Source organism: Sporothrix brasiliensis (genome assembly GCF_000820605.1).
Source record: "Sporothrix brasiliensis 5110 chromosome Unknown Cont21, whole genome shotgun sequence".
Lineage (NCBI taxonomy): Eukaryota > Fungi > Ascomycota > Sordariomycetes > Ophiostomatales > Ophiostomataceae > Sporothrix > Sporothrix brasiliensis.
Genome location: NW_024467140.1, coordinates 2,701,297 through 2,964,632, shown reverse-complemented (window position 1 = coordinate 2,964,632; position 263,336 = coordinate 2,701,297). Strand labels below are relative to the sequence as shown.

The 263,336-nt window shown below is 56.3% G+C and overlaps 77 protein-coding genes and 1 non-coding gene across 78 annotated transcripts; 48 read left to right on the top strand and 30 right to left on the bottom strand.

The window, feature by feature from the left end:
- Positions 1 to 408: 408 nt before the first annotated feature.
- Positions 409 to 1,535, top strand: SPBR_05113 (cyclopropane-fatty-acyl-phospholipid synthase; the record flags this gene model as incomplete). Its single annotated transcript, XM_040763390.1, has 2 exons — positions 409 to 1,286; positions 1,379 to 1,535. 2 exons carry the CDS (start codon positions 409 to 411, stop codon positions 1,533 to 1,535), a joined length of 1,035 nt encoding a protein of 344 aa, XP_040615889.1.
- Positions 1,536 to 8,552: 7,017 nt separating this feature from the next.
- On the top strand, positions 8,553 to 9,708 carry SPBR_05090 (guanine nucleotide binding protein (G protein), alpha, other; the record flags this gene model as incomplete). The annotated part of the gene is made up of 2 exons (XM_040763367.1): positions 8,553 to 9,013; positions 9,105 to 9,708. 2 exons carry the CDS (start codon positions 8,553 to 8,555, stop codon positions 9,706 to 9,708), a joined length of 1,065 nt encoding a protein of 354 aa, XP_040615888.1.
- A 2,594-nt stretch (positions 9,709 to 12,302) lies between these two features.
- On the top strand, positions 12,303 to 13,431 carry SPBR_05111 (uncharacterized protein; the record flags this gene model as incomplete). The annotated part of the gene is made up of 3 exons (XM_040763388.1): positions 12,303 to 12,404; positions 12,482 to 12,693; positions 12,750 to 13,431. 3 exons carry the CDS (start codon positions 12,303 to 12,305, stop codon positions 13,429 to 13,431), a joined length of 996 nt encoding a protein of 331 aa, XP_040615887.1.
- A 1,161-nt stretch (positions 13,432 to 14,592) lies between these two features.
- Positions 14,593 to 15,108, top strand: SPBR_05374 (uncharacterized protein; the record flags this gene model as incomplete). Its single annotated transcript, XM_040763651.1, has 1 exon — positions 14,593 to 15,108. One exon carries the CDS (start codon positions 14,593 to 14,595, stop codon positions 15,106 to 15,108), a length of 516 nt encoding a protein of 171 aa, XP_040615886.1.
- Positions 15,109 to 17,270: 2,162 nt separating this feature from the next.
- SPBR_08916 (beta-glucosidase) lies at positions 17,271 to 19,943 on the top strand (the record flags this gene model as incomplete). Its single annotated transcript, XM_040767042.1, has 2 exons — positions 17,271 to 17,379; positions 17,431 to 19,943. The coding sequence occupies 2 exons, from the start codon at positions 17,271 to 17,273 to the stop codon at positions 19,941 to 19,943; spliced, it is 2,622 nt and encodes an 873-aa protein (XP_040615885.1).
- A 13,555-nt stretch (positions 19,944 to 33,498) lies between these two features.
- Positions 33,499 to 37,214, top strand: SPBR_04578 (uncharacterized protein; the record flags this gene model as incomplete). The annotated part of the gene is made up of 4 exons (XM_040762855.1): positions 33,499 to 33,693; positions 33,821 to 33,934; positions 33,972 to 34,362; positions 34,453 to 37,214. 4 exons carry the CDS (start codon positions 33,499 to 33,501, stop codon positions 37,212 to 37,214), a joined length of 3,462 nt encoding a protein of 1,153 aa, XP_040615884.1.
- A 2,087-nt stretch (positions 37,215 to 39,301) lies between these two features.
- SPBR_04829 (leukotriene-A4 hydrolase) lies at positions 39,302 to 41,188 on the top strand (the record flags this gene model as incomplete). Its single annotated transcript, XM_040763106.1, has 1 exon — positions 39,302 to 41,188. The coding sequence occupies one exon, from the start codon at positions 39,302 to 39,304 to the stop codon at positions 41,186 to 41,188; it is 1,887 nt and encodes a 628-aa protein (XP_040615883.1).
- A 970-nt stretch (positions 41,189 to 42,158) lies between these two features.
- SPBR_04742 (uncharacterized protein) lies at positions 42,159 to 44,387 on the top strand (the record flags this gene model as incomplete). The annotated part of the gene is made up of 1 exon (XM_040763019.1): positions 42,159 to 44,387. One exon carries the CDS (start codon positions 42,159 to 42,161, stop codon positions 44,385 to 44,387), a length of 2,229 nt encoding a protein of 742 aa, XP_040615882.1.
- A 580-nt stretch (positions 44,388 to 44,967) lies between these two features.
- On the top strand, positions 44,968 to 46,830 carry SPBR_04837 (uncharacterized protein; the record flags this gene model as incomplete). Its single annotated transcript, XM_040763114.1, has 1 exon — positions 44,968 to 46,830. One exon carries the CDS (start codon positions 44,968 to 44,970, stop codon positions 46,828 to 46,830), a length of 1,863 nt encoding a protein of 620 aa, XP_040615881.1.
- Positions 46,831 to 47,152: 322 nt separating this feature from the next.
- On the bottom strand, positions 47,153 to 49,075 carry SPBR_04817 (arginyl-tRNA synthetase; the record flags this gene model as incomplete). Its single annotated transcript, XM_040763094.1, has 1 exon — positions 47,153 to 49,075. The coding sequence occupies one exon, from the start codon at positions 49,073 to 49,075 to the stop codon at positions 47,153 to 47,155; it is 1,923 nt and encodes a 640-aa protein (XP_040615880.1).
- Positions 49,076 to 49,942: 867 nt separating this feature from the next.
- Positions 49,943 to 51,991, bottom strand: SPBR_04781 (ferric-chelate reductase; the record flags this gene model as incomplete). The annotated part of the gene is made up of 1 exon (XM_040763058.1): positions 49,943 to 51,991. One exon carries the CDS (start codon positions 51,989 to 51,991, stop codon positions 49,943 to 49,945), a length of 2,049 nt encoding a protein of 682 aa, XP_040615879.1.
- Positions 51,992 to 54,802: 2,811 nt separating this feature from the next.
- On the top strand, positions 54,803 to 55,522 carry SPBR_05291 (uncharacterized protein; the record flags this gene model as incomplete). Its single annotated transcript, XM_040763568.1, has 1 exon — positions 54,803 to 55,522. The coding sequence occupies one exon, from the start codon at positions 54,803 to 54,805 to the stop codon at positions 55,520 to 55,522; it is 720 nt and encodes a 239-aa protein (XP_040615878.1).
- Positions 55,523 to 55,989: 467 nt separating this feature from the next.
- Positions 55,990 to 60,630, bottom strand: SPBR_04550 (uncharacterized protein; the record flags this gene model as incomplete). Its single annotated transcript, XM_040762827.1, has 1 exon — positions 55,990 to 60,630. The coding sequence occupies one exon, from the start codon at positions 60,628 to 60,630 to the stop codon at positions 55,990 to 55,992; it is 4,641 nt and encodes a 1,546-aa protein (XP_040615877.1).
- A 1,959-nt stretch (positions 60,631 to 62,589) lies between these two features.
- SPBR_08914 (uncharacterized protein) lies at positions 62,590 to 65,910 on the top strand (the record flags this gene model as incomplete). Its single annotated transcript, XM_040767040.1, has 4 exons — positions 62,590 to 62,982; positions 63,062 to 64,373; positions 64,631 to 64,743; positions 65,155 to 65,910. 4 exons carry the CDS (start codon positions 62,590 to 62,592, stop codon positions 65,908 to 65,910), a joined length of 2,574 nt encoding a protein of 857 aa, XP_040615876.1.
- A 169-nt stretch (positions 65,911 to 66,079) lies between these two features.
- Positions 66,080 to 66,865, bottom strand: SPBR_05261 (uncharacterized protein; the record flags this gene model as incomplete). The annotated part of the gene is made up of 1 exon (XM_040763538.1): positions 66,080 to 66,865. The coding sequence occupies one exon, from the start codon at positions 66,863 to 66,865 to the stop codon at positions 66,080 to 66,082; it is 786 nt and encodes a 261-aa protein (XP_040615875.1).
- Positions 66,866 to 67,699: 834 nt separating this feature from the next.
- SPBR_08950 (uncharacterized protein) lies at positions 67,700 to 68,143 on the top strand (the record flags this gene model as incomplete). Its single annotated transcript, XM_040767076.1, has 1 exon — positions 67,700 to 68,143. The coding sequence occupies one exon, from the start codon at positions 67,700 to 67,702 to the stop codon at positions 68,141 to 68,143; it is 444 nt and encodes a 147-aa protein (XP_040615874.1).
- Positions 68,144 to 68,231: 88 nt separating this feature from the next.
- On the bottom strand, positions 68,232 to 69,540 carry SPBR_05017 (uncharacterized protein; the record flags this gene model as incomplete). Its single annotated transcript, XM_040763294.1, has 3 exons — positions 68,232 to 68,626; positions 68,700 to 69,389; positions 69,453 to 69,540. The coding sequence occupies 3 exons, from the start codon at positions 69,538 to 69,540 to the stop codon at positions 68,232 to 68,234; spliced, it is 1,173 nt and encodes a 390-aa protein (XP_040615873.1).
- Positions 69,541 to 70,225: 685 nt separating this feature from the next.
- SPBR_05131 (arsenite-transporting ATPase) lies at positions 70,226 to 71,296 on the top strand (the record flags this gene model as incomplete). Its single annotated transcript, XM_040763408.1, has 1 exon — positions 70,226 to 71,296. One exon carries the CDS (start codon positions 70,226 to 70,228, stop codon positions 71,294 to 71,296), a length of 1,071 nt encoding a protein of 356 aa, XP_040615872.1.
- Positions 71,297 to 71,858: 562 nt separating this feature from the next.
- On the bottom strand, positions 71,859 to 73,616 carry SPBR_04868 (uncharacterized protein; the record flags this gene model as incomplete). The annotated part of the gene is made up of 1 exon (XM_040763145.1): positions 71,859 to 73,616. One exon carries the CDS (start codon positions 73,614 to 73,616, stop codon positions 71,859 to 71,861), a length of 1,758 nt encoding a protein of 585 aa, XP_040615871.1.
- A 4,297-nt stretch (positions 73,617 to 77,913) lies between these two features.
- On the top strand, positions 77,914 to 79,872 carry SPBR_04802 (uncharacterized protein; the record flags this gene model as incomplete). Its single annotated transcript, XM_040763079.1, has 2 exons — positions 77,914 to 78,222; positions 78,364 to 79,872. The coding sequence occupies 2 exons, from the start codon at positions 77,914 to 77,916 to the stop codon at positions 79,870 to 79,872; spliced, it is 1,818 nt and encodes a 605-aa protein (XP_040615870.1).
- A 2,031-nt stretch (positions 79,873 to 81,903) lies between these two features.
- SPBR_04540 (kinesin group protein) lies at positions 81,904 to 87,756 on the top strand (the record flags this gene model as incomplete). The annotated part of the gene is made up of 2 exons (XM_040762817.1): positions 81,904 to 81,979; positions 82,064 to 87,756. The coding sequence occupies 2 exons, from the start codon at positions 81,904 to 81,906 to the stop codon at positions 87,754 to 87,756; spliced, it is 5,769 nt and encodes a 1,922-aa protein (XP_040615869.1).
- Positions 87,757 to 89,201: 1,445 nt separating this feature from the next.
- On the top strand, positions 89,202 to 89,423 carry SPBR_05445 (uncharacterized protein; the record flags this gene model as incomplete). The annotated part of the gene is made up of 1 exon (XM_040763720.1): positions 89,202 to 89,423. The coding sequence occupies one exon, from the start codon at positions 89,202 to 89,204 to the stop codon at positions 89,421 to 89,423; it is 222 nt and encodes a 73-aa protein (XP_040615868.1).
- A 422-nt stretch (positions 89,424 to 89,845) lies between these two features.
- SPBR_05219 (spermidine synthase) lies at positions 89,846 to 90,738 on the top strand (the record flags this gene model as incomplete). Its single annotated transcript, XM_040763496.1, has 2 exons — positions 89,846 to 90,389; positions 90,461 to 90,738. 2 exons carry the CDS (start codon positions 89,846 to 89,848, stop codon positions 90,736 to 90,738), a joined length of 822 nt encoding a protein of 273 aa, XP_040615867.1.
- Positions 90,739 to 91,212: 474 nt separating this feature from the next.
- SPBR_05184 (uncharacterized protein) lies at positions 91,213 to 92,163 on the bottom strand (the record flags this gene model as incomplete). The annotated part of the gene is made up of 1 exon (XM_040763461.1): positions 91,213 to 92,163. The coding sequence occupies one exon, from the start codon at positions 92,161 to 92,163 to the stop codon at positions 91,213 to 91,215; it is 951 nt and encodes a 316-aa protein (XP_040615866.1).
- A 2,234-nt stretch (positions 92,164 to 94,397) lies between these two features.
- SPBR_05440 (uncharacterized protein) lies at positions 94,398 to 94,637 on the top strand (the record flags this gene model as incomplete). Its single annotated transcript, XM_040763715.1, has 1 exon — positions 94,398 to 94,637. The coding sequence occupies one exon, from the start codon at positions 94,398 to 94,400 to the stop codon at positions 94,635 to 94,637; it is 240 nt and encodes a 79-aa protein (XP_040615865.1).
- A 1,081-nt stretch (positions 94,638 to 95,718) lies between these two features.
- SPBR_05194 (iron sulfur cluster assembly protein 1, mitochondrial precursor) lies at positions 95,719 to 96,651 on the top strand (the record flags this gene model as incomplete). The annotated part of the gene is made up of 4 exons (XM_040763471.1): positions 95,719 to 95,937; positions 96,121 to 96,298; positions 96,375 to 96,440; positions 96,506 to 96,651. 4 exons carry the CDS (start codon positions 95,719 to 95,721, stop codon positions 96,649 to 96,651), a joined length of 609 nt encoding a protein of 202 aa, XP_040615864.1.
- A 1,610-nt stretch (positions 96,652 to 98,261) lies between these two features.
- On the top strand, positions 98,262 to 99,400 carry SPBR_05101 (peptidyl-prolyl cis-trans isomerase B (cyclophilin B); the record flags this gene model as incomplete). The annotated part of the gene is made up of 2 exons (XM_040763378.1): positions 98,262 to 98,868; positions 99,150 to 99,400. 2 exons carry the CDS (start codon positions 98,262 to 98,264, stop codon positions 99,398 to 99,400), a joined length of 858 nt encoding a protein of 285 aa, XP_040615863.1.
- Positions 99,401 to 99,719: 319 nt separating this feature from the next.
- SPBR_05391 (multifunctional methyltransferase subunit TRM112) lies at positions 99,720 to 100,160 on the top strand (the record flags this gene model as incomplete). The annotated part of the gene is made up of 2 exons (XM_040763668.1): positions 99,720 to 99,905; positions 99,963 to 100,160. 2 exons carry the CDS (start codon positions 99,720 to 99,722, stop codon positions 100,158 to 100,160), a joined length of 384 nt encoding a protein of 127 aa, XP_040615862.1.
- Positions 100,161 to 100,607: 447 nt separating this feature from the next.
- Positions 100,608 to 101,553, bottom strand: SPBR_05188 (uncharacterized protein; the record flags this gene model as incomplete). The annotated part of the gene is made up of 2 exons (XM_040763465.1): positions 100,608 to 101,376; positions 101,462 to 101,553. The coding sequence occupies 2 exons, from the start codon at positions 101,551 to 101,553 to the stop codon at positions 100,608 to 100,610; spliced, it is 861 nt and encodes a 286-aa protein (XP_040615861.1).
- Positions 101,554 to 102,063: 510 nt separating this feature from the next.
- On the top strand, positions 102,064 to 102,872 carry SPBR_05252 (ribosomal rRNA-processing protein 17; the record flags this gene model as incomplete). The annotated part of the gene is made up of 2 exons (XM_040763529.1): positions 102,064 to 102,320; positions 102,359 to 102,872. 2 exons carry the CDS (start codon positions 102,064 to 102,066, stop codon positions 102,870 to 102,872), a joined length of 771 nt encoding a protein of 256 aa, XP_040615860.1.
- Positions 102,873 to 103,216: 344 nt separating this feature from the next.
- On the bottom strand, positions 103,217 to 103,857 carry SPBR_05321 (uncharacterized protein; the record flags this gene model as incomplete). Its single annotated transcript, XM_040763598.1, has 2 exons — positions 103,217 to 103,379; positions 103,556 to 103,857. 2 exons carry the CDS (start codon positions 103,855 to 103,857, stop codon positions 103,217 to 103,219), a joined length of 465 nt encoding a protein of 154 aa, XP_040615859.1.
- A 1,513-nt stretch (positions 103,858 to 105,370) lies between these two features.
- On the top strand, positions 105,371 to 106,918 carry SPBR_04946 (uncharacterized protein; the record flags this gene model as incomplete). The annotated part of the gene is made up of 2 exons (XM_040763223.1): positions 105,371 to 105,599; positions 105,681 to 106,918. The coding sequence occupies 2 exons, from the start codon at positions 105,371 to 105,373 to the stop codon at positions 106,916 to 106,918; spliced, it is 1,467 nt and encodes a 488-aa protein (XP_040615858.1).
- Positions 106,919 to 108,430: 1,512 nt separating this feature from the next.
- Positions 108,431 to 113,351, top strand: SPBR_04547 (set domain containing protein; the record flags this gene model as incomplete). Its single annotated transcript, XM_040762824.1, has 3 exons — positions 108,431 to 109,231; positions 109,632 to 113,184; positions 113,248 to 113,351. 3 exons carry the CDS (start codon positions 108,431 to 108,433, stop codon positions 113,349 to 113,351), a joined length of 4,458 nt encoding a protein of 1,485 aa, XP_040615857.1.
- Positions 113,352 to 114,379: 1,028 nt separating this feature from the next.
- On the bottom strand, positions 114,380 to 116,359 carry SPBR_04795 (MFS aflatoxin efflux pump; the record flags this gene model as incomplete). The annotated part of the gene is made up of 1 exon (XM_040763072.1): positions 114,380 to 116,359. The coding sequence occupies one exon, from the start codon at positions 116,357 to 116,359 to the stop codon at positions 114,380 to 114,382; it is 1,980 nt and encodes a 659-aa protein (XP_040615856.1).
- Positions 116,360 to 120,430: 4,071 nt separating this feature from the next.
- Positions 120,431 to 123,110, bottom strand: SPBR_04675 (c6 zinc finger domain containing protein; the record flags this gene model as incomplete). The annotated part of the gene is made up of 3 exons (XM_040762952.1): positions 120,431 to 121,873; positions 121,962 to 122,762; positions 122,967 to 123,110. 3 exons carry the CDS (start codon positions 123,108 to 123,110, stop codon positions 120,431 to 120,433), a joined length of 2,388 nt encoding a protein of 795 aa, XP_040615855.1.
- Positions 123,111 to 125,940: 2,830 nt separating this feature from the next.
- SPBR_04891 (tRNA dimethylallyltransferase) lies at positions 125,941 to 127,644 on the bottom strand (the record flags this gene model as incomplete). The annotated part of the gene is made up of 2 exons (XM_040763168.1): positions 125,941 to 127,476; positions 127,582 to 127,644. 2 exons carry the CDS (start codon positions 127,642 to 127,644, stop codon positions 125,941 to 125,943), a joined length of 1,599 nt encoding a protein of 532 aa, XP_040615854.1.
- Positions 127,645 to 128,524: 880 nt separating this feature from the next.
- Positions 128,525 to 130,185, top strand: SPBR_04905 (protein transport protein SEC61 subunit alpha; the record flags this gene model as incomplete). Its single annotated transcript, XM_040763182.1, has 3 exons — positions 128,525 to 128,621; positions 128,699 to 130,043; positions 130,113 to 130,185. The coding sequence occupies 3 exons, from the start codon at positions 128,525 to 128,527 to the stop codon at positions 130,183 to 130,185; spliced, it is 1,515 nt and encodes a 504-aa protein (XP_040615853.1).
- A 4,655-nt stretch (positions 130,186 to 134,840) lies between these two features.
- On the top strand, positions 134,841 to 140,384 carry SPBR_04542 (uncharacterized protein; the record flags this gene model as incomplete). Its single annotated transcript, XM_040762819.1, has 2 exons — positions 134,841 to 134,891; positions 135,093 to 140,384. 2 exons carry the CDS (start codon positions 134,841 to 134,843, stop codon positions 140,382 to 140,384), a joined length of 5,343 nt encoding a protein of 1,780 aa, XP_040615852.1.
- Positions 140,385 to 141,000: 616 nt separating this feature from the next.
- SPBR_05216 (uncharacterized protein) lies at positions 141,001 to 141,897 on the top strand (the record flags this gene model as incomplete). Its single annotated transcript, XM_040763493.1, has 2 exons — positions 141,001 to 141,600; positions 141,790 to 141,897. The coding sequence occupies 2 exons, from the start codon at positions 141,001 to 141,003 to the stop codon at positions 141,895 to 141,897; spliced, it is 708 nt and encodes a 235-aa protein (XP_040615851.1).
- A 235-nt stretch (positions 141,898 to 142,132) lies between these two features.
- SPBR_05267 (uncharacterized protein) lies at positions 142,133 to 142,907 on the bottom strand (the record flags this gene model as incomplete). The annotated part of the gene is made up of 3 exons (XM_040763544.1): positions 142,133 to 142,459; positions 142,537 to 142,753; positions 142,828 to 142,907. 3 exons carry the CDS (start codon positions 142,905 to 142,907, stop codon positions 142,133 to 142,135), a joined length of 624 nt encoding a protein of 207 aa, XP_040615850.1.
- Positions 142,908 to 143,473: 566 nt separating this feature from the next.
- Positions 143,474 to 144,639, top strand: SPBR_05084 (uncharacterized protein; the record flags this gene model as incomplete). The annotated part of the gene is made up of 2 exons (XM_040763361.1): positions 143,474 to 144,530; positions 144,599 to 144,639. The coding sequence occupies 2 exons, from the start codon at positions 143,474 to 143,476 to the stop codon at positions 144,637 to 144,639; spliced, it is 1,098 nt and encodes a 365-aa protein (XP_040615849.1).
- Positions 144,640 to 145,032: 393 nt separating this feature from the next.
- SPBR_05064 (ATP phosphoribosyltransferase) lies at positions 145,033 to 146,234 on the bottom strand (the record flags this gene model as incomplete). Its single annotated transcript, XM_040763341.1, has 3 exons — positions 145,033 to 146,024; positions 146,101 to 146,135; positions 146,218 to 146,234. The coding sequence occupies 3 exons, from the start codon at positions 146,232 to 146,234 to the stop codon at positions 145,033 to 145,035; spliced, it is 1,044 nt and encodes a 347-aa protein (XP_040615848.1).
- Positions 146,235 to 148,126: 1,892 nt separating this feature from the next.
- On the top strand, positions 148,127 to 150,347 carry SPBR_04744 (solute carrier family 45, member 1/2/4; the record flags this gene model as incomplete). The annotated part of the gene is made up of 2 exons (XM_040763021.1): positions 148,127 to 148,643; positions 148,711 to 150,347. 2 exons carry the CDS (start codon positions 148,127 to 148,129, stop codon positions 150,345 to 150,347), a joined length of 2,154 nt encoding a protein of 717 aa, XP_040615847.1.
- A 1,158-nt stretch (positions 150,348 to 151,505) lies between these two features.
- SPBR_05015 (amidohydrolase) lies at positions 151,506 to 152,833 on the top strand (the record flags this gene model as incomplete). The annotated part of the gene is made up of 2 exons (XM_040763292.1): positions 151,506 to 151,580; positions 151,646 to 152,833. 2 exons carry the CDS (start codon positions 151,506 to 151,508, stop codon positions 152,831 to 152,833), a joined length of 1,263 nt encoding a protein of 420 aa, XP_040615846.1.
- Positions 152,834 to 154,504: 1,671 nt separating this feature from the next.
- SPBR_04983 (glucooligosaccharide oxidase) lies at positions 154,505 to 155,944 on the top strand (the record flags this gene model as incomplete). Its single annotated transcript, XM_040763260.1, has 1 exon — positions 154,505 to 155,944. The coding sequence occupies one exon, from the start codon at positions 154,505 to 154,507 to the stop codon at positions 155,942 to 155,944; it is 1,440 nt and encodes a 479-aa protein (XP_040615845.1).
- Positions 155,945 to 156,455: 511 nt separating this feature from the next.
- On the bottom strand, positions 156,456 to 162,365 carry SPBR_04539 (uncharacterized protein; the record flags this gene model as incomplete). Its single annotated transcript, XM_040762816.1, has 1 exon — positions 156,456 to 162,365. The coding sequence occupies one exon, from the start codon at positions 162,363 to 162,365 to the stop codon at positions 156,456 to 156,458; it is 5,910 nt and encodes a 1,969-aa protein (XP_040615844.1).
- A 1,307-nt stretch (positions 162,366 to 163,672) lies between these two features.
- SPBR_04999 (replication factor C subunit 2/4) lies at positions 163,673 to 165,044 on the top strand (the record flags this gene model as incomplete). The annotated part of the gene is made up of 3 exons (XM_040763276.1): positions 163,673 to 163,788; positions 163,852 to 163,930; positions 163,995 to 165,044. The coding sequence occupies 3 exons, from the start codon at positions 163,673 to 163,675 to the stop codon at positions 165,042 to 165,044; spliced, it is 1,245 nt and encodes a 414-aa protein (XP_040615843.1).
- A 176-nt stretch (positions 165,045 to 165,220) lies between these two features.
- SPBR_04838 (uncharacterized protein) lies at positions 165,221 to 167,080 on the bottom strand (the record flags this gene model as incomplete). The annotated part of the gene is made up of 1 exon (XM_040763115.1): positions 165,221 to 167,080. One exon carries the CDS (start codon positions 167,078 to 167,080, stop codon positions 165,221 to 165,223), a length of 1,860 nt encoding a protein of 619 aa, XP_040615842.1.
- A 671-nt stretch (positions 167,081 to 167,751) lies between these two features.
- Positions 167,752 to 174,686, top strand: SPBR_04534 (pre-mRNA-splicing helicase BRR2; the record flags this gene model as incomplete). The annotated part of the gene is made up of 2 exons (XM_040762811.1): positions 167,752 to 174,041; positions 174,113 to 174,686. The coding sequence occupies 2 exons, from the start codon at positions 167,752 to 167,754 to the stop codon at positions 174,684 to 174,686; spliced, it is 6,864 nt and encodes a 2,287-aa protein (XP_040615841.1).
- Positions 174,687 to 175,633: 947 nt separating this feature from the next.
- Positions 175,634 to 175,900, top strand: SPBR_05436 (uncharacterized protein; the record flags this gene model as incomplete). The annotated part of the gene is made up of 1 exon (XM_040763711.1): positions 175,634 to 175,900. One exon carries the CDS (start codon positions 175,634 to 175,636, stop codon positions 175,898 to 175,900), a length of 267 nt encoding a protein of 88 aa, XP_040615840.1.
- Positions 175,901 to 176,694: 794 nt separating this feature from the next.
- Positions 176,695 to 178,441, top strand: SPBR_04874 (uncharacterized protein; the record flags this gene model as incomplete). The annotated part of the gene is made up of 3 exons (XM_040763151.1): positions 176,695 to 177,248; positions 177,344 to 178,340; positions 178,415 to 178,441. 3 exons carry the CDS (start codon positions 176,695 to 176,697, stop codon positions 178,439 to 178,441), a joined length of 1,578 nt encoding a protein of 525 aa, XP_040615839.1.
- Positions 178,442 to 179,530: 1,089 nt separating this feature from the next.
- SPBR_04643 (origin recognition complex subunit) lies at positions 179,531 to 182,479 on the top strand (the record flags this gene model as incomplete). Its single annotated transcript, XM_040762920.1, has 6 exons — positions 179,531 to 179,578; positions 179,610 to 179,990; positions 180,054 to 180,121; positions 180,193 to 180,768; positions 180,835 to 180,895; positions 180,950 to 182,479. 6 exons carry the CDS (start codon positions 179,531 to 179,533, stop codon positions 182,477 to 182,479), a joined length of 2,664 nt encoding a protein of 887 aa, XP_040615838.1.
- Positions 182,480 to 183,199: 720 nt separating this feature from the next.
- On the top strand, positions 183,200 to 183,901 carry SPBR_05296 (uncharacterized protein; the record flags this gene model as incomplete). The annotated part of the gene is made up of 1 exon (XM_040763573.1): positions 183,200 to 183,901. One exon carries the CDS (start codon positions 183,200 to 183,202, stop codon positions 183,899 to 183,901), a length of 702 nt encoding a protein of 233 aa, XP_040615837.1.
- Positions 183,902 to 184,511: 610 nt separating this feature from the next.
- Positions 184,512 to 185,276, bottom strand: SPBR_05270 (translocation protein SEC66; the record flags this gene model as incomplete). The annotated part of the gene is made up of 1 exon (XM_040763547.1): positions 184,512 to 185,276. The coding sequence occupies one exon, from the start codon at positions 185,274 to 185,276 to the stop codon at positions 184,512 to 184,514; it is 765 nt and encodes a 254-aa protein (XP_040615836.1).
- A 767-nt stretch (positions 185,277 to 186,043) lies between these two features.
- SPBR_04673 (nuclear protein localization protein 4) lies at positions 186,044 to 188,738 on the top strand (the record flags this gene model as incomplete). Its single annotated transcript, XM_040762950.1, has 4 exons — positions 186,044 to 186,127; positions 186,197 to 186,324; positions 186,394 to 187,945; positions 187,983 to 188,738. 4 exons carry the CDS (start codon positions 186,044 to 186,046, stop codon positions 188,736 to 188,738), a joined length of 2,520 nt encoding a protein of 839 aa, XP_040615835.1.
- Positions 188,739 to 189,395: 657 nt separating this feature from the next.
- Positions 189,396 to 193,337, bottom strand: SPBR_04570 (carbamoyl-phosphate synthase large subunit; the record flags this gene model as incomplete). The annotated part of the gene is made up of 3 exons (XM_040762847.1): positions 189,396 to 189,503; positions 189,582 to 190,958; positions 191,262 to 193,337. 3 exons carry the CDS (start codon positions 193,335 to 193,337, stop codon positions 189,396 to 189,398), a joined length of 3,561 nt encoding a protein of 1,186 aa, XP_040615834.1.
- Positions 193,338 to 194,780: 1,443 nt separating this feature from the next.
- SPBR_04948 (phenylalanyl-tRNA synthetase alpha chain) lies at positions 194,781 to 196,316 on the bottom strand (the record flags this gene model as incomplete). The annotated part of the gene is made up of 1 exon (XM_040763225.1): positions 194,781 to 196,316. The coding sequence occupies one exon, from the start codon at positions 196,314 to 196,316 to the stop codon at positions 194,781 to 194,783; it is 1,536 nt and encodes a 511-aa protein (XP_040615833.1).
- Positions 196,317 to 197,272: 956 nt separating this feature from the next.
- On the top strand, positions 197,273 to 198,440 carry SPBR_05082 (uncharacterized protein; the record flags this gene model as incomplete). Its single annotated transcript, XM_040763359.1, has 2 exons — positions 197,273 to 197,508; positions 197,579 to 198,440. 2 exons carry the CDS (start codon positions 197,273 to 197,275, stop codon positions 198,438 to 198,440), a joined length of 1,098 nt encoding a protein of 365 aa, XP_040615832.1.
- A 282-nt stretch (positions 198,441 to 198,722) lies between these two features.
- Positions 198,723 to 199,970, bottom strand: SPBR_05045 (RNA 3'-terminal phosphate cyclase-like protein; the record flags this gene model as incomplete). The annotated part of the gene is made up of 1 exon (XM_040763322.1): positions 198,723 to 199,970. One exon carries the CDS (start codon positions 199,968 to 199,970, stop codon positions 198,723 to 198,725), a length of 1,248 nt encoding a protein of 415 aa, XP_040615831.1.
- Positions 199,971 to 207,210: 7,240 nt separating this feature from the next.
- On the bottom strand, positions 207,211 to 209,967 carry SPBR_04665 (uncharacterized protein; the record flags this gene model as incomplete). The annotated part of the gene is made up of 1 exon (XM_040762942.1): positions 207,211 to 209,967. The coding sequence occupies one exon, from the start codon at positions 209,965 to 209,967 to the stop codon at positions 207,211 to 207,213; it is 2,757 nt and encodes a 918-aa protein (XP_040615830.1).
- Positions 209,968 to 210,875: 908 nt separating this feature from the next.
- Positions 210,876 to 211,481, top strand: SPBR_05333 (uncharacterized protein; the record flags this gene model as incomplete). The annotated part of the gene is made up of 2 exons (XM_040763610.1): positions 210,876 to 210,906; positions 211,072 to 211,481. The coding sequence occupies 2 exons, from the start codon at positions 210,876 to 210,878 to the stop codon at positions 211,479 to 211,481; spliced, it is 441 nt and encodes a 146-aa protein (XP_040615829.1).
- Positions 211,482 to 211,736: 255 nt separating this feature from the next.
- On the top strand, positions 211,737 to 212,618 carry SPBR_05222 (phospholipase/carboxylesterase; the record flags this gene model as incomplete). Its single annotated transcript, XM_040763499.1, has 2 exons — positions 211,737 to 212,152; positions 212,195 to 212,618. 2 exons carry the CDS (start codon positions 211,737 to 211,739, stop codon positions 212,616 to 212,618), a joined length of 840 nt encoding a protein of 279 aa, XP_040615828.1.
- An 85-nt stretch (positions 212,619 to 212,703) lies between these two features.
- SPBR_05320 (uncharacterized protein) lies at positions 212,704 to 213,345 on the bottom strand (the record flags this gene model as incomplete). Its single annotated transcript, XM_040763597.1, has 1 exon — positions 212,704 to 213,345. One exon carries the CDS (start codon positions 213,343 to 213,345, stop codon positions 212,704 to 212,706), a length of 642 nt encoding a protein of 213 aa, XP_040615827.1.
- A 1,373-nt stretch (positions 213,346 to 214,718) lies between these two features.
- On the top strand, positions 214,719 to 215,288 carry SPBR_05348 (uncharacterized protein; the record flags this gene model as incomplete). Its single annotated transcript, XM_040763625.1, has 1 exon — positions 214,719 to 215,288. One exon carries the CDS (start codon positions 214,719 to 214,721, stop codon positions 215,286 to 215,288), a length of 570 nt encoding a protein of 189 aa, XP_040615826.1.
- Positions 215,289 to 215,715: 427 nt separating this feature from the next.
- On the bottom strand, positions 215,716 to 218,146 carry SPBR_04707 (vacuolar calcium ion transporter; the record flags this gene model as incomplete). Its single annotated transcript, XM_040762984.1, has 2 exons — positions 215,716 to 215,755; positions 215,850 to 218,146. The coding sequence occupies 2 exons, from the start codon at positions 218,144 to 218,146 to the stop codon at positions 215,716 to 215,718; spliced, it is 2,337 nt and encodes a 778-aa protein (XP_040615825.1).
- A 1,804-nt stretch (positions 218,147 to 219,950) lies between these two features.
- SPBR_04614 (cytoskeleton-associated protein) lies at positions 219,951 to 223,178 on the bottom strand (the record flags this gene model as incomplete). The annotated part of the gene is made up of 1 exon (XM_040762891.1): positions 219,951 to 223,178. The coding sequence occupies one exon, from the start codon at positions 223,176 to 223,178 to the stop codon at positions 219,951 to 219,953; it is 3,228 nt and encodes a 1,075-aa protein (XP_040615824.1).
- A 3,721-nt stretch (positions 223,179 to 226,899) lies between these two features.
- Positions 226,900 to 228,207, bottom strand: SPBR_05018 (uncharacterized protein; the record flags this gene model as incomplete). The annotated part of the gene is made up of 1 exon (XM_040763295.1): positions 226,900 to 228,207. The coding sequence occupies one exon, from the start codon at positions 228,205 to 228,207 to the stop codon at positions 226,900 to 226,902; it is 1,308 nt and encodes a 435-aa protein (XP_040615823.1).
- A 453-nt stretch (positions 228,208 to 228,660) lies between these two features.
- SPBR_04644 (nucleolar protein 14) lies at positions 228,661 to 231,606 on the top strand (the record flags this gene model as incomplete). The annotated part of the gene is made up of 1 exon (XM_040762921.1): positions 228,661 to 231,606. The coding sequence occupies one exon, from the start codon at positions 228,661 to 228,663 to the stop codon at positions 231,604 to 231,606; it is 2,946 nt and encodes a 981-aa protein (XP_040615822.1).
- A 701-nt stretch (positions 231,607 to 232,307) lies between these two features.
- SPBR_04579 (DNA polymerase) lies at positions 232,308 to 235,973 on the top strand (the record flags this gene model as incomplete). The annotated part of the gene is made up of 1 exon (XM_040762856.1): positions 232,308 to 235,973. One exon carries the CDS (start codon positions 232,308 to 232,310, stop codon positions 235,971 to 235,973), a length of 3,666 nt encoding a protein of 1,221 aa, XP_040615821.1.
- A 362-nt stretch (positions 235,974 to 236,335) lies between these two features.
- On the bottom strand, positions 236,336 to 237,296 carry SPBR_05179 (20S proteasome subunit alpha 7; the record flags this gene model as incomplete). Its single annotated transcript, XM_040763456.1, has 2 exons — positions 236,336 to 237,232; positions 237,288 to 237,296. The coding sequence occupies 2 exons, from the start codon at positions 237,294 to 237,296 to the stop codon at positions 236,336 to 236,338; spliced, it is 906 nt and encodes a 301-aa protein (XP_040615820.1).
- Positions 237,297 to 238,223: 927 nt separating this feature from the next.
- On the bottom strand, positions 238,224 to 238,892 carry SPBR_05311 (carbonic anhydrase; the record flags this gene model as incomplete). The annotated part of the gene is made up of 1 exon (XM_040763588.1): positions 238,224 to 238,892. The coding sequence occupies one exon, from the start codon at positions 238,890 to 238,892 to the stop codon at positions 238,224 to 238,226; it is 669 nt and encodes a 222-aa protein (XP_040615819.1).
- A 644-nt stretch (positions 238,893 to 239,536) lies between these two features.
- On the top strand, positions 239,537 to 240,691 carry SPBR_05094 (uncharacterized protein; the record flags this gene model as incomplete). Its single annotated transcript, XM_040763371.1, has 1 exon — positions 239,537 to 240,691. One exon carries the CDS (start codon positions 239,537 to 239,539, stop codon positions 240,689 to 240,691), a length of 1,155 nt encoding a protein of 384 aa, XP_040615818.1.
- A 197-nt stretch (positions 240,692 to 240,888) lies between these two features.
- On the bottom strand, positions 240,889 to 240,991 carry SPBR_09550. Its single transcript has one exon. It is a non-coding gene; the product is annotated as a tRNA-Thr (tRNA).
- A 3,334-nt stretch (positions 240,992 to 244,325) lies between these two features.
- Positions 244,326 to 245,988, top strand: SPBR_04904 (candidapepsin-4 precursor; the record flags this gene model as incomplete). Its single annotated transcript, XM_040763181.1, has 2 exons — positions 244,326 to 245,517; positions 245,591 to 245,988. The coding sequence occupies 2 exons, from the start codon at positions 244,326 to 244,328 to the stop codon at positions 245,986 to 245,988; spliced, it is 1,590 nt and encodes a 529-aa protein (XP_040615817.1).
- A 355-nt stretch (positions 245,989 to 246,343) lies between these two features.
- On the top strand, positions 246,344 to 248,739 carry SPBR_04710 (uncharacterized protein; the record flags this gene model as incomplete). The annotated part of the gene is made up of 3 exons (XM_040762987.1): positions 246,344 to 246,418; positions 246,574 to 248,023; positions 248,096 to 248,739. The coding sequence occupies 3 exons, from the start codon at positions 246,344 to 246,346 to the stop codon at positions 248,737 to 248,739; spliced, it is 2,169 nt and encodes a 722-aa protein (XP_040615816.1).
- A 691-nt stretch (positions 248,740 to 249,430) lies between these two features.
- SPBR_04975 (uncharacterized protein) lies at positions 249,431 to 250,894 on the top strand (the record flags this gene model as incomplete). The annotated part of the gene is made up of 1 exon (XM_040763252.1): positions 249,431 to 250,894. The coding sequence occupies one exon, from the start codon at positions 249,431 to 249,433 to the stop codon at positions 250,892 to 250,894; it is 1,464 nt and encodes a 487-aa protein (XP_040615815.1).
- A 140-nt stretch (positions 250,895 to 251,034) lies between these two features.
- SPBR_04849 (siderophore iron transporter) lies at positions 251,035 to 252,846 on the bottom strand (the record flags this gene model as incomplete). Its single annotated transcript, XM_040763126.1, has 1 exon — positions 251,035 to 252,846. The coding sequence occupies one exon, from the start codon at positions 252,844 to 252,846 to the stop codon at positions 251,035 to 251,037; it is 1,812 nt and encodes a 603-aa protein (XP_040615814.1).
- Positions 252,847 to 253,429: 583 nt separating this feature from the next.
- Positions 253,430 to 254,986, bottom strand: SPBR_04943 (uncharacterized protein; the record flags this gene model as incomplete). Its single annotated transcript, XM_040763220.1, has 1 exon — positions 253,430 to 254,986. One exon carries the CDS (start codon positions 254,984 to 254,986, stop codon positions 253,430 to 253,432), a length of 1,557 nt encoding a protein of 518 aa, XP_040615813.1.
- Between the last annotated feature and the right edge of the window lie 8,350 nt (positions 254,987 to 263,336).

Here is a 263,336-nt window from a genome sequence, read left to right as displayed (position 1 = left end):
AAGAGATCTGCTTTCAAAGTTCGTCAACTGCCTTAACCCAACTTGCGTGGTATCCGTTGCGACATAAAGTCTCGGTGCATCGCTCCTTCCTCGATACATTTCAAGAAAAACAGAAACAACTTGGTAATCGTCGAATGGGAAAGGGCCGGCCCGTTCAACGACCGTCTCGCATAGCGCACAATTTCACCGCTTCTTCGTCGTTCTTTCCTTCCTTTGTGACAACAGCAGGTAGCTTGCGCCCTCCTTTTCAATCCGCATTTCCTTCTCTTGCCCTCTCCATCTATTTTCCTCTCTTCTTCCTACCTACGATCGTCGCATCGTGCATTTCAGCTCATGCCGGTATGAGACACTGACAACTCAAAGAAAGCAGAGCCCAGTCATCTTCCGAAAGTAAAGGCCCAATCACAAATGGGTTCACAAGCGGCCACCGCGGCGGATGTACCCGCCGAGAGCACCGATCTCAGCCGTGAATATGATACGCCCATGGGCCTCGCCCACACCACCATGCAGGCCCTCAAGGACCGCATCAAGCTGCACTACGACCTGGCCAGTGACTACTATGTCAGTCTGTGGGGCGAGCACATCCACCATGGCTACTGGCCCACGGACGAGTCCAAAGCCAAGGAGAGCAAGGAGACTGCCCAAACCAACTTGATCCGCCTGTTGCTGTCCATCTCCGGGCTGGACAAGGACAAGCCGGACAGTGGAGCCAAAGAGCTGTCGGTCCTGGACGTAGGGTGCGGTGTCGGCGGGACATCGCGCTACCTCGCCTCCGACCTCGGCGCGCGCGTCACGGGCATTACCATCTCGACGCGGCAGGTCGAGCTGGCCACGAAGCTGGCCGAACAGCTGGCCACCGAGGGCACGGCCCCGACGCCCGCTCCCGCTGCTGCTGCTGCTGCGGACGGCTTCCTTGCCGTCGGCAAGGGCCACGTCCGGTTCCTCGAGCTCGACGCCGAAAAGATGGGCGCGTACTTTGCTGCCGACGCCGACCGGTTTGACGTGGTCTGGATCAGCGAGGCCCTCAGCCATTTCCCGGACAAGGCCCTCTTCTTTCGCAACGCCTACCGCGTCCTGAAGCCCGGCGGCAAGCTCGTCCTCGCCGACTGGTTCAAGGCCGAGGGGCTCGACACGGCGGCGTTTGACAACGACATCAAGCCCATTGAGGACGGCATGCTGCTGCCGCCCATGTGCACGCAGGCCGGCTACGTCCAGCTCGCCACGGAGGCCGGGCTGCGGGTCCTGGCCCCGCCCAAGGACATTTCCAACGACGTCAAACAGACTTGGTAGGCGCAGCCCCCCCCCCCCTCCCTACCTCCACTGGCCATTTGACCGTGTTTGCATTCTGCATTCCCCCTTTCTTCTAACACGACAATAGGGACCTCTCGTGGGCACTGGTCCAGAAGCCGGCGCTGTGGGCGTTTGCGCTGAGCCAGGGCCGCGACGGTATTGCCTTTTTGCAGGCCTTCCGGGCCATGCGGCGCGGGTACGCCAATGGCACGTTCCGGTACGCCGTCATGAGTTTTGAAAAATGAGCTGGTCTCACGCGGTCACCCGGGATGACCGATATGATAGGACAATAAATACAAAAGCGAGCCTGATTTTGTATAACCATCAAGGCAGTAGCGAACTCGAGGTCCTTGCGCGTTCGGCGAACCGAAACAAACTCATTGACGACAGGACTAAATGTGCTACAAGTTTTCTCTCGTCCTTTATGATGATGGCGTCCCTTTGTGCGTCTCCAAGATTCTGCATTATGTATGATGTGGGATACTTTGTAAATATCCCAACTCGCCGACTTGTCGACAGCCAACCGCACTTTGCCAACGATCACCAATAGCTACCTACTGCCTGTCAATACACGACATACTCAAAGGGTGCTGACGACAGAGCAAACAATGCCCCGAATACCGCGCATTTGTGAAATCTTGAGAACAAGGTATGGTCATGGCGTTTTGGTGACTAGGCACTGGATTTACAAAGGGCCAGGAGCATATGGAGGCTGTCAAAGTGGAAACTGCACAGGCCGCTGCTTGCTGGGTCGTTCGCCTAACTAGTCCCCTCGACGATCTCCAGAAATCCAGTCCTTGTGTGGTGATGTTCCATTGCAAGATATACAGTCGATGAGGCCAAGTTTCGCCATGCCGCATCTCATCACCACCCCCCCCCCCCCCCACGGGCAGAGTAAATGCGTAGTCGTTAAGCTCTCCAACATTTTCCTACCTACCAGGTCATTCGTTTGATAGAATCGTACTGTATTGGAGATATTGTGCTGGAGGGTCGGGATAAAAACGCTTGGAACAAGGTAATACTGAAGCTCCTCCATGTTTAAAACGTAAGACGGATTAAGAGTAGTAAAATATGACTAAACAAACAGAATAAAATAAAATAAAATAAAAATAAAAATAAAAACAAATGTGAATACTGTTATTAAAGGAAGTGTGGCAATATATATGCAGGTCACCATCAAAATAAGGCACGCGTCGATGTTTCATAATATGTGCCCTATAGGTGCTTAACTTGGATGGTCCTGTCTTTGGTTTATCGAATTAGCTACTATGCCACATTGACAACGTTGAGAAGCAACTAAGATCTGATGAAATGACTCTGGGGCTGTCATATTGCATGTACATATACGGCCGTGGCTTTGCGTGCTGCACACACCTTTTGCATGTTGGCCTGATCCATGCGTGGGGGGCGTTTCCTTCATATCTGTCTCATTTGCACTTCAAATAGCCGCCCAAGGACCCGAGTATCAAACAAAGTGTCTTTATGCCAACGGTTCTTTAGCGACCGCAGCATAAATGGCATGCCTGTCATCATCTTAATTCTCTCGTGGTGATACTAAAGCATGACAGAACCGCACGTCGTGTGTTCTGGAAAAGGCCAAAAAAATCCGAGGCTGTCTGCACGATTGGGTATTGCCACATGGCACAAGGGCCGGAGTGCACCCCCCCGGCAGGTTTCGAAGCATCCTTTCGTCTTTTCTTGGATCGGGGTGTTTTTCGTTACACGTTTCCCAACCAACTTGTTCTCGTCCTGTTCCCATGGCAAAGGATCCAAGATTAGACTTTTGGGATGAGGTGTTGTCCGCAACGGAAGAGAACATTGACGTAACGTCTACTTCTCGTTTATTCTATTTATTTAATATCAACATTATTATTTCCCATCTCTTTGCATCCTTTCTCTCGGACAGTCCTGGGGGCTGTTATTTTCGTACGGCCCGCTACGGTGGTGGAGATGATCGACAGTGTACCGGCTTGACGAGGGCGGGAGCCAAAATAAATCGAAAGGGCCCAATTCTTTTCTTAAATAGAAGGTGTAGGATACCCAGATGCTTCCTGAGCTTCCCTGCCTCTGCCTTCGCCTGGCTCATTCATCGCGAGACACGTCTACGTAGTGGCGATGCTGATCATCGCGTATTGCGTTTCACGTTTTTACTGGGGACGCCACTCGACTAGCACGGATAGGCAGAATGCAACGGCTAATATGGAGCAACGTGGAGTAGCAGTGCATCGGGAGGTTCCAGTGTCCATTGTTTTTGACAACCGTCTTTATGGTTTCTGTCCAGTAGCTGTTTTACACAGAAAGGGGGCGACGCTTACGACGTACGGAGTACTTTACTATCCATAAACGAGTAATTGAGGTTGATGTATGTCGTACGGGAATACGGAATATGTAAATACTACTCGAGCCGGAGAACCAGGATAACGTTTCTTGTTTACTCTTTTTTTTTCCCCTTCCCCTTTGTGTTTTCTTTTCTTTTCTTTTCTTTTTTTTCTTCTTTTTTTATTTTTTATCTCACTTCTAAGTCCCCTGTGACGTTGCATGCGTATCGCTCTCCCAGTGGAATACGTATGCAGAGTAATCCATGAATTTGAGATAGCGTTTTTTCTGGCAGGGATCTGCTGTTCGTTCCCAACCTTTGCAAATGCTGAGAACTGGCCTTTTGTTCTTGACCGAGGTCTCGCTCTCGTGCACCGACTGCTTCGAATGAAGCTTGTGCACGGGTATGTACAGAGTATGGATTCATTATTTCGTACATTGTGTGTATTTATTCACGTTGAAAGGTCGCACGCGCGATTCGTCCCGCGTCAGCCAGCTCCTTTTCTGAATACCGTCCTTTCTATAATGGAGGGGGGAGACAGAGGTCAGTGCTCTGCAGCGAGGAAGCACCATTTTGGTGACGCTCTGTTGTTTCGAACCCCCGATGACTGCATGCGAATGAACCATGGAATGGCCATCAGCGGAACAGGGAACAAGAGGATGGTGCAGCCGGACTGGAAAGCTCTGTGCTTGCACGGAGAATGATGTGCACAGAAAAGTGGGATGTGACAAAATAAGCAAGCAAAGTACGACGTATGTTTTAATAAAACAACTCTGGTCTGTGGATTTGTTGGACCACCTGTCTGTCAGAAACTAAAATGAAAGCTTTCTAGCAATTGACACAGGCCGCATATTGCAAAAATGGTCGAGAATGGTTTGTTTTTGAGAACACACAGCCTACTTTGTGCTATACATCTTACATCTGTATTAAGTGTCAAGTCGTGCGAAAACCCCACAACTGCAATGCAAAGTTTGACAGGTCGCACGTGGTGGACGGAAATTGTAGCATGTCATCCACAGCAACTACTGTGGAAATTGCCTATGTTTTTCCCCTGCTCGTGAGATAGGAGGCTGGCTGTTTTAAGTTGCTTTCTCTATTGCGGTGGATATGGGCGAGGCCTTCGAGGAGTGTTGAGAGTGTATTTTGTAGTTTGTCATTTTTGTTACAAAATAATATGCTTTATTGACTACTTCTTTTGGTTGTCCAAACTACACGTCAAGTCACCTGAGTCAACCTGACATATTCTCAATTCATCGAAAACGGCAATAACTCACTGCTGGCAGTTTTCCATTATTTTTGATCGCCGAGTACGTCTGACCCTGCCTAAGTTTGATTTTTTTTTCTGTGGGAAGGGGGGGGGGCTTTTGTTGTTGTTGGATGAGACCCGGGCGGATGCTTTAGAGATGGTTAATTCTCCGCGTTCTCTGATGCGAAGACATGCATGCTTCGTACTGTACGAAGTGTCTTGCTTTAAGTGTCTTGCTTTTATGTCATATGTACGCACGAGCACAGACAAAAAAAAAAAGAAAAGAAACAAGCAGAGAGGGCTCGTGTGTCGTGCTAGGATCCAGGGAGTTGGAAAAGAGGTCCTTCCCCTCTTCTGTTCGTGCTGTGACCGCTATGGCTGGACGCGGGGGTCTGCTAAACCTGTCTTGCTTGACCGGTGCACACTCCGACAGACGCGGGGATCCTGGACGAGGTGTCTCCGAATGAGAGGTCTGAATGGGAAAGTTTGCCCACGGCCCAAGGGAGAAGAAAAAGACAGCAACAGCACTAATAAACATGCATTCCATTTCTGTTAGTTTCTTGCTATTGTCCGTTAAATACTGCCCTTTACGAGCTAGAGGGACTCACGACTTGGACATGTCTCTTCTTTCCAGCCCTCCGTTGCTGGTCCACCCTCAGGATGCCAATATATATAAATACAGAACAACACTAAAACCAGACAATCAGAGTAAAAGAAACCAAAAATAGTAAACGCCGGATCATTTCCACAGTTCCCGACTCTTTGTTTATTTGGACGGACGCTGGAGGCGCGCCTAGAACCAGAATATCGCAACCTTGGGTTTGATCCAGCCTCTTCAGATGGGAGAAAGAAAAAAAAGGAGTGTCATGAGTCGGGGCTGTCCAAGCTTTTCGTTCCCGTTTCCCGTGTTCGTGCGTACCGCTATTCCACTTTGACCACACCTGTGCCCATTTGGTTTGGCTCTTTGATCGTCGTGGCCTCACTATTCTCGCTCAGACATGCCTCACTGGATACCACTATAGCAGGCGCGCAGACGACTTGTCAGGTTTCGCCTCCTCCACTCTGGTAGCAACAACACAAAACCCACACAGACTCTTTCAAAGGACGCAGGACCCATGAACTTGACAGGCTAACCGGTTCGTAACACACAGACAGTTTGGAGTAGTTTCTGCATATTGTGTCTACGGAATGCTCTGTGTTATTGGTGATTTGGAAAACAAGGGAATAAATAATAGGACGTAACAGAGAGTATCTGGACACTTATGTCTGATTCCATGGCGAAACTGGGCGCCAGTCTGGTCTGGTATCTCGAGTGGCTACCCCCTTGAATCCTCTGAATCCTCTGAGATTGAATGTTCATTTCCATATCCCAATATATCTTATATTAGCATGCTGTATTATTCTCGCCCTCAACTCTGCCTCGTGGCATCCCTGCGCCCTCTTTTCTTCCGGTCCGCTTCGTCTGATCTCCACTGCGCCTCTGTAAAGCAATGATGGCTTCTCAAACCATGGTTGTCGTACGATGACCTCCGTACGAAGTACAACATATATGGTTACTTTCCTTTGCTTCGATATCTACGACATACAGCAAAAGTCTGCCAGCACCAGTTGACTTACTGGCAGAGTCTTCATGGACCCCCCATTGATACTGTACACAGTCTGTTGGCTTTAACCGTTACCACCCGCCGTGGCCACTGCCCTTACGCAACTCCCGTTGTCCCTGTTCGTCTTTTCCTTTACGCACGATGCATCGCTGTAGGTGGTGTTATCGTCAACGGGCAATTCACCGTTTGTGTGCTTTCCTCGTTTCTCACTGTGGGTACTTTGGTCTCCGTCGCTCCTTCTTCACCGTCGGACCACGAGTACGCTACTGCAACGTCCTTCTTCGGAAACCCCTATTTCGTGCGGTGGAGAAACAACATTCGACTGCTCCTTCCATCATATGAGTACGCCGTAGTCCCGCACGATGAGCTCAATATGAGTTATCGCCTGTTTATGCTTGATTTTCTGATGCCGTATGCACATTTTCATGACACTTGTGAATTTACGTTGGATTTCTAGACTGTATGTTTTGTGCAGTACTTCAGTACTTTCCATTTTCAGACTGACAACCAAACCGGTAAACAGGCAGGCGCCTCCCATATCGCCGGCTGCTTCCTTCCCTTGCCCACCAGTGTCTCATTCGTCGCATCCTTTCTTTGTCCTTTGTTCCCTCGCTCCTGCCATTTGTGCCGCCCTAACTCGCACTCCTCGTAGCACACAAAGCTCCGTTCTTTCCTTTCTTTCAGGGCCCGCCACGCACATTACCCACTCTTGTCTCCCGTTCCTGCTCTCCTTTCTCTGCCCTGTCAGCCCATGTTCCATGCAATAAAAGTCTCTGGCGTTATCCCTTTCGTTCTCCTACAGTAGCTCCTCGACGATGTAAGCTAGACAAGGGGGTTCCACACGCACTCTCACCTAGCCCATCTTTCCACTAGCTTGCTGGGTTAGTGTCGAACGCTGCTACCCTTTTCCTGGCCCATTCTGCGCCATCGCCCGTTGCGCCTTCCCGCTGCGCAAAACCAAGACGCCGAACAAATCGTCAGCTCCTTCTGCGTATGGCTCCGTACTGCAGCACCTTCTAGCCTAAAACAGACGACCCTTTCATCAATTCCATCCCCCTACCCGCGGGTCAATCATTGCGGCGATCTCGTCTGGGTTGCTCCTTCTGCGAAAGCATGCTCTCACCTCCGTGATTTGTCCTCTTGATTTCGACTTCTCAATTTTTGTGTCTTGTTTTATTTTCTCCCATCTCGCACTCTTCCCGCGGCACTTTGGCATTTTCCCCTTCTTCTTCCTTTCTCCGCTGCACAAACCAGACCGGGGAGAGAAACAAGATCGCCGATTGCTGTTGTTCTGTTCTCTTCGTTTTCTGCACCGCTCTCCTTTCTTCGCTCACGTCCGGGCCCTTTTGTTCTTACCTTTTCTTTTTTTCTTTTTCTTACATACGACTCTCCTTTTTTTCCCTTCTTATTTCCTCTCCCTTTTATTCTCCGGCCCTCTCTCCTTTTTCTTCAGGCGACAAGTGCCTGCCCGCTGAGCCACGATCACCACTACCGAAACGCGACACGATACGAGACGACGGACCCTAAGACATAAGACCGGCCAACTCCTTAACGACCTTGGCATACTAAACGGCGCCGGACACTTCCTCTTTGCGATAGGCGACAAACCTTCTTCAGCCCTCGCGGCGATCTGTTTCCTTTCTTTGATGCTCAGCTCCTCCACCCAGCTTGCTCATACGCCGTCGTCTGCCACCCCTGCTGCACGCATCGCGCGCCGTTCTTCCCTCGTGGTGGACTTCACTAGTGACGCCTTTTGACGGTTCGGCGTACTAATTCTAATTCCCTGACACCGGAGTTTACGCCGGGGGCTTTTTTCGGGGGGCTCTCAGGCACTTTGGATTCGAGACACACGCATATGTTTTGTACCCTTTGCCTAGTTTTCTTCGTCTGAGGTTGTGTATTTTACATTCTCTCATCGACGCACCTTTCGTACGCCCTCACTCCGAGCTTTCCGACTCTCGCGATTGGAGTTGAGAGAGGAATTCGCAGAACTAGCTGCGCCTTCTCGAGCTTCGTGTCGAGGCTTTTCTCCCCTTCCCGCCCTTCAAATCACAACGTCATTCACCTCCACACAACCGCTTAGACAGTAGCCACAATGTGTTTTGGCGGCCGCAGCAAAGCCGACGAGGATGTCGCCCGGTCACGAGAGCTTGACAAGGCCATCCGCGCCGACGAGAAGCGCATGTCGCGCGAGGTCAAGCTTCTGCTGCTCGGCGCCGGCGAATCCGGCAAGTCCACTGTCCTGAAGCAGATGAAGCTCATATACGCCAAGGGCTTCAGCAAGAACGAGAGGCTCGAGTGGAAGCCTGTCGTTTTCAACAACATTATCCAGTCCTTCCGCCTCATCTACGATGCCATGGCCGAGCTGGACATTGGGTTTTCCGACCCGGAGAACGAAAAGAACATTAAGCAAATTCTCGTCGAGTTCGAGCTGGGCGCCAACGACCCGCTACCCACCGACTATCTCGAGCCCATCAAGACGCTGTGGAAGGACGATGGCGTCCGCCGCGCAATTGCAAAAGGCAACGAGTTTGCTCTGCACGACAACCTGGACTAGTAAGTTTGAGCTGCCCGGTGTCGTCTGTCACCTATGTTTGAGTGTTTCCTTGTGCTTTGCTTTTCGTGCTTTTCGTGCTGACATGAGCAGCTTCTGCGAGGACCTTGACCGCATCTGGGACCGCACCTACGTACCAAACGACCAAGATCTGCTGCGCTCGCGCTTGCGAACAACGGGCATCACCGAGACCGTCTTTGACCTTGGCCAGCTGACCTACCGCATGTTCGACGTTGGCGGCCAGCGCTCGGAGCGCAAGAAGTGGATCCACTGCTTTGAGAACGTCAACTGCCTGCTCTTCCTGGTCGCCATTTCTGGCTACGACCAGTGCCTTGTCGAGGACAAGGATGGGAACCAGATGAGCGAAGCGCTCATGCTGTGGGAGTCGATCGCCAACTCGCACTGGTTCACCAAGTCGTCTCTCATTCTCTTCCTCAACAAGATGGATCTGTTCAAGGAGAAGCTGCCCAACAGCCCCATCGCGGAGCACGGCTTCACCGACTACTCTGGCCCTGCCGCCGACCCCAAGCAAGTCAGCAAATACTTCATGGACAAGTTCCGTGCCCTCAACCGCAACCCGGACAAGGAAATCTACGGGCACTTTACCAACGCCACCGATACCAATCTGCTCAAGATCACCATGGGCTCTGTCCAGGATATGATTATTCAGCGAAATCTGAAGCAGCTCATACTATGATCTCTGAGCGTCAACAACACAAAAAGGGAACCTTTCTTCATGGAAGCAGCACGACAAGATGGCTGCAGTGCCTCCATCTACCTTTCTACTCCCCGACTCCAATTCCCTTCCGCCACGCTTCCCTACCCTTTCTTTCATCCTTCTCGAATCTCGGCGCCGAATACCCGACCCGCGCATAGCCTGTGTCCTGTCCGCTATACACAATGCCAACAGACAGGGCCATTCTCGCCGTTGCTTGTGGCGCTCACTTTTACCGTCTTTCTGTCCCCGAATTGTTCTTAGAGGAGATGCCGCGCACGTATTTACTATACGTTGCGAAAAAAGGAACGACAGATGAGACCGCATCGTATCCTTTGTCGGGGAGCATCTCTACCTGCTGTCTTATCCGTGGCCACTTGCCTTCCAAAAAGTCCTCATTTTCAGCCCGCCATCATTTGTACATTTTTCGCTCTCGTTTTTTGTTGCATATTTTGGGTTTTGCTTCTGGTGAAGGCTTGTCGCCCTTCGTCAGCACGGCTTCGTCACCTTTTGTCGACACCCCGAACAGCGTGCTCTGTGTGGCAATATCAACGACACAGAAAATGCTTTGCCTTCGAATTTTCTATTCTCGAATGATACCTTACCTTGTCGCTTTATTTATAACGCTTTTTATATTGCCTGCCTTTTCTTTTCGGTTGGCTTACAGCTCTCATACAAGCCGCCATCGTCGACATATCCCCCACCACCCATTCACATACACATTTGGCTACATCGACGACATGATTATGATTGTCCCTTTCGTCCCTATTTTTCTTCTGTTCTTGTTCTTATTGTCGCGTATATTTTAGTGGTCATAAATGACTGTCCAAATATATATTTGCACTTTGTATCCTTTTCTATAAGTAGCCGCTTTTGGAGATGGGGCCCCAATCTGGAGATAAGAAGAATGAGCAAAAAAAAATCAAAATCACTTTCAATACAAATGGACCGCTGGTGAAAGCGCACACCACTTACACAAACAACGAGTGGCGTTTAGATTAAGACAGTTTTATGAACCCGGATAGCCACGTTTTTTCTGTTGGGCCCCCAACTTGACAGCTGGTTCAACAGCCAATCGCCTCACAGTTGCAAGGAATACCCTCTTTTTCTGCTATCTGCTGTGCGGGTTGCCGCATAGAGGTGTGACGAGATGCTTTGATTTGGATGTTCCACGGACTGATGAACGGTTGCACAACGCACAGCGTCTCTCCCATAGGCAGTGAATAAAACAATGACCTGACCTACTGAACGCCATGTTTCGTTCTGTACGACAGTTAATTACTCCGCGGTAGCGTTCCTCTCGCCATTCCTCCTTCCACAAGCTGTTTAATATTCCAAATTCCAAACAGGATCCAACACTTTTTGATATCGAGGATCGACAACCTTTTCTTACCCACTTAAAGGCTGGCATCTGGCATGCTCCATACCATCACGCCGATCACAGCAGAAGAGAACGAAAACAAGAAGATCGACTGCCGGTCACAGTTCTGAAGCCCTAATAACGGGTAAAGGACAGGGGGGGCTGCCCGGATGACAATCGATTCTAGCTTTCATTGACCCCGATAGCGTCTTCTTTTTTTCATTCTCCGTGCGTTCATTTCGCAATTTCGCAGGAACAATCTCGTTCAGTGGGGCGTTTGCCTGTGGTTCACGTACGGGCACCCAAGACAAGTGAAGATGGAAAAGGCGAAAGTAATTGTCCGGTAGGATTGTACGCGAGGTAAGCAAAGTAAAGAAAAGATAATATTATTAATTAATTATTCGTAACGAACAAGAAAAACGAAGGACCTGCTCGTAGCACGACCGATGACATGAGAATATCGGACATAAATTTCATGAGGCATTAAATGAACATTAGTAATATTTGGAACCACTCCACCACCTCTATGTCGTTAATGTCTCCGCTGTGCTTGGAAGCTTTTTGTATTCCAAGAAACACAAAACATTGCAGCGCAGTGATTTGGATACAAATCTGGAAGAACATGGGTGGCTTTATTCCTTCGATTTGGCTGACTTGGGCTTTGTCGTCGCCTTTGTATTAGAGGGCTACGTTACGTAAGAGAGAGCACAAAGTATCTTCAATTTCAAGCTACCTGTCATGGCACAACCGTCATGGCTCAAGTTGAGCCGCGTATCAGGCCCGGAGACTTTTTACGAATTGCACGAGACGTGCTTACCAAAGAGGCTGTGGCACTCCACCTGGCGGACACATTTCTGCAGCCTTGCAATAGAGGTCGGCCATTTGTGTGCGGCCTAGGCCGATTTCCCCAACTGGATTTGTTTTTTGTGGATAGTGGAGGCCAGTCGAGTGCATGCAAGCCAATTGGTAGGATTTTGCTTCTTCTCGTTGCCTGTTCATGACATGACAAATTTTGCCGTGAAGAGAGGGCGGGTTAGCCTACGCATCTATGACGGTTTCCGGCGATGGAGGAGCGAAACGTATAAAGGTCGCGGACAAGTCGGAGGACTGGACATGCTGTCTCGTCTCGATACCGCAACAGCTTTTCCGTACTCCATCGCCACCAACACACGCCCGTGTCCCGCTTCCCGTTTACGCTACCATTCTTTCTGCGGCCATGGTCAAGGTCGTCGTCACGGGCGCCAACTCGGGCCTGGCCCTCGAGGTCATTGACGCCCTTGTCGAGGGCAAGCACGAGGTCCTGGCTTTGGTCCGACGGGTAGGTCAAAAAGATAGGCACAAAGAGACGCAGAGAGACAGATCCTGCTCCGGAATGACTGCTGACGTCCACGCCAGGACCCCTCGTCGTTCCCCCAGCAGCCCGGCGTGACCTGGGCGCAGACGTCGTTCAAGGACAAGGATGAGCTCGTCCGGTTGTTCCGGGGCGCCGATGCGGTGCTCAACTTTATTGTGCTCAACAGCGACCCGGGCAACGAGGTGGCGATCCGCGTCATCGATGCCGTGGTCGAGGCCGGCGTGCCGCGCTATGCGCCGAGCGAGTGGGCCATGTAAGTTTGCTGCATGCACAGCTACGGGGAACGTCGACACTCACATCTATTTGCAGGGGCACCAAACTCAAGGACATCATCAGCGCCGTGCCGTTTTACCAGGGCAAGCTCGACGTGCAGAAGTACCTCGCCGACCTCAACAAGGAGAAGAAGGTGCTCGAGTACAGCCTCTTCCACGTCGGCTTCTTCTTCGAGTACGCCGCGTACCCGCGCGCCCTCAGCAAGCACGTGCGCCCCATAGCCACCAACTGGCAGCTCAACGACGCCCGCCTCGTCAGCGTCAAGGGCTACGAGCACGACAAGGTGACCTTCACCCGCGTCCGCGACATTGCCCGCGTCGTGCGCGGCGCCGTCGAGTACCAGGGCGCGTGGCCCGTGGTGGGCGGCATCCGGGGCGCGGACATTTCGGCGACGGAGTTCAAGGCCGCCGTCGAGGCCAAGCTGGCCGCGGGCAAGGGCCCCGGCATTCTGCCCCCCGGCACGCGGACGCTCCGGGTCGACCTGGCCGACGAGGCCGTCCTGGCGCAGGGCAAGCTCGACCTGGCGATGCCCAAGCTCATGCACCCGTCGATCCCCGACGACCTGCGCGACCAGTGGCACGCGCCCGTCTGGTCGGGCTCGCTGCTGGCGACGGCGCGCGGGGCCTGGAACGCCTCGGACGAGTGGAACCAGCTGCTGCCGGACATCAAGATGAGCACGGTCGACGACTTTATCGAGGCTATACTGGCGAATGAGTAAGTGTGGAGTGGGGGGGGGGGCCGTTGGTGGGTGGAGGACTTTGACGACGTGAAAGCATCACTTGTGCCGCAGTGAAAGGTCGTAGCAAATCAAATTTTATTTTCGTAAATTTATGTGTGAAATACTGCATGAGCTAGAGGTTTTTTTTTTTTTTAATTGGCTGGACATTTGTCTACTGTGGCGCAATAACCGTGTAACTAAATCGTATTGCCGACATGGATCACACCCCTTTGGAAACAATTCCCGCCTGCACCACCTCATGCACCGTAAAGACCAACAGACAGTCCGGCAAAAGGTGGCGCTTGGATGATTGGGATGTCTTGTAAAACCAACAGACACAAACGAACGGCAATTCACGACAACCAGCGACAACACGGCCGGTCGGATGCCTTTCCAATCACACAAACAGTTGCGAAAGAGGACGGGACGGCATGACATGCACGGCGAGGTGCAGTCAGGCAAGGGAGAAAGAAGTAAAAAAAGAAAAGAAAACAGGCATCCAACGCCACACCACAAATGCAACGCAAAGGACGCACCAACAAGGCTCGGCGGCTATTTCAGAGGCTCGAATTGGTTCGCATCGGTGCACAGGATATTGGGGGCTGAATGGGGGCGACAAAGGTGGAAAAAGGGCATGGATGAGCCCAAGTTTTGCCCAAGCTGTGTGAGCGTCGTACCTGGTCCATTCCCTTCTTTGAGCGGTCCCCTTGCCGTTTGTCGTGTCTCCCGCCCAATGACATGAAGCGACGGCATATTGCGTCGACATCTTACACTTTTGCGCCCAGCACTCTCTGGATGCTCTCTGCACTCGCAGCGCCCACGTTTCGCACCTCGGCGTCTTGACGGTTGGACGCAACTGTCTGTTGGATGCACTCTGCACTCTGTCTGTTGGGCCATGCTGTCGCTTCCGCTTCTGTCAACGAGGCTCGTACTCTGTACTCTGGCGATATAAGATGCGTCAAGGAGCGCGCCTTGGCACGCGGTTGTTTGCTTCTGTACGGTGTATTCTCTGTGCTGTGTATTTGTGTGTTCTCAGGATTCTCCTCTGAGACTGACGCTCAACTCGACGCTTGACCATTTTGAGTCCAAGTCCAACATCTGCATCGCATCGCCACTTTTTTTGTTTCCTGTTTCCTCGTACTCGTCTGTCTGCCTCTCACCATGCCGCCAAAATCGCCCCTGTCACCCAAGTCGACCATGTCCTCCCGGTACACGCCGCACCCGTATTCGCCCTCCTCGCCCGCCGGCCTGTACGGGGCCTCGCCGGCCCGCAAGCAAAAGACGAAGCGGTTTTCGTGCGGCACCGTCCTCTACGCCGTGTTCTGCCTGCTCGCGCTCGCGACCAGCATCCCCATTGTCGTCTTTGCCGGCCGGCTTCTCCACAGCTGGCCCGACTATTTCCACAAAGCCGCCGGCATCCCCTTTGCCGGCGGGCTCATTGCCGTGGCGGCCGATCTCTGGGCGGTGGTGTTCTTTGCCCAGCGCCACCGTGCGTTCTTGGTCGCCGTGCCGCTCGACCTGCTCTCTGCCGTCCTCGGCGCCATTGGCATCTTCTCGCTCCTGCAGGCCGGGTTTAACAACGCCAGCCAGCCCTTGACGGACGCCCAGGCAGAGCTGGCGACGAGCTGGTCCGCCGACCAAGACTTTGGCATCATCTTCTCGGGTCTCTTATGGTGAGTAGTGGGGGAAGGGGGGGGGGGGGGGGGGAGGGTACAAAGTAGTAAAGGGGAAGTGGAGGAGTGGTAGTGACGACGGTGTCTAATGATCGTGGAGTCGTTTGGTCGTAACTACTGGTCGAGCGGCGTCCGTGCCTTCTCCCTCTTTGTCAACAGCGTCCTGTCGTGTCTCATCTTTTCGCGGAGCCTTCGTCATGAGCCCACCACAGTCCAGGCGTACAGTTCGACGGAGCTCTACTAGACGTTGCCGGCGCTTTCTCTCGTCCTTTACGGATAATCCTCGGATGATCAAGGGCTTCGTGTCGCCCGGTGTCATCGTCAGAGTTCCTCTTCTTGTCGTCTCCGCCGTCTTTCCCCTCATTTTCTCATCAAGATTCGGTCCTTTTCTTTTCTTGTGCGTGGTCGGTTTTGTTCTCCTTTGGTACGGTCTGCATGTGTTTTGCCCGGTTTTGGCCCTACTTGCTCGCGTTATTCTGCAAACTCGTCTGCTCCGGATGCTGAGGTTGTGGAACTCGGCTTGGGACTATCCCACAATGGATCAAGGAATGGCTCTGGAAGAGTCTGGATGCTACTGTCGCACAGCCATGTGTGTTTGCTATCCTTCGGATGTATCGCCAGGGCACTCTCATGCCGATTATTCCTAGCCTCGTTTACCCACTTCCCTTCTGCAATGTTTACCAATCTGTTCGTCATGCCGTTCATGCTCTCCTCGTTTCCCGGCAGTCGTAAGTCATGTCGATCCCTCTGTGCATCTGTGCATCTGTGCCGCTGGCCGTTTGCCGTCGTCACTACCGATCGCAGCTCTCCACGATTTCGGAGCCCACTCGGCGGCAATGGAGGTTGCAGTCCGTGCGGAGCGTGCCATACCACGTCGCGGCATCCGAAGTGGTCAAGGACGAAGACGTAAAACGCGATCAAACTCGCCGCAGATTCCCGTCTCCACGTGCGGACAAGCAACGGCAACTCCCACTAACACCCACTCTACCCGCCAACTTCCGTGTTAGTGTCTTAGAGTGCTGCCAATGCTTAATGCGTCTGGCCGTTCTAGGGACATATTTGGCCGGCTTGGCCTTGCCTAAACAGAACGTAGCGCCCGCCTGTAGCAGCCGCTCCAGCCTACGGGTCAACCATAAGCTCCCAGAGCCCCCCTATTAAAGGCTCTTATTCCCCGCAAATAGAACGGCCGCGGTGTTACTGTACCCCATGTGTAAGTCGCGCCTTCCCAAAATGTCTGTTTACCCTTTCGGAAGTATCCCCCAGGAAGATCAGGAAGGAGCCTCCATAGCTGTCCAAAGAAGGAGCGGCTGATGTCCGGTGGCGCCGCCCAATACTTGCTCTATTTGGCTATTACGAGTCGTCTCAATGATCCATTTGGTCCTTACGTCGTAATACTGATTCTATTGACCCAGCAACATCCCGAGCCAAGTTTTTTCTCAAAGCAAACCTGCAAAATAGGACGAAAAAACAAGTTGAAAAAATACGTGCAACCAGCCGAAGCTTGCAATTCGCAGTAGGCAACCCATCGCTCTTGCAGCTTTGGTGTCTTTGATCTTTCGCGCCTTCTGATCTCGAAAAACAACGGAACTAGCTCGGTGGTTCTTCCCTTTTATGCTTTTTCCCTTTCCTCCATTCTCAGTATCGCTTTCCTCGTCGTATGACACAGAATCGGCGCATCGACTTCCGTATCCACAATCAACCCCTCACCGCGACTTCCTCTTTACAGCGGACGGCGAGCTGCAGCTGCATCGGGCCTTCCAAGGTGGTTTCTTTGTTCAAGCTTGGGAGCTTCTTGCCTAATCGGTTTCTGCAATTTCTTGGCCTGCCGCTCTTTCCTACTTAATGCTCGCGCATCTCCAGCCAAGTTGCAAGACCGAGACACAACAGAGACACAACAGAGACACAGGACAAAAAAGGTCAAGCTCCGGTCTAGACTTTAAGCTTTATTTACACATTCCAGCTGCCTTGTTTTCTGCCCCATCTTTACCCCAGACCCAGACTGCGGCTTACGTACTGGTCTCTTCTGAAGGTACATCATTTCATCACCTTCGCCACCTCCAACAAATCGCGATAAGAGAGGCGCTGCAAAACATCACGACTTTGGCAAAGGCGTTTGAAACGGCAGTCAAGCAAACAGCCATTCCCTCACGCTGCTACTCACGCAAGATGGCTACGCCACATGACACTACTCTGCCCTCCTCGAGCGAGAAGCGCCCATTGGACGACCACACGTTCCCTGGCCAGACTCCGGCGTCGCCAGCCCCCGACAAGACCAGTTGACTAGCCGGCCAGCGTGCGCAGCTGCCGCTCCTGCGCACACAGCGAGGCCTTGCTTTCACGGTGCTCTCCGTCTTGCTCATCGTTGGCGGTAGCCTGTCCCGTCTTGCGTCCCTGGGCAGCCACAACCATGGCAGCGATGGCGGCAATGGCAGTCTCCTCCGCACACGCGACGGCAATGCCACTGCTGTCCCGGGCCTCATCACCGACGACACGTACTTTTATGGCGACTCCCCGCCCGTCTATCCGTCGCCCGACATGACGGGTGTTGGCACCTGGGCTGTGGCGTACAACAAGGCCGTCGCGCTCGTCTCGCAAATGACGCTCGAAGAAAAGGTGAACCTGACCGCCGGCGTCTCGTCCGGCACGGGCTGCTCGGGCACCATCCCGGGCGTGCCCCGTCTCAATTTTACCGGCATGTGCCTGAGCGACGCCGGCAACGGCCTGCGCAGCACCGACTTTGTCAGCGCCTGGCCCAGCGGCATCCACGTGGGCGCCAGCTGGAACCGCACCCTGGCTCGGCAGCGCGCCGTCGGCATGGCCGGCGAGTTCAAGAAGAAGGGCGTCAACGTGATGCTGGGCCCCGTCGTCGGCCCCGCCGGCCGCACCGTGCGCGGCGGCCGGTACTGGGAGGGCCTCTCGGTCGATCCGTACCTGGCGGGTGCGCTGGTGTACGAGACGGTGACGGGCACGCAGCAGACGGGCGTGATTACGAGCACCAAGCACTACATTGCCAACGAGCAGGAGACCAACCGCCTGCAGTCGGTGCAGTCGGGCGACGTGCAGTCGGTCTCGTCCAACATTGACGACCGCACCATACACGAGCTGTACCTGTGGCCGTTCCAGGACGCCGTGCTGGCCGGCTCCGGCAACATCATGTGCTCGTACAACCGCGTCAACAACTCGTACGGCTGCGCCAACAGCAAGACGCTCAACGGCCTGCTCAAGACGGAGCTCGGCTTCCAGGGCTTCGTCGTGACGGACTGGGGCGCGCAGCACGCGGGCGTCGCGTCCGCCCTCGCCGGCCTCGACGTCACCATGCCCAACAGCGTCCTCTGGGGCGACAACCTCGTCAATGCCGTCAAGAACGGCTCGGTGCCCGAGTCGCGCGTCACCGACATGGCCACCCGCATCGTCGCCGCCTGGTACCAGATGGGCCAGGACACCGGCATTCCCGCGCCCGGCATCGGCATGCCGGCTGACCTGACCCGCCCGCACCCCATTGTCGACGGCCGCGACCCGGCCTCGAAGCAGACGCTCCTGGACGGCGCCGTCGAGGGCCACGTGCTTCTCAAGAACAGCAACCACGCGCTGCCTCTCCAGACGCCCAAGTTCCTGTCCCTCTTTGGCTACTCGGCCCGCGCGGCCGACCAGAACAACTACGAAGGCAGCGTCTCGGCCTGGGAGTTTGGCGCCGAGGCCGCCAACATCACCGACATCCTGGCGGGCTTCCTGGGCAACCCGAACCCGCATCCGCTCGGCATCGCACCCAACGGCACGCTCTTCTCCGGCGGCGGCTCGGGTGCGAACTCGCTGACGACCGCCAGCGCGCCCTTTGACGCGCTGACGCAGCGGGCCTGGAGGGACGGCACGCAACTGTTCTGGGACTTTACCGAGCAGAATCCGAGCGTCAACGCCGTGTCCGAGGCCTGTCTCGTGTTCGGCAACGTCTGGGCCACCGAGTCGATCGACCGTCCGGCTCTGTCGGACGACTACACCGACCAGCTGATTGCCAACGTGGCCAGCAAGTGCAGCAACACGATTGTCGTCTTGCACAATGCCGGCGTGCGCATCGTCGACGCCTGGATCGACCACCCCAACGTGACCGCCCTCCTCTTTGCGCACCTGCCGGGCCAGGCGTCGGGCGAGGCCCTCGTGTCCCTGCTGTACGGCGACGCCAACCCGTCGGGCAAGCTCCCCTACACCGTGGCCAAGCAGGCCGCCGACTACGGCGCCGTGCTCGACCCGGACCTGCCTGAGGGCGTCTTTGGCCTCTTCCCGCAGGCCAACTTTACCGAGGGCGTGTTTGTCGACTACCGCCACTTTGACGCCCACAACATCACTCCGCGCTACGAGTTTGGCTTTGGCCTGTCGTACACGACCTTTGGCTTTGCCAATTTGGCCATCCAAAAGGCGACGCCCGTGTCGGGCGCCGAGACCAATCTGTTTGCCGAGTACCCGACAGGCGCCGTGCGGCAAGGCGGCCAGGCCGACCTCTGGGACCGGCTAGTCACGGTGACGGCCGACGTGCAGAACACGGGCAGCGTGGCCGGCGCCGAGGTGGCGCAGCTGTACGTCACGCTCCCCGGGGCAGGGGCAGGGGCAACGGCGGATGGTGCCGCCATCCCTGTCCGTCAGCTCCGCGGCTTCGACAAGACGCTGCTGGCGGCCGGCGAGACGGCCCAGGTCACGTTTGCCCTGACCCGCCGCGACCTCAGCTACTGGGACGTCGTGGCACAAAAGTGGCGGCTGCCGGCCGGCACCTACACCGTGCGTGTCGGCTCCAGCAGCCGCAACCTGCCGCTCACAGGGACGTTTACCATTGAGGGTGGGTTGAGCTAACATGGAAGCATCTCTGTATGTCTTGCTCTTCTTGCATACGTCTGTAGTGTTTTTACATGATGAAATGATTGTTTCTGTTTCTGTTTGCTTTTTTTTCTCCCCTTTTTTTGGTTACTCTGCTACGTTTCAAGCCCTCTTGCCTCGTTCGCATAGGACACATAATTTTGTTGGTTGTCATCCTCTGTACATAGTTTTGGAAAGCAATATTATTTCTACTGAATATCTTTTTTCCCTTGCGCACTTCATTTTGCACATGCACAGCATGCCGCCCGCAAGACACAGTCACCGTCGTCTGCACAATGCCGTGCCTCTTTTGCTGCACTGCATGACATCCCAATGGGGAGGCCATCGTTGTTCGTATGGGGACATGCCACCTTTGTCGACCGCAATGCAAGTCACGATGCAGGCCACGATAGGCCACGACACATACCATTATGGGGTACAGACGGCACGATGGAGACAACATCGCCACACGATGCAAGCCAATAGGAGAAATGAGGCACAAGGCAGACGGCAAACGGCAGCGCCAGGAGTGCTATGCAAAGCACAGTCGTTGGCTTGGGCCACTGTTCATGCCGTGTTGCCTGCGTCTGGTCGTCTGAGAGTCGAACCAAAGTGCTTGCATCGTTTTTGATCACGAGTGTCGAGTAACGGGGCGAACTTACTCCTCTTTCGGCTCTCTCCTCAGGCCGTCGACGCCTCGTCCCAATTTTATTTTGGCCTGCAACACTGCCATGTGCGTCTGGATTGTTTTGGTCGGATGTGCCTCTGTGCGCACGCCCTGCATTCTGTGTGCATCGCGCCTCGTCCTCTTTGGTTCTTTGGTGCATGTGTGCGAGAGTGGGCTTGCGTATGCTTGAGTGATTTGATTTCTTCCTTTATTCGATTTCAGACGTCCCCTCATTCTGCACATCTCCTTTCATCAAAATCAAAACCAAAGCCCTACATGGTGTACTCCACGTTGTTGACAAAAGATGGGGATCGTCTGCGCACAAACACACACTTTTGCGTCTCTGAAATTGCAAAGGGGACATTGCGAATCACGAGAATATGCCACAATATGCCCACAATATGCCACATGTGTCTCTTTTTAATCTCTCTCCGCGATTATTACTTTGTGTAGAAGTTGCTCGACGCCTGGTATTGCCGTCGGCTCTCCAGAGTGCCATTCTCACTCGCCGTTCATCTCTTTGACCTCCTTCTCCTCTTTTCTGTCCTGTAGCCGAGATTTGCAGGATCCGCTCGACTCTGATGATGGTCATGTTTTGCACGATTTTTGGCAAACGACGAGTGACCTGTCTGTTCCTTGCGCGGCTCTTCCGGTCTCTCTATGGAATGTGACACCGGCTGTTGCCTCAGTTGGGACAGAGAGCACCACCCAGTAAAATGAATTGGGAGCAGGATGCTACGACATTCCCAGTCGAATTGATCTTAACAGCCTTGCTAAGGCTGTCAATGGTGTCTGTCGACGACCACGCGCCCGGAAGCTGGTCCCCGCAGTTGGTGATGGGACCTGTTGGTGATCGTTCTAGACTGCTTGTTGCGCACTGTTAACACCACTAAAAAGCGAGAGCATAACTCTAATAGCGATTGACTTCAAAGAGCTCATGGGCGTTAAGCCTTGTTCCGCTAAAACCGTGCCAGGGCCTCAGACCCCCCCGCCGTGCCCCGCCAGGTACCCCCGCCAGTCCCACCAGCCTAGCCACGTTGCTCACTGCTTGAAAATCGGGCGCTCGACGGGCACTGGCGCACGGAGCATGCCCGGCGCGCCGTTGTTGGCCTGTTTTATATGTTTTGACAGATATATATATATATAAATTAGCTTGTCTCATCTTTCCTGGCGATTCCTACCCTACGAGAGCCTACCATTGTCGACCCTCGACCGCGGAATAGGGGTAACGAGAAAGGTGCCTCTTCGCTTCATATCATTGCGACCACAGAGGCGGCTCCCACAGAGATACAGTACGTAAGTCGGCATACCACACCGACGACACGGCCGGAGCTTGTCTCAGCAAGCAACAGCCAGCCGGACACCTGCATGAACTGCAAGCCCTCCAGTCAAAACGACGAGCTAACATTATAGGTGGGAAGAGAATGAAGATATGTAGTACTCCATATGAATACGGGATTGTATGTATCCGTTTGCGTCCGCATTGGATCTGTTGTGCTTTGTACAAACCTACAAGACGAAAACAGCAAATGGCCGGAGGAAGCCGAGACCATGGAAAATTCCGTGGAGGGACATACGGCATGCTCCGGCGATGCATCTACAATAAAAGTAGACAAAAGGAGTCTGGTCATGAACTAAGGAATGGTGATTGCCCGTATGACCATGCACAACGAGCGTCGTTCCGGAGCACACTCGGTGACTTTGCCCCCTTTCGGAAGAGCGCGGATCCAAAGTCAACAAACCCTGTTTGACGTGTCAGGGTCGAGGTCAACATCATGGTCAAGGTGGTCCGGTGTTGGAGAAGTCCATTAGCGGCCGTGACAATGGTCTCGGGCTCGAACTTGCGTCCCTCTGAATTTCCACCACTTGATATCTTTTGAGCTCAGACCAGGCCACTAGGCACATCCTCTCGATCCTTGGCGAACGCTTCTAAGAAGACCCCCAAGAGACAGATAGGCTCTCCACTCGCGAGACACACTACGCCTCCTGGCCAAGGTTGGCGGACGCCACGAACGCTGGCCGCCGGCGGTATTGCTCTTCTCGGGAAGCCCGCGTCCATATCCCAGTCTACGGAGTCGTTTGGTGGTCTATCCCGCAAGGAGAGCATGACACAAAATCGAACGGTTGTCCTGCAAGTTGCCTTTACAAGGTCCCTCCTGGAAACTTGGCGAACGTGAACGCCGTGTTCCACCGTCCTGTTGACGCTGACGCCGACGCTTACCCTGCATCTTCACGATCCCCCCCTATCTGAGATAAGAGTCTCAATGCTGGTTGGCACTATTTTTGTCTTTTCTGGTGTCTTGTCCTGCACGCTTTTCACACTTACGTGCCTTTCCCCCTTTTTTCCCTCTGGCCTGCTATTTTTGGTCATCGTTCCTGTTTCGCACCTTGACAGTCCATTGACCAATGAGATCCGTTGCAGACAAAGTTGGGAACAGGGTTCCAAGGCGAGCAGGGGACAGCGGGGAAAGCAAGGGGCTCTACCGTTGTATCGGAGACGGACTCGCCATGATCCCTGCTGAAACAAGTAGGGAAAGTCAAGCCAGGCGACAAAAAAAGGCAAAGGCAAAGGAAACAGCACCGTCATCCTTCGTCACTGTAAGTCGTACGTCGTACGCCTAGTACGCTTCGGCCTTGCACTCGCCTAACCGCCACTGCCACAGACCATTTGGACTCGTCTAATCTTGCCGTTGAGGGCATGTTGAGTGGGTGCTTTCGACATGCAAGACATGTCACTGGCGTAATTTGGTGACGATAGTGGTGACAGTGATTGTGATGGTGACCGTTTTCGTACGTGATTTTAGAAGAAAATATGGAATACTTGGCACTTGGGATGCCCAGAGCGCTGGCTTGTCGATCTCCAGAAACGGGGACAACAGGCGAAACATTGTTTTTTGGTGTTTTTTTTGGGGGGGGGGGGGATTTCTTCCCTTCCTCGCTGCACTAGATTGGTTCATTGGCTGAACATCGTACTGCCGACTGGCAACTGTCGAGGGCTCTAGGCGATGTTGCACAAGAAGCAACTTCCTTGTAGTCATGCTCCTCCCTGCAAGCCACAATGGTAGGTGGCGCCGGCGAACGTTGCGTTTTGGGTCGACCGACTGCAAAGACTGTACGGAAAGACAGGGCACGTCAACCACAGGGCATCTAGGAGCACACGGAGACTCCGTTGGCACAGTTTCGGTCATGTCAGGCTACGTAAGGAGGGCGTGGACCGAGCACAATATTAACAAGATAACGCCAGTGACGAGATATAGAGAACAGAGAAAACATAAAATAGGACCGAGACGGGCTTGTCTTCAGATATTTTTGCAGGCGGCTTTATTGGGGTTTCCCTGTCACTACAGTCCTCCGCTGTGTTTGATACATAGCGTTGACAAGTGTTGACAAGGATGCCAGCTGCTCGTGAGGGGCCAGGGCATCTTGAAAGTCATTAAACACAGACCACTTCTCTATCGTGGTTGGTGTCCCCCAATACAATACAGAGGGGGCTTGAGGCAAGGCGGCTCTCCCGTCTTTTCTGCTGCAACCACTTTAACACGGCCTGCTCGTGCAATTAAAATGAAGAGGAAGCACAATCAAGCACCAATTTGAGACGAACCCCTCGAGACACAAAGACGAGAGGAGACGGACAGACAGACAGAAATAAAGCCGAAAGTCGAAGCTCGTGCCATCTCCCATTGCCATTGCCGGAAACCTAGGACCCTGCGGCAAGCACTGTCGATCCCCGAGCCGATTTCCAATATAATGATGATGAAACTGGGCGAGGACAGGAGAGGGAGGAGACGCTTTGCAAAGTGCGCGGATGGCAAGAGTATATGACGTGCCCTCGTTTTGCCTCTTTTCTGAAGCTCGATCACCTTAATCCGGGTGATCGACCGGAATCCAAACGCATCACAGATTTGTCCAATATGAGATTCCAATATGAGTGTCCAGTATGAATAGAGGAAACACTCGAAACGCGGAAAGGTTGAAACAAATGGGCCGCTCGACCATGAACAAAATTCGACAAAGTTATGCCGAAAAAAACGAAACGAAGAACAAGAAAAGGTAGGACAAAGACATCGTAATGGGATTGGTCATGGACCGTGGGGCTGGCCAGCTACCAAAGCCGGAGACGCAATCTATCTGGAATCTTGGAGCGAGAGGGGCAGAGTGCCGATGCGATTACGAGACCAGACAACAACCAGTCGGCATGGAACCGTGGCTCACTGGGGATCACTGGCACCACATTGTCTCCGAGGTGTCACACGAATAGGAACATTGGAGACATTGAGAGGCGACAGGCTAGCAAACTTCATCGTACGACATATGGTCCTCTGAAAATGGAAATACTACTAGAATTTAAATCACCGTTACAAGAGCGTGCAGTAGTGTATGAAACAAATGCAACAAAAAAGCGTCGAGTCTGCATGAAACTTTGTTTTTGCATCGTGCTTTCACGTGGGCGGCAACTGCCACTTGCCACTTGACCGGTTCTCAACTAGTTTGTCCTGTTTATGGACCTGTGATGACTGCTAGACTGGCGCATTGATACGTTGTGATATCACAGGAGCAGCGAGAGGGGTCAGGCACTCAATGCAGCACTGCAGAGCAACTCTGCTCTGCAACCAACATCCAGTCACTTTCACCGGAGTTGTCTTCCTTTGGAATATCATTTGCGAGGATGGTGTTCTCTACGAAATATAGTTTGCTGCACTCTGCAGTCGATCTCAGTTTATCTTGATATATTGTGGGCAGCATGTGGGCATACTGTGGGAGTAACTAATGTAATGCGATGCTGCATGTACGATATTGGAAACATGTTGCGCGCATGAGTGGTCATCTTTCTATCGCGTTGGCCTGCAAGGTACGATCTGCCTGCAAACCACGATGCGCACCGTCCTTTAGCAAGACATGTAGAGAGAATCGGATGAACTACTTGTGAGCGAGTGCCGATAGAAGCAGTGCACGGTCGTATTTTTTTGGCTATCAAACGAAACAAACGACAAACGACAAATGACGACAAACGACAAATGACGACAAACGACGACAGACAATGCCGAAGAACGCAGTCAAAGTCGGGGTAGACGTCCGTAAATTGTCCTGTCCATGCCCGGGCGCCAACGGCTGATTCGAGGTTCGAGACGGTCAAACAGAATGACACAAAATGTACTCCGCACTTGCTCTTCTTTTAATCTATTCTCTGTGAAACGAAAGCCGCTGCAAAACCAGGTCAAAGGGCAAAGGACCTTTTCTGCCTTTTTCGTACCAAAAGACGCATGGATCACCAGCGCAGCCGCATGCAATTAATATCAAGCCGTTTAGAGACACGAATGAAAGGAAACGATTTTTTTTATAAAAATAAATAGAGTGAAGAGATGGTCCGTCCATCGGTTTTCAAGCAGTTGCCGTTTCTTTTGTTTTCAGATTTTGGCCGGTATTCGGCAATAGACTGTTCAACGGGAGAAGAGTTATTTGTCGACAATTGTGGTCACCCTGTTGACTAGAAAACGGGGAAAGACAACTGACATACATAGTGGACACTTGGTATATTATCATCAAGAAATGTAGCCTGGCGGTAGCAAAGGCCGCAAAATAGAATGGCTGGTGCTGTTTCTTATTTTCGGTCTGGTGGACCTTCTCTACAGCGCCCGCCTGGAACAATACGACGCTGCACCGAGATCTTTTGTAGCGCAGTTGCTTTCCCTGAGCCTCTCTGTGGGTCGGTCGTCTTGGGGAATATCCTTCACTGTTGCCCTGTTGCTGTCAGATACGCCGTTGCAGAAAAGGAGCAACGAGTCCCGCTCGCTTGCATTGAAGCCGAAGTCGAAAGGCTCGGGGCTATATGAAGGTGAACAGGAGGGCCTGCAAGGTAATGCAAGATTCTGCAAGGTGCCCGTTATGCAGCCGGAGGTCGTAGACGCAAACGTTAGTAGATGGTTCATTGGCTGGGAAACAACGGCTTCCCAAACAGACGAACCATCAAGCAAAGGCAAATTCAACGCAGTTGATACGCATATCGTGATCAACAAGACACACTGGCAACGAAAAGTAATACGTCTAGAGACAATCGGTGTGTAGGACCACCAAAGCGTTCCGTTAAAACTGTGACGCCAAAAATGACCAACAACGATGGGACACACGGACCGCCTGCTCATCTGCCTCGGCTGTATATCGCTTTACCTCGATCTGCCTCGCTTACCTTGCCTCGCTTACCTTTCCTCGCTTGTCTCTCTCTGCCTTCACAACGTATCGCCTTGATCGTAAGCACGCCATGGTGACAGTGGTGACAAATGGCGACAGAGACGTAGCAATGGTGACAACATCGAGACTATCGGTCACTTTGTGGGTGCCCTGTCCATTGTGCGCCTTTAATCAAGATGACCCTCGACCGTAGTGCCATCCAGAGCATGGCTAGCCAATACATACGGCGTAATGCATGCCAGAACGTTGTAGCAGATACTCCGTCCCAGGATGTGACACTGATACAACTCCCCGCTGATACTCTGTAAAGTCGTCTTTTCATACCGGCCCTGGCTCGTCGCGAAGAGATTGTGAGACCGGAAGACCATCCGCTGGCGGAGTGCCGGAGGGGACAGGCCATAGGTGAGGGGATGGTGGAGGAACGTAAGGGACGACTTCGAACGTTGTAGATCTATGCAAACCCGTTGTCGAAACAGCCGGTGGCATACAACCACCAGAAAACCTGGAAGAGACGTCAAGAAACAGCAGGAAACTTGGATAACTACCGAGAATACGACGGCAGCAGAGAGAAAAGATGCATCACAAAAACATGGACAGCAAAAAAGCCTAGACAGGCAGCTAACACAAGCTTTTCGAGAATAATAACGTGGTAGGCGCGGAATGTTGGACGATGTTGTCTTTTTACCTGTTGGGGAGGGCAACTTATTACAACTAAAACAGCAAAAACAGCAATCCCGTGAGCTTTGACCTCTCAGTGTGGTTTACCATACGCCGTATCTTGTTTACATATTGCCGCAACGGGACGGTGGCGGAACATTTGTAACCTGTGGATAAATGATATTTTAGTGATGATGTAAAAGTGAAGCAATAATAAAAAACTACTTTCTCTTTCTTTATTATTATTTTCACAGAAAAAATACAACAGAATTCTCCACTAGCGAAATAAAATAGATCTTGGTCAATGCATTAAGCAGAGGTATTGTTGTTGCCTGCTATTTGGCATTGCCACTCACGGGCAAGTTTGCCACAATTATGGCATTGTGTTTGGTCCAAGCTTTTGTCCCGGGCATAATTGGGGCCTGGGGCACGGGAGCGCCCTCTATTTTATCCACGATTCTAGTTCTTTTACTTGCACTGCGATTGATGTGCCACAAGGAAAAGGTGAGGCGTTGGACCTTTTCCTTTTTGTCTCTTACATCGCCCCTGTTGTTCAACGGTTGGCTGTCAAACGGCTGCGAAATCAGTACAAATCGGCCCTAAAGCTTCGCATGTAAGTCGCTGTCGATCTTTCCTTACCACAGGTTAGTGCTGTATGATGAGGAAAAGGGGAAATGTGGAAATGGGTCGATGGACAGCACGTAGCTATGATGAAATTACGCTGCAATCCTCCCAGCCTCCGTACAACAACCAACGACGGGAATTCTCCGATTGGGAGCGGAGAAGACGATCTCTCCTTGTCCTTGACTTTTCCGTCGTGGATCTTGAGTTTAAATTCCAACAAATAGTTGGGAGACGTTGGAAGCGACGACATACATTTATGGAGCAAGAGAGCGGAGAGCTCTGCTGATCATGATCATTCTGCCTGCCCCTCTAAACGCTTTGGTCTCTTCATGCAATCGCTGGGGCTCATTTTATGCTGCAGCAGACAACCAAGCTTTGGTGACGGGACGTGCCCAAGTTGACTTTGTACGCCGTGTGCTGTACTCTGCTCTTTGTGGGTTTTCTTCGGTTTTTTTTTTTTTTTTTTTTTTTCCTTGTTACCTCAACTGGGATAACAAAGACAACTCAAGCTGACAAGCTCGACTCCCAATGCCTGTCGAAGGAGGTTTGAGGGATTGAGAGTTTGAAACCCACGGAAACTTGACAAAACAAAATGTCGAGACACGGATAACTTGCTAATATGGAATCACAAAATTATAAAAATAAATACAATTAAAAAAAAAAAAAAAAAAAAAAAAAAAAAAAAAAAGAAGAAACAACAGCTAGAAACCGAAAACCTGATGACTTGAGATCACGGTTGCTTGAAAACCTGACAACTTGACAACTCAGAGAAAAACAAATATAAAAGGAAAAAAATGGCCACCTGCGATGCATTGGCGCTTTGTTTCGATTGTCCCAAAGAGGAAGGGTTTTGCGCTGCTTCAGAACTCTTCGCACATGGACACAAAACAAGAGAGACGAACGACGACGAGAGAGCCTGACACTTTGTCTGCAGCTCTTCCCAATGTAACATGCTCCGGTCGACGGGCCAAGCCTGCAGCGTCTGTGCCCTACGAGGGTCCCTGGGATACTTGAACAGCTTGGGTCGGTTGGTCCGTTTCCTTGGAAAGATGCTTGCCAGACAGACAGCCAGATAGACAGCAGATAGGCAACCAGAAAGGTGTTTCATTGATACACACTTTTCCGAAAAGATCGTCGCTGCAGTTGACCATCACAATCGTTGTTTCGTTGTGTCGTTGTTTCGTTGTTTACCGTTACAGTTTTTCAGTGGACCACTCGGTGAATAGCAATCGACGGTATGACACCGAACTCAGAGCGTCCAGTGGCAATGATGTGACACGCGAAGCCGGTGAGTCTGTCTGGCCTTTCTCTCTCCTTGCCCTTCTCGTTTACTTTATGCGCCCTCTGCTCAGCACTTGTACTTTGTATGGCTGCAAGCGAAGGCTTGGCAGGAGGTCTCGAGCCTCTTTCGTCGATACAACGTGGGCGAGTTCGGCGAGGTATCTTACCCTGACAGCTTATCTCACCCGCAGAGTACAAAATACCGGCCGCTGTTTCAATTTTTGACGTTCGAGGTAGACATATCTTACGACCTCCAATGTACGAAATACGGTATGTCGCCCAGCAGACCTGGGCCTGCGCTCCTCCTGCAACCGCACGGCAGCGCACTGGATCGTGTTGCACATACAATGTATGCACTCCGTACGTCCTGCCGCAACTCTCTGCGCCCCATAACAGAAGCGGAAGCACTGTCACGGCGGGCGCGCAAGAAAGGGCGTGTGCCGTGCAGCATGGGGGCTTGCGGCGTGCCGCAAACGCACATCTGTTGTTGGGGAGATGAAAAAGAGAAGAAATGGACAAAGAAAGTAAACAATCACTTGTTGGCCGTTGGATGTGGGCGGTCTTTCCCACCTGTCGAGCTCACGTTATCTTTTGTCGCTGCATGGAGTACGTTTCCGTATTCACTCGTATTTTTGGAAGAACGTCTGCGTCGTCCTTGAAGTGTACGTTGCACGAAATATACATCGTCCTCGGTACGAGCCACCTTGTAACTGATGCGTCATGATTACATCGAAAAGGAAAGAATACCCGCCGCCATCTGCAGCTGCCCGTTTTGGGGAGAAGACACAACGGCGGCAGTTGACGGTATCCCACCAGGAAAGAACACCAGGAGCACAGCGCGAGGATGTGCCAGGAACGCCAGGAACGACCGAAACAGCCTACTGTGTAAGCGACGACACACGTACTCCGTTCGACGTGATACGTCCCCCATTGCTCCTTCCTGGCCTCGCCCTGACCTCGTCCTAACCTCGCCGTGCCCCACTACCGAACGGACCCTGGTCGGGTCGATGCTGCCAATCGGCACAAGCGTGGTTTCAACATGGGGGAAAGGAGATGGGTGGGCGGGGCTTCTTTTCTTGTCGTGAGGGGCAGGAGCTCAGGAGCAGAGAAAATGTCTGTACATCGGTTCTTCGTACGTCGTATTGCTCCATATCGTCCTCTTGTCTTGTCTGTCAGTTCAGCCCCCTATTCCGGACTCCAAATTGTCAACAGCAAGGAGGACAGTCCCAGTCCCAGGAACGTGTCTTGGCTTTGGCCCAGCTCTGTGTTCTTGTTTGTCTATTTCTCCTTGGCGGATGTCACGATGTTTTGAGGGCGGATCCGCGACGGCCAAAATCAACACGAAGGCCTTCTGAAGTCTTTCGAGATGCTGCACTCCCGTCGAAGCCGTTGCATCCGTGACCATTTACGTCTTGGCCCTCCACTGGTCCCTGTTCATTTCCACGTTCTCTTGACCTCTTTGGCCACCGTTAAACCGCTTACCATCTTCTCCTGCTTGCTTCCTTGTCAATATTGGTAGCTGACGCTGGACGCTGGACGCTGGACGCTGAATACTGACAGACCGAGACGCTTTGATCACTTGCCGTTTCTATTTTGCCATTTTTGCACTGGCTTTCGCTTTTCGCTTTTCGCTTTTCGCTTACTTTGTTCGCCGCATCTCTCACAAGACAAGACAATTAGCGCTTCTTGTCTTCGTCGTCCTCCTTTCTCTACTCCTTACAAAGCACGGAGTGCTTTGTTTCTCCGTTTTGTTTCCGTCTCGCTTTGTGCTGAACAAATTCCTTGGTAGCAAACATGAGAATCGAAACAACACGAGACAACCGTTCATGCGGAACGAATCGGCTGCGATCTGGGGGCCTGGGCTGGGGGTTGGGCCACCACCCTCTCTCGGCTGCTCTTGCCCGAGAACTCCAACGGCTGCCTTCCGCTCGTGTAGCATCTCTTCTCCTTACACAATGTCCAAGCACTGCGAGTGAACCGACGCCTGGGCAATCTGCATTCTGTGAATGAAACAAAAAGAAGACGGCTGTAAACAATCCCAGTCGTATTGCGACTGTCTCCTTCATGTCTCTTCCTTCGCTTCTTACTACGTGCGCCGTTGATAGTCCATAGTCCGCACAGAGTACGACCTATGTACTCCGTATTCGCAGCACTCTGTCCGTTGCTTCAACTAAAGCTCCTTGAGGACGGAACAGAGGGTCGTACCGCGGACGGGTCCCGTTCTGAAAAGAGGAAAGAGTGTCCAAAAAGAAGAGGTCGAAGCAAAACAAAAACAGCCAGCAAAAAAGTACTGAGTGAGGAGCCTCCGCTAAAGTCCTGCTATTAAAAAAATAAAAAAAATAAAAATAAAAAATAAAAAGACTACGTCGTATGGAGTATATTCCGCCCGCAACGAAGCTTGTCCCAAAACACGATGCAACATCCTGCTACGAGGGCACGTTTTCCTGATTCCACTTGTACTCCTTCAAGCACGGAGTACTCCGTCCAGAACACATCGTACTTGTTTTTCGATTCGTTTCCACGCGCTCACTCCTTGCCACCCACTCGTCTTCTGGTTTTGTTGCCTGTGTCCCTACTATTTCATCTTTATATATTGACCATGTTTATGCGTAGCGCCGTTTTCAAACCCCAACTGCGTGGTCCAGGCCTTCACCAGCCAGTCACCTCCGGCGCCTTCACTTACACCTCTTCCTCGAGCTTTCTCCGTGCTGCAACCAAGCACCTTTTTCAGACCTGCCCCCGTCCAATCCGGTTCGCTCCCCTCTCTCATGCTACCCTGCACTCTTCCTCCCCATGTTCTTAATACCGTCTATTAAGACAGCACAAGCTTATCACAGCTACCCCCAAGAGACCAAAAAGTGCATGGAGAGAGCTCCTCGTCGTTAATCTTCCCCTTTTCTCAACTGCTTTCCATATCTCTGCCACTGTTTCTTTCTTTTGTTTACAGAGCCCGGTGCATTGTGCCATTGGAACAAACGGTCGCCTAGCTGGGACGTTCTTGAAAACAACAGAAAAAAAAGCCTCCGCGATCGCATAAATAGTAGTGACGATAAAATAGCATAGAGTACGACAGTGCCAGGAACAACCCCGTCCTCCCCCCTTGTCTCCTGCACGCCCTTGCCACCATCTTTCTCGCCTCCCTTCCTCCTTTTTATCTCCTTGTTCTTCCCTCCCCTGGGCCGAAAAGAAAAGACATGGGGGCCGCCTGCTTGAGGTGGATGGACCCGCCGCGCCTAGAACCTCTAGCTAATGGTAGAACATGTTAGTCTAGGTCTTGTTTTTCTTTACAGTCATGTCATAGCAGCCTCTTTATTTTTATTTTTGTCGTCTCCCACAAACGTCGATACTATTGTCTTTTTATTCTGATTCTTATTTATCGTCATTTACCCCCCCCCCCCCCCCCCCCTTTAAAAAAAATTTCACCGTTACTTTTCACTGTCTGTCCCTCCCCACCCGCTTGCTATCATTCTCTCATCGCACAAATCGCCACTCGGTTACACGTAATACCCCTCCTCTCACGACGACCACGACGACCATAAGGACGACGACAGGACACCCAAACACCGACGAGTCCCGAGACCCAGTACCGTTGTGTCCGCCCCTGGCCTTGAACCGCTCGGCTTATCCACTGGTGCTTGCCATTTCATGGGGATTCCATTCTCCATACACCCATATATTAGAACGCCCCCGATATATATCGAGAACGTCTCGTCTTTCCCGCTTTGGACCTCTGCTACTCGTTTCTGTCATATTTTTTGGTTTGCTCGCTGGAACGTCGATTACATTTAATTGCTGGCCGTTTTGTTTTACTCTTAATTCTTTTTTTTTGATCACTTAATTCTCTTCCCGTTTGGACCTGTTTCCTCTCCGCCCACCCCCTCGCTCTCCCGTCTCCTCCTCTTCTATTCCGGGGAAAACAAAAACGGCCGGAGCTGCAAGCACTTTATCTCGAGCTCGACCCTTTTCTCTTCCCGTGTTTTGTTTGTCTTCATTGTTGAACTCTTTTTTACTCTTTCTGTCCCTACCTCTTTGTATTGATTGTTGTGTGTTTTGTTGTCTTTTTGTCCCGCTTTCATTTAGATTCCCGTGTTCCAGCCTCCCGTTTGTCCTCGTCCCGCGCCTATTCTCATAAGCTCAATGGACCATATTGTCCGTTGTATGCTCGATGTCGACCCCAGTGACCTCTACTACGACCCAGACCTCGACGAAGACCTCGATTTGGACACAGACGACGTTGACAGCAAATATACCACCTCCAGCAGACACCAGCATCAAGGCCGCGGGCCGGCTGTGTATTCATATATAGAAGCGAACGCCCCGACAATGGATCAGGTAAGTATTCCTTTACTTTTTTGTTATTTCCCCCCTTTCCCCCTTCGCACCCCATCATCTCCTCCATCATGCCGTCTACTACGGCCTTGACTATGGCCACAACGCCGTCGCCACGACGGTCGCCAAGGCGGCCGTCCAAAGCGTCGCCCATGCGTCCCTCTCCTCGAAAGTCACCAGCATCCCCAGCCTCGCCAACCTCGCCATCACCGACCTCGCGGTCAAGCACGTCCCAATCAAGGCCGTCTCTTACTTACATGTCTCTCCTCCTCCATCAACAGCAGCTGCAGCAGCTGCACAAGCAGCAGGCACCTCTGCCTGCGCCGCCCGCCGACGAAAAGGAAAAGCAGCCGTACATCTGGCGGATGCACTCGCAGGCCGAACGCAAGTACCAGCTTTTCCCCAAAGACAAGCAGCACCAGTCTACTGCTGGCAAGAGCATGGATCCGGAGCAGGCCTTTGCCATGGCGATGGGAGGCAGCAATGCCACGACGACTGCCGGCACCTCCACAGCCGCTGCCGCTGCCGCCGCCGCCGCCACCACCACCGCCGACAAGTCCAACCCGGGCCTCCGTCTCCGCATCAAAGAGCACACTCTTATCCGCCGCCGCAAGATCAGTGTCCCCGAGCTGGGGCCCATGACCACCGTTCAGGAAGTTGCCATGGATTCTCGTAAGCGTCCCTTCCATTTTTGTACTGTCGTGATCTGTGCCTTCCGTTGTAGGCTTCCCGTTGAATCGCTCCTTCCTAACGTTGTGACAGCCACGATCCCGGGACGTCCGCCCCTTCATGAACGCTCCATCAGCGCGCCTGGCAACAGCTGGAAGCAGCACCACCTGGTCGACTGCATGATCCCACAGACCTCGTTCTACGACGACATCCCCGAGCAGAGCGTCTACGTCTCGTACGATTCGGTGCTCAGCAGCAGCCCGCTGGATGTGCCGCGCTGCAACTCGGCCCAGGCGGTGCTCTCGCCCTCCAGAGGCGACAGCGGCAGTCCGGCACCGGCAGCCAACGTCCCGACGCTGACGACATCCGCTTCGTCGCCCTCCATCGCCAGCCGGCAGCCGCTGTCGCCCAAGAACCTGACGCCGCTCGTCATTCCGCCGACGCACGCCAGCTCGCACGGCTACGGCCATTCGCATACCCACCGCCACCACTACCAGAACCACCAGGCCTCGTCCTCTCTTTCCGGCCCGTCTCTGCGTCCCGCGGGCTCTGCGTCGGCGACGACGCCGCTGTCCTCGCAGAGCAGCCGCTTCCGCTCGGGCAGCACGCCCGCCGAGTCGGCGGCTTTGCGGTCTGCTCGCTCGGACGAGTCGCCGCGTACGCGCACGCCCTTTACACCATTTACGCCGTACACGCCGCTGTCCGCCATGTCCAACCCCTCGACGCTGCCCACGCCCGTGTCGGCTTCGTCCACCGTGCACACCCAGATCCCGGCCGAGGTATCCCGCGCCTCGCCGAAGCTGCGGACGGACGGCAACAACTACACCGTCTCACCGAAGCCAAAGGAGAAGGACGCTGAGAGAGCGGAAAACGTGGACACAAGGTCCTCAAATGCAGGCCATGTGACGCCGCTGCCCGCTGAAACGTCGGAGCTACGCAGCGCACCCCCACAGCCGCAGCCGCAGCCGCAGCCGCTCTCACAGGGTCTGTCAGCAGCGGCATCGGTGTCCGCCGCCTCAGCTGCTGCGTCTGCCGCGGCCTCGGCCGCGGCTTCGGCCATTCTCAAGACGCTCCCGACGGCGGCATCGATCCTGGGCCACCGACGTGGACAGTCGGAATCCGGGAGCATTATGGAGCGTGGCCGGCCGCGGAAGCGGAGTGCGTCACGCGAGGGCTCGGCTTCGGCCGCCATCAACGCCACGGTGGCTGCGGGCATCTCCGTGACGGCCAACACGGGAACGACTGCGGCCCAAGCCCAGTCGGCGTCGGCGGCCGTGGTGTCGACGCCTGCACCGACCGCGTCCGCCACGACGACCACCCCCGTCATCAGCAGCAGCACCACCACCACCACAACACTCAGACGCTCCAACTCCAAGGCCAGCAAGAGCGCCGAACGTCGCGCCTTTGAGCTGCTACCCCGCGGCCACAAGGCGTCGGAAGCACCGGCCGTCCTGGGCGCCAGCGAGGCCGCCGCCCTGGCCACGCAGGCCCTCCAGCAGGCCGCGCGCTTCGAGGTTCTGCGCAAGGAAGACGTCGACAGCCTCTCCCGCGAGCTGCGCAACCTCGACGACCGCACCGAGTACCTGCGCCGCACCTACACCTCGCTGCGTGCGGGTCGGCGCAACCTGCACGGGCGCATCTGCCAGTATCTGCGCAGCCCCCGCGTGGCCAAGTTCAGCCACGACTCCATGCTCAAGCAAGAGGAGGCCCTGGCCGAGCTCGACACATCCATCGATGACTGGGTCACCAAGCTGGAGCAGGCCGAGAACCGCCGCACGCGCGTGCGCCAGAAGCTGCTCGAGCACGTCGCTGCGGCCGCCACGCTCCCCCTGACATCGTCCCTGGCCGCTGCCGCCGTGGCTGCGGCTGGTCTGGTGCCGGCCACGCCGGCTACCCTGCCGCCCTCGGCCACGACCAGCCCCTCGGCGAACACCGGCGTCGTCGGTTCGAGCGAGAGCCTGCAGATGGCCATGGGCATCAAGCCGCCCTCGCCGCCGTACGCCGCCGCTGCTGGTGCTGCTCACGGCGTGCCGTCCATCTCGACGCCGCCGCGCAGCCCGACCAAGTCCGCCTTCCAGTCGGGCGGCCACGCCCCGTCATCGTCATCGTCGTCGTCGTCGTCGGCGACGGCCGCCGCCGCCGCCATTCATCACGCCTCCATCGTGTCTCCGGTTGCTGCCGCGTCCCCCTCGCCTCAGCGGCCCATTGTGGCCCAGGTGCCCTCGACGATCCTCGAGCAGCCCGTGGTCGAAGAGGCCATGGCCACGTTCAGCAAGGACAAGGACTTGCCGGTGCCGCGCACGCCCACAACCCAGACGGCCCCGGCCGCCAAGCCTGCCAAGCCGTCCACAGCCAGTGTCTTGTCGGCGGTTACGGCGTCGCCTCTGTCGCCCGCCAGCACCCTGGCCAGCGGCCGCCGTGTGGATGTGGAGAGCATCCGGGTCTATGCCGGCGACGACGTCTACGCTCTGTTGGCCGACGTCGAGAACCAGATCACCCAGATGGGTGTGCCGGCCGGTGCTGCCGCTGCTGCCGCTGCTGTCGTTGCAGGAGGAGCCCACTCGGCCACTGCCGGCGCCCAAGACTACTTCTCCACCCCCCGCGATGCCGTGCAGTCTGATGAGGACCGCAAGCGTCTGCATCGTGCACACAGCCAGGAGCTGCTGAGCGGCGGTTCCGGTTCTGGTTCCGGGTCTGGTTCGGGCTCTGGTTCGAAGCGCGGTACTCCCACACCACCCGCGTCGCCTACTACCGTCGACGCCCCCATCAGCCGCCCGGAGTCGCCCGCGGACTCCGTCGAGATCTTCTTGACCAGTGCCGTCTTCCGTCCGGAGCGGAGCATCCTGGCTATTTAATAATTTTACCTTTTGCCTTTTGCCTTTTGTTGGTCCACTTACGATTTCTTACGCTCCTTTCGACACAAACGCAAAATGTCCCTGAACGTTTTATTTATACGACTTTACACCTATGAAACGGCCGACCCGCATTACAATCATTAGCCTCTTTTTATCGTTCTCTTGCGCGCAAAATACATTGGAAAAGCGTTCTTTTTATCCTATTTTTATTTTATCCTCGACTTTCTTGCCAGCCGTTCCTTTTCTTCGCTTCTCCATTTCATTTCGTGCATCCAAGCCAGCCGCCTGGCTTCTGATACCCCCATTTTTGTATCTTCTCGTCCTTCCTTTACGGCATTTTCATACCTATCTTCAACATTTGAACCGTTGTTTACATTGTATCACTTTACACTACTATTTTTAACAGCCCGCATCCACTACTTTCCCTTCCTGGCCCACCCGACCGACTTCAGACTGCGTTACCACAAACCACCATTTCATTAGCAAGGCGTTTATTGCTTTTCTGTTTACTGCTCTCTTTCCTGTTGGTTTGGTACAAACCGCCGGCTCGTTCACTTTATTTCCTTGCGTCTAGGTATCTGCACTTTGCACCGTCTCCTTTTCCTACCACCTGTATCATAGCATCTTCTCGCATCTTGTCAAGTTTCATCTTTTGCCATTCTTGTACTCTCACATCATACCCTGCTCGCATTGGGGCGACAGGCCATACGGTGTTTTGCCTTTACAGTCATGTAAGAGACACATACTCACTTTGTCAACCCAAAATGGAATCAACTGAAATATACATTCAATATTCACAAAATGTCGACGCCTACTTTGACTGTGATCCTTCATAACACGTTACTGTGCTCAGAAAAAAAAAAGAAGAAAGCAAAAGAAGAAGAAAGCAAAAAAAGAAAAAGAAATTTTCTCCAAACGTCTCCATTCCAACGAACCACTCTCGTAAAAGTCATGGGCCCCGTGTATGTCGTAAGATCCCGTCAACCCATAAACTGTCCATCTCCATAACACCGTCTGGCAACTGCTCTTTCTGTTCTAGCGTCGCCGAAGAAAGCCGCCGCCAAAGTGGAGTGGCCTGCTGTTTGGAGCCTCTCGAAGCTTTCTGGTCGCACGCTGGGGCCTATGAGACCTTCAGAGGCGGCAAATTGTTCGTTTTTAGAGGGCTCTCAAGTAGTATTTTTGCCGTCGCACGCGATGAGTGGGGCCCACCTCCCTGTCCGATCTTCCTTTCGTTCCCTTTCGACTCCTTTGCTCTTTCCCAAAAATGACTCGCGGCCGAGCAATGCTGGAAAAGCTCACGTCCGCATGGAGCAAGTGGGATGTCCTCGATCTGACTTGACACACAAAGGCCTACCGTCAGCGCCTACCGTCAGCGCCTGCCATCAGCGCCCGTCCAGCATCACTCACCAGTAAAGCCCTGCCTTGCCTGCCTTGTCCAGTCAGGTTCCTTCCCGCGGGGTGAGCCTAAAGATTCCTGCCGCATCGCTGTTTGACCGGACCAAAATCGAAGTCGAAACATATCTTACCTTCCTACTTCGGCACTTGGAACGAGAACCAAACAACTCCCTTTCTCTTTCTCACTCCAATCTTGTTTTCCTTCCTTCCAATTACGGACATTGTTTGTAATTGTACGCATACTACGTACTCCGTACGCTCCAACTGCAAAAAAAGGGTCTCCACCGAGCGATCTCGCACCTGCCTCGCCGTTTTGCCGTCTTGTCCTCTTCCCTTCCCTCATGAGAAGCACCTTCCTCGTTCAAAGGACAGCACCTGCCGCATCCTTTGCCTCGCTCGCCTCGTTACTACTTGCTACGCGTCGCGTTCCACGGCACTTCCTTCCGAGCTCTGTATCGCTATCTTTCTTCTCAACTCCCTCGACGACCCAATCGACCCAATCGACCCAATCGACTCAATTGCAACTCAGAACTCTCCCTAACGCTCATTTCGCCCAGCCGCCGTCGCCAATCTCGATCCGAAGCGTACAAAACACCCTCCGCGGCCGCTCGTTTTCGACTTTGACCAATCTCCAAGCTTCCCTCTCTGCTGTCGACTCGTCCTCTACATACAAACCCTCTACCACCAAAACCATGGGCAAACGCGACGCCAATACGGCGTCCAACTACCACGTCTGGCGCAACAACCACACCACCGCTACCCTCAAGATTGACTTTGATGCCCAGGTGCTGCGCGGCCATGTTGTCCAGGACTTTTCCCGCCAGCCCGCAGCGGACGGCGAGGACGCCAGCGAGATCATCCTCGATACTAGCTCCGTGGATGTGAAGGCCGTTTTCGTAGACGGCAAGGCTGCGCCCTTTGAGGTCAAGCCGCGCGCTGGTCCGCTCGGCGAGCCCCTGCACATTCGGCTGCCGGCGGCCCTGGCTTCGGCGCCGGCGGGCGCCACCGTCCGCGTGCGCATCGACGTCTCGACCACGGCCGCGTGCACGGCGCTGCAGTGGCTGACGCCCGCCCAAACGTCCAACAAGAAGGCGCCGTTCATGTTCTCGCAGGCCCAGGCCATCCATGCCCGCTCGCTGTTCCCCTGCCAGGACTCCCCGGACGTCAAGTCCACCTACTCGTTCCGCATCGCCTCGCCGCACCCCGTCGTGGCCAGCGGTCTGACCGTCACCGACGCCCGTGCCCAGCAGGTCGCGGAGGACGACGACATCCTGGCGTCTGTCAGCGCCAAGGATACGCTGTACGTCTTTGAGCAAAAGGTGCCCATCCCCGCCTACCTCTTCGCCCTGGCCTCGGGCGACATTGTCACGGCGCCCATTGGCGCGCGGTCCGTGGTCGCCACGAGCCCCGACCAGCTCAAGGCCTGCCAGTGGGAGCTCGAGCAGGACATGCCCAAGTACTTGGACGTGATTGAGAAGCTCGTGTTCCCCTACGCCTGGGGCGAGTACAATGTGCTTGTTCTGCCGCCCAGCTTCCCCTACGGCGGCATGGAGAACCCCATCTTCACCTTTGCGACGCCGACCATTATCAGCGGCGACCGCCAGAACGTGGATGTCATTGCGCACGAGCTGAGCCACAGCTGGAGCGGCAACCTGGTCACCAGCAGCAGCTGGGAACACTACTGGCTCAACGAGGGCTGGACCGTGTACCTGGAGCGCCGCATTGTCGCCGCCATCCACGGCGACGCCTACTTTGACTTTTCCGCCGTCATCGGCTGGAAAGCCCTCGAGGGCGCCGTCAAGAGCTTTGGCCCCTCGCACGACTACACCAAGCTGCTCATCAACCATGACGGCATCGACCCGGACGACGCGTTCAGCACCGTGCCCTACGAGAAGGGCTTCCACATGGTCTACTACCTCGAGCGCCTCGTCGGCCGTGCCAACTTTGACAAGTTCATCCCATACTACTTTACCAAGTGGAGCGGCAAGTCCCTCGACTCGTACGAGTTCCGCGACACCTTCCTCGAGTTCTTTGCGAAGCCCGAATTTGCCAGCCTCAAGGACGCCGTGGCCGGCATCGATTGGGAGGGCCGCTTCCACACGCCCGGCCTGCCGCCCAAGCCCCAGTTCGACACCTCGCTCATCGATGTCTGCTACAAGCTTGCCGAGCAGTGGAAGGCCAAGGACTTTGTGCCCTCGCCCAAGGACGTCGAGGGCTGGGCGGCCAACCAAATCATCGTCTTTTTGGGCGAGATCCAGAGCTTCACCGAGCCGATTACCGCGGACCAGTCCCAGCGGATGGGCGCCGCCTACGGCTTGGTCGATACGCAAAACGTCGAGGTCAAGGCGGCCTACTACGTGGCCTCCCTGCGCGCCCAGGACAAGAGTACCTACCAAGGCACCGCCGACCTGCTCGGCACCGTTGGTCGCATGAAGTTTGTGCGGTCGCTGTACCGCGCCCTCAACCAGGTCGACCGCCCGCTGGCCCTGGCCACCTTTGAGAAGAACCGCGACTTTTACCACCCCATCTGCAAGGCCATGGTCGAGAAGGACCTCAGTCCGGATGCGATGCGGACATGAGCCGTGGTCAGGTGGTTACCACTCGATTCCGGACGCGACACTCCCGATCGAGGACCCTCTTCTTATGACTGATTCTGCACTGCATTTTTTTATACACTTGGCGTCATTGAATGGAGACACGAGAACGAACGAGAGCATTGACATGTTCGGCACTGCTGCATACATTTTGGATCCATCACAGGCCTTGCGATCTCATTACACATATATAGCAATGGGAAATTTTACAATACAATAGAATCTCATACTGGACCTGAATTGCAGTGAAAGGGTGGAAAAGGGCAGGCGCGTACGGTTAACTGAAACCGACGAAGCGCTCCTTCTCCGAACGTTGAAATCTCACGCGCCGCGCCTTCCTCTTCGGTGACACACCTTGTATTTGCCAAATGGGCCCCTTTTATTTTCGTATTGTCCATCTCCTTTCATACCGAGTCCTTTTCATCCCATACAGTTGCTACTACACCACACACATGAAAGGTAAACAATCCGATGTATGACATACCCCTGTTGTTGTACATTCATCGTACTTCATACTAATCTAATTAGGACACAGACACGAGGGCGCCGACCACGAAGAAACAATTCGACAGGCCATCGATTTGCGGAGAATAACAAACCCGCAAAAGTCCAAAAAAAAATGCTCGATTCTGTGTCTCTGCATCGAAGGATTGCCGGTGTGCATGCAGAACAAGGGTCCGTTTAGGCGTTGATGGCGCTTCTCCTATCAATCTTTGCATGAAGAGGGGAACCGGCCTGCAGGATCGTAATGCTCCACAACGTTGCGCTTTGTCCAACATCTCCGACGTGGCTGTGTTGCTTGGGCGTCTGAATCTCTCGACAAGGCTGAGAAGGAGGTGGCTTAATATAAATAGGGGGACAGCTGCCACTATTGTACAGAGTTGCCTGGAGTCATATCGATCCTCATCAGGCTCGCCCCTGCTCGGACATTTTCTGCCCCTCATTCAACTTTATGATGGCGTTCCTCTGCTTGCTGTGCCACCAGGCCGGCCACAAGACGGCTGACTGCCCCGATGGCAAGCAGCCTCGAGGCACCAACAAGCCGGGCCCTAAAGCAATCCTGTCCTTCCCTCCCACGAGTGCCCAGAAGCAGCCCGACACGCTCTGCGACCGCTGCGATGGCCTCCGGCTGCTCGACCTCTTGCTGCGCGAGGATGTGCAGGACGAGCTCACGAGCGACTTTGAGTTGGCCATTGACAACTATCAGCTCTACCGCAGTCTGGGTTCGTACCGCAGCATCGAGCTCGTCGACAGCTGCCCACTGTGCCGGCTGCTGTTCAGCATCTTCCCGCCCGAAGACACAAACATTGAGCCTTCAGACGAGTATCTCCTCAAGCCGCTACGGACATACAACCGGCTCGGAGGGTCCTTGAAAGGCGAGAAGAAGGCGCACCTGTACGAGCAGTACACGGTGTCCATTTCCATCATCGCGAAGCCCATGGTCAGCAGGCAGGCTGTGGAGCTCTTGGCCACCGCAGACTACCGGTTCAAGTACGATACATCGATTGGTATCGTGGGCCACCCGAGCTTGCCATCGTCAGGGCCATCACCGCCCTCGACTACCAGAAGCGGACTGCCTATACGGGTGCGGGACCCTGTCGTCGATTTCAAGACAATTCAATCTTGGCTTCACCGCTGCGATGCCGAGCACTCTGACTGTAGAAATGTGTGGGTCGACGAGCTCCTTACAACAAGCATGATCGATGTACAGACGATGACTATCGTCCCCTGTCCGCCGAATTGTGAGTACCTGGCACTCAGCTACGTATGGGGCCCCATCGTCCCCGAACCGAACGCGCTGAAGAAGGGCACGCTGCCCGCGACAATTACCGATGCCATGGAGACCACCAAGCAGCTGGGCTTCCGCTACCTCTGGATCGACGCACTTTGCATCGACCAGGACCCATCTTCACCCGTGAAAATACAGCAGCTGAGCATTATGGACCGTATCTATGCTGGTGCCTACGCAACGCTAGTCGCCTTCTATGGCGACAGCTCTCTTTTTGGCCTCCGGGGCACAACACAGGCGCGCGCTCGCACGGCCCAGCCGCGGGAAACAATTGTCGATTTCAATGGCGACGGCTCGGCCTACGAATTGTCCGCCATGTACCCGACGATGACGGCCGAGTGGGAGTACCCGACGTGCACGCACCGGACTCGCGCATGGACTCTGCAAGAGGAATACCTGAGCCAGCGGCTGATCATTTTCGGGCAGGATCAGGTGCACTACCGGTGTCAGAACGTGATCCTGCAGGAGACGGTCGACGAGACTATAGACCCAGGCCATGTTCTGGATCTACTCGCATTAGGCGAGGAAGAGAGTGGAGAGTATTTCCGCGAACTTTCACGTAGCCGTGCCCTTGGAAGTGGAAGCAGCACCGGCAAACAGAGCGGTACCGGGCCAACCCCCGCTCGCCGCCGTCAGATGGCCGCCACCCAGTTTGCGAGCTGCATCAGTGATTACACGGCCCGCAAGATGGTGTATGACCGCGACTCTCTCAATGCCTGTCTCGGGATGCTCAGCTTCCTACGCCGCATGGCCGATCTAAGCGAATTTGTATGGGGCCTACCGCTGCGGGACTTCCCCGTGTCGCTCATGTGGTGTCACAGCGCCAGCTCCGGCACTGGCAACGCCAAACCAAAGCCACCTCGCCGCCGCCCGGCCTTCCCCTCATGGTCATTCGTTGGCTGGGAGGGCGAGGTCTCGTATCTGCTTCCCGACAACCTGCTGCCGACGGCGGAAAAGACGGAACGCGTGCGCGAGGATATGGCCCGCAAGGAGATGGCGCTCGACCTTTGCATACAGTTTGTCGATATCCAGGACCAGACGCTCACCGTGGCTGGCTGGACGGTGCGCTTCGACATCCAGACGGCGCCCTTCAGCACGGCATTTGTGCCCGGAAAGCCCGATGAGCCCATTGGCATGCTCACGCAAAACGACGAGCGGCACCCGACATCGCTCCCTCCGGGCGTTTTTGACTTTGTGGTCGTGCAACGACTTACGCGCGACATGGGCAACGGGCGATTCCGGCATGTGTTATACCTGGTCATGTTGGACGACAACGGGCCAGGTGCGGTGCCGTCGCGGCGGACGCTCGTGCAGTGGAATGTCGAAAGCAGCTTCATACCGACGCCAGCATATGAAGCCATGTTGAAGCGGAACGACAATATTCAGATGGTGTAGGGCTCACAATGGTAAAGTGCCGAATAAACATACGCCTTTGTTACAACAAAAATACACTTTGGATATTGGACATAGAAACAGTGCTTTGTTCTTTCAACTTTATGCATTATACTTTCCTTACACACCCTGCGCTTTATTCCATTGTACGCATTTTCTTTCATAGAACAGTGCGCAACCGTTTATTTTGAACATGTCTACAAAACAAAGCGCTTGTCATTTTGTTTTGACCACAAGTCTTTGTTGTTCTGCCACACACCGCCTCTGTTTCTTTGTACTTTTGTAATTTGTTGCAGGTCTGTTCTTCTGTTCATGAGTTCCTATTTTTGTATAAAGCACAGCCGTCTGCATTTTTGCATTTGAATATGATGAGAAGAAGCTGTCAAACGTCCTACCTTTATTTTCTTATTCAACCTTCACATCTCCTGGAGAGATATACCACATTTATTTCTACTTTCCTTTGCACATTCTTCTTTCTTAATTTTGTTCTGAGATTCTGTATCTCGCTACTCTACTAAATTACCCCCATCCGTTTTCACCAATTCCCCGTTTATTTTCTCTCCTTTTTCACCACTTTAGCAAAATGAACCGCGACAGGGAGGAGCTTAAGAAGCTGCGCGATTACCAGAAAAGGATCAACCTAGCCTTTGCCGCGTACCGCAGGGGCAACATTTATGCCAGAGACATGAGGTCGAAGTACCCGCGAGCCATCCTCGACAATGTGCCACACCCTATGATACAAGACCGCGGGAAGGTCGTTCACAAGGTCTTTGAATTCAAAACCAAAGAGCATATGAACCACTTTGTCAAGGAGATGAAGGCCCAGGACTATCACCCCAACAAGCGCTATTCCATGTCCGACCTTGAGACGAATAGACGGAGAGACGTGCAGAAAACAATCAACCTTGTTGCCCGCCGTCTGTTCCGAGCGGGCATCCGCTTTCGTCGTGTTCTCTCCTGCGGCGGCATGGGCATGGCAGCGCTTTTCGAGACGGCAAACAGCGTGACAGGCCTCTACAACAAGTGCGTCGCCAAGGTCTCCCTGTCGGAAGACAACGCACACGACCAAATGGAGCACGAGAAAAACGTGACGCGCTTGCTACACGGCGCCCCGCACATTATCCAGATGCTCAGCGTCGACGAGCTGCGGGCCCTGCCCGGTGGCTACAAGACAGAGGCTGTCGAGGGCGTGATGCCCGACGACCCGGCAGTGTGCCCGAAGCCCCAAGACGACGCCACCGTCAAGGACATGGTCCAAAACGCCAAGGACGTCATGATTCTCGAGTATCTACCTTTTGGTCCGCTCGACCACTGGATCGCCAAGGCGGAGCAGCTGGGCCTGGGCTTCTCCAACGAAGTTTGCTGGCATCTGCTGCTCTGCCTCGCCAAGGCTTGCCTGGCCATGAAATATCCCACCGCCTGCCAGCCCAAGGACCTGCCTGTCGAGGCCGATCTTGATCCATATGCGCCGCACGCTGGTACAACGGCACAGCACAACGCTGCGGCCACAGGTAATAATAGCAGCAACAGCAACGTGCCAGCGACATCGTCAGTCTCCGAGTTACACAACATTGTGCATTTCGACCTCGACCCGAGCAACGTCCTCGTGGACGCGTCCAACGACGGCTGCGGCAAAGTCTGTGCCAGCGCTCGCATTCCGAAGCTCAAGGTCGCCGACTTTGGTCTTGCCGTTGACAGATCCAAGGTGGACCTTGATGAGACTAACTTTACCTGGAAATATCGCTTCTGTGGCAAGCCCAGCTACTGTACGCCCGAGCAGTGGACAGCCGAGTGGGAGGCTGTCACCGACCGGCCAAGCGCCGCCGGGGCGCAGATCGCAGGGCAGTACGACGAAAAGACCAACATCTACCAGATGGCCCTCATCATGCAGGGGCTCATGCTGCGCAAGAGCTTCCACAGTGCTGCCCCCCACGCCGGGTTTGCCCCCGTGCGCGACTGGCGGCACCCTGCCTTCCCACGATTCCTCGACAACCAAGCCGAGTTTGACCGGGTTGTACAAGTGGCCAACGACACCAAGGTTGCTCCCCAAGGCGTCCGTATGATTGCGACCATAGCGTGGATGCTCGACCACGAATCGCTGCGCGCCGAGACGTGGGCCAGCCAAGCAGGCGGCCGCAAGCAGCAAGTGCCGGCACCGTCGCGGCTGTACGAGTGGCGGCTGCGCGAGCTGGTGATGCGGTGCGCGGCGTACGAACCGTATACCCGGCCGACGGCGGCCGAGCTGGTCCGCTTGATCGAGGAGCGTCTCGCAGACGGCAATTTCGGCGCCGGCGCGGCCGAGGCCGAGCAGCTGTTTGCAGAGGTGAACAAGCCCGAGGAGCCGCAGCCGAAGCGTGCGTACAGCAACTTGATCGGTGCGGTCGGACGCATGCAGCCTCACAGGGACGCAAAGTCACGCATTCAGGACATTTTTCGTAAGAAGTGATGTCCAAGGCGAGTGCCAAGGTAGGTGATGTGCCAGGTCCATTCAACGAGCTGCACGTAAGGTGAGTTGTCCTTTTTTCAACAGTCGACTACTATGTATGACGTAAATCCATTTTGTAAACTGTTTATATTGTTTTGATATTGGTATGCCCGCACATGAAATAAACAATGTGGTCCATGAAACGTCGTGCCGAGTGAATGATATGACCCCCCCCCTGTAATCGTTCCTGTTTTCGTTCATTACGTAAAATACCTCCGAGTATCTCCAAAATCCAATAGCATAGAGCACATTCCGTTGCCTCCTTTTATCCCCCTCCGCCGCCTTACATCCGGTCAACGGGGTTCAGGCCCAGGAGGCGCATGCCGTTGTTGAGGACGATGCGCGCCGACACGTACAGGGCCATGCGGGCCTTCATCAGCTCGGGCTCGCTGCCCACGACCTGCAGGTGGTCGTACGACGAGCTCAGGGCGTGCGTCATCTTGAAGAGGTAGGTGAGCACGGTGGTCGGCTCCAGCGTCTTGAGCGTGTTCTGGACGACGTCGGGCCACTGCGCCAGCAGCCGCACAATGTTGACGGCGTGGGGCTCGGCGAGCAGCGACGTGTCGGCGGAGGCGAGGTCGGCGTCGGACAGGTTGGCGCGGCGCTCAATGGAGCAGACGCGGGCGTGGGCGTACTGCAGGTAGGGGCCGGTGTCGCCCTCGAACGAGGTCATCTTGTCCATGTCAAAGGTGTAGTTGTTGATGCGCTTGCCGGTCATGTCCTGGACCATGACGGCGGAGATGCCGAGGATGTCAGCGGTGGCCGCGGGGTCCTCGACCTGCTGGTACTTGGCGTCGTTGGCGCGCATGACCTCGTGCATCTTGTCAGCGACGTCGCGCAAGATGTCGTCGAGAAACTTGACGGTGCCCTTGCGGGTGCTCATGCCGAGCACGAGGCCAAAGTTGACGTGCTGGCACTTGTCGGCGAGGGCCTTGTCGCCCATGAGCTCGACAATCTTGAAGAGCTGCTTGAGGTGCAGGTCCTGCGCGGAGGCGACGACGTAGATCATCTTGTCAAAGCGGTAGCGCTCCGCGCGGCCGAGCAGCTCGCTGATGTCGCGCGTCAGGTACAGCGCGGTGCCGTCGCGCTTGCGCACGAGCGGACGCTCCAGGCGCTTGCCCTCCTTGCCGGGGACGTGCTTGGCAAAGTCGACAATGAGGGCGCCGTCGGACTCCTCGGTGATGTGCAGGTCGGCCATGCGCTGCGCCGACGCGGCCATGGCGGCCTCGGGCACCTGGGACTCGCCGCTGTAGCTGTCAAAGACAATGTTGAGGCGGGCGTATGTGTCCTTGTAGCGCACAATGGACATGTCGCGGAACCGGCGCCACTGGGCCACGGCCTTGTCGTCGCCGTCGGTCATCTTGCGGAAGTACTGGCGGGCCTGCTCGTCGAGGCCCGCGTCGGCCAGCTGCTGCGCCTCCGCCGTCTGGCCCGCCTTCTTCAGCGCCTCGATCTGCTCCTTCTCGGCCGCGAGCTCCTTGTTGATGGCGACGTACAGCTCGTACAGGTGGTTGATGGGGTCGCGCTCGAGGGCCGCCTCGTCGCCGTACCGGTCAAACGACAGCGCCAGCAGGCCGTACTGCTTGCCCCAGTCGCCCAGGTAGTTGATGCGCACGACGTCCCAGCCGGCGTTGGCGTACAGGTTGGCCAGGAAGCCGCCGATGATGGTGCTCCGCAGGTGGCCCGCGTGGAAGGGCTTCGCAATGTTGGGGCTCGAGAACTCGATGACGATGCGCTTCTGGCCCTTGCTCGGGTCCGCGGGGTCCTGGAGGCCCAGCGTCCGGTTGTTGCCAAACTCTTTGCCCTGCGCGCGGATCAGCGGCAGCGTGTACCGCAGCAGCGGCGCCGGCTTGAAGAAGAACTGCACAAAGTAGCCATTGACCGTCGGCGCCTCGACGAGCGGGTCGTTGGGCGGGAAGGCCGCCACCCACTCGGCGGCCAGCGCGTCGGGCTTCTTGCCCTTGACGCGGAGCGCGGGCGTGGCCAGGATCAGGTCGCCCTTGTCGAGACCCGTGGTCCACTGCAGCGCCGGGTAGACGAGGCTGGCGTCGACGCCAGTGACTTTTGTGAGGACATTGGTGAGGTGGGCGCGGTAGAGGTCGAAGGGGTTGGTGTCCGGGTGGCAGTTGGGGTACTTGCTCTCGGCCTCGTGCAGGTCGAAGCCCTCGACGAGGCTGGCGAGCTGGTCGACGGCAGCGGCGGCCATTGGTGTCAGTGTGCGGACGCGGTGACGGAATGGAGCAGCAGGAGGAGGAGGCGGCGCCGGAGGAGTCGAAAGGAAGCGCCGGACGGGGAGAGATGTCACCAGACGCGATCGAGGCTGAAATGGGCGAGCTGCTCGAGACGGGAGATGGGTCGGGCGGCGGAGGGCAGCAGTCAGCACAGAAAACGGTGCAGACGAGGGTGGCATAAAGAGAGAGAGTCGAGGAGGAAGAGCCTGGCCTTGGTTGGCAATCGTAGCAGTTGTGATCCGTTTTGTTCGGCTCGTCGTTATCACCAGAAAAAAAATATAGAGTCGACTTTTTTAGCCTCTTTCGCTTTGTTAGCTCAAGGTTGGGTCGTTCCTTCCTCGTTTGGCTGCGACTGACTCAATGGCTCTTGCCGTTGGAGTCATAGCTTTCTTTAGTGCTTGCCATTCAGCGCCTTACTGCTTGCAGCGCCCTAAACTGCGCTGAACCGGCTGCCGGACAAATATTTCTACCGGCCTGAAACACTGTAAAGAAGACTACGAGAACAGCGCGACCCCGCTTTTGGTGCCTTATCTTCTGTAAAAAGCCCAGTGTAAGAGAATTGCCTAATTGGGTCGAAGCGGTGGTCTTCCATTAACTTGTTGATATCGGTGCCAAAACTGGGATGACACGATATTTGCAACGATTTTGGTAAATTCAACACTTCAAATTAAAATCAATCGTTATTTGTGTCATGATGAGCTTTGAAAATGCTCGATTATATCCGTTACAGGGCCTGCAGAACACCAAAGGGGCCAACTACACACGTGGCAAGTCATATCGTCGTTTTCGAAACGAGCATTCAAAATCAAGATCAAAGAAAAACAATGGGCACAAGACGACGACTAGAAGCCGTACTCCTCCACGTGCAGGTGGATGCCTTGCGCGTCAGTGCCCTTGTGGACGGCCCGCTCGTCCGACAGCTTGGCCACACAATTCCGCGCGCGCGCCACCAGTGACTTGCCGCCGCAGACGACGACCGAGGTCTCGCCGCCCGTGGTCTCGACGGCATTGCGGATAAAGGCAGCAATGTCGGGGCGGGTCGTCATTTGCTGCACATGCGAGTCGTCGCTCGCGACGCTGCTGGGTCGGTGGTGTGCTGTGGCTGTGGCAGCGGCGTCGGCGTCGACAGCGGCATCGGCATCGGCATCAGGTCCAGCCGCTGGCGTGATGACCTGCGCCGACTTCTCCACATCCGCCTCCTTGGCCATGCAGCAGGACGAGGTGGCGGCAGGCTCCTGTTCGTCGGGGACGGCGAATGTAGCAGCAAGGGATGACGACGAGCTGTAGCCCTTCTCGTTCTCCCGCGGCGGAGCGGCATCGTCAGCCGCGGCGGTGAGCAGAGCCGGGGCATCGGACGCACGACGGAGAAGTGCGGGCAGCGACTTGGCGTCTTGCGTGACGGCAATGCTGACGGTCAGTTCGATGCCCGAGGTCTTGGCCTTGTCGATGAGCTCATGCAGTCGTTGCACATAGTAACCAATCTCGTCGCCCTTCTTGGCCGCGAGCAAGAAGTCGATGCGCTTGGTGCAGATGGCAGTGTGGTCGGCCTGCAGCACACTCTCGAGAATGGGCAGCGTGAAGGAGGCACCCGTCGATGCGGAGATGAGCACCAGCGTCTCGTAAATGTCCCAGCGCGCCGGCTCGCCATAGGGTCCTGTGACAAAGGCCGTAAATGTGCTGGCCCGGCTGCTGCTGCTGCCATTTCTCGGGCCATACGCCTGCTGCAGCTTCACCGCGCGGTCGTGCAGCCGCTTCGAGAATCCGCCATGCTTGCGCACCACCAACTGGATGCTGTTGCAGATGCACGTGTCGGGCAGCTGGTGGGCGCAGGCAATTGTGAAGGGGTGCTGTTCGAGGGGGCCGATCCAGGGCATCCACAGGTACAAATGCTGGCCCGCCCGCCATGTAAAATGCACGTCCTTGATGGTGACAATGGTAATGTCGTCGCCTACGGCACGAATCTGGGCCTCGTGGCCGATGCGCTGGCCGCCCTTGCAGCGGGACCGATTCGGGGCGCGCACCTTGATGTTCTGCCACAGGAGCATGGCGAAGCGGACGACGCGGTCAAAGGCGAGCGCGGCAATGGCGAACCACACGTTGTACCTGGCATAGGCGGGCACGTGCTGGTAGACCACCCAGAGCAGCACAACAGCCGTGACAATGTGCTGGAGGACAAAGACTTCGTAGCAGAGATGGCGCAGCGGCGCCATGCCGACGACAAAGGACCACAGCAGCAGACCCCAGGCGGCCATGCCGTACTTGCCCATGGGCATGACCTGAAAGAAGATGCTCGTCATGCCGGCCTTGGCGTACTCGTTGTAAAAGTGCCAGCCGTGGACGGACGCCGTCACGAACATGGTGCGGGCGATCCAGCGGTGGGCCCAGTTGAGGCGCTCGTGCGAGGAGCCGGTGAGCATGGCGATGACGGACGACTTGCCGGCGAGCAGGTAGAGCAGGGGCAGCTGGGTGACGGTGACCCAGGCGTTGCGGAAGCCGATGCGCTCCCAAAAGTTGACGTCCTTGATGATGGAGCCGGCGCACATGAAGCCGACGACGATGCCCCAGTAGACGAGCAGCATGAGGACGCGGCCCAGCGGCGGCGGGGTCAGCCAGGTGAAGTAGCGAACCGGGACGTAGAGCTGCGGGTAGCTCATCTCGCGGAAGACGGCGGTCAGGGTGGCCCACGTCTGCAAAAAGGCAGACATGGGTTTTGTCGGGTACTCGCGAGACGAGGACGACCGGGCGCGCAGGCGGACCCAGCTGTCGTAGTAGTTGACAATCCGGACGACGACAAAGGCGCCGACGACGGCAGCGACAATGTACCAGTACGTCCGGGCCAGCGCCATGTTGGTCGTCTGGAACATGTTGGTGCCCATCATCATCATGTCCATGATTGCGGCGGGTGTGGCGTGGCCACGGGGGTGAAGCGGGAGAAGGAAATTGATGTCGATGTGTCGAGGTGTCGATGTTCAAGGCGATGGTGACAATGTTGATCCGGTCAACATCTATGTCGATGTAGGTGTCGGTCTCGGGTGGCGATGATGTGGGGGTGTCGATGGCAGATGTTGGATGGCCAATATTGTCCGATGCAAGTACGTGGTTGTACAGAACGAAGGGCCCAGTCGGTGTAAAAAGAAATAAAATGTACGACCGGAGAAAAGCAGACGTCGTCGGTTCTGTGGATGTGAAGGACAGATGTCGGTCTGTGTAGCATGGGTCGGATGGGATGTGGCAGGACCAGTGGCCAGAAAAGGAAATCTGACGAGATCCACGGCCAGACAACCTGTGTATGACACGACTCTGTACGACAAGACAAGAGAATCTGCAACGACGTTGCAAAAATACCACAGCCGGAAAGCACGGAAGCCGAAACAGTGCAGGAACGAAACCAGGACAGCAACGTCTTGAGAGGGAGTGAAGATCAAATAAAAATAAGTGAGACGATAAAACGAGCGCGCGCAAGTTTATGGGGTCGGCTTGGCGATGGGCAACGCGGGGGCGGTCCGTCAAGTTGAGGAGAGGGGAAGTCTGGCCAAGCAAAGAGATGGCCAAGCAAAGAGAGAGGAGGAGAGGAGCAAGGCCGTGGCCACGGCGATCGACGTTGCAGTGACACAGGGAAGAGACAGAGGAGACGGAGATGGAATTTCTGGTTATGGCGGTAGAGGCGCTGGTTGGTGATGTCTCTGGTATCGTCCACCGTGTGCTCGATGCCGTTGCATCCGGTGTACTGTGAAGGCTGACGACAGAGACCAAAGGCAATGATCAAGACGAGGGGACCGGAGGCGTTGACTTTCTGGTTGGGGTTTGAAATACCTCAAAGAAAATGGGAGAGACGGGGAAGAGCCACGACGAAAACAACGGCAGAAACGGACTACAGCACTAGGGGGGGCATGGCTGGTGTGCCACGGGAAGAGGAAAGAGCGGCATGAAGATGCACACCAAGACGGCAGGAGAACACGACGAGGACTACGAGTACAAGGAAGGACCAACCGACGGGCGACGTGAGCATGCTTTTTTCAGAGTCAACGAGCGTGAGGTGAACCAAAATGGAAGGCGGGACCGAAGCCTGCCAACGTCGTCCGTCCTCGCCAGACGACTCTGCTCAGAACAGACGACAATATTCCAGTCAGAGGCAATCGAAAGGCTTAAAAAACCTTCTCACTACTGCCGGCCGCTTGGACCGGCTAGGACGGATTAGGACGCCACAACTTGCTCAAAGTTGCGCATGGCCTGCAGCTCCTGCCAAACTGCGACGCTGTGCCTTCCCCGTCTCCAGCGCCAAGACCCACATAACTGTCGACGGCAGAGCCTGCAATTGGCTTGGCGAGGCATTGGGGGGTTTTGGGTTGGGAGGGGCTCGAGGGCCTCGTTGTCAGGAACTTGCTCACATGGAGGGGCGGCAGGAGCGACCATGCAGCCAATGTGCAGACAGAGTGGAGCGCCAACATGGACGTCGTAGCGTGTAAGTGCTCACGTTCTTTCCATTTTCGGTCAGCCTGTGGAAAGCAGCCAACTGGTGATAATTGATAATCGGCATCACCAACGCCGCAACGCCGCAACGCCGCACCGCCGCAGCCTACACAACTATAGCAGAGGTAATTAAGGCGCTCGTTGCCATCCAGCCTCCTGCAGGCCTCCCATAGTGTCTTGGCCGCTCAACCAGGGACATGGAACGGGCACGAGCAACGGAGAGAGGCTGCATGGGGCTGGGACAACTGAAATACAACGTACGCCAGACAACCACACAACCAGGACAGTGTCTGCGTGTTGACGAGACATTGAGCCCATCAGCGTGGTTCACTCTCCATCTTCTTATAGAACTGTTTGCGTTCCTGGCCTCGTGTCGTTGATCTGCCCAAAGTGGTCCTCGAGTTGCAGATCCAGCCTTGCAAGAGCACGTTGTTTGACATCTTCAACACGGCCTGGCCCACGATACGGGCGGAGATTAACGAGATGGAGTCGCAGCTAGCATTGATGCTCCAGAACCAGCCAGCTAGCCGACCTGGCAGCCGAATCGCAAACACGCTCACGTCGAGCATCGGTCAGAAAGTGCTTCTTGGGTGTATCAAAGTATCAACTTGAGGCAGGCGCCGGACAAGAAACACCAAGAAACACCCTCACAGGGTCCACACGCCGGCGCATGCGGAAACTACTTCGTACCATCTTCCAATCCCAGCGGCGCCGCCACTCACTTATTCACTTCACGCATGGGAAGCGCCACCAAACAACGTGCCCTAATTAATGTCTAACCAGCGCGGAAAGCACTCAGGCCAAGCGACGTTGTTTCCAAATTTGTAGCTGACAACTAATACTCCCCCCCCCCCCCCCAAAAACGCTCTTTCCCTCACGGAACTCCACACCTCGCCCTGGTCGCTTCCCCCAGCCGAGCTCCATCTAAGCTCCTTCCTCCGTGTGTTCCTTGTGCATAGCTCGGGCCCTGCTCTTGCCCTTTTTGCTTTTTGCCGTTTCTCCTCGTCCCTCATTGCGTACCTCTTTGTCCTATAAGAAGCCGTGTCTTGGCACATCGGGTCTTCTTGTACCTGCCATCCTGCTTCTCTCCGTTTTTATTGAAAACCCAACCCTCCCGCTGCCTCACACACGCAATTTGCTACAACCCTCTGCCCACCACCTTTTCTGCGCAACTACTCGTCTTTCTCTCTGCCACCACATTCTTCTTCTCGCTACCACCACACATCCCCACAATGGCTCCTCTCGCATCTGCCGCTCTCCTGCTCGCCGCCTCGGCCGTCGTCAGCGCACACTTTACGCTCGACTATCCGCCCACCATTGGCTTCGACGACGACAAGGAGGGCACCGGCCCCTGCGGCTCCTTCACCCCCGACTTCGCCAAGGACAACGTCACCGACTTCCACGTCGGCGGCGACAACGTCGCCATCAACCTGCTCCACCCCCAGGGCACCTGGCTGTACCGCGCCACCCTCGACCAGACCGCCACCGGCAACAACTGGACGCAGCTGCACCCGGAGACCATGCAGACGGGCCTCGGCAAGTTCTGCCAGCCCGCCATTGCCGTGCCCGAGAGCTGGGCCGGCAAAAAGGGCGTCCTCGGCATCGTGGTCGATGCGCCCGATGGTCTGCTGTACCAGTGCGCGGCCGTCAACTTTGTGGCGGGCGCCGCCACCCAGAACCAGTCGACCTGCACCAACAGCTCCGGCGTGACGGCGTCGTTTGTGACGGACGCGAACCTGGCGCCGCTGGCGGCCGGCAACAACTCGGCGGGCGACGCGTCCGCCTCAGGCACCGGTTCGAGCGGCTCCACGCCCACGACCACCGGCACCGGCAGCACCGGCTCGTCTACCAAGAACGCGGCACCCGGCCGCGTCGGCGGTTCTCTGCCGCTGGGCAGCGTGGCGGGCGTTGTCCTGGCGGCCATGTTTGGCAGCGCCTTCATGATGCTGTAGGCGGGATGGAAAGGGAAGAGGGCGAACGAGCAAACAGCGCCAAAAAGCGTCGATGATTTAATGTGTACAATATTCCCCGTGATTTGCTTGCTAAAGTCGTGCCGCCTCGTTCCGTTCGCGGCTAATCAAAACGAGTTGTTTTTTACACTTCAGTCTACTATGTGAATGGCTGCCAATGGTGGGGGCGAAGACTGTGAATGTGCGGGTGTGTAAAAAATATTGTCAAAGACCGTACAAGCTATATAAAGTTTTGATTCTAAAGCCAAGAGCTCCCTTCCAGGGACCCAAACTCGGTACAAAATCCAGTTGCATACGCCGTGTGGATACAAAATAAACTTGCCTTGCCCGTGGTATCAATACGCTATAACTGAAAAGAGACAAAAAAAAAAAAAAAAGAAAAGAAAAAAAGAAACGAAAAGAATAAAATCGTGTCGTGGCCGTTGCACGGCGTGGCGTCAGTTGTCCGCCTAGCAGGGCGCCTGCACGTCTTTGCTGCTGTCCAGGCGCACCTTGCCCATGCTGCCCACCATCTCCATGATCTTGGTCGACTCCTGCCACCGCGGGTTCTTGCTGTCGCCCGCACCCGGGTTGCTGCTGGTCCGGCTGCTGCGGCTGATGGCGCTGCCCGCGACCGTCACCACGTCGCTGTCCTGGAACCCTTCATCGACCGGGTCCAGGGGCGCCATGTCGTGTTCGTGTTCGCGTTCGCGTTGGAGTTCGCGTTCGCCCTGCAGGATCGGCACGTCGGGCGACGGCTCCGTCGGCCAGGACTCGTGCAGGCTGAGCGACGACGACGTTCTGAGGGACGTGTTGAGCGTCGGGCGGCCCGAGCCGCTGGCCGTACCTTGGCTGCTGTACGCAGCACCGGCGCCGCCACCGCCACCACCGCGCATGCTGTTGGTCGCGTACGTCGCGGTCGCGACGTTGGGCGACGACGCCGTCGCCTTGGTGCGCCGCTCCTCGGGGTCCATAATCTTGACAATGGCGTCGCCGCCCGGCAGGCGCACTTCGCCGGCCTCGAGCGTCTCGGCAATGTCGAGCAGCAGCACGTCCATGGGGCACAGGTAGGCGACGCGCTTGCGCGCGCTCCACGCCAGGACGTGCCCGCAGAGGCGGCCGTGCTCGCGCTCGACGATCCATGCGCCGCTGTCGCCGGGGATGCCAATGGGCGAGGGCGAGGGCGAGGGCGTCTGCGCGTGGTTGGCGCTCGACGACGGCCCGCCCGCGGCCGCAATCTGGTACGTGTGCGACGGCGACGTGCGCCCGTAGATCTTGACCGACGTAATGGTCGGCAGGATGCGGCCGGTCTGCAGGCCAGACGTGCGCGCGATGCACTGCACGTCCAGGCCCGGAAGCGCCGACGCGGGCGCCACGGTCGTCGGCCGCAGGATGCCCGAGGACGACACGTCCGACAGGGCGGGCGCGGCCTCGCCGCCGAGAGGCAGGTGCGGAATCGAATTGGCGGGCGGCTGGCGGTCCTCCTTGAATTCAAAGAGGGCCCAGTCAATCTCGTGCACGAGGCCGTGCTCGTCGACGCGGCGGCGCACACCGCTCGACGCATACACGTCCCCGAGGCCGCAGGAATCCAGGTGGTCGTCGTCCTGCGTCGCCTCGTCGGGATAAAAGTTGCCGTCGACATCGTCGAGCGCGGGCTGCGTGACAATGTAGCCCTCACCATAGCCGGGCTCGACGCCGGGCGTGTCGCCAGGCTCGTCCGTCTCGTCGTCTGCCTTGGCAGCGTAGTCGTCGTCGTCGTCGTCGCGTTGGCGGCGGCGGCGTGGGTCGTCATAGTCCTCGTTGTCGCTGTCCGACCACTCGCTCGTAATGTCGGACTCGGACACGGCCGAGCTCGTGTCGCTAAATTCGCAGGCATAGTCGTCGTCGTCTTCGTCGTCGTCGTCGACGTCGAAGTCGCTGCCGCCGCTCGAGTGGGCAGCGCCGGAGCTGCTGCCCTTTTGCATATCGGCGTACCAGTCCAAAACAGACTGGCCGAGTTCTTCAATCTGCTCATCCTCGCCCTCGCCGGCCGCGTTGGCAGTCGTCGCGGCGGCAGCGGCGGGTGTGACCGCAGCACCACCACTGCTGCGCAGGGCCTTTTGGCCTTCACGGGCCGCCGCCTCCTCCGACGCGTCCGGGTCGTCCAGCATGTGGTGCACAGTCATGCCGAACGGCTTGTCGTCGACAAGGACCAGACCGCCAAAGCTGACGGGCGGCAGGTGCCGGTCGCCGATCCAGGCGCCAATGCTGGCGCCGTTCTCGGGCTTCTGCTGGAACTGGGTGTTGGCCGCCGAGGCGCTGCCGTACTGAAAGTCGGCGCCGCTACGCTTCACGACATCGCTGTCGGCGCCCGCGCCACGAGGACCACTGCCGCTGGTCGCGTCCTTGCGCGACCGCATCACGCGGCCGGTGCACACCTTGAGGCCGACGCTGTTGGTGCCCTCAAACACGTTGGCCATCTTGCGCTTCAGGATGCTGCGCACCTTGGACACAGACGTGCAGACGACGACGACGGTGGGGCGGGTGTTGCGCGGCGAGTCGCCGACGGACTCCAGAGAAATCTCGACGGATTCGGGGTGGCTGCGGTAAAAGTGGCGCAGGACGTAGTTGATCTGCGGCATAAGGTACGTGTGCCACTTCTCGACGACATCCGCAGGCAGAGCAACCTGAGGATACAGCCGCATGCGCTTCTTCTCAGCAGGAGCAGATGCAGGTGCAGATGGCTGCGTGGCCACATGGCCCGCATGCGACATGTGCGACATGGCGCCGGGTGCTGCAGACCCGGCGGTCGCAGCAGACGGGTGCCGCGGCAGTGCAAAGCCCAGCGGGCTCGTAGTGGCACCACCGGAGCCGCTCGTCTTGGGTGGCACGGGCGGCGGCTTCGCGTCGCTAAACGACTCGTCAGGGAGGCGGTCCCGCGGCGGCATGGAAAGAAGGCTGCGATGGGTGCGCATGGCGGGCGGCTGCGACGGCGTCGTGAGCGGCGCCGGGTGCGGCGAAGACATCTTGGGTGGCGGCATCGGCGGCGCCGAGTGCGAGTGGACGAGCGTGGGTGGCGTGAACGGCGTCTGCGCCGGCGTCGGCATCGGCGTGGTCGAGGAGCTCGTCGCAGACTTGGCGACGGAGGACGAGACAAGGTCGTCGTCGCCGCCCAAATCGTTGCGCAGGCGCTCCTCGAGCTTGGCCACGTCGTCGAGGACGCAGCAGGCCTCAAGGTAGCTGCTGGCGCGCACCTGCAAGCGGGCCAGGTGGGACTCGCCGGCGGCCTTGCCGGCCGAGACGACGAGCTCCATGGCCGTCCAGCAGGTCTGCACGGCCTTCATGTAGAGCGTGCCGCACTGCGTGGACAGCTGGTCGAGCACGGCCTCGGACACCATGGCAGAGTCCTGGTGAGGCACGAGGTTCTCGAGGCGCGTCCACATGCCAATGGACAGCAGAAGCATGGCCAGCGAGTACAGGTCGAACACGCGCGGGTCGGCGTCGACAATAGGCGGCGCGCCCGGCGCAAAGGAAATGGGGTTCAGCGGGTGCTGGTGCAGGCGCGAGCTGCGGCGCTTAATGTCGCTGCGGCTCGCGGGGTTGGGCGTATCGGGAAACAAGTCGAAGGAGGACACCACAGGTCTGCGGATGTCGACCTGGGACACGTCGGAGGAGGGCAGGCCGGCGTCGGGGTTGGTGACACGGCCAAAGAGGATGCTCGAGTCGACCAGGTTGCCGTGTGCAATGCCCTTAGCGTGCAGCTCAAAGACGGCGTTGGCCAGGTTGGCGGCGAGGCGGAACTTGGCCTCGAGTTTCGGCTCGACGCCGGGGCTGCCGAGCAGGTCGCCGAGCGAGTAGAGGCACGATCGCAGCATGGCAGGCGACTGCGAGGCGGTCGGGGGCGAGGCGATGGCGTGGAAGCCGGGCGGGAACTGGTAGACCAGGCCCAAGCGCGAGTGGTCCATGTCCTCAAAATAGCCCAGCAGGCGCGGGTTGCCGCTGACGTGGCTGGCCTCGCCCTGCAGGCCGGCGGACAGCTTCTCGAAGCGGGCCATGGAGGGCATGATGCCGGTGGACGAGTAGACGGGGTCGAAGTAGGCGTATTCGAGCAGCAGGGGCGCGTAGGATTGGCCGACGGGGCGGCTGACGAGGTCGGCGTACGCCTGCTTGTTCATGAAGACAACCTCGCGGGCCTTGGGGTCCTCGGGCGGGCGGGTGCCGGACTCGATGCTGGTCAGCATGGCCGAGTCGATCTGCTGGGGCACGAGCATGCGCGACGACTCAAACAGCTTGGCCTCGTCGCTCGTCAGTTGCTGCATCATCGTCGAGGGCGACTGGCCCTGCTGCTGCAGGTGGCGCTTCAGGGCCTGCTGCATGGAGAGCTGCTTGGGTGACGAGGGGGACCAGGACGCCGACGTGACGAGTGCCAGCTTGTTGCCCGGGGTCCCCAGAATGGGAGCGTTGTTGCTGCTGTTGTTGTTGCTGTTGTTGATGTTGCCGCTGACTGGGCTGTGATGCGTGGGAACGCTGCCTGGGCCGCCAGGGTGCTTGACATCACTCCCGGGGCCGCTGCCACCGCCACCGCCACCACCACCCGTGGCCGCCGACGACCGCGTGCGAGACAAGTCATAGAGAGTGTCAATCGACACGGTCAGGTCGCGCACCAGGTCGGCAAAGCGTGCCTTGTCCCAGGTGACAATGGGCAGCTTGCGGTCGCGGTCGGCGGACAGCTCGGCGGCCTTGCTGTCGCCGCTGCCCACGTTTCCACCGCTTCCGGCACCCCCGCTGCCCACCAGACGCTTGGAGCTCAGCCACAGCGGCTCGACCTCGGCAAGGGTCTCCTTGATCGTCGACATGATGCTGCTGACGACTTCACTCAGGCCGGCGCGCGACAGCGACGAGTCGATCAGGACCTCGGACGACTGGCTGGGGTCGGACCATTCGAGGCCCCAGCTGACGAGGCGGTCTTTCTGGATGCGCAGCTTGCGGTGGAGGGCCTTGATCTCGGGGTCCTCGGCATTCTGGACGGGCTCCTTGACGAAATCGGACGACTTCTTGGTGTCGTTGTAGAGTCGGCTCAGCCGGCGCTGGAACGGCAGCTGCAGGCCGGGGAGTGGAAAGTAGGAATCCATGATGGATGCAGAGGGACGAGAGAGGGGCGACAGCCAACAAAGGGCCCTCGCGGGGAATCGAGAGGGGCCTGCTGGATGTCGATCGATGTCGTGACAATCGTGAAAATGCAATGTCGGATTATTCGGGCAGCTGCGCACAGGGACGCGTTCGTTTTATGCGCTCGACGTCGACACGAGTAATCGATGTTCGTCTAGATGTCGTCGACGCAAAGAATGGCGATGTTTGTGTTGAGAGAGGATGCAAGATGCAGACGAGCGAATCTGGCGATGCAAAGGATAATGAAGGTGGTAGTACGACGCCCGCCTAACAGGTGTGGGCAGGCAGCGAGTTAAGCCCCCTGTAGCGCGGGATTTAGTGGAAGGAGGCCTGAACGGGAGGTGCCTGAAGTCACCTGACGCGGTCCCTGCAGCAAATCGGCCCTCTTCTTACAGCATCAACAAGCACAACACCACTCGACCAACAGCACCACAGGCGCGTCAGTGCGATCCTCGAGTCCAGAATTTATTCGGCTGCCTTGTCTGCATCGCCTGTGGTGGAACCGTGGTTGATGACTTTGTTGTCGATGGCACCTTTGTTCTAAGAAAAGCTGCTGCCTTGCACCAAGAATAGGAATGCGCTAGTCCCGTTAGGGCCGCACATTGCCACACCGTCGTCGACACGGTATCTACATCGTGTTTACACTGTTTTCGCACTTTTAAGTGGGTCTGTCAGGATCGCCTATATGCATATTGTCTGATACCGCTCTAGGCAAACTTCTTACTTGGTGTGCTATTGCGGCCTCGAATCCGTCTCCGTGCCCCTTCTGGCACAACAACTTGGCCCATATTGCTATCTCTACTCGGCTAACACGACAGCCAACACAACTGCACGAATAGCCGTATAAAGGGGTCCCTCAATTTGCGGTGTTGTGCTGTTTCGAGCACCAGGGGTGCATCCCTCCTTTTCTAAATTGATCACGGCTGGTGAGGCAGACAGCGCCTGGCAGGAACAGCCGAGCATGCGCATATATACAGGGGGACCTCAGAACAAACTCGAGTCGTTGAATACCGTCAAAATATAGTGCTATACGGAGGAGGCATTTCGTGCAGCCAGTCGCGTGGCTCTTCTCGGGCAGTCCGTGCGGCAGGTGACACGTCCTCTGCTCTTTCCGTTCCTACGCTTCACATTCGCGCAATCATGTTCCTTCCCCGACTTGGTGTTGATAAAGTAGTAGCCAACAGGCCGCTGTGTATGAGTTGGGCTTTGTATCGTGGGCCCTGCAAAGACCGGAAGACCCCATTTGCCTCACTCTCGTCTCCTATGAACCACGCGGCATCCCCATCAGTCGCTGTGCCGAACATCCATGTGAGATCGTGAGAAAGACGGCAGACGATGCGCCGCTGGGAGAGCGAAATTAATTGATGTCGCCCTTGACCTCGCCCACCGTCTCATTCGTCTTAATTAACTACAGGAACCCCTATTCGGTTTTCCGCCTGTTCGTCTTCCGACTTCCGTTGTCCGCCCTGCGGTAGTCACCTATCCCAGAGGATGCCTCTGCCTGGGCAGGGTTCCTGACGTATTGTTCTGAATTGCTTCGCTATGTACTTTGTCAGGGCTTCCCCCCAGTCGGTGGTCCCTGAGATTAATTATCGCTTTGTCCTGACTGTCGATATTTAGCCTGTTGCGCCATCTTCATCCTCTTGGCTTCTGTTCTGCCCCACGATGATTTCACTATGTCTTGGCTTCCATTGTTGTATTGGTTGACAAAAGGACCCTGCTGGAATCTATCCCTTGGAATCCCATGCCCAGACTGAAATAACATCCCTTTCCCATCCACCTTTGCCAAAACCCTAACCCTCGACCTTTCCAAGCCTTGGTCGCCGCACGAGGTTCAACATGGGACCGCACACCTGGTCATTGAGGTGTCGCAAAACAAGAGTATAAACATCATAAACATCACGTCCACTCAACTTGCCACGATGGCGTTTCAGCCACATGGACGACGGCAGCAGCCTGGCATGGAAGCCATCATCGAGACGGTGTCCGACCGGGCATCCATTGCGGCAGTGGACGCCGTCGCCCCCGAAACGGAACACGAGCCAAAGTCGGCACGACATGATAGATCCTCCGGCAGCGAGCCACCCTTACTGTCACCATCACAGCAGCAACACTGTCAAACGTCACATGCATCAGCCTTGAGCCGGAAAGCTGAGCGACGGCTTGTCTGGAAGCTCGACCTCTGCATCCTACCCATCTTCCTGGTTGTCTTTCTGATTTCGACGCTCGACCGCATCAGCATGAGCAATGCAAAGGTCATGGGCCTCATGGGGGACCTCTCACTCACAGTACAACAGTACAACATTGCTTATTATGTGTGTCTACCGGGTTCCCCATGTACAGGACGAAAAGTGAAGGAACGGCCACTAACACACTGACACGCCCTTCGTGCAGATCTGTTTTGCGACACTCGTCATCTTCGGGGTCCCCAGCAGCCTCCTTCTCTGCAGAAGCCGGCGTCCGTCCTGGTACCTCGGCGCCATGACGGTTTGCTGGGGCGTCGCCAACTTGTGCGCCGGTTTCGTCCAAACGTACCACGGGCTCGTCGCTGTGCGGTTTGTGCTCGGCATTTTCGAGGCCGGCCTCCAGCCAGGCGTGATTTATGTCACGTCCCTGTACTACACACGCCACGAGTACCAGACGCGCCTGAGCCTTCTCTTCTGCGGCCACGTTGCTGCGTCCGCCTTTGGTCCGCTCATGGCCTACGCCATCGGCAAGGGCATCGCAGGCGCCCAGACCGTCAGCCCCAAAAACAGCACCACCGACGTCGTGAGCAGCATTGCACCCAACGGCTTCAAGGGATGGCGTTGGGTTTTTATTGTCGAGGGTTCGGTGACGGCTGCCATCGGCCTGGTAGCCTGCTTCCTTGTCGTCGACGAGCCCGACCGCTGCCGCTACCTCTCGGCCGAAGAACGGCGTCGCGTCCAGCAGCGCGTGGCCGAAGACCGTGGTGGCGGGGCAGGGGTCGGGTCTGGGTCTGCTGTTGACACGTTTGCCATGGACCGCCTCGACCGCCGTGCTGTCCTGCACTCCCTCGCCGACTACAAGATCTGGCTCGGCGCCCTCGTCGCCGTCGGCACGGGCACCACGGCCTACAGCACGCCCATGTTCATGCCCAGCATCCTGCACGACTTTGGCTACAAGGCGCGCGACGTCAAGATCCACACCCTGCCCGTCTACGCCGTCGCCGCCGTCTTCATGGTCGCCGTGTCCTGGCTCGCCGACCGCCTGCGCCTGCGCTACGCCCTCATCATGGCCGCCACCATTGTCGCCACCATTGGCTACTGCATGCTGCTCGACGAGACGTGGATGAACCGCGAGGCCAAGTACGGCGCCTCGTTCCTGATTAGCATCGGCGGCTATGCGGCGCTGCCGCTGGCCTATGGCTGGCTCGTCGAGAACCTGGCCGGCCGCTGGAAACGCGCGTTCGGTGTCGGCGTCCAGAGCGCGCTGGGCAACATGGCAGGCGTCGTGGCGTCCACCATCTACCGGCGAGAAGAAAGCCCGACGTATGTGACAGGCTACGGCGTGGCACTCGGGTTCTTGTGGATCGGTGCCGCCGCGGCAACGGCTCTGGCGTATCTCATGTGGGTGGAGAACCGGCGACGACAACTCGGTCAGCGGGCGTACCGGCTGGAACGGCGGCCCGGCTGGAACGGCGGCCCGAGGATGTGGCGAACCTGGGCGACGACCATCCCGGGTTCCGGTATAACATATAAGAGTTTGTGGTGGCTGCCATGCAGAGTAGCTTGTATATATCCTATATTTAAATAAGTGTTATTTAAATCCGATCTTGTCGTGTATAAAGTATAAATTCAATTCTCGTCACATTTCGCCTCATGTATCGGCAGCTTTCTTTCTTTTTCTTCTTCTTTATTTTGAATCTTTGAATGTAAAGGACAAAAAAGTTGGCAAATAAAATGCCAGAAACAAGTACAACCTTGTCCATTCTATCATTCAAAGCGACTTCGGCTCCGCCGGTTGAGGCCCGGGACATCCCTCGCTCGTTCCTCGTCGATTTTCTCGCTCGCCGTTTCGGCACGGCTCCCACCATTGTCATTTCGCGAGCAGCACATGTTAATATCATGCGATGCCACCATACAAATGAGTCAATACGACATATTTCGGCTCGACTGGTTCGCTCTTGCCATGTGAGCTGCCGCCATGAGAGCCACAAGCACATGCGGCCCCGTTATCGTTAGTGCGCCCTTGCACTGCTGGATGGTGTCATTGGGCGTGTGCTATCGCGGGTATGTTAGCGCAACTGCCTTGACTGGGTTGCGTCAGTGAGATGTGCCTTCCTTCGCATCAACGGCAACGGCAAGAAAGCCGATCCGGCTGCTTTTGGAAAGAATATCCTCTCTGCTTTCCCCCGCTGTCTTCCGAGTCACTCGACCCTTTTCCCTTTTCCCTTTTCCATATATTTCCACAGCTTCAAAGGTCATCGTTTCCAGTCATCGTGATCTTCTAGAACATCACTTGAACAGCAATCGACATCGCCCCGTCTCCGAACGCCAACACCATCAATCAACATGACGAAGCTCACGCTGTACGGTTACTACAGGTCGTCGTGCACCACGCGGCTGCGGATCGCACTGGCGCTCAAAAAGATTGAGCACACGACTGTCTTTGTCGACTTTTTCAACAAGGAGCACCGCGGCGCCGCGTACACGGCCATCAACCCGAACCAGTCGCTGCCGACGCTGGCAGCCGAGATCGAGGGATCCGGATCCGGCGGCGGCACGCCCGTCTACATTACGCAGTCGGTGGCCGCTCTCGAGTTTCTCGAGGAAGCCTTCCCGGACAATGCCGTGCCGCTGCTGCCCAAGAACCCGGCCGACCGCGCACGCGTGCGCAGCCTCGTCGAGATTGTTGTGGCGGATCTGCAGCCGCGGCAAGCGAATCACACGCTCGAGAAGCTGGGCAGCGACCTGGGTGCCGACGGCGACCAGAAGACCAAGTGGGCGTACGACTGGAGCGTCAGAGAGCTGCGGGCGTACGAGACGCTTGTGACGGCGGGGGGCGCGAACGGTGGGCCGTCTGGCAAATACTCGGTGGGTGACACAGTGACGCTGGCGGACGTGTGTCTGGTGCCGGCGATCCAGAACGCGGTGGAACGATGGGGCGTGGACCTGGAGAAGGAATTCCCGGTGCTGGCGACCATCTTTGGCAACTTGACGGCGCTGCCGGAGGTGCAGGGCGCGCACTGGAGCAAGCAGCCGGACGCACCCAAGGATGCGTAACCGATGCGCTGGCAGATGGGTGGCCCTCGAGGCTTTGCATTTCCATACGCGCGAGGCGGAACACTGGTGGCCACATGGCAAATATCACAAAGACGAACTCAGTATGAAGAAATTGACGTCATATTCAAACTGTTGCGGTACATTCTATTCTACCCCTTTTCGTCGCCGACTAAAACTCCCGGCCGTGGAAGAGCTCGCCCTTGCCGTGGCTCTTGGCAAAGTGGTACAGGTCCGACTGCCAGGCCTTGGCGGCAGCCTTGACAGCGTCGAACCCGGACACCGAGGCCTCCACGGCCTGCAAGTCGGCCTCGCGCGCACCCGCATCGGTCGAGAACTCGTGAATGGCCAGCCATGTCGGTCGCGTGGGCGGCGACGCGCCCGTCGACGATAGGCCCTTGAAGCGACGCGACTGGTCGTTGGACCGCGCGTACTTGAGCTCGTAGCGGGTCGTGCGCAGGTAGCCCGGCAGCCCGGCGGCCAGGGCGGGCAGGTAGGCCGTCTTGTACCACGCTTGGAGGCCGGCGGCATCCGACGTCTCGATCTGCTCGGCCACCAGCGACTTGGCCAGTCCCTTGCCTTTGGTGCCGTTGGTGTCTTTGGCCGTCGGGTCGGCGACCTGGACAATGTTGTAGTAGCCGACGTCAAAGGAGGCCAGATCGTAGCACAGCTTGGAGCCGGGCAGCAAGTCGCTGGTGACGCGGATGGCCTTGAACTCGTCGGTGCGCAGAAAGGCAATGTCCTCGAGCGGGTAGATGGACAGGTAGGGCAACGGGGCTGTGGCGAGCTGGTCGTGCTTCCAGCGGATGGCCGAGTCGACGCCGGTGGTCTCGATGACCTCGACAATGTGGTCGGTGTCGTACCAGTGCATGAAGACGTCCTCGGTCATGATATCGGGCCGGGTGATGCGCGACTGCACAAAGAGCAGGCCGGGGCCCTTGATGTCGCCGGTATCCATGGGGGGGCTGTTTTGAGCGCTGTATGGTGTGTGTATGTCGTGTCACATGAGATGGTCAAGGTGGTGATGTAACGAGCTGTCAAGTCGAGGTGTCAACCTCTTCCCCAACCTATGGACATTGCGAACACGCCAAGGATACTTATATCGTATCTACATTTCCTATTTACTTGCGCCGATCAAGAGAGTCGGACAACCGAAGAGGGCCAAAGAAGGGGAAGCGCGACGCCAATAAACGAACCCCCTCGCTCGACGGAAATGCATCTCCATGAAAGCCACCAAAACCCTTCAGAGCTGACCTTCCAAGCAGCTAGCACCAGCCTGCCCCAGAACGCCCCAGCGCCATCCCCGCTTTCTTCTCTCGTGCGCGCTTGTGGTCGGGGATAGCTTTACGCGGTTGGGAGTGCCTTTGGCGGTTTCTGATGATTTCTCCTGGTATGTCTCCTGGCCTTCGCCTGCCATCCATTAAACGAGTCAGGAAGATCCGCCCGGAAACACCAACAACGTCTAGCCTTCTGCCTTTCGAGATCAGACCAGCGTCCTGCCCTCCCCGGAGTGTCTTATCCAGAGTTCCCGACCATCTGTTGCAGTTGTTGCATGTAGACTCGTGGGAAGCACTCAAAAGACTGTTTGTCGTGCTCGAGGAAAGAAACCAACGCCAGGATTGCTGACATCATACACAGTTTCAGGAACGAGGTAAGCGAAGCTAAGCGAAAAATACGGGAGATTGTAGGGAAATGCAAAAGAAAATATAAATAAACGAGGGATTATTTACGTTGGTCGCTCCCATTCACCTCTCACAAAGCATCAACCACTTCTTACCTCCTCTCTCTCGACATGCCTCTTCCTCTCCAAGGCCCGGCGCCGTCTGGTGCCGGCAAGTACGTCAAAATCACCATGTTCATCAAGAAGCTGCCCGACGTCTCCCAAGAGTACTTTTCCGCCTACTGGGCCAACAACCACGTCGCGCCGGCCCTGCGCAGCAAGACGTTCCGCGAAAAGGTCCGTCGCTACAACCAGCAGCACATCACGGCCGAGAACCGCAAACAGGCGGCCACTTTTGGGCTGCCCGTGCTCGACTACGACGGCGTGGCCGAGTTCTGGGTCGACAGCCTAGACGACTGGATCAGCGTCGCAACGGACCCGGACCTGGCGGCGGCCGCCGACGGCGACGACAAGAATTTCATGGTGCAGCCGGTACACGTCATGGTCAGCTTCGACCACTTGGTTCTGGGCGGTGACGAGTGGAAGCCGCACGACGAGGTGGATTCCAGATTGTAGGCCATTGGAGGGAGGCTTGTATCCCGTCCTGTCTGTCTATAGCGTACATAATATCGACTTAATTTTGTGTCCTGAGCTCTCATGTCGGTCATATCTCTCTCATGACGTCGCCCACAACACGCGCCGCCATGGCGCGCCGCTGCGCCGGCGTGAGCAGTTCCGACTGCAGTCGTGCTGCCTGCAACCGCTGTATCATGCTCTCCATAATGGCCGCCTGGTCCTTGTCTTCTTCGTCGTCGTCGTCCAGCTCCGCCGTTTGTTGTTGCCAGATGGCCTGCCGCAGCCCTGCAAAGTCGTCGCGGTCGAAGCCGAAATCGACGCTCTCCGGGTCGTCAAAGTTGATCTCGTCGTCCGACTCTGTACCGGGCAGTCGGACGTCCTGAAACGAACCAAACAGGTCGTTCTCGTCGCCCTCGCCATCGCCGACCAGTTCCCAGTCGTTGGCCTCGAGCGCCTCGAGTAGTCTCGGGATGCCGGTTTTTTCTACATTGTCAGTGCCAATTGTAGACGAAAAAAAATGGGGAAAAAAGGGGGGGAAGAAGGAAAAAGGACCTACCACCAAACTCGTTGGTCGCCTCTTGGCCCGGGGCCACGGCAACAAACTCCAACCCGGCTACCAGACATGCGTCGTCCCACACCTCCATTGTCTCCTCGTCGATGGGCGTCTGTGACACGCCCACCACGATGCCGACACCTTCAAAGTCCGCCAACATCTCTTCTTGATCTTCGTCTTCCTCTTGCAAGCCCACGTCCACGACGGGCCCAAGACGTTGCACGAGCCTTGCGACGTGCTTGACGAGGTCGCGCTGCCGTGCAAAGGCCGACGTCTGCTGCACGTCGACCACCACCACCACGCCGCCCAGGGCCTCCCGCACTTCGCGCGCCTCGTCGGCCAGGAACGCATCAGCCCATTGTTCCGGTGTCGACGGGTCTTCGGTGGTGTCGTCTTTCGAGGCGGTTTTGGCGTTGTCCCTGGAGGGAGAATCTTCGTCTGTCTTCGTCGGGCCGTCCTCTGGCTCCTTCGGCGCGTCGTTCGTCTCGTCAGGTTTTCCTTCTTCCTCCTTTGGCTCGTCCTTTGCGCTCTCTGCCTCTGCCTCTGCCTCTGCCTCCGCCGGTGTCTGCCCAATGAGGTCCAGCCAGATGGGCACCTGCGCGTTGTAGTACGCCGTCTGTATCGCCAGCTCCTGTGTCGTGCCCGCCAAGGCGCCTGTGCCGGCCGATGCCGCGGGATATTCGCCGGTGAGGTCTAAACAATGAACTGTAAGAATCACTCTGCTATCAACAGCCCTGTTTGTTCATCACGACCTACCTTTGATGACTCGCGCGAGATGCTCCTGAGACTCCGCCAGTGCCACCGCCAGAATGCGGCGCGGGTTGCTAATTTCCGTCGGCGCCATTGTGATACGCTGTGGATGTCGAAAGAGCCAATACTACTGTCCGTGTTGTAGAGTGATGCCGATGATATCGAAGAAAGTGTTCTCCGCGGACGGATAGGTGGCGGCAGAGGAAGGTGCGGCAGAAAGGATGGGCGGTGACGTCGCGCTATTGGCTGTGCCGCCAATCTCAGCGCAGCTTCCTAAACTACGTAATGGTGCTACCAACGCCTCGGACTCTTCAGCACTCTGACAACACCCCAGCTTCTGTTTTCATGGCTCAAAGGGAGCTTCTCAAATATAAGAAAATTCAAGAAAAAAATAAGCTCTCGTAAGATTTCTTGTTTCCCAAATTAAACATCCAGATAATGGAAGCCTAGGCGAACACAATCTGTTTGGTAACGGCAGCTTTGTGTTAGTGCTTTTGGTGGATCGCAACTTCCCCCTCCTTACCCATTGCTCGCTGTTTTTTGCTCTGCGGTTCTAGCCGCTTCGATGGGCAGTGGCGACCGAGACCGTCACCAAAACCGTCCCCACCAAAATCCGTGTCCTGTTGAGCTTCACTTTCACGACTGTGATCCTCCATCCACAGCTCAATACGACGACAGACGCGCTGTACAAGTTTTCTTCGGCAGCTTAGAGCTTCAAATCCCTCCTTCCGACACGTCCACCACCTTGTACCCGTCAGCAACCCCCCACATCTCCCAAAATGGCGGCCGTGGTCAACCTCGACGACGACGACGTCATGGAGCCTACGCTCCAGTCCATCCTCGACCAGCGCTCCCTCCGCTGGATCTTTGTCGGCGGCAAGGGCGGTGTCGGCAAGACCACCACCTCGTGCTCCCTCGCCATCCAGCTCGCCAAGGTCCGCCGCAGCGTCCTGCTCATCTCCACGGACCCCGCACACAACCTGTCCGACGCCTTTGCGCAAAAGTTTGGCAAGGACGCCCGCCTGATTGACGGCTTCACCAACCTCAGCGCCATGGAGATTGACCCGAGCGCGGGTCTGCAGGACATGCTGGCTGGCATGAACGAGGATGGCAGTGGCGGCGGCGGCGGCGGCGGCGCGGCGGCCGGCATGAACTCCATGGTCCAGGACCTGGCCCTGTCCATCCCCGGCATCGACGAGGCCATGTCCTTTGCCGAGGTCCTGAAGCAGGTCAAGTCGCTGTCGTACGAGACCATTGTCTTTGACACCGCCCCCACGGGCCACACGCTGCGCTTCCTGCAGTTCCCCACCGTCCTCGAAAAGGCCCTGGCCAAGATCAGCCAGCTGTCCGAGCAGTATGGGCCCCTCCTCAACGGCCTCATGGGCGCCGGCGGCGCCGGCGCCGGCGCCCTGCCCAACGGCCAGAGCCTCTCGGGCATGATTGCCCAGCTCGAGTCGCTGCGCCAGACCATTTCCGAAGTCAACACCCAGTTCAAGGACGACGCGCTCACCACGTTTGTCTGCGTGTGCATCCCCGAGTTCTTGTCGCTCTACGAGACCGAGCGCATGATCCAGGAGCTCGCCAGCTACCAGATCGACACCCACTGCATCGTCGTCAACCAGCTGCTCTACCCCCGCAAAGGGTCGGCCTGCGAGCAGTGCGGCGCGCGCCGGCGCATGCAGAAAAAGTACCTCGACCAGATCGAGGAGCTATACGACGACTTCAACGTGGTCAAGATGCCGCTGCTCGTCGAGGAGGTGCGCGGCAAGGAGAAGCTGGAAAAGTTTAGCGACATGCTGATCCACCCGTATGCGCCTGCGGACGTTGACGATGGCGATGAGAAGAACTAGGGACAGGATCACGAAGCAGTGGCCGACGTATAGGGGATCATTTGGCAGACTGGAGCATGAGTTATGAGCGTTGAAGTGACAAAATTTTAGATACACCCACAAAACACGGGGAGATCATCAAAACCCCAGTACACAAAAGATAAGAAAAGAGACTGCATTACGTGCTTGCATTTCTCGAGTCGTTTGATTCGCAATCGTTTGCGTCTATGGTGCTAGAAAGATGAGACTTGGTGAAAACATGACAGTATAAAACGACTGTGGCCATCGTTCCCTTACTCGGCTCGTAGATGTGAACAAAAAACAAAGATGAGCAGAAACCAAATGAGTAAATACAATGGCAAGATAGAAACACACGAGTAGCCCGCCCAGTGTAGACATAGTACACGGTATCATCAATCCATCCGAGATGATGTGAAGAAGATGCAGAAGAGGAGTCGTCTAGGAAAAGGCAATACAGATGCAAAGCACAACAGCCGCAAAGGAGATAGCAAAGAAAGCGAAAGGCAAAACTTTGCGGGAAAGAAAAAGCACAGTCTATTTCTTTCTTTCGTCATGCCACCTTTTAACGGCCCTCGACGGTGTGTCGTGCGTCTTGCCGTGTCCGCTTAAGCGACCGCATGACGTACTCATACGTCAGCATCGTCACCGTCGCTGCAGGCACTGCGCGCATCATGTTGGTGCCCATCCCGGCATAGAATGCCCGCCATCCCTCGTCTTGCAGGATCGTCCGAAACGTCGTCACGATGCCCCGGTAGCGCGGCGCATCCTGTGCGCTTGCTGCACCGCCACCGGTCTGTGCGGCCGCCTTGGTGGCCTGCCGTCGTTGCGTCTGGAGCCGTGTCCGGATCACTTCATGCGGGTACGTCAGGCTGCTGGCCAGGACCTTGGACAGGATCGTGGCCGACAAGATGCCCAGCCAGTGCGCGGGCGCCTCGCCCTCGCTCGGCGACTCGCCCATGCCCCGCCCCGTGAACTGGGTCTTGAAGTACTCGTAGGCAGGGAACTGCACTGCGACGTGCGTCAGGCCCAGCAGCGCGGGGGTGAGGCCGGAGTAGAACGACAGCACGCCCTCGGTCGTGTACATTTTGCGCGCGGCGTCGAGCGTCGACCGGTAGTGCCAGGGCGTCGAGATCGTGGGGCGGGAGGTCGGCGTGCCTCCTGTGGCGGGGGCGACGGTGCCCGGCGGGCCGCGCGGCATCTGTGACATGAGCCGCGTCTTGATCACCCAGATCGGGTTCGTCACAATCGTGCTGCTCGCGCCGGCCACGACGGATGACCAAAAGTTGATCACAAAGGTGTTTTCAATGTGGTACCGCTCGCTCATAACGCTCTTGCTCTTGTTGTAAACGGTAAACCACACGGCCCAGGTGGGCAGGTATCCCATGATAATGGGACCCAGGCCGCGGTACAGGCCACGGACACCCTCGTCGCGCCAGATGACCCGTGCGGTGCCGACCAGGCCATTGTATAGTCTGTGGTGGCTCTGGCCGGCTGCTGCTGCTGCTGCCCCCGTGGCACTGGCTTGGCGGTGCATGGCTGCAAATCCGCCCTGCGCCTGCAGTTTCGTCTTGATCACGTCGAGCGGGCACGTAAACACGCCCGACGTAAACCCACCCACGGCGCCGGCCAGAGCATTGAACTGCGATTCCGACGCGCGGAGCGTCCAACGCTGGAAGGGCGTCAGCAGGTGCAAATTGGCTGCGTATGCAGAGGTTGGGTTGCCCGGCGTGTACGACGGGGGTGTCGTGGCAGACGAGGGCAGAGATTCGGAGGTAGGGGATGAGGCGAGTGGTGTCGGGACATTCTCGGCGCGGATGGCGGGAAGCTCGATTGGTAATGACGTGGGTGCGGCGGAGGAGATAACGTGAGAAGCGTCGACATGCGAAGGCAAGAAGCGCTCGGCAAACGGATGCGATGCAGGATGTGTAGTCGACGGGTCAGAGGAAGAAGGAGAATCTGGAGACGCGGGCGCAGCAGTGATCGGTTCCAAGACGGGTGGAACGGTATCGGAGGGAATCGGAGAGGATGAGATCGCCGTCGGCGCGGGTGTCGAAGGCGTTGCGGTGCTCGCTGTCGCACGGGCTGGCCTTACATCTCCATCGCTCGGCTGGGCAGGGGTTCTGGTGCTGTCCAACAAGGCTTGTGAGGTCGGCGGTATTGGCGGCGGCGATGCGGTGAAGCTCGCTGTCGCGGTGCTGCTATTACGGCTGCTATTGCTGCTGCTGTTGGTGTCGTTGTCGCTCCGACCTCCACCGCTCACATTGGCATCATGAATCCTATTCTCCTCGGCAGCACGGCCTCTCGGCACATGCCCCGACATCGGTGCGGTCCAACGGTCGCTTCACAGACCACAGACTCTCCCTTACCACAAAAACAGCACCAAAAATGAGACCTATCCCGGGATACCCGCCACCACCAAAAGCTGCTCCGTCGCCGTCCGTGAAGTCGGGTCGAAGGAGGAAGCGGTGGGAAGGAGCCGATGCGTCCGGCCGCTCTGGACGGCGTGTGTGTTCGTACGTTGCGCGGGTTGTAGCTATTGTTTCAAGCTCTTCTCGCTGTCGGCGATCCCTGCGTTGTGCGTGGAAGCTGTGTTTGTGGCGTTGGGGAACAGGAGCTTCGGGTTCGTGGGTCGAAACAATTGTTACTGCCGGCGGAAACTGATTGGGGCAAAAGAGGGGGAAGCTGAAGGGCTTCTCGTGTGGAGCGGGAAAACAAAAAACCAGAAATAAAATGTACTTGCACCAAAAAATCGCTGGCGGCGCGGGAGATTGCTCTTTGGGGAAGGCGCGATGCGATGAAGCCTTGGAGAATGAAAACAGAGAAAGAGCGCAGTGAAAAGAAGTGGGAAGGAGAGAATGAGCAAAGAACGCCAACCAAGGAAAGAAGTAGTAGGAAGCGAAAGCGGACTAGGAAGCGAGAGGTCCTAGCACTACCACGCGGAAACTAGAGGGTAGTTTTCACGGTGAACGGGCGATGAAAGAAGAATGTTGATCCAACTGCTGCAGCTTGGCCTTGGACTGCCGAGAGAGGATGCAAGTAGTAGAGGAACGAACGGTGAAAATCAGCTGTTGGGCCGGAGCGGCTTCTTCGCCGTGCCTTCCTTGGTTTCTAGTTTCCCGCGCTCGCTCTCTCACGTGGGTCCCGCGGTTGATGACAAAATAAATCGTACAACGTCCAGAAAAGGGAGGCCGAACCTGGCCGCTGACAGTTGCCGTCTGCCGAATACGGGCAAAAGCAACGGAGCGCAAAATGATGCAAGACCGGAGGCCAAAGAAAAAAGACTTGACAAATAAAAATATGCAAACGACAGTCTCCTTCACGGTAATGATGGGAGAATGACACGAGCAGGTAAGCAATCAAAACTGCCTTCGGTTCGAGTCTGCTCCTATGGAGCAGATACAAACGCTCCGTATTACGCTCCGTTTTACTTTACCTGGCCGTCGGACGATGGAGACGGATGAGCGGACAGGACCATTTGACATGTGGACTAGGAAACAGGATGCCTTTCTCGAAATATGAGTACCTAGAAGAAGGCGCTAGTTACCGGGAGAGGCTTTGCGCGACGAGCAAAATAATAGAGGCAGGGCTGACACTCGGCATCTTGGTGGGGTAGGCACAGCATGCCATCATGGGCCCATTTCACAGTCACTTTTGTTTCGTCTAATAAGGCAATATGCGAGGGCAAAACAGCTGTTGTCCGACCTCAATGAGCAATCGCAGCTTACATTCCATGACTATGGAGGTTAAACACCTCTGAGAGATTCACCGAATAGAGATCGTGATGGGGGCTGTATTTATTATGTTGGGTTATGATGACCATTTTATTTTTTATTTATATATATTAAAAAAAAATAACCATTAGATCCATGACTTATTTGCTTTTGAAAAGAAACGATACATTTTTTCAGAGAATACGAGAAAAATACAACTGTAGAATGAAGCGACACGTACGGGGTAGGACGTCCTGCTGTCAGCCTGCAAAGAAGAGCATAACAGTCTCGGTGCTGGTTACGTCATTTTCACGCCGAGGCTCTCAAACTGGGTTCGAGCATTAATATAGACTTCGCCCTTGCATATATGCGATGGCCAGGCTCGTAGGACCGAGCTCCTCAAGGCTACAAATCTCAACAACCTACATAGAAACATACCGAAGAGGAGCACATTGACTTCTTGTCCGTATTCTACGAAGCGACGTCCAAGGTAGCTTGAAAACGTGGGCCAATACCGTACTTACAACTACAGCACTCAAGTACTTCCCTCCGATAAAGTGCAATCTGCTTTACGAACTAGCCAATGTAGCTGTCAAGAATTATATGCCGTAACTGACGATGCATAAAGAGCTATGCGGTTTGCGTATCTGAAATGCTTGCAAGTTAGCAGCGTCAATATGTTCATCGATCCTTTTATTCGCAAACATGATGTCACAATAGTACGAAGCATGTGGTGAAGGTATTGTCCTGTCTTAGCTGGGGACTTGAACTGAATTCAGCTCATTTCAGCGTGCGAATGGGCGGGAGAGACAAACCGATAATGGGCTGGTTGCAACATTGCACACACGTCGTTGTGTTGAAGCGAAGCTTAACGACTTACTTGTGTTCCCTTTGGGACCGAAGAAGACAGTGCTTCACCCCACTGCGATATATTCAGAGGAGCACAAATTCAATCCGTATATGGTCTTCTACCGTGTCAAAACCCAAAGACAACTTTAAAACCACCTGCGATTGTAGCACGGGGCAGGAGCAAGCACGGCCTAGCTCTTCGGCCACGTTGGCGGAGCTGGAGGCGTCGCTCAACTCATTGAGTCCTGTTGCACGGGATTTCGAGGCAAGGAATTCTGATGGCCCTTTCGGAAAGAACAATCGTTGCGTGTGTATGGAAACTCTGCCGAGGCACCTCAACTCGTTCTGTACAACATGCACTGATCGAGGGCCTGAACCGATGCGGATTTCAAATGATGACCGTGTCTGTTGGATTGAGGCTTCTTGCGATTGCCTACGGTGTAGAAAATAGGTAAATAGGTAGGGAAACTTGCGATCTATTTATCGTTTCTCAACTTCTAGCTCTCCAAGAAAGGCAAAAATCCTTCTTGCAAAGTCATGCATACGTGTATATGTAGAGGACGACAGGGCTAGAGCTGTCACTGGGGCGGACCGGTCGCCAACGATCGGTGTGGGCCGAATTTTTGAAACGCTGCTTTTCCCCTATTCAGCAGGGACGTGCACGCCGTGCTCCGCCGCGCAAAACTGAAACACAGACCTTGGCCTATTCAGGCCTTTCCCCCTTCTCTTCAACAAGGATTCAGGAAGTGACGCCCAAAAAAGAGGGGGATGTGGTATTGAAAGAGGGGCAGTATCGCCATCCTGGCCGTTAAAGAAGAACCGTTTCCGTTTCTAAGCCCCTGGGCAATAATACTGCCGCTTAAGACTTCTTCAGGACATTGTTGCTTTGAATTGTTCGATGTGTTTTCGATCCTGGTGGTCGATCTGCCAGGAAGGTGGCATCTAGAAGGCAGAAAGAAAGGACGGCGAGATCGAGAAACGAGATGGTAATTCGCCGGCAAAAGGAGCCGGAGGGCAGCTTGTCAAGGAGCCTTGCAAAGCAGTCGCGCACGTCGCCTCTTCTCTTTTGCCAAAATGAGGCCGAGACCGTGCCAAATCGCGCAGTCCGATATGCAGTTGCCTGGCCTGATGGATCTGCCTTATGACAGACCGTCTGGCCGTCTCTGCTTGGGGCGTGATGTATCTTTGCCGTCGCCGAGCATTTAGCAGAGGGCGATCGATTTTGCTTTCCTTGTGCTGTCTGCATGTGGCCGGCTCTCGCGAAGGAATGAGAGGTTGTCATGTAAACAAAGCCGCTCTGGCTAGTGTCCTTGTATGGGCTGAGCTTATGCAGGCACCACATGCATGTACATGCCTGCTCTTATTGCACAGAATCCACACCCATGCATGTTTCGTCGACTAGAAGAAGAGAGAAGGTAGGGGAAAAAGACGCGACTCAGCGAGGCAAAAACACGTCTGGAAGGATGACACGTCCCAAGGATACAAAATACTTTGAAAAGGGCAAGTGCGAGGCGCCGATTTAAAGGGGCAGGGGCTCTTTCCCTTGACATGACCCCTCCTTCCCTTCACAGTAGCCTGGCCTGTAACAACAAACGGCCAACAAAACAAACACAGGGCAGCCTCCGCACCTTCCTCCGTATTATTGTTTATCACGGAGACTCACAGACGAGACCACATACCCCCTTGCTTAGCGCACACGCAGCTGTTGCCAGTCTTGGCCCCGTCCTTCCTTCATATTTTCCTCTTTTGTCTCTTTCTCTGCTTTTCTTTCCTTCCATTCTTCCTTTTCCTACAACTCGTTGCATTTTGTTTTCGTCCCCTTGTTCCTTCCTGATTAATCCCTTGTCTGCCGTTCAAACTTCGGACCTTCCACAATAAAAACTACGAGACGAGTCCTGCCTCGTTGTTTCCTTGTTTTCTTGAACCTCGCTCACTACTTATGAATCCCGATTGCTGTCGCATTTTGACATCTTCGACCTCTACTAGAGTTTTCCCTCTCAGCTACCTCACTCTCACAAGCCGCTCCAAATTCGCTCACCTACGCGTGTCTTCTTCACCATGGCTCTCCAAACTGTGTACCAGCAGTTCCTGGGTGCCCCGAACTCGGCCAACCTGACAGCCGACGCGTCCTTGTACTACATAACCACATCCACCTCTATCCACGGCAGCACCGAGATCATCAAGCACTTTGCCACTCTGCGCAAGCAGCTCAAGAAGAACAAGGAGGCCGTTCTGAGCTCCGTGGAGTCGGCAAACGGTCTGGCCCTCGAGATCGACACTGCTCTGGAGTTCATCACCGGTGGTGGACCTTATCTGCCACGACTCGACGACAACTTCTTGTCTGACCGCAAGGTGTATTTGCCAGTTGTACGTGACCAGAAAAACCCGCGGCTACATGCTTTTCGCCAACCCCTCCCTCTGGAATCCTTGAATGTGCCTACAGGCTCGTCCGCCTGCATGATGCATCTGAAATGCTAACCGGAGATTTTTGCTTGTCTCGTGCGATAGACCCACTTTGTTTCGTTCGATGCTCAAGGCAAGATTTCACAAATCCGCCAGTCCTGGGACCAGGGCGCACTGCTGAAGCAGATTGATGTGATTGGCAAGTCCGGACGCAACTGGCCCATCAGCGATGGCACCGAGCAGGTTAAGACGATCGCCTCGGCTATCGCTGCCAACAGCGGCAGCCAAGAGAGCGCGGCCGCGGCTGGCGCCAATACCGATCTGCCTGTTCGGCCACGCGGAAACTCTGCTCTTCGTGATCCTCACGCCTCCTTGGAGCTCTTCGCGTCGCGGGAACAGATGGAGACGCTGCCTGCTGCCGTCGTATCGCCTTACGCGGGTGTGCGCCCTAAGCAGCGCGACGTGACTGACATTCTCAACGACAACCCACCAGACGAGGAGACTGCCGCTAATGCCGTTGTGTCTCCCTACGCTGGCCGCCGCCCGCACCAGCGGTCTTTTGCGGATATTCTAGGCGACGAGGATGGCGACGAGGAAGAGGGCGATCCTGCTGGCGATTCGCCAAGCAGAGGACGTAGCGTTGGGAGCCGCGCGCGGTCGCAGTCACCAACAAAGGCGATCGCGCCCAAGGCCGGCTCGAGCAAGAACTACCAGCCCGTGCGACTGTTTGAGGCCGACGAGGCTGCCGCTGCTGCTATCGATGCCAACTCCCCCGAGGGTCAGCGCTTCTACCGGCCCAACCCCAAGCGCTACAACCACTTCGATTTCGCCGACGGTTCTGACCCGCAGGATGCTCCCAAGGCCGGCACGGCTTTCGACGCGCTCCCTAGAACGAAGCACAACAGCCAGTGGTCCTTTGAGGATTTCGCGACGCCGCAGAAGCCGCCTTCCCGGGTGACACGTGGCCAGGAAGTGCGCCACTTTGGTATCGAGAACGACGACTTCCCCGAGACGCCCTCGGCTGCCTCTCGGAAACCTGCGCAGCTGAAGCCCCGCCGCGACGCCGAGACACACTTTGAATTCCAGGATGATGGTGAACCGTCTGGCGCGCCCCGGGCGGCTGGTAAGCCGCGTGGCGCAGGTCAAAACGACGGCCTGGGTCTGTACAAGAACAACCTCTACAAGGAGGACGGAACGGCACCAACACCTGCCCCGGCTCGCGCGCTGGGCAACATCACCAACCTCAAGGACCGTTCCAAGATTTTTGAGGCCCATTTCGTCATGGCGGACGAGCAGCCTGCGGCCAGTGACGCTGCTGAGCCGGCCGGTATCAGCGACGACCGCAAGAAGGCGGTACAGATGATGGAGTCGCACTGGGGCGCGGAATTTGACGACGCGGAAGACGCACAGAAGGAGAATGTCTCGATTCCTGGCACCCACGTGTCCGGAAAGGCTGGCGACCAGCGCGGCATCCAGGTCGGCGGCGACGGCATGGGTGGCAAGAAGTCGGGCCGCAGCTGGAGCTTTGGCGGCGAGGATGACGAGGCCGCGCCCGCAGTACCGGGCAAGAAGCCAAACAAGGCCACGCAGGCCAGCGACTTTTGGAACTTTTAAAAGATGACGGTCGCGCCTTTCCTTACAGTGTGACCTTGCTGCGCTGGGTTTGCCTTTTTGCAATGTTTCCTTTGTCGCTTTATTTTGATGACGAATTTACATGCCTACAGATGTTTCTATGACCCAAAGGCCTTTACTGCTTTCCACCCGACTGTTCTATTCTATTTTACTCTTTCGAAATTGTTTCATTTTGTTTTCAATACCATGGACGAGTCTTTGAGCCCGTTCTCCTACATCGTACTACAGATTGTTGTATTACCAAATGAAGCTCATCCAGCACGTTTTTTGACAAGACAAACGGAACGAGTGGACAGCATTTTCACCTGGTGGTCTTTACGTTTTGTTAGCAAGTCCCATTTTGGTGGACTTTCCGAGATGGGACGTTTCGTAAGCCAGATGAGAATGAGCACCCTGGCCAAAGGAAACGAGGCAATCAAAGTGGTTTATGCTTGCAGTCCCGTGCGCCTGTAGTCACTGAGAGACGGATTAGGCAGAAATCAAAGTGTTTAAACGGGTGAAAACCTGAACCCAAAGCGTCACATGAAATAAACACTGGTATGGTTGGATATACAAAGCATGCAACATTTGCGATTGGGGTTGAAACCGAGTTTAGTAAATACATCGAAGCAGTTGTAGACAGGTGCCAGAAAGGTGGCGTCCATCAAGTCTGCACGTAATACTTGGGTGTCCTTGTTCCTCGCTGGAAAAGACTGAGGCGGGACAATGAGTGTTTTCTGGCCCCTGGCAGGTAATCTCCTGGCACTGGTATGACGAAGCCTGTTGAGCCCCAGCCAATGGGATCGTAGCCAATGCTGCGTCCCTTCTTCCCCTTACTCCACTCATTCTTTCTGCCCTTCGTTCCTTCTATTTCCCACCCACACCCTACCAAACGCGCCCGCCCAACGTTTGAGAAACGGCAGGCGCGCACCGCGTCGAGCCCGCAATAGAAAATAAATCGATTTACTTTGTTGACGCGGGAAGGCACGGGGCACTCGTCATTTTGGGTTTGGGGCCGCACCTGCCTGTCCAACCAATTTTGGTGCTAATTTGCAGCCACACTCGTCTGCCTTCCTTCTGCATTCTATGAATTACTGTTTTGCGCCTTTCTTGACACCTGCGACGTTCTTCCTTGGTCATCCTCTCCTTTTTGTTTCTTTTCCTTTCGGCTCTGCATCCTCGCTTGCGCGACCGAAACGCGACCAAAGTAGACGACGTCCAACACAACGAATTCACGACCGGATAACGACCTAAAGGGGGGCACGCACTTACAGGGGGCGGTGCCTGCATACCGCCTGCGTGTCCTTTTATCTCTCCATTTCGGAGTCTCTTTTTCTCAACATTTTCCACAACGACGAGCCTCGAAAGCCACTCGCGATTTTTCCCGGCGCCGACAAACGTGAAGACGATAAGAATCTGGTGCAGGGACCGTTTGCGACGCGACTGGGACGGCTTGGCTCCTTGGTAAACACGGCGGGGAGAACGGCCGGTGTTCACCCATTTTGCAGCGGCGCCGAGTTCATGCGCCGAGTCCCCCAAGCCGTGCACTAGTGAACACCCGATCGGATCGACGATTTGCGCGCACCGCGACTTTCAGCGACGACCGCCGCGACTGAGTGTGCCCGATATTTCCGCATATTATCCACTCGCGACCCGCAACGTCCTTTTCTGCGCACCGACCCGTACTTTGCGCTCCGACGCGGAGTCGGCCATCGCGCCAGAGAGACATGTGCTGCAGCCACCAGCTGTTGCCTGCTCTTCTACCGTGCCGGGACTGCCCGCTGTACGCTCTTGTTGATGTGTAGCGGCGGCACCCGTTTTCTTGTTCATTTTGTGTGACGAGGAGACCAGTGGCGACGCGAAACAAGACCTTTGAGGGCGCAGTCAGATTATTAGTGGGGTTTCAACTTGCTGCACACCGCTGACCACATAATCACGACTGGCCGGCGACTTACGCTCCTTTTTCACCTGGCAGACACAACCTGACAGCTACACTCCTTCCACACCCCGGAAAGCACACACAACTCGCCCATCATGGCTCCAGGTGCTCCCGCCGGCGCCGGCGGGAACATCAAGGTCGTGGTCCGTGTGCGTCCTTTCAATGGACGAGGTATGCCGCTCCTTTGGTTTGATTTCCTGATGCGCTGCGCACATCTGTTCCGATCCGTACTGACCTGACTGTTCTCTTCCACAGAAATGGATCGCAATGCCGCGTGCATTGTGGAAATGCGCGACAACCAGACGGTTCTCACACCACCACCAGACCACGCCGGGCCTGCAAAGGGAAACAAAGATACGTCACAGAAAGTCTTCGCCTTTGACAGATCGTACTGGAGTTTCAACAAAGACGACCCCAACTACGCCGGCCAATCGAACTTGCACGAAGATCTCGGCCTGCCGCTGCTCGACAATGCCTTCCAGGGCTACAACAACTGTATCTTTGCCTACGGCCAGACCGGTTCGGGCAAGTCCTATTCGATGATGGGCTACGGCAAAGAGATCGGCATCATCCCCCAGATTTGCCAGGACATGTTCAAGCGGATCGGAGAGATGCAGTCCGACCCGAACCTGAAGTGCACCGTCGAAGTGTCCTACCTCGAAATTTACAACGAGCGCGTCCGCGATTTGTTGAACCCGGCCACAAAGGGCAACCTCAAGGTCCGCGAGCATCCGTCCACCGGCCCCTACGTCGAAGATTTGGCCAAGCTTGTCGTCGGAAGCTTTCAGGAGATCGAGCACCTCATGGACGAGGGCAACAAGGCACGGACGGTGGCGGCGACAAACATGAACGAAACCTCGAGTCGAAGTCACGCCGTGTTCACTCTGATGCTGACCCAGAAGAAGTTTGACGTCGAGACCAAGATGGAGATGGAGAAGGTCGCCAAGATCAGTCTAGTGGATTTGGCGGGCTCCGAGAGAGCCACGTCCACGGGTGCCACCGGCGCGCGGTTAAAAGAAGGTGCCGAGATCAATCGCTCTCTGTCGACCCTCGGTCGCGTCATTGCTGCCCTTGCCGACCTCTCGACAGGCAAGAAGAAGAAGGGCGGCGCATCAACACAAGTGCCCTACCGAGACAGTGTCCTGACGTGGCTGCTCAAGGACTCGCTTGGTGGCAACAGTATGACAGCCATGATTGCTGCCATCAGTCCCGCCGATATCAACTACGACGAGACACTGAGTACGCTCCGCTATGCCGACTCGGCCAAACGCATCAAGAACCACGCCGTCATCAACGAGGACGCCAACGCACGCATGATCCGCGAGCTGAAGGAGGAGCTGGCACTGCTTCGAAGCAAACTCGGCGGTGGAGGCCCCGGAGGTGCCGGCGGTGCCAATGTGCCGCCCGACGAGGTCTATGCGGAAGGCACGCCCTTGGAAAAACAGCTCGTCAGCATCACGCAAGCAGACGGTACCGTAAAACGCGTGTCGAAAGCAGAGATCGCCGAACAGCTCAGCCAAAGCGAGAAGCTGCTCACGGACCTGAACCAAACATGGGAGCAGAAGCTCGCCAAGACCGAGGAGATTCACAAGGAGCGTGAGGCGGCACTCGAAGAGCTCGGCATCAGCATCGAGAAGGGATTTATCGGACTCAGCACACCCAAGAAGATGCCCCATTTGGTCAACTTATCCGACGACCCATTGCTCGCTGAGTGCTTGGTGTACAACCTGAAGCCAGGCACCACCACCGTCGGTAACGTGGATTCGCCAACCGAACACCAAGCCAACATCCAACTGAACGGCTCTCGTATCTTACAAGAGCACTGTACGTTTGAAAATGCGCCAGACGGTACGGTCACGGTGGTTCCCATGCCTGACGCTGCTGTCATGGTTAACGGAAAGCGCATCACCGAACCGAAGCAGCTGCACTCGGGCTACCGCGTTATCCTCGGCGACTTTCATATTTTCCGTTTCAACCATCCCATGGAGGCGCGTGCCGAGCGGGCTGAAATACGCGCGGAGCAGAGCCAGAGCCTGCTGCGGCAGTCCATCACAGCGAGCCAACTCCAGAGTCTAGACCGCACGTCCCCATCGCCGAGCCCACGAGGTGTGGGCCATGGGCACGACCGGTCGATCAGTAAGGCTGGTTCTGACTTTGGAGGGTTCAGCGACAGCCGACCAGAATCGCCTGCACCATTCTCGCGCAGCGGCCGCGACTCGGACTGGTCATTTGCGCGCCGCGAGGCTGCTGGTGCGATTCTGGGCACCGACCGCAACGTTGCCAGCCTGACGGACGACGAGCTCAACACCCTCTTCGAGGAGGTCCAGCGGGCGCGTGCGGAGCGTGTGACAACGGGCCGCGAAGGAGACGAAGACATGGAATCCATGTCGTCGTATCCGATCCGTGAAAAGTACATGTCTACGGGAACGATTGACAACTTCTCTCTCGATACTGCTCTCACCATGCCATCGACGCCCAAACAGGGCGAGGTGGACGACAAGCTGCGCGAAGTCCGTGAAGAGCTGCAGATCCAGCTTGAGAAGCAGAAGGAGGAGTACCAGGACCAGCTCAAAACGGCCGAGGCCGCCAACGTCGAGGTCGAAGAGATCAAGAAGGAAAAGGAGCGCATGGTGGATGCTCTGCAGACTCTCAAAGTCGAAATGCAAAAGAAACTCGACGTGCAGCGACAACAGTATGAGGAGAAGATGGAGAAGATGGACCCGTTGAAACGGCCCAAAGCTAAGCCGAAGCTGTCGCCCGAAGAGATCGAACTCGCCAAGAAGGTGACCAAACACTGGCGCAGCCGCCACTACGTGCAGATGGCGGAGGAAGTGCTTCAACATGCGGCCACTCTGAAGGAGGCCCAAATCATGAGCCACGAACTGGGCGAGAACGTCTTCTTCCAGTTCGCCGTGGTCGATGTCGGCCATTCCATCTTTTCCTCTTATGACATGGTCTTGAACGATTTGGAGGAGGGCGAAGATCCTGCGCTCGAGCAGGCCCAGAAGCCCTGCGTCGGCGTGCGCTTAATCGACTATAAGTACAACGTGGTGCGCCTGTGGAGCTTGGAGAAGCTGTACGAGCGCATCCGGCAGATGCGCCTCCTCCACCAGTGCCTCGACCAACCGGAGTACGGCGACCCCGTTGACATGGCCAGTCCATTTATTGAAAGCCACATGCCCGCATACACTCTCATAGGTGACGTGGATGTGCCGCTCAAGACTGTTTTTGAGTCGCGGGTCCAAGACTTTTCGCTCGACGTTATCTCGCCGTACACAGGCCATGCGATCGGCATCATGAAGCTGGCGCTGGAGCCATCGAGTGCCCGCGCCCCGCCCAGCATGCTCAAGTTCAACGTTGTGATGCACGAGATGATTGGTTTCCCCGAGCGTGAGGGCACCGAGGTCCACGCACAACTGTTCATCCCCGGCATCTCGGAAGACGACGGCATCACGACAACGCAGATGATCCATGATTTCGACGAGGACCCCATCCGGTTTGAGAGCGTGCACAGCATGAGCGTTCCCATTGCCGGCCCGCAGGACGCCACGCTGCGTGTCGCCGTCTTTGCCAAGGTGTCGTCCATGCACCTGGACAAGCTCCTTAGCTGGGACGACATGCGTGACGCGGCGCTACCGACTCGTGAGAGCGGCCCGCAGGCTGCGCGGATCGCTGAATCGCACTTCTTTACCGAAGAGCGCCATGACGTCCTCTCCCGCATCCAGATTCTCGAAATGAACGAGGAAGGCGCCTATGTGCCGGTGGAGGTAGCACAGCTGAACGAGCTGGATCCGGGCACGTTCCAGTTGCATCAGGGCATCCAGCGGCGCATTGCCATCAACGTGTCGCACAGCTCGGGCGACATGCTGCCGTGGGACGGTGTGAGCGCGCTGCGCGTCGGTAAGATTCAGCTTCTGGATGCATCGGGCAAGCAGCCGGACCCCAACAGTGTGCCGCCGCCCGACGTGACACTCAAGCTGTCGTCGGCACCGTCCTTCCGCAACAACGCCAACGGCACGCGCAGCATCACACTGACCGGCCAATGGGACTCGAGCCAGCACAACTCGGCTCTGATGGACCGCGTGACGGCCGACAAGTTCCGCGTACAGATGACGGTGTGGTGGGACATCACGTCGGAAAAGCTCGCCGAGCCCATGAAGTTCTCGGCCACCTTTTGCTGTCAGATCCTCTCGCGGTCGTTTGTGCGGCAGCCGTCGATGCTCTCGGCGCTCTGGCAGTCTGTCCGGTTTGTGCGCTCCTCGACGGCCATGTTCACGATTGCCACGCGACCGGCACCGATCAAGCGTGTGGGTGACCTTTGGCGGATGAACAGCCAGCACGACTATGTCAAGGGCGAGGAGAATCTGGGTGCGTGGGCACCTCGCGGTGTCACGCTCGTGAGCGACTACATCAGCGGACGCAAGAAGCGACAGCGCATCCTGGAGATTGGCGCGGCACAGAACGCACTCAAGCGCATCGGCCTCCCGGCGCCCAAGTTCACGCCCGAGCACGAGGCACGCCTGCTTGCTGAAAGTGGGATCCACAGCGCCGATACCAGCGACGATGTCGCGGTTGACGAAGAGGCCCGGGAACGGAACGGCGAGATGGAATCAATCGAGGAACTGCTTCGGGATACGCCGGAAGCGTCGCAGATTCTAGCCGCTCCGGCCGAACCGGCACCAGAAGCCACCCTCGAGGCCGTCCCAGAAATCGAACCAAGGGCCGACGACGAGGCTGCTACACCAAGGGCAGAGCCCTCAAGCGCGCCCTTTGCGGAATCCAGCGAAGTAGAGCCGGGTGAAAAGCCCACTACGGATACCGCAACCGTGGCCGCCGAAGAAGAGGACAAGGCACCGGAGGAGCAGCTTACTCAAGCGGGAGCCGAGCCTGAGGTCCCAGGTCCGCTTGCATCTGGTTACACGGAGGAGGAAGAGCGTGTGCTGCACAAGAGCCTCAAGCTGTGGAAGAAGTACCCGGACCCGCTGGCGCAGCTCCTGGCCCCTGAGAATACGGCGCCACCCGTCAACGGTGTGACATCGGATTCGGCCGAGCCACCCAGTCTCATTACCACCGTGATCCGCGTGCCCAAGAACCCCAAAGTCATGAAGGGCGGCTATCTCCTGGTACCGAGCAATGACGCCACGCGGTGGATCAAGCGCTTCGTGGAACTGCGCCGGCCGTACCTGCACATCCACAACGTCACGGATGGTGACGAAGTTGGTCTCGTCAGCTTGCGCAACGCCCGAGTCGAGAGTGAGCCCGGCATCCTGGGCCTGCTGGAGAGCCGCCATCCGGACTACCGCCACAACGGCTTCGACATGCAGGATCATCACGACTACTCACAGGACGAAAGCCAGTCGGAGCAGAACGGCGGGTACACCAACGGCGGCAGCAGCAACGGCGACGAGAGCGCCAGCGAAGCGGAGAGTCACCGTACGAACGGTACGAGCGGTACGAAGGGTACGAACGGCACTGACGGCACCGACGGCAACAACAGCAACAACGGCATGTCCTCACCACCACCCTCGCTCCCACCAACACCGGCCTCCAAGAGCACGACCCCGTACCGGGCTGGCCACCGGAGGACGTCGTCGGGCCGGATGATCTCAACCATCTGGACCGGCAGCGGTGGCAGTGTCGGCCATGGCGGCCCCAAGCGCCGCCCTGGTCTCCAGCGGCTCAGCGACCGGCTGCAGGCAGGCGTGTTTGCCATCTACGGGACGGACAACACATGGCTGTTTGCGGCACGCAGCGAGCGCGACAAGATGGAGTGGATTGCACGGATCGATCAGAGCTTCCTGATGCCTCCTTCGTCCGTTTCGTCGTCTATGGCCAACACTCGGTCCGCGAGTCCCAACATTGCTGCTGGTGTCGTCGGTGCTGTCGGTGCCGTCGGTGCCTTTATAGGATCCAAGATGGGGCCGACAGGGCAGAATGCGGACGGGTGACGACGTTGTGCTCCAACCTGACGAAGTCATGATGCCAAGCTGCGCTTTTCGTTTCTTTTGGAATTCAGCATGTTCAAGTTTCGAACCAAACGCCAGCGACAAACGAAAGCAGCAACTCTTGAAAATTAAAAGAAGACGAACACAAAATCGAATACAAAATCAAACACAAAAAATCACCAAAAACAAAGCCCAAAGACACCCATAAGATAGCAAACACAGCGGCGGATATACCCAATTGTTTCTTTTTCTTTTCTCTTTACTTTCGTTATTTTTCCTTTGTCCTAGAATGTATATTATACCAGATGATGAGCTTCGACTCCGTCTCGTTCAGATGCCTCACTTACCTGACTCTCTCCTCTTTCCCAATCTGTCATATTATTTCCTAAATTTCCACGGATAGAGATGTAAACAATCGATTATACCCCACCGTTTTCGTCGTTTTGTTCAAAGTTCCTATTTCTCGTGTCTTATTTGTCGCCCTCTCAGAGATTGTTCGCCCGAGCTTCAGCTGCTCGCATATGTTCCTTTGCTTTTTTCTTTTTACCCTAGCTTCCCTTGTTGCCCTGGTCTGCATCGAAGAGGGCCTGCTGCTACGGGATGGACTGTCGATGTTCCTGGAGAATGTAAAGTATCACGAAATGAAAACACATATTCCACTGTCAAGTTACGAGATGGCCGTCGTAAGTAAATACTGAAAACGGAAACTGCTTACGAGTCCCCTCTTTTTCTTCTGTCTTCACGGTACGGCAGGGACGATGGTGAAGAAGGTGGCAGGAGACAGGATGCAGGGTCGTGTGTACTTGCCTGATTCGGCCACTTGCTTCATAGCAGGAAAAGGCAACGGCAGAACGTTTTACGAAGCAACCGCAAAGACCTAGTAATGGGCCAGGCCAAGGAATCTACCGTCGCCTGCGCCGGGTGCAATTTTTTCTTATCTTGCCAACTGTACTGTGTATTAGCGCCTAAAGAAGAAAGGAGTGACTTCATTGTGAGTAGGGAAGAGGGCAGGAGCTTCCGAGTGACCGTCCGCCGTATTAGAGGCTGCACTGGGGCGAATTGAGCAGGAGCACAACAAGACAAGCAAAAAAAGCGCGAAAAAAAATCTTCCCGTCACCTCTCTCCTTCCTCACTTTGTGTTGTCCGTTTGGCTTAACAGCCCCCTCTTTCGTCACTCCCCCCACTTTTAAAAAAGTACAAGAAAAGCAGGTGTTACTGAGAGCATGAGTGCATGTGCGCCACGGTCGCTCCTGCAACTACTAGGACCACAACAGCGTGTAAAACTGTGTTCGGCCTCGCCTGCTTTAAAAGGACGGATCCGTCCACTTCCCCCCAGCTTTGCTACTGTTTCTTCCTCTCGTCATTGTCATTGTCAATTCGTACCTCAACTCCCTCCAACACCGACCGGATCTCGTTTTCGACGACACGTCTCTTCACCTACCGTCAAAATGTCCGACATTGTCCACGAGACCATTAAGGGTAAGATGCAGAGCCAATTCCTCCGGCTCTTCCAAGCCCTCTCCCGCGGCCGTACAGCTGCGCAATCTCGCGATGCTGTTTTTGCGTCTTTTGTTACAATACCCAATCTCGACGAAAACCTTCTCGTCGCCCCCAAGACCGTCCTTTACTTTGCCCTGCTCTCGGTCCCGCACCGTCTATGCGCCTCCTGACCCTATCGTCAACTCTGCCTCTCTTGCTTGTGGTGACACTTTCCATTGCCATCTTCTGAGAGGCTTCATTTGGTGACAAGCCGATTTGGGCTACCAAACCACATTTCCGTACCATCACAATCTATCTCTTCCAATTTCTGTCCGCATTGGCGACAGTCTGGGTATACGTGTTACATCCCACCTTGCGCGTCGCAAAGCTTTTTCCCTCAGCTGCCCTCCCCCTCCACCAATTTTTAAATCTTATCGCTTATCGCAACAGTTTGCCCCTCTTTTTTTCTGTCCGCGAACAACGCTGTGCACCTTAACACGCTGATGCCCTGTAAATGGAATGACGTCTTGGAGAAGCGGCCAGGGGCATTTTCATTAATGTCCCCGACACTAACAAACATTGCGCAGATGGCTGGTTCCGCGAGATCTCCGATATGTGGCCCGGCCAGGCCATGACGCTCCGCGTCAAGAAGGTCCTCCACCATGAGAAGAGCAAGTACCAAGATGTGCTCATCTTCGAGTCCACCGACTACGGCACCGTCCTGGTCCTCGACAACGTCATCCAGTGCACGGAGCGCGACGAGTTTTCGTACCAGGAAATGATTACCCACCTGGCCCTGAACTCGCACCCCAACCCCAAGAAGGTCCTCGTCATCGGCGGCGGCGACGGCGGTGTTCTGCGCGAGGTTGTCAAGCACGACTGCGTCGAGGAGGCCATTCTCTGCGACATTGACGAGGCCGTCATCCGCCTGTCGAAGCAGTACCTGCCCGGCATGGCCGCTGGCTTCAACCACCCCAAGGTCAAGGTCCACGTCGGCGACGGCTTCAAGTTCCTCGACGATTACAAGAACGAGTTTGACGTCATCATCACCGACTCGTCGGATCCCGACGGCCCGGCCGAGAGCCTGTTCAAGAAGTCGTACTTTGAGTTGCTGCACAGCGCCCTGCGTGAGGGCGGCGTCATCACAACCCAAGGTTGTACGTTCCTCCCCGATTTCTTTGACCAACGCATATCCGCTAACATATGTTTTTTTTGCCCCGACCAACAGCCGAGAACCAGTGGCTGCACCTGCCCCTCATCACAAAGCTCAAGCAGGACTGCAAGGAGGTCTTTGCTGTCGCCGAGTACGCCTACACGACGATCCCCACCTACCCGTCGGGCCAGATTGGCTTCATGGTCTGCAGCAAGGACCCCAACGCCAACGTCAAGGTGCCTCTGCGCAAGTGGACCCCCGAGGAGGAGAGCAAGCTGTGCAAGTACTACAACTCCGAGATCCACAAGGCCAGCTTCATCCTGCCCAACTTTGCCGCCAAGGCTCTGCAGTAAGTGCCGCCTGTGGCAGTGGCAGAAGCGACGGAGGAGTACGAGAATGTGGTGGTAGAAGTGCTCTTAGTGCGTTCCCAGGCACAGGCATATTTCACGCGGTCTTTTCACATGATGACTTTAATGCCTTTGAGCAAGTCATATTTGGTAATTTTGACTTGCAATAATTTTTTTTTCTGTTTTTTTGTTTAACATGCGTGGCATTTTGTATATCTCCTAGGAGCGAGAGGCATCATTCTCGGCAGGGAATATCTAAAAGGGAAATTTAAAAATGGGAATGAGATTTCAAACAGCTGTCAAGAGACAAGAAAGTGAAATTTATGCAAGTGAGTAAATCTCAGTGGCTGGCTGGTGGGTGACAGTCCGCCGAAAGAAACGTCGCGGCGAAGATTGCGTAGATCTCGCTTATAAAATCGAGACAAAGTCTATTCTTTTGTGTTTATTTTTCGTATTCCAAGTTACATTTTCCACTGCCATTTATTCCTCGTACCGCACCTTGCCTGCGCTGACGTCAGGGTACACGTCAAACCGCCGCTGGTCACGCAACGGAATGCTGCTCCGCGTCGACTCAATGGTGTCGGCATCGAGATCGGCCGTCACAATGGTCTCCTTCTCGTCGGCCTCCACCAGCACCTTGGCCATCGGGTCTACCACCAAGCTGTGGCCCCAAGCGTGGTAGGACGCGTTCAGATCCCGTGCCGGGCTGCAGAACGCCACGTACACCTGGTTGTCCATGGCGCGGGCCTGGCCCTGCAGCCTCCAGTGCAGCGGGCCCGTCGTCGTATTAAAGGCGCCCGGGTAGACGAGTGCAAAGCAGCCCTGGCGTGCGGCCACGGTCGCCAGCTCGGGGAACCGGACGTCGTAGCAGATGGCCACGGCAATCTTTCCGTACGGCGGCAGGTCCACAATCGTCACCTTGTTGCCCGGGGAGAGAACATCCGACTCTTTGAACTTGATCTTGCCCGGGATGTCAATGTCAAACAGATGCACCTTGCGGTGCGTCGCCAGCAGCGCGCCGTCGGGGCCAAACGTCAGGGACGTGTTGTAGTAGGTCTTGCCGTCGTCCCGCACGGCGTCCTTGGTCTCCACCGATTCCGGGATCGACCCGCCCACGAGGTAGACGCCGGCCTCCTTGGCCATGGCCGACAGGGCGTGGAAACTCGGGCTCGCCTCTTTCGTCGGCGGCGACGGCAGCAGCGGCTCGGCGTACGACGGGAAGTAATCGCACCCATACGGCGAATTGAAGCACTCGGGCAGCACAACAAGACCCGCCCCCAGCTTGGCCGCCTCGAGCACCTTGTCGCGGGCGTGCGCCAGGTTGGCAGCCTTGTCGGCGCCGCTGGCCAGCTGGATGCAGGCAATCCGGAGATTCTTGCGCAGGAGCGCCGAGCCCGGCAGCTGGGCCGGCGGGGTCTTGGTCGTAGTCATGGCGGCGGGTGAGAAGTGGAAGAGGCGAGAAGACAACGGAGCAGTAGGCGGCGCGGACCGGAAACGGGAGGATGAGGTTGCCAGGCCGAAGAACGGAGCCTGTCGGCAAGTGGCCAGTGGAGTGCGAGACAGACAAGATGCGTGAACAGTCAAAGACGTAGCAGTTCGGGACGAGGCTCGAAGGGAACCAGCTTGCATTGTTAATGGAGCGGGTAAGGGAGCGTGAAAAGTCGCTGGATTTCGGGGAAGACGAAAGGGCCGCAAATATGCGTCGCGGGTGGGAAAGTGCTATGGATGCGGTCCTTTTCCAGGCATTGTCCGCCGCGAAGGAAGGTGGGGTAGGGGTGACGGCGGACAATTGGCGATGACACCATGACGGTTGGAACGAACTACCCTTTTGGGAAGTTGCGTTCCACTTCGGGAAATACAGCCTTGTTAAGTCGACGACGACATCAAGGGAAGGCGTAGAAGGTTGTTCTTTCCCCACGATGTAATATATGTGGTGACATGTGCATCTTTTGGACCACCTCTCGAATTGCATTCTGCAAAGGAAATTTGTGTTTACATTTGGCAATGCCGCCGAACCTGAGCAACGCCCACGACTTATCGGACAATACCTACAAATTACAAGGCTCGTCGTCATTGGGAGCATGAGCCGGTACGCCACAAACACCTTTGAGACCGTTTTTGGAAGCAGAAACCGCGACAATGGTAACGGGTATCGAAATACAACAAGAGACGTCTCTAGCAACAGCAGCCCCTTGAGTCCATTTCCACCGTCACAGCGGCAGTACCGGGCCAGCTTGAGCGCTGACATAAGGTCGGAGCCGCAGCCGGAGCCGGGGCAGATTGAACACAGCGAAGACAGGTTCGACCGAGACTTCATACAAGGGCACGAGTCATGGCAACCCACGAACAGTGTGCATAGGGTCACCAATCCGGACAAGAGCAGCGGGCAATCTACATTCCAGCATTCTTCTGGTGTTGTGCTTGGGAAGCGAAAGGCAACCAGACAGGCACATATGGGAAGCTCTTCGACACCCAAGACGCTTATTGATGATGCAGTCCGGCAGAAGAGGCAGCGATTCTTGAAGATGGACGACTGGACCGGTATCAGGTCCTTCGCGGCCAACAAGCCGCTCGAAATACAATTTCAGCAGCACAACACCGATGCTCCGGTTTGGGGATGGAGCAAGCAGGCTGGACCTATACATCCCCCGTCACAGCCGCAACTGCCACAAACACATATGAGCCGACGACCGTTCCCAAGAGCCATTTTAAGTACAAGGAGCCTCTCACCGCGACACACTTCGGTAGAGGGATACCGCAGTCAATCGAGCCACCTTCCCACCAGAAGGCGCGATTGTGAAGGGCAAGCTAAGATTACCGTACCTGGCCGACAACCCAGTGGACAGTCTCATGAAACAAACGTAAAAATGGGCAATTACCGCTACCAACCAGCCCCTATTGCATTCGGAAGCAGAGATGGCACGTTCGCCTCGTCGAAAAGCAGACTCTCTTCCAATACCAGCAGTGGGCAATCCCCATTTCGTCTGGCTCCAGCCTCGTCGTCCATCGTTGGAAACGACCATCCTTCGGCACAAAATCGGTGCCCTACAGACTGCTATCTTCCTCCATTATCCAACCGGCCACCGAGCAGCATTCATCCTTCTTTGTCGCAGAGACAACGATGGGAGAAGAGCCCTTACTTTGTTGAAAGCCAGCCGAGCACACCAACGAATAGTAATAGAATCACGACGCCGTCTTTCGTATCAACTGGTAGGTTATCGGTGGCCTCCGGGACACTGTCGGAAACGGAGCAGCAACGGTTCGAGAGCGACGGGCTTGCCATTCTGTCGCCGTCCATGTCAGCTCATTTGGCTCGTACGTCGAGCAGCCGCAGTCTCGCTGCACCGCCGGCTCTAGATAGAGAAAGTACACGAAGCATCATTCAGCAGACATCTGAGATCCAAGATGCATATGACGGTTGTCAACAAAGGCGAGTTGCATGTAAAGAGGCCTTGGCAAAAGAAGCTAATGGACACGAGGCCGATTGCCAAGTCAGTGGGCAGGAGCCCATCGAGCAAGAATTCGCCGAACTTGAATATCATTTCGATGAGGATGTCGGACACGAAAACCTCGACCGTGAGCAAACACCTGATGACTTTCCTGTCGACACAAACGACGAGCAGCGAGCCGTGGATGATTTCCCCACTGTTCAAGGATCACCAAATATGGCAAGCGTTCCGTTCGATGCCAAGGCAGACAGGACAGCGTATGTGGAAGAGCTCACACGCGCACATGAGAACGGCATATTCGAAGCGAACCGGGTCAATATTCGAGCCATTCCCGACTGGGACGACGTGGAAGATGCCATCGAAGACAGTGATGAGTCTGAGAAGGACGCTATACGGCGCAAGTCGAAAAGGGCACCAGCGAAGCGACAATATTATCGGACCGGGGCGGCAAGGTAACAATGGGCTTCAGGCCTGAATATCGTCACTCCAGAAAGGTGAATTGCGGTGTGAATAGCAAGCATCTCAATAAAACATGTTTCTATCAAGGTTACGATAATGCCACTGCTCATTTCCTTTCTGTTTTACAGTTCGCCTGTGCTTTGCCACTGTTTAGTCTCCATATTTTGGTATCCTTTTGCGTCATGCCGAACCCGAGCCCAATCAGCATACCATATTCCATCAACCGGAATTTCGGTATTTTCGAATTTTGGCGGCTGTACGAGTGAGTGTATTTAGCTACTTCCAAAGTCCTAGAAACATCGTGCTGCCTACTAAATCCCCTGCTGCCATGGTAAAACTGGGGGGAAGGGCCGCCGAGATCGCCAAGAAACATGCCTGAAGAACCAATCGGGCGTCGCTGGCCTGGGCAGACAGCAGGATTGGGCGCAGGATTTGAATTTCTGTGGAATCTCCGGGGCTCCGAAGGTTCAGCGCTGTGATTTTGTTATATCCGAGCGAGGATGCCCCGCTAAAAATGCAGCTGCTAAAACGTCACGTCGCTGACATCGCCTGCACCACACACTGAGCCTCTCTGTAATCTGATTGATACTTGCCAGGTTATCGCCGCCCCTAGCTTTTTCACGGTAGCTCTTTCCCTCGGACAAGAGATTGATAGCCGAAAAAGGGAAAGTGTGTCATTTTCTCACTTTCCTGTTGCGTTCCAATTCGCCCACCGTCGCCCCTGCCCCTCCTGGAGGGCATCCGCACCTTCCCCAGAGCTGCCAACTGGGACCGTAATTCGGCCTGGCCTTTGATCGCTCACACACGCAACTTTTTTTTCGCCTCCTCGACACCCATCCTCCCCTCTCCACCGTGATTTTCGTAATCCAACCTTTTGTTCCGCGGACCGCTTAACACTGTTCTGACTCGTTTATCCAAGCTTGCATTCTCTCTCTCTTTCATTTAAACATTCTTCACAACCATCGCGCATCACAACTCGACGTTCCCCGATTTGACGCAACTCACATTTCGCTGACATTTCGCTTCGCTAACGATAACCGAAAATCCTCGTCTCCAATAATCCACTCAAACCGCCACGATGTTCACTGCCCGCACTGCTCTGACGCGCTCGCTCGCTGCTGCGTCCTCGGTCGCTGCGTCTGTGTCGACCAAAACTGCTCTGCGCGCCGCCACCCGGCCATCGCTGACGGCTGCCCCTGCTGCGACCGTTCCGAGCGCGCGCCGCTTCTACCACGAGAAAGATAAGTGCCTCACTGCTGCGACTTCCCGTGTGCCAAACCGACCTCCACCCAATCCGGTGCATCCCCAACGCCATTCCTGATATCAACCCCATTTTGGCTGCCCGCCGCCCCAAAACCTACATCATTTTGTTCTTCTGCTTCTCCTCTTTCGTCTGTGCTAACTTTTGCCCTGGGTTTCCCCGTTTCCACTGATCGACCACTACTCTCGTCCCCGTAACGTCGGCTCGCTCGACCGCAAGGATCCCTCGGTTGGCTCGGGCCTCGTCGGCGCCCCTGCCTGCGGCGATGTCATGAAGCTCGATATCCGTGTCGACCCCGTCACCAACAAGATTATCGAGGCCAAGTTCAAGACGTTCGGCTGTGGCTCGGCTATTGCCAGCTCCAGCTACCTGACCACCCTCGTCCACGGCAAGACGCGTATGTCTCCCATCCCCGCTTTGATTCTCCGCTTTGGTCTTTCATCCCGCAAACATTTGTACTAACCACAATACAGTGGACGACGCTGTCGCTATCAAGAACTCGGAAATCGCCTCGGAGCTGTGCCTGCCCCCAGTCAAGAGTGAGTTTTTTTTTACTACTGGCCCTTCCCCCAGCCCAAGACAAGAGACACAACTAACAATCTAGTGCACTGCTCTATGCTTGCTGAGGATGCCATCAAGGCCGCCGTCGCCGACTACCGCAGCAAGCGTCCCGAGACCAGCCTGAGCGGCACCGGCAAGACCCTGTCGCAGGCACAAGCCGCACCGCAGCAGGCCGCTGCCCACGCGTAGGGACCCAAAACGAAAACCAAATCTATGATGAACGGCCCCGACGACAGCCGCGACAACGGCGATGCGATGACGTCCCAATCGATTCGACGGCCAAAACTATAAAATCCAATCACGAAATACTCTCCATGTTCTGTTTGGCGGTCTGGCTCCACCGGAACTCGACTGCGCACACCGCATTCGAAGCATCCGGATGAGTAAGGGATAAAAAAATATCACGAACACAAAAAGAGGCGTTATGTTTTTATGTTACCCTGGGATAGGGAGGTGTGAGTGCGGGTTGTATGGGGCCGCGGGGCGGGCTGTTGTGCATTTTCTTGTGCATTTTCTTTCACGTGTGTTTCTCTCATCTTGCTTTTCCTCTATTCATGGCGTTTTGATGTCCATCTTGCTCATCTCTGGGACTCTCTTTTTCTTGTCTCGTTTGTCTTTTCTTCGATCACTGTTCTCACAATGGAAAATTGGAACCTTTTCTTTCTTCAGGCGAAGGAAGGGAGGCGTTCAGAAAGACTGGTCAACTTCCCCACGGTTTGTCTTTTTTCCCACTACAGTATGCCGTACATATTTTTTTTCGTCTGTTCCCTTTGGATTCCCATATTCTTATTTTCTTTGCGTCTTTTTCAACCGTCGTCTGAACGATGCAACGAACAAAATCACATTCCACTCTACCTGTATCAACACCATATCTCAAGAATGAAAGGCAAATAATAGAAATATTACCTGTCACCGGATTTGCAAGCAACAGGTGAGTGAGACGAGACGGATCTGATAAAATGAAAGACTGCATCAAGTCGAGCGGCACTTTCGCAAAGGTGAGAAAATGGTGGGGAAAGGACAGTTGGAAGGCCTCGGCAGCACAAAATGCGTGACGCCATCTGATGAGGCGTTCGCCAGCCGTGGTCTTCAGCGCTATTTGTGCCTGCCACTGCCCTAAACGGTCGCCGTTTCTGCTAAAATTGCGCTGACGAATCAACTTTCGGCCCCTATCAATCTGTTACAGCACACAGTAGCGCCCCAATCCGAGGGCCTAGTGCGCTGTAGTAGCCGGTGATAGCTCAAAACAAAAGATAGACAGCGATTGATAACTCGCTCAGAGGTTCAACAGCCCACCAACGACCAAAGACACTCTGCGATTGCATCGTAACGCTACACACGTACATGTTAGGTTTTGTGCCATTTCTTCGACAAATATCTGGCCTTTTGCTCCTCAGCAACCCCACTGCGGTATCCAGGAACTGCCTACGAATGTACCGTTTGAAGACCTGCCGAATAAAATGCTGATATCCGGCTGAAGAGGTGCCAAATGCACTAAACCGCATTGGGACACACAGCGCCCGGCGTGGGTGCTGGGCGACACGCCACGCAACAAGGGCAAGCACGTTCCTGCCAGTTTGAAACGTAGCTTCCCAAGAGGCTGACCTGTCCAGTTAGTGTCACCAGCCAGTGAGCCAACCCCTTCCCCTTTCTTCTGCCTTCTCCATCTCGTCTCCCCGTCACCTCGCCCTTCTTCCCACTTCTTCTCTCTTTACTCCCTGCATCAAATGTTGCAGCTCAAACCCATTCCTTCGTGGTTTCTTACATTGACTACTGTCACCATCGCCTACAACGCCACCATGTTCAACCCCCGGCGCCTCCTCGCCTCCGTGGCCCTCATCCTGGGTCTCGGCCTCGTCCTGTTCGTCCAGACCGCCGAGGCCGCCAAGGGCCCCAAGATCACCCACAAGGTCTACTTTGACATCACCCACGGCGACGAGCACCTTGGCCGCATCGTCATGGGCCTCTACGGCAAGACCGTCCCCGAGACGGTTGAGAACTTCCGCGCTCTCGCCACCGGCGAGAAGGGCTTCGGCTACAGCGGCTCCACCTTCCACCGTGTCATCAAGGACTTCATGATCCAGGGTGGCGACTTCACCCGCGGCGACGGCACCGGCGGCAAGTCCATCTACGGCGACCGCTTCAAGGACGAGAACTTCAAGCTCAAGCACACCAAGAAGGGCATGCTGTCCATGGCCAACGCCGGCAAGGACACCAACGGCTCGCAGTTCTTCATCACGACGGCCATCACCAGCTGGCTCGACGGCCGCCACGTCGTCTTTGGCGAGGTCCTTGAGGGCTACGACATTGTCGACAAGATCCAGAACGTCAAGAAGGGCGCCCAGGACCGCCCGACGGAGGCCGTCAAGATCACCGAGAGCGGCGAGCTCCCCGTGCCCGAAGAAGGTATTCACGTGGAACTGTAGAGAAAAACAAGAAGTAAAAAAAAGAGAGAGATACAAGGGCACGTATACATAAAAGGTGCAACCCCATCAGCCGAAGAGACAGATTGTACACATCCCAGAAAGCAATAGACAAGGACCATGGTCGATCAAAGAAAGAGAATGACTTCCCGCCTTGACAACGTGCCCTTTCCCTTTTTTTGTACTTTTCTCTTCCCGTTTTCTTCTTTGTCAGGTCCATTGCATAAACAGAGCCGCTTGCTAACTTGTCGTTCTTTCCTACAGCTGCGGAATACGGCTCGGCTGCTTGGGCTCCCGGTGCTGAGCCTGAGAAGGAGGATCCTCCGGCCCCTGGCTCCCCAGTCAAGACCAACAGCAACCCGTTCTCGGCTGCCGGCAGCTCCGAGGGCTGGTCGGTGGCCCAGAAGGGTCTTCTCTTTGGTGTGATTCTGGCGGCTGTGGCCGTGTGGGTGAAGGTGACCCGTCGCAAGAACTCGAAAAAGGAGGATGTTGGCTACGAAAAGGTGCTGTCGTAGACGAGCGGAGAGGTGTGTTCTTTTGAAACAAGCGAGTGACTAGGCATTCTATATAGAAAGCAAATAAAAAGGACATGAAGCAGTTTTTGATTACAAAAGCCAATGACGTCTCAAATTAAAGGCGTTGTTGCAATCGTCTTATTCGAATTGGCGATTTCGTTTTGGCGCGCCACTCTGTAGGCTGCACGTGACTCCACCACTGCAGTCGAAAATCTCATTGTAAACTTTTTTTGCGATAACTATGAGCAATCAGGACCATTGATATAGACTGAGTTTTCTCTCACAAAACTCCTAACAAACTCACACAACTCTCCAAAAAATGAAGATTCTCAGTCTCAACTTTATGACGTGCGCCGTCAAGGCCTGCAAGGCCACGTCGGCCTCGTTCCCGCTGCATCCCCGCGACGCCGAGCTCGCGCACGACGACCTCGAGCTCAACAAGCCCTTTCTCACCACCATTGTGCGGCGGTTGGACTGGCCTGCTCTGAGGACGACTCTTGTGGAGGTACGTAGGAGGCCAAGTCTACCTGATTCTGCATTGTGTACACTGCTAACTCTCCAGCTCGGCTTTCCGCCGCTCCCAGAGGAGGCGCCGACAGACGAGGCTCTGGCGTCGGACGACAAGCTGTTGGCAGAACTACACAATGTCCTGGTGGAGACGGAGATTGTGGAGGGCAAGCTGGTGTGCGGCAACTGCGGCCACGAGTACGGCGTGCGGGAGGGCATTGCCAACTTTTTGCTGCCGAGCCACCTGGTATGAAGGCCTCATGGCATTTGCACAACGTTTTGCTCTTTTATTCCACTGCTTGCATATGGCGTTTGGGAGGCTTAAAATGGGTTAGATTTGTTCTTGTTCGTTTTCTTTTTCTATATTTCTCTTCTTCCAACGCAAGACGACATTTTTCATGGCGGGCCAAGGACCGCCTATGGGCATTTCAAACATGTTTTCACGTTGTGCAACAAGTCCTGATACAATGTAATATGAAAACGACTATATGCAATGATCAATGATTACATCTGGAGCAGACAACCTCCAGGGCGACAATGATGAACAAGACAAAAGGAAAAATGAAAAGAAACCCAAAAAGAACTCCCACCTGACCACATTTTCAAAAAGTGGATGATGATACACCGCAGACAGGTTGTGTCCCGTCTTCTAAAAATATCCTCTTCTCCTACACTATCTCCCAAACGTACCTCCGGCCACCTACTGTTGCTTCTTCTGCGCAGATGGGCCCATCTCCTTGTCAAAAGCGCCGTACGGCACCTTGAGGCTGGCCACTGCCGACAGGCCCACGTACAGGATCGACAGCAGAATGAAGAAGACGATCAGGCTCATAAAGATGCCCGGCGTGAAGAACTGGTACTTTTCAAACAGGCCGCGGGTGTCGCGCTCCTTGGACGGCGCCGACTCCTGGCGGGCCACGTTGCGATGGCGGCGGTCAACCGGCACCTGGGCCGGATCCTCAAACGTAGCCACATAATCGATGCCGTCGTGAACATTCGCATCGGGTGCCGCGGCACCGTTCGAGAAGTAAACGACCGTCAGGTCGCCCTTTGGGAGGTGCTCGTCCAGGGCGTTGCCCAAAACATAATCATTGTCGCCCATGGCCTCGGCGCGCTCCTGGCATGTCGGCGCCAGCGGCAGGGCGGGGAGATCCACCTCGATGATGCGGGCCTCGGGGCACGCATCGTGGATATGCGAACGGAACGCGTCCGTCGTCAGGTTGTTCGATCGGTCGGCCGGGGCGACGACCTCGGACACGGTGAAGCGGCCACGGATGTCGCTGCGAGCAAGCGTGCGTCGCAGCCGGTGGGCCTCGCAGTCTGTGGGCGAGTACAGGTCGCTGGCATGGGCGTTGGGCTGCGAGACGAGCAGGTAGTTCTTCGTAGGGCAGTCGGCGAGGAGCGACTTGGCCGAGCCGAGGACGCGCGCGCTGGTCTGGAGCTGGCTGATGGACGGCTCGACGGGGAGTCTGGCGAGTTAGCAGAGGCCATCGCGAGCAAAACAAGCTCATTTGATAACGATACACGCATCAACATGGATGTATCGGGACATACTCGGCTGTAGAGAAGAGGAGGAAAGGGGAGGAGTCGGAGAAGGCGTGGGCAGTGCCCGCGGCCACGAGGCCAGCGAGGACGGAAACACGCATGACTGGCTCCTCGCGAAAGTGTATATCGGTCGAGAATCGAAAAGACAGTCAGTTGAAGCTGTGCATATGATGCGATCGAGATGGCAGCGAGTCCCGTGGATGGGCGTTGGACGAGGGGGTTGACAGTTGAGGGAAAATTGGCTGGGGGCCTAGCTTGGGAAGGTCCCGAAGCTGCGTTTTGCGATAGTGTACGTCGTTGACCTAAAGAGCGCTTTGCGGCAGGCGAGGCTGTACCGTGGTTAGCGCCCTCAGGCGGCCACATCCAGCGGCCCAGCTGCTGCCAATTGGAGTGGCAGATCCTTATCGGAAAAGAGAGGTACAACAAGAGACACACTAATTATGTGTGTTCCAAAGTACATTTCCATCCGCCATGATTTCTACACTCCGATAACAGTTTTTTCCTGCCAAAAGATCACTCGAACCTCAACCACCGCAAACAAAGGACGTCTGCAATTTGCTCTCAACTACACCTTCCCATCCCCAAATACAAGAGGACGCCTGACCGCTGCGATGTTTATCACACGACCTCGTGAAAAGAAAAATCCTCTCGCCGTCCAGCCGCGCAAGAAGCGCAAGGCCGACTATGCCATTGAGGAGATCAATTTTGACGACAGCGCCCGCTCCGACTACCTCACGGGCTTCCACAAGCGCAAGGTGCAGCGCCAGAAGCAGGCACAAGAGATTGCCACAGAAAAAGCGCGCCAGGAGAAGATCGCTTTCCGCAAAGAGGCAAGTAAACAGAGCCCGGGTGTCCCCATTGACCCCAGGTTGGTGCCCCCCGTTTGAGAAACGCACAATCTAACAGCCCACAGTTGAAAGAGCAACGGCAAAAGGATGTCGAGAATCACGTCCGGCAAGTCAACGAGGCTCTGCGGCAAGCACGGCTGGCAGGCGGTGAGGAGGTGACGGACGAAGAGGAGGAGGGCGACGACGAAGAATGGGGGGGCTTCTCGGGCGACGAAGAGACGCCCACGGCACCCGAGTTTGTTGACCACGAGGAGGAGTACATTGACGAGGACAAATACACCACGGTGACGGTCGAGGCTGTCGACATTGACCGCGAGGGCATGCACGCGCTGTCCGGGCGCCACACGAGCGACAGCGAAGAGAGCGAGGCTGGCAGCGACGAGGACGGCGACGGCGACGGCGCGACCAAAAAGAAAAGGTTCAAAAAGGGCGACCCTGCGGCAGCAGACGACAAGGACCAGAAAAAGAAGAAGGAGTGGCCAAAAAAGAAGAAGAAACAATTCCGATACGAAAGCAAGGCAGAACGGGCCCTTTCGAGATCAAAGAACAAGAAGGGGAAACGGTCCTTCTAAGCGAAGTGATTCGGCATTTGGGCACATTGGTTAAGAAGCGCGCATTTTATAGAGAATCAACATGAACTGCAATGACAAACGGCGTATTCGTTTCACGTCTTCACCCTAGGGACAGGAAAAGTAACAAGAAATGGAATGCGGTATTGGTGGGTGTATAAAAAAAGTGATCGTGCAGCAACAAAGCTGGCTGAGAGTACAAAAACACGGCCTTGGGAACCCAAAATATATGCCGTCCCTTTCTTTCTCTTCTGTCCTCTTCGCTCCTGTGCCGTCCAGCGACGCGTCTGCTATGGACAATGTTTTCCTCCTCCTCGCGCTCCGCCGATCGTCGTGCTTCAGCCCCATTAGATCGCACCAATCTCGGCTTGGAAATCCTCCAGCTCCTTCTGCACCGCCTTGTACTTGTTGGCCATGTCCTCGTACTTCTGCTCCCATTGGTCGCGGTCGCTCTCCAGTGCTTGCACTTTCCGCTCGAAGTGGCCGGCCTTGACGTCAGTCTGCCGAAGTCTATCGGTGGGGAGGAAAGACGGGGTTAGTATACGTGGGCAAGGAAAGAAGAAGAAAAAGAGTCACCTTTTGTCGACAAGGGGTATTTCTCGATATGCTGAAAGAAAGCGGAAGGGGTATGGGATTGGGACGACGGAGACGCCGGGTTCCGGAATCTCCGGCGGGCAGTAACGTACTTCTCGTTGGTCTCGCGGAGCGTCTTGTCGGCCTGCTCGGCCTCCTCCTCGAGCAGCTGCAGCCGGCGCGTCAGGGTCTCGTTCTGGGTGCCGTGCTGGAGACCCTCGTCGGCGGCCTTCTTGAAGTCGGCAATGGTGGCTTCGAGCTTGGCGACCTCCTCCTCCAGCAGGCTGTTCTTGTGCGACAGCGACGTGACCTCCTGCTCCTTGGACAGGTTCTCCTGCTCGAGCTCCTTGACCTTGGCCTTGAGCTCGTTGGCCTCGGTAGTGGCGGAGTCCGCCTCCAGACGGAGCTGGTTCATCTTCTGTAGAGGGGGAACAGAGACATAGTTAGCGCGTTGTCCGTGTTGTGTGCGCTGGACAGTGCACACTGCCACGCAGACCGGTCGGCCTCGCCCGCGATGTTCATGGCAGGATGGCTTCCGAACGGGTGACGAGCTACCCTGCCGCGATACAGAACGCATTGCAGCTTTGAGCGACACAAAGCAGGTGACGAGACAAGGCGGCCAGAGTCCGGGACAATGTACAGGACCAAACGGCGTAGCCAAGCATCAAGATTCAACGGGAAGAGTTGCAAGGCGCGGGGGGAGGGCCTGAACTGACCTCCTTAATGCGATCCATGGTGCTATTTGTAGAGGGGCGGTGGGAGGGCTGGCTGTATTCGTGTAGGTCGGCGGCAGACGTAAGAGCTCGGGTTTGTGCGGGATGCGCTGTTGTGTGTAGATGTGAATATGCGGTTGAGATAGAAAACAGGGGAGCTCAGAAGAAAAGAGGAGGGGAGGAGGGGATAGAAAGAAGAATTGTAAACGAATCTCGTCCAAGGGATTAAAAGGGGAAATGGGAAATGGAAAATGGGGTGCGGTTTGGGCAGGTGCGAATTAAAACGGCCCCTCCTTTTCTGGACCTGGCTGACCGCAAGTAGTGTGCAACATTCGACTACGGAGCATTAGTGCAGGGCCGGCGGTTTGGTGTTGGGCGGGCGTTAGGTATTGCTGCGTGGTGCTGCTGCGGAGAACATCGAGGTGGAGGGGAAGGAAGGCAACAAGGCACGGAGGCAAAAGGAAGGAGGGATGGAGGACGTTGCGGGTTGTCTGATCAGCGAGAAGGAGGGTGGGAGGCAGTGACAACTCTTTCCTCTTTCCAACGCTACGAAAGACCCGTGCAAGCGAAGATACTCTTCGTATCGGCTTTCATATGACGGAGGTTGCCCAAGGAAACAACGACCGGCGAGACAGACAGGGCCCAGCAAATGGGAAGGTGGGGTTGGCGTTTTGTGGTGGGAGGACAAGAGGCAAGTGGGTGCATGCACGGTCGGATTATGTTGGCGGCTGGCAGGAGCCTGAATTGGACAGGTTTCAGGTCTTCAGTTCAACACGAGCGCGCCGTGGCTGCCGTCCAGGCGGCAGAATTTCGAGAACACTGGGATCAGGGACAAGGCAGGGTCAACACGCCCGCTAGTGCTAAGCTCTTGGCGACTTCGCAAGAGACACACGCTGTGTTCCCGGTTGCCCCACCAACGTTCAGGTCCACAGACTAACCCCGAAATAAACACGCAGCATTCTTGGGAGCTTCCTGGCCTCGTCCACTTCGAGACACAACAACAACAGCACCGTGAAAAATGAGCACACGGTGACGACACTCCATTGATCTCGCCATCCTATCAATACCATCAAATTGGACAAAATCTTCCTTTTATCGACCGCCTGCCATTTCACGAGCAATCTGCGACGCGCGAATTCGATCCATCGAGAACTTTACCAAATTCGACAGAATCGACATCAAGCAACAGGAACGAACAAGATCATCGTGACGACGATGCTCGCCGCACGCGATCAGGAGAACCGCCTGTTTGGCCACAGCGTTGGCGGCGCGGCCGGGAAGAATCATGCGCTGGGCCCAAAGACGCCGGGTGGCAAGAGCTTCAACACGCCGATGAAGGTGCCTCTGAACGACGGTAAAAGTGTTCTCCGTGGACGGCAAAATGGCGGAAACGAGAACCTGCGGACGTTGGGAAAGGGAAAGAGCAACTTGGTGACGCCGTTAGGTGAGTGAATGTGCCAATCCCCGGCAAAGAGCAAGAACAGACAGAAAGATCGAGGCTGACATGGTGCAGAACCTCGGACAGCTCGAGCACCCCTGGGCAACAAGACGACAAACGCCAAGGCACATGCCGCACAGCAATCCCATATGCAGCAGCAAAAGGGCCGGGTCGGTGGTGTCAAGGACATCGTCCGAGAGATCGAGCAGTCGCAACAGCAGCAGAAGACGGTCGGCCCACAGACGGGCAACCGCCGGCCAAAAGCTGCGACTCCACGTGTCAACCCGCTTAAGTTGTCGGTGTTGAGTGATGACAACGCCCAAGACAGCAAGAGTGATTACGAGGAAGACATCGAGTATGCGCCACCGCCCGTGGCTCCCCGGCCATACGAGTCCGACGTGTTCCCCGAGGGCGTCCTCACTTTCGCCGCCTTTGAGCCCCAGAACCGCCTTCGTGGTGTCTACGACCACTATTACAACCCCGTCGACGAGACGGACGGCGTGCCACTGCGCGAAAAGGCGTTCGCCGAGCAACAGCGGCGAGCCTTTGAAAAGCTCGACATCCTCGTCCAAGAGGACATGGACTCGTTCGACTGGTCCATTGGCGACGTGCCGGCGAGCAAAGAGTACTTTGCCAACAAGCGCAAGCAGCAGCAGCAGCAGCAGCAGCAACAAACAAAGACACCCGCACCCGCAAGCACTCAGCCACCAGCGACCATCGCCTCACGAAAGGCTGCATCGGCTTTGGCGCTGTCCTCCAAGACCAACAAGCCTCTGGTGACAGGCACCGCTCTGCAGAAGAAGACTGCTTCCTCTGCGTCGTCCATCTCGTCTTCGCTTTTGTCGAGCCTGCCGCTGCGCAAACCACAGACTACCACGTCGGCTCTCCCTCTGCGGCCAAAGAGCACCAATCTCCACCATCCCGTCGCCGAGGCGGCTTCGCGTACGACGCTGGGCTACAACAAGGGTCGCACTGCCCTATCGATGGTGCGCGGCAACAATGGTGCTCCTGCGGTCCGTACGCATACCCTGTCGACCCTCCGCTCCACAGCGCTATCTTCGACAACTCGCCGTGCTGCCCCTACTGCGACAGAGACAACGGCTGACAACGTAGTTGCAACCCCAGCGCGTCGACCACTTCAAATGCAGGCCAGTCTCGGTGACATGCCCAATGATGGACTTGAAGGTCCGTCAGCGGCACCGAGATCGCCAGCCTTCGTGTCCATCTTTGATGCGCAGGACGATGAGAACGACAACCTGGGAAGTGCCGGGACATTTGTGAATGACGATCTGGACGATGATTTCCAGATGGACATCAAGTTCTAGCGGGGTCATTGCTTCTAGACTCTTCCTTTTTGTTTCCTTCCTTTCTTTTCGATTCTCATGGCCAGGCGTTCGGTTACACTATACCTCCATTCTTTTCAAGACGCAAACAAACACACACGCACCCTGGGATCTCTGTTCTTTTGGCTTCTCTCGTTTGCCATTTGGTTTGTTTTTTTATATTATTTTGGAGTCACTGCAAAATGGACCTTTGTTCCATGCAACTTGCTTGATTGCAGCAGCTATGGACTATTCATGGGGAGAATGGTGCCCTCATTACTTTTCATTGGTATCATCTTGTAATAAGAAATGCAAGTAGCAAGCTTTGTTGTCTCTTAAACAATGCTATTCGTGTCTAGAGCGCCTGTGTCGTCACCGCAGGCAGTGTAATGTATGGAGTGCCAAACAGTGCTATGCACTGTATTATTCAGTGGGTTTTCAATTAAAGTGGTACACTGCGCACTGTAGAGGACTGACCGCTTTTTGCGCGCCAATGGCCATTCACAGCGCCTGCCTAGATGCCGTAACTTCGCGCTTTCCAGCAAATTTCGTTTTGTCTTTCCCCCTGTCGCGTGTCCCGCGTCATAAAGTACCTTTCAATATGTTCAATATGAACGTGGTACTTTAGTCGCTTCCATTGTTCGCACTTTCCTCCCCACATTGAACCCCCTGCCACCAAAGACCATTTCTCCCGCCTCTTCCTGCCTTCGAACCCTGAAATTGTGACCAGAAGGTAACAACGAGACACGCGCCTTCCCAACGACGTCCGTTGTCTGTTTCCTACCATTTTCATCCTTTTCCCATCATCTCATCCTACGTCTTCACGACAACCAACCTCTCCTTAACTCAGCCTTCGTCATTCGACTTCGACAAGCTTCGCGCCACTGTGCCAGGCTTGTTCCTTACTGTTACACGCGCGTCTCCGCCAGTCAGAGGTACCGACGCCAGACCAACAGCACACCCCAAATATTGCGACGAAGGGTCAAAGGGTTAAAACGAGCCCAAAAGAAAGGAGGGCGAAAACTAGACACGGCGGCCGAAAAAATAGAGATCAGCGACGCGATTTTCCCAGGCTCGGCCGCCAACGTTCTCTCCCTTTACTCCTTTCTCTTTTCCTCTCTTTTCGTTCATTCACATCCCGTTCATCCCTATTCCTCGTCTCCCTCTCCGCCGCTGCACTCTTCTTCATCCGTCGACATTTTCGCGTTATTCGCCTTGACTCAATCGACGCTCGCCTCGCTTCATTCACGCCCGCGCGCGCTCTCATACTCTATCTTTGGACGCTGCCATCGCCTCCCTTCTTTGGCGCTTCTTCTCTTACAACAATCAATTCATCCTCGTCATCGTGCCGTCGCACCGTCGCACCGTCGCCTCATCCAACTTATGCCCCATTTCAACCTCCTCATTCACTGCGACAAGATATGATGAGAAGACCGCGGGGAGATCGCTGAATCGGACGACCTGCCCTCTCCCCTCCCCTTCCTTCTCTCTTCTCATTCGCACTGCCTGGCCGCGATGCCTCCTGCGTCCGGCGCTGGCTTTGCGCAGTTCTTTCCAGCCGCGCCAAGAGCGGCGCGGGACCGCGCAACCGCCATAGAGCGCGAGCGGGCCTCAAAACAGCGCGCCACCGGGTCGCCTGGCCCACGCGACAGCCCGAGTGCGCCATCCGCAAAGCCATCAGGAGATGACGAAGAATCCTTGCCTGGTGAAGGTCTGTCCACAGCCGCAGCGACATCACCACCAATGACATCGTCATCGATCGCGCGCGCTGGTGCGTCATCCGGATCAGCCGCGTCCGCGTCGGCATCAGCATCGGCATCAAACCCGCCTTCCACAAGCAGCAGCAATGGTGCCAGCTATCTCACTCCGCTCACAGCCGATCACTCTCCATCGTCTACCAGCATACCGCATCAGCAGCAGCAGCAGCAGCTACAATCAGGCGCGTCGCATCGCCCTGACCAGGCGATCCATGACTGGCCATCAAACAAACCGTTGTCCGCATCTTCTACTACCACCTCACCCAGCCATCAACCACCTCCACCACCTCCACCACCTCCACCACCTCCTCCGCCGTCACAGCTCGTGCCTACACCCACTTCGTCCTCCTCCCTATCCGACCACATGATGGCCAACGGCCTCAATCCCTCCAACGGGCTTGATACCCTCCTCGGCGACCGCGTGCCCGCTCGGGACCCACACCGCCTTGTGCAGGGCATCGCCTGTGTCTATGATCCACAGCTGCCTGACGACAAGAATAACGTTTCGAACTTTGACCTCAAGCGAAGAGGGAAGCATGTCCTCAAAGAATTTGGTTCGGTACGTATATATGACACACATCACGCAATATATCATGTATTGTGCGATGAAACAGAGAAAGAGAAAAGACGCAGAACGCAGCACGCGCAGTACGCAAGACGCAAGCCACTATCTTTGCCATATCCTTATTGTCATCGCTGCTCGAAGACGACACTCCCAACCGCCGCCATCAGTCTCCGGACCTGATGCCCCAAGCCCCAATCCACTCCTGGGCACATATACACATATACATACATACATATGAGATATACAAGGAGTGTGGACCGCAAGAGGAGGAAGCTTTGTAAACAGAATGTGGAAAGGGTCCGCGGGTGGGAGTGTCATCTTCAATTTTGAAAAACAAAAAAATGCGCAAAAGAAAAAGAGTGATGTGCTAATACATGATTTTACTTTCGTATAGGAAGATGACGCTCCTCCCGCGGACCCCCGTCTAGCCAAAGGCGGTCGACTCAACTACATCAATGTCGATTTCCATCTCGCACGCGCCCGTTTGCGCCACACCCCGTACGACCTGAAGCCATATGTCTACGATCCCCGGACGTCGCTCGGCCCTGGTCCGCCCACACAAGTCGTCGTGTCCGGCTTCAACCCGCTCGTACCGTTTTCCAAGATCATTGCCATGTTCGCATCCTTCGGTGACATCGCGGAGAGCAGCAACAAGATGCATCCGGAGACGGGCAGTTATCTCGGCTTCGGCACATTCCGCTACCGGGACACAAAGCCCAACCGGTCACGGCCTGTGCCTGTATCAGCCATTGATGCTGCACGCCGTGCCGTGCGCCAGCTGAACGGCTCTCGCGTCGAAGGCACCCCAGTTAGTGTAGAATACGACCCCGATGGCCGGAAGAGCAGTCGTATGTTGGAAACGACCTTGCGGAGGGACAGAGAAAAGGAAATGAAGGCCAATGCGGTGAGAATACCTGTCGCGCCGCGTGGTCTTGGTGTCCCAGCGAACCTGCGGCCACCACCGACTGCTCCCCGTGGTCCTGCTGCACTTCGGATGCAGCAGGCACCAGGAGCGCTCGCGCCTGCTGCTGCTACTGCTGCGACTGCTGCTGCTGCTGTTGCTGGCGCTGGCGTCGGCGTGGGAGCTGCGGCAGTACCTGGTGCAGGCCCCAAGGCCGGCATGGTTAGCGCAGTGCCTCGAGGGCCTGCAGTCGTAGCACCGGCGTCGGCCGCTACGATCCCAGACGGACCGCCTGGACAGTGCATCGAGAAGAATCCGATTGCGCCTCGCCTTCCGCATACTCCATTCATCTTTATCAGCTGCGACCACGTCCCAGTGGTCTTTCAGACGATTGCGCACATGAGGCGCCGGCTCAAGATGCAGCACTTTGAGGAGATCCGGGCAGATCTTTCCGGTTATTTTATCGTCTTTCGCGACAGTGCCACGGGCAAGCACGATGCCGAACGCTGCTTCCAGACAGCCAACCGTACCGCATTTTTCACATATGAGCTGGTCATGAAGCTGTACGCCCGCGGCTACTCCGGAGGAAGCCATGAAGACAAGGCCGGCACTACCTCTGGGTCAAAGAACCGGCGCAGCCATAGTCCGGCTCCCGAGAAGACCGAGGAACAGCTGTTGCGCGACGAGAAGGCGCAGATGCGCAAGGACGAAGAGGCCGACCTCGAGGAAGAGAAGAAGCAGCGCGCCAAGAACTTCGACCCAGTAAGGGCCGCTGTCGAGACCGTCCGCCTCGAGCTGGTCGAGCATCTCATCCGCCACATCCGCGCCGACGTGGCAGCCCCTCTGCTGTTTAACTACCTTGATCCGGCCAATCATGACGCTAAGCGCCGCCTCCACAACATTGGCGGCGCGAGGCTCTCCACCCTTCTCTTTGACGAGCAGGACGGCGGGGAGCGCCGCAAGAAACCGTCTCCTATCAGCACCCCCAACTCGCGTGCCGATCCGATCGAACGGCGCACTGGCCGCCTCGACGTGGCTGCTCTGCCACGCATTCGCAAGGCCAAAGGCGCCAAAAAGCTGGCTGCGGTTCGCAAGCAGGGCCTGTTTGATCCGTTTGCCCGGCAGCGCACCCAAGACACATCGTCTCGGAGTGCTTTCCGCTCCCTACACTACCGACTCAAAGACGACAGTGACGACGATTCAGAGGACGAGACGGAGAACCGCTTCTCGATTGGCGGCCGCGATACGGAAGAGCCCGAATCGCGTGCGTCTGAAGCTGAGCGCGAGGCCGCAGAAGACGACGACGATGACGATACCGACGCGGAGGGCCGGGCGCTCAAGAAGACGCTCGCGGGCCAGTGGACCGGCCGTGACGAAGATTCGATGACGGAAGCGAGTTTCTCTGCCACGCCTGCTGAGTCAGAATCTACGGCAACGCCTGCAACGACAGTGAATACAGCAACAAAGGCCCCGGTCAAGAAACGCAAGCTGGAGCTGCAAATGGAGGCGGCCCTGAAGCGGCAGAAGAGGAACGACGAAGATCTCTTTGGCGTTTCCATTGGTGCTGTCGAGACCAAGTTCCGGGCCGACGTGGCCGCTCCGAAGACTGAGGATATGGTCATCGACGACGGCGTAGCCGCGCCGCGGACCACGAAATCGTCGACGCCTGCCGCCGCGGTCTCCGATGAGGCCGACAAGAAGAAGAAGCCGGTCAGCAAGAAGACCAAAAAGACCAAAAAGCAAATCTTGGAAGAGCGTAGGGCGGCAGACGAGGAGGGCCTCAGGGATCAGAATAACCAGAAGGCGCCACCAGTCAGTGAGGCCAAGGCCGTCAAGAAGACCGCCGAGACACCGGAGCCTGGAGCCCTCAGGGGGAAGCTCCCCGCCTCTGTTCCAGCCCCCAAAACAAAGGCCAAGGCAGCCAAGGCGTCCACCCCTGCCGCCGCCCCTGTTGCTCCCCCCAAGGCTGGCAGAACGCCGCAGGAGATTGCCGAGTTTGTGGACCAGAGACGCACTATGGACCCTGCCCTCTATGGCGACACGCTCACGCGCTCTCTCGCCACGCCGTCGGACTTCCGGCCGTCCCTCGATATCCTGCGCACGCTCAGTCTGCACAAGGCTGATCTGCCGGACGCCGAGCGGCTTGCGAAGAAGTACAGCACCCTTCTCAACAGCATTTCGTCCAAGGCGAGCGACAACAAACCCGCCAGCATCAGTGACTTTGAAATGTTCCTCTGGAAGCACGAGCGCGTCACCCGACTCAACGCCGACGAGCAGAGCATGATTGATGCCGCCATGGCCGAGAAGGGCAACAGCACGTCTGCTGCTGCGTCTGCGGCCGCTGCGGCCGCTGCGGAGGCTGCGATCAAGGACGCTCTGAACCGGCCTCGCATCGAAGGCTACTACGTGCCGAACTCGACCGGCAGCGCGCGCACAGAGGGCGTCCAAAAGATCAAAAACTCGGAAAAGTCCAAGTACCTGCCGCATCACCTCAAGGTCAAGAAGGCGCGCGAGGAGCGCGAGGCGCGTGCCGGCAAGGCCGGCAAAGCGGCGGCGGTGGCGGCGGCCAAGGTGGCCACCGAGGCGTCGGCGTCGCGGGGCAGCTCACGGGCGAACCGCGTGAACCAGCGGCGCTACATTGCCGACCTCAACGACCAGAAGCGGACGCTGGGCCAGGACTCGGACGTGCTGCGGTTCAACCAGCTCAAGAAGCGCAAGAAGACGGTCAAGTTTGCGCGCTCGGCGATCCACAACTGGGGTCTGTATGCCATGGAGAGCATCCCCAAGGACGACATGATTATCGAGTACGTGGGCCAGGAGGTGCGGCAGTCGGTGGCGACGATCCGCGAGCGGGCGTACATCCGGGCCGGCATCGGCAGCAGCTACCTGTTCCGGATCGACGACGCCACCGTCATTGACGCGACGAAAAAGGGCGGCATTGCTCGCTTCATCAACCACAGCTGCATGCCCAACTGCACGGCCAAGATCATCAAGGTGGAGGGCAGCAAGCGCATTGTCATCTACGCCCTGCGCGACATTGCCCAAAGTGAGTTCCAATCCTCAGTCATTTTTAAACCGTCTCGCGAGCACGATGCTAACTTGTAACCAGACGAGGAGCTTACGTATGACTACAAATTCGAGCCCGAGGACAACCCAGAGGACCGTGTGCCCTGTCTCTGTGGCACAACGGCGTGCAAGGGCTTCCTCAACTAAGTGCAGCTGTTCCACAGCCTCCGCATCGGTCTTTATTTTCCCGCTCATTCCCCTTTGCACTCCTACAATACCCGTCCTTTAAAAATGCCGTTCAATGTAATATAATACTTGCCTTTTCTTCTCACGTCTCCCGTGTTCTCGTCCAGTTTCTTTCCGCTCTCCACAAACCTCAACGAATTGTTTTTATCGTGCCTCTCTGGATCTGCTTTCCTTTCTGTCTGTTTTATTCGTTTTCAACACAACATTTACAATGGTCGTTGGGGTCGTCAGGTCTTTGATACCTTGGCTTTTTTTTTGTTCTTTTTTTATTCACTGTTTCTTGGTGTGGTACCCCCTGTTCTATTACAAAAAAGGCATTGACTCGGTTTAGAATTCGGAAATGGGATATTTTGTTTTTTGCTGCTGTTATCTCGCTCTCCTCCGTCGCCCTTGTTCGTCACCCTGATCCGTACTTTTTTTCAGGGAGGTTGGGTGCGGTGCCTGATTTTGTCTTTTTTCTTCTCGGAGTGACGTTGGGCATTGGGGCCGGTGTTTTTGTGTGTTTTCATGATTGTTGGCATTTCAAAATTCTATCGATATGCAGGAGTTGTCCGAAGTCGATATTCGGTCTTGGAGTTTGAAATATTTACTCTGTTTTCTCTGGCTGTGTCTGTCACGGCTCGTTTAAAGGGCGGGTGTGTACGACATACATAATAAGCAATGGATACATGGAACGTGCACAGTGTTTCACAGTGACAGATTTATAAGAGATTTATTCAATGCTTTTGCATTTCCGTAAATTAGTAAATTATATTTTTCGAATTTGTAATGTATTAGGCCCATAATTTATAATGTGAATATCTCCTTTGAACGCCTGAATGCATGTTAAAGTAACCAAATAGAAAACAAACCCAGACTGTAGTTATTATGGCGTCCCGTAGATGACAAGAAAATAGACGAGCAAATAGCAAAGAAACAAAAATGACAATGTTGGCCGGTAGTACAAGAGTGGGGTATCTCAATGAAGAAGGGTAGCGGCGACGTCACATTCATGCCCTTTCCCCATCGGTGACGGTGGGCTTTGAAGCAGCAGCCACGCTCAACTCCTTCTCATCGGTGTCGGGGGTGGTGCGGCCCGAGGTGCCGGCAGCGGCGGTGGTCGTGGCACTGCCCGGAGCGGCCACAGGAGGAGCGGCAGCCTTCTCGCTGGTGGCAGCCGCAGCGGACGTGCCCTCCTCGGCCTTGCCCTCGGCAGGCGCGTTCTTGTCCGGCAGGTTCTTCTTGACGCTGCGCCACTCAATGGAGAGGGCGCCGATGATGGTCAGGCAGACCATGATGAGGCCGATCTGGAAGACTTTGCGGAGGGCCTCGTTGTAGGCGACGAGGACGACGGGCTTGATGTCGTCGGGCAGGTGGGTCAGGCTGGTGGCACCGCTGCCGAGAATGGAGGCGGCGTCGAGGCCGGGGATGCCGGCGAGGCGCTGGATGAGCTGGGCGTCGAGGACGTTCTGGCCGACGCTGACGAAAATGGCACCGCCGAGCAGCTGGCTGAAGAACATGAGGGAGGTGCCGATGGGCACGTCGCGGCGCGGCAGGACGGTCTGGGCGGCCAGGTTGGGGGTCTGGAAGGACAGGCCCATGCCGAAGCCGAACAGGACCTGGTAGCCGATCCACTTGCTGGAGCCGGTGTCGACCTGGAGGGTGGTCAGGAGGCCGGCGCCAATGGACATGAAGACGACGCCGGAAATCATAAAGGGCGAGTAGTAGCCGACGCGCGAGATGGCGACGCCGGAGCCGATGGAGGCGACGACCATGCCCAGGACGAGCGGCAGGGTGCGGATGCCGGAGTTCACGGCGGACACGCCCTGGATGGCCTGGAACCAGATGGGCAGGTAGTAGATGAAGATCATCATCTGGGCGCCGATGCACAGCGTCGAGTAGACGCCGGCCATGATGCTGCGCTGGACAAAGATGCGCGCGGGCACGGTGGCGGTGTCGGGCATGAAGGCCTGGACGAGCACAAAGCCGATGAGCAGGACGCCGGCGAGGGTCAGCAGGGCGATGATGCGGCCGTTGCTCCAGGCGTAGGTGGCACCGCCCCACTCGAGGGCGAGCAGCAGCGAGACGCAGCCGGGGATGAAGAAGAAGGTGCCGAGGCCGTCGAGCTGGCGCAGCTTGTCCTTGGTGGGAATCTTGGTGGTGGCGCGGTCGGGGATCTTGAGCAGGAAGAAGATGAAGACCATGGCGACGCCGCCGAGCGGCAGGTTGATGTAGAAGCACCAGCGCCAGGTGACGTTGGTGGTGAAGGCGCCGCCGAGGAGGGGCCCGATGACGGAGGCGAGGCCGAAGACGGCGCCGAACATGCCCTGGTAGAGCGGACGCTTGTGCAGGGGCACGGCGTAGACGATGATGATGATGACGCCGGAGAAGATGCCGGCGGCGCCGATGCCGGCAATGGCACGGCCGATGATGAAGGCGACAGAGGACGGGGCGGCGCCGCAGACGGCGGAGCCAATCTCGAACAGGCCGACGGCGGCCAGGAAGACGGTCTTGATGCTGTAGAACATGTAGCCCTTGCCGAACATGAGCTGGAAGGCGCAGGTGGCCAGCAGGTAGGCGCTGCCGTACCAGCCAATGTCCTCGACGGAGTGGAAGTCGTCGGTGATCTGGGGGATGGCGGTGGCGATGATGAGACGGTCGAGGGCAACGAGGAACATGCTGATGAAGACGGACGTCAGCAGCAGGGCCAGCTTGAGGCCCGAGGGATACTCGACGTCCTCGGTGGCGGAGGTGTTGACCTGGGCGAGGTCGGCACCGGGCTCGGCCTCGTTGTCGTCGCCGTCGCCGTCGCCGTCCTTCTGGGTGTGCTGCACCTTGCCGAGGCTTTCGGGATCATGGTGGCCGTCGGAGTCGTTGGCGTAGTAGCCCTCGTGGGAGCCCGGCGTGGAGGATGCTGTGGTTGCGACTTCGGGCGTCGACGCTGTGGCTGCCGCGGCGGCGGGCTTCGCCTTGCGGAACGGCAGAGGCATGGTGGACGAATGCGGACGCACGCCGATGTGTCTGATGCAGTGGCTGTGTGTGGCGAGACGTCGCGGGCCGTTGTACGACCACGAGGCGGCCCAAATAAAAGTGCCAATAAGAAAGGACGACAAATCGGAGGTGGTGAGACGTCCGATCCGCAGGGTATCGCCTGTCGGTAAGGGCTGTTTGTTTTGAGTGCTGACTGTGGCGAGGCAACAAACACGCACGAGTGACTGCTAGCTGGCGAAGGAGGCGAAGAAAAAGACGTATTTAGTTAATGTTGGTGCATCGAGTGGTTGGTTGTTGGGAGAAAGAAGAGATGGGAAAGGGAAGTGAAGGCAAAGAAAGGCGAAAAGGGGAGAATGACCAAATCAAGAAAGAGGCGGCCGCGATCTTTATATTTTCTCTCTTGCCCAAAACGGTTTGCCTGAACAACACCAACACAGGAAAGAGCTTTGCCGGGACGGAGACAAAAATAAAATAAAATAAAACATAACGCGCGCGGTCGTTCCTCCGGGCTAGTTTGGCCGCTTGTTTGCTGCCCCCCCCCCCCCCTCCCCCTCCCACCCCCCGTCTCCTCGCATTTTTGTACGAAGTACAGTCCGGGTGTATTACGACGCAGACCAACCGGCTATCTTACAATCTTACAGGCCCTGAAAGAGGAAAGAGTAAACCCCGGCCTGGTCGACTGTCGGCGTTGATCTTCGGAGGAAAGAGCCCCAAAATCCGTCCCGTCCTACGAAATACGAAATACACAAAACGCAGCACAGCAAGGTCAAGGCGACCTGGGGCCCGTTGCGAAGACTGACTGTTGTTTCGATACGACATTGACTGTGTGGAGGATTTTACGTTTTACGCGTCCTCGCCCAAGGCAACGGGATTCGTAGCCATAGCCAAACGGACGTCGATGGTGCCAGCACTGTCGACAGTGAAGAAGCAAACAAACAGAATGTGACGGGGGACGGGGGACGGGGGTAAGAAAAAAAAACTAGTTCGCCAACCTGGTCGCTTCTGAGTCGACGAGCCAGTCATATCCGACTCTGCACCGCAACACGTCTTTTCCCGACGAGTCACACGCTCCTCCCACTCTTTGGCCTTGTAGGGGAGTAGAGGCTATCGGTGGTCTGTTGCTTTTTTGCTTTGGTCAGACACTGTACCGTCCGTTGAGCCTACGCATTGGAGTAGTCAGCTCGGGTTAAACAACCGTCCGTGATTGTACGACCGACTACAGCGCTTCCCACACAATCCCACAATCCCAACGGCGTAATCTTAACTGTGCACCAATAAAGCGCTGCTCGGGCTTTACATGGCAGCGCATGCCTTTTGACGTTGACTGACTTGCCTTGGTTCCCGAGTCCACCAGGTACAAATGCCAAAAGCCAAGAGATAAAAGTACACGCCTGGACGCCGGACGGGCTTTGGCGTGTCTTGGGAGCAGAAAGCTTGTTTCTTAACTCCTTTTTGGGCTTGTGTCTTGGCTTCTGAACGCCGTCGGTGAGATTCGGTGCAATCCCCGAGGGGTTAAGAAACAACGTGGTTCTTCGTCTTACGGCGGATCATGGAGGCCTGGAGCCACGTCCAAATTTGGTAACCTGTTGGAATAGCGGCTCTCGTAAACCCCGTTTTTTGCGTAATAGTGGTATTCATTGAGGGTTTTCTAGGTCCGCCCGTCAGCGCTGTTTTTATTAGGTGCGAGCGCTAAACGGATTCCTTCCTTTTCTTCTACGCCGTATTGGACCGCCATGAAATTGGCGAAACACAAAAAAAAAAAACGAAAAACGAAATAAAACGAAAAATAGACGGCATTGTGTCGCAGCCTACTTGGTGCTCCTGGACGACGTGTTCTTGGGTGTCATCCCTCAGGCTCCTTCGTATGCACCGACGCGCAATCGGTAGGCTTCCGAATGAATGAGCAAGGCACGAAGAGCGGTCCTGTTAGCTGCAAGGGAAAGAAAGGACTGCTGATCTTGATCGGATACTCGGATTATCGTGGACGGGGGAATAGTGAAAGAGGTTTCTATTTCCGATTTATTCGAAAGCTAAGATACAGGACCTGGTCAGAGTAACAGCAGAGAGAGGGCAATTCATCTTCCACCCTTTGTAAGAAACCAACGCCAAATCAAGACGTTCCCTGGTTCCATCCAAAGAGCGGCAAGCTGACAACAAAACAACCAAGAAAAGAAGGGAAACGAAAACGGGGATCCTTCCAACAGGGGCTGATGTGGTCCTTTGGGGAACCAGCTGAGAAATGTCGGCCGGAGTTTGACTTGTGGCCGATGTGCCGTGTTGGCCAATGAATCTGGCTGCCCTGGGGAACAGAGTTAATCCCAAGCCCCAGCATCGGGACTTTGGTCGGTCCCGACTATGTCACCAAGCCTTGTGACTAGTGTGCATTCTTCACTGAATCGGTTGTCCCGACTGTCCCCTCTGTCCCCTATTGTCGGGTGTTTGTTATCTCTGTAGTCCGTATGCAGTAATCGACGGGAACAGACAACTACACAAAAAGGGACACGGCCAACGAAAAGAGACAAAGGTGGAAACGTGCTCACTCCTGCCGTCCCCGTTCACAGTCAGACGTTTGGCAAAAGGGTTCTGTTGACTCCCAGCACGGCAATATACGGAGTACGGACTACGGCGTACGGGAGTAAGGAGTACCACTTTTTGCATGTCGGCCCCGGTGATAATACTGATTGGGCCTGGCTTTTTGTTGTACAAGGGTTCGTTTTAGCAAATAACGGTGCACGGACAACGTCCCATTCCGGACAACGGGGTGCGGAATTCGCTGCTGCCGTACAATGATTCCGTGTGGACCATTCTCTCCCTCGTCCCCGGAGATTGTGAAACTTTGGTGATTGTTATGAGAATGTGTAGCGGCGAACACTACTCATGTGGACGGTTGTCGTACTCCGTATTTCGTGCCCAACACAAGACAAGAAATGTGAAAAAGAGTGTGTTGCCGCAGAACTGTGTCAGCATTCCTGGTACCTCTTCGTTTGTAGTGATTCGTTTGTTCCTGCTGGACAGGGGCAGTTGTTTTTTTAGCCTGCGCGGCCTATTTAAGTCTCTTACATCCAGCAGTCAGTTGCTAAGCACTGTGGGTTGTTCACAACATATCCCTCGACGGTTTGTTAAAGTTTTGAAATATATTTAGAAATAGTGACGGCCAAGGAAGGCTCCTCCAAAAAAGGAGTCGGTAAGCAACTAGAACGACTACGTACGACGTACTTGCGTAAGTCAATTCGGTGTGCGTGTTTTAAGGCTGCTAAAACGATATTCTTCATTCGGCCTTGTAAGTCGTCTTGAAGGCGTCTGTACGACATATATTGAATTGATGCAAAATGTGTGAGAGAACCCGGGAACAAACAGGAAGCACGTTTCAGCCTCTATACCAGGCAACAGTCCCAAGGCGTCTTACATTCGTATTTTAAACGGTTTTCATATAGAACGGTTCTGTTTTACCGGGGAATGTCCCATTAACCGGTCCGAGGCATTGTATACAGGCAAACACATTACGCGGCAGATGGCGCATATTTTTTTTTACAAAAAAGCTGACGGTCATGGATGAAAAGTATTGCGATGCAATGTCTGTGCTTCATAAATGGTTGTCCTTACATATTCTTACACTCTAAGTACCTTCGTCCGAGGAAGGAGGAATATAGTGATGACGCGAAAGGGGAGAGTGATGCTCTCTCATGATGCTGGGCAAAAACATCGTCTCCTTGTCCACCGTTCCGTCCCTCACAAGGCAGCCTCCGTGAACACCGTTGAAATATCCTCCGTATTAGGTCCCGTCTGATGCTCGCATCGCACATGTATTGTTCGCGCATGACATTTGAATCCCACTGCCCAATTCTAATAACCAAAATAGAAACCCATAAAGATAACCAAAAAACAGGTCCGTAGGGAGAGGAGAGAAATGCGACATCACCGACCGTAAAAGCAATAGACAACCGAAAGTGAATAAAAAAAAAGATAACAAAAGACGAAAAGGATACGAGGGTATGAAAAACGCCGGAACCGGATGCCAAGAGCCGTCAAACCAAGTCGGACGAGCCAACCAAAGACAAAGACACGCAATCTCACCACTGGGTGTTCGGCATGGTATTGAAGTTCTCAAACGGCGTCGCCACCGAGCCCGGCGGCATCATGCTGCCCCACATGTCCCAGTCAATGGTGTTGGGGTCCATGTACGACTGCGCCAGCAGCTGGTCCAGCACTTGGTCGTTTGTCGTCGGCAGCATCGCCTTGTCGTCGCCCAGCAGCGACAGCTCATCAATCGACGGCACAGGCGGGTCCGCGATCGTCGCCGTGTTGATGCTGTCCATTGCGTTGTAGCTGTTGCCGATGCTCCCCGTGCCCGGCCCTGTTGAGGGCCCTGTCGACAGCCCTGCTGACGGACCCGCCGACGGCATAGCGGACATCCCCAGGCCGGGCACCTTGGACAGCGATGCCGATGACGCTTCGCTCTTGATGGACGGCTCCGTCGCCGATTGTGCCGCACCCACCGACGCGGTCGAGGCGGTGTCGTCCTGCACCGGCATGGTCGCCCGCAGCTTGGCGATAAACTCGGGCACGTGGACGGGCTGGCCCGTCAGGTTGGCGCGCGCGCGCAGCACGTCGACGCGTGTCCGCCAGGCGCGCAAGACAAAGCTGGCAATCTGGTAGTAGGACCGCTGCGTGACGTCGTAGAGGTCGGGGTAGTGGTCGTAGGTGTTCTCGACGGCGATCCACGCCTTCTCGACCAGCTTGCCCGTCGTGCGGATGCACAGCTGGCCGACAATGAACATGAACATGTTGTCCTGAAAGTAGAGGCGCGAGAACCACGCAAACAGATTGTTCTTGGCCTTCATCTTGAGCTCGTTGTCGTGCGTCGCCGCCTCGACGGCCACCTGGAACACGTTGTCCGCGGGCGTCTTGACCTCATCGCTGAACTCACGCTCCTGGGCCGGCATCAGCAAGTTCTCCAACTTTTGCAAGATCTCGGCCTTGACCTCGACCGCCATCTCGTGCAACGGCCCCGCCGTCGGGTCGCAGAACTTGTCCGTGATTTCCAGCAAGCTGGTCGCGAGGTTGGCAATCAGCCCACGGTACATTTCGATATGCAGGTTCGAGGGGCCGTTCGGACCCCGGAACGCCTCGTGGTCGCTCAGCAGAATCATGGGCTCAACGCCGGGTGTATCGGCGAGGAACCGCGCGATGCGGTTGAACACCATGACCATGATCATTTCGGTGGGACCGTCACGATCCTGGACCGGCTCGGTCGCGGCGGGGAAGAGATCGGCATCATTGACGTTCTTGGGCTCCTTTGTGTCCCAAACGCGGGGCATCATCGAATGGCTGAGACCCGACATGAGCGCATACTTGGCGTCCACCATGATAATCTGCCACCACACCCGCCGACGGATTTCAGTCTCAAAAGGGCTCAGACCAAGGACCTCGCCGTCGCGGTGCAGACCCATCTTTTGCGCGATGCGGAGCACGACGCCGTTGAGAATCCATGCGGCGTGACGATTGTAGCGTCCCTGTAAAGAGATCTAGACACTGGTTAGCAACATTTGTTTTTTTTTTGCATATAAACAAATTCGGTAGCTGTCGGCCAGTGGAACTCACCAAGTAGATGACCAGCGCTTGGAGCGTCTCCAAGTCGTAGGTCTTCATAAAGTTGGTCCGAATCAGGGACAGGCGCACGCCATTCGAGAAGCGCTGCAGGGCCGTTTCGCGCGAGTAGCCAAGCATGTTCAGGCACTCGTCAGGCGTCATGGACACCGTAGACAGTGTGTAGATGGCAAACAGAAGCGTCCTGACGCTGGGGGGCACGTTGGGTGACGTGCTCGTAGCATCGACCAGATAGGGCTGCAGCGTGGGCACGTGGACAATCTTGGTGAGCGGGTTGACGCGCTCCAAGAAGATCTGCCACAACCGGAAGATGTGCGCAGCCGATGGCTGCAGTTGTTCAAGCGTGGCAGGTGCAGCCGGGCTCCCTGATTCACCACCACCGGTGCCGTGCATGCTGCCGAGCAGGAGGAGGTCGGAGTTGTCGTCGGGTGTTGCCGTCGTATCGGGTGTGATGTCTTCGTTGTCTTCACTGTCGATAATCTCGCGCATGGCGCGCAGTTCTTCGTGGATGGTGCTCAGCATAACCGAGTCGACAAAGCGGACGCCACCGTCGTCCTCGACAATGAGCTTGCCTGGCGGGTTCCACTTGAGCGCGGACTCGTGGCTGAACATGCTCTGCGGGGTTTCCATCATGGGACTGGAGTCTTCGTCGGGGGGCTTCGCACTCGAGTACACCTTGAGCAGCTCTTCGCAGCGGGCGAGTCGCTCCTGCAGGTCCTGGTTTGGCCTCCGGCGCTTCCTCGCCGGCGCGGGGGTGCTGGGCGTACATGATACATTGGCCTTTCCATCCACAAACTGTCAGTCATTCTAGAACATACAAGGAAGTGAAATGAGGTTGTCTATCGCCCTCCCGCACCTCCCACCCCACAATACACGAATGAGCTGCTGGTGCCCCCTGTCTCCAGGAGGCGGGAAGGGAAAGAGAGAAAAACATGGAGGGTTCAATAGAACGCACGCAACATATTCAGCGTCTCGTGGAATGTGGAAATATGAACTCACCTTAGTACAGTTGGCGCATGGAAACGTGCGGTCACACTTGATCTTGCGATGTTGGCAAAGTACACATGCGAGAATGCGTGGCGGCTTCGGGCCGCCATATGAATGGCCACCGGCAGCAGGGCCGGGGGTGGATGAGGATGCCATGGCGGCAATGCCGGTCGACAGCAGAGTGCGACCTTGCCAAGACCCCGAGCGAGCAGGAGAGATATACTGAGGTGTATTGAAGTACGTGGCGATAAAGCGTTTGAGGATGAAGTCGTCGAGAGATCGCGTGAGAAAAGGGAGGTGGATGAAGAGGGTTGGGGGGAGGTTTTCTCACCCCTCGTGGTAGGTGGCGAGGTGGTGAGACGGGGCGATCGACAGCTTGTCTGATTCCTGTGTTTCGTTGCTTTCGATTGTGTGTTTTGGGGGGAGAGGGGGGAGGGACGTATTCAGCTGCTTCAGCGTGTAGGTTTTCGTTGACGTTGGAAGCCTCCGTGTCCAAGTGGCCGAGGATGGGCGTGTCACGTTGGGGTTGGAAAAGAAATGCTGCGCGGTGGGTAAAGCGATATGTCTCCGTTGAGGTTATATAAGGAGGAATGAAGTCGGAAAGAAAGAGTGTAGAAAATCAAACGATAAAAAAAATCGAGATACTAGAACAACGGGCCAGTCGAGACCGTCAGGTGGGGAAGGCGCGAGGGAGGGGTGTCGGCGGCAAAAGGATGTCCAAAGCCAAATGTTGGCAGGCAAAAGGAAAGAACGATGGTGAGAGTGACCAGAAAGGAAAGCACAAAGAAGTACAAAGAGGCAGCAATGGGAGAAGAGCGGCGCCGTACAGTATTTGCGTGAGGCAGGAGCGACTTGAAGGCCAGACTCAGGGGACCATCCGACGTAATGGAAAGGGATATGGAAAAAGATACGTTTATGTCGCGCCCACTAAGGCGATCCGAAAAAAGGAATGAAAGGCAAGTGCATCGAAGTCAAGTTGCAGAACATTATGTCACATGTGCTGCCTGGAGCGCTGGACTACGTGGATGGTTACTTGTCATTCTCTGGCCCTTGGGTCTTTCCATCTGCGAACGGATACCAATCTGGCCGATTGGCCCTCGTGCAAATCGTAGCTTCTGTTTCTGTCGAATTGTCTCCCAAAGGCTGGCGTGCATTATTATTCTCGTTCCCGCGCGCGATCTGGGAACGGCCACCCTTTTACCGCCGCCGTGGAAATACCCATGTCTTTCATCTCACTTCGGAGCCTGGTTACTGCGTATTACACAGTAATTACTCTGTACGCTGCAGCACGGCGAATACGGATACGCCAATACGGAATACACCATGACATGAAATACGGCGTATTTAACATGGTGAACAGCAGAAATAAGTAGACTACGATTTGCACCAAGATACGGCTGCCTCTGTCGCCGGGGGAAAGCGCTGGTCTTGGCTTTGTACACAGTTTTTCTGCTTTCGGGCAATTGCTGCCAGTCTGACGGGTGCCAAATAACAGTCGGGAAACAGATCCCTCCGTGTCCCCGTTTGGCGGGGCACTAACAAAAGTACGCACGTGACCTTGATAAAAAAAATCTCCGATCACGATAGCGTACCTCATTTCGCACAGTGCAAACGGTATGGATCGCAAATTCATAGTCCGAAGCAGGATTCATGTGCTTTATTGTACGGCATACATGTAGCCGGACTGTTCTGTTCCTGGATTCTGATGCATTGAGGATCTGATAAAGTTGCCCCAGGGCTGAGTAGGATTTCGTAAGCTTGTACGGAGTAGTAGGTCCCCTGCACCGCGCTTTCCCTTTTCGTGTCCTTCTGTGTCCTGTCCTCCTGCCTCGTTTTGCTCTCGCCTTTCTTTCTATTTCTGTCGTCTTCTACCCCTTTCCTTGTCGTCATATTGATGGTGTTGTGGCTTGGCCATGCTATTTTTATCAGTACAAATGAAATAAAAGAAGGGACAAGGCTTTGATAGACTAACGTCTTACTATGTTCAACGGAAATACCTACGGAGGAAATTCCTGCCAGGTCTCCTCCTTACTTGGCCTGCCGGGTGCCTCCCCTGTCTGGACCTCTAGCTTACGACGAGATGTTTTTGGCCCCCTTTCTTCACATTTCCTCAGAACAGCACTCGCATTCCCCAGTTGATATTGTCTTGGCGGTTGCTTCATTTCGTGCACGCGGCGGGCATGGTGGCGTCAGCAAGTATGTCGCAGCAGCGTCAGCATCTTTGAGCTTAAGCAAGATAAGTCGAAGCTGTATGACCGTTGTCAAGGCCACAAGGGCCTGGACTCCATCTTACAGGGTGTTCTACACATCTGGGTGGACCAAGAAGGCATGTCATTGTGACGGACAAAGAGATGACTGCATGCACTGGTCACGTCTAGAGTCGACATGGCCGAAGTATCGGTCGAATGTAAAGTGACGATCCCGATCGGCGAATTGAACAGCGCGCGGAGCACACGACGTCAGACAAGGTCCAGCCAACACATATGCCATCTCTTTCTGGACTCCATGTACTCCGTGGATTTAATCTCGGGGGGGGTTTTTTTATTAAAAAAAAATAGTAATGATTTAACTAAGGAATTGAACGTATACATATAATAAAAATAGATTGAAAAGTTAAAATTAAGTAAAATCAAGCAAGGTAGTATCTACAAAGTAAAATCTGGACAGTAAACAATAGAGCTCTCAACAGCGTAGGTAACCAGATTGCCGTCTGAGGGTGATGAGGAAATGAGAAGAAAAGTAACACCTAAACCAAATAAAAACATGGTGAAAGCAGGGGTCATGTGGATTGTATCAAACGGATATCAGTTTGATTTTTGTTTGAATATTTGTTTGGCCCAGATGAAAAAAAGGTACAAAAGGGGGCAGGGCACAACAAGGAGGGAAGGGTATATGAGTTCTATGTCGTCTATGCACATTCCAAAACATAAATTATAGGGGAAATCAGAATATAAAATATAAACCATGACACATATCGTTTGGTACATCATGACTGTTGAGGGACTGGCGACTTATCCACCAGGGACGCGGTCTCATCCGGTGTCTCAACAGGACCAGTCGCACCCTCAGCCGGTACTGCTTCGTCTATGATCACCGGAACGGGCACATTCGGCGCGGGAACCAGCGCACGCCGCTTCTGCTTCTGCAGCACTCGCCGGTGCCGTGAGCTTCGCAGGTGTCTGTTCCACTGGTCCTCGGTCTGCAGCGTGACGTGGCAGATGGCGCACGTGTGCTGCTGTGCTGCCATTTTCTCCGGTGCATCGTTCAGTGTGCCGCGGCTGGCGGCAATGGTCATCGTGAGTACCTCGCGCGCCGTCTCCGAGACGTCCACGGGGGCTGGAAGGGCCCCGGCATCACCTGCCAGGAAAGCCTCGGCAAGGCGAACACCCGTCTCGGCCACGTTCGTCTGCCACGCCGCCTTGTCGGTGCTGTCCAGCAGATAGAGGTGGTCGAGGGCTCCCACATCGGCCAGGTAGGGGATCGTCTTGTGCTTGATCCAGCGCAGCTGGTACCGAGCGTAGCGGCGGGTGCCAAATTTGATGCCGTCAAGGCCGGTCTCACGAAGTTTGGCAATGTCGGGGGCTGCCGCCTGGCCAGCAGTGGTCTCAACAGAATCACCGGCAGCACCAGCATCGGATGGTGTGGCCGCCTCATGGTTGTTTTGTGCCCGCTGGGCCACCACGTAGGGCTCCATCTCTTTGTATCCAATCGATTGCCAGATGCCCCTGGTGCGATCGACCGGCACGCCCCGCGCGGCGCTTTCCTGGAGCGTGTCGTACATTTGGTTGGCCTCCTGCTCCAGCCCGCGCTCTATCATTGTGTCAATGCGAGCGTCGAGACGTGCGTTCAGAATGTCGGGCTTGGCGTACACCCACAGCAAGAGTGTCTGCCAGGGTTTGCCTTCGGCGGCAGCTGCCGTCGCCTCTTTTCTTTCTCGTTCTCTTTCCTCTCTGCGCTTTCTTTGCTCGGCGTAGATGTCTGATGCTCGCCGCCCTGTCGTCAAGAATATTTCCAGCGACCGCCGGATCTTGCGCCGATCGTTGGGGTGCCAGCGCGCAGCCATGACAGGGTCGACCTTTGTGAGCTCAGCCAACAGGGTCTCTGTTGGCTCATTGAGAATTGGATACTGTATGCTGTTGTCCACGAGCACCTCATCGTTTCCGTTTTCCGTGAGTGTGGGGTCCTCTCCTGCTGCACCGTCGCCGTCTTCACCCCCAGATGCACTTTCAACGAGGTGGTCTTCAAATAGCAGGCCGTCAGTGTAGTACTGCGAGCCCCCAACGACAATGGGAAGTCGCCCCCGACGGCGGATCTCCTGGATAATCTGCGAGGCTTCTCGCTTGAAGCGGTCGACATGCCACGTTGGCTCATGCAGGCCGATGGTACCCAGCAGGTGGTGCGGCACGCCTCGCTGCTCCTCGACGGAGATCTTGTTGGTCGTCACGGGCAGGCCACGATACATTTGCATCGCATCGACGTTTATGATCTCGCCATTAAAGCGGCTGGCCAACTCGACCGCAAGCTGTGTAGTTAGTAAAGGAAGTAATCATAGTAATAATAGTAAAATAGTAAAAAAGCCAATAAATACGAAATTAAGCGTAATGCTACGAGGAACCGGTTGTCTTACATCAGATTTTCCTGTGCCTGTCGAGCCGAGGACAGCGACCAGCGGCTCGGTTGGGCGTGTCATTGCAGGTTTTGTCAAGGCCAGCGCATGTCGTGCAAACTGGCGAAAAATGTATGTGAGACTGCTGCTCATGAGCAAGGCAAACAAAAAGTGGCAAAGCTGGGCCGCGACATGAGTCTCGTTTGTTGTGAGGGAGGTGATGCGAACCTTGTGTAAGAGCCTTGCCTGATTTCGAGATATGCACGTGAGCGAACGCAAAGAAGTCCGGGTAAGTGAATAATTCTGAGATCGCAAAAGGTGGGAAGTTTAAGCTATCGACCTAATCCGTATCGGGAAGTCGCGTCGAAGCTTGGGGCCAAGGGGCTTGACATGGGGCAGCGGCAGGGGAATGTGAAGCATGGCGTCACGTGCACCTCCACACACTGGACAATGGGTGGTTGGGCGAGGCCAGGTTGCTCAATTGAAGCCAGATCACAGCTTGTTCGCATTTGTGCGCGCGCAGTGGCAGGCGGAGCTACCGCGCTAATATGCTGTAGGGGGGATTTTTCTCCCATATTCTCCCAGCTTCAGCGCACCACCCCTTTTCTGTCGTGTCCTTTCGAGCCTCCACTCAATTCGCATCCATCACTGTGAACACCTCTCCCTTTTCTCCTTTCCCTTCTCCCCTTCTCTTTTCCGCTGTTTCCGTTGCTTCTCGTGTATACGTTCCCCCTTTCTCGTTTAATTGTTTAATAGGAGAAGGGTGTGCTGCAATCCGGCCGACTCGTCTTTTTTTCTTTCTTTTCTTCGTTCCTTTTTTTCGTGTCGTCCCTTCTCTTCGTCCACTCCTTTTCCACACCGTTTTCTTTCTCGACAAAGCCATTCCAGGGCCGCTATCGATACAAACCGTCAAGATGAGCAGCTGTAAGTGCTTTGAGATTGCGCGGTGCCGTTGGTGATGGCAATGGTGATGGTGATGGTGATGAGGGGATGTGCATGTTGTGATATCGCAAACTTCCACAGCGGCAATGTGTCGCGAGACCGGATCGCTCTGTCGCGTGGTGCGCCATTGTCGACTATTTTCCTTCTACCACCTCTCCTAGTGCTGCCGGCTAACCGTGTTCTCCGTCCTCTGCAGTACGGTTCCTCGACCTCGTCAAACCGTTCGTGCCGTTCCTCCCCGAGGTCCAGCAGCCGGAGACCAAGATCCCCTTCAACCAGAAGCTCATGTGGACGGGTCTGACGCTCCTCGTCTTCCTGATCATGAGCCAGATGCCCCTGTACGGCATTGTCTCGTCCGACACCTCCGACCCGCTCTACTGGCTGCGCATGATGATGGCCTCCAACCGCGGCACTCTGATGGAGCTGGGCATTACCCCCATCATCTCGTCTGGCATGGTCTTCCAGCTGCTTGCCGGCACCCACATGATCGACGTCAACCTCGACTTCAAGTCGGACCGCGAGCTGTACCAGAGCGCCCAGAAGCTCTTTGCCGTCATCCTGTCCATTGGCACTGCCACCGTCTACGTCTTCACCGGTCTCTACGGTCCTCCCTCGGAGCTCGGCGCCGGCATCGTCTGCCTGCTCATCCTGCAGCTCGTCACCGCTGGCATGATTGTCATTCTTCTTGACGAGCTTCTGCAGAAGGGCTACGGCCTGGGCAGCGGTATCTCGCTGTTCATTGCCACCAACATCTGCGAGTCCATCATGTGGAAGGCGTTCTCGCCCACCAGCATCAACACCGGCCGCGGCCCCGAGTACGAGGGTGCCGTCATCGCCCTCTTCCACCTGCTGCTCACGTGGCCGAACAAGCAGCGCGCGCTGCAGGAGGCTTTCTACCGCCAGAACCTGCCCAACGTCATGAACCTGCTGGCCACCCTGGCCATCTTTGCGGCCGTCATCTACCTGCAGGGCTTCCGCGTCGAGATCCCCGTCAAGTCGTCGCGCCAGCGTGGTGCCCGCGGCTCGTACCCGGTCCGCCTGTTCTACACCTCCAACATGCCCATCATGCTGCAGTCGGCTCTGTCGTCCAACATCTTCCTCATCTCGCAGATGCTGTACTCGCGCTTCTCCGAGAACCTGCTGGTCCAGCTCTTTGGTGTCTGGGAGGCCAAGGACGGCACCGCCCAGCTGTCCGCCACCTCGGGTCTGGTCTACTACATGTCGCCCCCGCTCAACTTCAAGGACGCGCTCCTGGACCCCATCCACACCGTCGTGTACATTGCGTACATGCTGACGGCCTGCGCCATCTTCTCCAAGACCTGGATTGAGGTGTCTGGCTCCAGCCCCCGCGACGTTGCCAAGCAGCTCAAGGACCAGGGCCTCGTGATGGCGGGCCATCGTGACCAGAGCATGTACAAGGAGCTCAAGCGCATCATCCCGACCGCCGCCGCCTTTGGTGGTGCTTGCATTGGTGCTCTGTCCGTGGCCAGCGACCTGATGGGCGCACTCGGCTCGGGTACCGGTACCCTTCTTGCCGTCACGTAAGTTTTTGTCCGCGAGGGACTCTCCGGCTATTTTGAACTTTTGAGCAGTGCTAACTGTTTTTTCAGGATCATCTACGGTTACTTTGAGATTGCCGCCAAGGAGGGCGACCTGTCCGGCATGGGTGCTGTCATGGGTTAAGTCTATGCCCGTTGTCACCATTGCGTGTGATGTTGTCGCCTTGCAACGATGACTATGTCTAGGGAGGATGTTTCGACGACGCACAATGCGCGTTTTAAATGCCCTCCCAGAGAATGCAGTGTTTTTTATAAGATAGAAGCACTGTGAAGAGAGAAGCGCCTGTCAAACACGCGAGAGGCGCCGTCCAGTTTCATTGGAGAAAGAAGGGGAGGCGTGTATGATACTTCAAGGGATGCGCCGACAGTTTTTGTCCGAAAACAAAGAAAAAAAGATGCATGGAAGAAGAATAAAAGCGTCGTTTACCGGGTACATATTTTTTGTGTTTTGTACTGGTTTAGAAAACAAAAAAGACTCTTATGGTTGGACGGTGGAGTTTTTCTCGACTATGTTTCTTTACATCTTGTTTCTTTTTCTGGGCTTTTCTTTGTGTTGTTTCCGGAAGGGCACCCGAACTGTTTATAAAAGACGAACCGACTTTAATTTTTTTTGTTTACTTTTTTCCACGACCAGCGACGAAGAACTTTCGTTGATTTCCTTTGCTTCGGCAAGGGGCTTCGGTGAAGGTAGAATTGCCACACCATATTCACATTGTTTCTTGAATGTCCTTCAGCCAATCTTTGTGTCGGGCACGGTGAGAGCCCACCCTCATGAAATTTACTCAGCTAACTCGACTGGACGAGGCCACTGGTTTCCGTAAGCATCTGAGACACGTCTCGTTCCCAATCCAGTGACCTCGATCAATCCCTTCTAATGTTACAAAACTCTTCAAAGTGGCGTCTGCTCATACGTCTACGTAAGCGCTGAACAATCTAGTTGTTTTGTATGGCCGAGTATAGAGAGCTGGGTTTAAGGCCAGGCTTTTATTGAAAGTTGTTCGTTTTGGAGATTTGTGTAATTCGCTCTCTTGTTTTCCTCGCTTGTTATGTCTTGCTTCTTTCAAGTACTCCATTGTGCTCGAGTTCAGCGTGTCATGCCTTGGGTTCTCATGCTTTGTGTTCCAGGTCAATCAGGCCTTATGTATACGAAGACGTTGGTCGAACAGAAAACAACGAGGACGTTTCGCTGCAGAGATGGTGGAGAAGGCGAGCGGCAAAGAAAAAGCAAGCAAAGGAAGACATGCAGACAAGATGATCTACGATGAACCATTCTTGGGGAGATCTGCACCTTTCACTGCGCAAGGTCTAAAATGGGACGGCAGAGTTAAACCTACTTCAAAGGAACGCCGCAAAAGAGCCAGAAAATTAGACAAGGCAACACTGAATACGGTCCTTGATAAAAAGATACAATTTGACGGCAGACATCCTTTAATGGACATGCAATGGCCAGGCAGGGCCGCAGAAGCTGCGAAGCAAAGAAAGAAGATACTAATGCGGGTGGTGTGATAGGTGAATGGGAACAAAAAGATGCTCATGCCGTACGCCGTAAGACGGCGCATTTTTATATCGAACAATCTATTTTCATATGTTTGCCTCGCGGTTGCGGCGGGTCGACTGGTTGGCACGGGACAAGAAACCACGAGGCAGGCTGCAGGTAGTATACAGCATACGACGTAGAGCACAGCACAGGAGGGGATTCAGCGGTGTGAGCCAGAGTCGGGGTCCGGACACACATGTTGAAGTCGGCAGTCTGAAGGCAACATGTTCGGTGCACGCCGGGTAAACATGGCTCAGCATGCTCTCGACAATAATTTGTTATTGTACCGACCGACAATCAAAATGGTCAGACCAGCTTTCATACACAGGGACAAAAGAATCCGTACGATGTACATCGTATGTCGTTTGAATATGTCTTATCAGCTTCCAGGAACAAAAATCAAATGGCGGCTGGAGGGTCGTTTCTGCCTGGCCGATGACTCCCTTCGCCGTGTCTCCCCTCGTTTTCTGCATGGCTCCACTACGGGGTGCTCTTCCAAGATGCAGGGTGTGTCACGGTAGGGGAGCACAGCATATGCAAGCCCGGACCAACTGGACCTGTCCTCATTGTGATTACCCTTGGCACTTAATTTTTGCATTTTGGAGGCGATCTGCACAGCATGCTAAGAGACCCCGTGCTGCATGTCGCATGCATATGGACGCATGCACAAGAAAGAGGCGAGGTTGCGTTATTCTTTCTTCGCGCTCCGTACACTTCGGTTCCTGGTCTTGCTTTTCTTGTGAAGACATACATAGTGGCCCCTCGCTCACCGGTGTCGACTGGCACTGGAATGCTGACCAAAGGCGAGATAGGTAGCTGTATGCTGTATGCCGGAAGCAATTAAAGGACGGGGAAATAGTGAGACATGACCAGCTGGGCCTGTTTGGTAATGCCACTCCCATTGACAATGCCCTTGTTGCGGCATGCAGCGAGCTCGAGCGCCAAACACACGTCGTACACCTGTTCGTACTCCGTATGTCGTACATGGCCGTTGAAACGCCACACAGTAAGTAAACAGTGGACATGGATTTTGATCGCCATGGCTTTTCCCTGGTCTTATATGGATTGGGCTGGCTTGCGGTGTAACTGGTAGCGCGGATAGGGTAATTCGTTCTTCAGTAAGGATTCACCATTTTGTCACGGCCATGTGCTTTTTATGTCGCGAGTTATGGAGACATTTGTTCGTCCCCCCTCTTTTGTGTCTCCATCTCCTCTTTTACGTCGTCGTTCCTCTCCTGCTGGTGTCAGCCTCCTCTGTCTCTTTTTGTGGTTGCCAAAAGCGGGGGACTGAACGGACCCTTCGAGGAAGGAGCGGGACGGCATCGCAGCGGGTAAGAACGATGCATCGTTGTGCCGAAGCCAAATTCTTCAGTGGCGTGCAGAACGACACATCAACTCCGCGTATTTCTGAACACGCAGAGTTCGTCACCCGGCGCAAAAACGAATAAAACGAGAAAAAATTCAGTACAAAATCAAGCAACATGTTCCACCGGGGGGGGGGGGTTGGAAACAGTTGCCATTGGGCTCTGGGCTCTGAAAACAGTCTTAGTTTAGCGATAGAGGGTGGCGGGGTGCTTTGGGACTGTGTCGAATTGGGAAGGAGCTCAGGGCAGGCAAGCATTTCAAATTAGACCTTAATACTAGCGGCCTCTCAGCGTTCACAGCGTTATCTGATTTATCGAGACATACCCATTCTACTGTAGCCTGTATGGCAGCCTTGTCGTCCTGGCGCCGTTGCCTGTCTGGCCCTGAACGACGGCGTGATGAGGTGCTCAGGCAACAATCCCTTTACGTTGTTTTCGTGATCATCCCGTCCAGCGCCTTCTAAGTTGTTTGGTGCCTGTTATATTTGTTAAATGGGAGCCTGGGGCATCATGATCCTAAAACATTGCATGGAGCAAGCAGTAATATGACTAAACTGAACATATCCTACTCCACGATGAACCACTTGACTGGGAAGAGCAAATCGAGCGTCTGAGGAGACAGCCAAGTAGTTCCCACCTGGCAGACAAAAGCTAAGACTCTAAATATTTAACGAGACATACTAAGAGAGAAATAAGAGAAAAATACGAGAATAATAAGAGAATAAGACCGTGGTCGGTTGTCTTTCTTGCACCGCAAAATGCGTTCATACTAGGATGGCACAAATTGAAAATCCAGCCTTCCCTGCACCCAATCTTCACTGGCTCGGGGCGCCACTGGGCTCGTGTCCCGTTGCGCCTTCCGAATGGAGAAATGCGACTTTGCGCGTGCAGATTGACGGCGCCTTTATGATCCACAGCAGGAGCTACTCTGTCTGTTTGTGCAAGACATCGACCCCACTTGCCTCGTTCCTGACTTTTGCTATGTCTTGAAAGGCTTGCAGCCTTCCCGTTCGCTCTTTCCTGGATTCGGCGTGAGCCTGGGATGCTTGCTTGCTTGCTCTCGGCTCACTGTAACTACTCCGTAGCTGCGTCGCTTCCTCGCTGCCTCTGCTGTCGACATAATTCCTCATATGTCACCTTGCCTCCGTCGGCATTGCTCTTTCCCTATTTACTGTTGCCGTTCTCTGCGCTCCTTCTCAATCTTCTCTTTTCCCCCTCTTTTTGATTCTTTAGCCTCTTCTCTTCTCCTTTTCTTTCTTTTCGTTCCTTTGCCCTTCAGATCTCGAGATATCTCCCAACATCGGTTACAGCCGTCGACAATGTTTGGCCGCCTCTTCTTCACGACCCTCAACTAACGCCGCCAACCTAGCGCGTGTCCTCCACACATAATTCCTGCCGGCGGACACATCGGCCTTCTTTCGACCGCCACGGCGCTTGTGTTCTTGGCTGGCCAGACGCGGCTTACAGTGCACGCCTACTGGAGTTCAGCACCCAAAAACGCAATAATTAGTGCAAAAGGCGGTCTTTAAATTATTAAGCTTCCCCGAAAGACATTGCTACCGAAATCTCTTTCACCTGCTATTCTGCTTGTACCTGTTTTGCCTGTTCTATTTTTTTCTTCTTCTTGCGTCTTTGTCTCTTGGAATTGAGTGTCACGTTTCTGTTGCTGGCTGTTTTCTTTCCGCCTTTCGTCTTCTCTTCCCTTTCCCCCTTTTCCCCGTCTTCTTCCTCGTCCCTCCTCTTGTCTTTTCTACTCCTTTCTCGCCTCATCCCCTTCTCCGGCTTTTTCACTCGACGCCAATTGCTCGACTTCTCCAATCGCACCCCCAGCTCAGCTCCCACACCTGAGCTCCTGAAACGGCGTGGGGGTTCATCAGCATGGCCGTTGCGTCATGCTCCTGGCCGATATGGCGCGTTGACGATTTCACCGTTTGCTTTCAGCGCGAGTAAGATTTCTCTCTCTCTGCCTATTGTGATGTTTGCTTGAGCATTCATTCGTATGCCCGGCGCAACATCATGCACCTCTCTGTCCCAATTTGTCGAAGCTGCTAACACCTTTCCAAAAGATACCTCAAAACTTACTTCCCGATCATTGTCCTTTCCGTTTCTTTTCTTGTCGCCGCCTTCCAGACGATCCACCGCATCCGCAAATTAAAACGGAGGCAACAACAGTCCGGCCTCGGCTACCAGGGTGTGCGCCAGAGACTCGACAGCCAGTCGTCCGCCGTAGGCCGCACTGAGCTTCCCGCTCCTAGCCCTCTCGAAAGCGACGACGAGAGCAACGGTGCTTCTGCGAACCGTAGCAGTACGGCGGTGGCCGACGACGATGACGACAACAATGGCAACGAGGACGCCGATGACGGCCTCGTGATCGGTGGCGGTCCCATTCACTTGGCCCGCACCACCACCAAGGGCTCCATTGTCCAGGCCGACCGGCCGACCGGCCAGACTCTTTTGGTTGTCGTCGAGGAGCTGGCCATTGCCGGCCTCATTGCCGTGAACGTCATTGCCCTCGCCAAGGGCGCCTTTTCCGGACACGAAACCAACGACAACGATGTTCTTATTTCCAAGGGCCGCACGGCCGCCGTTGTTGGCCTTCTTACCTGGGTCTATGCCGCCCTCTTTGTCAACCTGCGCCTGATCGCTGGCGTCTCCGGCAAGTCACGGTGGCAGATTCCTCACCTGTGGAACCATACCGTCATGATCTACTCGGCACAGTGGCTTTTCTCGCTCGCCATCTTCCGCTCCGTCATCATCCACGCAACCTCGCCCCTTGCCAAGGTCCTCGTGATTGTCGAGTTCTCCCTGACGTCGCTGCTCTTCGCCGTGACCATCACCACCCGCAAGGGCAACAAGACGGCTCTCCTGGAGTGGGAGGATGGTCTGCCGCCTTCGCGCGAGGGCCTTGCCTCGATTCTCTCCGACTTCACCTTCACCTGGGTCGACAGCATCATGTGGGAGGGTTACAAGGAGCCTCTGGAGATGGAGCGCATTTGGAATCTGAATGCCAAGGACAAGGCTGGTGCCGTTCTGGCGCGCTACCGGAAGGTAAAGAAGACCCTGTCGCTGAGCATCCACTTGCTGCTGTACTTCAAGCGCCCGCTGCTTGTCCAGACCGGCTGGGCCATCATGTCTGGTTTCTTTACCTTTGCCCCGACCATGCTGCTCAAGGCCATCCTGGAGTTTGTCGAGCACCCCGATCAGGCCCCTCTCAACGTTTTGTGGCTCTACGTCATCCTCCTGCCCGTCTCCGATCTGATCCGCTCGTTCGGCGACAACCAGGCCCTCTGGATTGGTCGCAAGATCTGCATCAACATTCGCGCCGTTCTTGTGGGCGAGATCTACGCCAAGGCTCTCCGCCGCAAGGCCGCCGCGGGCAACGACACCGTGCTCGGTGGCAAGTCGGACAAGACGAACGAGCCCAGCGCAAAGGAGACCGGCTGGATGGCCTCGATCAAGCGCAAGCTTGGTCTCAAGAAGGCCGACCAGGGCGGCGCTACCGGTGGTGTTGCGAACGGCACGGCTGCGACTGCCGACAGCTCTGATGCCGCGGCCGCCACTGGCGACGATGCGAAGAAAGACGACGACAAGTCGGATGAGCAGGCCAACATTGGTACCATCATCAACCTCATGTCTGTTGACAGCTTCAAGGTGTCCGAGGTCACAGCCTACCTGCATTTCTTGGTTGCTGCTGCTCCTACCCAGCTCCTTGTCTCCGTTGTCCTGCTGTACCGTGTCATGGGCCTGAGTGCCATCCCTGGCTTCATCGTCATGGCGCTGCTCCTGCCTGTCAACATTGGCTTCGCCAAGGCTTTCAACACCACCCAAAAGAAGATTATGGCCGCTACCGACAAGCGCATCCACGCCACCAACGAGATTCTCCAGAACATCCGCATCGTCAAGTACTTCGCCTGGGAGCTCCGCTTCGGCAACATTGTCGACGAGAAGCGCCGCGCCGAGCTTCAGGCCCTGCGTCAGCGTTACATTATCTGGGCATGCGCAGTCGCTGTCTGGAACACGGTCCCCATCCTGATTACATTCTGCTGCTTCCTGATCTACACCATGGTCGAGAACAAGCCCTTGTACCCGTCTGTCGCCTTCACTGCCATCTCCCTGTTCATGCTGCTGCGGTACCCGCTCGACCAGCTCGGCGACATGATTGCCCACGTTCAGGAGGCCCAGGTCTCCATTGACCGTATCGAGGAGTTTCTGACGGAGGAGGAGACCGAGAAGTTCGACCAGCTCGGCCTGGACAACATCGACGAAGCCACCGGCGAACGCGTCATTGGTTTCCGCAACAACGCCAGCTTCATATGGGGTGGCAAGAACGTGGTTGCCGAGGACGGCTCCATGGCCTTCCGCCTTCTCGACCTGGATGTGGACTTCAATATTGGCAAGCTCAACGTCATCACTGGCCCCACCGGTTCCGGCAAGACCTCGCTGCTCATGGCTCTGCTCGGCGAAATGACTCTCATAAACGGCAAGGTGTACTTCCCTGGCGGCCGCAGTCGTGAGGATGTCCGCCCCGACCCGGAGACCAATCTGGCGGAGACGTGCGCCTACGTCGCCCAGCAGGCTTGGCTCGTCAACGCTTCCATCAAGGAGAACATTCTCTTCTCGTCGCCGTTTGACGAGCAGCGGTACCGCGATGTCATCGTGGCCTGCGCCCTGGAGCGGGATCTGCACGAGACGCTGGACAACGGTGACGAGACCCTGGTCGGAGAGAAGGGCATTACCCTGTCCGGTGGCCAGAAGCAGCGTATCTCTCTTGCCCGTGCACTGTACTCCAACTCCCGTCACCTGCTCCTGGACGACTGCCTGAGCGCCGTCGACTCGCACACGGCACAATGGATTTTCAACAACTGCATTCGCGGCCCGCTCATGCGCAACCGCACTTGCATTCTGGTCACGCACAACATCTCGCTCTGTGTCCCCTTCTCGGACTTTGTTGTTGTCATGAACAATGGCCGCATCACCAGCCAGGGCCCGTCCCAGGAGGTCATTGCCTCTGGCGTGCTCGGTGAGGAGGTCCAGCTCAAGTCTGCAACAAGCACTGCCGACATCTCGCGTATCCCGTCTCGCGTGCCCTCGAGCATCGGCAAACAGACTGATAACGGTGACGGCGCCACACTCATTGACAACGGTGGTGCTGCGGATCCGTCTCTGCCCAGTGATGGGAACGGTGCCGCCGGTCCCGCTGCTGCCGGTGCCGCTGGTACGAAGAAGAACAAAGTAAACAAAAAGCAGGATGCTCTCGAGGAGACCAAGGCTACAGGCGCCGTCAAGTGGCCGGTTATTAAGCTGTACCTTGGTGCCATGGGCCCGTGGTGGTTCTGGGTTGTTGCTGCCTGCGTCTTCTCTTCCCAGCAGTTCTCTCTCGTCGCCTCAAACCTGTGGATCAAGGAGTGGTCGAACCAATACGCTGAGAAGTCCATCGAAATGGCATCCATGGCTTCGTCGCACCTCAACGCGACGCTTGGCTCGTTCGTCTCGGGCCCCGCCGGCCAGACGTCGCTGTTCACCCGCTCCCTCTCGCACGTCTTCTCGCCAAACACCGTGAGCCACATCACGTCGGTCGGGTCGCTGTGGGTCCCCAAGAACTCGACCGTCTTCCAGGCTGACTCTGCCCTCGAGGCCCTCATAGCACCCGAGGTCAACGCGCACTACTACATTACCGTCCTGGCTGCCATTGGTCTTGTCGGTGCTGTCTTTGCCTTCATCCGCGATCTCTGGATCTTCTTCGGTTCCCTGACTGCGTCCTGGAAACTGCACAACCGCCTGATGCATTCGGTGTCTTTTGCCCGCTTCAAGTTCTTCGACGTGACCCCGCTCGGCCAGATGATGAATCGCTTCAGCAAGGATCTCGAGGCTGTCGACCAGGAGGTGGCCCCTGTGGCCATTAGCGTCATGTCGTGTGCCCTGGCCATCTGCATTACCATAGTCCTGATTGCGTCCATAACTCCCGGCTTCCTGGTTGCCGGTATTTTCATCACGGCACTCTACATCGTTCTGGGCAAGTTCTACCTGAGCGCGTCGCGCGACCTGAAGCGTCTTGAGTCGGTCCAGCGCAGTCCTCTGTTCCAGCAGTTTGGCGAGACGCTCTCGGGCGTCACGACCATCCGTGCGTATGGCGACGAGCGCCGCTTTGTCCGTGACAACCTGTCGCGTATCAACGCGCAGATCCGACCGTTTATCTACCTGTGGGCAGCTAACCGCTGGCTGGCATTCCGCACGGATCTCTTGGGCGATCTCGTTGCTTTCTTCGCCGGCGTGTTTGTCATTCTGAGCCTTGGCACCATTAATGCCGGTTCGGCAGGTATCTCTCTCAGCTACGCCATTGGCTTTGCCGAGAACATGCTGTGGCTTGTGCGTCTGTATGCCATGAACGAGCAGAACATGAACTCAGTGGAGCGGATTAAGGAGTACCTCGACGTCGAGCAGGAGGCGGCGGCCGTGATTGAAGACAGCCGTCCGCCCGCCAACTGGCCGAGCCAGGGCTCCGTGGAGTTCATTGACTACACCACCCGGTACCGCGCCGAGCTGGACCCCGTGCTGCGCAACCTGACCTTCCGCATCGCTCCGCACGAGAAGGTTGGCATTGTCGGCCGCACTGGTGCCGGTAAGAGTTCGCTTGCGCTGGCCCTGTTCCGCGCCCTTGAGGCCGAGACGGGCAAGGTCTTGATTGATGGCATAGACATTGGCATGATTGGCCTACGCGACCTGCGCGAGTCGATCACCATTGTGCCCCAGGAGCCGACGCTGTTCATGGGCACCATCCGCACCAACCTGGACCCCTTCAAGACGTTCTCGGACGAGCAGATTTTTGCTGCTCTCCGCCGCGTGCAGCTGATTGGTCCCAACGAGTCGATTCCGTCGAGTGCCCGCGCCACGACGCCGACGCCGACGCCGAACACGGCCACGGAGACGGTGGCTGCCACCTCTTCGACGGAGGAGCCGGCGACGCCCTCGTCGCCGATTGCGACCAACAAGAACATCTTCCTGGACCTGTCGTCGCCCGTGACCGAGTCTGGCTCGAACCTGTCGCAAGGCCAGCGCCAGCTGCTGTGTCTTGCGCGGGCGCTGCTCAAGAACTCGGCGATCCTGCTGATGGACGAGGCGACCGCGTCGATCGACTACGCGACGGACTCCAAGATCCAGGAGACGCTCCGCGAGCTGACGTCGACGATTGTGACGATTGCGCACCGTCTGCAGACGATTGCCGACTACGACAAGGTGCTGGTGCTGGATCGTGGCTCGCTCGTCGAGTACGGCCACCCATGGGAGCTGATGAAGAACAAGGACGGCGTGTTCCGGTCCATGTGCGACATGAGCGGTGACTACGAGACGCTGGCCAAGGTGGCCAAGAAGGCGTACCAGGCCAAGAACCTCATTGACGTGGACGGCGACGAGGAGCAGCAGTAGTGTTGTGGCGCGAAGCCTGTGAAAGGGGAGGAACGATCCAAACACAACAAAAGCTGTACATACTTGCGTTTCCATTTCTGCGCCATCTCATGTCTTTACTTTTTTTTTTTCTTTGCTTTGTTTCTACTGCGACTTTTGGCTTATTGTTCATTGCTCTCCATATCTTTACATCAAAACTTGGTCAGCCCTCTGATTTGGATGTATTGTGGGCACGGCGTTAGATTTACGATACGGGTATTTCGTTTTCATAAACAAATACATTCGTAAACGTCTGCAATATAAAATGGCGTGCTTGAAGATTGTGCGAAATGGAGGTTGTTCTCTGTCCACTCCGTGGTTGAAGAGGTTGCGACTCGTAGTTTACGTAGCCTTGTTTCCCCACCATAGTCGTGGCAAAACCGGCCGTCAAAATGCGGAGCCTAACTTCAACTCGCAACATCTTTCGTGACACACATATCACGGTTCTACCCTTCTCACTATAGCCTTTCCCATCCGCCTGAGCACTGATGTTAATGTTTGTTCACGAAATTCACAGCCTCACTGTCCTATTCGTCAATGCTTCCTACGGCATGCCGTCGTCATAGTTTGCAAAATGAACCCGCCAGCCATGGCAACCATGGCCGCCTCTTCGTCGTCCATCTCGGCCGTCGGCGACGAATTCCGTGATTACCCGTTCCTCGCCCACGACGAGTTCACCGAGGTCTGCCACGACTTTGACCGCATTTACCGCCAGGCCACGCTCGGCCCGCTGCGGCGACGGTGGCGCGTGTCGGTCTGCACGGCGTTCAACACGTCCTTGTATTTGGACAGCGACGCCACGACGTATCTGCAAATCACCCGGCCGCTCGAGAACAGCGCCGCCGCGCACGACGACGAGCTGGCGGATGTGATGGGGCAGTTTTCGTTTGGCGAACACATCGACAGCGGCCTGGGCGGTGACGCGGAAATGGCCATGTCGGAAGACGCCGACGACGCCGCGCTCACAAAAGCGGCCCCCTCTGCAGGGGCGACGGCCAGCAGCGGCCACTACGGCTATGTGACATACGAAGTGCATCTGCACCCGACGTACCGGGCGCCGTGCCTGTGGTTTTCGCTGCACGGCCTGCCCAACGGCGAGTCGCCGATGAGCATTGACACGGTGTTTCGGCACCTTGTGCCGGAGCAGTTCCAGGACCGGCTGCGTTCCATGGGCAGCGTCGGAGGCATATCCGCAGACGTACGTATTACGGGGAGTATGATTTCCCAAATTAAGAAAAACAAAGGGGGAAAAGCCTGATGGGGCTTGTATTATTTAATACGCCGTACGCCCTGACAAGATCCCTATGCTAATATCAAATGTCCCTGACAGTACCATCCAATCACTGGAGTTCCGTCCTTTTTCGTTCATCCGTGCCTCCTCGGTGAGGCCATGTCGGGCTTTGCTTGCACCAAGAAGAGCTATCTCATGGTATGGCTCGGTCTCGTGGGCGGTTGTGTGGGCCTTTGGGTGCCAAAAGAGATGGCGCTGTCGTAGAGGCGCGTTGGTGTGGCGGCTGGTTTCGACCTCCTCTCGTCTCTTCATCTTGGCTCGATGAGTAGACCGAGAGAGAGAGAGAGAGACCGAAAAAGTTGTTTTTTGAGATATACCCCGGATCTGGTAGTCATCCCTTTGTGTAATGAGAATTCCACCCTCCAAGCCATACAAATGTATCGTAGGGTATCATTTATTGTGTATCCTCTCGAGATTGCGGCCTCGATACTGTGGCTCCTTATTCGTCGTCGCTGTCTTCCTCCATGGCCACATCGCTGTCTTCCGACTCCTCTTCCTCTTCCTCCTCGTCGCGTGTCCGCTTCTGGCCACGTGCCGCTTCAGCCCCAGACGCTGCTGCTGGCGCAGCCTCTCCTGTCTGTGCAGAGCCGTTTGCTGCTGCCGGTGCCGCTGCTGGTGTGGACGTCGTCGCTGCGCCTGGTGCAGGCGCGTTGAAGATGCTCTGCTGAAGGTCGGTGACCTCGACGGTCTGCGCTGCCGAGGGCAGCTGGAAGGTGCCGTCGAGCCGTGCCACGACATTGGATTTCGACTTGGCATAGGAGATTTTCTGTTCGTACGTGTTAGCAAGAAAGAGAGCGGCGTAAAAGACGCAAGAAAACAAAAGGAGCGTAAGGAAAAGCGTACCAAATCATGACCGAAAAAGACAAACCCCTCGAGCGACCGCATGGCCTGTGTTGCCGCCTGCACGTCCCGAAAGACAACATGTGCCTGCCCGCGCATCTTCATTGTCCGGAGCGCCACAACATCAAGCACGGTGCCGTACGTAGAGAAGAGCAGGTACAGCGCGGTTCGCAGGTCGTCCTTTTTTATCTTGGCCGACGGCAGGTTGTGCACATAGAGACTGCCGAGGTCAGCATACAAATCACAAATCTGAGGCCCGTAACATCCCTTGCCTCCAAGAATCCTCAAACTCACGTCTGGTTGGGCGGCACGGCCGCAGCCTTGCCTGGGGGTGCGCCTGGCGGCGGGCCACGCGACGAGATCGTGGTCGACATTGAAGAGGGAGGAGAGGTGGAAGGGGACCAATTGCCGCTTTGAAGTATCAGAGACGATCGTGGTGCTGTCAGTCGTCCCAAAGAGAGAGTGACGCCGTGTGCAAGCAGGAGTGGAGAGGGCGTGGGTGGCCTGTGGTGCGAGATGTACTTTTCGCGTCGTCTTGAAAAGCGTCGTTTTTGCAGCTTTGCTTTGAGCCTATGCAGCGTCTGGCTCTTTTCGCTATTTTATTTTAATTTTCTTTTATTTTTGATTACATAAGGTTTTCAGGAACGCTGTTCCCATACGCAAGGCAGGCGCAGTCGGCGCCCTAACTGCCCCTCCTTTCAGAGCGCCCCACTGCGTAGCCGTATTCCACAGCTTGGCTGAGTGCCGCCTACGCAATTGCGGCGCATCAGCTTCCAGCCATTCCGAACGCCCTTCGTCTCGACAACCCCATCGTCACAGCCTCACCTCACCAGCCCGGCGTCGTGGTAGTAGAGAGCTACTCCTATCACACAAGGGATCATCCGCCTACAGACAGACACAGAACACCCGTCCTCCGACAATCGTCCCGTCACGAGGCACAATGGCCGCTCCCGAAGTCCACCACCTCTTCCACCACCCCATCGCCGACCACTCGTTCTCGGCCGATCGCAAGACGCTGGCCGTCGCCCGCGACACGTCGATCGACCTCTACGGACGCGTCGGCAACGCCTTCAAGCTCAAGGACGAGCTCAAGGGCCATGACAAGACCGTCACCAGCGTCGACATTGCCCCCAACAGCGGCCGCATCGTGACCTGCTCGCAGGACCGCAACGCCCTCGTCTGGGAGCCCTCGCCCACAGGCTACAAGCCGACGCTCGTGCTGCTGCGCATCAACCGCGCGGCCACGGTCACCCGCTGGTCGCCCTCGGAGGAAAAGTTCGCCGTCGGCTCGGGCGACCGCGTCATTGCCGTCTGCTACTTTGAGCAGGAGAACGACTGGTGGGTCTCCAAGCATCTGCGCAAGCCCATCCGCAGCACCATTACCAGCGTCGCCTGGCACCCCAACTCGGTGCTTCTGGCGGCCGGCTCGACGGACGCGCACGCCCGCGTCTTTTCGAGCTTCCTCAAGGGCACGGACCAGCGCCCCGAGCCCAGCGCATGGGGCGAGCGGCTGCCCTTCAACACCGTGTGCGGCGAGTATCTGAACAACGCCGCCGGCTGGGTGCACGCCGTGGCCTTTTCGCCGAGCGGGGACGCGCTGGCCTTTGCGGCGCACGACAGCAGCATCACGGTCGTGTACCCGAGCGCCCCCGACCAGCCGCCCAAGGCCGTGCTGAGCATCCCGACGCAGCTGCTGCCGTTCTCGTCCCTCTTCTGGAGCGGCGAGTCGGAGATCATTGCCGCCGGCTACGACTGCGAGGCCTTCCGCTTCCAGGGCGGCGTGCAGGGCTGGGCGCTGGTGGGCTCGCTTGAGGCCAAGGGCGGCCGGGCGGGGTTCGGCGACGACGACCGCGAGGAGTCGGCGCTCAACAAATTCCGCCAGATGGACCTGATGGGCCGCACCAAGAACGACACCCAGCTCAAGACGACGCACCAGAACACCATCAACACGATCCGACCCTTTGAGTCGTCGGCCAGCGGCGTGACCAAGTTTTCTTGTATGCTTTTCCCTATCCCTTATTCTCTGTTATACAGTGTACTTGTCATGTGTACTAACTTACTTCAGCGAGCGGCGTTGACGGCCGTGTTGTTATCTGGCACACGTAATGTGCTGCGCACTTGTGCATGGCAAGATTAACGTCTATTCGGAGATAGAAAATAGAAAATACATTCATATTTCCGTTGATACTGCTACCAGTGACATGATAACCTGTCTAATTTTGCTTTTTCATTGTTTTTTAAACTTGGAGCGCCAAACGTGATGTAAAGCATGCCAGAAACTCACCCACTCCATTATTTTTTGCTGATCCAACAGTCCAACAATCCATATTCATACTCCTTTGGTGCTGTTTATAAGTTTTATCGTGTTTTATCCATTGTATGTCTTTTTGTCCCTTTTCTCCGCATACGTTTTGCGTTTGGCTCGGCCGACCTTCCTCATCGGAGCGGCATGCGCTTTCGTCCCTCATTGCATCCCACAGGCGTGCTTGCAGGAGCTTCCTAGCTGTTGCGCGTGTTCTGGATGGAGAGCACGAGAATGTCCGTCGCACCAACCTTGACAAGGTTGTCCATCACCGTCGCAATCTTCTTCTTCTCCACCATGGCGCTGACGGCCACCCAGTTGGCCGCGTCGAGCGCCGTCACCGTCGGCGCGCGCTTGCCGGGCGTGATGGCAGTAGCATCGTGCAGGCGGTCGCGCGGGATGTTGTACTGGCACAGGACGAACTTTTGCGCCGTGATGACACCGCCGATGCGCGACGCAATCAGCTCGACCAGCTCCGGGTTGCTCGGCGACTTGGACTTGATCAGGATCGCCGACGATTCGACCACGGTGTCGATCGGCTTGAGGCCGGCCGCCCGCATTGTCTCGCCCGACTCAACCAGATCGACAATGCCGTCGGCGACGCCCAATGCACAGGCCGCCTCAACACTGCCGCTCAGCTCGATGATCTTGGTCCGCAGCTTGCGCGGCGTCACGGCCTTGCCGTCCTGGTCCTGCTCCTGCTCCAGGCGCGCAAAGTACTCCTCGGCGAGGTGCACAAAGCTGGTGCCAATGTTCTTGCCAATCAGGTCCTTGGGCTCGGCGTAGCTGCCCTTCTCCGGCACCTGCACCTGCAGCTTGCACGCGCCAAAGCCCAGCTCCATGACCGTCTCGCAGCCCTTGGGTTTGCTCGCTGGTGTTGCTGTGCCGTCGGCGACGGCAGCGGCAGCAGCCGCCGCCGCCGCATCTGAGAGCGCGCCCGTGTCGACGGACAGTGTCCGCGCACGGGCCACGGCGCGCACGCCGGCGTCGTGCTCCTGGACCTGGTCCAGACCCGTAATGCCGAGGTCGCACTGGCCCTCACCCACAAACGTCGGGATGTCGGCAGCAGGCAGGAACACGAGAGCAATCGGCAGGTTCTTGACGAGGGCAATGTCGAGGCGGTTCTCGCGGCGGAACTGGATGTCGGCGCCGCTCAGCAGGTCGAGCGCGGCAAGTTGGAGGCGGCCCTCTAGATGGTGTGTTAGCATTTGGTTGTTGAGGAGGAGGACAGACAAACCACAAGGAAGAGACAGGGCACCACTTACTCTTGGGAATGGCGAAGAGCAGACGCTCGCCCAATCTAGTCCCAACATTGTTAGCAATCGATTAGCCAGGCTCGAGATTGCTCGACACACAACCGCAGCTCATCTGGCATGACTCACGAGTGAACCAAATCCATGGCTGTGACTAGAGCTGTGTGCGACGCTGGTAAAGCGTCAATGGAGGAGGTAGAGGTGAAGAGACGTGCTCCGAGTCAAACGAAGCTCGGACAAGAGGTCGGGTCTCTGTTGCGCAGCTCGTTGGGACGGAATCGACGTTGGGTTTATATGGGCTATGCGCTCTCCGCAGTTGACGATGCAGTATAATAGGCGGGGTAGACGGACGCAATGCGACGAGGCGGGCGGCCAGATATATGCTGCAACCTGCTTCTTTCTGGTTCGTTCCTCTTGTGGGGCGGGTTGGTGAGGGGAAGAGACGGCCAGAGTATGGGACGCGGACGATGCTCTCAGCGTTTTGTAGAAAATGACTCGACGTCCTTGGGGCAGCCGCTCTTCCTTTGACGATTTTACTATTTTTTTCGTCTGTGGTTCTGTCTCGCGCTTGCCTCCCCATTTTTTCTTAGTGTCGTTTTCAGGGCCCCGAGTTCCTAGATCGGACTTTCCCACCACGCGCGTTGGCTCCTGCCGCTCGTTGGTTCGCTGTTGAAATGCCCGCCGTTGTCGCTAGGCCGCATCCCGGCGTAGCCCAGTCTTGTGTCTGCAGCATATTCAGGAGATGGGAAGGAGCGACTCGGCAGGCCGGTCCATTTCACCAAGCAACTTACACGGCAGGCGTGGGTGCTATGGTGTTTGTGGCTCCTTCCATGTGTCTTCAAAAATGATAGTCGTTACTTCCTTCGCCAAGTAAGACATTAAAACCGCCCTAATTTGCGAATGGCTCCTTCTGTGCGGCTGGTAGACGAGTGACGAGTTCGAGTCTGAAAGGTAGACTGTGTCCCCCGAACTGCATTTTGCTGCGCCCGCCATATACACTTACATTTCACATTCTGTAGTCAGACACAGGACGTATTCATCTGCCATCCTTCCTCTGTTCTCGATTTAGTGCGCTTGGGTAGATACGACGTACAGCACTCGCCGCAGTGACTACGTGTCTTTTGTCGTATTCCTTTCACTAACGAGGAAAGCGCGATCAGCACAGCCGAGCCGCTGGGACAAGCGACGTCACTGTACTCCGTATTTACAACAGCCCAGGCAAAAGAGCCAAGGGAAGGAGGCCCCACATGTGCCCTGCAGCGCGCTTGCTCTCGCGAAGCCCGTACATTCGTACTGTACTTTTGCTGCAGGCCCCTGACCACTTGGCCTTTTGCGACTTCCGTACCCCATCTCTGGGCTTAATTTGCCAATGATCAGGGGTCAAGGGGATGCAAAACCTGGTAACAACTGCCATTGTTTCTGCTTCTCCTTTTGCTTCTGCTTGCACGAGACTCCCTTTTGCATTGCGGTCGTTCGACCTTCTTTCCTTCTCCTTCTTTTCTCTTTTTGGATTCTGTTGGAAGCGATCATTCACCAGCGAACGACGAGAGGCGCAGCATCGAATAGCGACTTCCTTTTCCAGCGAGACGTTCGGCTGATTTCCTTTATGAACAGACGAGGTAGGTGCCGCCCACGATAGACATTGCACTCTTGCACAGACGACACGACGGAAAGAGCGATGCGAGAGACACTTTCGAAACAGGAAAGGGACCAGAGACGAGGCAATTTCTACAAGAAGGAGCGATTGGGACGCGTATCGACGAGGCGGACTCATCGGCACATGCCAGGAGGACTCGGCCCACGCACACGACACACATGAACGACCTCCACGCGACCCATTTACTCGGCAGCCGACGTGCCTCCCTCTCCCCAGTCCCAAACCTTTGAACTCGACGACCTCGATCTCCCTCTCTTTTGCCCAACCCAAGTGTCGCGTGCCTTTAATGCATTGCATCAGATGGGACTGCGTGAAGACGGTCTAGATAAGGGCCCAGACTAACGTGTGTCAAGATAAGATTCGGGACACAACGACGGCTGCATGAAGCGAAAACCTGGCATCCTTTCCCTGGTTTCTGCCCGAAGCCACGACGTCCGGGAGTCGAACAGCACGCCGCTCTGGTGGAAGGCTGTCGTGGGCAACAGCGGACTGCCATCGGCGAGCTTGAAGGAGCGCAACAGCCAGGACGAGAAGAGACAGTTTGGCCACCTGGGTATTGGCACCAGCTACACCCGCTACGGCTACGACGACAACGACGACGACGACGAAGGTAGCTTTATTACAATCAGCGAGCGCGACGGCGACAAGGCGAACGGTTGCCCCTACGAAAACGGCAGCCCTTCCGGTACCGAGTACGACGACGAGCGACCCGACCGCACTCCGAGCCCCGAACTCCACGGCCACTCCCACCTGTTCTTTGGCGTCGGCCGCACACCGGAAACTATGGCGAGCTGGTCGGGCCAGCCGTCCGTGAAGGGCGCGACGGAGACGACACGGATGATGCTGCTGACCGCGGCGAGCATGGGCATTGCCTTTACGTGGGGCGTGGAGATGACTTGTGCGTTCTTGACTCTTCCATATCTTTTGCCCTTCCTCTATTTCTTTCTCGACTCTTAACACTCTAGACTGCACACCATACCTCCTCTCGCTCGGCCTCACCAAGGGCCAGGCATCCCTGATCTGGCTGGCGGGCCCGTTATCCGGTCTCATCGTGCAGCCGGTGATCGGTGTCGTGTCGGACCAGTCGACGGCGAAATGGGGCAGGCGGAGGCCTTTTATGGCCATCGGCTCCATCATAGTCGTTGCCGGCTTGCTCATTTTGAGCTTCACGCGCGAAATCGTATCCTATCTGCTCGGAGCCGGCCGCAACAGCGACGCAACCCCGTCCGTTGTCGATGCCGTCTCACCCACGACCGCCCACGGCAATGTGGTTATCTGCGTCGCCGTTCTCGCCCTGTACGTCACCGACTTTGCAATCAATGCCGTCATGTCCTGCAACCGCAGTCTCCTGGTCGATACCCTTCCGCTCGAGAAACAGCAGGACGGGGCCGCGTGGGCCAGCCGCATGGCGGCCTTTGGTCATCTGGTGGGGTACGCAGCGGGTGCGATCGATCTGGTGAAGATGCTGGGCCCCGCGTACGGCGACACGCAGTTCAAGAAGCTGAGCAGCGTGGCCGCACTGAGCATCCTGGTGACGGTCGGCATCACCTGCTGGGCGGTGACGGAGCGCGTGCTCCTGAAATCGGCTCTGGGAGGGCCGAACGGCGCCGCAGACAGCGTCATGGCTAAGCTGATTAAGATCTTCCGGCAGATCTGGTCGACGCTGCTGACGCTGCCGCCGCGGATCCAGGCGATCTGCTGGGCCGTGTTCTGGGGCTGGATTGGCTGGTTCCCCTTTGTGGTGTACAGCAGCACATGGGTTGGTGAGACGTACTTCCGGTATGACGCACCGGAGGGCGCGGCGTCGACGGACGTGGTCGGCGAGATGGGCCGAATCGGCAGCTACGCGCTGACGACGTACTCGGCCATGACCGTGCTGGCGTCGGCGATCCTGCCACTGTTTGTGCGCAGCCCCTACACCGATTCGTTCACCAAACGGCCTCCTGCCAGCATGGCGCGCTTTGTCGAGCTGATTGACAAGTCACGCCCGGAGCTGTTGACCGTGTGGACATGTGGCCACCTCATGTTTGCATGCTCCATGTTCATGGCGCCGTTTGCCAGGAGCTTCCGTTTCGCGACGATTCTCGTGACGCTGTGCGGCATCCCGTGGACCGTGGTGACGTGGGCGCCGACGGCGCTTCTCGGCGTCGAGGTCAACAAGCTCACGGGTGGCCCGTCGGCTGCCAGTAAGCCGTTGAACCGCCGTCCGTCCAACGCGTCTCCCGTCTCCATCCCTCTGGGTGTGCTGTCGACCACAAGCGGCGACAACACGCGCGGAAAGCGGGACTCGCCGTCGCCGCGACGCCTCGAGCACAGCGGGAAAAGCAGCGAGCCGGCCGCCGTTTCGACGGGCGAGCTGAGCGGCATCTACTTTGGCATCCTCAACATCTACACGACGCTTCCCCAGCTGCTGGGCAACCTGCTGAGCGCGTTTGTGTTTGCGGTGCTGGAGCCTGGCAAGAGCCCCGAGCTGGCGACGGACGCGCACCCGTCGGAGCATCACGGCACGGACGGGCCGAACGCGATTGCCGTGACGCTGTTTATTGGCGCCATCTTTGCCGTGGTCGGTGCTGTGTCCACGCGCAAGCTGACACGGCTGTAGGCATCGTCTTGCATTGCACATGACGGACCGTCGGTCGTGTCGGTCCAATCTTTTCGCCAGCTTTTCATGCCATTTCCTTTGTTTTTAGCGGCGTTGTCTTTGGATTCCGGTCTCTTGATCGCATTTGTTTCTGGGTCATCCTACAAAACAGCCACCTATGGATTTTTTATTTTCATTCTTTTTCTTTTGCTTCTTACTTTTCTATACATGTCATGAGGCTACGACAGTGTACAAAATATAGCAAGATGGTGGCTACATCCTGGCAGCACCAGTTGTATATAGCGGCGAAGCAGCGAACCGGCAGGAATTAAAAGATAGACCAGGGTCTTGGAGCTGCGCATCGATTTCATTTAGTTGTGCGGACTCCATCCACACGTCAGACGTTTCAAAACATGTGATAGGGAAAGTGCTACGAGGTAAGAGACGCGGGTTGAAATCTACTCGAACTTCGAACATAGTAGGTACGAAGTAGTGAAGCATACCAAATTGGTGTAAAGATCACGCTGTGTATTCGCCGTATTACGTCATGGATGTGTAAGTCTGAAGTTATAGCGCTTTATGCGCTGTAATTTTCGCTGTACGCTGGCGATCAGTAGCTAGATTGCCGATTAGGAAGGAATTTTGGAGCAGCCATTGTGACGTCTTGAAGGACCGACTGTAAAAAAAATTAAAAAAAAAAATCATGGAATACCTCTATTTGTTTTTAAGTTGGTTCAATAACCACAGCGAATTGATAGCCTGAATTTTGTGCTTTCCTTTTGTATTTACAAGACGGCCCGTTTTGGCTGTTCACGCATAATTACCGTTTTGGGACGTATTATCGACAGATGCTAGACAGAATGTCTCGGCCGATCGGTGACTAGGGCATCTCGCATCGGCCAGCAAGGACGGCATGAGAGGAGAGCCGAAAATAGGTGGGAAACTGTCCCTTCGTACGACAAGAATCTAGAAAACATTTAGAAAATAAGTAAAGAAGGACGATTCTCAGGAGCTGTTCCCGTCTCACATTTTATCTTGCTCTTGCCGTTGGTCTTCCTCTGCTCCTTCCTCTTAAAGTATCCAACGGTCTTTCCTTTGTTTCTCAGCTGCACCTTCCTATCCTCTGGAAACCTCCGTCGCACCTTCCCATACCTCTTTGCGTCCTCCCTCTTTCCCATAATGGGTCTCTCGGCTAACGACTCTGCGGCGGGCATCGAAGCCCAGATGTCCGTTCTGTCAGAGATGAACAGCTTTGTGTGCAGCATCCCACCCTTTTCCTGCTACAACGAGTTCCTATACTGATATCCGTTCTATTTCAGATCCACTCCAACCCCGAAGTCTCCTCCAAAGAAGTCAAGGCGCACGACCACTTTGTCGAGGTCCTTAAAAGGCTCGACGTCAAGGTCACTCCTCACGCCTACGATGTTTATACGTCTTTCAAAGCCGAGTACGGCGAAGGCGGCCGGTTGGTCGTGTTCAACGCCGAGTACGATGCGCTGCCGGGCGTCGGCCACGCCTGCGGCCACAATCTGATTGCGACGGCGTCGTTTGCGGGCTTCCTGGGCGCCGTGGCAGCCCTCAAGAAGGCCGGTCCCGGCACCAAGGGCCGCGTGACGCTGATGGGCACGCCCGCCGAGGAGGCTGGCGGCGGTAAGATCAAGCTGATCAAGGGTGGCGCCTACAAGGACGTGGCGGCGTGTCTGATGGTGCACCCGGCACCGTTGTCCAGCTTGCAGGCGGCAGCGGCCGATGCCCTGGACGGCAACGATGCGTCGGGTGTCTCTGGGGTGGCCAAAATACGCTTGCTGGCGTGCATCAAGTACGCAGTCTCCTTTAAGGGCCGCGAGGCACACGCGGCCATGTCCCCCTGGGCTGGCGTCAACGCGCTCGACGCGGTGTGCCTGGCGTACAACGGCATTTCCATGCTGCGCCAGCAGATCCACCCAAATGAGCGCATCCACGGCGTCTTCCGTGAGGCCGGCGACCAGGCCAACGTGACGCCCGCGCACACGTCCGTCGTCTACCACATGCGCAGCGACACGCTGGCGCACGCCGAGACGCTGTGGCAGCGCGTCAAAAACTGCTTCGACGGCGCCGCGACGGCCACCGGCTGCACGGTCGACTACGAGCCCATCGACACGTACGCGGAGCAGCGGTCGTCCCCCGGGCTGTGCCAAGCGTATGTCGACGCGATGCCCAAGGGCACGGTGCTGTACACGACGCCGACGGACTTTATGACCGCCTCGACGGATATGGGCAACGTGTGCTACGAGTGTCCTGGCTTTCAGGGCGCATTTGGCATTGATGCACCGCCGGGTGCCGGCAACCACACGGGCGACTTCACGGGTGCGGCGGGCACGGACGATGCGTTCCAACGGGCAGTGGCCTGCGGTCGCGGTTTGGCGGCGACGGCGCTCAAAGTTCTTTCTGACGACAAGTTTGCTGCATCGATCAAGTCGGCGTGGCAAGACGACATGAAAGCAGCTAAGAAAGAGCACCAGGGCTAAGTATTTGCCGTAAGGTTTTGATATGTTCTTCCGACATGATTTCTGAAACCGAAAATGGACGACAAGATTATGTTAATTGGTATTTATTTTGGAGTTCATTTGTTTCAATTAATCAAGCCTTTTAGTTTTCTTTTCTGTTTTTTCTTTATTTGAAATTTGCATTCTTTCCCTTCTTTTTTACTCTTAAGTTCTTCCATTTTGTGAATTCTCTTTCCCAGACGAACTTTATATCACCAGCGAAAACATGCTTCTTCTGAATTCTTTTCTTGACCGACTCGACGACTGCATCAAATACGCCAGGTTCCTCCTTTTCATTCCTTTTGCAAAGCCAGTGGTGCAATCCATGCTCACTGGTTGCTTTGCTTTCTTGGCCAATCTCAATGTAGCCTCGCCAGCCAACCACGAACGAGAAAAGGCCTTTTCACAGATGCTGTTTCGACCTATGACGGCGAAGGATACACCCCTGTCTAGGCTGCGCAACACGTTTGTTTCTTCAACACGCAACGGTTCCTCGTTGGCCAGATTCGATTTACTATGTCATTTCTTCGATTGCCCTCAGTGACAAAACAGGAATTCGACAACACAAAGAGGCGTTTTGATAGAGGGTGGCAATACAACAAAACTACACACCCGACGACGTCGCTTGTGGGCTTCGATTGCAAAGCCTGAATTGAGAGGACGCCTGTCCTGAAAGTGGACCGCAAGTGTTGAAACGTTGTGGCCTTCTTACGGCTATGTCAGTCGTCCAGATTATCGTCATCCATCGGTATCAGTCTAGAGTGAGACGGCGCTGCAACGTTAAATGGTCTCGTCTGTTTACATTTGGACTGGACATATTGCCTATGGAGCCACCATTTATGCTTGGATTGACCATTGGGTTGAAAGCTGGCGGTCGGAAGTCGACATCTTGAGGAGTCTACTTTGGTCACCATCCCGCCATTTTAATTGTCGTCAGCCTCATTTCACTGGCTGTCCACAATGCTCTCTGCTCGTCATCACTGCACGCCTACCAGAGCCAGCCATTGCCTCTTCGCTGGGGCTCATGTGCCCTGCGGTGAAATGAGATTTTTTTTTCCTGGTCTCAAGTTACATTCTCACTTGTCATTCACTGGAATCCCTAGCCCACTCCAGAGGCTCGTCCTTGAATGCTCTTCTGCGCTCTGTTTGGTTGCACGGCTGTTCGCTAACAGACAGTGACCCCTTGTTTTGCCGCCGGGCGCGGCCCCTCGTCCACTGCGACTTCATCGTGGCGTCCCACTCCTTCTTGTTCCTTGGTCTGCTGTGCCCTGTCATGTCCCTTTCTCCGTCACCCACACAGAACGCAAATAATACGACGCAAGACGCAGGACGTAAGACATAGTACGCCCTCCCGTCCCTCCTGACTTTCGAGGGAATGGCAATAGTCACCTATTTATTGTTTGTTGTTCATTGCACACTTATTATTTTTGGACTCCACTCTCGCCTCCTCGTTTATATATGAGAGTCTAGCATGTCGTCCGCGTCAACACCACGCCTTCCCGTGTTGCCTTTACCCTCGTCTCGGTTCGCGTCCATTTGCTGCGCGACGTCATCAAGGCCACTGACTGCGGCCTCAACATAATTTGCCTGAGCTATTTGTTCAAACGAGGCATCTTCTCTCACTCATCCGCCTTTACTCACTTCACACACACCATGGGCCACTCACAAAGCACACCGTCTGCGCTGCAGACATGCCTCAACTCTGTCTGCGCCGGCCGGTCTGGCTGTGTTGGCTACCCATCTGATCTGCTGTACCAGCTGGAATGGGTCAAGCCGTACAATCTGGCCGTTGACGTGTCACCCGTCGCCGTAGTCCGCCCCCAGAACGCCGCGGATGTTGCTGCTTTTGTGCAATGTGCCGTGTCCAACAGTGTCTCGGTGCAGGCCAAGTCCGGCGGCCATTCGTACGCCAATTTCGGGCTCGGCGGCGGCAGCAACCCGGGCGACCTTGCCATCGACCTGTCCAACCTCGATCAGTTCAGCATGGACAATTCCACTTGGCAGGCCACCATTGGACCTGGTGCCACGCTCGGTGACATCACCACGCAGCTCGTCGACAACGGAAACCGAGCTTTCGCCCATGGCGTCTGCCCTGGCGTCGGCCTCGGCGGCCACGCCACGGTCGGCGGGCTGGGTCCCATGTCGCGCATGTGGGGCTCTTGCTTGGACCACGTCGTCGAGGCCGAGGTCGTGACGGCCGACGGCACCCTGGTGCGGGCCAGCGCCACTGAGAATTCGGATCTGTTCTGGGCCATCCGGGGCGCTGCCTCCAGCTTTGGTATCGTCACGGAGTTTGTCATGCGCACACACCCGGCGCCCGGCAGTGTCGTGCAGTACTCATTTGATTTCTCGTTTGGCAGTGCCGCCGACCTGGCCGAGGTGTATTCCACGTGGCAGGCCGTCATTGCCGATCCGAATCTGGACCGCCGCTTCGGTACTGAGTTTGTCTTGTACCCGCTCGGCGCGATTATCACAGGCACCTTTTACGGCACGGCAGACGAGTGGACGGCCTCTGGCATCCCCGCGCGCCTACCGCAAACGGGCAACAAGACGATTGTCGTCAACGACTGGCTGGCCTCGCTGACCCAAGAGGCCGAGAACGAGGCGTTGTATCTGTCCAACACCCAGACCAACTTTTATTCCAAGTCGCTCGGGTTCCGGCGCGAAGACCTGCTGGCGCCGGCCGCCGTGGTCGATCTCTTCACCTACGTCACGGCCGCCAACAAAGGCACCCTCCTGTGGTTCATCATCTTTGATGCCAGCGGCGGGGCCGTGGCCGACGTCGCACAAAATGCCACGGCGTTTGCCCACCGCGACAAGGTCTTGTTCTACCAGTCGTACGCCGTTGACCTGCTGTCGCTGTCGACCACAACCCGCGCGTTCCTCACCAACTTCCACACAACGCTGCTCAACCTGCTGCCCGGCGGCAACGGCACAACCGTCGGCACGTACTCGGGCTATGTGGACCCGGCCCTGGCGGCGCCGCAGGCCGAGTACTACATGACGAATCTGCCGGCGCTGGAGGTGCTCAAGGCCAAGTGGGACCCGAAACAGGTCTTCCACAACCCGCAGAGCGTACAGCCGGCGGCGTAAGCGAGTGTCTTTGTCTCTTTATTACTTATCTGTTTTCTTCTTCTTCTTCTTCTGGCGTTAGGTGAGAGGGTGCTGGTTCATTCTGGGCAGACGTGGATTTTTTTTTATTTTTTTTATTTATTTTTATTTTTTTCGTTACATGTACATCTACTTTGCATGATACTCCAGTTGATTTACATAAGCATTCAAGTCCATTCAATTTTTCTGGTTACTCTGTTTTTGAAAACATTAAATTCTTGTTATGTACTTGCTGTTGTGCTCGAGGCAATTCAAGTAAAACAAAAACGCAACCAACAACGCCGGCCTAGCTATGTAACAGTCATATTACCTCTCGGTAACGTGGGCAAAGGATAAAATCAGGAAAGGAGGAAAAGAGATTACGAACAGAAAGGGAGCGATATCTCGGCCAAACCAGGCCACCGCTTGCAAATCCATGCCATTCACACGTCAAGATTGTCTTTTGTGCATCTTACTCGTAACGAAACTGGCAGTCTACTGATGAAACCCTTCCTTACGCACGGGCAGCGGCGGCCCGACCGACACCGACACGGCGAGTGGGTGCCTGTGCGCCGTTCGTCGCTCCAAAATTGTGCAGCCGCTCGCCAATCAGGTACGCCTCGTCCCGGATCCGCAGCTTCCACGACGCATACACGCCGACCATGCCCCAGAGCGACCACGCGGCCAGACCCACCAGCGCCACAAAGGGGAAGGCCAGCCGGTACACCAGCCGCATGTCCGCCACCGCCGGCTCCGGCACCGTGACCGGCAAGACGAACTGCAGGGCGGCGGGCGCAGACAGGCCGCCAATGTCGAGCGACGCCGACGCGGCCACGTAGCCTTTGGCGAGCAGCAGTGGCAGGCCAATAGTAGTGGCCCCGAGCACGAGCCCGGGCACCACAAAGGCGCGCGTCAGCAGACGCACGTCCGGGTCCAGGTTGCCGCGGCGCAGCACCGCGCGGATCGCCGACGTCAGCCGGGCCCCGGGGTACCATGTCGTTATCACGCGCGCGCTGACCTTGAGGTAGAGCAGACCCAGCGTCCACGACTGGATGATGCGGACATTGTGGCGCGATTCGGTCCCGTCGGAGGGCGACGCGGCGCTGATCGACGACGAGCCAGGCGGGTGCATGTATGTGTGCAGCGGCATCAGCAGGTACAGCTCGACGAGGGCGGTGGCGAGCAGCGGGAACACGACCAGGATGAAGACGTAGGCGTACACCAGGCTCAGGATGCGTGTCACGGCGCGCCACGTCGTCTGGGCGGCGCTGCGCACCGATGCCGTCGACATCGTGCGTCGTGTTGCCGCCCACATCTTTTTGAAGATGGGCCGCGCGTGGAACACAAAGTACGAGGCCGATCCCAGCACATACATGCCGATGCTAAACGCGTAAATGTCGTTGGTGCGCACGTCCGCAGGGAGCAGGAGGCGGAAGAGGCGCCGTCCAAAGAGGAGAGGGATGATGGTGCACGAGACACCCGTCACCGCCGCAAACATCCAGATCGAGGCAATGAACAAGAAGATGCGCACACGGAAGAACGGCGGGATGTACACGAGCTCGTACTGCTTGCTGTGGTAGATGTCCGCCGGGCGCTGTTCGGGTCTGTTGTCGTCGGCATCCGAAGCGCGACTCCGCCTGTCTGGTCCGCGGAACGGGTCCTTCCTGGCCGGTTCGCCAAGCTCCTTCGACAGGGAGGCTTCGTTGCTCGCATCCAGAAACACGTCCTTGTTCTTGGGGATCTTAACCTGATCGGACGCCGGCGCACGCACAAACTTCCCGTTCGGCACGAGCTGACCCGAGGCAACAAGCTTCAGTTTCTTGTCGGCGAGGAATCTCATGCTGTCCTTGTCCGGGTTGCGGCGGCGAACTGGGCTGGCCCGTGGAGGTCTGTTCGGATTGCTGCTGGTCCTATCATTTTCCCCGTCATCATAGACACCTTTGGACGGTTTGGCACTCATCGTCGCCATGGGCACGACCGTGTTCTTGGACTCGTCGTACTCGAGCAGCTGCCGCACCAGCCACGGCGACTTCTGGTGTGGCGACTCAGACGCGAGGTAGAGGGAGCCTTCCTCGTCGATGCGGCGCTCGCCAAAGAGGAACCAGGTGATGCGCAGGCCGCGCGCAGATTTGCGGAACCACCAGGTGTACATGCTGTGCAGGCCGTCGCTGGGCCGGAAGAACTTGATCGCCAGCGGCATCAAGAAATTGTAAAAGAGCAGGTCGATGGGGAACTCGAGGACCGGCTCGTTGGACGAGTAGTGAATCGGAAGGATGCCGGGACCGGCATAGGCCAGGCCCCAGACGACGCCGCCGAGACAGATAATGACAAGCGCGCCGTAGACGAACGCAGACAACAGAATCTTGCAGAGCTGCGTCGCTACGGTGCGTTCAAGCACGTCGCGCACCGGATGGAATTCGGGGTCGTCGGGGTCGCGAATAAAGTACAAGACACCCTTGCGCATAATCTTCCGGCACATGGACACAAAGAGGGCAAAGTGGAACATGTATCCGGTGCCCACGAACCAATGCACGAAGATGGCCGTCAGTGGATAGTCGACGCTGAATTGCAGCCGCGAGACGAGTGTCGTGTTCTCAAAGAGCGGGAGCAGGGCCACGTCCAGCAGCAGGCCGCAGTAGAGCGGGAACACGAGCATTTCGATGCCGATGATCAGAATCACTTTCAGAACACCGCTCGCTTGGTTGAGGCCGTCGATCAGCGACGCCTCCCACTCTTGCACGGCTGCACCGCTGCTGAACGGCGAGCCGCGGTGCAGGTAGAGGCCGGCCACGAGGCACATCGTCGCGTATCCGAACAGAATCGCCAAACCACGGTCGACGCCGCCCCAGAACGCAAGCATTGGGTTGACCTGGACCGCGTCCATCGAGTCGAGCGTAATGACCCATGACCCGGGGTTCGACAGCACCGCGGGCAGGGACCGCAGCAGCTCCCAGGCCGCAGCACCGCCGCTTTTGGCCAGTTCGAGTGCCTCGGTGCCATGGGAGAGGAATTCGCCGTTTGTGACCATGACAATGGCGCGCCCAATGCCGGTAGCCACCGCACTGACGTTGGCTTTGATTCCGATAAGTGCGTCGTGGCTGATGGCAGAGAAATTCCGAATCTCACCCGTCGACAGGAACGGCGGGTCAATGCTAAAGTTTTCGACAACCCGCGCCGCCGACGTTGCACAGAGGTCCCATGTGGTAGCCAGGGACGCCAGAATGTACTTGGAATAGGGCACCGTGCGACCGAAAACGAGTTCGGCGGCGGACGCCGCGTTGTTGAGGACAAGGAGCGTGAGGTAGGCCGCACCGCCGAGTGCGGACGCCGCAATGTCCTGGAGCAGCTTGGACAAACTGAACAGCATCATGATGGGCCGCATGGGGTTGGCAACCAGCCAGATACTCAGGCGACCGACGTTATAGGGCATGAAGATACCGACAAGAAGGCTGACTGAAACGAGGAACCCGCAGAAGATGACGTTCTGGAACAGGCCTGCAATGGGACCGCGCATGCCAAGGAGCTCCATGACACCCTCGAGGTCCTCGGCGTCTTCGATGGCCTCGGCTTCCATGTTCGCCGCCGCTGCAGCGGCGGCTGCTGCCTCGAAGGCTTCGCGATCCTGCTCGTCCAGTGGTATGGGGCCGTCCTCTTCATTGTCGTTGAAAAGCTCCACATGGTCGTCTTCATCAACATCAGGCACGATTGGTGGCAGGTCAGCCGGGTCGATATTCTCTAGATCACGCCACATGAAGTTCATCACTCCGTCCACAAGACTGGCTGGGGGTCCGGCCGAGTCTGCGGTGGCCGCGGGAGCGGCGGGAGCGGCGGGAACAGTCGCAGGAGCGGCGAGAGCAGCATCAGGAGCTGCAGCATCAAAAGGAAGGGTAGCAGGGCCGGCGACCGGTCCGGCAGCAGCGGGAGCTTGTTCGCGCGGTGCACCGTTAATGTTGGCATGGCGCAAACCAGCGGCGGGCATGTCCTCAAAGTCGGTGGCATCGCCCTCGTCGATGTTGTCGCGAATAGGAATGCGGACAAGTTCTTCCCAGTTGCCGGTTTGACGAAGAGGGGCGTCAGGGTCGTTCCGCTGACTCAAATCTGTGCTAGGGGGGCTGGCAATGGCGGCTGACACCTCTGTGGACGACGAATCGTGGGCGTGGTGTGCAGATGCCGAGCTGGCGGCTGCGTCTTGAGAAATGTTTGCCATTGTGCCGTTTCTGCTGCTGGCGCTGGCATTGCTATTGCGTCGTGAGCTCGCAGCCGAAGACACAGACCGGCGTCTCTGTTCACCTTCCAATCGTAGGTCGCCTTCTCTCGGTTCTGTCACCCTTTGATGCGAGGGAGCATCGCCGCGTATGGGTACACCATCTAGCCGTTCGGCGGAGTCTCCGTAGAGGGGCTGAATGAATTCGGGCGTAAAGTGCTGCGTGGGCGGCACGGGGCCAAAGGACCAGTTGTTGTTCCCTAGAGGATTGGTCCGCGGGGGGCCACTGGGACCGTCCGTATTGGCCCGCGGCCGCAGGCCGTAATCGAACTCGGTGACGGAACTGCTATTGGATGCTTCACCGTTGGCAGGTTGGCCATCCCGGTGCCGGCTGGCCTCGCCGACGCGTCTCGTATCTTCGTCGGCCGCCGCCGTTGTGCTTATGGTGCTAGCGGTGCTGCCGCGGTCGGACTGCCGACGATCTGCGACGTTTTGCATCACGCGCAGCCAGTACTGCAGGTGCTCCTCGAGACCCTCTTCACGAGCAATCTCTAGGATCCTCTGCTGGTCGCCACCCGCGCGACGGTAGATTTGCATATACTCATGGACGGTCGCGCCTCCTTCACTGGGTAGGGGAAAGTTGCGGTCGAAGTTGGGCAGAGCAGCGGCGCTGTTGCTTTTGCTTTTGCTTTTGCTGTTGCCGTTGCTGTTGCTGGCTGTGCTTGACATAGCATTCGCATTTGCGCTTGTATGGACGTTTGCAGAGGACGACGACGACTCGCCGGGCTCATCGCGAGCTGCTAGCCCATCTGTGTCGGGCACAGGCGGGCCATGCCGGAAATCGTCGTCGAAAATTGCGCCAAGGTCCAGACCGTTGCGTTCCGGGCCCTGGACCAGCGGCCTCAGAAGTTCGGCAGCGTCAATCTCAATCTCTGCGTTGGAGTCGGTTTCCCACTCCGAGTCGGATTCCAGACTATCGAACCCGGCATCGTCCATATCACGATGGTTGCCATGGTCGTGGTCATGGTCGTGGTCATGGTCGTGGCCATGCTGATTATGGTGATTATGGCGATGGTGATGATGATGGTGGTGGCGGGCACGGTCTCCTCTTGCCGGGCGCGGCGCATCTTGCGGCTGACCAGCATTGGGTACACCGGGAACGCCGGCAACATTCTCGTCGCCGCCCATGCCGTCATCGTCGGCGGCGTTGAACGCTGCACGCATGTTGATTTCTGGCTGCTGCTGCAACACGTAATCCCGAACCAATATTATCAGGATAAAGCAGATGATGACCAGAAAGGTGATGAACTGACCCTCGAGGGCGTAAATAATCCACCTGTTCAGCCACCGGAACCGGGTCAGCCTGCGCAGAAACGCGACGTCGCTGAGCAAGGTCGGCGGGCCTGTGTTGGCAAAGTAGTCGTCCTCGGTGCCGTTGTCTGCGGTCAGCATGGACACGATCGCGGGCGCGCGGATGGACTCCATGATGACGCGGAAGGCAAGCGACAGGATCGAGAACGGTGTCGTCTGGTTGCCGTCGAGAACGCCGTAGATGTCGGCGACCGGCGCCCGCGCCGCGGCCATCGATCCGTTCACGAGGTCGCGGCCGATATGTGCAGCAGCGGACGTGGCAGCGGCCGTGGCCAGGGCGACGGACGAAGCCGCAGCCGCAGCCGAGGTGGCGTTGGAGTCGATGCCGTCCAGTGTCCTCGGTGGTGCGGCTACCAGGCCTTCCTCGCTGACCCAGAAGAAAAAGGACCACTCCCATCGCGTCAGGGCGGGCAGAAGCACCATCCACACGAAGAAGACCAGAACGACGCGCAACCAGACGAGGATGTTGCGCAAGAAGTACTTGGCGAGGTGGCGGGCAAAAACGAGGACGGGCAGCTGTTTCGGCATCGCCGGCGAGTACAGCTTGGTGAAGCGGAAAGACGTTTTGCACAGTTCGCAGTGCTTCTTTTGCGAGTGCGACAGCCATTCCATGAGGCAGTCCTGGTGGACGTATTTTATACTGCCGCTGCATTTGCACGGGTAGAAGAGAGGTTCTTGTGCAGAGGCCTCACTGCGGCAGATGCGGCACGTGTCCGGTTCGAGGTTTTTGGCCACATCGGCGGCGGCGGGTGCAACAGCGCCACCATTTTGTGGGTTGACGAACTGCGTCTGTGTCGATGTACTGTGGGGGTCGTCAAAGGACGGCTCGTCGAATGTGTCGGCGTTCATTGTGGCCGAGGACGATCGGGTGTCGGATTAGGGGGTCCGTCCCCAGCGGCGGAGTAAAAAAGAGTTGACGAGTATCGATGAACTTGCGCCGGAGCGAGCGGGATGATGTTCAGGGACACATTCCGAGAGCACAGCAACACACGGTCTGGAGGAGGAAGAAGATGGTTTCGTTGAAACGCGGTCCGGGGAGGGGAGGGTTGTTTGTCGTGTTTTTGATGGTGACGCCGGAAAGGATAATTAAGTTCGGAGGAGGACGGAGGATCGAATGGTGTAGTTGGCGACGACGTGGGTGGAACAGAACTTAAAAAACTAAAATTCGAAAGCGTAAAGCAACCTGGTATCAATAAGGAGCGATAAGGAGGAAAGAAAAGGAATGATGGGTCGCGAAGTAGATGTCCGTGATGCCGTCAAAAGCGACTTGTTTTGATAGTCGAGTCGAAGAAAGAAGATGGGAGACAATGGCCAGACCCCAAGTCTGGCTGCTCCTTCCCTACGGAGAACATGTGCGTGCGCGTGGGTCGCTCTTGCCTCAGCGAATTAGGTCATTGTTTTGGGGGGTTCTCGGGGGGCAAGAGCGGGCGAACTAGGGGTGGCATCCACTACGACGCAATTTCGGTGAGGAAGGCGCTGTTGTAAGCCGGAAAAACCCCGACCGAGGGCAGACCAGGCAGTCCTAAAGGCCCCGCTTTCAAGCCAAACAGCACCTTCGGCCTGGTCCGCTAAGCTTTAGTGGTGACAGCTGTTAACACAGCCGGAAAGGCACTGCAATACGTCGCAGAGATGTCGAAGTTACAGTAATGAAGCTGTTTTGTTTTAGGTTGGCACCAGGAGTATCAACAAGCTAGTGGACTCCGCGTAGGCGGGCGTATATCTCATTATGAGAGCGAGCTGTGCTTATATTACGGTGTGCTTGGTTTTCAACATCCAGCGTGCGGTTGTTTTATGTTCTCTTATAGTTAGATTCGACCCGTTTTAGCTTTGTCAAAGATGTAGTTGGAGATGGTGCTGGGCGGTGGTTTGGACGCGGTAAGCAGTGAATGTAATCCATTTTCGCTGTAGCACCACTATATACACTGTATTGTGCCTGGGGCCCACCTGCCCACCATTTCTGGGAGTTTCCCTAGCGCGTCGCCGCGACGCGTTAAGTGCTTTTTGCTGTGGTTTTGTCACGAGCTTCCTCTCTGACATCGATTGTATTACTACGGCTCACGAATTGACAGCACCTGGACGTTGCGGCACCCGACAAGTCGAGCTGTGACAAACACACGCACACACATACACGTTCTCAACGAAAAACACCCACACCGATGGCCAGCTTCTTCGATCTCAAGGCGCGGAAGCAGACGGCTGCGAGCGGCGCCTCGAGCAAGAACGAAAAGCAGACGACGGAGACACCGCGGGCACAGCCATGGGTGGAGAAATAGTGCGTTCAGACGTATCGGCTAGGCTGCAGTTGAAGGAAAGAAGAGGACGCTGACTTTCATAGCCGGCCAAAGTCGCTCAGCGATGTGACCGCCCAGGACCACACCGTCACCGTGCTGCAGCGGACACTGCAAGCATCTAACGTGAGTATCTCGAGGAGGGAAACGTTCTGCTCAGTGCATGGGACGATACTGACCGCAGCTCCAGCTTCCACACATGCTCTTCTACGGCCCGCCCGGTACCGGCAAGACGTCGACGATTCTCGCCCTCGCCAAGGAGCTGTACGGCCCCGAATTCATAAAGGCCCGCGTGCTCGAGCTCAACGCCTCCGACGAGCGCGGCATTGCCATTGTCCGCGAAAAGGTCAAGGACTTTGCCCGCATGCAGCTGACCAACCCGCCGCCGGGCTACAAGGCCCGCTACCCCTGCCCCCCCTTTAAGCTCATTGTGCTCGACGAGGCCGACTCCATGACGCAGGACGCCCAGAGCGCGCTGCGCCGGACCATGGAGACGTACAGCAAGATCACGCGCTTCTGCCTGATTTGCAACTACGTCACGCGCATTATTGACCCGCTGGCCAGCCGGTGCAGCAAGTTCCGCTTCAAGAGCCTGGACCAGGGCAACGCGCGCGCGCGCCTGGAGTACATTGCCGCCGAGGAGGGCGTGCCGCTGGCCGACGGCGCTGTGGACGCGCTCATCCGGTGCAGCGAGGGCGACCTGCGCAAGGCCATCACGTTCCTGCAGAGCGCGGCGCGGCTGGTGGGGGCGGTCGGCACCGCCAACACCAGCGCACACGGAAGCACAGGCGCCAAGAAGACAAAGGCGGCCGCGCCCGACGTCGACGTCGACGGCATGGATGTGGACGACGTCGACGGCGACACGCTCGTGGGCACCACGTCGACGCCGCCTGTCACGGTGCGGATTGTCGAGGACATTGCTGGCGTCATCCCCGACAGCACGATCGACAGCTTGGTGGCGGCGATCCGGCCGCCCAAGAAGAGCGCCGGCACGGGCGCGACGTACAAGCCCGTGGCACAGGTGGTCGAGGACCTGGTGGCGGACGGGTGGAGCGCGGGCCAGGTGGTGGCGCAGCTGTACCAGTCGATTGTGTACGACGACACGGTGCTGGACGCGCACAAGAACAGGATCATGCTGGTGTTTTCCGAAGTGGACAAGCGGCTGGTGGACGGCGCCGACGAGCACCTGTCGATCCTGGACCTGTCACTGCGGATCTCGGCCATCATGGGCGAGCGGTGAGAGGTGAGATGGTGTACAGGCGTGGATTGGGTGCACTTGATTTTTCTTTGCTTGCGTTGTACAGCATAGGTCCAAAATGGGCATGGCATGGGCTTTCATTGAATGAGATTATTTGCTGTTGATTTCGTATTTCATCGCATCATGATCGTGACTAGTTTGCATGTACCTGGTCGTCGCTACCGACGACTGTCCCCCTTTAGCAGTCCCAGCTCGCCGTCCAGCTTGGCCCATATGTCGCCGCTCTGTTGTTCTTGTCTTGCGCCGGGCTTACGCGTCCCTACTTTCTTGCCGTCGTCACCCTCGCCCTCGTCCTCGGGATTCCTTCCGAGCAGACGCTCAGCCTCGACCAGGGATTGTGTGGCCCGTTCCAGTGCCACCTGGCCCTCCTCCACCTTTTCAAACACGGCTTCGAACGTGGCAATCTTGGCCGAGTCTGCCGCATTCGTCCATGCTGCAGCGCGTTGACTAACTCCTTCTGCCGCTGCAGCAGTCGTCCCTTGTTCCGGGGCGAGCAATGCCTTTTTGCGGAGGAAGGCTGCACCACCGCGGGCCCCTCCGCTACCACCTCCGTTGTTGGCGGCACCGAACCGCGGAAGAAGCTGGCTCTCGTCGGCCAAGTGGTCGAGCATCTGGCATGTGTCCTTGAGGCGCTTCGCCAAGAGGACGTTGTAGTGCGCCTTGTGGGCAATGTCGGCCTTTTGGTCGCGGGCCACGGCCAGCAACCGTTCAAAGTAGGGTGCAAGCAATAGGTTGCCGAGTGCCGCTGCTTTTTCGGCGCCAGACACTGCTGGTTTTGGCGCTTGTGCAGGTGATGGTGACTGTGATGTTGCAGCCGTGGGCATACTTGGCGTGGTGGCGGCCGTGGCGGTCCTATCGCCGCCCGAGTTTGGCAGCAGCTGCGGCATGTTTGCAAACAGCGGGTTGGGTACCGCCGCCTTAGTCGGCCCCTCGTCGCTTGGCGCCATTGTCCCGACCGTGGCCACCAGAGCACGCCGTGCCTCGACGTACTGGTTGTACTTGTCACGGATGTCGTCCAGTTTGTTCTCGAGTTGAACTTTCTTGTCGCTGCCGCCAAGACCACCCATACCGCCGACCACTTCGTGCCCATGCAGTAAGCTCTGTCGGAGCTGCCGTGACGACTCGGCGGCCTCCTCATCTTCGTCGTCAATCTCGTCGCCGGCATTGCTCAGCTCCGCCTCCATCCACGCAATGAGCTCGTTTCGCGCCACGCCAAGCGCCTGTAGCTTTGCTGCTGCCGACGGGGATGTGCTCGTTCGGCTTGACCGTTCCTTGGCGGCCGCCAGCCGCTTCTCTTCTCGTCGTAGGACCAGTTGTGCCCTCAGTGCGGACTTTTCCAGCCGTGCCACCAGCCGTTCGAGATCTGCTGCCGCTACTTGTCTTGCTGAATCCGAACGCGTTGCGTCTTTCGACGTCGCTGCCGCACGCTCCATCTCGTCTTCGGCCAGCCCGTCCACGACGGCCTTGGGCACGGACGGCAGTGTTGTGATAGCGTCACCGTAGATGAATTCAGGGTGTAGATAGTCCTCGCCCGCAGCGACAGCCACGGGCCGCTCGCCCAGCGCATCGAGGTAACGGTTGATCACCTGTAGCCGGTCCCGTTTGCGGCCCAACTTGACCGTCGTCAGATGATCCTTGAGAATACCGATGCCGTCGGCAGACGATGCCGACAGCCCTGCATCGTGACCTCCATCCAGTCCAGCGGCAGCGGCTGAAGATGCTGAAGACGCTGAAGACGCTGCTTGTGTTCGCTGGTCAAACTCCCTCCGCGCTTCTAGGTTGGCCCGCAGCGCTCGCAGATAGGCCCGCTGCAGTCCCCGCGTCTCGGGCAGCGGTTCCGGGTCCCGAGACAGGTCAACCAGCGCCAGGCTGCCGTCCAATGCATTGTCGTCGCTCTTGAGGCATGCCGCCAAATGGGCTCGCAGGACGCGCCGGATGTGCGCCACCTCCTCACGAGGCCGCACAAACGGCTCGAGCGCCGCCTGTATGCTCCGTGCCGTGTCTTCAGGCGCGCTCATGGTCTTCTATGCCGAGGTGGTGTGTTCATGGTCGACCGTCGTGTTTGGTCGCGTGTCTGAACGCGTTCCAATGTCGTTGACATATGCCTTACAGCGGTGTTGACCCCTGAATTCTTCGGCCAATAGGCGCTGCGCCAGCTGGAGCTCCTTGTGGCGGGGCTGCGTGGACTGCCGCTAGCGCTAGCAATTGAATTTATCGTTTTAGTTTTGAATAAATTTAATTCTTGTCGCCTGGCTTGCCGGTCGCTGCACCTTCCCTTTGTTTTCTGAAATTTTTAGCAGGCTCGCAGGCAGAAAAAACATCACCACTTGCCACATCCCCCTCCCTCGCCAAATGCGCGTCTGAATACGCCCACATATCGACACCACCGCACTTTGAGACGATACACGAAATATACCTGATACAATCCCCTCTTCTGGCGAGCGGTCTGGAACCCGAATTGGACGGCGCCGACGGATCCAACGCGTGCTGGGACGGCCTGGGAGAGGCTCGTGTTGTTCGCATTGCGTTCTCTCTTTTTTTTTGCATCGTCGGTAACAGCAGGACTGCACCACGCAGCAGGACCTCCAGCGAGCAGAGCACCACCTGTTCTGTGATCCCAGCGTCCTCCTCTACCTAACGATACCGACATATACCCGATTCCTACCGTCAACCCCCACCCACTGTCGCGATGTCGAACGCAAACTACGACCGCGATGTCTCCCAGTACAAATACGCGGCCATGTCCAACCTGGTCCTCCAGGCGGACCGCCGCTTTGTCTCCCGGAGGAAGGACGAGCCGACAGGCGACCCAGAGTCCATGGCCGGCCGCCTGCAGATCCAGGACATGGGCTCGCGCATCGCCCGCGAGGCCGCCCCCAAGACGAAGTCGAAAAAGAACTCGGCCATGCCCGACGTGCAGCGCGGCGACTTTCGCGAAGGCGAGGCCGTGCTGCAGCGTGAGCAGCGCAAGCGCCAGGGCCAGACGGCCTTGCGCGGCACGTCCATCCTGGCGGGCGCCGACCTGATCGTCGAGGGCCTGCGCTACCGGCCGCGGACGAGCGCCACGCGCGCCACGTTCGAGCTGATCCTGTCGCTGGTGGCGCGCGTCTTGGGCGACGTGTCGCACGAGATTGTGCGCAGTGCCGCCGACGCCGTGCTCGAGTACCTCAAGGACGACGACCTCAAGGACTTTGACAAGAAGAAGGAGATTGACGACATCTTGGGCGAGAGCCTGAGCCCCAAGGCGTTCAACGAGCTGGTCAACCTCGGCAAGAAGATTACCGACTACGACGAGCAGGGCGACGACGACGACGCCGCGATGGCCGACGCGGGCGCCAACGACGACGAGGAGATTGACGAGCGCCAGGGCGTCGCCGTGGACTTTGAGGAGGACGACGAGGACGAGGACGCCATCGTCAACGAAGTCCGCGACGTGTCGTCGGAAGACGAAGACGACGGCGACGACGACGAGGCCGGCGACGACGAAGACCGCCCGGGCCTGGCCGAAGAGGCCAATGCTGGCGGGGCAGGCGTCGACCGCGACGAAGAGGAGCTGGGCTTTGTCGACGGCGACGCCATGATCATCGACCCCTCCGCCTCCGCCGCCGCGGCGAGCCGTGGCGGCCGGCAACCGGGCAAGAGCAAGGCCAAGGACGAGACGTTTGTGCCGGCGCGCGACATTGATGCGTACTGGCTGCAGCGCCAGATTGGCCGCCTGTATCCCGACGCCCACGTCCAGCACGACAAGACGACGCAGGCGCTGCACATTCTGTCGGGCGAGCCGGACGAGCCCGAGGGCAGCGAAAAGCCTCTCCACGAGATCGAGAACGAGATGATGGAGCTGTTCGACTACGAACACCCCGAGGTCACGCAGAAGCTGATTGACAACCGCGAAAAGATTGTGTGGCTCACCAAGCTTGCACGCGCCGAGAACGACGAGGACCGTGCAACAGTGGAGCGGGAGATGGCCTCGGAAGGTCTGCGGTGGATCTTGAACGAGCTGCAGGGCAAGACGAGCGGCGACGACGCGACGAAGAAGGGCAAGATGGAGATCAAGATGGACGTCGACAGCAGCAGTGCGCTCGCAGACGCCGACGGCGCCGGCAAGGGGGCCAAGAAGGAGGACGGCAAAGAGGGCCAACTGGTTGGCGGTCTGCAGCCGCGGCGCACCATCAATCTCGAAAACCTCGTCTTTGAGCAGGGCAACCATCTGATGACCAACCCGCGCGTGTCGCTGCCCGATGGCTCGACGAAGCGCGCCTTCAAGGGCTACGAGGAGATCCACGTGCCGCCGCCCAAGAAGCGCAGCGACCCCAAGGACAGCAACATCCCCATCACGGACCTGCCCGCCTGGGCTCGCGGGCCCTTTAGCACCGCCAAGTCGCTCAACCGCATCCAGACCCGCTGCTACCCAGCCGCCTTCCAGGACGACGGCAACATGCTGATCTGTGCGCCCACGGGCAGCGGCAAGACCAACGTGGCCATGCTGACCATCCTGCGCGCCATCCACAACCACCGCGACCCGGAGACGGGCGAGATCGACCTCGACGCGTTCAAGATTGTCTACATTGCGCCGCTCAAGGCTCTCGTCCAGGAGCAGGTCGGCAACTTTGGCAAGCGGCTCGAGCCCTTTGGCATCCGCGTCAGCGAGCTGACGGGCGACCGCCAGCTCACCAAGCAGCAGATCGCCGAGACCCAGATCATTGTGACGACGCCCGAGAAGTGGGACGTCATCACGCGCAAAGCCACCGACCTGTCGTATACCAACCTCGTGCGCCTGATTATCATTGACGAGATTCACCTGCTGCACGACGACCGTGGCCCTGTTCTCGAGAGCATTGTCAGCCGCACGCTGCGCAAGACGGAGCAGACGGGCGAGCCCGTGCGCCTCGTCGGCTTGTCGGCCACGCTGCCCAACTACCGCGACGTCGCCAGCTTCCTGCGCGTCGACCCCCAGACGGGCCTGTTCCACTTCGACGGCACCTACCGGCCCTGCCCGCTGCGCCAGGAGTTTATCGGCGTCACCGACCGCAAGCCCATCAAGCAGCTCAAGACGATGAACGACATCACCTACACCAAGGTCCTCGAGCACGTCGGCAAGAACCGCAACCAGATGCTCATCTTTGTGCACTCGCGCAAGGACACGGCCAAGACGGCGCGCCACATTCGCGACAAGGCCCTCGAGCTCGAGACCATCAATCAGATCCTGAAGCACGACGCCGGCTCCCGCGAGATTCTGCAGGAGGCCGCCGAGCAGGCGGGCGACAAGGACCTCAAGGACCTGCTGCCCTACGGCTTCGGCATCCACCACGCCGGCATGAGCCGCGTCGACCGCACCGACGTCGAGGACCTGTTCGCCCAGGGCGCCATCCAGGTGCTGTGCTGCACGGCCACGCTGGCCTGGGGCGTCAACCTGCCCGCGCACACCGTCATCATCAAGGGCACGCAGGTCTACTCGCCCGAGAAGGGCAGCTGGGTCGAGCTGAGCCCGCAGGACGTGCTGCAGATGCTCGGCCGCGCGGGCCGCCCGCAGTTCGACACCTACGGCGAGGGCATTATCATCACGACGCAAAACGAACTGCCCTACTACCTGTCGCTGCTCAACCAGCAGCTGCCCATCGAAAGCCAGCTGGTCAGCCGCCTGGTGGACAACCTGAATGCCGAAATCGTGCTGGGCAACGTGCGCTCGCGCGACGAGGCGGTCGAGTGGCTCGGCTACACGTACCTGTTTGTGCGCATGCTGCGGTCGCCCGGCCTCTACCAGGTGGGCGCCGAGTACGAGGACGACGAGGCGCTCGAGCAGAAGCGCGTGGACCTGGTGCACTCGGCGGCGCTCGTGCTGCGCAAGGCCAGCCTGGCCAAGTACGACGAGAAGACGGGCCGGCTGCAGGCCACGGAGCTGGGCCGCATTGCGTCGCACTACTACATCACGCACAGCTCCATGGAGACGTACAACAACCTGATCCAGCCGTCCATCTCGACCATTGAGATGTTCCGCATCTTTGCGCTGAGCGGCGAGTTCAAGTACATTCCCGTGCGCCAGGAAGAGAAGCTGGAGCTGGCCAAGCTGCTGGGCCGCGTACCCATCCCCGTCAAGGAGAGCATCGAGGAGCCGCACGCCAAGATCAACGTGCTGCTGCAGGCCTACATCTCGCGCCTGCGCCTCGACGGCCTCGCCCTCATGGCCGACATGGTCTACGTCACGCAGTCGGCCGGCCGCATCCTGCGCGCCGTGTTTGAGATTACGCTCAAGAAGGGCTGGGCCGGCGTCGCCAAGACGGCACTCGACCTGTGCAAGATGGCCGAGAAGCGCATGTGGCCGACCATGTCGCCGCTGCGCCAGTTCCCGAGCTGCCCGCGCGACATTGTGCAAAAGGCCGAGCGCATCGACGTGCCGTGGAAGAGCTACTTCGACCTCGACCCGCCGCGCATGGGCGAGCTGCTGGGCCTCCCCAAGGCCGGCACCACCGTCTGCCGCCTGGTGGCCAAGTTCCCGCGCCTGCAGCTGCAGGCCCAGGTGCTCCCCATTACGCGGTCCATGATGCACGTGAACCTGACCATCACGCCCAACTTTGCGTGGGACGACGAGGTGCACGGCCTGTCGGAGAGCTTCTGGATCATCGTCGAGGACTCGGACGGCGAGGACATTCTGTACCACGACCAGTTCTTGCTGCGCAAGGAATTCGCGCAGTCCGAGAACAACGAGCACGTCGTCGACTTCACCGTGCCCATCACCGAGCCGATGCCGCCCAACTACTTTGTCACCGTCGTCTCGGACCGCTGGATGCACGCCGAGACGCGGCTTGCCGTGCCGTTCCAGAAGCTGCTGCTGCCCGACAAGTTCCAGCCGCACACGGAGCTGCTGGACCTGCAGCCGCTGCCCGTGTCCGCGCTCAAGACCAAGGACCAGATGGCCTTGTACCCCGAGTGGCCCACCTTCAACCGCATCCAGACACAGACGTTCAACTCGCTGTACGCGACCGACCAGAACGTGCTCGTGGCGTCGTCGACGGGCAGCGGAAAGACGGTGTGCGCCGAGTTTGCGCTGCTGCGGCTCTGGGGCCAGCACCTGCAGCGGCAGCAGCAGGCCGGCACGGACGCGGAGGACGATGTGGAGGACGTGCGCGCCGTCTACGTGGCGCCGCTGCAGGAGCTCGTGGACGTGCGCTTCCGCCACTGGGAGCACCGCTTCAGCAAGCTGCGCGGCGGCGGGCGTGTCGTGGTCAAGCTGACGGGCGAGGCGACCCAAGATCTGAAGCTGCTGCAGCAGGGCGACCTGATCCTGGCGACGCACGCGCAGTGGGACACGCTGGCCCGTCGCTGGCAGCGCCAGAAGCTCGTGCAGTCGGTGCGGCTGTTTGTGGCCGACGACCTGCACATGATTGGCAGCAGCGCCGCCCAGGGCTACCAGTACGAGCTGCTGGTGTCGCGCATGGCGCACATCCGCGAGCAGCTGCCGAGCAAGACGCCACCGCTGCGCATCGTCGGGCTCAGCGTGTCGCTGGCCAACGTGCGCGAGATGGGCAGCTGGATCGGCGCGACCAAGCACGACATCTACAACTTCAGCCCCCAGGTGCGCCCCGTGCCGCTCGAGCTGCACCTGCAGTCGTACTCGGTGCCGCACTTCCCGTCGCTGATGCTCGCCATGGCCAAGCCGACCTACCTGGCCATCACGCAGCTGTCGGCGGCCCAGCCGGCGCTCGTGTTCGTCCCGAGCCGCAAGCAGACGCGGGCGACGGCGCGCGACCTGCTGCTGGCGTGTGTCGCCGACGACGACGAGGACCGCTTCCTGCACGTGGACCCGGCGCAGCTGCGGCCCCTGCTCGACAAGGTGCAGGAGGCGGCGCTGCGGGAGGCGCTGTCGCACGGCGTCGGCTACTACCACGAGGCGCTGAGCGAGACCGACCAGCGCATCGTGCGGCACCTGTTTGTCAACGGCGCCATCCAGGTCCTGATTGCGTCGCGCGACGTCTGCTGGGCGCTCGACTGCACGGCGCACCTCGTGGTCGTCATGGGCACGCAGTTCTTTGACGGCCGCGAGCACCGCTACGTCGACTACCCGGTCAGCGAGGTGCTGCAGATGTTTGGCAAGGCGCTGACGCCCGCGCGCGAGGCCGGCGGACGCAGCCGTGGCGTGCTCATGGTGCCCGCCGTCAAGCGCGACTACTACAAGAAGTTTCTGAACGAGGCGCTGCCCGTCGAGTCGCTGCTGCACGACAACCTGGCGGACGCCTTCATGACCGAGGTCAGCACCAAGACGATCACGTCCGGCGACACGGCGCTCGAGTGGGTCTCGACGACGTACCTGTACCGGCGGCTGTTTGCGAACCCCAGCTACTACAGCCTGCCCTCGCGCTCCGGCGACGCCATGGGCCAGTTCTTGACGGAGCTGGTGGAGGAAACGCTGCGCGAGCTCAGCGACACCAAGCTCATCACCATTGACGAGGACGAGGGCGCGGTGACGCCGACCAACGGCGCGCTCGTTGCCGCGCACTACAACCTGTCGTACATTACGATGCAGACGCTGCTGCTGTCGCTGACGGCGCGCACCAAGCTCAAGGGCATCCTGGAGATTGTGACGGCCGCGGCCGAGTTTGAGACGATCCAGACGCGGCGGCACGAGGAGGGCCTGCTGCGGCGCATCTACGACCGCGTGCCCGTCAAGATGGCCGCGGCCGCGGCCGACGGCGACGTCGACTACAACGCGCCGTCCTTCAAGGCCTTTGTGCTGCTGCAGGCGCACTTTTCGCGCATGCAGCTGCCCATTGACCTGGCCAAGGACCAGGAGGTCGTCGTGCGCAAGGCCCCGAGCCTGCTGAGCGCCGCGGCCAACCTGCTGGTCGACGAGGGCCACCTCAACGCGCTGCAGGCCATTGAGATGATGCAGATGGTCGTGCAAGCCATGTGGGACCGCGACAGCCCGCTCAAGCAGATTCCGCACTTTACGCCCGAGGTCATCAAAGTGGCCGCCAAGTATGGGTATGTATTTTCTGTCCTCTCCCTTCGTATGGTCTCTGTTTACGTCATGGCCTCCGCTAACAGCTCCCCAGAATCAAAGATGTGTTTGATTTCATCGACAAGATGAACCCCGAGGAGAACAAGCAGTACGGCCGCCTCGTCAAGGAGCTGGGCCTGACCCAATCGCAGCTCGTCGAGGCCGCCCACTTCACCAACGACAAGTACCCGGACATGTCGCTCGACTTCTCCGTGGAGGACGAGGACCAGCTCGAGACCGGCACCGATATGTTCCTCAAGGTGACGCTGGCACGCGAGGAAGACGACGAGGAGGAGGACGACGCCGACGAAAAGAAGGACGACGACGAGGCCGAGTTTGACAACTCGGTGCACGCGCCCTTCTTCCCCGGCGACCGCACCAGCGGCTGGTGGCTGATTGTCGGCGAGGAGAGCACCAAGACGGTCATTGGCATCCGCTACGTGACGGTGGGCCGCAAGCCGCTGAATCTGCGCATCAAGGCGCGCCTGCCCGACGAGCCCGGCAAGCACACGTTCAAGCTGTACCTGATGAGCGACAGCTATGTGGGTGTTGACCAGGACCCCTCGTTTACGGTCGACGTGGCCGAGGGCATGGACGAAGACAGCGAGGAGGAGAGCGGCAGTGAGTAGAGGGAAGGGCCGGACCATGGGCAAGGGTGCGTTCAAAGCGAGACTACAAAACAGGACTTGGGATTGCGTTTCGAGGCGATGTGCATTTACGGAGTTGTATTTGGCTACTATGTTTTACATCTGTTGTATCTGCTAATTCGTATAATATGTTGTTTCTCTCTACATCGCCATATCGGCCACCCTGACAGATACGCGACCCAGTCTCCGAAGCCTCTTGAACTCCCGAAGAGAAAATAAGTGGCTGGTGACTGTCGTGAGACGCCTCGACAACATGCACTATAGCTACTCCCATGCACTATAGCTACTCCCATGCGCTGCGCTCTGATTGGCTGGAGTCGTGTCAATGCGCACGGACCAATAGAGAAGCTCTGCGACCATTTAAGAGAACCGATCGCGCCTGCTTTGTTTTTGTGTCGATCCACCCCTCCGTAACGGCAAGTCAGCAGGAAGAGACGATCCGAGGAAGGGGCGACCAGCCGTTCGCCGGCAGACTGAGCCAAAGGATTCGCCGTCGTCGCCGCAAAAATAACGTGACTTGCAAGCGGCAAAAAGTTGGACGTACTTTTCCATCTCGTAACTCGTCCCTTGTTTAACCTTTTTTCTTTCTTGTCGTCTTTCATCATTGCATTTCCATCGCATCCAGCATTTTCGCATCCCATCATCCCATCATCCCATCACGAATTGGTCCCCCAGAGCTCCCACGGAGCTCCCTCGAACCGCCCCCGCCTATAATATCCACATTGCGGCGAGCGCCTGAGCTCTTAGACGGTCGTTTCAGAGACTAATCGTCTGCAAGCTGAGCGTGTAGCTACAACAGGATAGTCAACTGCATTGTCCATTCTGTTTCATCGGCAGAAAGACCAATTGAGCGACCACCGTCATCCAACCGATACGTGCCTCGACTGCTCCTATCTCCCTTCAGCTCGTCTCGACCTACACATTCCTCCATGGCCGACAGCGTGCCTGAACAGCCGACGCAAGCTTCGGCGGCCAACAGCCAGCCCGAGATTGCCGGTCCTACCGTCGGCGAGACGGCTGCCAAAGACCCAACGGAAAAGACCGACACGGCTGGCAAGCCCGAGAAGCACGATGCGTCCAGCGCCGAGAAACCAGCCGCCGGCGAGGACACCACTGCAGCTCCTGGTCCTGCCGTGAATGACACCAAGAGTGCCGAGCTGCACGACAGCACGACGCACACCAAAGGTATTGCTTGATTGGATGGCTGTCGCTCGTCTGCGTTGTGAATTTTCGTATTTTATTTGCATTAAAAATAATGCTACCCTGCGTGTTCGCAAGGTGGACGCACCCACACCCACCACTACCACTTCCACTTCCTTCCAACCCCTGTCGTTCCTGCCTTCTTTGTTTTTCGTTGCTGCTCTTCACTGGCGGCTGTGCTCCACTTAATCGCAAACCCGCCTTTCCCATTTCCCGTGTCCTGCTCGCTCTTTCTGCTCTCGTCGCGCGCTGCGTGTGTCTTTCCCTCACGTTCTCTCTGCCTTGTCGCTCCTTCCGCATCCAATTGCTCCAACTTTGCGCCCCCCTGTGCTCTGACTGGCGCGCCTTGTTCGCTCCTTCTGACCCTCCTAAACGTGCGTCTTTCCGCCCGGATTTTGGATTTTGGGTGTTCTTTGCTTTCTCCTCTCATACTTTCCTCATCCCTTCTCTCCCTGCCTCTTAGCACGCGCGCATTTCCTTTTCCCCACGTCACGCGAAAGTCAACGCAGCCACACAAAAAAACACAACCACGTCCCTAACAACCTCCTCGAACTTACTTTCCATCAACAAACGCCAAAAGTATTGGTTTCGCTCATTTACGCGGCCACTATCGCCATCGCATTTTGTTTTGTGTTTTTTGGCATCCATTGCTGCCGTTGGACGACAGGCCATCGCTAACCATCAATTCCATTCGCTTGTGTTTCGCAATTGCGTGTTTCTAGCTCCAGCAGACGCATTATCTATCCAAGACCAACCAGCCAAGGCACCTGCCGACCACACCGACAGCACAATGGCCGAAGCCGCCAAGGACGACAAGGCCCCGACCTCTCCGTCGGCCGTGGTCAAGGATGCTGCTGCCCCTGTAAAGGAGACCGGCGACGACGTGAAGGCAGACGGTGCCAAGGTGGAGGCCGCGGCCGACCCATCCGAGACGCGTGCCGACGATGGCGGCAAGAAGGAAGAGGAGGCTGAGAAGGAGACAGATGCCGCGCCCGCCGGAGCAGAGGGCGGCGACGCGGCCGCCACGCCGTCCAAGACGGCAAAGACACCCACGACATTGGCGCGTCGCAAGTCGGTCGGCCAGAAGCTGAACCGCAAGGGTTCCAAAGCGCGGATAGTCCACCTGGACGCGAAGCCGGGCGACCACTACTTTGTGAAGCTCAAGGGCTACCCGGCGTGGCCCGCTGTCGTCTGCGACGAGGACATGCTGCCGCAGACGCTGATCAAGGGCCGCCCCGTCACAGCCGCGCGCCCTGACGGCACCTACCGCGAAGACTATGCAGACGGCGGCAAGCGCGCTGCGGACCGCACGTTCCCGGTCATGTACCTCTACACAAACGAATTGTAAGTCTTGTTCTCGGCGATGATTGAGACGTTTGGAAGGTTTTATTTTGGTTTTTTTTGTCAGTTTGGCGACTAACTTCTTTCCCCTTCTCCAGTGGCTGGGTGCCCAACACGGACATGATCGACCTCGACCCTGAGAAGGCCCTGGCCGCCATCAACGACAAGATGCGCAAGGACCTGCAAAAGGCCCACCAGCTCGCCGCCGAACACCACCCACTGAGCTACTACAAGGACCTGCTGCGCCAGTTCCAGGAGGAGCTCGAGGAAGCCGAGGAGGCCAAGCGCCAGGCCGCCGAGGCCAAGCGCCTGGCGGCGTCTACGCCCAAGAAGTCGAAGAAGGCCCCCAAGGAGGACGTTGACATGCTCGACGTGCCTGAGGACGACGACGACGAGCAGCCCACGACCGCATCGAAGAAGAGCAAGAAGCGCAAGGCCGAGGAGGACACCCAGACGCCGCAGCGGTCGGACTCGGTGAAGAAGCCCAAGATCAAGATTACGTCGTCGGGGACGCCCAAGAGCAACGGCACGCCCTCGTCGTCCGCCAAGGCCAAGCAGACGTCCAAGGCGTCGGCCGTCGGCAAGTCGACCAGCAAGGAGGCGGCGGCGCTCGCCGAAGAGCTCGACCCGGAGGAGAAGCGCAAGCGCAAGGCAAAGGAGGTTCTGTTCCTGCGACACAAGATCCAAAAGGGCCTCCTGACGCGCGACCAGGCGCCCAAGGAGGACGAGATGAAGACCGTGTCCGACTACCTGACGAAGCTCGAGGGCTTCCCCGACCTCGAGGTGGGCGTCATCCGCGAGACCAAGATCAACAAGGTGCTCAAGGCCATCCTCAAGATCGCCACCATCCCGCGCGAGGACGAGTTCAAGTTCAAGCCACGGTCGCAGACCCTGCTCGAGAAGTGGAACAAGCTGCTTGCGGCCGAGCCCGCGGCCGACGCTGCTCCTGCTCCCGCTGCCGCCAACGGTACCGCAACGACCAACGGCAACGGCGAGGCCAAGTCCAATGGTGTCGACAAGGACGTCGAGAAGAAGGAGAAGAGCGACAAGGCCGGCTCAGAACCCGCCGCCGAGAGCGACAAGCCCAAGGAAGAGGTACGTTGAGGGGCACACCGGGATGCTTTGCTTATTCGCAATGCTTTTTCTCCATTTGCTGACACTATTTGCAGCCCGCGGCCGTTGAGGCGACAGCATAGTGTCTATCACTGAAACTAGGTGACTGCTGCCCTACGCAAACGAAAATTGTTCAACGGACTACACACGGTCTGTCGATGAGCACCGTCGTCTACGGCTGAAAAAACGCAGTTGTTTCATATCGTTCCTTCTACGCCCCGTCTCCTTTCTTTACGTCCCTTTTTGATGCTGTCTTTTCTTGTGTGTGTATTTTTGGTATTTTGGTAAGGTTATTTTGCGCACATGTTTTGCTCTGGTGCTATTTTTCTGTTTATTGTTTCTCTCCAATTGCTATATTTCTACTTTAGTATTTACTATCGGATCGCCCTCTTTCTTTGTCCTCTCTTGTCCCTTGTGCGTCTCGTGTTCGTCCGTCCACGTTTGTCTGTATTCTCTTTTTGTATTCGTTCTTGATCTATTTCCAATTGGTCTTTTTTATGTTTATTGGGATGAATAGGTTTTTCTATATGTTTTATTTTTGTCGGCTGGGATGAAGGATCCGGGTTGCCAAAAAATGAGAGTGAGTGGATAGAATTGTCCATTGCATGCGTGCTTCCTCCTTTCTGTCCGATTGGAAGGGCGAGCAGGACGGCGAGATGTAAAAGACGGAAAATAGCAAATCAAAAATACTTTATAATCTATATATGCAGCAGAGACACGGTGACTACTTTCGTCAAACGATATTGGTTCGAAAAAAGAAACTCCATCAGCGTGTAGAACGATGGTCTCAATGTGCCGTAGTTCCATTGCCCTATCTCTAGCCGTGCATATATTTGCTCTTTGCTCTTAACAATCATGTTGACCTTTGCTCCTTAGTTAAAAATTATATGACGTACACTGTCTTATAGGTGAACTGGCTCTTTGCAATTGCAAAGTACGAATTACAGGTCAATGGAAGGAGCAACCCAGTGGTCTTGCTGGTTGAGACGAGACCCGCTTTTATAGCACTTCTCGACGCGCGACGCGCTTTTCATGGCAGCTTTCCGCGAGTGGGTTCGCCACGTGACCACTTTACAGCTGTTTACTCCTTACGGGTTAACATCATGTCCAAGACGACACCTCGCAAATGCGCAGACAGCCTCTTGTGCCGATTATCCCACAGTTCATTCAAAATGGCTGCTCTTGCTGGCGAAGATGCAGAGACAAGTATTGTCCACCGGGTAGGTTCCTCGCTGTGTTTTTCTGTGACAGAGTATCCCTGCTAACCCCCAAAAGGTCGCCTACATTTTCAACCCGTCCGATGATGAGGATGATGAAGCCAACAATGGCGAGAATCGAGGTGCCACAACGTCGCCATCGGCATCCCGCAGTAGCAGAAAGCATGGCCGGACAAATGATCGGACGCCAAAGTCCAAAAAGCGGCGAACGGCCAAGGGCAAGGCAAAGGTTGACTGTGACGGTGACGGTGACGGTGAACAAGACCGCGAAGGCGACGGTGACGAGAACGCCGGCGACGACAATGCGCTGGCTTCATTCCCACCCCTCCTTCAGGGCCGCGAAGCGTCCGAGGCAGTGGCCCGCCGGCGACAACTATTCAACTCTCTGTGGGCCCAGCTCGATGACCGGATCCAGGTGGGTGACGGCACCCAGTTACATGTATCTGCCTCCACGAAGTACGTCATCTAACAAATGCAGACTGTCTTGCAACGCTCTAATCAAGCGACGCTAAGTGCCGTCATGGACTTTATTGAGAAGCCAACGCAGTAAGTATTGCAACTGATGGCACCTCGAGGTGTTGTAAAGATGTACAGTGTAGTCCTAACAAGACAACTAGAACAAAACTACCGGCCGCATTTGTCATTCTCGGCCCTGCTGCCACGACGGATATGCTACTCTTCCGCCAGCTGTCTGCTTCGCTCACTGAGAGCGAGAAGACCATCAACCGCGACAGCAGCTCCAAAGGCAAGGATCGCTGTGTCCGCCGCATGGTCCGTCTGCGTGCGGCCGAAGCACCAAACCTGCGTGCCGCTCTCAAGACAATCGTACAGGTTGCCTCCTCCGCGCCGTCGCCTGGAAACGGTGTTGACGATGGTGCGGACGAAGACGATGTCGTGGCTCACAACGGTAACAAATATCTTGCCTACGACCTCGAGGCCGTGGCAGCAGCCATTAGTGACCCAGCAACCTCGCGCATCGTTGTCGCCTTTGAGGACAGTGAGGCATTCGATGGCGCGCTGCTGGCCGACCTGATCAGTTTTCTGCACTCCTGGTTCGATCGCATCCCCTTTGTTCTCCTGTTTGGGGTAGCCACGTCCGTCGATCTCTTCCAGGCACGGCTACCCAAACAGGCCGCTCACCGTTTGTCCGCAGCACAGTTCGACATTGCACCCTCGTCGGCCGTGCTTGATCGGTTGGTCCGTTGTGCCGTTGCGGCAGCCGACATACCACTAAGAATTGGCCCTTCGTTGCTTCGCAGCCTTGCTGAGAGGCAAGACGAGCAAGTAGCGGGTGTTTCGGTGTTTGTTAATTCGTTGAAGGTAGGATTCACATACCTCATCTTTTTGTCGTGTCTCGGCTGTTTTGTCTAACAGGAAAAGTACGCCTACATGTGCTATTTTTACGCCAACCCGCTCAGCGTCTTCTTGCACGATATTGGAGACAGCACCGTAACAACGACCCAGGATACTCTTCTCCAGAATACAGATTACCTCACGGCCTTCCGCCAACTACCCTCATTCCGGCGCCACGTCAAAGCTCTCGTGACGGATGGTGACATTGATGTGGCCAAGCAGCTACTCAGTGATAAACCAGACCAACAACAATTCCTCCGGCAAGCCGTGGCCGGCCAAATGCAGTACCAGCGGCGCTGGAACGAGCGGATAGCACGTGCTGTTCATCTCGCCGCGGCCAGCGGCGTGTTCCCTGGTCAGTCATTTACTGAACTCTACATCACAGCCCTCGAGGACCAGCGTGGTGCAAATGAGGATGGATTCACGCTTGATGACGACGACTCGTCACTGGCTGCGACTATGACAACTGCCATCCGGCGCATGACGTCTTCGGAACTGGTCACTGTACTCCGGCGCCTCATTGCTGCCGCAGAGGCTGGCGATGCAGAGCTTGCACTAGAGGCGCCACCGGACGACACCGCCGAGCTTGCTGGCGACATGGATCCGTATCAGGCAAGCTGGGCCACGCTGCCTTCCAACCTCGCTAAGATTGCGGGCCAGATTGAGGAGCTCCAGAAGAAACTGGAGGCCAGCTATGCCAACCGGGCTCGGAGTAGAATCATGAGCCTCAAAGCTGCCGGTGGAGGTCCGTCCAGTCCCGGTGGTGGTGGCGGCCCGCCCCAGCTACGCAGCAAGTACACGGCCCAAAGCAAAGTCTTGCGCACGACCGTTGTCGCACAAAAGGTCCAGCTGAGCCGTGACTCTATGGCCTTGACCGAAGAGGACCAGACATTCACGGAATTGGTCGATGCCGCCGTCGCCGCTGTTGTTGGCGTTGTCGACGTTGAGCCAGCGACGGCCAGTCGTGCGGCAGTGGCCCCATCCTCGCTAGCAACGCCTTCCTCGTCGCCAGCGAGTCGTCTTTGGTTGCAGGAGGTCTGGTTATACAACGCCCAAGCACCGTACCGCGACGTTTTTATCCCGCGCCCCGGTCTGGTAGTAGAGCGGGCGCTTGCGCGGCCGCACGACTACCTGGCTTGCGAGTGCTGTGCTGGGACGGAACCTTCCCAAAATACGTCGTCGAAGAAGAATGGCGACACCGAGAGAGGTAGCATCCGGCCTACACTTCCAGCGACCGCCATCCTCTACCAGCTGTACCTCGATGCTGGCCCGCTGATCAATGTGGCCGATTTGTGGGAGGCTTTCCAAAATGCCGTCTCAGAAAACGGCAACAGACGCAAAGACAAAGATGGTAACGAAAATAAAAACAAAGAGGCTGCGGCGAACAATGGCGACAATGCAGCCGAGGGCGAGGAAGAAGCCGAAGACAACACACTGGAGCGGCGGCACCTTGTCCAATTTTATCAGGGCCTCTCTGAGATGAAGACGCTGGGCTATATCAAGCCCACACGACGCAAGGTCGACCATGTCGCCAAAATCAAGTGGCTGTAGGGAGCGTCCCAAAAAAACGACAACAATAGAACGCACGTTTCTTTGATACCCTTTGTACCCGTCGTCAATAAACGCATTTCTTTTCGACTCGCCTTTGACCCGTCTTTGATAGCAATCTTGAAAGACAAGCAAAGCATATGCAATACGGGACAAAGGACTTGTTCAAAGAGTCCTGCCGGCAGTCTATGTCCTGAAAACCGCTGCATGTTCTGTCTTTGATTTTCCGCATCGAGGCTCCCGCGCCCTTTATGGCCTGAAGAAACAACGAAAGGGGCGGATGTGAGATCTCGGCCAGGGGCAACCCAAAACAGACTGCAGCCTTTCTCGCACTCTAGCACTCGTGCTCCTTTATCTCGACGACAAAGCACGGTTTAAAACAGACAAACGACAGAGCATCAGATGAGACCACCAGGCATTGCAGCTGCATCGACGTACAGTGCTGCCTCTTTTGCTCTTTTCGTGCTTTTGTAGTCTCTCCAGTATTTTAGAATGGTCTCCCCCGTTTTTTTTTCGATGAACAATCTCTTCCATCTCCCCAATGCCAACGTCCATCACCAAGCAACCACGACAGCTACTCATTTTCTGGTCTTCTCCTTGTCCCCGTCAGTTACCCTATCTGGTAGCTGTTCCTCCTCGTCCACCAAGGATAAAAAACGGGAAACCGAAAAGCATTTATCGCTTTTCCCTCACCACATACCATTACACATTATACACAACACGATGCCGTCTCTCGCTTCCCGCCGAATAGCCCGCCGCCCAGCCCTCGAGGCCAAGCTCGCGCACATGGCCCAGGAGCTTCAAGCGCTCGTCAACACCCAGACGGGCATCGCCCATCGCGACTTTCCCCTCACCATTGTGCAGTTCTGGCTTCTCACCGACGAACAGCTCGAAAGTCTCGCCAGTTTCTACCACCAGCGCACACCCACGCCGTGGAAATACTGCTACCCATGCCCAGTGGAGTGGCCACGAATTGGCCTGACGTTGGAGGACAAGCGCCGCAAGTTTGGCCGCTTCATCGGTCTGCGCGGCTGCGACACGCCACGGCGGCCGACCGGCTCGGGGCACCTGGGTCGCCGCCAGCGCTGGCCCAGCCCTGCCAAAAGTTGTCGCGGTGACTGTCGTATGTCATGGGATGACGAAACGATCTGCATGCCCTGCAGCATGCGCAAGATCAACAAGATCGTTGCCGGCGATGACCCAAGCTCCAGCGATAACATGTGCATGGATGTCGACAACGTGGAGATGGACACCAATATGGACACCAACATGGACGACTGCGAAAAGGCGTCCAGCGAGAGGTCCTACACGAGGCCCGAGTCCAAAGACCTCACCGTCGACGAGATTATTGAGCATGCCCAGCGGACACGCCTCCAGGCCAGCGCCAGCGAAGAAATTATGCGTCGCAAGACAGGCCACTACTAGGGTCGACTGTCGTCAGTCGTTTGTCGACTGATTTTCGCTTTTATGAATCATTTTCTATCCATTTCATTTCTGCATGCGTCTGTCTCTTTGTATAGGCCTTGAGCGTTTTCACATATACATACATGTCTTCAATCTGTCGCCTTTGATTTCTTTGTACGCATATTTCCGTTCAAGCGACGGATTCATATGCGGCTCCTTTGTTTAGAAAAACAGCCTTCCCTTATTCACGACTAGAGCCTGGCGTTTTCCATTTTATTTACAATACAACTCAAGACTATTGGTTTACATTCTCAGTTTTACAATCCCCACGGATCACCACAAATCATCAAATCCAGTATATCAGGTGAGAGCAATATCCATTAATAACGCAAGTAACAAGATACGCAACAGCGGAAATAATAATAAAAAAAATTGCCGTGCCCCAAACGCCATGGTCTAGCAAAATCAGTGCTCACGATCTCGGTGCCATCCTGTCATTCACCAACTTTTCTCTCTGCCTCTCCATCCTTCCATCGCCGCTAATATTGTACACAGTGCAGTCTCGTATCTTTTATATATCTGTGGGATGTATTGTGACCGGTCACTTCCGGCGGGATCGGGCCTTGAAGCTCTATTTCTTGCCCTTCTTCTTCTTGCCGCTCGGCGTTGGGTGCGTTGATGCCGGGGTCGGTGCCGGTGCAGTTGCCGCCGAAGGCGTGTCCACAAGCACCGTGTCGTCCTCAGAGGTCTTGCTCGCCCCCGTCGGCGAAGACGGGCCCTTTGCGTCTTCGGTCAGAGTGGCCGCGGTGGCCTCACCACCGGCCGACGGCGGCATCGACAGCTTGCGCTTCTCCCACCACGCCTTCTCTGCGGCCGCCTTGTCCTGCACGGCATCCAGCTTCGTGCGCAGCAGCTCGTTGGCGGCAATCGCGTTGGCCGTCTGGAAAATAATCTGGCCCCAGTTGGGCACCAGCGCGTTGGCCTCCATCACCACGTCGCGCAGCTCGTCCTCCATCTCCTTCTCGGCCCGCAGGAACCGCTGCCACAGGTCGTCGCCCACGCTGCCGCGCTGCAGCAGCGACTGGCAGGCCTGCTTGCCGGTGCGGATCTGGATGATGCGGTGGATGTCTTCAACAGCACGGCGCAGCAGCGCGGCGCGCAGCACAGTGTCGGGGACTTTTTGGGGTTTGTCCGATCCCGGCTCAGGCTCCATGTGCAGCAGCGACAGGTAGACGTTGCGCTGGAGGTGCGGCGGAAACCACGGGCTGAGGCTGGCACTCTGGACGGCCTTGCGCCGGCGGTAGATGGTCGAGAAGGCGGCAAAGGTGCCGCCAAGCACGAGCAGGTAGGCGACGGGCAGAACGAGGCCCTGCCAGTCGACAGATGGGAACCCCATTGTGGGTTGTCAGTCTTGTGTGCGCAAACTTGTTGGTTGTGCTTTCGTTTGTTTCGTTGACTCGGAGGAAAGGAATGTCGAGATGGGGTGGATGGGGTTGGAACAAAAACGCGGGAGGTCGAAAAAGAAAAGAGGCAAGGTAGAGAAATCCTAGTAAAGAGTGAAAAGAATGAGAAGGTCCGTCGGTCAAAGGAGAGAACGACCGTCGTTGGCTGTTTTTCGTGACAGTGTCGAGGAGTTTGAAGATGTTCGAATGGCGGCACGCAAGAAATTCCCATACAGAACACAGGAGGCCCTTGCCGTCCGCGAAAGCCCCTGGCGCAAAAGGACAGCTAACAGCCTTGAACCCTTTCCTCGCCATGCTAAATGCTCTGATTGGTCAAATTATTTATTAAGCACGCGCCACCGTGCACACGCCACAGGCGCCACTAGACTTCCGTCACAGCTAGAAACACAAGGAAAGAGGGACAGTGCGCGGTGGGGCACTCGAGTTCAAGCTTCAGGCAATGACGGTTATGACGATAGCTGATAATTGACTATTGTGCACAAGCTCCTTCCTCACTAATGCACAACATCGACCTGGTGACTGCCACTTTTGTTTCTCAACCTACTACATCTACATCACATTGCACTTCCGAATCTTCGCCATCGTCAACACCCAACTCTTATTGCACAGGATCAGCATATCACCCAAACTCGATAACCGCTATCAGCGCATCACATCACAACGCATGCCACTCGGAGCTTGATCATCCACAACCGCCGCGATGTTGCTCCGCTTTCGCGGGCCCGACGGCATGATCCGTCAGGAAGCCGAGAAGACTGACACATTTGGCAGCATCATGCTCAAGGTACGTTGAAGAGAGCTTCGTTTTAATGCGAGGGCAAGGTGAGTCGCAAGCGTTTGCTAACTGCTCCAGCTGCTGCCTAAGCTTCCACCGACCGTCGACCCGACCACGATCACAGTATCGAACAACCCGACAAATAAGGGTGAGAAGCGGAAGGTGGCCGATGTGGCCAACGTGCCCATCAGCCAGACTGGTCTAGGGTATGTCGCATCAAGGAATCAAGGACAGCGTGATGCTCCCCTGATCTCGATCCCAGCTAACGCCAGCAGCCACGGTGACATGGTCTTTTTGGAGTACAAGCACAAGGAAGACGACTCCAACGGCCACTCAAACGGGGCCGCCACGTCCGCCAAACCCCAGACACTCTCCTCCTCGTCGAACCGTCTGAATGGCCAGCCCGTACTGCCCGCCGAGGACCGTCCGATCGACCCGCTTCCTGCAAATGCGCCCTCGACTTCAACCTCGATCTCGGCGGTGGCCACGCGCATAAAGAATCCTTGGGAGGTGGTGAAGCAGTCCAAGCTTGACGACACGCTCGACAAGCTCGATGGCAAGATCCCGCGGAAACGGGACCCCAAAATGTGCCGCCACGGCGCCAAGGGCATGTGCGACTACTGCCAGCCCCTCGACCCGTTCAATGCGGGTTACCTCGACGAGCACAAGATCAAGTACCTGTCCTTCCACTCCTACCTGCGCAAGATCAACTCGGAAAAGAACAAGCCCGAGCTTGGCGCCTCGTTTATTCCGCCACTGGTCGAGCCCTTCTTCCGCGTCCGGCCCAACTGCCCGTCTGGTCACGCGCAGTGGCCCGAGGGCATCTGCAGCAAGTGCCAGCCCAGCGCCATCTCCTTGCAGCCACAGACGTTCCGGTCTGTCGATCACGTCGAGTTTGCGTCACCAGCAATCGTCGACTCGTTTATCAACGCGTGGCGAAAAGGCGGCGGTCAGCGCCTGGGCTACCTGTACGGTCGCTATGAGCAGTATGAGGTGGTTCCGCTGGGCACAAAGGCTGTTGTTGAGGCCATCTACGAGCCGCCGCAGGTCGACGAGACCGACGGCGTGTCGTTGAACCCCTGGGAGAACGAGCAGGAGGTCGACGCCGTGGCCAAGCTGTGCGGCTTGGAGCGGGTTGGCGTCATCTGGACGGACTTGCTCGACGCGGGTGCCGGCGACGGGTCCGTGGTGTGCAAGCGCCACGCCGACTCGTACTACCTGTCTTCGCTCGAGGTCATCTTCGCCGCACGGCTGCAGGCACAGCACCCCAAGCCAACCAAGTGGAGCGACACCGGCCGCTTTGGTTCCAACTTTGTGACGTGCGTCATCTCCGGCAACGAGGAGGGCCAGATTAGCATTTCTGCCTATCAAATGTCCAACGAGGCGGTGGAGATGGTGCGCGCTGACATTGTGGAGCCGTCGGCCGAGCCTGAGTCGATGCTCGTGCGCGACGAGGAGGAGGACGACGGCACGGTCAGCCGCACGCGGTATATTCCCGAGGTCTTTTACCGCCACATCAACGAGTACGGCGCCAACGTGCAGGAGAATGCCAAGCCTGCGTTCCCTGTCGAGTACCTATTTGTCACATTGACGCACGGCTTCCCACAAGAGTCCAAGCCTGTCTTTACTGACCTGGGCTTCCCGATTGAGAACCGCGAGTACATTGGCGAGAGCCAGGAGCACTCGGCCGTCGCGCGTATGCTCCAAGCCAAGTCAGGCAAGGCGGACGCCAAGGACCTGCACGTCTCCAACTTCCACCTCCTCTGCGCCCTCCGCAAGATGGACGTATTGTCAAAGGTAGGGCCACCGTCACCCATCACGCGCAGCGTACGTATTATTTTGCATCTGTTTCTAACATATCCAGGACGAGGAAGCCCTGCTTTGCCGCGTCGCGACCCAACACGACCTTGCCGACACGTTCCAGCTGCAGTCCACACCCGGCTGGCAGACGCTGTTGATGATCCTGCAATCTGCCGGTGAGCGAATACCCAAGCGACCCCGACAGGACAGAGAGGAGGACATGGAGGACATCCAGTACCTAGGCACCGTGCGACGAAGCAAAGAAGACTTTGACGAGAGACGCATTGCTCGCAGTGGCAGTTTGAGAATGCGGAGTGGCAGCACCAGCGCAGCAGGTGGTAAGAGCAGCAGGGAAAATGAGAGCAAAAGGAGCAAAAACAGTGACGGCAGTGGGCGTCGCAGTGACCAGGGCGGCGGTGGTGCAGATCCTGCCACTTTTTCTCCTTCTTCGTCTTCGTCTCCGTCCATGTCGCCAGTGGCCGCCGATGCTCCTCCGTCTAGTTCCTCTTCGTTCTTACCGTCGTCCCTCCACACCCAGCCCCTCTCCTCTTCTTCTATCCCTCCCCTCCACCGTGCTTCTTCATCGGCATCTATCGGCGCCAACCGTGACACGGAATCTGGCGAACCTCTTGCTAAACGATTTGCTGCCGTTAGGCTAAACGCGCGCTCGCCGGCGTTGTCGAACCGCGCGACCCCCGATTTCACAGCGAACGGCACGGCCGATGCCACCGCCACAGACCCCGCAAGCTCGTCTTTGAGAAAACCGCTTTCCCCGTCGGGTACGGACAAGACACCGTCTACGAGTTCAAAGCACAAGTAGGAAGAGGAGTCGAAGGATTGAATACGGTCAATGGAAAACAAGGGCCGATGAATGGTGATGCTGGCAGTCGGTTTGGAATTGGGCGCTATTTATTATATCATGCGAGATAGGACAATGGTATACCCGGTATGGATCTGGGCAGAGAGAATACAATAACAAATTGTACGGAGAATGTTGGAACGATGGGGATTTGCTGATTGTGTGAAGACGGCCAACGTAGCTACCAAAGAGGTGGACCATATAACCACACCTAGTGGAACACAAGCAATATAGATGAAGAGTGGCATTAATGTGTGCAAAAAAATCGAAAAAGAAACTATACGCAACTCGACCGCGGCTTACAGAAACGTGAATAATGCTAACAAATGGTAAAACGAGAAACAAATTCCGAAAATCCTCACAATCAAATACATCATAAACTACCCAAACAGGATGAGATGACGTCGTTCTCACGGCTGCTGCTCTCTCCCCGCCTCAAACGTCTACTCCTGGTGGTTCATCCTATAAACCTTTTTTTTACTTGCCTCCCCATCCGTGTTCCCTTTCTTTTATCTTTTGTTGTATCAAATGAAGCCCCAAACGCCCGCAAAGAGATATTTGGACAGTCCGGATCCGGATGTGTGCTGCCAATGTGCGACTGAACAAAAGCCAACGCATTTACAGAGGCTTGCCGCCGATGAAGTCGGACCACCGGCGAACCTCGGAGGGTGTGCCCTCGGCGCGGGGCAGCTTCTCGCTCAAACACTGGGCGAAGAGGATGGCAGTCTGTGTGCGTATGTGTTAGTGGTGACAAACTTTCGGTGGGGGGCAGGAGTAGGAAGGGAATACACGGCGTAGACGCACCTTGGGCTCCATGAACAGGGGCACGCCAAAGTCGACGGCGTTGCGGCGCATGACGTAGTCGACGTCCTGCACCGTCTTGCCGCGGGCCTTGGCCAGGTTGAAGACGCCGCGGATGTCGTACTTGGCAAAGACCTCGCGCAGCTGGCGCTTGTCCTCGGTGGGGAACTCAATGACCTGCACGTCGATGGGCGTCTTGCTCTCGGCCTCGAGGAACGCCTTGACGCGCGGCTCGGCGGCGTACAGCTTGTAGCCCATGGGGCCGACAAAGTGGATGACCTTGGCGAGCCAGTCCTTGCTGGTCTCGCCGCCAAACAGCAGGCCCTCGCCAATCTCGGGCACGCGGAAGTTCATGGCCGACTGCACCGACGCCCAGTAGGCCTCCACCAGGTCCTTGCCGAAGCAGGCCATCTCGCCCGTGCTGGACATCTCGACGCCCAAAAAGGGGTCGGCGCCGGCCAGGCGGGTCCACGAGAACTGGGGCACCTTGGTGGCGACGTAGTCGCGCGGGACCTTCATCAGGTCGCGCGCGGCCGGGACGCCCTCGCCGACCAGGGCGTGGGTCGCCGCGTCGATGAAGTTGGTGCCGAGCACCTTGCTGACAAAGGGGAACGAGCGCGACGCGCGCAGGTTGCACTCAATGACCTTGAGCGCCGGCAGGCCGCCGGCAGGGTCGTCGGCCTTGATGATCTGCATGTTGAAGGGGCCGGTGATCTCGAGCGCGGCGGCGACCTTCTGGGCAATCTCCTTGACGCGGTCCATCGTGGTGTCGTCGAGCGACACCGGCGGCAGGATCATCGACGCGTCGCCAGAGTGCACACCGGCCTGCTCAATGTGCTCGCTGACAGCGTGCAGGATCAGCTCGCCCTTGGACGCAACACCATCCACGTCGATCTCCTGGGCGCCCTCGATGAACTTGCTGATCACGACGGGGTGGTCCGGCGAGACGCTGGACGCAGCCTCGAGCTTGTCCTTGAGGTCTTCCTGGCTGTGGATGACGGTCATGGCAGCGCCGGACAGAACGTAGCTCGGACGGACAAGGACGGGGTAGCCGACATCCTCGGCGAACTTGGCAGCAGCATCAACCGACGTCAGCTCCTTCCACGCAGGCTGGTCAACGCCAATGTTGTCCAGAATGTTGGAGAACTTCTGACGATCCTCAGCCTTGTCAATGTTCCGCGGGTCGGTGCCCAGAACCTTGGCACCGCCAGTCTCCTGCAGCCGGAGCGCAATGTTCTGCGGCAGCTGGCCACCCACCGACACAACAATATCGCTGGCCTGCTCGAGCTCGTAGATATCCATCACACGCTCGTAGCTGCTCTCATCAAAGTACAGCCGATCCGCCTCATCGCTGTCGGTGGATACGGTCTCGGGATTGTTCTCGAATGGGTGTTAGTAGTTTCATTCGCGTTCTAGAGGCATCAAACAGTGAAAGACGGCGAGGGAGTGCTTAGGAGGAGTTTAGATGGTGATGTTGTAAGCTAGAGGGCCCACTCGGGTCCACTTTAATATGCTTCCGGGAGCGATGACGGAGAGCGACGGCGTGTGCAAAGGAAGGTGCAAGGGGATAGACAAAAGAAAGGAGGTGCCCATAGAAGGAAGGAGCACGAGATGTATGAATAAACACGTGGAGTGCTGTAATTGAAATGCAGGGGGGCATCCACACGCGACCCTTGGACTTACATTAATCATGACCGTCTTCTTGCCCATCGCGCGCAGAGCGCGGGCAGCGCTGACAGAGCACCAGTCAAACTCGACAGAGCTGCCGATTCGGTAGACGCCGCTGCCGAGAACGACGGTGCCCTTGTCCTCAAAGGTGATGTCGTGGGTGCTGGCGTTGTAGGTGGTGTAGAGGTAGTTGGTGTTGGCGGGGAACTCGGCGGCAAGGGTGTCAATCTTCTTGACCCAGGGGTGGATGCCAAACTGGCGACGGACGGCGCGGACCTCGTCCTCGGTGCTGCCGAGGGCGCTGGCGATCTGGCGATCCGAGAAGCCCATCTTCTTGGCCTTGGTCAGGAGCTCGCGCTTGAGGCCGCTGAGGCTGCCAATGGCCTGCAGCTCGCGGGTGGTGTCGACAATGTTCTGCAGCTTGTACAGGAACCACTTGTCAATCTTGGTCAGCTCGTGCACGCGGTCGACCGAGTAGTTCTCGTGCAGCATAGCCTGGCCGACGGCGAGCCAGCGGCGGTCGGTGGGGTTCTGCAGCTCAAAGTCGAGGTCCGCAAACTTGTCGCCCTGGAAGCCGACGAAGCGGGGGTCGACCTGGCGGATGGCCTTCTGGAACGACTCCTCAAAGGTGCGGCCAATGGCCATGACCTCGCCGACCGACTTCATGGCGCTGCCAATGTCGCGCTTGACGTGCTGGAACTTGGACAGGTCCCAGCGGGGGATCTTGGTGACAATGTAGTCGAGCGACGGCTCAAAGTTGGCCGTCGTCGTCTTTGTGACGGCATTGGGCAGCTCGGGCAGGGTGTGGCCGAGACCGATCTTGGCCGCCGTGTATGCGAGCGGGTAGCCCGTGGCCTTGGAGGCGAGCGCCGACGACCGCGACAGACGGGCGTTGACCTCGATGACGCGGTAGTCCAGGCCGTCGGGCTGCAGGGCGTACTGCACATTGCACTCCCCCACAACGCCCAGGTGGCGCACAATCTTGATGGCGGCGGACCGCAGCATGTGGTACTCCTCGTCGCTCAGCGTCTGGCTGGGCGCGACGACAATCGAGTCGCCGGTGTGGATGCCGAGCGGGTCAAAGTTCTCCATGTTGCAGACGGTGATGCAGTTGTTGTTGGCGTCGCGGACGACCTCATACTCGAGCTCCTTCCAGCCCTTGAGCGACTTCTCGACTAGGATCTGCGGCGACAGCGTCAGCGACCGCGCCGACATGTTGCGCAGCTCCTCCTCATTGTTGGCAAAGCCCGAGCCCAGACCGCCCAGGGCGTACGCTGCGCGCACGATGATGGGGTAGCCGATCTTGCGGGCGGCGTCGAGCGCCTCGTCGACGGTGCTGACGGCAATCGACTTGGCAATGGGAATGTTGATCTCGTCGAGGGCGCGGGCAAACAGGTCGCGGTCCTCGCTGAGCTCGAGCGTGCGGACGCTCGTGCCGAGCACGCGCACGCCGTACTTGGCAAAGAGGCCGCGGCGCTCCATCTCGACACCCAGGTTCAGCGCCGTCTGGCCACCAAACGACAGAAAGATGCCGTCGGGCTTCTCGCGCTCAATGACGTAGCTGACATACTCGGGCGTCACCGGCAGGTAGTACACCTCGTCGGCGAGCGAGTGGTTGGTCTGAATCGTGGCGATGTTGGGGTTGATCAGCACCGAGGCCACGCCGGCCTCCTTGAGGGCCTTGAGGGCCTGGCCGCCCGAGTAGTCGAACTCGCCGGCCTGGCCAATGGCAAGACCGCCACTGCCAATCACCAGCACCTTCTTGACGTCGACCTCTGCCCGCGGCTTGACCACACCGCTCTGCATGTACGCCTTGGGGTCGTGCACCGAGTCTGCCACGGCCGAGTCGACGGCCGTCGCGGCGCGCTTGGTCGACTGCGACAGCGTGCGGCGCGTGTTGACGTAGCTGTTGAGCGTCTTGAGCGTCTTGAGCGTCTTGGGCTGCGGGCGGTGGACGATCTGCTGCAGCTGCACCTGGGCGCTGACCGAGAAGGCGGCGACGCGGGTCGAGGGGACGGCCGTCGGGAGGCATCGACCATGCCGGAGCAGGCGAGACGGAGCTCGGCCTGCCATGGACACGGCCGACATCATCGTATGAGGCTGAACGGAGAGGAGGGCGAGGAGGATTTAACAAATTATAACAGAAAATAAAAAATAGCAAAACAGAAAGAAAAGAAAAGGCGAGGCTATTTTGCAGATTGTCCCTATGCTCGTCTAGCCTTGCCTTTAATAAAAGAAAGGGAGGCCGAGGAGACAAAGGAGGGAGAGGGAGGAGAAAAGGAAGGGTGGTCCAAGCGAAACGCAGACAGGAAAAAAGAGTCATACAAGATAATAGTTTCTTGTTGAGGAGGGTCGCTATATTTTCCTATTTTCTCTCCATTGGCGGGGGAAGCCCGTGATAAGATAAGAGCCAGGCCCAGTTCGTCGGTCGTTCCTTCATCCTGTGTCTTTTTCTTTTTCTTTTTTCGTTACAGCGGCCGTTCGCGCTTTCCCCTGCCAAAATTTTGGGGCTACACAATTTTTTTTGCTCCCCACCGACGAATTCGGCTAACATGATTGGCTAATTAAGCTCCAACACCTAAACTATCAAAGAAGCGGGAAAGAACGAAGCCAGAATACAACGACGGAAAAGAAAAGAAGATCGGCTGCGACTGGATGGTTGTCCAGAGTATGAAAAATTTCGGCATTCCTCGTGGAAAACTCCGACAAAGGAGCGAGGCATATGGATGACAGCGGTAGTCCAATCGAATAGCCGTGGCACGCGCCCTTTAGCCCACCATGACGGTCATTGAGTCAATAAAATTTATTTAAACATAAAAAGAAACAAAAGAGAAGTACGGAAAAGTTGAGTTGTTTTAGTTGCATCACACAATGTTATAGCTGGCGTGTCGAAAAGAGAGAAAGGTGCATTGAGCTATGTAGAGAGACTGGAAGAGACAAACGATGCAGGTCGTGTGCTGCTCCGATCGTCACCGGTTTCGCTTTGCCCACCGAGAATATATGGGAATCTGGCAAATCCCATTGCTAAATTATGTGGAAATACGACCGAAATGTGGTGCGCGTTAGCGCCAGGGCAGGTCTCTTTGCACCCGCCGCCGTATTCGGACAAGCAGTGGGAAACCATGAGTGGATTGAATTACATGTACTACTTTATTTTTTAATTGTTTTATTTTTAAGAAAAAAAAAAAAGAAATAAAAAGAAATAAAAAATAAAATAATAAATAAACACGATAAATAAACTGAATACTACCATACGTACCCTGAATGCTTTCATGCCCCTGAATATGAGTCACGCTATGTAAACATGTCAACAGACAAAAGTCACTCAACAAATTCATCCTTTCAGCTGAATGCAATGTCTTCGCTACGCAAGTAACAAAAGTAAGCTCAATACAAAGAGTATAGTCTACCGGCAGAAGCCGCCGTCTTTACAGATCCGTTCTTAACTTTGCCTTTTATCCCCACCATGTCTTCTCTTTTTACTTTTCATGTCCGCTCCCATGTCCGTTTCCATTTCATTCCTTCAACACCCCTCTAATCCTTGTCCAGCCGCACAGCTGGATTCTTCTTGATGAAGTTGAGATCCACCTTGTGGCCCAGAAGCTCCCGGATGTTGGAGATGCCGTACTTGATCATGGTCGGCCGCTCCAGACTCAGGCCCCAGCCGTACACGCGCATGTCCCGCGGCAGGCCCATGGCCTCGAGCATTTCCGGCCGGAACATGCCGCTGTTGCCAATCTCCACCAGCTTGCCGAGGCCCTTGTGGTAGCTGAAGATCTCCATGCTGGGCTCGGTGTACGGGTTGTACGCCGGCTTGAACTTGAGGTCCTCCAGGCCCATCTTGCCAAAGAAAATCTCCATAAACTCCATCAGACCGCCCAGGGTCAGGCCGTAGTCGGCAATCACGCCCTCGACCTGGTGGAACTCGGCCAGGTGCGTCGCATCGACGGACTCGTTGCGGAACACGCGGTCAATCGAGAAGTAGCGCGCCGGCGGTGGCCGGCCGTCGGGGCCCTTCTTGGCGGCCAGGCGGTGCAGCATGGCCGACGAGATGGCCGTCGTGTGCGTGCGCAGCACCAGCTTCAAGCTCTCCTCGGGCGACCACGGGTAGCGGTAGCCAATGGAGTCGTACTTGCCCGTCTCGTGCACCTGGCGCACGTTGTCCCAGTACTGCTTGTAGTCCTTGGTGTCGGTCTCGTCGGCGGCGCGCGGGGGGTCGGCGCGGGGCGGGTCGGAAATGTAAAAGGTGTCCTGCAGGTCGCGTGCCGGGTGCTGCTGCGGGACGAAGAGGGTGTCAAAGTTCCAGAAGCCCGACTCGACAAACTTGTCCGTGGGCATCTCCTCGAAGCCCATCTCAAAGAAGATTTGCCGGAACTCGTGGCGGACCTTGTTGAGCGGGTGCAGGGCGCCGGCGTTCTGGTCGGCGCCGAGGGCGTCAAAGTTGTACGGCTTGAAGGTGGCCGTCTTCCAGGCGCCCGAGGCCAGCATGTCGGCCGTCAGGTCCGTCTCCTCGCGCACCATCTCGAGCGCAAACTTGTCCGCCTTGCGCACGCGGAAGCTGACGACCTTTTGCAGGCGCACCAGCTTGCGCTTGCGCAGCTCGGCAATGACCTTGGCGTCCGGGTGTGCGTGGTCCTTTTGGATGGCCTGCAGCTGCTGCCGCGTCGTGTCGGTAATGTCCGTCGCCACGGCCTTGAACTTGCCGTCGCTCGTCTTGGCAATCCACTTCTCGCGGAAGGCCTTGCCCTGGCCCAGCTTCGTCACCTGCTTGTCGCCCACGGCCTTCTCCAGGTCGGCCACCGACAGGCCCTCGACGGCCTGGCGCAAGGCTTCGAACACGCGCGCCTCGTGGCTGCCGTTGGCCGCAATCTGCTCGCCCTCGGGCTCCAGCAGGTACTCGTCGCGCTCCAGCGTCTCGTAGGCCAGCATCGACCGGGACCGTAACCGGTCCAATGCCGCCTTGATGTCGGTTGTCTTCTCATTCGGGAACACCTCGCTTGTCACCAGCGACTCGACGTCGGCCAGTGCCCGGAGCACCGCCGTGGTCAGGTCGTCCTTTGCGCTCGACATGGTGAAAGTCTGTATTTTGCAGTGCGTGATACGGCGATGTGGGGTTCGATCGCGAGAAAATCGGGGGAAAAGGAGAGCAGAGTCGTCGAAATTCCGCTGCAAGATCGCGGTCGCTGCTTCGGCAGGCTCGCCAGAGGGAATTGGTGCAGAGTTGTTGGTGACGAGGCTGTCCAGCAAAGTGACTCAGACGGGAAACATATGGGCCGTAGATTTTCGAGACAGCCCGCCATCAGCCAAAAACCGACCACAGGCCCACCGATCACCCCGCGGCTACACTGTCTTAACAGCCAGACTGAGGCTAGCGCCCAGTGCGCCGTTTGCAGGGGGAGACAGCAGGCTGTGCCAGGGGCGCACGGGATACTGTTTTTCCGGCCGACTCCAGACTTCCCCTGTGCGAAACATGAGACTGTACTGTAATAGCGGACATATCCCCCGTAGCTTGGCGGGTCGTGCTGTAAATTATTGCAGTTGGGAGGCACCGGGGGACACGAGTCCAGCGGCCGAGCCAGCCAAAGCGGACCTAACGGGCCCAGCCAGGCCCCCTGTCGTCTGACGACACAAGCGGCGCGCCAGGCGTCTGAAGTGTTCGTAACCAAACTAAGCTGTAATAGTAGCGACAGCTCCGCATGGCGCAGGCGCAGCCCGCTCAGACATTTGATGCACCTGCTCTTAACATCACCGTCTCGTAATTGCCATTCCTAGCCGCGTCAACCCCTTCCAAACGACATCTGATTTTCACGACGACATACTGTCACCGCTACCTCTCTCCCGACTCATTGATTGCCTGCTGTACCGAGACATCCACGCCATCGCCACATACCGGCCCACGCCCTGAAACATGAGGTAGCGTGCCGTCCGGCAGCCTCGCTGGCCTCGACCCATCTGAAGGCGAGAACACCTCAACCGCCTCGCCTTTATCGCACCTCCGGCCCGCCGAGACCGCCGAGCGCCGAGCCATGAACAGCAGTACCGATGCTGGCGGCGGTGCCAGCGGCAGTGGCAACGCAAGAAGCTCCCACCGCACCCGGCGCAGTCGAGCCAACACGGCCACACGAGCGCGCAGTGGCTACTCCAGCGCGCTCGCGGGCAAGGTCCGTGAGAGCCTGAAGAAGAAGCTCGCATTCTACACCGACATGATGAGCCAGCTGGACATGCTCGTCTTCGCCGAGCTGTGCGCCTTGTACTACATGGAGTGAGTCCCTGCCGTGCCCTCGTCTCGGTCTTGGACCTGGATCGTGAATCTCGTTTCGCTAACCGCACAGTTGTTCCTTCTTTCGCTTCGTCATCCGCGCCGCGCCGCACTCCTTTTTCCTGTCCCCGAAACCCGAAGACTTTGCCATTCCCCTCGACGCGCGAAAACCGCATCTCGTTGCCATCTTTGCGCCCAACTTCTTGTGCCTGCTCGCACACTCGTTGGGCTCGCTGCCCCGGGCCACCGAGGCCAACCGAGGCTACCTGCACGGCGGCGTCATGATTGACTTTGTCGGCCAAAAGGCACCGACCTCGGCGCTCGCGCTGGTGGCGCTCGACCTCGTTGTCCTCGTGGTACAGTGTCTGATGCTGGCGATGCATACGGAGCGCGAGAAGCTGCGCCGGCTGGTGTCCCCGATCCGGTCGGTTGCGACCAACGTAGCTACGGCGGCGGCGACGCGTGTCGGTGGACTGTCGGCGGCAGGGGGAACGGCTGCAGCGAATGGAGCAGCAAATGCAGCAACAAATGCAACGCCTGCGGCTGCGCCGACAATACAGGAACAAGACGCTGCCGAGCGAGGTGCTGCACAACAGGCGCCAGGAGCAGACGATGGTGCAGGCTCAGCACCAGCTGCGTCCAACGGCAACAGCGAACCAGACGAAGACGAGCGGCTGCACAACATCGACCTCGGCGGGCCCTTGGGCGCCGCCACGCCGGAGGAGGCTGTGGAGAACGCGCTTGATTCGCTCAGCTCCGGCGGCAACATTGGCGACTTTTACATTATACACGCAATACGGCGAGCATTGCAGGAGAAAGACAGCAGTGCCGCGGCACAGTCGCTTCAGTCGATTGGCTATGCAGTGACCTTGGCCCGTTTGGCGGCCGAGAGACGAACACGCGCTAGGATGAATGCGCAACCACGGCCACAATAACGGGATGGGCATGTAGATAGCACACAATAGACGGAACCCATATTCATGAACTAATGAGCATACATACTGGAGAGAACTGTTTGATTCTATAGTGAGTACTTTACGGATGCATTGGGGTTTAGTCGGTCACAATACATGTTTGGAGTATGGGCAGTGTAAAATCACAAAGGCTTTTCTTGCGAGAAGACCTTAGTATGCAGTATTTCAAGTCCCAATATAAACGTATATACAATGCAAGTCCGAAACGCCCTTCTTCCTCTTGTATCAAGCGCCCCCAGTCCTTTAGGCCACCTTGCGGCCCACGTTGCCAAGACCAGTACCCTTTATAGAAATGAGCACATCATGTTTGCTCTGCGCATCCTCATCGTCCTCGCTGTCGCCACCACCGAGAACGTCATCCTCTGCCTGCCGCAGACCCCAGCTGCTCGCGCCAAATGCCTTGAGGTCCCGTGCCAGTCCCATCACCTCCTCAGCCACCACAACGTCCCGGCTCACCCGCAGCCGGCCCACGTCCTCGGAGCCCATCGCCATCAGCGTCAGCACCGTCGGCGCCGCCGTCCAGCTCACACACCCGCCCTGCGCAATCGCCTCCAGCAGGCGGTGCGCGCACTGCGTGCCCAGGTCCTCGGCCAGCACGCCGCCCTGCGCGGGGCTCACGACGTCGGCCGAGTACACGACGCCGTTCACAGTCGACTCGGCCACCAGGCACAGGCCGAAGCCGATGCCGGGCTTGTCGCCGCCGCCGTTGCCGTCGTCTTTGCTGGGCGGTGCCTCGGCAATCTTGATCTCGCCCGTCAGCGCATTGAGCACGCCCCGTGCCGCGTGGATCATGCGCTTGTTGTTGGACGCGGACACGCCGACGCTGTAGGCGACACCGCCAATGCGCTTGATGCGGCCGGCACCGCGGTGCAGGTGCAGCGTCTTGGGCAGGCGGACCTGGCTGGCGAAGCGCAGCTCGACGACACCGTTGCCGCGGCGGTCGCCGTGGCCCGCACAGCTGCGCTGCCGGATGTTCAGCTCGATGCGGGCCGGCGGGATACCGAAAAGCCCATACAGCGGCAGGATGGCGAGGCGGAAGGCGTCGGCAGAGATGTCGCCGGTCTCGGTGGCGGAAGTAATGACGCCGGGGCCGGAGAAGCGAATGTTGACGTGGGCCTTGGAGAAGGGTGCCAGCAGGGCCATGGGCAGCAAGAAGTAGGAGATACCGCGTGTGCAGCCTGCAGGAATCTTGTGCTCAATCACGTCGTCCTCGGTGGCGCCGGCGCCGGCGACGGTGCCCGTGATGAGGCCCGGGTGGAAGGTGATGGTAGTACCGGTGTAGGAGATCTGGAAGGCGCTGCCGTTGGTGACGGCGTCGAAGAGGCGTAATAAGGAGACCTCGTGCGGTGCGAGGCCAGGATTTGTCGGTGAGGAGCTGCGGATGCTGGAGATGTGCACCGGGCGGCCTGTGAGGGTGGCCAGGAGAAGGCGCTGGGCAAGGAACCGGTGGCCGGTGAAGCGCACAAAGTCGGAACCAGAGGGGCCCGCCATGGCGGACGCGGCAATGGCTTGTGAGTGGAAGGAAAGATCGTTGCGAGGGAAGGTTTCCCTATGTCGTAATAGGTGTGCAGCGTTGTCGAGCAGGGATTCGTGGGTTGTCTGAAAAAAAAAAAAAAAAAAAAAAAAAAAAAAAAAAAAAAAAAAAAAAAATGGCGATAACAAAACATTATCACCAAAAAGTCAATTCTGCCAAAGGCGGTGAAGCGTTTTACGATAACTCCACTAAAAAGTCTTATCGTAACTGCCTGGGCCGATCAGTGATTGCCGTGCTAGAGTACAACCTTCCCCTGAAAAATTCTTACAACATTACTATCACGTGACTTCCTGTTAGTGCCACGCGCATAATTTGCGGGTGACACTAACAGCAGCCCCTGAACCCCCTAATCTCGCCGTCGACGACCATGGCCGCCGTCGACAACACCGTTGGGCCGGTGACCCCCGACCGTCCGTCGTTAACTCGACCGGTGGACGGTGTTTATATAAGTATACTAGTTCCGGATACGACGACGAGAGTCGTCGTAGACCGGTAGCCCTTTAAAACCGTTACGACTATTACGTTCCCTTTTAAGGTTATTTAAAAGGATACTTCGAGTATAACGTTTAGTTTTTAATCGGTTATTAAAGTTATATAAAATAAGTTATTAAATTAAAAGACCGATACGTAAGTTTTAAAAAAGTTAAGTACGTACTTAAACGATTTCTTTAAATACTTTATTATAATATCGTTAACGTATATACGTACGGTTACGAGATAGTTTAAAAGAGTAAGACGTTATATAATTATAATTATATACGTTATAAACTTTAAGTTTAACGGGTAAACTTTATTATCGGACGGTCCGTTAAAGACCGTTCCGACGGTAAACTCGGGGTCGTTCCCCGTCTCGACCGTTACGGTATTAACGTTATCGTATACCGTAGTAACTAGTTAAAGTACTATTAATTTTTTAAAGACGTTCGTTTTATAAAACGGTATAACCACTCGTAAAAAGATACTTAAAACGTCGTAAACGTTTTAAGTTAAACTTAACCTTCGTATTATTATTACTTTATACGAGAACGAGACGGTAGGACTATAACGTACTCTTTTTTATTAAGTAAGGAAGATTATTATTAATAACGTCGGTATTTTAAAGATATTTATCCGTTTAATTTATAACTCTCGTATAAACTACGTCGTAATTATAACGGACGTTACTTTTTAAAACACGTTCTTCGTAAAAGTGTATAAATAAGTTATCGAGAGTATTTTAAAGGTTAACCGGGTCGGGCCTTTTAAGACGTAGTATAATTATATAGTAAATAACGTATCGAATACTATTTACGACGTCCTTTAAACTACCCTTATCCGAGTAAGTAAAAAATAAGTCCGTAAAGAAACGTACGTTAAGACTTAACGGCGTTTTATATAAGTTATTAAAATATTTATTAATTAAACCTACGATAAAGACCGTTTTATTAATTAACTTATTTATTTTACTAAAACCGTAACGCCTTTCCGACTCTTTAAGATTAATAGTCGTATAAAGTTTATCGTATATAAACCGAAAGTTTAACGTTATAACCTTAATTATTAACGGTATTACATTTACGGGTTTTATTCGTTACCGTCGGTATACTCGTAATACGTTATACGCCTTTACGAATACCCTTTAAAACCTTACACTTAACCGTCGAAGTACGTTAATTATTTCGGCCCCTCCTTTTTAAATTATTAAGGTTACTTTACCACCTTACGTCGTATAAACGGTTAATATATTCGTTTTATTAAAAAAAAACGGTACGAGGTTTAAAAGTTCGGTTAACGGTTATATTAAAAAACGTAAGACGTAAAGACGATATAATAAGTAGTCTCTTTTACCCCCTCCTTTAATCTTATACCGAGTAAGGTTAGTTTATAACGGTAAAGTAACTCGAGCCTTTTATCCGAAACTTTAACGATAACCGTCGTCCGGGGTAAAACTTTAAAAGAGCCCGTTTAAGGCCCGGTTAATAAAAAGTCGAAACGGAATATTATTCCCCCCTTTTTTTATAACGTAAAAAAGGCCTTTTAAAATATATTTAACTTTTTAAACACCGACTAGTTTAACGTTAATATAAATAATACTTAGTTAATATATAAACGTCGAAGATAAAAATTAACCGTCTTACCCTTTTTTATTAAGTTAACGGACCGATACTTACGTAATATAATATAACGTAACGTATACGGTCGTATAATATAACTTAATTTTAACCACGACGAATATAAACCACGTCGATATAGTTTATATATAAAAACCTTATATAAAAACGTCCTCGAACACCGTTACGTACCCGTAATACGACACTTTAACACTTACGGATATTTAAAATAGTATTAAAGTAACGAGACCGTGAGTTATATTTTACGTCCGTAAAAACGTAGGTTATAAAATAAAACTTCGTCGGTTAAATAGTTTAATTAAAGACGTTATTTAAATAAAGATCGATAGTATTACCCACTTAAATATTTATTACGAGTTTAATACGTACGAGGTTATAAACTTTATTTTAAAGATTACCTTATTAACGGACTTCGTAATAAACGGTGGTTTTAACACGGCCTTTTAACGGTAAGACTTTAAAAGGAAAGTACGTGTTTAAAGGTTAACGTTAATAGACTAAACGGACGTTAATAAGTTAGTATTTATAAAAAAAGTCGGAGTTTTAACGTATTAAAACGGGGGGGTGTTTAATCTCGTCTTTTTTAATATATTATTCACTATTACGTTTATAGTTAAGGACTTACGTTTTAACTTTAACTACGAAACCTTTTTTACTATTATACTCGAACGACGACCTTAAACTAGACCGTCCCCGACGTATAACGTAACCTTAAACGTTCTTTTACGTTTTACGGACTACTTTAAAACCGTAACCGGTCGATTATTAGTCGACCTCCTTTTAAGTATATACGAGGACGTAAATTAGTAGGTGATAAGGATTACTAACTATTACGTTACGGTCTTACGAGTAATAAGGTAGAAAAGGATAAAGTAAGGAAGGTTTACGTTATAATAGTTTAATATTTACCGTAAGGTTAAACGGGACTAGTTTATACGTAATATACGTCGTACCTTAAAAGAGGAGACGTTTACACGGTGGTATTATAAAGATATAATCCGTATAACTAAACGGGACTATTAAACGTCCGTCGTAAACGACGTTAATTATATTAAAGACTTATACCGAATCACCGGTTAATATAACGTAACCTTTAAAAGACGGACGCCCTCGTTAACTCTCGACGGTAAACGGTATAATACGTTAACCGAGAAGGTTAACCTACTTACGTATACGTTTATAAATAAGTTCTCGATTATAAAAGACTTAACGGTAAACCTTTTACTTATTATATAACCCTGGTTACTATATCCTTTTTTATCGTATATTAGGTTTATTATTAAAACGGAGGTACGTCGTTTAACTATAAAAGTCGTAAGTACGTCCCTCGGGATCGACGGTATCTTTATCACCTTTTTAAAGACGACTTAATAGTATATAAGACTTATCTTTATTAAAGTTTATAATACGTATATCGACCTACGTTACTTTTTACGGTAATAAAAAACGGTTAAAGTAGTTATACTCGTTAAATTTAGTAAAAAAGACTTAATAAACTTAAAATTATAACGTCCGATCGTCCTTTTATTAATATTTAATAAGGGTATAAAAAGGCTCTTTATACGACGAATAACCGTCGTAATTATTTAAACGGGTATCCTCTCCTTTTAATAAATAAAAATACTCCCGAAACGGTCCGTTACTAACCTCGTTATATACTTTATATACGACGTATAACGGGCCTTTATTAAAGAGTAAGTAGTGTCGTTCTTTACGTTCGACGTATAAAAGACTTTCGACGTACTTTTTTATAAATATTTATTATAACGATTAACTAACTAAGATTAATATAAAAATACGGTACGACTAGTAGGTTCCTTTTTTACGGACCGACGTATCCGGGTCCAATTAAAAGACTATACTATAAATATATATACGTTCGTTTACGACACTTTATAAAGTAGTTTATAGTCTTTTTTTTATTTATACTTTATATCGTCGACCTTTTTTCGGTAAAACTTAACCTTCGTTACGGGTATATTAATAACGTCGCCCTTTTTTACGTTAGTAAACACTTTAAAGATATAACTCTCTTTTTCGTCGTCGACTTACGGCGTATTTTAAACTAAAACCGTTTATATAAGATCGGTTTTATACGAGAAAAATTCGAGTTTATATACTTTACCCGTAGTAAATATAAGGATAACTTAACGGTAAAAGTGGATAACTAACTTATTATCTTACCCACCCCTTTACTATTATTTAACCGTTAAAATAAATAAGACGTCCTCCCCGTCGTTCGTTAACTTAAGGTTTAGTTTAACCGTAAGTTTAACTTTAAACGTTACGTTATAAAACGATATACCGTAACGTTAAAAGTAGTTAACTATTTACGGTACTTAACTAATACCCGTTATAAACCTCCGGTTTACTTTATTTACTTTACGGTATTAATATACGTATTACCGAAACTACTTTATAAAGTATAAGTTTAATATAAAAAACGTTACCGTTTACTTAACTAACGTTCGAAAAGGGGTTACGATAATCTCGTCTCGACCGGTCTCAACTATTATATATTATTTATTTAAAAGGTAATTAACTTAACTTATAAAACGGTGTTACCGGTATAAAAAACCACCTCGAACGTTACATTTTATTAAAAGGTAGGTATACTTACGACGGAAACCGTTTTTAAGATTAAACACTTACGTTTAACGGTCCGTGTATACTTCGTCGACGTAACCTACTTTTTTATACGACGTTTAACTACACCGGTTATTAAACGAGAACGTACGACCGGTTCGGTAACGTCGTTATATACTACTTTATTATAAACGACGGTTAACGGTTTTATTATACCTCGAACTATAGTACGTACCTCCCGGTATAACCCCGACGTTTTTTAAGACTTAACTTACGACCTTTTAAAAGAAGACGCCGTTTATTAGTTTTATACGTACTTCGTTAAGTAAAAGTTAGACGATATTATCGTATATACGGACGGTTTAAAGGGGTTAACGGACTACCCCGGAATAAAATATAAGTATATAATTTATACTAAACTAAACCCCGTTTTAATTTATACTTATTATACGGTTATACACTTTTAATTTATTATTTTCGACGTAAAGGTCGTAACCGTTTTACGAGGGTTCGAACGAGCTTTCGAGTTATATAACTTTAAGATTTATACTTTTTAAGTTTACTCGAATAATATAAAAGTTATTACTTTTACGAAAGGCCGGTCGGTTAACTTTTTATAATAAGTTTTAATACGATTTTAAGACTTAATACGGTATAAGTACGTATAATATATATAGTCACTTAAATATATAAGTATTTTAAATAATAAAAAGACGGATAAGTTTATTAAACTAACCACTATTAACCCCGACGTACTTTAAGACCCGGTATAAACACTTACGTTAATTAAGTTTATTAAACATTTACGTTAAACGGTAAACAATAAAATTAATAACGTATAAGTTAAACGTAAGTCCGTTTTAATAACCTATTACCGAAACCTACTCTTTATATAAGTTTAATAAAATACTCCGAAAGACTTTACTTAGTAAATAAAAGAAACGTTTTACCGTTACCTCGTTTATAAGTTAATTTATAAAGACTTTATATAATATTATCGTAAGTTCCGTTACGAAAACGTTACCTTAATATATTAGTACGGTAAAGATAAGTCTTTAAACTATATAGTATATTACCGTCGGAGTCGGAGGTTACGACTCTTTTAACTTAAACGAAGGCCCGACTAACCCCCCGTTATAAACACCGTTTAAACCCGACAAGTTTACTTAACGGAACTATTACGATATCTTACGTTCTTTTAATCGTTTTTTAAAATCTTAAAATAATAACGTTACACACCCGTGTTATAATAAGACGACTAAACCGTATATACTTCGTTTTTACTAGTTATAACGGACGACCCACTATATAATATATAAACCGTCGAAGTTCGGCCTTTAAACTTAAGGCTCGTTATACGTTTTCGTATTCCGGTGACTTTTAAAAGAAAACGTTAAAAGATTTAAAAAACGAACGACGAAACTTAGTTAACTTATACCGGGTCGGAGGTAAAGAGTTCGGTACTAGTATTACTAAACCCCCCCCCCCCCCCCGTTTAACTAATACGAAAGGTTACGAGTAACCCTTCGAGTAGTTTTAAAACCGTCGAGGTTACTTATAAGTAAGCCTTTTACTCGTTATTAATCTCTCTTTTTTATTCTCTCTTTTATTATTAGTTTAACTTTACACTTTTTTTATATCCTTATATTCGTTACTTTTATATCTTTATATTCGTTACTTTTACACCCCGTAATAACGGACGTCTTAACGTTTAAACTTACGACGGTAAGGTCCGGGCCTACTTTTAACCGCCTTAACGGCCCGTAACGCCCTAACCCGTAATTATTCACACTATATTCCCTCTCACTCTAAACTAGTAAACACAGTACGTCACAGTGTTCCACACGCGACGGTTTAATTGGCTTAGTAAACGGAGGCTGTAGTCGTACACCGAGGAGGTACCTCAGGCACCGTAGTTAGCTAGATAGGCCCAGCGCCCGCCCGTATACCCTAATAGGGTGGTAGAATCACCTGTACTGTGGCGGTAAAATAAACCAACCAACCAACCAACCGTGTTAGAGTAGAAAAGGCCTGATGTAGGTCACTGTCCATTGCTCTTTCCTAACCTGAACCTGGATCTTTTCTTAGATAAAAATACAAATTTAAAATCTCACTGTAAGGGACAATATATTCCATTCTAATGATCTGGCGCGGAAATATGAAAGACAAGAGGTAAAGTGCATTACTTTGTTCGTTCGTCACCTTGTTACCTCTTTGCTTTCCGCCCGAATACTGTTATACAATTGGCTGCAATGCAGCTGTAAATATGGAATGTCCCTGGGCCACACGTGATCTACAGTGGGCAAAATTTAGTGACCCCCTGTAGCAGCAAAAAGACCACTAAGAGTTTTATCAGACCCTGCTGAAGGAATTCTACAGCGAGAAAACTCGCTGATAAGGCACCAATAGTGGGCTATCTTGGAAGAAAACAAAAATTGACGTCCGTCAGAGATAGCCCCCGACTTTGTGAAGTCGTTCCTCCAGACACAGCAACGACCTTTTACCAGCACAACTCGCCGCCCCCCAATGCCTTCCCAACGATGAGGCCGACAAGCTCATTCTTCTCCGACATGAGCACACGGGGCCCGTTTGTCTGCCGGTCGTGCCTGGTCAGCCGAACGGCACAGCGGCGACCCACGCGGCCGCCATGGGCAGCGACGACGGCGACAGCGACGACAACGACACCGACAAGCACACCGACGACGACCATAGCTGTGCGTACGCTGTCTCGACATACGGCGGCTGCGCGCGGCCGGCTGCGGAGGGGCGATAGCCGGCCGTCGGCGGCGTCACAGCGGCAGCCCCCGCTACGAGCTACGCCGGTGCCCCGACCGGACCCAATAGTCGAGATCCCGACCCTCGAAGACCTGCAGCGGGCGTCGAGCAACGACCCAACACACCAGTACGGACGCGACGAGGATGTGACGGTGCGCTTCTTTGACCAGCAGAGTGACGGGACGATCCGGCACGTGAGCAACCGCAGCTCGATCGGCGACGAGGCGGAGGCGGAGCTGGCGGAGCTCGAGGAACGGCTCAAGGAAACGTCGACGCTGATGAAGGACCTGGAGCAGCGGGGCGGGCCGACAAGGCGACGAACGGTGCGGCTGCGGCGGAAGTACGCCATGATCAAGGCGGTGGAGGAGGAGGAGGCGCTGCAGACCACGGCCGACGCGGCATACGAAGAAGCCGACGCGTCGGAGACGTCAGGCACGTCCGCCGTGCGGATCGACGACACGGGCCTGTCGACCAATGCGCGGCGGCACGTCAAGAATCTCAACAGCGTTCTGCGGCCGGCGGCGCGGCGGCTGGAGAACAAGAACAAGACGCCGAGCGGCGGCGTCGACAGCAAGATTATCACGGCGCTGTGGAGCCGGTATGGTGCTGCGCGGACAGGGCTGGCCGAGGCGTGGTCCAACATCCCGCCGGCCGTGTGGAGTTGTCTCTGGGAGGTTCTGGCGTGGGACGCAAAAAGGGCAGCGGCGTGCGCAATCCACGGCGCATGTCGCACATCTACTATCTGGCCAAGGACATGCAGGCGGCGGGCGTGCCGCTGACGGACGAGCAGCAGCTGCTGGCCATGGAGGCCATGTTTATCGAGGGATGGCCGGCAGCCGCGCTCGAGAACTGGCGACGTGGCGCGGCGACACTCGGTGCGCGCCCGGCGACGGCAGCCGCCTACTGGGAGCTGGGCGTGCGCATGTGCTCGCAGCAGGGCGACCTGGATCGGGCCGAGCGGGCCGCCGACCGGCTCTTTAGCGACGACCTGCAGGACCTTCTCCGACAAGCAGCGAGCCACGGCGAGACAATCAAAAGACACGGCGACCCGCGCGTTCTCTTTGGGCTGATCCGCAACGCAGCTGCGCAGGGCTCCAAGGACAAGGCCTGGGCGACGTACCGGCGACTGCGGGACCTGCTCGACGAGCTCGAGAAACAGGACGGCGGTATGAAGATTGAGGACTACGACGAGGTCGTCTCCTGCTTCCTGACGGCCAACCATACCGAGTACGCCTTCGACGTCTTTGTCGACATGATGTTCTCCGGCGCATTGGATCTGCACCAACAGCAGCTGCAGCAGCAGCGCACGCGGCCCAAGAAACTGCCGTCGGCCGTGGCCAACCACTTCTTCTTTGGCAAGTGGCTCAAGCGGCTCATCGGCGCCGGCGACCTCGACGGCGCCTACCGCGTCCTGCACTTTATGCAGGCGCGCGGCATCATGACGGCGTCGGTGCAGGTCAACGGTCTGCTGGGTGCCTGGCTGCGCTCGGGATCGGCGGCCAACCAGGAGCGCGCCGACGTGCTCGCGTGGCGCATGGTGGAATCGCGGCGCCTGTTTGTGGACCTGCGGCGGCGCGAGCAGCAGATGGACTGGCCGCTCAAGCTGCGCGTGGGTGGCTTCACAAAGGACGAGGCGGCGGCGGCGGCGGCGGCGGCGGCGGCGACGACAGACGGCGCCGACCTGACGTTTGTGCCGCGTGCCACGCTCGAGACGTTTGCGCTCATGGCGGACAACTACAAGAACCGTGGCCAGCTGGCCCAGCTGGAGCGGCTGTGGGAGGCGTTCCGGGCGTGCGAGATGGCGTCGACCGACGCGTTCATGATGAACCAGCTGCTCGAGTCGTACGTGCACGAAGGACGGTCCGACGAGGCGCGCGCGCTGTACCGGGACCTCGTGCTGGGCCCCCAGCGCATCGAGCCCAACGCGCACACGTTCCTCGTCCTCTTCAAGTCGCTCGCCGTGCACCGCACCGTGTTCCGCATGATGTCGGACGACGACCGCCGGGCGGCCGGCGCCGACTGCCGCCAGCTGGCGGCCGACATGGTCAAGCTGGCACCCGTCGCGTTCAAGACGGAGACGTCGGCCTATGCGTCGGAGATTGGCAAGGGCAGCGCCCAGGACACGCGGTCGATTGCCTTTTACCAGGCGCTGGGCCGCATCGTGCTGCACTCGTTCCGCAAGACGGGCGACTACGTCGGCCTGTGCGTGATGCTGCGCGTGCTGCGGCCGCTCTTCCACAGCGCCGCAGGCGGTGGTGCGCGCAAGGACGCGGCCGGCGATGGGTTTGACCGCTTCCTCATGACGGACAGCCTGGCGGTCGAGCTGGTGGCCGAGACGTCGGCGCTGGAGCGCGACACGCCCACCGCGCGGCACCGCATCTTCAAGGCCAGCGAGGCGGTCGAGGTGCTGCTGCTCGAGGCGCGCCAGCGGCAGCTGCGCGTGTACGGCTGGAACGAGGGCGAGAAGGAGAAGAGCCTGCATGCCGGCACGGACGCGGACCTGAGCGACGACCTGGCCACGGTGGTGGCGCACGTGTACCGGGTCAAGGCCGCGACGGTGTCCGACAAGGAGTTTGCAGGCATGTACGAGATGGCCGTCGACGAGCTGGGCGTCCGCAAGTATTTGTAAGATCAGTGTATGTAAGCACGTTAGACGCATTTAGCATTTTGACAAACACTTCTCACGACAGTCATAGTCTTCTATTTCCAACGTTGGCCGTAGTGTAAACTCGTACTTGTTCAAAACACGCCTAATCGTGGTCTTCTTCTGTTGGGCCTGGACACCCTTCGAGGTCGTCGTCCGGGTACTTGAATTTGCACCAGAAGCAGTACCTGCGGTTCTGCCGCATCCAGTCGACGACCGCTTGCAGCCGCTCCTGGGGCTCGAGCGCGTTGAACTCCTCGAGCTCCTCGTCTTTGTCGCCCTCGTTGTCGCCGTCACCTTCGTCCTCGTCGTCTATGCCGCTGCCGACGGGAATCGACGTGTTCATACCGCCTTTCAGATAGGACAGCTTGTCGGGCCCCTTTCCGCGCGCGAGTCGATCGTTCCCGTCGTTGTCATCATCGCTGGCGTCCTGTTCAAATGCTTCGTACTTTGCCATCTTCTCCTTATCGCCGTGGACCATGCTTCGTAGTCGATCGTCTAGCAACTTCTGTGCCTTTATGCGCTGCTCTCGGTCGTGCTGTTTGGCGCGCCGCTCCTTGACCATGCCGCGCCACAAGACATTGACCTCGGACAGCGGTATCTCGTCCTGTGCCTTGGCCTCGTCTTCGTTCTCGTCGTCTCCTCTCGCCATGCGTTCCGCAACGACCTGCGCCGCATGAATCTGCTGCTCCAGACGGCCCGCTTCGCGTTCTTGTCGTAGTCGATCGCGATAGGCCAGCGGGTCCATGTCGTCGAGCCGTAGCCGCTTTGCGTCTGGTCTGTCATCTTGAGCAGATTTTGCCTCCCGTTCCGCTTCTTTCCTCCTCTCTTCTTCGGCGCCAATACCGGCCCGGTCGCGCTTGACTTGAATCCGGATGGGCTCTGTCACGGGCCTCTCTTGGTCCTTGTCTGCGTTGCTGCCGTGCATGCTCTCCGTCCCAGCCTCTCCGCTGCTCTCCTCGCGCCGCTTGCCCAGCGACTGGCCCGCTACGAACCCCATCTTGGCCATCATTGCGAAACCCTTACTGACGGGTTTTGGCGGCAGCGCCGGTGCTGGTGCAAGCGGCCATTTTGATGCTGGTTCTGGTGTTGGCGCTGTTGATAGTGATGTGGATGTTGTCGCCTTTTGGACTCCAACGTGCCGGGGCGGCGGTGTGCCAAAGAGTGACCGACTCAGTGCAGCCTCGCGCTCGGCCTCGGCCGCCTTGGCCAGCTCGGCCTTGGACGGAATGCGGCCACGCTCGCGGCCTTCGCGTTCCAGACGGATGCGACGCTGGAGAGACGTCTCGGCGGCATGCTTCTTCTTGGTACCGCCAATGTCCTCATCCCCACCAAACGTCATGGTCATGTAGTCATCTTCCTCGTCTGTCATAGTGCATGTAGTTTGTGGGAGTATACGTGGATGCTGGGCAATATGGATAGTATATACGTTGTTGCATGCGTGACGTTGATAAAAATGACTTGGCTTGTCCTGCTCAGGGTAGGACAGTGTTATATACACAGTATGTTTCACGATACACTGTGTCCCGCCTTGTTGTTCGGCAAAGGATGTTTGGCGAAGACACTACCGACGTTCATTCTTCGCTAGACACACCGTCCACGCGACTATGGCTCACCAGGAAGCGACCTCGCTGGCGCCGCCTCCTCCGTTCGTCGTTGAAGCAACGTCCACACATACGCACAGCATCGTTCTGCTCCATGGTCTCGGCTCCAACGGTGAAAAATTCGGCAGAGAACTCCTGCAGACGGGCATCACATCCGACGGCGCAAACCTTGCACAGCTTCTACCCAACCTCAAGTTTATTTTCCCGACATCACGCCGCCGCCGCTCGTCGGCGTTTCGTCGATCTGTTTTGACGCAGTGGTTTGATATTGCACGGCTCCCCGACCCTGCCTATCGTAAAGAGCTGCAGCTGAAGGGGCTTGCCGAGTCTGCGCAAGACCTATTGCAGATTCTTCAACAGGAGCAAGAGACGGCGCACATCCTCCCAGGCCACATTATTCTCGGCGGGATCAGTCAAGGGTGCGCCATGTCCTTGTCTCTTCTACTCTCTCTACCATACAGCATTGGTGGCTTTGTGGGGATGAGCGGGTATCTCCCCTTTCAAGCCGATCTCGATGAGGCTGTTACGTGCGATCGCGGCGATGGTACGCAAGAAGACATATTTTTTATGAAAGACGATGACGATAATGATGGAGATATCCAAGACCCAGCCGTTAAGGCGATCGCGTTTGAGCGAGACCTGCTAGGTCTCGCCCCAGCGGGAACGCTGAGTAGGGACTGTACGGCTTGCCGAACGCCTATCTTTCTTGGCCATGGAAGCGATGACGAAAAGGTGCCGTGTTCACTCGGTACGGCAATGGCAGATACTGTAGCTAAAGCAGACTACAACGTCGAGTTCAAGATGTATGAGGGCTTGGGGCACTGGTACAAGATCCCAGATGAGATTGATGATATAGCCAATTTCCTCCGCAGAGTTCTTTATTGAATAGTATCAGCCTCGTTGAACTACGGACTCTTTTTCATTGTAATTATGACAACCTTTGCGCCAGTTTTCCCGCTCCCCTTTCTCCTCACCATATAATTTCGGTCGTGTTCCAAATAACCGACATCTCCTTCCTGTAAGGCTTAACGATTTTCTCCAAAGCCCTCTCCTTAACCCACGCGCTTTCCCAGTCAGGTCGCCTCATTGCCTTGCAGTATTCCCAGTATTCCGGAAAGTAGCCGGAGAGTTCCCAGTCCAGTAGTGCAACGACCTTGGATCCTTGGACGATGATGTTTCGAGGGTCCATGTCATTGTGCGTCATGACGATCTTGTGATCCACCATGACCTCTTTGAATATATCGCAGTAATATTCCACCCAGTCATACGGCTTGGACTTTCGCAAAGCCCTGACGATGCCCTCGTTAAACTCTTCTTCGCTTGCAAATGGACCATATCCGCCTCGTTCGTTATCGAAATAGTGATCGTTGCACCATGACCCGTCGACACTTCCAATGTACGAACCCGTAATCTGGCGGAGTTCGTCCATGTATTTGCGAAGCTGCGAGACGACAGACTGCTTCTCAGAGTCCGTGTACGTCTCCCAAGCGCGGTCGAGATTCCGTCCCTCGATAAACTCCATCACAATTCGCACGTGGCCAGTTGTGTCGTCGGTGTATGCATTGTAGACTTGCGGGACCGGGATGCTCGTACGATTGCGGACAAAGTTCATGGTTTCCGCTTCGCATAATCTCACAGTCTCGCCAGTTTTGACAATTGTCTTTGGGTCGATTTGGAAAACGGGAACAAAAGGGCCAAAGCGCTTCGCATTCTTCAGCTCCTCTTGAGAAACGATCCGGGCCATGGCAGCTGTATTGACGGCCGGAAGGTGCCTACGGAATCTCTAAATTGGCGGACTGTAGTCGGTCAGTTAGCAAAACATCTAAAGTGATTCTAGCTAAGCAGCAAGACATACGCAGATGGAAAAGAACTTACAAGAGGCGTGTCATTGGTTATGGACTAGCTACCAGAGACATTGTTGTTGGGGAGAAACCAGATGAAATCGCGTTCCTTTGGTTGAAATGCGCCTTAGGCTAGGGTAGTACATACACTGTGTACACTGTATTCATATACTGTATCGCTGATATTTAGTCCCGCCGGGTAAAAGTGGAGAGGTTCAGCGAGAAAAAACTCAACCAAAAGTAGAAAATGATGACACTATGGAAATACAGCGTACGCAGTCAAAATGTAATGTTTCGAGCTTTCCTCCCCATTAGTTTCCTCACAATTGGTTATCCCCTCCTCTCTCTTTCTCGGTATGTGGTACGGCGAGGACAATCTTTTAATTCTTATGTCGAGAAGGAACTCTTTCCCAGCTTCCGGATAACCTTGCACTGTCGTTGAAGACATTGCCGAGAATGACAGGATGATGGCAAACTGTTAAATAATTCATCCCACCCAGTGGACTAAGAATATGATTTTGAATAACTGTTCGTCATATTCTAGGCACCTATTGACGCACCGTGAGGTATAATTTCCGGCGCGTAACTGCGGCGCGTGCTCGAATGCAACCACGAAATACACATGCTGTCCGCCCGTGCTGGCATGTGGCCAGGCAAAGCGGCCTTGTGTAAAAATAGACAACGAGGACACACGATTGCGCGCGCGCGTACTTGAATCTAATGCCGCCCAATCGCCCCGACCGCTCAACCAACAAATGTAAGACGGCGGAGGACAAAAACAGAGATAATTGTAAAGCGGCGTTGACCAAGACGCACCATGAGATGTGATGGATACGACATAAAAGTAGTGGCCAATGAACAAGGCGAAAGTGGTATACATATATATAGAAACAGGTGGCCTTCCTTACGCCGGCCGCGATGACCAGGCGCCCAGCACTCCGAAGCGGGCATGAATATGCAAATGGAATTGCTTCTTCATCACCATCTGCTTCAATCAGCGGGGACTAGATATTTAAACGATGGTGCTTTCCTGTATGATGAAGGGCTTGCTTAATGTACCTCAAAATTCTATCCATCTTTATTGTTCGACTAGTTTTGATTTCCTCCTCTATTTTCCCGCCTCTAGAAGCCACTTTCAGAAGTCATGGCCAAACTACAAATATGGCTAGCATTTGGAAAGCGTCGTGAGGAAGATCCCCTACATTGGATTCTCATCCTTGCCCTTGAGGGTTCGGCAACTGGAACCTACTATCACGTCACCGGGGGGCCGACCCAAGGAAGAGGCTACACACTGGAAATTCAGGATGGCAAGCGAGTCAACAGTCACGGCATCAGCGCGCACTACTATATCGGCGAGATTGACGAAAAAGATCGAAACAAGTTTAAGGCTGCGGCACAGAAGGTTCCGAAGCAGCGTTGCCAAAAGTGGACCGTTCAGGTTCTGAAAGAACTCGAGAAGAAAAATTTGGTCGCATCTGGAACTGGCGACTATTGGTCGACTCAGGTCGAGGCATCGACAAAATCAGCAGGGAAAAGCTCGAGCTCTTCTACGACGGCAGTCGTTGGTCAGTCGAGCTCTTCCAGCACCTCCACTTCTGGTCCGAGTGGCATAGGCGAAGCTGCTGGCGATTGGATATGGGACGACGAACACCAATGCTACCGGTGCTGGGATGGGACCAAATGGATTTGGCGGTCAGCAAGTGGACTGGAGTAGTCTATTGGTGACGCATGTTTGTTTGTTTGTTGCCGAAGAAGCTGCCTTCTGCCGAAAATGTGTGTCTCTGGCCGTCGAGACATCTGTCATTTTAGCAACCACTGTGTGAGGTCAAAACGCATAATTTATAATAGTTTATAGTACTATGTTAACATGTGGCCTTAATGGATTAAATAAAACCAACGTGATGCTCGCGCCTACCATGCAAAAGGCTTGCCAAAATCACCGTGCAGGATCTCGATATGTACAGAGAAAAAGAAGAACAATCAAATAGATGGAGAATAAACATGTCCGTACGACAAATGTAGAATGAAGGGAGGAAAGCAGTCAAAAGAAATCAAATGAAGGTAGAGTAAAACGAAATTTGAAAAACATCACGGGCTTGTTTGACGTATAGTGTGTTTCGACCACCTTGGGTGCTTCTTGCCTATTTGGGCGCGACATTCGGCGACAGGTAGGCACCGAGTCTACAGGGGACAATGTTAGCATTAAGGCGGGAAGGAGCGATGAAGACAATGGACAAAGAAAAGAAGAGCTAAGAAAAGGGGAAAAGGGGCTCACCCGATAATCACATAACAGGCGCACATCAGCGCGCCCTTGAGTCCACACGTCCGCAGCTTGCGGTCGCCGTCGCTCGATACCAGGAGGCCCACCAGCAGCGCCGTGCCGACCAGCGCCGCCATCTCAAAGAAGGTGAACGTGAGCGACAGGTTGCGGTTCAGGATCCAGCCGGCGCCGACCGTCAGCGGCGTGACGCACAGCGCGATCTGGATGGAGGAGCCGATGGCGACGGAAATGGCCAGGTCCAGCTTGTCGCGCAGGGCCACCGACACGACCGTGACGTACTCGGCAATGTTGCCGACAATGGGCAGGATGATGAGGCCAATGACCGACTCCGACAGGTGGCCCTGGTGGGTGACGTCGTCAATGGTGTCGACGAGGAACTGCGCGTTGACGGACATGAGCGCCGACGCGGCGATGAGCACAATGACGGCCATCATGAACTCGCCGCGGGGGCGCTGGGCGGGCGGGTGCAGGCCGCCGTGGTGGTAGGACGGGGCGCCGCCGTCGAGCAGGAGGAGGCTGGCACGGTCCGCCGCGCTGCCGCTGCTCTCGAGGCTGACGCGACTGGCCTGCTGTGCCTGTGCCTGCTGCTGGTTGTCGCGCATGATCTGGAGGGCCGTGATGCCCGACCGCATGAGGCCAGGTCCGGAGATGGCCGTAAAGCCGCTGCCCGGCCCGCCGGACGACGACATCCCGCCGCCGACGCCAGCACCGCTTGCGCCGCCCGACAAGGACGACGCACGACTGCGGCGGACGCCGGCTCGTATGGAGTCAACGGAGATGGAGCGTGAGTGTGAATGCGAGTGCATGCGGGTGTGTGCGTGCGGGTAGGGCCGCGAGGGGGTGGTGTTGCTATTCATGTCAACGTCGTCCATGCGGTGCATCTCGATGCCGTTTGGCGACGAGGACAAGGACGACGAGGATGACGACAACGTTGGTTTTACAGGATGGTTCGACGACACAGCATCGGCAAAGCGGACGGAGCGCGGCTGGGGTACAGCGGCACTGTTGATGACAACACCGGACGCGGAGGCCACCTGTTGGCACTCGGGTGTGGACGTGCTCGATGACGACACGAGCACGACGGGTCGTGCCGATGCTGTTGTTGGTGTGGCGGTTGATATTGCCGTCGGCGTCGTTGGCGTCGTCGGAGTCGATAGGCCGCGCTCGCTATCATCGTCACTCGTACTGCCACTGCCGCTGCCAGCACCGTTCGCATGGCCCGCCGCAATGGGCCGGGCCCGCAGCTCGTGCACAAAGTACAGCAGGTAAATGAGCAGCACCATGAGCGAGGACACGCGGCTCATCTGCAGCGTGGCCTTGGACACGTGCTTGGATTTGTCAAACGTGTAGCCAAAGGCGGTCGGCATCAGAAACACAAACACGGACGCAAACAGCAGACAGCTCAGCAGCTGCGTCTCGGCCGTGTTGTACACGGGCTCGTTGTCCGTCAGGCCCGTGGCCAGCAGCGCCGTGCCCAGGATCAGCAGCGAGTTGACCAGGATGGAGCCCAGGATCGACGCCTGCACGACACGGACCTGGTTGTTGGCGAGCGCGACGATAAAGAGGATCAGCTCCACCAGGTTGCCCAGGCTGATGTTGAGCAGCGCGCCCACGGTGTCGCCGGCGTCGCTGGCGACGCGCTCGGTCGCGGCCGTCAGCAGCGACGACAGCGGGATCACGGCAATGGCGTTGGTGGCGAAGATGGCAATGGGGCTCGTGTGCGTCAGGTAGGTGACGATGCCAATGGGCACGAACACGAGCAGCGCGTTGAGCCACGACGACAGCAGCATCTGGCGCAGCGAGGTCATGCAGGACGTGGCCACCTCGTCCGCGTCAATGTCAACGTCCGCGTCCGCATCGCCAAAGGCAAACTCGTCCACCATGGGCGTCAGCGGCTCGCTGCCGTCGACGACAACGACACCGGGCATCGACCGCATGGACAGCTCGCGGTAGCTCGCATGCCCGCCGCGGCTCAGCGTCCGCACAAAGAAGCGCAGAATGCGGCGGACGGTCCCGCCGCCTCCGCCATTGCTGCCCACCCCAACGCCAATGCCGACGCCACCCTGCCCGGCATCGCCTGCCGCCGAATAGGCACGGCTGTGGGCCATCACCGGCCGCAGCTCGTCACCGCCGCCGACTCTGCTGTCGTCGCGTCCAACGAAATTGGTATCGTGCCGAAATTCGTTCACACTGGTCGTGCTGCTACGGTGGTTGTATATGTCGTCGTCGTTGTCGTCGTCGTCGAGGATGCTGCCGGCAAAGTCGAGAGTCTGGCCAGCATGGGAGTCCATGAAAGAAAACAAAAATAGGGGGTGGGGGTTCGTGAATTTCGTCGGTTGTCGTTGTTGTAAACCGTTTGTCTTGTCACGAGGGAAGAGGGGATGCTGATGCCAGAAACGCACACGGCCACGATCCGCACAGAGGCAAAAGGAGGCACGAGGCAAAGGGCAATAGGGAAATGCGTGTCGTGAGAATGTCAAATGTGAGGGTTAGGTATGGAGTAAGACACAGTGTACGATTTACAGGTGGACGAGAACAGCCACACTTGCTCCCTACATACTGGGGGTGTGCTCCATGCTACGTGCTCTCTGTAAGGAGCCGAAAGGACGATCATGGCCCTCCTCAGAGACAGTGCTCTTCAAACGGCAAATAGAGACAAAACTACGCGTACGCGTAATTTGAAAGACCCTGGAAACAAATGGTAAGGGAGACCACTGTGGTCTCACTGCAGACCTAGACAGGTAAATTCAGCAGGAAAACAGTCTATTCTCTTTTCAGTTGAGCTGCAGAACGGTCAAGGCGCTACTTTTATTTTAACGGTCCAAACCACAAAATCGAACAAAAAGGCCAGGGCCCAAAGGCAAACAAAGGGAAAGGGGAAGTAAGGGAATAAGGGAACAAAGCGAATTGTGCAGGGGACGACTGAAAAATAGGGGTAGCTGAGTGGGTCGCGTGCTGGGATGAGCATTGCGATAAAAGGCGTGCCCAAAGAGGACCCCTGGCTTTCCTATTTTTGATTATTTTTGTGTGAATGCGACTGTGCGTGGCCCGCCTTATTTGCAGAGGATTTAAGATTGGGGAATATCGTGCGATTAGAATCTGTCGTCGATGATAGGAAGATGGATACGGAGGATAAGGAGGGATAAGGATGGGCAATGCCAAGGAGGGACATAATAAGGGCGTTTTTTTTATGCAAATTACGATATGGCTGACAAAGGGAATGTGAGAAGGCCAAAGGAAGGTGAAGAAAGCATCGACTCACAAAACGGGATATCGGTAGTGAAAGCGTCGTGTGTAAATCGCAAGTCGAAATATCTCAAATGCTGTGTAGAGGAAAGAATGAAAGTGGACAAACGAGAGAGCATGGAGAAACTGCCGTTAAACGTCAGAAACTGGATGCCGGGCCGAAAGCTTATCGTGTAAGTGTCAAAATCCCAAATTCACTCAGCAAAATGAAAGACTAAAAAGAAGGAAACAAAAGAAAAGAAAGAGGCCACCCACATTGCCCAAGACAAGATTCATCAGTGCTTCGCACAGCTGTGCCATAAGTAGATAAAGTGCCAAAGATGTCAAAAGTCTCAAGTGTCAAAAGTCTCAAGTGTCAAAAGTCAAGTGTCAAAATTAATTCGGTTGTGTCAAAAATATCTGACGAGGAGTGTCGAGAAAATATGAGTGGTATCATCGCAGAGAATGCACCAGTCCCCTTACAAAATAGGTGGAGGGCAAATGCAAAGACAGAAAAAAAGAAGAAAACGATGAAGAGAGATGAAAGGAAATGCCAACAGGCAAACCCAGAGGCCAAAAGGCAAAACCAACATTACAAAACTGTACAACTAGAAAGCATTCGCCAACTCTGTCTTCCGATATTCGTATTTTTCATCATATGTGCTGCCCCGAGTCGTATTTTCCATATCCCACTCCAACTATTGATGTCCCCAGCTTCCGTTTATATATGGAGGCCGTCATATTGTTGCAGAAAACCTCGTTTTGCTCGTCGATTAGAAGTGGTATGTAGAAGTGTAAAAGTGTAGATGTAGAAATGAGATAAAAGTAGGTGAAGACGTTGTGAGGCAAAGCCGGCTCGTCGTGTGCATGTTAAAAGGCATCCTCAAACGGGCAGTCCACACTGTCGTGGCCATCACGCTCGCACAGCGCACACCACTTTCCGGCATCCACCACGCCGCTCTCCTTGCCGGCCACCGGGCCAGACTCCATGGGGTTCGGCAGGATCTTGACCTCGGGCGGCGGAGCAGTCTTGGCAGCCACAGAGCCAAGCTTGAGCGGAATCATCGGTGCGGCGGGCTCGGAAGAGAAGGCAGCACGGACCACGTCCTTGCCGGTGCGGGAATCAAGTTGTGCGGGGGCGTTGGACGATGCCGGTGGTGGCGCACCGTTCACGCCCGTGCCTGCACCCGCACCCGCTGCCGAGCCAAACATGTTGGTGCATGTCAGAATGTCGTGGCCGTTGGTCTCGCAAATCTCGCACCACAGCGTGCTCGACTCCGTGACCGACGAGTAGGCGTCGCTCTCAGGCATCGTGTCGAGCGTGGGTCCGCGCGAGTGGTGCGGCAGTTTCCGGACCTGGTCAGGCGAGCGGTTGCCGGTGCGCGGGTTGGAGTTGGACCGGGAGTGGTTGTGGTGTGCGCTCAAGTTGTTGCTGCCGCCGTTGCTATTGTTGTTGCCGCTCGAGGACAGGCCGCCGCCATTCAGCGACTCGCGAAAGTCCCGGGCCAGCACGACCGTGCCGCGCGAGTCACGCAGAGAGGACCGGCTGCCGACGGTCATGGCGCTCGAGCGGTGGGCGCCGAGGTTGTTGGTCGACGAGGCCGCGGCGCCGTTGCCAGTCAGGCGCAGCTGCTCAATCTCGCGCTCCATCTCCGTCTCGCGGGTCGACTTGTTGTCGAGCAGCGCGCGCAGGTCGGCCACCTCGCGCTCGAGCGCCTCGCGGGCCAGGCGCTCGTTGATCGACTCGCCCCGGCGGTGACTGCTGCCGCCGCCGTTGGAGGCGTTGTTGCTGCCGTCGCTGACACCGGCGTTCTGGCTCAGCGAGTGGATAATAGCCTTGAGGCCGCGGATCTCGTCGTCTTTTTGCTCGAGATCCTTGGACGGGTTCGAAGACGTCGAATTGCCCCGCACCAGCGTGCCGGAGCCAACGCCGACGCCGCCGCTGCCCGGTCCACCTCCACCGCCCGAGGCAACCAACATAGCGGCCTTATCGCGCTCGCGCCGCAGCTCGGTTCGCGTGCGCTCGACTTCACCCCGCAGAAACTCAACCTCGCCACGGGCCTCGGCCTCGCCCCGCCGTGCGTCTTCGAGCCCCTCTTCGAGCTCCTGCACCAACTCTTCGAGCTGCTTGAGTTGCTGCGCGACGGCCTCCACATCGGCCAACCGGCTCTCGAGCTCCTGGTTCTCCTGCATCATCTCCTCAATCTTCTTCTCGTAGACACGCTCGGTCTCGGTACTAGCCATCTCGAGCGTGTCAATGGTGCTGCGGAAGTCGGCGCGGTGGGTGTCGAACTCGGCCGTCAGCATGGCGATCTTGTCGTTCTTCTCGCGCAAGAGCGCGCGCAGCTGTGCCATGTCCTTGTCGTCGCCGTCAAAGCCATCGGCACCGCCGCCAGGCGCTGCACCGGGACCTCCGCCGTTTGGATTCGGGCCCAACGGTCCATCTGAGCTTTCAATCAGGCCCTGCAGCTCGGTCAGGCTGCTCTCCATATCGGCAAGCGTGCTGGCCTGGTCCTTGAGCTGGCGATCGCGGTCCTGCAGCTCGGAGCGCAGACGCTCGACCTCTTCGTCGTTGTTGCCGCTGCTGTTTGCGAGCGTCGTAGCCGTGGCAATGCTGCCATTCTTCATGTGGCTGGCGGTGCGTGACAGCGGCCGACCGATGCCGCGCTGCTGTCCCTGTCCGCTAAAGGACGATGCGGAGCCGACGCTGCCGTTTGCACTGCCACCGGCACTTCCATTGGAGCGGCCGACACGACCGGCATTCGTCGGCGTGGCGTTGTCGTCGTCGCCGTAGTTGGAAGCGCTGCCGAGCGCAGAGGCACTTCGTGGGCCGATGCTGGCTTTGCGGTCGACCGGCCCGCCCCGGAGCATGCCAAGGCCGGTCCCGCGTTTGCTGGGATCGCCCATGCCGGCAGTTCCTGGAGCGCGCATGCTCTGGGAGAACTTGCTGGTCGACGTCGGGCTGCCAAAGCGGCCGGGCGCACCGCCGGCACCTGACGACGCGCCTCCCTTGGCCGCCGGCGTCGCGGCAGGCAGTGACGGCCGCGGGCCGTTGGATCCTGGCGCAGGCGTCATCTGGAGGCGGCGCACTGGGGAATCGGGCCGTGGCAGGGATGTGCGTGGAGGCCGGCGGGTGCCGTGTTGTGGACTGGGGGCCCGGGGAAGGGGGCCGCCGCTAACAGACTGGCTGAACTTGGGGAGGGAGGGTGTGGGTGGCGTGAAGTTGATAGAGTTCTGGTTGCCAAGCTTGAGGCCGGTGCCGTTGGTGGCGGTGGGTGTCATAGGGAAGGCAGAGGGCGATGCGTCTCGGCGAATGGCCTTGTTAAGGGGAAGGAAGATGCCGGCGCCGGGGATGTTGGTACTGAAATACGAGACGCCGTCGACGTCGCCGCTGTTCTTGCCACGCGTGGCAAAGTCGGGGTGCAGTTCGACTCCGGCGAAGACACCCTTGCGGCCGGCGACGGAGCCCACAAAGCGCACAGTGCCGTGCATGCCGCCGGGCACATCGACAGCATCGCCGGCGACAACGGGGTCATCGCTGGTGGGCGCGCCCGAGTAGGACGCCATGGAGGACGCGAAGCGCCCGGGTGTGAGGGGAGCCATGGTGGCAGGCGGCGCGTTGTTCTTGTAACTGTTGTCGTTATTTGACGGAAAGGTGAGCTCGTTCAACGTGTCAAAGGCATAGGACTCGGTTGCATCGGGAATGGTAGCCAACGACGACGAAGTCAGCGCAGCCAACGAAGCCTTGCGCGTCAACAAGGGCAGCGGCAGCGGCACCGACGGCTGGTGGGGTAGTGACGGCAACGGGGGAACACCCTGGACGCCGGGAGCGCGGCGCGCGTGGGCGGCGAAAAGGGAGCTAAGGTTAGGCGTCGAAAGAGAGGATGCGAGGCCGCGGCCGGCGCGTGTTGAAGAAGAGGACGTCGATGATGTGTTGGCAAAAGGGGTGGGAAGGCGTTTGCGCAGGGATCGCGGAAGTGTTTTTGTTGTGGAGGAAAAGGAGGAAGACTGCGCCTGAGCAGGGCGGCCGGCGGAAATGGTGGTTGTGACGGAGGCCGTGGTTGGCGACAGCGTCGTGGCTGTTGTTGTGAGCGACATGATGGCGTTCGGTCGCTCGCGGCGGCCCAAACAACACCCTAGTGGCGAATTATGCGATTTAAAATGGGGTCAAAAATAACACGGAAAATAAAACGGGCAGGAAAAGGAACCTGGGCCGATAGGGCGGACCAGCCAAGGAACGAGCAAAAAAGAACCGTTCGGGCCTGGCGTCCGCAATTTTAGGGGGGAAGGGCCCCTGGCGCGTCCTTTTCTTCTGGGACCTAGTGGCACCTTATTTCCCAGCCGGTGGGCGTCGGATTGCAGTCCGCCAATGACAGGGGTGGACAATCAAGTCGAAATGGGTGGCACAGAGGCGCACTTTGTCGTATTGGGACAAGGATGACCCAAATACGGAGCACAGCGGGACTCAGTGGGACGCAGCGGGGAAGCTGCGCAGCTGAACGGCTGGTTGGGAGGCTGCGGCCCCTGTAGCGTACCTTAGCGGTGTCTCTCCCAGCGGCCAGGAGAGGCAAGGAGCGGCGGCGGATAGGCGTGGGTGGGTTGGTGTTAGCGGCAGATGATGGTCTGATGGGCGGCGGGATTGGCGGTTGGCGGGCAGTTAGGGGCAGCTTGGGCCGTTGAGATAGGCGGGTAGCACAGGCCAGGCTGGGACAAAAGCGACCCACAGCGAACCCGAGTGCCTGAGCGCGAGGCGGTGGGAGGACGAGTGAATTGTCGGTGTCGTTGATGCGTTGATGCGTGTCGTCGATTGTCTGTTTGAGTTTGAATGGTTGTGACCGTGTGTTAATTAGGCTGAGTGAGGCATAGACCAAAAGGCAAAGACAGGAGATTCAGAGGAAGAAACAATGCGAGACGAAAACGGCGCAAGAAACGAAACAAAACAAAACAAACTGCGAGTTTGTGACCACAGACTGCTGTGCAACACGGGTAAGGAGGGTCGGCCGCAGGCAAAGCGAGAAAGAGGGTGTGAAGGTTTGAAGGCGACAAGAGGCAGAATATGCAGGAAAGAAGACGAGGTGCAAGAGACAGGGCAAGGCGACACAATAAAAACAGGAAAACCGAAAGGGCTGATGCAAGAAAAGAAAGGTGTGGGAGAGTATATCTAGATGGAGGGGCGGGAGAGAACAGACAACGCAAAGAGACAAGGACGAGGGATGCAGAAGAATGGGAAAAGGATGGAAAGAGACAGAAAACAAGACAGGATGACAGGACGAAGACAAAGGATCAGACGAAGAGCAGCTCGAGCGGTTTTCTATGTGGGACACGAGCCAGAGCGGCAGAGAGGGACGACGTGGGTATGTTTCTTTTTCCGGGACGGCAGACGTGCAAGAGCAAGCAGCAGATTGCGAGCAATTGGGTAAAGTCGATGTCCGTTTGGAGCAACATGTGGTCGTATGCTTGGGGTCATCGCCAAAGAGGACTTCATACCTCGTCAAGCTGCAGACGCAGATGCAGAGCGGCGCAGTGCAGCTGCAGGCGCCCAGTTTTGTGGAACGGCGACGTACGAGCAGGCGATTTGCGTCTCAATGGCCGTGCGGCCTTGCGCGCTGGCCACGATGGAAATGAAGCTGTCGGCTGGGGGCTGGGGGCTGGGGGCCAATTGGGGCAGGCTGCGGTTTCTTTGTTTACATCACCAGGGGCACGATGCTTGTATGCGCTGGCGAAGGAGGGGGACGTGTGAGACGAGGACGAGATGCAAGTTGGCTTGGGCAAGTCGGACGAGTTGGACAGGTCGACGTTTGAAACCGGCGGTATTCAGACACCAATATTAAAGGAGAGACAGAGTGGCGATGCAATTTGGGCAAGATGCACGAAGTAAGATACTCCGTACGACTTGGGTCGGAGTACTCTGTGCGGCAGGAACAAGACTTGCCACTACCTTACTTGAACGAAGCGGTCAGAGTGCACCTTCCATTTGTTGGATTCCCCTCTTGCTCCCTCCAGTGGCGCTTTCCTTGTTCGCCTCGACTGAGACACAGACCACACGGAATCTCAAAAGAGCAATGGCGTTCCAGGATTGAGGGTAGCACAAATACGGCAAGAGCATGTCAGGGTTGGCGGAGCACAGGGAGCCAACAGGAAGGTCGTCACTTCCTTTCGGGGCTAGCAACGGCCAATGGTGTTTGGCGTTGGACTGCCCCGTAGTTCGCTCCAGTGCGGCGGAGGATCTGTCACTGTCAGAAATTGAGTTGGCTCCAGCACTTGGCTGTCAGCTGCAAGCAGCTCTCCTCCGTACGAAGGAGGTTTGCCGGCATCAGCAAGGAGTCCCCCATCTGCAGGCATCTGCAGGTATCTGCAGCCTTCTGCAGGCGACCTGCATGATAGCTGCAGGCTGCGCTGCAGGTGTCGTTTCGTGTCCGCTGACTGCTCTCGCGCCTCAAAATCACCAAGACGACGACAACAAAATAAACATGCAAAGTAAACACAACGACTCGACGAGAACACGAGCAAACGGGAGCAAATGGGGGCAAACGGGGACAAATACGAGGAAACACGAGACAGCACGAGCAAGACGGAGAAAATCGTCAATCAAATTTAATTTCCTTCGCTTCTTTTCCCCTTGATTTTACGTGTCGTTTCTTTCATCTCGACTTTCTCTTCTCCAATGTCTCATTCATCCCCGTGTGCTCGAGCATCGAAATGTTCATTTTGTGGATGGCATCCCCAGAGTTCCCGCCGCACTGACACTTTTTTTAAGAATTTAAACTGCTAATTTTATCCTCGTTTTGCTTCGACGGGCCGACGAAACAAGTGGCCGTTTTTTTCCTTCTTTTCTTTTTTCTTTTCGTTTTCCATGTTCTTCCCGTTTTCCCAAACAGTTTGCTTGGCAATGTCTATCATAATAGTGTCCAGCAGCCTCGTATTAAAGGTTTCTTTTTCTCTTTCGGCCGATTCTCCTGTCTTTTTGTCCCGTTATTGTTCATCTCGGCTTCTGTTCCCCACAAAGGGCATTGCCGATCGCCATTATGAAATGGGTCGAAACAGGTCGACTCTACGAAATACCTCGTACCTCGACAGAACCTCGTCCGAAGATGCTTGTCATTATTTCAATACCAAAACTATTAATACAATACTTCGTACGCGCTCCAACACGCCCAACATCCCCCTCTCCCTGTTCTTTTCCACGTGGCGCGTGATATCACCCGCAGCCACCCACACCCCCCCGTCGCGACAGACCAGGGCAGGGTAACTACTTTGTACTTTTCCGGCCGCTCGCTTCTGAAAGCGGCACGCGTCTGTCCAAAGTCATTTCCTGGTAAAGATTGTGCCGACCAAGGCTCTGCGGCTTCCCATCCCGCTGGCAAAAGCGGCTCGGCAGCACGCGATTGCCAGGGCGCGTTGATTTGTAGAAAGCTGTCCTCCTACATGACCAAAAATGCTCGATATTACGAAAACGGATGGATATTCGAATAGATGAATATTGCATCAGGAGCAATAGCGCGTGGCGGGAGATTGCACTTCCCGCCAAAAGCTGTGGCAGAAGCGGCATATCGTCAACGTCGCGTTTTCTTCAACATGTGTTGCCGCAACTGAATGGTGGCCGAAACGGCAAGTTCGTATCCTCGTACAAGAGCAAATGACAAATTGTGCTTTGTCTGCGTCGCAAGAGAGTGCCGAAACAGTCCCATCCGAAACAGACACGCCGACTCGCACAACTCCCGTCCGGCCGAGTGGACGACGTGGCGTGCGCTTCTTGCGGAAATTATGGGGACAGCTGTAGAGGCTGTAGAGCGAGTAGCCCAGCCCATGGACGAGCCCCTCAGTCGCTTTCCCGCTCAAATATGTCGTCGCGTCGCAGCGGCCGCGTCCCGTCGTTGAGCACCATCGCCTCGCGGTGTTGGCGCCGAATGCGCTGCTCTTCACGGGAGCTCTGGATGGGTGGTCGCGGTTGACGTGGGCGCGTGGGCGCAGACGTGCTTGGGCCGCCTGCAGCCGATTGCGCATCGCCCTCGACGTCGTCGCCGTCCACGCCGTCAACGGCTTCCGCTGCACCGTCGCCGTCGCCATCGCCGTCGGCCAACCCGTCCAGAGCACTCAGAACGGTGCGCACATTGGTCAAAACCGCCGCAGGCACCTCGCCATCGGTGCCTCGCGCGTGTTCCGCGGCAACGTCGGCAGCCTCGACCTCGACGCCTGTGGCACCGATCGCTCTGACCTGCAACGGCGACGTCCGCAGCTCCAGCCGCAGCGGCGCATCCAGGGGCGACAGCGGCAGCTGCAGCAGATCCAGCTGCTTGTGGCTGTGCGACCGCGCGCCTTGACGTGCGCTGGGCGGGACGACCTCCAACAGCCCGGCTTTCCGCAGCGCACTGCGCCCCAGCAGCGTGTCCCGCAGGCGCCGGCAAATGTCCGCGATGCGGTTGTCGCGGTGCCGCACAAAACTCGCCCAGTTGTCGGCGCGCGCGGCCGGCGGGCCCCAGCGCTGCTTGGCCAGCCAGCGCTCGACAAACCCGACGCGCACGAGCAGGTCAATGTCGTACTTGTCGGTCAGCTGCGCCAAGAACATGAGGCACAGCTTCTCCGAGTAGTCGCGCAGGTAGTAGTCGTCAAAGTAAATGTCGTCGATCAGGGTGCTGCCCTCGTCGCTGCCGATGCCGTCGACGCCGACGCCCTCGCGCACGTTGGTCGCCATGCACTGCTCGAGACACCGCACAAACGCGGCAAACGCCTCCTTGGAGTTGAGCCGGTGCATAGTGGTCTGGTCCGTCAGCATCGACAGCGCGCGCAGGCTCATCATGCGTTCGTCGTACGCCGGCCGGCCCATGCCCCAGAGCAAACGCCGCAGCGTGGCGTCGTCGTTGATGGCCCGATCGCACACGATCTTGGCGGCCGTCTCGCGGATCGAAAAGTTGTAGTGGTCGAGCAGGCTGTTGAGGGTGTCGGCGGACAGCGAGTCCTCGGTGTCTTGCGTAATGTACTGCGTCTTGGGCATCGCCGGGTAGACCACACTGGAGGCATGGTACGGCTGCAGCGCCGCGCGCACTCCCACGTACATGCCGACCGTGGCAGCGGCCATCAGGCCCAAGCCGACGAGGCGCTCGTCGCGGATAAACGAATACCACGCCATAGTCGTGGAGATGTGGTGGTCACCAGTCGTGACGACCTGTCGTGATGGACCGAGGTGGTGATGGTTAGCTGATGGGCAGCTTCGAGCCGGATGAAGGAGCTTCCAGTGGGAGTAGGTAGGTCGAAACAGCTGTCGAGCCCTGTGGAGTAGCCTCTGTGCGGGTTTGCCTCACCTGACCGCTTTCATTCTGCCGCTGTAAACGGGCAGGTGTCCTGATAAGATAAGCCAAGTAAAAACGTTGTATAGACCCACTAAAAAAGTTTCTGGGTCTTTGGGAGAGCAGCAAAATCGGATCAACACTCAAACTCTCAACTGCGCAGTCTCAACATCGCTCGGCAATTCCTTCTCGACGACTCCGTCGACCCGACTCGACACGCCTCTCTCCCTCCACCTGCCATATTGAATTTCGACCTCCGATCCCAGAGACCGACTCTCGACGACACCACCACAGCCATGGCAGGCTCGCAGCTCAAGCGGCTCAAGGCCTCGCTGCTTGACCAGGGCATCATCGGCCCGCAAAAGTCCAAAAAGCAGAAGAGGCAGGCCGCCGAGGAGGCCCGGGCCAATCGAGCAGCCGGCCGCGGTGACAAGCGCCTCAAAAAGTCGGCCGCCCTCGAGACGATTCGCGAGCAGTTCAACCCCTTCCAGTTCAAGATGAACGCACGGGGGCCCAAGTTCCCCGTCACGAGTCTCAAGTCGGCACAGGTGCCTGAGAGCCTGCGCGGCATCAAGGGCCGGCCGACAGTGTCCCTGTCGCGGGGCGAGGAGAAGCGGCGTGCGACGCTGTTAATGGACATGCAGCGGAGGAACAAGGTCGGCGGCATTCTGGATCGGCGGCTGGGCGAAGGCGACCCCAACATGACGCCCGAGGAGCGGGCCCTGGAGCGGTTTGCCTTTGAGAAGCAGCGCATCCACAACAAGAAGGGGGCCGTCTTTGACCTCGAGGACGGCGACGACGGGTTTTTGGGGGGCGCCGACGACGGCGGCCTGACACACATGGGCAAGAGCCTGTCGCTGGGCGACTGGAAAGGACGCCGCCATCTCGGCAGCGACGACGACGAAGGCGGCGACGACGACCTCGGCGCACACGACGACTTTGACGAAGACGATTTGGCGGGCAGTGACGCGGACGAGGACCCGGAGCGGGCGTACAAGAAGAAGCAGCTCAAGCGCATGCGGGAGGAGCTGTTTGGCGACAAGGAGGGTGGCGCGGCCGGCGGCGGCGGCGAGGACGGCGCGCCGGAACGGAAAAAGTCAAAGAAGGAGGTCATGGAGGAGGTGATTACCAAGTCCAAGTACTACAAGTACGAGCGGCAGCTGGCCAAGGAGAATGACGACGACATGCGTGCCGAGCTCGACAACATGCTGCCCGAGCTGCAGCAGCTGCTCTCGACGAAACCCGTCAAGCCCACGCCGCCGCAGTCCAAGAACGTGGCGCCCATCACCGGCGCGCCGTTCGACAAGGACGCCTTTGACAAGGCGTACGACGTGCGGCTGCGGCAGCTGATCCAGGACAAGAAGGCCGAGCCGTCGGCTCGCACCAAGACGGAGGAGGAGATTGCCGAGGAGCAGTCGGCGCATCTGAAGAAGCTCGAAGAGAGCCGCATGCGGCGCATGTTGGGCCAGATTGGCTACGACGAGGGCGGCAACGCCAGCGACGAGGAGAGTGACGAAGGCGACAAGAGCAGCAGCAAGAACAAGGCCGACAAAGAGGTCCCGGCTGTGCAGATCATCCGCGACGACGACTACGAGGAGGACGAGTTCAACTTGGGCAAGGGCATCAAGGTGAAGCACACGGCGGCCGAGCTGGGCTTTGACGACGAGGACGACTTTTTGATCGACGACGACCTGGTCTTTAGCGGGTCCGAGGTGGACGTCGACGAGGATGACAACGACGAGAGTGGCGACGAGGCAGGCAGCAGGGCCGACGAGGAGGAGGAGGAGGAAGAGGACGAGTTTATCCGCGGCCTGCTGACCGAAGACGAGAAGAAGAATGCCGTTTTCGCCAACGCGGGCAAGCTGCCCTCGACAGCCCCCAAGGGCCGCGACGACGACGGCGTGCCGTACACGTTCCCTTGTCCACAGACGCACGCGGAGCTGCTGGACGTTCTCGAGGACGTCCCCGTTGCCAAGCTGCCCGTCGTGGTGCAGCGCATCCGCGCGCTCTACCACCCGAAGCTGGACCACGGCAACAAGGACCGGCTCGGCCGCTTTGCGGCTGCCCTTGTCGAGCACATTGCCCATCTGGCGAACGGCGAAGCACCGCCTTACGCAACCATTGAGAGCCTGGTCCGCCACATCCACTCGCTTGCCAAGGCCGTGCCGAGCGAGGTGGCGGTCGCCTTCCGCTCCCATCTTGCAGCCATGGAGGGCATTGCCACTGGCGATGCGGCCCCGGTTACGAATGGCAGCCGGGCCCTCGCGCTCAACAGCGGCGACCTCGCCATCCTGACAGCCGCCGGCTCCGTGTTCCCCACGTCCGACCACTTCCACCAGGTCATCACGCCGGCGATGCTGGCCATGGCGCGCTACCTTGAGCAGGCACCGCCGCGGTCACTGGCCGACTACGCCACAGGTCTGTACGTGTGCACGCTGACGTGCCAGTACCAGCGCCTGTCGAAGCGGTACATGCCCGAGCTCATCAATTACGTGCTCAACACGCTGCTGGCACTTGCGCCGGAAGGTTCGGATGCACTCGCCAACCCGGCCACCGGCCACTTCCCCGTGCACGCGCCAGCCCGTGATGTGCGCATCCAGAAGGCACAGTCCCTCACGACGGTGCGCAAGCTGCGGATATCAGACTGCCGGCCGTCGGACGACGACACGGAAGCACGCAAGGCCGCCCTCTTTAGCACGGCCCTCGCGCTGCTCAGCGACGCCGCCACCAACTTGTGGGCCGGCAAAGCGTCGCTAGTCGAGACCCTCGAGCCCTGCCGCGCCGTCCTGCAGCACCTGCGCAACACAGCAGCCTGCCGCAGCCAGCTCCCGGCGCCGCTCAACAAGGAGGTCGACCGCCTGGCCGCGCAGATCGACGCCGCGCAGCGCCTCGCGCACCTCGCGCGCCGCCCGCTCGAGCTGCACCACCACCGCCCGCTGGCCATCCGCACGTTTGTGCCGCGCTTCGAGGACGCGTTCGACCCGGACAAGCACTACGACCCCAACCGCGAGCGCGCCGAGGCTGCCAAGCTGCAGGCCGAGTTCAAGCGCGAGCGCAAGGGCGCCCTGCGCGAGCTGCGCAAGGACGCGCACTTTATGCAGCGCGAGAAGCTCAAGATGAAAAAGGCCAAGGACGCCGCGTACGAGAAGAAGTACAAGCGGCTGGTGGCCGAGATCCAGGGCTCCGAGGGCCGCGAGGCGAACGCGTACGAGCGGGAGCGACAGGCACGGAAGCGGAAGTAGATGTGTGTTGTCTGGCTGGACTGTTGCCGGGTCTTGTTTGTTTGGTTCTGTTTATATTGCATTTTTTGCATTGCATGGGTCAGGGGGTCAGGTCTACCCCAAACATTTTTACGCACGTTGTCATGGATCACAGCCATTAGATAAGATGGAATTGCAAAATTAGTTGTATTTGCAAACTCATGATACGTAAAGAGTAACCGTAGAGAGGTGAAATTTAATGTCTTTATTTTAATCCTTTTTTTTTTTTTTATTTAAATATGGGCGAGGAGTATAATTGAATACAATTGCTTTGAACAAACTCAGTTTCCATTATAAATTATGAAGATTTATATCAACATTCCTACGAACAATTGTATGCTAAAATTGATTCCATTTTGATAGAATACTGTTGTTATATTTTGTAAGTGAAAATGTAATGAAGGTCAAGGCTGGTTCCATTTGCGGAAAGCGGTGACTGCTCGAATGCGCCTTCCGCTGTTCGAGGTTGACCGCCGAGTTTTTCTGCCAGCCCAAAAATAAATTTCTTAGCGCACGGAAGCTGCCCGAATGCACTGAAGCCTCTGACAGCAAAACGGCCAGTTAACAAAATCGACAAAATCGACAAAATCGACGACAAGAGGCATTGGCTGTCTTTGCGACCGATTTCTCGCAGTTTGCCCTCGAATATTCCCTTCCATAACCTTACTAAAGCCCCTACCAACATGGGCAAGAGAAAGCGGTCGGGCAAGCCCAACGGCGGCCAGCAGAACGGCGCCACCAACAAGCGCGCCCGCATCGTCGACATGGACGACAGCGATGCCGAGAACCATACCAGCAGCATTCTCCCTGTGAAGTTTGCGCCGGGCGAGAGCCCCGAAGAGAAGGAGGCTCTGCTGGAGAACAAGACCCTGTTCGCGTCGGACCTGTCGCGCGCCGACCACGACCGCGAGCGTCGCCTCTACAAGCTGCTGGGCAGCGCCGACGTCGAGGACCGCATCCGGGCCGCCGACACGATTGTGTCTGCTCTGCTGGGGAGCGGCTCTGCATCCGTACCGGAGGCGGTGCTGCGGCGGCACCTCGAGCGGCGGCTGCTGCGCGGACTCGCCAGTGGCAGCGAGGCGGCCCGCGTCGGCTTCAGCTATGTGCTGTCGGAGCTGCTGGGCCAACTGTTTGGACGCAGGGACGAGGACGAGGCCGCCGACGCCGCGAAGACGACCGAGTACGCCTCGACCTATCCCAACCTGACGTTTGACCGCATTCTCGATCTGCTGCTCGAAAAGACCAAGCCGGCCGCCAACCTGCCCGGACAGGAAGAGCGTGACCACTACTGGGGCCTGCTGTTTGGCCTGCAGAGCTTTGTGGAGTCGGGCATCTTGTTCGGCCCCGGCGACAACGGCCGCGTGCGCTACTGGGACACGCTGTTGCAGCACCTGCTGCAGCTCGGCCACAAGAAGGTGTGGCTGCGGTCGCAGGCGTGCTTTGTCGTCGTGCAGGCGATTGCGCGGGGCCGCCTGCCCGACGAAGCGACGGTCGCCGCGACGCTGCAGACGGTGGCGTCGGAGGCCAGCGGCGACAGCCTGGCCAAGACACCCGAGGGCCTGGGCATGTGGCTGGCCGCGCTGGCCCGCTTCCCCGAGATGGCTCTACCGGCACCGTGGACGGCGCCGCTGGCGCCCGGCTCCCACAAGGACGTGGTGGCCGTGCTCAAGAACAGCGGCGGCGACAATGACGGCAACAGCGAAGCGTCGTCGTCAAAGGCCGTTAAGCAGGGCAACGCTTCGGCCCAGCTGCACTTTGTGTGGGATCTGTTGTTGGATGCGCTGCTCGTGGGTGGCGCTGCCAAGCGCTTCGACGCCTTCTGGGTTGCCGTCGTGGACCAGGTCTACTTTGCCAAGGGCGCATCCGACCACCAGAAGCTGACGGGCTTCAAGGTGTTCCAAAAGGCACTGGCGCTGTGCGCGGCTATGGCCGACAAGTCAGCGGACGCCGACGCCGACGCCGACGCCGTCCACCCCAGTCTGTTCAGCAACAACCTGATGGCCTGCCTGATGAACCAGGCGTCCAACCCAACACCACGGTTGCACCGTGCCGCCGTCCAGGTGCTCAAAGTTATTGAGCGCCAGGTCGAGGAGAACCCGCATATTCTGGTGCCCGTCCTCTCCTGTCTTCTTGGCAGCACGCCCCAGTCCCACGGCGTCTACGACTTTGACGAGCGCGTCAAGGGCACCGGCGACGGTACGCGGCCGGTGGAAAAGATCCTGCGGTTTGCGGACGGTGACAGCATCGAGGATGTTGTCCGTCTGCTGCGCACGGGAGCTCTGCACGCACCTGACGCGAACGGCGATCAGAAGCCGCTCCGGATCTACGCCGAGTACCTCTTCCGCCTAGTCAGCCGTGCCGGCGCGGACACCACCGCTGCCAGCCAGGCTGGTGAGGTGTCTGTGAGCAGCATCGCCTTCCAGGCGCTGGCCGAGCTGGCTTATCCGACGGCCACCGTCACGGGTGGTGCTGCTCCCGAGACTAAAGAAAACGAAAAGTCAAAGAAGAAAAAGTCCAAGTCTGCTGCGCCGGCCCCTGCTTCCGACGCCACTGCTCCCTTCCCCGAACTCAACGAAAAGACCCTGGCCGCCTGCCGGAAATCGTTGCTCTCGGCCGCTGGTGCCCTGCTTAAGCGCCCCGACGACTTTGCGTCGTTCTGCCGCACCATGCACGCGATCGAGCCTGCTTCGGTCGGTGTCGCCATGACGAGTGAGATTGAGGCGCGCGTTCTGGCTGCACGACAGCAGCTGAAGCAACTACTCGTCTCGTTCGATGCTGCGCCCACCAAGGCGTCGAAGAAGAGCGGCGACGCCGCGGCAGCGTCGCGCGCCCGCCAGGGCCTTGCTGTCCTCTTGTCTGTGTCGCTGCTGCAGCTGTACCACGAGCCGCGGGCCGATGCCATCGAGGTGCTTGACGACATCCAGGCGTGTGGTGACAAGCTGACGGCTGCGCTGGCCCGGAGTGGCAAGAAGGAGGAGGCTACGCACAAGGCGAAGAGGGGAAAGAAGGCGAAGAAGGCGAAGAAGGTAGATGCTGAGGAAAAGGACGATGAGGACGACGAGGACGACGAGGACGACGAGGACCACGACGAGGACCATGAGCACGGCGAGCCCGACATTGGCCAGGTCCTGACGGACGTCCTGCTTTCCCTGCTGGCCGAGTCGTCGCAGCTGACGCGCCAAACGTCGCTTCAGGTCTTTGAGGCGTTCACGCCGTTCATGTCGGCCGAGGCCCTGGATAACCTGACGGATGTGCTGGCGGCGGAGGAGAACACGTCTGGGTACCGCACGCTGTTCAACCAGGAGGATGAGGATGAAGAGGAGGACAGTGACGATGAAGACGGTGAGAACGACGACGACGACGACGACGACGACGACGACGACGACGACGACGACGACGACAGCGTCGAGATGATGGACATGGACGCAGACGGCGACGTGACGGCACTGGCGGAGGGTGTGGAGTCGAGCGACGAGGAGGACAGCGACGATAGTGACGATGCGTCGTCAGATTCAGATGACGAGGAGGTAGATGTCGACAAGGACAAGCCGAACGGCAAGAAGGCTGGCGGAGACGATGCCGCCGACGACAGCCTCGAGGCCGCTCTCCGCAAGACGTACGGCGGTATTCTACTGGAAGACGGTGACGGCAAGGACGGAGACAATAGTGACGACGACAGCGACAACGAGTCGGACATGAGCGACGACGCCATGCTGCGCCTCGACGACCACCTGGCCAACCACCTCGCCATTATCCGCAAGAAGACCGACAGCCACAAGAAGGAGCGCGACGAGGCCCGCAAGCGTGTCGTCGCGTTCAAGCACCGCGTGCTCGACCTGGTCGAGACGTACGTCAAGAAGGCGTCGTCGTCTCTCGCAGAGACCAACCTGCTCCTGCTCTTCCGCCTGCTCTTCCGCCTGCTCCTGCCGCTGGTCCTGCTGATCCGTGACACCAAGGAGCCTGCCCTGTCGCAGAAAGCGGCGCGCATCGTCCAGGAGGTGCCGCGGCAGCTGAAGAAGGGCCGGTCGTCGTCGTCCTCGACCGAGGCAGCTGTCGACCTCGACGACGCTGTTGGCATCCTCGAGGAGCTGCACGGGGCGGCCAACGACAAGACGGAGAACCGGGCCTTTGCGGCCGCCGTGTCGACGGCCAGTCTGGCGATTGCATCCACGCTGTGGGCGGCGACGGCCCCTGCGAGCGACGAGCGCACGGCCGCCTACCAGCGCGTCGCGGACGTCTACCGGTCGACACAGGACCGGTGGGTGCTCGACGGCTGGAGCGTGCGGACGTCGCTGTTTACCGACTGGTACAACTGGTGCCAGAACGCCGCGCGGGGGAGCGGTGCATAGTGGAGGCACGTACATCGAATGTCGATCGTCGTGGGTAAGTAGACGGCGGCATTATATGATTTTCCAATCATTTTTGCATTGCAAAAGTTCAGCGTATATAGACATCAAGCAGCATATCAAGACACAAGATATCACAGTTCCGGAGGATACTTTTGAGGAAATGCGCCGTACTACTAAAACACAAACGGGAGCAGCCACTGTCTATGCCTGTCGCTGCATGCTATCATACATGTCAACCCCTGGGCTCGGAAAAGTAAGACATGGCCGTCATGCACTAGGTCGTATGATATTGCCCATGAATGCGTGATGTATTATTTTTTATTTTCGTGCCTAACCTCATTGCCTTGCCCATCTGTCACGTCCTACTCGTCGTCCTCGTCCATTTTGTCGTCGTCCTTCTTTTCGTCGTCGTCGTCGTCGCCCTCGAGACTCGCCTTGGCCAGACGCTCCGCCTCCAGCCGCAGCGCCCGCGGCACCTCGACGTGGCGGCCGCCCGTCGGGCCCTCCACCGTGCTGATCCACGTCATCTCCAGCTCAAACTCCTTGTCCTTGTTGTCGTCGTGCGCCACGTAGATGATGCGCGCCGCCTCCTTGACGCCCTGCTCCAGCGAAATGCCGCCCGCCTCGCCGTCGCCCGCCAGGTCCAGCTTTTCCAGCTCGGCCTTGGCGGCCTGGCGGCCTTTGCCGGTGGCCGCGCCGTAGTAGCCCCAGTACAGGCCCGACGGCTCCAGCATGTACAGCGCGGGCCCGCCGTACGTCTTGCCGGCCGCGCGGCCGCCGGCGCCCACCTTGGGCCCGGACCCGACCTCGCCGTCCACGGGCTGGTCCTTGTCGCTGTCGAAGCCGGCCAGGATGGCGGTGACGCCAAAGGGGCGGACGGACTGGTAGAGCGTGTAGGCCTGCAGGAAGCCGCCGACGCGCGAGGCCAGCTCGCTGGTGGCGATGGGGGCTTTGAAGGTCTCGCGCCAGCTGCGGGCCTCGTCGCGGGCGCGGTCGACGAGGTGGCGGCCGTCGGGGGTCATGCCCGAAAACGCCATGCCCAGGTGGCGGTCGATGGTGGCGATGCGGCGGTTGGCGCCGGGCTTGAGCAGCTTGGAGCCGACAATCTTCTCGACGGCCAGGACGACGCCGTCACGGCACCGGATGCCGACCGAGGTGCCGCCATTCTCAACGGCCTTGATGGCGTATTCGACCTGGAAGTTGCGTCCGTCGGGCGAGAAGATGGAGTTGGCCAGATCGTAGCCGGTTCCTATGGACGTCTGAGGGAGAAGGGAAGCTTGTCAGTATCGGCCGGGCTGCGATTGGGTATAGGACGAGGTTCATTGTAGTTGTCGAGCTGGTAGGGCCGTCACAGTCAATAGGCACATACCATTGTGAAAGTTTGCTGAGGAGATGAGGAGATGAGGAGAGGAGGAAGGAGACGGTCGAGAACGTGGGATGGGTGGAAAGCAGCTGGAGAAAAAGGCAGTCGAGTATCGAGGATGCGAGCCGAATCGGACGTGCAAAAGTGTGCTGCGTTATGCGTCGTGAACAGGTGGATTGGCAGCTGACGATGGCAGGCTGAAAGGGCGACGACGTGGGATGCACCGAGAAGAAGCTCTTGTGCTAGCCAGGCAAACAGGAGCTGTCGCGTTGCTGGCAAGCGGTGGCCAGTGCCTGCCGTTTGGGCAATGGCTAGTGTGGCGCGAGCATTCTCAGCCACACCGTTCAAATACAGTGTAAATGTAAATATATACGGTATCTCTGTTGGCTAGACTTGGAGAGTCAACCAATCAGGTGTTACGGTTTGTGCGAGCTGCTGATAGCTTTGTTGGGGCAGCTTCAGGTTGAGTTCGGCCCTTCCTTTTCGTCACGACTTTGCAACGAAAATGACTAGGGACGGGGGGGAGGTTCGACAGTCGTTTTCATTGATACCAATTATAGAGGCATTCGGATTGTTTATTAAAAGAAGCTTTTTGACTATCAATGACTGCAGCGCAATATGTCGAACAAGGTTGTCAACAGCGATCGCGCTAGCCCGGCTCTGCAGCGAAATCTTGCCGCCAATCTTGCCGCCGATGTCTGACTCAACGTGCGTTTTGTTGAGAGAGTGAGAAGTCTCTCAGGGTGGTAGCGGGGGCAATGTTTCAACGCCAATATTGATCATAATTTCGTATAGCTCTTATGGATCTACCGCTGCTGTCGCCCGTCTCCCTTTTACCGTTCCAAAAAGACACCCGTAACACCTGTCCATCTGCATAAAGCCTCGCCTTACTCTTCCGTCAGGTTGTAAATCTTCTGGATATCGGCCAGAATCTGCTTAAAGTCGACGTTGAGGTCCTTGAGCAGGCCGTCGTGGAAGTCAAAGACCCAGCCGTGGACAATGGGGAAGCCGTTCTTGGCGTACATCTTTTGCACGGCGGCCGTCTTGATGATGTTGCGGCACTGCTCGAGGACGTTGAGCTCGACCAGGCGGTTGTAGCGCGCGGTCTCGTCGGTGATGGCGTCGAGCTCGGCCTCGTGCAGGCGGTAGACGTCGCGGATGTTGCGCAGCCAGGGATTCAGGAGGCCCAGGTCCTTGGCCGTCATGGCCGCCTTGATGCCGCCGCAGCCGTAGTGGCCGCAGACGACAATGTGCTTGACGTGCAGGTGGTCGACGGCATAGTTGACGACGGACATAACGTTGACGTCGATGTTGCAGACCAGGTTGGCAATGTTGCGGTGCACAAAGGCCTCGCCGGGGCCCAGACCCGTGATCTGCTCGGCCGGGATGCGCGAGTCGCTGCAGCCGATCCACAGGTACTCGGGGTTCTGGCCGGCGGCGAGCTTTTCGAAGAAAGCAGGGTCCTCGCTGCGCTTCTGCGCAGCCCACGCACGGTTGCTCTCAAAGACGCGGTCGTGCGTCTGCTGGAGATACTTGCTGACGTCGCCGGGAGCCATCTTGTTCCAGGGGACACTCCCACGGTGACTGTTGGCGCTGGAGGTTGCGAAGCTGGACGAGGCCGTGCGAGAAGGCGCGGCGAGGGGAGCAAATGGACGTATAGACGGACGCACAACGTGTGTGACGGGCAATGACGACGACGAGAGCAAGGATCGCAGGAAGATGGGGCGTTGCAGCAACGGCGGCATGACGCGCTGTAGGTGGCTGCGTTGTTTTCGGGCAGGTGCGATGGTGTGCACCTTTTTTTCTTCTTTTGGAAGTAATGCTTGGGGCGGTTTAGCAAGACACGCCGAGAGAATTGGGGCTGAACGGAGGGGTACTTTTTCGATGCGGCTTTTTAGATGGGTATTTTTCCGGACGGGGTTTTCTTTGATGGGAAAGTGCCGGAATTGCATGTTCCTGACAGGCGCACTTAGCGAGTTAAGGCAATTGCGTCCTGGCCTGAGGCAAGCTGCTGGGGGCGGCTTGACAGCGCTGGAATTCGCTTTAGTCGACGCTGAACTCCGCACCGCTTTAGCGTGCATCCACTATCTTTGTATTGTTCCACAGCATAACGAACTTCATCCGTGAAAACCCAAGTGAGGGTTCGTGAGCACTTGTACCGTTTCCTCTCCACAGACTTGCCCGACTGCCCAACTGACCGATGGCATCCGGGGCTCCAGCACCGGCGTCGCGCACGCTTGTCGCGCAGTGCCTGTGCAAGGCTGTGCACTTCACCATCACCGTCCCGGTGGCAGCACTCCCGCTCGGCGTGCACATGTGCGGGTGCTCTGTCTGCCGCACGACGCATGGCTCCTACACCTGCTTCCACGCGCCGCTGCCCGCGGGCATCCGCCCCGAGTTTGTCGCGCCCTCGTCGCTCGAGAGCAGCACGACGGGCTACCGGCATGCGACGGCCATGGCGACCCGCTATTTCTGCAAGACGTGCGGCGCCCACATTGGCGACGACGACTTCGACTCGGCGACGGGCACCAAGCCCGCGGACGCCGAGTGGCGCGTGTCTTCGTCGCTGTTTGAGGCTGGCCTGCACGACGACGGCGCCCCCAACCAGGCCTTTTCGCTGCGCACGCACGCCATGACGGACTCGGCGCCCTTTGGTTTCCACGAGTGGCTGCCCCGTCTCGGCGACCGTGTCCTCTCGAAATGGAACCCCAAGCCGGGCGATGCCTTTTACCCACCGGCGGCGGCCGATCCGTACGACCCCCAGGCACCCGAGTACGATGCCAACGGCCGAGAGGTTCTGCGGGCGGCCTGCCACTGCGGCGGCACCTCCTTCACCATTGCCCGGCCGGCCGACACGCCCAATCTCGCCGAGATCGCCAAAGCAGCAGGGTTTGCTCTGTCCTCCGAGTTCCCAGACCGCTGGATCGGCACGCTCGATGCATGTGACGACTGCCGCCTGGTCGACGGCAGCCACGTCATTGGCTGGGTCGAGCTGCCCATCGCCAGTCTCTCTCCACCGGTCCCACAGGACTTTGAAATGGCCACGCTCACGACGTACAAGTCGTCTGACAGGGGGCTCCGCGCCTTTTGCCGTGTCTGCGGCGCCACCGTCTTGTTCCGCCACTACCATCGCGGTGACAGCCAGACCGTTGATCTGGCGAGCGGTCTGCTGAGAGCGCCCGAGGGCGTGGCGGCCCACCACTGGGTTCACTGGCGCAACGGCCGGGTCTTGTACCTCGACAGCGCTGAGCGGTACCACTCTGGCTTTGCTAAGAGCCTGCAGGAAGGCTTTGCTGCATGGGTAGCCAAAACGTACGTGACAGAGCAGGCTGTGGGTGAGGTGCAAAAGGCGTAAATGTTGCAGACGTGCACATGTCTGGTGTTGTACTTTGACGAGCGAGCGACGATTACGAGTGACGGGTAACGAACGATGAATGATGATCGATGAACAATGATAAATGTAATAAAAAAAAGGGGCGATGCGAAAAGGAAAGGTACACGAGACCAGAAGCAATAAAAGCCATAAAAAAACAACTCCAGGAACCAAAAATTTGCCCGCACATGGGATTGAACCATGGACCTTAGCATCTCGCACAATGACTGCCGCGCTAGTCGGCAATACAAGTGATACGCTCTACCACTGAGCTATACGGGCGACTACTTGCTAGCTTATACCAGCAGCGCTCTTATTAGGGTACATATTGCAAAGACGAGACCCACATGGCTCGATAAACACCCGCCATCGACGACATATCTGTGCACCCCATCTCACTGCTTGTCGCACTTCGAATATTCATGTTCAATCATCAGCATCTCCAATTTAACCTTCCGGCTGCAATATCTTGCTCTCTCATATTTCCGATTAGTTTTCGATCATTCCTACAGCCGACCCACACTGATTGACTGCTCTCAATAGCGTATCGCTCTGCCACGTCGTTCTGCAACCGACTTTCACGGCCACTTGGTCTGCCGACAGCTCGCACCCTTTATCGTTGACCACACTAATCTATGTTCCGTCTCTGGGACGAGCAGTTCATGCAATTCGGAAATTTCTTATTAAAATTCCTATTGTTGTATGAGTTTAATTGCGGAGGATATCTGTTATTCCCAGCGCCCATAATAATAACGGACCATCCGCATAGACATGACGCGCATTGTGACGAGTGGACAAACGCTTTACAAAGTAGATCACCAGGCCCCCTAAACAGAAACATGATACGAACCACGGTCGTAGCGACGATGACCGTCTGCTCTTCCGCTGGGAGGCACTTGCTGTCATGGATCCGGAATCGACAGACGGATGACCGCTGCGAGTAAACAATATCAAAGAGATGCACAGAAAACCAATACGTCAATATTGTTTGTGACTTTTTATGGTTGTGTTGTTCCAAGGTTTCTTTTTTCCCTTTTCCTTTTAAATTCCAAAATAAACAGACAAATATGAATAATCATTCGTTGTGGCGCTGACAGCTGGTTCACAGATATTGTCTCGTTCTCGTCCGTGCCGTACATGTCTTTTACGGCCGCATGCGAGTCAAAACACCTCTTTGAAGTGCATTAATGTGAGAAAAAATAACGACATTAAAGAGCATCGTCATTCCTGTTTACATGGCGGAAAAGAGTCGCTGGCAGCCAAAGGCTGGGCCAAGAGTCAACGGCCAAGAGACCACCTAGACGGACATCACATAAGACAAAACAGTCCCAAGACTTGTCCAAGAGAACAAGGAGAACCAAGAACACCAAGACACCAAGACACCAAGCTTTTAAGCTGTTTTGATGTATTTGACGCGGAGCGCTGTCGCAAGTATTAATATATCAGGAAGGCGCCGCTTCCGTACTGACGGACGAGGCCAGGAGGCCCAAAGAGTTGTAGTGTCGGCGAAGTGCAACACAAAGACCTCCGGTGAGACGCCAATATTCTTGGGAGAAGGAAAGGCCTGTTAGTTTTTAAGCTGTCCACTATTCTTGGCAGCTCGAATGTGTTGTCTTCAACACCGTAGTATTACTACTTTTGAGGAGATGGTCGGAAGGAGACGCCTTGTTTGATCTACGCCAAGACCCTCTGTTTGGAGCTGTCGCAGTGTTCCGCTGATTACTCCCCCGTATGGAGTTTGACATACACGCTTCCCCCCTTTCTAGGCGACTCACATTCGGGACGTCCCCTCCCCAGCGCTTTTTTAGGAGGCCGTTTCAGCCAAGGGGCATGTGGGGCGACATTGTTGACACCCAATCCCACAATGAGCATCTCTGTTCACATTTACTTTCGGTTCTTTGTAGTATCCTCCTTGAAGGATGATCGAAAGATTCGCAATCTCAGTTTATCATGATAGGATCTGAATTGCGTCTCCTTCAATTTAGCCTTGCGATGCATGGCGTCTGCAATAAGGCAAGAACGGCGGCTGAACCCGTCTGAATGCCCGCCTCGCTCCTTCCTTCAATTTAACACCCGCTTGGATTCATGCATTTCCATTCTCAGAGAGATAAGATCGAGCTTTACAGTCAAATGGCATAAAATGGTGGGGATATCTTGAGATGGGAAGATATGATAAGGGAAAAACCTCTTTCAGACGACTCCTGTGTCCCCTTTACTTTCTCTCTGTTTCCTCTACAGAAATCATAGTCTCGTCCGCAGTTGGGCGTCTCGGCTGCTTCGTTTTCTTCTTTCTAGTCTTCTTGTTTACTTTTTTGTTGTCGTTTTTTTCTTCCTTCTCCAGTCTGACCTTGGCACCGTCAGTGCAAAACAAAGACATAAAATCTTGCCGTAAGGAACCGTGAAGAAACCAAGGCCAGCAAAACAAAATAAAGCCCGAGCCAAGATGACCAGATGGCGTTTGTCAAACAACAATGTTGCACGCAGCCACAGCTCCGTTCTAAAAAAGAACTCATTTGAGGGGCCTTGGAATTGATTGGAGGTCATTGTCGTTCAGCCTGGCCCTCCGCCTCGAAGCGCACACTCTGGGCTGCGCCCAAACGCCCAAACGCCCAAACGCCCGTGGAATCCCCCACACACCTGGCCTGCCCTCCTTGGCCTTGGCCTCCCAGATGCGGGTCGTCTGTTTTGCGGGCAGAGGCTTCTGCCTCTCTGCTCCATTGGGGGCTGCTTTGCATGGCGTTTCGAATCCAGTCCTTCCTTTTTGCGGCGTCATCCTTCTCCGGCTGCTTGGCCGCTTTGCTACAACGCACTCGTGCGTGCTTGGCCAGACCCTGCCCCTGTCGGCTTTCGTGTCTCGCAATTGGGACCCTGGCCTTTTGACTTTGCTCTCGTTTTCTCTTGTTGCCCTCTTTCTCTGTTTCTCACTCTTTTTTTTGTTTCTCGTGTCTTTGTCTCGTGTCGCTGCTTTCGCTTCATTCATTCATTCTTTTCGTCCCTTTCTCTTTCTTTTTCCTTTTTGTATATTTTCTTTTTCATCTCGCCACCCCTCCCCCCTTTTCTTGTATTCCTTCGACGAGAGTGCTTTTTGTTTACGTACTCGTCGTTTCTTCACATCCTCCTCGCTGGTCGTCTTTTTTCGCCCCGTCTCTTCGTCTCAGTCCTTCCTTTTTCAATCCTATTTGTGTTTTTTATTTGCTCCGTTTTTTTTATTCGTTCTACGACCTTTGGCCAAATATCGACATCGACCCGACGACACAATCAGGACATAATCGAACCCCGAACGATCTGGCATCGAGTCGTTCTGTCAGCCGTATCGTCGTGTTTCTTTGATTATCCTTGCCCGCAGGCTGTTCCATTCGTTTTGTTCGACTCATCAGCGTCACTTCAGCGTCCCTTTCTCGTTTTCACTTCTTCCCTTTCGACTTTTTGATTTTAGCGAGCGCGTTCGACACAGCGACAATTGTCGTCTTTACCGATTTCGCCTTATTCGTCTTCGTTGTCGATTTCGATCGTTTGTCTTTGCCCATGCAGCCGAGATAGCTCGTTCATTTTCCTTTCCCGCCTTTTTTGGGTTTTCCGTCCACGTTTGTGGACTTCCAGTCATTTTGTATCCACCATGGCGTTACGATTGTGTCTGTTGTTGGGCGTGTTGTTGGCGTCAACTGCCTCGGCAGCGACCGTTGATCCGTCGGTTGTGAGTGGGAGTGGGAGTGCATCCGTGCCGGTGTCGACCGTCTCGGCGGCGGTCGCCGCCGCCGCATCGGCGGTCGACATGCAAGACGGCTGCATCCACTTCCAAATCGTCCACTCCAACAACGCACAGCATTTCACCAAGCGCGCCGTCGAGCTCTCGCTGGCCAACCGGTCCGACGTGGCCTACTACGCCAAGCTCGAGTTTGGCACGCCGCCGCAGGCGCAGTACGTGCAGCTGGACACGGGCTCGTTTGAGCTGTGGGTGAACCCGACGTGCAGCTCGGCCGGCGGGCTGTCGTCGGGCGATGCCAACTTTTGCCAGGCCGTGGGCCGCTTTGAACCGTCGGCGTCGTCGACGTTTACGTCCCTGAACGTGGGCAAGCAGCTGCGGTACGGCATCGGGACGGCCAACATCACGTACGTGACGGACGACATTTCCTTGCCGGGCACGTCGTCGGTCCTCTCCCAGGTCCAGTTTGGCGTGGCGACGGTGACGCAGGACGAGTTTTCCGGCATCCTGGGGATTGGCTACGGCCTGGGCCTGACCACGCGGTATCCCAACTTTGTCGACGAGCTGGCCATGCAGAACGTCACGCGCGTCAAGGCCTTTTCGCTGGCCCTCGGCAGCAAGGCGGAGCAGGAGGGCGTGATTGTCTTTGGCGGCGTGGACACGAGCAAGTTTGCCGGCCAGCTGGAGCGTCTGCCCATCACGCCGGCCAAGTTCTCGCCGGACGGCGTGCCGCGGTACTGGGTCAACATGACGTCGCTGGGGCTGACGCCGGCGGGCCCGGGAGGCACCCCGAAAACCTATCCCAACAGCAAGCTGCAGGTCTTCCTCGACAGCGGCTCGACCTTGACCCTCCTCCCCTCCGACCTGGCCAACGCCATCGCCGCCGACTTTGGCGCCGCGGCGGCCAACAGCGACGGCTTCTACGCCGTCGACTGCCGGCTGGCGGCCACGGCCGGCGGCAGCCTCGATTTCACGTTTGGCGGCACCACGGTACGCGTGCCCTACAGCGAGCTGATCCGGCAGTCGGGCAGTACCTGCATGCTGGGCCTGCAGGCCAGCACCGACTTTGTGCTGCTGGGCGACACCTTTTTGCGTTCCGCCTATGGTGAGTTCTCGCAACGTCACATGCTCTGAGGAGAACGAGTCTGGATACTAACCTGCGGCTGCGCTGCGTACAGTTGTGATTGACCAGTCCGACAATGTCGTCTGGATGGCCCAGTACGCCAACTGCGGCTCGACCCCAGCCGCCCTCGCGTCGGCCGCGTCCCTCTCCACACTGACGGGCGTCTGCACGGCCGCCAACAGCCTCGAGTTGTCCTCGGGCGCGTCGGCCTCTGCGTCGGCGACGGCCTCGACCGCAGCAGGGACGGCGCCTGCCAGAACGGCCACATCGGCCGCCACACCAAAACCGGGCACGACCTCGTCGTCGTCGTCAGATTCGGGTGCGACGACCAGCCCGGCTGCCGCTGCATCGGACTCGGCACCAACAGCATCCGTGTCAAGGAGGCGGGTGTATGTCGTCGCTGGCAGCGTCGTGGCTGCGATGTTGGGCAGCTCGATGCTGGACTGGTTATGATGCAAGGGGGGAAACTGGCAATGTAAACGAGACGACAGATGCAGCTGGCATACAGCTGTACATGTACATAATATTGTTTATTTTTCTACAGCATATTTACGGCATATTGACAAAAGTAAGGTCGGAATCCTGCGTTCATATGTGTCTCATTGCTTGAATTACAAATGCACTGCAGCATCGTTCACTAACATGCCCACTAACACCTGTCCACTAGCGCTGTAATTGCGTTTTAGTACCGTCGTCATTCTGAGTTTCCCTCCATCTTTCATCACCGTCATTTTCCCGCTTCGCTCCACCACTTTGTACAAAACAAGTCACTTATATTGACCTTCGATCGTTTCCCTTTGACTCCACCATGTCGGCGCCCGACCGCGCCCGTCGTCGCCGGCAGAGCAAAGCCTGCACGCGCTGTCGGAAGAGGAAGATTCGGGTAGGTCCTTCCTGTTGTGTTTCGCCGTTCGTTCTTTGTTCATCGTCCTTCGTTCTTTCCTTCTCGCCCGCCCAACCCGCCCGTGTTCCTTCCTTCTTGCTCCCTGCGCTCACTCGTGCTCTTTCCTTCCTTTCTCACTTTGTTTACTCGCATAGTGCGACTTCAATTTCCCTGCTTGTGGCGCCTGCGTCTCTGCCTCTGCCCCCTGTGTCGGCTTCGACTCGATCCATGGCGTGGAGAAGCCGCGCAGTGTCATCTCGCACCTCGAGGAAGAGGTCGAGCGGCTGGAAAAACAGCTGCAAGAGACGAAGCGGGACCAAGACGCGGCCCTGCCTGGCGACCAGACAGCCGACCGCGCCGCCCAGGCGAAGGAAGTGGTCGACCGAATGACGACTCGACTGGCGACGGCGACAGTCTCGCCCGTCTCGCCCGTCACAGCCACCGCTTCCATGCCCATGCTCCCCCTCACGTCCAGCGTCTTTTTTGTCGGCTCGCCCGCACCGCATCTGCACAAGTCGACCGCCTGGGACGAGACGAGGGGCCCGGCGGCGACCCTGACGGCGGCGGCTCCCTTGATGTCGCCGTCCCCTTCGTCCACGTCGTCGGCCGTCCCCATCTCCTCGATCCCCCGCCACGTCGCCGTCATCATGCTCAAGCACTACTGTGAAATCTACCGGCCGCAGTATCCCGCCGTCGAAGAGCAGGACCTGCTGCAGGCCTTTGACCGAGTCTACGACAAGAGCCCGGCCAAGGGCGCGGCCACCGACTTTGACGTCTTTTGCGTCCACATCACGCTGGCCATCAGCACCACCACGCTCATGTACCGCGACGCCGGCCGTGCCGCGACCGCCACTGCCGGCTTCTGGGCCACGGCCGTCGCGCATCTGGACGCGCTGGACCGTGACTCGAACGCAACGACGCAACCCTGGCAGCGCGTCCAGGCCCTCCAGCTGCTGGCCCACTATGGCTTTCTCAACCCCAAGGACGTTGACTGTGTGCGGTGCACCGCGGCGGCGCTGCGGCTGTGTGTGCAGCTGGGCCTGCACCACGAGCTGCCGCGCGAGGACCGCCAGCACGTGTCTCCGGCGCAACTCGACATCCGCCGGCGCCTCTTTTGGCACTCGCTCTCACTCGACCTGGCGGCCAACAGCACGCGCAGCCGACCGGGGAGCATGGCTGCGGACGCGTTTACTGCCAAGATGCCTGCCCTGGGCGCGACATCGCCTACGGCACACATTTGGGCACTCCGCCAGATGGAGGGCGAGATCTTGTCGAGGCTCTACTATTCGGGGTGGTCGTCGTCGTCGTCGGACGACCTTGACACCTGGCATGCCGACATCCGCGCCCGCCTTTCCGCCTGGCACCAAGCCACCCGCCAGAGCGTCGCCCTCGCCGAGACGCTGGAGTTTGCCGATATTTTATTCCATATGCAGCGGCTGCGACTGAGCCGACCGTCGCCGCGGCGGCCATGCCTTTCGCCCGCCCTGCAGAGCGAGTGCCTGGCCGCGTCTGTGGCGGTGCTGCGCGCGTTTGACGTGATTGCGCGACTGGGGAAGCTGTTTTACATCTGGCATGCGGCGCACTGTGTGGTGGAAGCAGCTATTTGTTTGTGTGCGGCTGTTTTAGCGAGTGTACCACCGACCGCAGCGAGGTTATCAACAGTGACTTTGTCCACAGACACGGGCGTAGTCAAGAAAGACGACGTGCCCATCTTGACGCGCCATCTCAAGACGTTCCCCGGCAATCTGTGGAAGGTTGCGCGACGATGGCCGGCCATTACACACCATGCGGCCGCCCTCGAGGCCATATCCCAGGCCGTCGTCGACCGACTGCAGCGGCAGTGGGTGACCCATACCACGCCAGAGGCCGACATGGCCGAGACGGTCGCTGCTCTCAAACAAAAACTCAAAGACATGTCACTGTTCTCTCCGTTTCCGGAAGACGCCACTACTGCCGCCCTCGAAGCAATTACGGACACGCCGCCCCTCTCGGCCTCGACCTCGGCCTCGACCTCGACAGACGTCAACATGACTGCCCCCTTTGACGCCAACTGGGCCTTGCCACCTCTGTCGCCGGGCCAAATGCTGCCTGTACAGTCCCTGTCCACTGCGTCGGTTTCATCCAATACAGCAGTTGACCCCGGCAGCAACGCCGCCACCATGGACGACGACAGCATCCTCGACTGGGACTTTGCCGGCGTCGGTTTTGAAGAGATCTTTGCCGCTCTGATCCAGGCCAACCAGACAGAAGACGGAGAGGCTGCAGCAACGACGACGACGACGATGACGACGAGTGCAGAGCCAAACGACATGCTCACCTAGTTGGGGATAGTGGGAATGGGGTATAAGACGGTGTTTAGCTCGCGCGTGGCAAACGACGCCCGCTCAACTCCGTCCACGCTAGCGGCATCACAACACGGCGAAAAGACATCACCTTCGTTTTACTTGTATGCATTTATGTGCTCGGTTGTTGTCCACGGTCGTATTCAAGGGCCAAAGAAAAGAGAGTAGGCCACCCAAGCGAAACGCCATCACCACGCGAGATCACCTTGTGCCCTGCATATCCTGTGAACAAGCTTGCTTTCCCCGCGTTTGTGGAGTTTGTGGAGGAGATACAGCCAAGCAGGACAGACAAGGATTCGTTCCCCATGGATCCACTAGGCGTGATGTTCATATCAATATTGACGTTGATGCTGGTATTGGTGTTGGTGTCTGGTTTGGACATCGTCTTTTGTTGACGCTATGATACGGCGATAAGGCTACGTTGTTAGTGTTTTGACGGTGATCAAGACGGTGGTCAAGACGGCTATATGCTGCTACTCACCGCCAGCACACCGAGGCAGATCGGCTGTCGACTTTGTGCGTCTTTCTATACGCCCTCGGATTATATAGAAGAGACTGTGATTGCCGTTCTCCTTCTCTCTATCCTTTCCCCATTCATATCTCACTCCGTCTCTCACTCCTTCGTTGTCCTTTACTTCACTCGCTGCTCTGCGACCATCAACTTCTCACCATGGCGATCAAACTACCGTTTCTACCACCTCTACGCCTCCACTCCCCGTTCTGGCAAAACGTCCTCATGGGCGTCATCGTCGGCCTCACTGCCGGCCTCTACCAGTCCTTGACCTCCCTCGGCGCCGGAGGCTTGCGCGCCAACTCGGCCCACACGGTCGAGGTCGTCAACGCGACGCTGTGTGCCACCTGGTTTGTCGCATCGCTGCTGTCGGGCACCGTTCTCAACCTGGTCGGGCCGTCCTGGACGGCCGCGCTGGGCGTCTTTGGCTACGCGTTCTACGTCGCCGGCCTCTGGTACTTTGACGCCACCGGCCAGACCTGGTTTCCCATTGTGGGCGGCGTGCTCATTGGCATCTCGGCCGGCCTCATCTTTGTCGTCATGGGCACCATTGCCATGACCTACTCGGAAGAAGACGAGCGCGGCTCCTTCATCACCCTATCGCAGAACCTGCAGGCGCTGGGCGCGGCCGTCGCCGGCTTCATTGACTTGATGATCAACCGGAACCGCGCGTCCGCCGACGGCGTGCCCGTGGCCGTCTACATTATCGTGCTGTCGTTTATGGGCGTGGGCGCGTGTCTTGCCTTTGCTTTGCGGCCGCCCTCGCGCGTCACGCGGGAGGACGGCACGTCGGTGGCGACGGCCATCACGACGACCACGGCGGGGACTGGGACAAGAGGGCAGGGCCGCACCGTCGCGGAGGAGCTCCGCGCCAGCTGGGATGCCATGAAGAACTGGGACCTGCTGCTGATGATCCCGGCCTTTCTGCCGTCCGAGTGTTTCCTGGTCTACGGCGGCTCCGCCAACGCGTTCCGCAACAACCTGCGCACCCGCACGCTGCTGTCCTTTGTCGCCGTCGTCCTGCAGATCCCCGCCGCCTACGGCCTCCGCCTGGTCCTGGACCACGCCGCCTGGAAGCGCCGCACACGGGCCCTGGTCGGGCTGGGTCTGGTCGGCGCGCCCCTTGTCGCCGCCTGGGTCTGGCAGATGGTCGAGGTGCGCCACTACGACCGTGGCACCCCGACGCCGGCGAACGCCCTCGTGGACTGGACCGACCCCGGTTTTGCCGCGGATTTCTTTTTGTTTACCCTGACCTGGGTCTCCTCGGTCCTCTTCCAGTACATCATCCTGTATTTCCTGTCGTGCATGACCAACAGCCCGCGCAAGGCCGCCAACTACGCCGGCGTCTACCGCAGCTTCCTGGCCGCCGGCGAGGCCGTCGTCTTTGGCATCGACTCGGCCGGCGTCTCGTTCCTGACCATGGCCGCCGTCCTGTTTGCCTTTTACGCGGCGGGCGTCTTTGTCTTTCTGTACCTTGCCCTCTTCCACATCACCGAGACGCAGTACTTTACCGGCGAGGACGACGTGGTCATTCCGCAGCACGTGCTCGAAGCACACGAGGTGGCCGGCCAAGGCATGGACGAGGAGGACGCCAAGGGGCCGGCAGACAGTGTCAAGGCGTAGCCTACGTGGAGGAGGCGGAGGCGCTGATCGAGGGCCCGTGTCCATTAATTTTTTTTTTTTTCTATCAACTGTTTCGGTATTTATTGTCTAGTTACTTCGATGACTGCTCAACGCAAACACATGCCTACTGCCCCAAGACCTTACAAGACCGTCCCCTTCACTTGCTTCCGGTCGACGCTGTAGTCCTTCCACGCGGCAATCGCCGGAAAGAAGAGCACCGCAATCGCCGCCGCCGTGATGCACTCGTACTTTTGGCTCGTCGCCCAGGCGGCGTCAATGGCTGTCCGTGTCGCCGAGCCCACCGGGAACGCCAGCTGCGCCGTCGAGCCGCCCAAGAAGAGGCCGAGAACGTCGTCCGGCGACATGTCCGGCAGCGCCTGCTGCAGCGCCTGCGGGAACGTGCCCTGGTAGACGGCCGCGGCCACGGCATTCCCGAGGGCGCCGCCCAGGCTCGAGCACAGGCCCAGCAGCGCCAGCACGATGGGCACGCCTTCGCGGTCGGCGGCGGCCATGACGGCCATGTCGTCGCCCAGGATCAGCGTGCCCGTGCCGACGGCCAGGAAGATTTGGCACATGACGAGGTAGCCGAGGGGCGCCTCGGACCCGCGGAAGTGCACCATCAGGCCGGCGCCCAGGACCACCAGGGGCGCGCCAAAGAAGAGGCAGGCGTGCTTGAAGTGCCGCGTTTGCCTGACCCAGACGCCAAAGACGACAGACCAGATGGTCGTGGCCACGCCGTTGGCCTGTGCCAGGTAGCCCGTGCGGGTCACGTTGAGGTCGTAGACGACCTGGATGTAGTAGTAAAAGTACTGGTCCCACGTGAAGAAGTTGAAGAACAGGACGGCCGCCACGACGCAGGCGCCCTGCACGGTGCGGCTGCGCAGGAGGTCCCACTGCACAAAGGGGGTGCCCGTCGTGCGCGGCAGACCGAAGCGCTCCCACACCGCAAAGGCCGGAAACAACAAAAGGCCGACAACCAGCATCGCAATGAATGTGGGCGAGCTGTACTGCGACGTCACGCCGTTGGACCGCAGGCTGAAGGGCAGCAGGACGAGCACAAAGGCCGCCATCAGCAGCACCGCGCCGACGAGGTCAAAGGCCATGACGTAGTGGACGGTGGAGGCCCACACCGTGCGCCCCGAGGCCGTGCGCCGGGTGAAGAGACCGCGCGCCTCGGCCCGGCGCTGAAACACCTTGAGCACCACCGCCAGCGGCGCAAACGTCGCCGGCACGACGATGGCAAAGCTGCCGTACGCCCAGCGCCAGTTGGTGGCGGACGACGTGACAAACGCGTTGGCGGCCAGGGGGCCGACAAAGGCCGTGCACAGCGTCGGCGCGCCCGTCAGCGAGTACGCAAACGCGCGGTTCTGGAGGCCGACGGTGTCGGCCACAAACACGCCCAGCACAAAGCTCGTCGCCGCGTAGCCCACGTGGTAGATGGTGTAGCCGGCGGCGTAGCTGGCCGGGCCCGTGCAGACGGCCATCAGCAGCAGGCCGAGCGTGTAGGTGGCGACGCACACCAGGAAGCCTTCGGCGCGGCCCCAGAGATTCAGGGTCTTGGCGATGGGCAGCTGCATCACACCCGACACGACAGAGCTCAGAATGAAGGCCTGGGAGATCTGCGGCGCGGAGGCAAAGTCGGCGTAGGCGTAGTAGACAATGTTGCTGCTGATGGACGTCTGCAGGGCCACGATGAAGAACAGCAGCCAGACCCAGACGTAGACCGCATAGGCCGTCGTCTTGGACCACACGAGCGCCGCGGCTTCGGCCTTTTGCACGCCGCGCTGGGCCGAGGCTGTGATGGCGTCAGGGTTGGTGACGACCTCTTTTTCGTTTTGTTGTTCGAGGCTGAGGCGGGGGGAAAGGCTGCTGTCGATGTTGTCGCCGTTGTCAGCATTGTCGGGCGGACCAACGACCGTGGTCGTGACGGCGGCAGTTTCCTTGACAGCCATCGCATCTATGGGCAGGTATGTCTAGGAGAGCATGTGTGCTTTTTGCTAGACATGAGCTGTGCGACGTCAACACAACCACTGCCCTTTTGTAGACTTTGTAAAGACGGCCGGCGTCTTGTCGATTGCCTGCGGGCCGCGGGCCGTACCTATTCTGATGAGCATGTTTATTCATCGTTTTTCATCGACGGCCACATTGGCCAACCGCATGTCTGTGAATTTTGCTTGACGTCCCAAAGTGGATCGGATTGGCGGTTCGGCCTGTAACTGAGCACATTTGCGCAGAATCGTGGATGGTTGTGCTGCATGAATGGCGGTTAGCGTAGGATCGCGATGGTTGCCAGAATGGCAGCTGAGAACGAGTGAGCAAAGATTATACCAAACATTGTCAAAACGAACCAAAGAATGAGAAGTGTGGTTAGTGAGAACGAAATTGGAACAGAATGAAAACAGAGTGAAAACAAATGATAAACGGTCTTGGGTATCATAAAGTCTATGGTTCGTGAATAAACAAGGGGATAAAAAAAAGACCAGTCAGGTATCCAAAAACAAGGTCCAATGACGGGAAAACAGACTCGCCCAGCCTTCAGCTGGCTTCCTCGTCTGATCCGAACGGCATGGCATGCCAGCCGTGATCAGCCCCTCCTGCCACGTCATCCGTCGTTCCGTACTGTTGCTTCGTTTTCGTCTCCCCCGCTGCCATGGCTGCTGCTGCTGCTGCCGACGCTGCCGACCGGTTCCGCAGCACGTACGCGTCCCGGATGGCCTGTTCTTGCTGCTCGCCCCGCCACGTGCGGCCCTGCAGATGGCGCAAACACAGCCGGTTGCCGTTGTCGGGGTAGTAGAGCCAGCACGCCCAGCGATGCCACGCGGCCGGGTCCCGTTTCATCTGGGCCCGCGCGCGCTGGCCAATGTGGTCTTCGATAAAGTCGCCGCGGCCGAGGGCGAGGCGGGAGGCGAAGACGCGGCGGAGGTAGTGGTCGCGGGCGGCAATGTGGGTTTTGTCGTGCCAGAAGAAGAGGGGGGTGAGGGGGAGATTCTGGCCGTGTCCGGCGTTGTGTCCGGCGTTGTGTCCGGCGTTGTGTCCGGCGTTGTGTGCGGCGTTGTGTGCGGCGTTGTCGCCTGGCCTCGACGCTCTCGCGCCGGCGGCGAGGACAGACGACGACACCGGCACGTCCCGCTTAAATGCGGCCGTCAGCGAACGCAGCGTCGGGAAGCCCACCGCGTGAGCGGACGCGGCATACCGTAGCATCCGTACAGAGGGAAGACAAATGTAGCGGATGGCGACGGGGCGCGACGGATCCAGAGCCGATGTGTGCTCTGCGACAGAGTGGGCGGGTGACCCCGGCGTGCCCGGCGTGCCCGGCGTACGATCGTCCTCGCTCGTCGCATACAGCTCCATGGTCGGTGTCGCGTCTTCGCCCGCGCTTTCCGCCAGCCCTCCCCCACCGCCGCCATCGGCGTTCTCGGCCGCCTGCATGGCATTCTCGGCCGTCCGCATGGCATCCAGCATGGCCGCCACGGGAATGTCGGCCGCCAGCGTCCAGTCGTGCTGCTGCACCCAGACGTAGGGCGTCGTGGCCGCGCGGACGGCCGTGCGCACGGCCAGGCCAAAGCCGAGACGCTGCGTTGGCTCCACGAACGCGATGTGCCCGCCCGCCGTGCGCGTGATTGTGAAGGGCACGGCATTGTCGGCGATCATGGGCGAGCCGTACTCGGCCAGGCCGGTCTCGGTCGCCGCGTCCTGGCCACCATCGTCGCCGCCCCACGTCCGCCCGACCAGCTGCTTGACATTCGCCTTGTAGGCATCGTAGTTGGCTGCCTCGACGGGCGTGACACATCCCTTTTTCAGGCGCAGCTGTGGCCCGATGTGGTCGTATGTGTCAAAAACGACAATCACGGGGCACGCAAGCAGTGCCGGGCAGTGTGCGCGGAACGATGCGAGCACGGCGGCGACGAGGTCTGTAGATGGTGCTGATGGTGTCGGCGAGGTCGTCAGGATGACTGTCAACAGGCTGTCAATCGCCTGAGCTGCTGGACGAGGAGGTTCTGGTAGTTGTCGTCGAGGTGCGGCTGAGGGGGCGGGGCCGTTTGTGCCAGCCGGACCACCAGCCGGACCGCCATCCGTCCCCTCCGCAGCCATCTTATCCAAGACCGGGTCCAGTGCGGGCCAATGGGTCGCCCTTTGTCGTCTCTGTGGCGCGATAGATGTGCTTTTGGAGGCTGCTGTTGCTGATGGCGTTGTCGATGGCGTTTCAGAGTGGAGCTGTGATGTTTTGAGAATTTTGGCGAGGCTGCTCAAGCGCCAAAAGCGGCAGGATCGCGCCTGCCTCGCACGGCGCCATTCTGCCACCAAATCCAGCCCGCCTAGATAGGCAGCTGCACCACATACGGCATCAAGTAGGATAATTGCAATACGTTATGGTTGAGATATCGTGCTTAAACTGTTTTCTACATTGGCAATTCTATTGACTGTTCAATATGTTTGACGCCTAACTACCGAATAACTGAATTTTTGAGCAATGAAATGGAAGCGCTGGTGTCCAACAAGACGGAAACTCATAGAGCCTTGCGCCCTTCCTCACCAAATCTCACGACATCTCCATATCTCAAAATAGGTTCTCATGTATTTTCATCCGATTGCTTGTTCTTTATCACTAAGCTGAGTGGATTATTATTGGACGGACACAAACTTGGTATGCCATGTGTTGACGTTGGTTTTTTATTTTTTTGTATTAATAAAATAAGTCACCACTATAGATAAAGTTACATTGATTTCACAACTTGTCAGCTCAAATCTCGCCATGCGGTTTATACCGGCAGACCGCCACCGCTTTGATCTCACCTCACATGGCAACCATGGACGACCTGCAAGATCCTGTTGCATCTCGGCTTACAGTCGTTGGACTCTGCAACGATTGGCACTCAGCTCGCAGCCCGCCGTGATTCAGCTCAGGTCTTTCCACGAATCATATTCCGTACCGGAGAAGAATGTGTGATCGGAGTCCTCTACGTCGGCTGTGACGGGATGCAGGTACGGCATTCAAAGCGGACGTCCGCAACGTGACTTGACAACCGCCAAAACATCCTCGGAAGAGACGACTTGGAGGCAAATGGGCCTTCGTTTCTCCCAAATCTCCATCCTCCATTGGTGCCCGAACCATCTGCCGTATTTTCAGTCGCCTCCACCGTTTCCCCTCAGAACCTCACTCGCCTCTCGTTGGTATATTGTACAACATACATCGTCAAGAAGAGCAAGCCCGACGTCAAGCGTCGTTCCTCGCCGAACACTGACAGTTGCCCCATTTTCCGCCAAGGTTGAGCCGTTGATGGAGCTCGAGAGCTTGACAATGAGACGCCCCCAGTTTTGATCGACCTACAAGAGGAAAAAGAGAAACACAACTTCGCTGGGTGACGTGCCCAGAACATGCAAGTTTGCCAGGCTCCAGGCTATGGCTGTAGATCTGGGCTTGTTGGAGGCTGCGTCTCCATCACCTCCACCACCTCCACGAGTCGCCTCCACGTCCTCGAAAGACAGTGGTCATATTTTTTCCATTTTCGCCACCGCGTCCAAAATGTGCGGGACGCAAGTGACAGTCTATTTTCGTTTCAATAGTGTTTGTCCCGGTTTTGCGTTGGTCCCTTTCCTAAAGTCGCTGAAATTTTAGGGACCCGTCGCTCGACCTAAGAAACAACTAAACTACAAATGAGGAAAACGAACCTACGCCGCACTCACGTCTCGCCCCAAATGACTGTATATCGTACGTTACGCTCTCCTTTGCCGCTTGTTCCCATTACACGGATTCACATAGTATCTGAGGCGAGGGATACGGAATCGAGAAACGTGCGGGATGGGAATGAGAGCTGCACGGATTCGGAACTGGATCCGCAGTTGGAGCGAGAAGACGACGGAAACAGGGAGAGAGGGCAAACAACACATTGTAAACAGAAAGGGACATGGTTTAAAGAGTAGAATAAACAGGGGCGACACCAAAAGGCCAGCCGGGGTCCTAAACGGGTGAAAAACTACGAATAGGGGTCGAGGCCAAAGCTGGTCGACGCCGGCAGGTGTTGTGAGTACGATGTAGGTACATTCGTAGATGTGCTCCGTAGTGGATGTGTGGTATCCATCAAAGGCAAAGTCGCGATACGATTTGATGACCTTCCACTTCCAGAATCAAGGAATACAGAGCAGGGCAGCAGGGCAGCAGGGCAATGGCAAAAGCAAGAATCAGGAAACCGGGTATGCACACTCTGATTGGTTTGGGTACAGCCGGAAGTCTAAAGGTTGTTTTCTTTTTTTTTCTTTTTTTTTTTTCCTTTTCTCTTTTTTGTTTCTTTTTACTAAAAAAACCGTTGACAGAATCGCCACCCAAGTCTAGCGAGGGCGAGACCAGCGTTGGAGTTTCGGCACTTTCCAGGAAGCTGAGAAGGGTGTGGCACGTCGTTTCACGTCACTCGATTGGTCCGACTCTGCCGAACCTGGTATGGGTACGGTGGCTGGTGGTAACGACAACGTCTGGTCTGTTTCGTCCGTCTTGTTGCCGCCGCCTCGCCGTTCACAGCAACGCCACACGGCTGGTGTCTCCAGGCACTGGCGAGACTGGGGACCAACAGCTCCGTAGCGGTTGCATCTGGTGAAATCGACGTTCAGCCACAGAATTCCTTTTCCAATGGAACTTGCCGTTGGCTTCTAGAGCCTCTTGCTGAGTACATTGTCCTTTTCGTGACACCGAATTCGTGCCGATGGCCGGAGACAACCGAGGGTCTCGCCATTGTACTGGCCAGGTCGTCTTTGTCTTCGTCCTCTGTACGGAGTGCAGGAGTTGCTTTTACCCTTTTACCGGCCCGGTGGCTTACACTTGATTCCCATCACCTCGGCGAGCTCATTCTCGATGCCGGCCAACTTGCCTCTCCCTACACACACTTCACGCACTCGCCCAATCTTGCATCTGCCGACGCATTGTGCTAGACCCCCGATCACGGCCAGGAATGAACTCAGCACCAAATAGAAAAGGGCGAATATGTACAGAAGCCGGGGCGAGGGATAATCGAGGGTGGAATAGAGAAGAAGGGAAGCGTAGAGGAGAGGACAAACGCCGAAGGACACACGCCGGTCCATCAACGGTGACACGCCTGCTGCAGCCCCCAAACCCCTCCACACCATGCCGCCGTCTTACGCGGACGATGTACACCGGTGATGTACTCTCTACTTCGCATCAGGGTGCTCAGCTCCTCGGTTCACGATACCATGGTCGAAGTGGAGATGCCATGTCATTTCTCTCGCTTAAATTGTGGATATGAACACTTATCAAAAAGACGCATTGGGATATTCCATCCGGGACAGTCTGCACTTGAAAGTGAGGTGGCTGTCGTCTTGTATTTTGGTTCCCATTTTTTATGTGAAGATACGTTCGTACTGAGTAAGTCAAGTTGAGGGGGCGTTCAATATGTGAATCAGTAGAATTGGTTTCAAGATACACGTGTACTGGCAGCGTCGACTTATTACATTTAACGTCTACATACTGATATATTATATCAAATCATTATTGTCGTTAGTTAAAACATCAACTAAAATGTAATGTTTTGTGAAATGTAAGTGGATAAACGTGGTGAAATCATCAATGATCCCGTCAATAAAATGTGATCAGCCCGAAATTTTGCGACGTCTCACACTGTTGCCCGCGAAATCCTGTGAAAGAAGAGCCTCAACGGGGACCAAGTCAAGGCACGGCTGCGGCATCCCACTCTATGATCTTGTCGGTCACCGTCTCGGCTGGCCTTTGAATGTAGATCTGTGATCTACCGTCACACGTGAAGACGTGGCTTTTGGGAATAAAAATCTTCTTCACCTTCCATCTGTTAATTGCACAATACGCAGTCAACAGACTCCACCACGTCAGTGTGTATGCTAGACCCTCATATTACTTCTTTTGGAAGTCTTCCCCCATTAATCCAGGCGCAGCTGATATTTTGGCTCAGTTGGTTGGTCGTCAGCTGTGTGGTCACAATGTTGCACGTCGTACAGGCTGCCATCGGACTAACTTTGGAAGCAAAAGCAGGACAGTGCGGAAAACGTCACCTACAATACTGCCTGTTTTTCTTTCTTTTGTTTTTCTTTGTTTTATTTATTCTGTCCTGCCTGTTTTGCCTGTGCCCAAGTCTCGCCAAGGCGTGCTACGATGTCCGTACCTGCACTGCTGACCCGATGTTGGGAAATACCCTGGTGTACGATGTAGGTGACTAGACTAGACTGGGCCTCGTGGGCGCAGTGCATCGAGCTGTAGGCGCAGGTCAGACCAAGCAAAAACAAATGCGAGCACAAATCATGGGAAGACTTGTATCGGACAGTGGGGGAAACGACGATCACATTGCTGTCGAACAATGAGAAATGGAGAAAGGGAAAGCAAAGAGACAAGACGGTATCACACAAAGAGAGGCCAACTCTGGTCTTCCCTGCATGCAAGCATCAGCAGTTTTGAGGACCAGAAAGTCGTATTTCCCGGGAAACGTTGCCAGGAGGCACACGTGAGATACAAGTGCATCAGAGGCACCAAGCTAGGATGAACCTCGGCGCATGCACCTGAGCGTCTTCTAAATCGCTCGTCTCTCACAGCCAGCCCTCTGACTCTTTTCTGTCTCCCTCTTGCAAGCATGCCGACTTGCATATTTGTGCAGATGCAAATGCAGACATGGAAGTGAGACGAGAGACACAGTGAGTGAGAGCAACTCTTGCTCCATGCGTAACCTTGAGCCGCACTCAGCCCCTGTAATTCGTATGTTGTAATTAATTACCCCAGATGGAGGACCCAAAACTATGGAGCAGATGGTTCTCGACTCCGTGCTCGACCCCAGATGCAACAGCCTAGGTCCATCCAAACGTGTGAAAAAGGTGGGAGATGAGACTCGTTTGACGAACAAGACAGGAGTCAAGATGGCGTCACCAAATAGGAAATAAAAACCTTAACCCCTGTTGTCGTGCAGCTTTGGGGCCATCCGTCTTGGGTCCCTGTGACGTATCCAGTTTTATTTTGGTTGGGACAGGTTTTCTTTGCCTCATCCGGGGCAAGGCGCGTCAATCTTTTACTCGGCGAGCTCGACGAAACACACGCCAAAGACACGCGGTGCGGGACGCACAGGCCATTGAAAAAGCAGTGCGTCGCGACCCTCTCTGCCTCGTACGCTCTTGTTCGGAAAGCCTTGGCTGCCAGCTTCTGCACAGTGCTTCGTTTGCTTCTGTTGCTTTTTTTGACAGCTTCGGTTTGCTCGTTCTGGTCGTTTTGGAGTGATTTCCTCTCACTTGCATGCCGATCTCTAACTGAAAACGACACAGAGAACCGAGGCCAACCCTCTCTTGGTTTGGTCCAAGTTGATTTCCCCAATTGTCCCGCCCTGGCTGGAGGCTTGGACTTTGGACCTTTGAACTGGGAGGCTTCCCCACAAAATGAAACAAAGTGCGGAAAGAATGCGCAGAGACGAACTCATAAACTTCTCCATACCCAAGCTGATCGGCAAGAAGCCTCGCCCTGGCAGGCAGTATTAGTGTCCTGAGTTCATCATCTAGCCAGCCTCCTGTTTGTTTTGCTGGAAACTGCCTGGGAAACAGGAAAAGTCCGACGAGCCCAGCTCGCACTGTATATGCCATGCACGCAGCAGGCAGGGCTTTGGCTCTCCAACGTTTGTAAGTTTAAGCTAAGATGCTGTCCTTGGTCATACTGCCCCCAATGCAGTGCCGCTGCCGCTTTTGTCGACTTTTCAATACGGACAATGACGGCGGGGACCCGTTTGAACTAACAATGTGCCTGGTTCCGTCAGGCGTCCTGCCAACGCCGTTTTGGCTCTGCTCTGCTTTTGTTTTTCAACCCTGCAAGGGCGGCTCTGGACAGAAGTCGCATCCCTTCCTTCGCAGTGGCGAGTCTCGGCATATTTAACTTCCTCTTGGAGTCAAACCCGTCGCGTCTTGGATGGCCGTTGGTGCTTGTCAATAGCACCTTAAAATGAATATCATCCTATAAAACCGAAAGAATAGCTGCCGTTTTGCACCGACTTCACTGCACTCTTTATGCCGCAATTAAAGGATAGAATCAACCTTCCTCCGGGTCGGTAGTGCTCTGCGGTAGAACCTACCCGTAGATGCGGGAAGTAATGCCCCGAGCACTGATTGTCTTGGAATGCTCCAAACCGGCCAGTTGACCGAATTCATGATCCAAATCATGCACACCTGATGGCGCCTGAGGAGGGAGACTCCTCAAAAACAGGCCCGCCTTCGTCACCGGGACAAGGTCGCTCGGGTCCGTGAACGCTATTCACGTAGTGACTTGGCAAAATAGAAGCCTCTGTGTCGGAGGGCGTTTTTCCCGGCGCCCGCTTCGTGATTTGGCGTTGCTACGCTCGCCGCCGTTCACGTTGGAGACGACGCAAAGATTGTATCCCCACAAACAGTACAGAATATTGAAGGACCCTCTTCCAAAGGTTGGTCGAGTAATTTCTGGCTTCTGGCTACTTTTTTTTTTTTTACCTTTTGCTTCTTTGTGAGGATATATTTTGGGGCCGATCAATGGCGCAGCAGGATTACCTTGGGGGAGTGGAGCTGGGAGTGGGCGATTCAATGAATAAGTTTCCCCATAACAGATCATGAGTGGAGTCACTTGCCTGCCTCGATGCTCTCCATACTCAGTACGGCGTAGTGTAAGTGGTCTTCTCCACCATAATATGGGGTTCTTGGAGTCTGGAAGTCTGAAAGTCTGAAAGTCTGCCCTAGTGAAATACAACACAAGACTCGACGCATCGATACTTTGTTGACGCTGGACTGGACAGGGTCCATTATTTCCCTTTACGCCTGCAAACGTGTTAGCGAATTCAATAATAGCCAATCACACGATATAGCATTTGAAGTAGCCTGCTTTGATGCCTGCCATCACTGCACTGTGCTTCTCCGGGGGCATACACCCAGTTTTAGTCCATCGGTGGTAGATGAGCCATGTAATTACTCTGTAGACCGCAAACCCGGACTGAGGTCACAATTTGCATTAAGAGAAGGTTTTACTGCCAGTCAACGTCTGCTGTACTTTGTCCTCGACACCTCTCTGCACGATTATGGCAGTCGAGGCCAGGCTGGACAAGAGACATTCAAAGCTCGGTGTGGGCTAACTCCGCGAGAGAAGGGACCTACTGGAACGAGCGAATATCGACATGCCTGCAACCCAGCCTCCCAGCGCATCGTGTCGATTATGGCCGACAAGGGCACACCTTGAGCTGTTGCTGCCAGACGCCGTCCAGACTTTGAACAACCAGGCGTTCAATTTGCGACCTCTGTGATCCTTACTGCTGAACAAGCGTCGGCGTTGCCAAGGGTATTGCTCGGAAGCAATGAAGCGCGTGGCTAGTATGGGTTCAAAACAGAGCTACTGCAGATTGCTAGTCCGCCATGAGCGCCGATATCAGCACCTGCCGGCCGAACAGTCATTGAGCGCCAGTTCACCTTCTGGTCAGTGCGTCGAGTTGCTGGCTCTTGGGAGATTTGACCCCTAAACCACACTGAGCCTTAGAGCCAATTTTACCAATATCTCGGGCTGCCACATGCGTCTGGGCGGTGAGACTGAGCCCAGTCTCGACTGGACGCTTCCTGTTTGCGGATCGAAGAAAGGGTCGTGTGGATAGTAGGGTAGGCTCTTGGATTAGGTACATCTGCAGCGCATGGGTATGGCGGTTAGGCTTGCAGTTCTGTATCTTGAGCATTGTCCTGGCCGCAAACATATATCTTGCTCCATTCTTAACTAACCAAGAACAGGACCACCCAGGACAGCTGACGATGGGGGCCATTGGCCAAGAAATTCTTCCGAGGCAGCCTGGCCATTTCTCTCCTTCGCTGACTCTCCACAGGCGACGCCCATACTGCGAAGACTTTGTGCTGAAGGACAATCTCGGTCTTAAGTCAAGAACGATGGGAAACAGTCAAGCTTGCGGTACATCCGAAGCGTGCTGGCCATGCTCGAAGGACAACAGACGACAGATGATGGCCTGGTCCTGGCTGGGTGGCTGGCGCACAGTTTGGGGTTCTCGGACACTGGCGAATAGAAAAGTGTCTGGTGGAGGGTTGATCAGCGCTACCAGTGGTGCGTCTGGGTTCTCACAATTTGTGAAAGTCTGGGGAATAAAACCGACAGGGGTTGGTAAACCTGGCGCTGAACGCTGCAGGCTGGAAGCAATGACGCTATTCTGTTAGCCCACCGATTGTGACACATAGGCGATGTGACAGTGAGATGTCTCTGGAGGTCGAGCCCCTGGTAGCTTTGCCTTTGTGCCTGTGTAAAGTGGCTACGCAATGCTGTTCGTGTTTCGTCTTTGCATATCAAAAATTGAAATGAGACCCATGACCACGTTCAAAGTTTGGATTGATTTAGATAGAGCAATTCCCCACCGTCTTGAAGATAGCTTCGTCAAATGGTCTCGTATGGCATTCATATTTCGAATTTGTTCTAAAGAGGTCAGGC